General features: G+C 50.3%; 11 protein-coding genes and 1 long non-coding RNA gene across 27 annotated transcripts; 7 read left to right on the forward strand and 5 right to left on the reverse strand.

The window, feature by feature from the left end:
• The first annotated feature begins 617 nt into the window (after window positions 1-617).
• Window positions 618-21499, forward strand: ASIC4 (acid sensing ion channel subunit family member 4). 2 transcript variants are annotated; one of them, XM_068687633.1, is made up of 10 exons: window positions 618-1886; window positions 17491-17635; window positions 17726-17853; window positions 18040-18199; window positions 18337-18393; window positions 18471-18624; window positions 19000-19091; window positions 19295-19374; window positions 19497-19601; window positions 19768-21499. In XM_068687633.1, the coding sequence occupies exons 1-10, from the start codon at window positions 1311-1313 to the stop codon at window positions 19885-19887; spliced, it is 1617 nt and encodes a 538-aa protein (XP_068543734.1). In that variant the 5' UTR covers window positions 618-1310; the 3' UTR covers window positions 19888-21499. The 2 variants fall into 2 exon arrangements, with proteins under 2 accessions (XP_068543734.1, XP_068543733.1); XM_068687632.1 differs by lacking the exon at window positions 618-1886 and adding an exon at window positions 16674-17345.
• A 125-nt stretch (window positions 21500-21624) lies between these two features.
• On the forward strand, window positions 21625-24539 carry LOC137859020 (uncharacterized). The gene is made up of 3 exons (XM_068687634.1): window positions 21625-22028; window positions 22281-23021; window positions 23236-24539. The coding sequence occupies exons 2-3, from the start codon at window positions 22282-22284 to the stop codon at window positions 24005-24007; spliced, it is 1512 nt and encodes a 503-aa protein (XP_068543735.1). The 5' UTR covers window positions 21625-22028; window position 22281; the 3' UTR covers window positions 24008-24539.
• An 866-nt stretch (window positions 24540-25405) lies between these two features.
• Window positions 25406-30650, reverse strand: CHPF (chondroitin polymerizing factor). The gene is made up of 4 exons (XM_068687635.1): window positions 30153-30650; window positions 28424-28988; window positions 27977-28159; window positions 25406-27635 (listed from the first exon to the last, which is right to left on the reverse strand). Exons 1-4 carry the CDS (start codon window positions 30638-30640, stop codon window positions 26373-26375), a joined length of 2499 nt encoding a protein of 832 aa, XP_068543736.1. The 5' UTR covers window positions 30641-30650; the 3' UTR covers window positions 25406-26372.
• A 2599-nt stretch (window positions 30651-33249) lies between these two features.
• TMEM198 (transmembrane protein 198) lies at window positions 33250-38548 on the forward strand. Of its 3 annotated transcripts, none has more exons than XM_068687643.1 (5): window positions 33250-33341; window positions 35728-35981; window positions 36110-36685; window positions 36781-36989; window positions 37175-38548. In XM_068687643.1, the coding sequence occupies exons 2-5, from the start codon at window positions 35816-35818 to the stop codon at window positions 37319-37321; spliced, it is 1098 nt and encodes a 365-aa protein (XP_068543744.1). In that variant the 5' UTR covers window positions 33250-33341; window positions 35728-35815; the 3' UTR covers window positions 37322-38548. The 3 variants fall into 3 exon arrangements, with proteins under 3 accessions (XP_068543744.1, XP_068543746.1, XP_068543745.1); XM_068687645.1 differs by having other exon boundaries at window positions 36781-36971; XM_068687644.1 differs by lacking the exon at window positions 33250-33341 and adding an exon at window positions 33679-34959.
• Window positions 38549-38680: 132 nt separating this feature from the next.
• Window positions 38681-53467, reverse strand: OBSL1 (obscurin like cytoskeletal adaptor 1). Of its 7 annotated transcripts, none has more exons than XM_068687637.1 (27): window positions 53318-53467; window positions 51333-52400; window positions 50491-50760; window positions 50129-50389; window positions 49669-49974; window positions 49268-49540; window positions 48900-49175; window positions 48462-48734; window positions 45962-46234; window positions 45455-45730; window positions 45103-45375; window positions 44615-44890; window positions 44254-44529; window positions 43765-44040; window positions 43394-43675; window positions 42395-42670; window positions 42034-42309; window positions 41691-41957; window positions 41332-41601; window positions 40978-41244; window positions 40497-40763; window positions 40157-40269; window positions 39884-40037; window positions 39643-39804; window positions 39425-39529; window positions 39034-39300; window positions 38681-38844 (listed from the first exon to the last, which is right to left on the reverse strand). In XM_068687637.1, the coding sequence occupies exons 2-27, from the start codon at window positions 52360-52362 to the stop codon at window positions 38837-38839; spliced, it is 7053 nt and encodes a 2350-aa protein (XP_068543738.1). In that variant the 5' UTR covers window positions 52363-52400; window positions 53318-53467; the 3' UTR covers window positions 38681-38836. The 7 variants fall into 7 exon arrangements, with proteins under 7 accessions (XP_068543738.1, XP_068543737.1, XP_068543739.1 ...); XM_068687636.1 differs by having other exon boundaries at window positions 43765-44064; XM_068687638.1 differs by lacking the exon at window positions 48462-48734 and having other exon boundaries at window positions 43765-44064.
• A 144-nt stretch (window positions 53468-53611) lies between these two features.
• On the forward strand, window positions 53612-56225 carry INHA (inhibin subunit alpha). Its single transcript, XM_068687646.1, has 2 exons — window positions 53612-54468; window positions 55040-56225. Exons 1-2 carry the CDS (start codon window positions 54120-54122, stop codon window positions 55771-55773), a joined length of 1083 nt encoding a protein of 360 aa, XP_068543747.1. The 5' UTR covers window positions 53612-54119; the 3' UTR covers window positions 55774-56225.
• Window positions 56226-56902: 677 nt separating this feature from the next.
• Window positions 56903-60348, reverse strand: LOC137859028 (gap junction gamma-1 protein-like). 3 transcript variants are annotated; one of them, XM_068687649.1, is made up of 3 exons: window positions 60329-60348; window positions 57978-59182; window positions 56903-57884 (listed from the first exon to the last, which is right to left on the reverse strand). In XM_068687649.1, exons 2-3 carry the CDS (start codon window positions 59155-59157, stop codon window positions 57877-57879), a joined length of 1188 nt encoding a protein of 395 aa, XP_068543750.1. In that variant the 5' UTR covers window positions 59158-59182; window positions 60329-60348; the 3' UTR covers window positions 56903-57876. The 3 variants fall into 3 exon arrangements, with proteins under 3 accessions (XP_068543750.1, XP_068543748.1, XP_068543749.1); XM_068687647.1 differs by lacking the exon at window positions 60329-60348 and adding an exon at window positions 60023-60132; XM_068687648.1 differs by lacking the exon at window positions 60329-60348 and adding an exon at window positions 59395-59974.
• Window positions 60349-63801: 3453 nt separating this feature from the next.
• On the reverse strand, window positions 63802-81140 carry STK11IP (serine/threonine kinase 11 interacting protein). Its single transcript, XM_068687652.1, has 24 exons — window positions 81036-81140; window positions 80726-80928; window positions 79207-79281; window positions 78801-78896; window positions 77749-77856; window positions 77473-77544; window positions 76442-76571; window positions 76158-76261; window positions 75434-75523; window positions 74337-74378; window positions 73663-73830; window positions 73288-73369; window positions 72823-73179; window positions 72453-72643; window positions 71471-71581; window positions 70900-71095; window positions 68900-69394; window positions 67999-68114; window positions 67712-67809; window positions 67347-67525; window positions 67021-67105; window positions 66496-66578; window positions 65090-65316; window positions 63802-64768 (listed from the first exon to the last, which is right to left on the reverse strand). Exons 1-24 carry the CDS (start codon window positions 81082-81084, stop codon window positions 64628-64630), a joined length of 3498 nt encoding a protein of 1165 aa, XP_068543753.1. The 5' UTR covers window positions 81085-81140; the 3' UTR covers window positions 63802-64627.
• A 190-nt stretch (window positions 81141-81330) lies between these two features.
• On the forward strand, window positions 81331-114962 carry SLC4A3 (solute carrier family 4 member 3). Of its 2 annotated transcripts, XM_068687650.1 has the most exons (23): window positions 81331-81506; window positions 86428-86568; window positions 87969-88125; window positions 91154-91485; window positions 91950-92092; window positions 92489-92700; window positions 98420-98571; window positions 99232-99412; window positions 100373-100508; window positions 100700-100874; window positions 101236-101332; window positions 103116-103300; window positions 105363-105576; window positions 105900-106121; window positions 106543-106691; window positions 107717-107911; window positions 108055-108261; window positions 108747-108836; window positions 110428-110594; window positions 110999-111252; window positions 111557-111726; window positions 112180-112353; window positions 113094-114962. In XM_068687650.1, the coding sequence occupies exons 2-23, from the start codon at window positions 86515-86517 to the stop codon at window positions 113169-113171; spliced, it is 3744 nt and encodes a 1247-aa protein (XP_068543751.1). In that variant the 5' UTR covers window positions 81331-81506; window positions 86428-86514; the 3' UTR covers window positions 113172-114962. The 2 variants fall into 2 exon arrangements, with proteins under 2 accessions (XP_068543751.1, XP_068543752.1); XM_068687651.1 differs by lacking the exons at window positions 81331-81506; window positions 86428-86568; window positions 87969-88125; ... (1 more) ...; window positions 91950-92092; window positions 92489-92700 and adding an exon at window positions 92726-93834.
• A 5324-nt stretch (window positions 114963-120286) lies between these two features.
• On the forward strand, window positions 120287-205015 carry LOC137859031 (unconventional myosin-X-like). 4 transcript variants are annotated; one of them, XM_068687654.1, is made up of 42 exons: window positions 120343-120358; window positions 120394-120447; window positions 132572-132670; window positions 136723-136881; window positions 140949-141136; window positions 141377-141511; window positions 143993-144117; window positions 145111-145124; window positions 145764-145848; window positions 147503-147606; window positions 148369-148498; window positions 149326-149444; window positions 153075-153221; window positions 153766-153866; window positions 155831-155897; window positions 156355-156447; window positions 159016-159084; window positions 159918-160000; window positions 161526-161634; window positions 162644-162724; window positions 163737-163861; window positions 164626-164740; window positions 169977-170083; window positions 174393-174698; window positions 178747-178786; window positions 180336-181127; window positions 183197-183320; window positions 183800-184043; window positions 184829-184924; window positions 186543-186636; window positions 187255-187310; window positions 188792-188934; window positions 190709-190903; window positions 192115-192272; window positions 193471-193594; window positions 195092-195389; window positions 196430-196637; window positions 197049-197185; window positions 198633-198756; window positions 200263-200712; window positions 201442-201633; window positions 202692-205015. In XM_068687654.1, exons 2-42 carry the CDS (start codon window positions 120427-120429, stop codon window positions 202803-202805), a joined length of 6171 nt encoding a protein of 2056 aa, XP_068543755.1. In that variant the 5' UTR covers window positions 120343-120358; window positions 120394-120426; the 3' UTR covers window positions 202806-205015. The 4 variants fall into 4 exon arrangements, with proteins under 4 accessions (XP_068543754.1, XP_068543755.1, XP_068543756.1 ...); XM_068687653.1 differs by having other exon boundaries at window positions 120287-120447; XM_068687655.1 differs by lacking the exons at window positions 120343-120358; window positions 120394-120447; window positions 140949-141136.
• A 4353-nt stretch (window positions 205016-209368) lies between these two features.
• On the reverse strand, window positions 209369-256496 carry LY75 (lymphocyte antigen 75). The gene is made up of 35 exons (XM_068687657.1): window positions 256306-256496; window positions 253712-254086; window positions 252570-252743; window positions 252139-252303; window positions 251399-251509; window positions 249367-249507; window positions 247143-247331; window positions 246323-246480; window positions 245319-245429; window positions 243985-244073; window positions 243464-243636; window positions 243088-243284; window positions 241527-241669; window positions 235545-235626; window positions 234889-234960; window positions 233397-233520; window positions 232462-232497; window positions 232024-232199; window positions 230930-230994; window positions 229699-229775; window positions 228572-228708; window positions 227518-227623; window positions 226138-226298; window positions 225283-225412; window positions 222524-222756; window positions 220538-220706; window positions 219264-219425; window positions 218226-218348; window positions 217616-217810; window positions 217004-217224; window positions 215843-216017; window positions 214954-215121; window positions 213598-213720; window positions 212968-213135; window positions 209369-212146 (listed from the first exon to the last, which is right to left on the reverse strand). Exons 1-35 carry the CDS (start codon window positions 256388-256390, stop codon window positions 211962-211964), a joined length of 5199 nt encoding a protein of 1732 aa, XP_068543758.1. The 5' UTR covers window positions 256391-256496; the 3' UTR covers window positions 209369-211961.
• A 5727-nt stretch (window positions 256497-262223) lies between these two features.
• LOC137859035 (uncharacterized) lies at window positions 262224-265799 on the forward strand. Its single transcript, XR_011098123.1, has 2 exons — window positions 262224-264209; window positions 264905-265799. It is a non-coding gene; the product is annotated as an uncharacterized lncRNA (long non-coding RNA).
• The last annotated feature ends 9283 nt before the right edge of the window (window positions 265800-275082 follow it).

Here is a 275082-nt window from a genome sequence, read left to right on the forward strand (position 1 = left end):
GGCACGGAACCCCCAGGGATAGCCGCATCTCCTGGGGGCTGCCTGCTGGAGGCAGGGAAGCGGTGGGGAAACTGAGGCAGGGACACCACGGTGCTGTGCAGGGGAGCGGCCGGCCCCAGGTGCCGGTGCCCCCCACCCTCACCCCGGCCCCCAGCCCAGCGAGCAGAGCAGGCAGAGCCCCCCCAGCTGCGGGCAGGACGGGGCAGCAGGAGGGGGTGCCGGGGGTGCTTGCAGGGAAGCCCCGCGGCTCTCCCCGTCCCGGGGCTCGGCGCCCGCCGGGTTGGGGCGCAGCGGGCCGCGGCAGGGAGGCGGTTAACGGCCAGGGAGCCGCCGAGGCAGGAGGAGTCCGCGGGCGGGCGAGCAGGAGGGGGCCGCCGGGCGAGCTGCCCGCAGGCTGCCCGCCCCCGCCGAGCCGCCCCGAGCCGTGCCGAGCCGCCCCGAGCCGCGCCGTGCCGTGCCGAGCCGCGCTGCCCCGGGGCGCACGGGCCGGGGCGAGGCGCACAGCGCGGCGGCGGCGGCGGCGGCGGCGGCGGGGGGCAGGCACCGTGCCCCGCCCGCCTCGGCACGGCTCGGCACGGCACGGCACGGCACGGCTCGGCACGGCTCGGCACGGCCACGGCATTTCACGGCGCGGCACGGTTCGGCACGGCTCGGCATCGCACGGCTTGGCTCGGCGCGGCGCGGCACGGCTCGGCACCGCTCGGCGCGCATCGGTTCCGCTCGGCTCGGCGCGGCTCGGCACGGCACGGCTCGGCTCCGGCAGGTCCCGAGCCATTCAAACAAGTGGCTCCCGCAGCACTTGGGAGCCGGGGCTGGAGAGAGGGCGCGGAGCGGCTCCCCCTGCCCCGGAGGCGCGGGGCCCTTCACACTGCCTCCTTCTCTGGCGCTCGCTCTTTATTTGACGATGAAATAATGTTGACATGTCTTGAATTATTAAGTATTCCCTGGATTTTATTAGCACATGATGCCTAAATGCTGCCTGTATCTGCCGGGGTCTTAACCAGAGAGGAGCGAAGGAGAGAGGCAGAGACACAGAGCGAGGGAGAGGAGAGAGAGGGGTTTTTGACAGCTGTATTTGTGCTGATAAGCGAAGGCACAAGGAGACGATCGACTAGTGAGACAAGAGGGAAGCGGCGGCTCGGAGCTGCTGAGAGGGGCTGCGCTTCCCTCCCGAGACGGCTCGGCCCTCCCGGCGCCGTGCTGGGGCTTGGGGGGGACCCGAGCCCCCTCCCAGCGCCTGGCCGGGCTCTCGGCCGCTGCCCGTGCCGGGGGGCAGCCCGCTGGCTGGGCACGCCGGCCGCGCGGGGCAGATGCCGATTGAGATCGTGTGTAAAATCAAATTTGCCGAGGAGGATGAGAAGCAGAAGGAGAAAGAAGAAGGGGACAAGGAGAGCCTGATCGAGGAGCCCGCGCGGCCCCGCTCCCGGGACCTGGCCGCCTTCGCCAGCGCCAGCACGCTGCACGGCCTGGGGCACATCTGCCGCTCGGGGCGGCTGGGCGTGCGCCAGACCCTCTGGGCGCTCGCCTTCCTGGCCTCGCTCGCCTTCTTCCTCTACCAGGCGGCCAAGTCGGCGCTGCTCTACCTGGAGCACCCCCACGTCATGGCCCTGGACGAGGAGGCCATCCGCGAGATGGTCTTCCCCGCCATCACCATCTGCAACATCAACCGCTACCGCCACTCGGCGCTCACCGACGCCGACATCTTCCACCTGGCCAACATGACCGGGCTGCCCCCCAAGGACCGCGACGGCCACAAGGCCACGGACCTGCTCTACCCCGACCCCGACATGGCCGACATCGTCAACCGCACCGGCCACCAGCTCGACGACATGCTCAAGAGCTGCAACTTCAGCGGCGAGAACTGCTCCTCCCGGGATTTCACTGTGGTGAGTGCGCAGCCCCGGGGACGCCGCCGGCGCTGGGGGGGCTCTGACCCCGCCGTGTCCTCGCCGCAGCGGGGCTCCCCGGCTCGCTCCGGCTGCTGAAGTTTTGCATCTCTCCGTGTTCGAGTTTCCCTCCAAGTTTCACATGGAGAGAGAGAGAGGATCCTCCGTGGGAGCTCTCTGCTGCAGGACCGCGCTGCCGGCAGCTCCGGGGCTGCAGGAGGGGGTCGTGGGCAGGAGCGGGGGCAGATGGGGGAGCGGGGCGCAGCCCTCCCCGGGGTGGGCGAGCAGCGGGAAGGGGAAAGCGGTGGCACAGAGCCTTGCTCCAGCCTCTCCTCACCACGGGTTGAGCTGCTCCATCGCAGGGCATTTTGCACAGCAAGAGTGGAATGGGGGGGCCGGGACCCCTTTGCACGTAGGAGAGCCCCCCTGCCTTCGGGGGTGGGCACTGGGATGTGTGTGAATGCGGGAGGCTGTCAGCATTGCACACTCGTGTGTGTGTGTGTGTGTGTGTGTGTGTGTGTGTGTGTGTGTGTGTGTGTGTGTGTGTGTGTGTGTGTGCAAATACACGTGCCCAGCACCCCCAGAGGGTCTGCTTCGGGGCATGGCCACATCCGGGGGCCCTGGGGGCCACCCCCACAGCTGGGGGTCCCCGGACCCCAGCAGCACCATGCCCACCCAGGCAGCGAGCTCCCAGCCGGGCACCGCGACTGTGCGGCTCTCGCTAATGTTGAGCCTGGAATCACAAATCCCCGCTGTGGTTTGGGGAAATAAATGTGCTGAACGGGCGGAATACTTGATGGGACCCCTTTCAGCCCGTAATGACTCTGGAAATGAGCCGCCTCTCTGCTCCGGCTGCCAGGGGCTGCTGCTCTGCCTGCTCGCTGCGCTCCCCGGAGCAGCGCTGCCAGCCGGAGCCCGCTCCGTGCCGGGGAGGGGGGTGCGATACGGGGGGCTGCGCAGCCTGCTGAGGGGAGAGGAGGCTCCGTGGGGTTGGAAATGGCTGATGCAGCACGTCCTGCTTCACTTCGTGCCCATCGCTGCGAAGCCTTTCTAGTGCAGGGTGCTGCCGTCCTAGGGAAAGCGCCATTTGGGGGGTGCTACAGGGGGGCTGCCGTGGGGAGCGTTTGCCTGCAGTGGGGTGGGGAGGAGCGGGGGGCAGCAGGGGGGACCCTCCTCCTCCTGGGGTTTTGCTGGGCTCTGTACCTGCTGTAGCCGAGCTTCCTGAGTATAGGTGCCGGGGAGAAGTGAGATCCAGCGGGGAGAGCGCAGGGAGCCCCGGTGCTGGGCAATCCTGCACGTGGTGTGTGGGGCTCAGCCACGCTGGCCGGTGGGAAGGTGGGGAGCCCAGCATCGTGCCGGGTAGCAGCACGGCATGGCAGTGGGATTTGGGCTGGGTACCAGCTTCCTAGAGCACGGACATACATGGGGACAGCCACCGGGACTGTCCGGTGTGCCGTCTCCGTGTGCTGGAGCAGGCTCCAGGCAGCGGGGTCAGGACGGGGAGCCCAGAGCTGGAGGCACCCGGAGCGCTCAGCAGGCAGGGCTGTCCCTGCCACCTCTTGCTGGCCACTTTCCCGATGCACCTGGAGCCAAGGGGCAATCTCGGGGCAGAAGAAGGTGCAAGGCACGGGCTTGGGAAGGGGAGGGGAAGGCAGGAGCAGAGGGGAGGGATTCGGCAGCCTCTCTGTGCCACGCAGCACGTCCCAGAGCCGTGCCAGGCAGCGGCGGGACCTGCCGAGGCAGCGCACCATTTGCAGCTGGAGCCTGCTGCTCCCGTTCCCTGAGCCGAATCTGTCCCCTGTGCCTCCTCCTGGGGATGATTCAAGCACGGTGCGAGCAGCTTGGCAGGCACGGGTGAGTCCCAGCCGCCACGTGTGGGCTTGGGAGCCGCCGTGCCTGCCAGCTGTGGCCCTGGTGCAGGAGCACCCCGTGCTGCGCCGCACCCCGCTGTCACACCGAGCTCCTGGCCCTGGGTGCCCCAGTGCCTTTCTGCTCACAGGGCTCCTGTGAGCCCACCGCAGCGGGTGCTCTGCGGGTGGCCCTGCAGGGAAGGAGGGCTCGCAGGGCTCGCAGCGCCCGGAGCAGAGGTTGTGTCCCCAGGGAGGCAGGGAAGGGAAGTTTTCCCTTGCAGCTCCCCGGGGCTGTGCTTGCAGGGGTGCTGGCGTCGATCCTCTGCTCTGTGCGCACGGGGGGCTTCACCCAGAGGCCAGAAGCGTGACGGCCCCTGGGTGGCCGTGGGCAGCCTGCCCGCCGGGCCAGCAGCGCTGCCGAGCCGGAGCGCGGAGCTCGCAGCCGGTGAGCACACGATAAACAGCTCGCGCGGGTCCTTTAAGTAGGCGCCGCGAGTGGTAAATGATCTTCCCCTATTTAACGTCACAAATCCTCATTCTTTATGGGATAGCAAATTAAGAAACTATGGGGAGAAAAATCCCCAGCGTAAGCATCTTCCGTGTAATAAAGCCCGGCTGGGCTGTAAATCTCCCCAGGCGGCAGGGACAGCACGGAGCCGCAGCGAGGCTCCCCTGCAGCCTGCTGACAAATGTGCCCCGTGCGCAGGCTGCCGGGAACCCCGGGCAGAGCCTTTTCCTACCCCTCTGCACCCCTTACTGGGGGGCAGCCCCATTCCCTGGGGCGCACAGCCCGGTGCCACGGGCACGCTGCCCGCTGCCTGGGGCAGGGCGCCGGGTGCCAAGCCCGGCCGGGCGGGCGCAGCTGCGGCACCGAGGGTGCGAGGCGAGGCGTGCGGCGGTGCTGCAGGGAATCAATAGCTCGCTTTCCGCGCCATTAAGCGGGAGGCGTCCCCGCGGGGCCGGGGCTCAGCTGCGGCTGGTGGCCCGTGGCCGCACGGTAGCCCGCTGGCACCCAGCCCCGGGGCCATGCTGGCCACCCCTGGGTGCACCGCGGCGCTGGGGACGGCGGAGGTGGCTTTGGGCAGGGCAGGGCAGGTGGTGGCCAGGCCAGCAGCTCGCCCTGGCTCCTCGCAGGCTGTGCTGGTGGTTGTGCTGGAGCCTCTCTCAAAACCACGTTCCCCCATCAAAAGCCTTTTGTTTGTGAGCCGCTGCTGCTGCCGAGGCCGCTCCTGCGAGGGCTGGGGCTGGGGGAGCGCAGAGCTGGCAGCGGCCTCGGAGCTGGCAGCGGCCCCGGCTCTCCTGGCAGGGCCCCCCCCGGGCCGTGGGCTGTGCGGGGCTCTCTGCGCCCCGTGCTGACCCCCAGGAGACAACCCCACACGTGTGGGCAGCGTTGGCTGCGTGCTGCCGGCTGGTGGGGGGCTGCAAAGCGCCGCGTGGGGCCGAGCTCTGCAGCCCCCCGGCGGGGAGGGCACGTCCCCAGCTGCCTCCTTCCCCCCTGCAATCAGCGCCACTCCCGACGCGGGGACTCTCTCTGACCTTTCCGCCAGAACCATATTTAATACATGTCGCATTTTCAGCCTGTTTGTACACCTGGAAAAAGCTGGGCTCATTCCTCTCCCCCTGCCCCTGCCCCACCTGGTGCTGCTGCTCACCCACCGAGGCGTTCGGCCACCCCATTTTGCCTCTTTGTGGTCTGTTCACCACAGGGAGCAGGGGGCTGGGGGCACACATTTCCCTTCCACGCTGGCCCTGCAAGGCCCTGCGAGCCTCCTGCTTGCTGCAGCCCCCGGGCAGAGCTGAGGACCGGGCAGGATGTGTCACCGTGCCGTGCCGTGCTGGCACGTCCCCAGATCTGTGTCTCTGGTGGCGCAGATGGGCTCTGGTTCCTCGTGCTCCTGTCCAGAGCGGTGGCAGCTCTGGCACGGTTACACATGAGCCGCCCGGGCACGGCTCGAGGCGCTGCTTGTGCCAGAAACCGGGGGACTTTAATGCAATTCGTTGCCATTTAATTTTACACAATTCCTGCTGCTTAATCCGCTGAGAAATGCTAATTTATACAATTCACGTCTAAAAATAAATGTCAGTCCAGCAGCTCCCAGCAGTGGGTAGCTGCTCCCCCGAGCCCCCGCTGGAGCCTCGTGCGGGGGACCCCAGCCCGGGGCGCACCCCCGAGGTGCCCAGGCCTTGGGGTGCAGCTCTGGGGCCGGCAGCTGTGGGGTGATGGGGTTATGGGGTGCCACGGCAGGGCAGCGAGGGGCTGGCTGGTCCCACGGGTGTCACCACAGAGCCCCTCATCGCAGCGGGTCTCGGGGCTCCGTGGCAAGGAGATGCGGGGTGTCACGGTGCTTTGGCTGCCTTTTGGGATGGACTGGGAGGTGGGAGGCATGCAGGGCCCCCGAGCTGTCTTTGAGGCCCAGTTCCCAGGGCTTTCCCCAGGGAGGGCAGCCTGGCCCGGCGTGCAGCTGCAGCCGACAGCGCTCAAGGCCAGCGCCCTGGTGCCAAAGAGGCGCCCGGTGCCAGGGGCTGGCACGGGGACACCCGAGCCGTGTGTGCTGGGTCCAGCCACGGGTCAGGACAGCCCCTGCATGGCTGGTAGACATGGATATGTTGTAAGGCACCTTTCATTTCTGTGGGAGCGTGGGGAAGCCCAAACCCCATCTGCCTGGGCTGCCTGGATGCAGCCCTACCTCCCTGAGCACGCAGGGGACGGGGAGAGGGAGGGATCCTGCTGGGAAGCAGCGGAGAGGACAAGCCCGTTCTGATGCCCATCCACACGGGGTGGCACCAGCCCTGGTGGCAGCGTGGGGATGGGTCCCCAGGGCAGCGGGTGGGCTGCGAGGGCTGCGGGAGCCCGGGGGGGGGAGCAGGGGCGCGGGGGCGGCGCGGCGGGGGAGCGGAGATGCTGGAGGAGCCGGCGGCTTTCCCACCGCATCCCTGATTGAGATCGGATCACCGCGAGCATAAAAAAGCTCTCTTCATAATTATATTTAATGAATTGACTTTAAAAGCTCTTACACTCTTATCTGGGTAATTTAATATCACACACTTAATAAGCCTGTCTCCGATACGGGGGGGAGCCAGCGGCCGTGACGCCCGCGCCTGGTGTGGCTCCCCGGGGACGCGGGACGTGCCATGCAGCCGGCCCCACGTGGAGGGCTGGGTGGATCGGGGGACACCGCTGTCCCCTGGGGACAGGGCACCCCTGGGGGCTTGGCGCAGGGGCTGGGGGACCATGGGGCTGGGGGGCACGGTGCCACGGGGCTGGATAGGGGCAAGGTGACTGCCTGTGGGTCCGAGGGGGCTCACAGCACCCCACAACCACAGCAGGGGTGACAAAGCCACCAGCCGGGCTCCCAGCACCCCCCCGGCCCTGCCCCACACGGCTCCCCACAGCCGGGACGGGGACCGGCAGGGTGCGGAGGGCGAGGGCGCAGCGCTGGCGCGCAGCTGGCCGTCCCCGTGCTGCCTGGCGGTGCCGGCTGCCGTGCCAGAGCACGGTGCCAAGGCCGGGCGGGCTGCGGGGAGCCGCGTGCCAAGGCGGTGACGTGGGGGGGACGCAGCTGCCACCTGGCCCTGCCTGGGGCGGCAGTCCCCAGGAGAGGGGTTCCCGGGCACCCTGCGGGCAGCCCCCGGGGCGCGGGGCCGGGTCTCCCCGCGCTGGAACGGGGAGGTTTACGGGGCTGCACTAAGTGACGCAAATGGTTTGAAGCCCATAAAGAGAGACGGTTTTATGTAAGACGACTATATAAAGCTCTGCTGTTCTGCCATTGATGAGATATAGGCCTTTATTTATAGAAGGCAATGTTTGCGGTGCGAGGGCTGAACGCCAGCCAGGGACCCGCGGATAGGGCGTCGAGTCATTTCACATGCAGCTGCCGTCGACACTGTTCACACATTAAAGAAAAAAATTAACAAGTTTGCAGCCAGTCAGGTGGAAAAAACAATAATTGTCGAAAACCGTATTTCCCCCTTTTTCCAATAACAAATAGCTGAAACGCTGCTGGGGAGGCTTGGGCTCGCTCAGCACCTGCACACAGCCGGCTGAGGCTGCGGCACGGCCGGGAGGGGGGCACTGGAGAAAGGGGGGAGCACGCTGGGGCCGTGGGGCTCCGGCAGAGCCGGACATCTCCCCAGGGCACCGTGTCCCCTCCCTGCCCCGTGCTCGCTGTCCGCAGGGCGCAGGCAGGCACGGCGTGGGGCTGAGGATGCTCTGTGCGCGGTGGCTGCAGACAAAGCCCTGCTGGCTGGGTTTCCCTGCCAGCACCTCCCCGCCCGCGTGCAGGGGGATGTGCTGAGGTTATTTCTTGGCCAGATGTGGCCGGGTTCTTGCTGGCGAGCGAGCAGCACGTCCCTGTGGTCAGAGCGCCCTGCCAAATTTCGTTTCATGCACGAAAGGAGGAAAAACTTCTCATGATTAATTGCGCAACAGGGGAGAACACGCAGCTCTCTAACCTGCTCCTTGCTGATCGCTGCCCTTTTCTTCCTCGCTGCAAGTGCAGCTGGGGAGAAGGGGGCGAGCTCTTCCCCAGGGCACGCTGTGCTGCACGACCCTGGGGCTGCACGGGCAGCGAGCGGCGAGCTCGGTGGTGCGCGGCGAGGGCAGGAGGTGCTGGAACAGCCCTCGCTGCCCTCCTGACCCTGCAAGGGGAGGGAAGGCAGGCAGGGCTTCACAGCAGGAGAGCAGTCAGGCTGGTGCTTGAGCTGCCTTCTCGCAGCTCCCTGCACATTGCTGCGGGCTGATGTCCGAGGCTGTCCCTTGCTTACGCTGCAAAACCTTCCCTCTGTGCACTGAGCCGTGCCCTCGGTGTGCTGCGCCAGCGCGGCTGCGGGCACGGCACTGCCTGCCCCCTCTGCGTGCTGCCTGCTCGCAGCAGGGAGAGGAGGAGCGGGGTCACGGGGCCAAGCTGGGGCACACCTGGGCTCTGTGCCTGCACGGCCGGTCCCCCCCAGGCAGCACACACAGGTGGGGAGGGTCCCGGGCACCCCGAGCTCTCCGCTCCCTCCCTGGGAGCAGCTGCTGGCTGGGTGCTGAACGGCCATTAAGCGCCGGCTGAGCTTTGATGGAGTCAACAGGTTTTCCTCCAGCGGAACAAAAGGTTACCTGCTTGATTGCAGAGCCGGGAGCACAGGCAGAGGTGAAAAGCGAGGGCAGGAAAGCCAGAGGCCGGGAGAGCAGCGGGTGCCCTGTCTGTGTCAGGGAGCTCGGAGACACCGCCGGCCGCGAGCCCATGGGGTGTGCGGGGCCGGGGCCCAGGGTGGGAGGGGAGAGCTGGCACCAGCCTCATCAGCCAGAGCCCTGATTAATCACTAGCTGCCAGCCCTCCAGCCTGCAGCTCATTAGCGGTTTAATTCCTGGTGCCCATCGCGCTGGAGGGCTGCACAGCCCTGATTGAGCCGCTGGGACGGGCTGGGGCTGCCCAGCAGGGCCAGCAGAGCGGGCAGGGGCAGGCAGGAGCCGGGTGCCCCAGCAGGGCAGCCCTGGGCACACAGGGGTGGGCACAGCCTCGCGTCCCAGCTGCCAGGAGGGGTTTTGATGGGAGCAGCCCAAACCCTGCCCTGGCTCCGGAGCTGCAATCTGTGCTGTTCCTCCCCAGCCGGAGGAGGGAGGGGGCCGCACAGAGCCGGGGCCCCGGTGGGAGCAGGGAAGCATCTCCATCTGTCCGCAGCGCTCAGCGGCTGGAGAGGCCAAGGTGGTCCCCGAGCGGGGCTGTCCCCAGGCCACCTCTGCGCAGGAGGCAGGGCTGGCACGGCATCTGCGGCTGCCCTGGGCAGGGCAGGGAGCAGCCACCTCCCTGGGGACCGAGGACACTGCAAATCCGAGGTGGATGCAAGCATTAATTATGTCCCGGCTGCTCGGCCACCACCGTGGCTGCTCGTGCAGAGAGAAGGGGTTACACTGGTGGCATGTGCTGGCTGTCACCCCGCTGCGCCCCACGCTGTGCCATGCCAGCCAGCCCTGCTCTGCCCGGCCCCAGGAGGTGAATGGCAGGAGGAGCAGGAGGCAGGAGCGGTGTGAGCACTGTTGAGCAGCCTGGCTCTGAGATCCCACTCATCAGAGAGCGCCTGCACATCTCTGTGCTAATTAGGGGCAGAGGTTTGCAGGCTGTCCCTGCCCTGCCTCTCCATGGCCCCCTGCCCGTCCCCATCCCATCCCATCCCATCCCATCCCATCCCATCCCATCCCATCCCATCCCATCCCATCCCATCCCATCCCATCCCATCCCATCCCAGCAGTGTGCACGGTGCCATCCCTGGAGCCCCGGAGCACGCAGCAGTGACAGCCGCTCTGTCCCCAGGTGCCTGCCTGATCTTATCGTGGTGGAGCTGCCTTGCAGAGGGAGTTTTTCAGGCTCTGCCCCCCCGACGCTGCTGCTGCTCCGACATCCTGTTTCCTTATCACCTGACATGACCTTAATTTACTCCCCAGGCTGACAGCGCTCCGGGCTTCTCCTCCAGGAGCTGGATCTCAGCACCGTGCCCTGCCTCACCCGCTGCAGGACCTCGGCACAGGCAGTAGGAGCAGGGCGCAGAGGGCTGCGCAGGGCAGGCAGCACTGGCGGATTGAAATGCTGGCACCGACGACTTCTGTAGCCACGTTATCTCCCAAGCTGGGCAAATATTGGCGGAGGGGAGATTATTCAATAGCAAAGTTTGCAGATGGGAATCACGGCGTGTGATCCCACGGGCTCCATGCCACAGCTCGCCTGCTCCAGTGCAGCCTCGGCTGCGTGGGGCTGAGCCCCTCAGGGGCACGGCGTGGGGACAGGACAGGGCCCTGGGCAGCATCCCGGGGGCTTTCCCCTGTGCTGGTACCCAGCAAGGCACTGGTCCCAGCTTCCCTGCAGCTCCCATCCCACCCCACAGCACCGGCATACATGTGTGCACCGTGCCGGGACCCTGCTCAGCCCCACGCAGCCCCCAGCATGGTGGGGCTGAGCTTCCCCAGGTGTGGGCACCACCTGCAGCATCTCTTCTCGTCCTGGAGCCTGCACCCAGCTCCCCTCCCTGGGCAGCTTCTCCATGGGGGCCCTGGTGGCCACTGGGGCTCCTTGGGGGCACCAAGAGGGGTGTCCCCCCCCCCAGCACCCAGCCAGGAGCCTCCATCCATCGGCCCCCGCACCCAGGAGCGCGCGGGCTGGGGAAAGCCAGCCCCTATCATGTTTGTTCCATTGATTTAGTGCCGTGGAGAGGGTTTAATCAGCCTTTAGCCTGCACGCTCCAGCATTAAGAACAAATCCATTAGCCACGAGATAACCACAAAGGGTTGCGCTGAGGCTGGATGAGGTTCCAGCGCCTTCAAGATGCAAATTGGCAATCAAAGATCAAAGCTGTGCAGCTCCCTAATCTCTACTAAAAGGGCTCAGCTATTAACGAGCCCTTTCCCGCTGGGCTGTGATCACCCCACTTCACTCCTGTCCCGATGCGGGGCGCGTTGTGCCGTGCCCCTGGCCCCCGCGCTGACCCTGGGGATGAAGGCACAGAGGGGACCCGGGCTGTTTGTTTGTGCCTTGCTGCCTGCAGCTCTGACGTGCTGCTGTCAGATTTGTGCTGGTGCAGAGAGCAAAGCCCTGGGGAGCCGCTGGTCAGCGGGCAGAGGGGGCAAGAAGGGAAGGGGGCAGGGGCTGGGGTGGTGAGGGCCATACAGGGCTTGCGCGGAGACTTTGGGCGCAGGGGGAGGTGCTGCCGGGTGGTTTGCTTCCCTCTGCTCACGGATTTAGCCCTGGTGTGGCTGCACCAGGTGGCTCAGGTCAATCCCTGTGGGCCCCAGGGAAATCAGCGCTGGGGATGTGGAGTGGGGGCAGGCGCAGGGCTTGGGCAGGGCCCCCTGGGGCCACGTTCCCCTTTCTGGGGTATTCCTGCCCGGCTCCTGCGCAGTGCTGAGGCCAGCTGCAGGATGGGGGCTCCCAGCACAGCCCCAGCATGCTGGAAGCCGTGAAGCCGTCGAGCTGTGACAGGAGCTGAGCCACCAGCACCGTCAGCAGATCTCGGGCAGCACAGATGGGCTGCCAGCGCCGGGGCACTGCGCACCCGGGACCCTGGCGGAGAGGCACGCACCGCTGCCCGGGTGCCAGCACAGCACTTCCAGCCCCCATGTGCCTGCTCCAGCTCGGGGGGGCAGCATCCACCCCGCAGCACCCCTCTGCACGGCGGGATGCTCAGGAGGACCAGCGCAGGGAGAGGTTTGGGCTGGGGCTCGGTGCCTCCGGTGGCTCTGACAGCGTCCCCGGGCGGTGGCACAGCCTTGCCCTCGCTCAGCCGGGGTGATGATAAATCTTATCAGCGTAAACCCATCCGCAGGCAGTGGGATAACCCCTGTGACAACCCAGCCTCAGCCACGCTGCGGATTTACAGATAAATAACAACAAAGCTGGAGGGACCGGGCCTGTGCCGGCACCTGCCCGGGGGCACCCCGCGGCCACCCCTGCCACCAGAGAGTGTGCGTGGGGACAAAGCCACGCGTGATGCCGGCAGCGCATCCCCCGTGCCCTCGCCCCGCTTGGGCCAGGCGTGGGGCCGGTGCCAGCGGCGGGTGCCAGCAGCGTGGCGGTGCCAGGCGGTGCGGATGCTGCCGGGGGGGCGGCGAGGTGTGCTGGCAGGAGCTGCTGCCCCGGGCTGGCCGCCCCGCCTGGGCTCCCGCGTTGGCTGGCGGTGCGGCCGCGCAGCCGTGGGAGCCGTAATGAGATGGAGCAGCAGAAGGACGGCGAGATAAGGCTGCCTGCGCTGCCCCAGCAGATTAAACGCTGGGATTAAGCAGGCGGTGCCAGCTCTGCTGCCTTTTTATCTCACTGCTTCTCCCCTCTTATTCTCCCGCAGTCGATAGTGAACGGTCTCGGAGCTGTCAGCAAAGGAAATTGCTTGTTAACCCGTTGGGGACGGGCGCGGGGCTGCCTGCACGGCTGCTTTCAAAGAGGAGCCTTCCCCGGGGATGCTGCTGGCTGCAGAGCGGGGTGGGCAGAGCAGTGGGGCCGTGGGACCTCCCTGCTCCATCCCCATACCAGTGTCCTGCTGCCCGGTGCTGGCCCCGTGGTCCCCATGGGGCTGCACACAGAGGGGCTGGTGGCGCTCAGCTCTGGTGCTGCCTCTCAGCCAAAAGCCCCCAGCACCGGGTGGCCGGGGGAGCAATGTGATGGGGCACGCGGGGTGACAGCAGCCAGAGAGCGGGGCTGGTCTGTGCCAGGCCCCACAGACCCCGGTGCCCCCCTGGGCATCCTCAATGCTCCCTCCGGGCCCCAGGTGGGATGCTGTGGGGCGGAGAGGGCACGTCCCCGGGTCTGTATGGCCGGGGAGCTGGCAGGGGCAGCGTGCGAGCCCTGGGCAGCCGGGGCTGAGCGCGGCACGGCGCTGGAGCAGCTGCTGCATGGGGCAGGAGGGCTGAGCCCAAATCGGGAGAGGAAATGGGAGCAATTGGCACGTGCGGGCTGGCAGGAGGAACGCTGCGAGGGGCTGGGATTGCTGTTTATAAATACATCAAGGGAGTAAACACAACGGAGGGAAGAGAGCTATTTCAGCTCGGGGACAATGCTGGCGCGAGAACAAATGGTACAAAGCGGCCCTGCAGAAATTGGGCTTGGAAAGCAGGAGACCAGTGAGGTCCCGGGCCGGCCGCCCCCCGGGAGGGGAAGGCACAGCGCTGAGCTCACCGTGCTGCCAGGGGGGGCCGTGTGCTGGCCCCGGGGGTCCGCACGAGTGCGGGTGCCCCAGCTCTGCCCCGCTGGCAGCACAGCCCGCAGCACAGCTGAGCACTTGGTATTCCAGCCGCGAGCCCGCTTGGCACCGCCGGGGCTCCCACGTCTCCCTGCTGGCTCCGGGGACACGTCCGCGGGGCTCAGCTGGCACGGGCTGGCCCAGCACATCTGCGCGGGGAGGTGGCAGGAGGGGCGCAGCCCCCCGGGGCGTGCCCGAGGCTTGGGATTTGGGAGGTGGGCTGGGATGCTGGGGAGGGGATGAGGAACATCCCATAACCGAGCCCAGCGCGGTGCTGGAGGGCCCTGCCTGGGGACAAAGGCATCCTGGGGACCTCATGGGGGTGGCAGCCCCGGTGCAGGAGCTGTGCCCAGTGCCAGGAGCAGCCCTGTGTGGGGCAAGGACAGGGTACAGGGGGGGCTGTGGGTTTGGGGGGGCGATGGCACCGGTGCTGGAGCTGGGGTGAAGCCAAACTGGCTCCGGTGCTCGCCCCTCCGGGGAGCGGGGAAGGGAAATGGTGCGACCGTGCGTGAGAGGGACGTTTGCAGAGGCGAAAACATCCCACTGGCTCAGAAAATTGCTGCAGAATCGGGCTTGAAATGAGTTGAAATTGCTGAATCCAAGCGGATCTCATATCCCGGGCAGTTGCAGTGCTGGCGTCAGCGCTGCGGCTTCCCTCCGTGGGCACCCAGGCGGGGGCTGTCAGCACCACGGGGGGGGAGCGGGACACCGGGGACACGGCCGGGGATTTGGGGGGGCTCCAGCAGAGCCTGGGCTGGGCTGGCTGCAGCGGGGGGCAGCGTCTGTGGGCATGGCATTATCTGGCTGTGCCCGTGTCAGCCCGGGACAAGCAGCACCCCGTGCCCCCAGCTCCGTGTGCCCGCTCGGGGAGCACCCTTTGCAATCTGGGGGCTGCAGCCCGTGGCCCAGCTGCTGCCGGGTTGCTGTGCCCAGGGACATTTGTCACCGGGGGGTGCCCGCTCCTGCGTGTTGTGCCCGTGCCCTGCTGGCTGCGTGTCCCAGGGGGGGACACGGGGCAGGAGCACACGTCCCCGGCGTGCAGGGCCCCCACGCGTGCCGCAGCTCCGTCTCCTTTGCATGCAGGCATGCGGCTGGCAGCTTAGCGCGGCCTCTTGTCTCTGCAGAGCAATCAGGATTTGTCGCTGCTTGCGCTGTTTAACGTCGTCTTCCAGAGGCTAAATACCGTGGGGAGCCGTGTAAGCCGCGGAAATACCTGCGTGAGCCGGGATCAGCCGCAGGCAGGCACAATGGGCTTGTAGCGACGAGCATGGGGGGGCTCGGGCATGTGTGGGGCCAGCCCCGGGGCCCCCTGCCATGGGAAACCTCAGTGCTGGTGGATGGGATGTGGTCAGGATGCCGGGAACCAGCACCCGTGGGGTGCCCACACATAGGGGGCAAGAGGGGGAGCCCCATGGGGTGGCGGTAGCAGGGTGCCAGGGCTGTATGGGGCGGGGAGGGGGATCCTTCAGCCCCCCGTTGGCAGCGATCCCCGGCTGGGATCTGCCTGGCGAGGCGCCGGCAGCTATTTCTGTCAAGGTCAAAGTGTCTCCACGGCACAGAGCAGGGAAATGAGGAATCGTGTCGAGAAATTACCTCCCTAATGGGGTCTCCCCTGCGCGGGGATGCCGGTGTGTGGCAGCTGAGCGGGGAGGCCCGCAGGCGGTGCGGGAGCCCTGCCGCCCGGCCCCGAGGCCCACAGCACCCTTGGGTGCCCCGCGAGGGGAGCAGGGTGCCAGGGGGCCGTGCCCGGCAGGACACGTGCGCTCCGTTCCCCCCTGCGAGGCACATTTCTGGGTCAGCTGCGGGGAAGGAACCATCTCCCAGAGCAGGCAGCCCCTGCTCTGCCCTTCCTCCTCCTCCTCCTCCTCCTCGCTCTGCTCCCGCGCTCCCTGTTATCTAATTGGGTTTGGCATCCTGGAAAGCCGAAGCCCTTCAGGCCTGTGCTGTGCTCTCTCCGGCGAGCTCTCACAGCTGTCCTCGGCACCCTGGCAGTAACTCAGCAGGGCGCCGCGGGCACCCCTGCCCTCCCCATGCCCCCTGTGCCCTGCTGCCTGCCCAGGGCTGCAGGGGACGGCGATGGGGACAGGGACGAGGCCACCGCTGCCACCACCACCGCCGCGGGACCTCTCCGTCCCCGCCAGCCCCTGCCCGTGTCCCCAGGTGCCCTCTCCTGTGTGCCCTGTCCCCATCCCTCTCCCGCTGCCGCCCGGCGCTGTGCGAGCCGCCAGGAGCTGGCAGCGAGCAGCGCGCTGACATTTCCTGCGGCCGGGGGAGCTCATCCTCCCTTTGCAGAAAAACTAATATCAAAGCCGCCCCGGCGCGCCAGGCGCTGATGCTATCAGGCCGGCGGGCTCGGGCTCTCCGAGCCGCAATAAATCCCCGGCCGGCGGCTCCAGCAGCCCCCCCGCAACCTCCCGCAGCCCGGGGAGCTGGGGCTGCGCTCCCCGGGGGGCACCGGGCACCGGGAGCCCGGCGGGGGGCTCGGGGGGTTCGGGGCCGGCCGGAGCGCGGCGGGGCCGGCTGCCCAAAAGCGGGGCCCTGCTGCCCCCTGCCGGATCCCGGCCCTGCGGGGCCCCCCCCGCTCCCTTTCCCTGCGCTTTGAAGCGCCCCTGACGGGCAGCCGGGCCCCCGCCGCCAGCCCCGAGCCTTTGAGGAGCCGCTGGGGGTGCGCAGATGCCGTCCTCGGCGCCGTCGTCGCTGTCCCCCCCCCTCGCCGTCCCCGCTGTGATCAGAGCCGCAGCCGTCACTTCAAAGCGCCCGCCGGGCTCCCACGCAGCAGCAGCCCCCGGGGACGGGGTGGGGGCCCCCAGGCTGCGGGGATTTGGGGTACAGCACTGGGGAGTGGGGGACGTGGGAGGTGACCGCCCCCCCTCCAGGCCTGGCACCGTGTGGGGCAGGGCCCCCAGCCCCACAGATGCTTTGCCCCACGTTGGGTGAGATTTTGGGGGGCACGCAGGGCTTTGGGGGGGCTGTGGGGCCAGAGCAATGGGCAGGGATGCTCTGGGGTGTGGCACTCCTGGGCAAGGGGCTCACAGGGCACTGCTGGGTCAGGGCATCCCTGTGCCGGGGCTGTGGGGACCCCCTGCCTGGGGTAGCACAACACCCCCCCACACACCCCCAGCCCAGCTCGGGGAGGAATTTTCCATTCCCGAATCGAGGTTGGGGGAAGGCGTGCGCTCGCACCAGCCCCCTCCTCTCCCTCCCCTCGCCCGTCACAGCTCGGGAAGGCGCCTGCCACATCCAGCTCCGGGAAGGTGCGGAGCCAAAAAAGCCTCCCGGGAAGGAGACGGGGAGCAGGGAGCAGGCAGGAGCCCCCCCCCCCAGCGCAGCGATGCCGCTGCCCCTCTCCTGCTGCCCCGACGGAGAGGCCCTGGCCGCGGCACAGGGCGGCTTCCTGCGCGCCACCCGCATCCCCGGGCTGCACTACATGGGCACCCGGCCCCAGTCCCGCCTGCGCCGCCTGCTCTGGAGCCTGGCCTTCCTGGCCTCTGCCGGGCTGCTGGCCACCGGGGCCACCGACCGCCTGCGCCACCTGCTCTCGCGCCCCGTGCACACGCGGGCACGCCTGGCCCGGGCGCCCCAGCTGCGCTTCCCGGCCGTCACCCTCTGCAACCCCAACCGGGCGCGCTTCCTGCAGCTCACCAAGCCCGACCTCTACTCGGTGGGGCAGTGGCTGGGGCTGGCGCGGGAGGACCGCTCGCTGGTGCCCGAGCTGCTGGCCGTGCTGGGGGACGAGCGGCGCCGCTGGCTCGAGCGCCTGGCCAACTACTCGCGCTTCCTGCCGCCCCGCCGCTCCGAGCGCACCATGCAGAGCTTCTTCCACCGCCTGGGCCACCAGATCGAGGACATGCTGGTGGAGTGCCGCTTCCAGGGCGAGCGCTGCGGCCCCCAGCACTTCGTCCCCGTGAGTCCCCGCCTCGGGTGCCCGGCACCAGCCTGCGCCCCAGGGGCCCCGCAGGACTGTAAAGGGGGGCCCGGACCTTATCCTGCTTGCAGAGCGCCCTGCCTGAGCCCTTCCCCATCCTCCCCCTCCCTCTCTCCATCCCCAGGTCTATACGCGCTATGGCAAATGCTACACCTTCAACGGGGACCGGAGGAACCCACGGGTCACCCGCCAGGGCGGCATGGGCAACGGGCTGGAGATCATGCTGGACATCCAGCAGGAGGAATACCTGCCCATCTGGAGGGAGACCAGTGAGTGGGGCTGCGGGCAGGGCACGGGGTACAGGGGCTGAGGGCTGTCCCATGGGACCAGCTGCCCACGACCCCTTCTATCCCCTGCAGATGAGACATCGTTTGAAGCTGGCATCCGAGTCCAGATCCACAGCCAGGACGAGCCGCCCTACATCCATCAGCTGGGCTTCGGCGTCTCGCCTGGCTTCCAGACCTTCGTGTCCTGCCAGGAGCAGCGGGTAAGGCCAGCTCAGGGCGCTGGCCATATGGGGCCAAGCCGTGGGGACAGCGGGGTGGTGCCGTTCCCGGGGACGCCACTTCGCCCCACGCAGCCCCAACACCTGCTGGGCGGCGGTGATACCCCACAGCCCCGGGGATGTCCCAGCCCCGTGCGTCCCTGCAGCAATGCCCTCCCTCCCCGGCAGCTCACCTACCTGCCGCAGCCCTGGGGCAACTGCCGGGCCAGCGTGCAGGGGGAGCAGACCCTGCCCGGCTACGACACCTACAGCATCGCCGCCTGCCGCCTGCAGTGCGAGAAGGAGGCCGTGGTGCGCAGCTGCCACTGCCGCATGGTCCACATGCCAGGTGAGGGTCCCACCCTCCCCCCTGCACCCAGAGGTGGCCCCCACCCCATCGCTCAGCCCCTGCCACCCCCTAGAGGGGAGCGAGCGCGGGGTGGGGTGTGTGAGGCTCCCACCCCCTGACCTGCAGCTTCCCCGCAGGCAACGAGTCCATCTGCTCTCCCAACGTCTACATCGAGTGTGCTGACCACACGCTGGGTAGGTGCGGGGCCGGGAGGGAGGGATTTTGGGGGGGGGGGGGGTGTGCAGCCGTGCCCAGCGGTGCGTGCCCCCAGACGCGGCGGTGGAGGACAGCCAGGAGCGCTGCAGCTGCCCCACGCCGTGCAACCTGACCCGCTACGGCAAGGAGATCTCCATGGTGCGCATCCCCAACAAGGGCTCGGCGCGCTACCTGGCCCGCAAGTACAACAAGAACGAGACCTACATTCGGTGAGCCCCCGGGGCTGGGGCTGGCAGGGGGCTGGGGGGGGGACACTGGGAATCTGGGGGTCCCCCCGTGCTCCTGGCAGCGTGTGGAGACCAGGTCCTGGCATGCACGGTCCCTGCAGCATCCTCTCCCTGGGGGGACTGTGGTTAGAGGGGGGGCACCGTCTCCTTGGCGTCCTCCCAGCCTGCACGTCCCCACCCCGCAGTCCCACCGGGGCCATGACATGTCCCTTCTGTGTCCCCTCCACACGCAGGGCCCCGCAAACCCAGCCTGTGTAACTCACAAGGGCGCCGGGAGCACCCTGGGGCGGGGTGGATGGGAGCTGGGGGAGGCTGGGGGCAATGTGGGTGGTGACCGGCCCCACGGTGTCCCCGCAGGGAGAACTTCCTGGTGCTGGACATCTTCTTCGAGGCGCTCAACTACGAGGCCATTGAGCAGAAGAAAGCCTACGACCTTGCCGGGCTGCTCGGTGACTCCCCAGCCTTCCCCCAGGACCCCCAGCTCCCCCTGTCCTGCAGCCCCAAACCCCATTACCACCTTGTTCCCCTCCATCCTTTGTCCCTGTCACCTCGCTGTCCCCTCCATCCTTTAGCCCTGGCACTGCCGTCCCTCCCCAGCCCAAAGGGGCTGTGCAGCAGCTCCCGGTGACCCTCTCTCCCCTGTCCTCCCCAGGGGACATCGGGGGACAGATGGGCCTGTTCATCGGCGCCAGCATCCTCACCATCCTGGAGATCCTGGACTACATCTACGAGGTGCGCTGGGAGCCGAGCAGGGGCCGGGCTCCCCAGGGAGGGGGTGGCCGTGCGGAGCGGGGTGCTCCCATGGGGTGCTGTGTGCGTGCGTGGGGCTCTGGGGCTGACCCCTCTGCCCCCAGGTGATCCGTGACAGGGTGAGCCGCGTCCTGCGCCGCTCCAAGCCGCCCCTGAAGAAGCCCTCGGGCAGCATCGCCACGCTGGGGCTGGAGGAGCTCAAGGACCAGGTACCCCACTGGGGCGGGATGGGGGAGCAGGGACCTGGGCAGGGTCTCCCCAGCCCCGTGGGGACGGGACGTGGCTCCCCAGGGCCAGGCTGCCGAGCTGTGGGATGGATATAGGGGAAGGGCCGGGGGGCAGGAGGGCGCCCCCCTGACGCTGCCGTCCCCGCAGAGCCCCTGCGAGACGCTGGGCCGGCACGTGGAGGGCTCCTACAACGCGGGCATCCTGCCCAACCACCACCACCGCCACCACTACCCGCACCAGGGCGTCTTCGAGGACTTCGCCTGCTAGGCCAGCTGGGGACAGGGGGCGGCCAGCCCCCACCCCCCGCTGTCCCCTCCCCGCCGTCCTCACGGAGAGGCACCGCGGCACGGGGATCAGGCGCGCCGCTCGCCCCCGGCCGTGCCACCGGCACCGCCGCGGCCCCCAGCCCCTCCGCCCAGCCCCTCCGCTTGCCCCCGGCGTGCGGGGTCAGCCCTGTCTCAAGCACACGGGATGGGGGGGCCGCCCCCTGTCCGGCAGCAAGAGCAGCCCTGGGCCCAAAACTGCATGCCAGGGGGGCTTCGGGGGAGCGGAGGGGCCCCCGCGATGCAGAGCATGCGAGGGGGGGGCTGGGTTTCCCGCGAGCCCCCCCAGGCCCTTCCCTGCTGGCTCCTCCTAGGGGGTCTCTGCCCTGCCCCGTCCCCCAGGGGAGGGCCGTGCCCGGCCCCCCGGCCCCCTCCCAGGGCATGTGGCAGGGTGGGGGGCTCCCACCTGCAGTCACACCTGCATGGCACCTCCCTGCCACCCCTCCGGCCCCCAGCACCACCACCACTGTGACACCCCCCCGACACCTCCCCTCCTTCCCCAGCCCCACGCAGCCCTCCGGGGCTGCAGCCCCCTGCCCCGTAGCCGCCCCCAGCCAGACCCCTGCACTGTGACCCCCCCACACTCCAGTGTTAGCCCCCAGCCCCGTGGACTTCTCCCCGCTCTCCTGCCCCAAACCCTCTCCTCCCAGTGCCCCACAGCCCCCTCCAGCCTCCCCGCTCCCGTGCGTCGCCCCGAGCAGGCTGTCCTCAGGCACAGCCACCCGGCACGGCACGGGGGCACCCGTCCTCGCTCCCCTGGCTGTCACAGCTCTTCCGCACCGTGCACGTCCCCACCCCTGCCACGTCCCCCCTCCCCCGGGTGCTGAGCGCCCGCTGTGCCTCCCCCAGCCTGGATGGGGTCAGGAGGGTGCCCCGTGCCCAGCACAGCCCCGGGGGGGGTGGCAGGACCCCATCAGGACCCCCCCTGGTGACCCCTTCCCGTAGGACATCTCCTCCTCCCCCTCCACTGTAGCAGACACCAGCGCAGGGCAAACAGCCCCAAAATATCTCAGGAGGGGGGGGCCGGCTGGCAAAGCCCCCCTCGACACGCACACACGGCAGAGAGGGGGACCCGCGGCAGGAATTGGTGACATCGGGGGGGGAGATGGGATGGGACCTAGCCTGGCTACACCCCCAGTGCCCCAAGACCCGAGAGGGCACAGCCGTGCCGTGGCCAAAGCCATAGCTGCAGGAGGAGCCCCTCCACCACCGCGTGTGCCCGGGAGGGTGTCCAGGTCCCCGTGGGGCGGTGGCACGCGTGGCGTGGGACCCCAGCCCCAGGGAACGGCCACCCTGTGCCCACCCCGTGCTCCTGCACCAGCAGCTGGGTGCAAGCAGAAGCATCCCCGCAGCAATGCCAGGCCCCCCACCAGCACCACAGGGGGAAGGAGGGTGCCTGGGCGTGGGGTGCAGGATGTGGCCCCCTCCCTGGCAGCGGGAGCGAGCCCCGGGCAGGGTGGGCATGGGCAGGGCGGCGGGAGGTGGCCGTCGGAGGCGTGCGCCACTGTTTTATAGATGTACAAAAGCTCCCTAATAAAGAGGCACAAGTAGGTCCAGAGCTGCCTGCGTGGCTGGGGGGGCACGGAGGGGTGGGGATCCTCACGCCTTCCCCAAAAAAGCTGTGCTCTGGCTGCACACCAGCACCAGGAGCTCTCACGTCGTCTCCACGGGCTGGAGCGCAAGGGGTGTGCCGTGGCAGGGCGGGCGCCCCGGCAGCACCCTGCTGGGCTCTATCAGCCCCGTGCAGGCGGTGCCTGGGGGGGGGGAATCAGGCTCTGCCCACCCCGGGGGCTGCCAAAAGCTCCCTGGGGAGCTGGGGAGGGCAGAGGGGCTGCAGTGGGTGCTCCCCACAGTGGGGCTGCAGCCCGCAGCCCTGCCCGTGGCCAGGGCTCTGCTGGAAGGTGCTGGGCATTGGGGTGCCCCCAGCAGCGGTGCTGGCTGCCCCTCGGCTCCGGGGGGTGTTATCAGCTCCAGGCACGGCCCCTATCAATGAGAGGCCGCTGCTTTCCCCGGCACTGCACTCTCACGGGGCTGACGGCTGCCTGATCCTCCGTCACCCGTCCCCTGGCTGGGGGCACGGCGCAGGTGAGGTTGGGGGCACCATGGTGGGGCCCTGGGGGTGCTGGTGGAGCCCAGAGGTGGGAGGAGGAGGATGGGGTCTGGGCTGGAAAAGGGGGCAAAGCAGGAACAGCCCTGGTGCTGCAGGGAGCGGGGCTCTCCTGCCTCCTCCAGGCCCTGCTCTGTCCCCCCGTGGCGGAGGCTGCCAGCACCGGTAGAGGTCCCCTCTGGGGCTTTGGGTCCCTCCGCCACCGTGCCCTGAGCCAGCTGCCCCTGCAGGATGTCCCCCCGGATGGCCACCCTCATCCACACCAAGGCGGTGACGGGCAGCTCGTGCTGCGCCCTGCCCTGCAGCGAGGACGTGTCGGAGGAGCTGAGCGAGGAGGAGAGCGGCATCGCGCGGAGAGCCCAGCGCGCGGCGCTGGAGGTGCTGGAGGACGCGCTGAGGAAGGAGCGGGTGCTGATGAGGAACCTGAAGGACGTGGTGGTGCTGGCCGGGGAGGGCCAGGGGGGCGAGGGCTGGGTGGAGCGCTACGCCATGCTCACCAAGAAGCTGCTGCGCAGCCTCGTCTCGCAGCTGCAGCAGGCGGCTTTCCGCAAAAACCCCCGCCGCGCCGGCTCCTACGCCTACGTCAAGAAGAACGCCTGCGACCGCACCATCTACCTCTGCCCCCTCTTCTGGCAGGCCCCCAGCGAGCTGGAGAAGGACTCGCAGCCCGGGACGCTCATCCACGAGGCATCGCACTTCCTGGGCTTGCACGACATCACCTACGCCACGGCCAGCTTTCGGGCCGGGGGCGGCGGCGCGGCCATCTGGACCGAGCGGCGCGTGCCCCTCTTCGAGGCCCTGCGGAAAGCGCTGCTCAACGCCAACAGCATCGAGTACGAGTTCGAGATCGTGCTGAGGCACCGGCAGCCCTACCGGGCCGGGCGCTACGCCTGCTGCGGGGAGACGGCCAGGAACTCCGTCTGCGAGAACGCCCTGCCCCACGGGGGGCTCTCCTGCAGGGCCCCCGAGAGGTGAGCGCGGCCCTAGGGGTGGGTGCTGCCAGCGGCGGGGGGGGACAACGGGGTGGTGGGGTGGGAAATGCTTCCTGGGCACCCCCAGCCCCACATCCCACCCCAACCAGGGGCTGGGTCCCTATATCCCATGGGTTTTGCTCCGCTGGGACCTCACACCCTGGGCAGGTCCTGCTGATGCCACCCCATGCTCACCCCCCCGCCGTCACCCCAGCCCCGCAGCCAGCCGGAGCACCATCGGGGACACGGTGCGGCTGTCCCTGCTGCCCGCCCGGGACGCCATGCGGAGCTGCCTGCAGGACATGCGGCGCGCGGCGGAGGCCACGGAGCGGTGCCACCGGGCGGCGGCGGTGGCCAACGTCACCGGCGGGGTGCTGGGGGTGACGGGGGGGGCCACAGCCATCGCGGGGCTGCTGCTGGCCCCCACGGCGCTGGGCACGGCGCTGCTGCTGTCGGCCGTGGGCTTCGGCGTCTCGCTGCTCGGGAGCCTCGTCGGTGCCACCGCCACCGTCAGCGACAGCCTGGGGTGCCTGGCGAGGAAGGACGGGGCGGAGGCGCTGCTGGAGGAGTTCGGGGCACAGGAGGAGGTGTTCACGGGCAGCCGGGAGCACGTGGAGAGGGCGCGGAGGCTGCTGGAGGTGCTGGGGAAGGACGAGAGCCTGGACGTCATCCTGGGGGTGTTCAGGGTGGTGACGGGGCTGGGGCGCAGCGTCCTCAACGGCAGCAGCGTGGCCAGGGCCAGCGCGGCGCTGGCTGGGGCCAGCCGTGCCGTGAGCCTCGCCGGGACAGCCGCACAGCTTCTCCTCGGCCTCTCCTTGGCCCTGGACATCTTTTTTGTCACCAAGGACTCGGCTCACCTGTCCCGCGGTGCACGGGCAGAGCTGGCGGGGAGCATCCGCGCGGCGGCAGGCGTGCTGGAGAGGGACTTCAGCGTCATCGACGAGTTCTGCCAGAAAATAAACCTCATTCTGGAGGAGCAGGAGTGAGGCCGGGCGCAAGGAAAGGCCGAGCCTCACGCCTGGCTGCTCTGGGAAGGCTGCCAGCGAGGCGATGGGATGCGCCCCAGGAGCCCTCTGAGAGCGTGGTGTGTGACCCAGCACGGAGCCCAGCGCGAGCTGTTCTCACCTGCCCCTATCCTGCTCCCACGGCCAGCCCCAAACCCGGTGCCATGGCCCCAGCGGCCCCATCCACGGGCCAGGCTGCCAAAAAACCCTTCCAGAAGTGCCACAAGAGGTATAATTTGCTCTTAGCTCACCCGAGCAGGGGGTGGTTCGGGGCTTGGGTAGTGCATGGCTCTAAGTACGCCAACAGCTCTACCTCGGTGTGGGTAAACAGCGAGGAGACAGCAGCTCCATGCAGACCGCCTTGCCACGACTAAATGACAGCCCAGGGTTTCTTTTCGCAGCCAACTTCCTCTGACGCTAGTTTGCTTTACATTAGCATCGGGTACTCCTCCAGCGTGTGATCAAACGAGGCTCCTGGGTCTGCTCTCGGGAGAATAAATGTATCTGTAACGCACCTGCATCCGCCTCGTCCCTTCTGTCCCAGATTCGCATTTAAAGGGAATTAAGGATGTGCTCGGGGAAGATCAGAAATAGAAATATTTGGGGCGAGCTAACGGTTAGCATCCGAGCCGTAACAACCGTGCATTAAACACATGCGTTCCTACGCCTGGTTACGGGGAAGGGAGCGGGGACACCTGCAGAGCTGAGAGATCTTTCTTTGGGCAAGGACTGCCACACAGCCCTGGGGATTTCCAGAGGGGTTGCTGAGCACTTGCTAGCTAGAAGTAAGCAGGTTTAGTTAATTTTCTGGGGGATTTCTCTTTGATATGGGAATTTCGTGACCAAGTGCTGAAAGCAGCTGCCCCATAAAGTGCATTTGCTGCAGTGAGTGTGCTGGGTACAATGAGCAGCCCCACTCCCCACCCCGTGAGATGTCGGGGAGCAAATTGGGGAGCAAAAAGGGGTGGAGAGTGCAGACCCAGCAGTGCTGATTCACGACAGCTCTCAGACGGGGATTTTGGCCCAGGAGCTCTGTCACAGCTGGTCCCAGGAGGGCAGAGCAGGGCTGCACCACGCTGTGCACCCCCTGCACATCTCTGCATGCCTGGCTGCTGCCACAAGGTGGGCTGCAGGTCCTGCGCTACACAGCCAGCCCTCCCGCGGGAACAGAGCACACGGGAGCAATTAAACTCCTTTATAATGCTGTTTCAAGCCAGTCCTGCAGGAATTCAGGGCACCAGGGACGGCACAGCACAGCCCGAGCTCTGCACCCCTGGGTACAGCCCCAGAAACATAACCCCTCACCTCGCAGGGTGTGCCCGAGCCCCTCACACACTCAGCAGCAGCGCCCCAGAGAAGAACCAGGCGGAGGCATGTGTTCATCTCTCCATTTTATTAGTGTAAACACCCCCCACCCCCTCTCCCCACTATTAAATACAAACCAGGAGCACAGAGCAGCTCCTCAGTCGCTTTCTCCTTAGGAGATGCGCAGCCAAACCGCCCCTGGAGCCCCTCAGCCCGGGGAGCACAGCGGGGGCCCGAGGGGCGGCAGGGGGGCAGCACGGCCTGGGGGCACGTCCCACGGGCAGGGACGGCTCCTGTCGGAGGGCTGCGACCTCCCTTGTCCTACGGATACTGCGAAGGCCGAGGCGGCCCGGGTCAGGGTTCCCATGGGGAGCAGCTCACGGTACACGAACACGGCAGGAGCACTCCCTGCGCCCCCGGGGGCCACAGCTCCTCCCAGCCCCAGCAGCCAGGGGTGCTCAGGCAGCTGTCTCCCTGCCAAGTGGCGTACGCTAAAACCAACCTTGTTATTGCTTTTTTTGGGGGCCGGTCCCACTGTTCAGGGCTGCACAGGCACAGGGAGGCAGCCCTCCCCGCAGCACAGGGCCGACGCTCCAGTCCCTTCTTCCAGAGGGTGCCAGGAGAGCCGAATGAGCACCAGGAACAGCCCTGCACTGGGGGGGGGAAAGGGGAGACATGTGTGGGATCTGCCCCAGCCCCGGCTGGTCCCCGGTGGCAGCCACAGCCCCGCTGTGGGGTCTCAGTGTCCTGCAGCAGCCGGAGGTGGAGCAGTTCGCAGGGCAAAGCAAGGGGCAGCGCGGCTCCGCTCCTCCCCGCTGGGCCAGCAGCGAGCGAGGCAGCAGCCAGCACTGCTTGGGGTGAGGACGCGGGGGTCCCAGAGCTCAGCTCGGCTCACCCCATGCTGGCAAACCCCAGCCCTGCCCGGGCAGCATTGAAACCGCTCTCCACAGCTGCAGCGGAAGGAGGAAGACAGATTTTGGGCAGCAGGTCAGGCGGGGCGGGCAGGCAGGCTGGGCAGGGCCAGCCCCTCCGCGCCCCGGGCTCAGGTGCTGTTCCCCTGCTCCTGCTCGAAGAGCACCATGGCGAGCTGGGAGCGGGACCCGACGCCCTCCAGGCTGCTCTGCACGCAGCGGTGGTAGATCTCCTCGCTGAGCCGCGGGTTGCAGGCCTGGTGCCGGTAGCGCTGCAGCAGGGCAGGCTCCACGGCGCGGAAGACGTGCAGGTTGGAGTACTTGATGAACATGTCATAGATGTCCAGGGTCTCCAGGATGTCCTCGTTCTCCTGCACGTCGCCGGCCATGCGGGTGCGCGCCGCCATGTAGTCGGCGTTGTAGAAGCAGGCCTCGTGGAAGACGTCGCGGTCGAAGCGCCCCGCGTCCCGCAGCAGGTCCAGCGTGGGGGGAGGCGCCTGGTTGTGGTAGGCGACGGCGGGGTTATAGCCCTGGAAGTGGATGGGGAAGAAGACCTGCCAGTTGTTGATGGTGTTCATCCGGCAGCGGTTCAGGAAGTCGACGGTGACTTCCGTGCCCACGCCCGCCACGAAGAACAGCGTGTCCACGGGGTGCTTCTTGGAGATGATGTCCATGACCTTGATCTGGGAGGGGGCGTCCGTCTTCACGCTGATCCAGGGGATTTTCACCCCGGCGTACTTGCGCTCGTACTCGGTGATCTGTGCCTTCACGGGGGCAAAGATGTCATTCTGGGTCACCTGCTGGGCCTCGAAGGGGTCATAGATGAAGAGGAAGGTGAGCACGGCGTTCTCGTTGCTCTCGAAGGCGGCTGCGGCGTAGGTCTCCAGGAAGCGCGCAGCGTGGTCGCGGTCATGGGCCGTGAGCGGCAGGATGACGTTGATGCGGCTGGCCTCCGTCACGTAGGGCATGGGGATGATCTCCACCTCGCTGAGGGGCCGCACCAGGTGCACGCGCTTGGTGACGGAGCGGCTGTGCCCCTTCTGCGTGACCACCTCCACCTGCAGGTCCAGCGTGTACTCCATGCCGCGCGTGGGGTCGAAGCGCCGGTACCCGTTCACCAGCTGCTGCTTGCGGACGTGCAGCACCGGCTGGTACTTGCGGTTCAGCTCCTCCATGGCCGTGGCCACCACGTCGGCCACGTCCGCCAGGTCCACGCCCTGCAGCTCACACTTGGGGGAGCCGTCCACGCAGGCGTAGACCTGATCCTCCGTGAAGTAGTCCCAGCGCAGGACCTCGAAGCGGGTTTTGGGCTGGAAAGGGGGAGGGATGCCCACGGGCCATGTGGCGCTGTGGTCCCCGTCGGCAGACAGGCTGCTGGCGTTCTGGATTTCTAGCTGCAAGGAGAGACATGGAGGAGTTAGAGTGAATTGTGCAGAGAGTTAGCACACAGCACGCCACCTTCAGCACCAGGATCTGCACCTTGTCCCAGCCCGTGCCACCTCTGCCGGCAGACCTCAGCACCCTGCCAGCTCCAGCACCCTCAATTACCCCAGCCCCAGGACCCATCCGGACCCAAAGCTGCTCTCCTGACACCACTGCAGCCACAGAAGCTGAGCTGATTGCACTCCAGAGCAGCTGCAGGTCAGAAAGCCCTCACACTAGAGCAGAAAGCTGGGTGATGCCAGAAAGTGATAGCAGGAAGAGCCCAGATCCTCGCAGCCAAGCCCCATCTCACCTGGAGCTGCTCAATCTCCAGGTACGTCCTCTCCAGCTCCACCTGGGCAAAGTACTTGTGCAGCCGGTACATCTGGACAGGATCCAGCACAGGGTGGACGGTGAAGGCGCTCTGGAAACGGAGGTCGGTCTCGTGCTCGGGGTTCACGTTCTTCCCCAGCTCAAAGTATTGGTAAAGCAGGCCCTGCATCAGCACGGGGAGAGAGGTTACGGCCGACCCAGACCCACAACCCCACCCTGCCACAAGCAAGCACGGCAAGCCCCAAGGAAAGCAGCACACGAGGGCTGGTCCCACAGCCCTGGGAGCCCACGGGGCGCAGGCAGCACCAGGGAGACGCTGCCAAGGGGCTCTGCTCAGTGACAGCAAGGAAAGGGAGAGCGGCAGCCTATTCCAGACTGAGCAGCCAGGGATCAGGCTCTTGAAGCCCAGCTCCATCACAGGACCCACCTCGTGCTCCTCGGTGCAGCTGACGGCCGTGTGGTCGATGATGCAGCGCCCCAGCCACTCGTCGGGCCGGGAGCTGAGGATGTCGTTGCGGCAGGACTCCAGGTAGGGCTGCAGGCGCAGGAGGAGGCTGCGGGACAGCAGGAACCCGAAGCCCCCGTAGCAGTAGCGCCCGTCGGTGTCCCCGCCGATGAACTCCTCGGGGCGGCCCAGGTAGAGGAGGGTGTCGATGCTGAGGTGTGCGACCAGGCGGTTGATGCGGTGCGCCTCGGTGTAGGTGTCATCCTGCACCAGGAAGAACCAGTCGAAGTCGTTGACGTAGTGCTCCAGCAGGTACCTGACGGTCTGGTACATGTTCCAGATGGGCCGCTCGTCGCCGTGGGTCACCACCGTCATGCCGTGGGGCACCTTGCGGCCCCGCGTGCCCGTGAAGTACACCAGGCGCTCCAGGCGGTGGGCCAGCGTGCGGTTCACGGCCACCGCCAGCGTGCCCAGCGTGCTCTTGGAGGTCAGCACGCCCACCAACAGCCGCTGCCGCATCCCCAGCTCCGTGCTGATGTACCGGGTCCTGCGGGAGGGACAGCACTCCTGAGCCCCCGCGGCGCCGGGCGCAAGGCTCCGACGGGGGAGCGTGGCCGCAGCCCAGCTGCTGGCACCGGGAGGGCGCAGCCGCCCCCAGCTGCCGCGCTCACAATGACTTCCAGGTTTAATTCTTCCAGCCGGCCCCAAGGCAGGAAGCGACCCCCCCCCCCGGCTCCCACGCTGCCTCGGCTCACACACTGGCCCCATTCAGCCCCACGGCTCCCCCCCCCCGTCTGCCCACCCCCCGGCGGGGACAAGGAGGCCCTTTCACCGCCTGTGCCGTGCCATCGGCGGGGTGAGGGCTGGGGACACGCCACCGCAGGGATGCGGCCCTACAAGGGCTGGGTGTCGTGCAGAGCGTGCTGTGCCCGGCCCCACAACCTTTGCACTGTGGGGATGAAGTTCTCCAGCGGTGGTGGGCAGGGGGAGGCAGCGGGAGGTGGTCATGGGGAAAGGGTCACAGGGAAAGGGTCACGGGGAAAGGGTCACGGGGAAAGGGTCACGGGGAAAGGGTCATGGGAGGGGGAGAAGGGGAGAGGTTGTGAGGAGAAGTTATGGGGAAGGGGGCATGGGGAAAGGAGCATGGAGAAGGGTCACGGGGAAGGGTTATGGGCAAGGGGGCATGAGGAGGAGGGTATGGGGAGAAGTTATGGGGAAGGGTCATGGGGAAAGGGACACAGGGAGAGGTGATGAGGAAAGGTCATAGGAAAGGGGCCATGGGGAAGGGTTATGGAGAAGGGTCACGGGGAAAGATGCCATGGGGAAGGGGCCACAAAGAAAGGTTATGGGGAAGGAGCTACGAGGAAGGGTCACAAGGAAGGGTCATAGGGAGGGGGACACAGGGAAGGGTCACGCGGAAAGGCTGGGGGGAAGTGGCCATGGGGAAGGGTTATGGAAAAGGTTCATGGGGAAAGGTCAGAGGGAAAAGGGCCACGGGGAAAGGGTCACAAGGAAGGGTCATGGGGAGGGGGCCACAGGGAAGGGGCCACAGGGAGGGGTCCCGGGGCACAGCTGTAGCTCAGGTTCCCCGAGGAGCCCCCCAGCAGCCCACAGGGGGATGACCCGAGGGCAGCAGCCCCCCGGCAGCTGCAGCTCCCCCCCAGCACCCCCTATTCCCATTCCCATTCCCATTTCCCCTCGCTCCCCGCACCTGACGGCCTTCTTGGCGGCCCTGCCGGGGCTGGGCGGCCTGTAGGGCACGACGCGCGGCTCCCAGCTCTCTGCGCCCAGCCCCGCGGGCACGGCGTTGGGCCTGCGGGCCGCGTTGCCGTTGTGCCTCCCGCCGTCCTGCGGGCCGCCCACGGGGCCCAGCGGCGAGCCGGCGGCGGCTGAGGCGGAGGAGGAGGAGGCTGAGGCGGCGGCGGCGGAGCGCGGGCGGGCGTCGGTGCGCGGCGGGGCCCCGCAGGGCTCCTCCACCCAGGTGCCGCTGAGCAGGCTGAGCGTGAAGCCCAGCGACACGCCGATGGCCACCGGGCCCGCGGGGCGCAGCAGCGACAGCAGCAGGGACAGGCGCATGGCGGGGACGGGACCGGGACGGGGACAGGGACGGGGACGGGGGGACCGGGACCGGGGGCGGCTCCCGCGGGCGCTGCCGGCGCCGCCGTCCGACGTGTCACCCCCGCGCCCCGCCCCCCGCATCACCGCCGCCCGCCGCCAATGGCGCCCGCCCGCCCGCGGCGCGTCACGGAGCGGGGGGGGAACGGGGGGGGGGAATGGCGGTTGCTAGGAGACGGCGCGGCCGCGGGCACGGCCTGCGCGGGGGGCGCCTCACGGAGACACAGGGACAGGGACACAGGGACACAGGGACAGGGGCACAGGGACACAGGGACAGGGGCACAGGGACACAGGGACAGGAGCACAGATAGGCTGCAGGGCGCCTCAGGAGCCCCCAGTGCAGCCTCTGGCCCAACACGGACCGGTCTGACACTGAATCCTGTCACTGAGCCCTACAGCTGCACGTCTTTTAAAGACCTCCAGGTGTAAAGGCCACCACTGCACTGCACAGCATCCCAATGCCCAACGAGCCTTTCCATAAAAAAGTTCTTCCTGATGTCCAACCTGAACGCCTAACATCCAACCTGACCTCTAATGTCCAAACTCACCACCTAATGTCCAACCTGACCACCTAATGCCCACCCTCACCACCTAACATCCACCTTCACCATCCAACATCCACCCTCACCACCTAACATCCACCTTCACCATCCAACATCCACCCTCACCACCTAACATCCACCTTCACCATCCAACATCCACCCTCACCACCTAACATCCACCTTCACCATCCAACATCCACCCTCACCACCTAATAGTCCAACCTCACCATTTAATGTCCAACCCGACCACCTAATGCCCACCCTCACCACCTAACATCCACCCTGACCACCTAACGTCCAACTTCACCACCTAATGTCCAAACTCACCACCTACTGTCCACCCTCACCACCTAATGCCCAACCTGACCACCTAATGCCCAACCTCACCACCTAACGTCCAACCTGACCACCTAATGCCCACCCTCACCAGCCCCACAGGACAGCAGACCAACCCCACCTGGCTGCAGCCTCCTTTAAGGTACCCGTGGAGCGCAATAAGGTCGCCCCTGAACCTCCTCCTCTCCAGGCTGAACAAGCCCATTGCCCAAGTGCAGCTCGTTTTCACGGGCCTGGTTCCCCTGAATAGCAGGAGGCAGAGGCAGCCACACGGAGAGCAGCTTAACAAAGAGCACATCAAAAATACAAACAGCGGGAGCACGGCAGGGCTGGGAGATGCCAAGAGGGAAGAGATGCAGAAATGAGCAGAGATTTTCCATGGGAAACGGCCAGAAAGCGAGTGTGGTTGTAAACAGCCAGAGTTGCCTTTGTTTTCTGTACACAAGGAAGCGCAATAGAAATAGATACTTTTGATTTCCTTCCCAGATTAAAATAGCTGATATTGATTGCCTTACACGAACCCTGATCATTTTACACTTGTGATGGGAAAAGGGGAGCAGGGAGGGGTCATTCTGGAAGTGCTGCTGCCGATCTGGGCTTGCAGTCAGGCGCAGGGAGGGAGCAGGAGCACGAAGCCTTCACAAACAGGACTCTGAGTTGGGAAAGCTGAATGGAGACAAAGCCACGGGCACGGCGAGGCTCGTGCCAGCTGACAAGCCTTGGGGCAGCCTCCCCTGCCCTCCCTGCAGCTCCAGGCTCCGTCTCTCCCCGCACACCAGGCAGTGGCTGAGGTAAGGGACCCAAGCACGGCCCTGAGGAGCTCCCGGGGGGGAGGCAGCCCCCAGGCAGCTTTGCCGTTCCTCTGGCAGCCCCTGCAGCCCCCGCCAGCTGCAGCTCCGCGCTTTGTCTCGGGCTGGCACGGGGCTGCGGGGGGCTGCCAGGGAACGGCTGTCGCTGCCAAGAGCCTGCTCCCTGCCAGGAGGGGCCGTGCCCGGGGGTCTCAGAGCCACAGCCGGGAGATGCAAGCCCAGGGGGGTTCTGTCCCCGCAGAGCCCCGTGCTCTCACATTTACCCTCTGTGCCAGGCTCTTGCAGGGGTGGGCAGCCTCCGGATGTGCACCTAACCTGCTTTGTTAAACTCCCTGTGTGCCAAATTCCCCATGGCCCTGGGCCAGGCCACCTCGTACTGTTGTGCCCTGCACCTATATGGACGTCGATAGTGTGTCTTTCCCTGCACACCCCAGTACCGTACCCCTGCAGTTTTCACACCCCCAGCCCTGCACTGTGCCCCCTGTGCTCAGCACTGCCCTGTCCCCTTAGCACGGAGCCTAGAGCCCACAGCCCGTGCAGCCACCTCCCGCCATCACAGCATCACAGAGCGGGTTGGGGTGGAAGGGGCCTTAAAGACCACCCAGTTCCAGCCCCCTGCCATTGCTTAGGGATGCCACCCACTACATCAGCTTGCTCGAGGCCTCATCCAACCTGGCCTTGAACACCTCCAGCGATGGGACACCCGCGGCTTCTCTTGGGGCAGCCTGCCCCAGTGCCCCATCACCCCGAGTGCAGAATTCCCTCCTGGCCTCTAACCGGGACCTCCTGCCTTTTAGTGTAAGACCACCAGGCGCACCCTGCTCAGCACCACACCCTGCACACAGCATGGCGACACTGCCCAGCACGTGTCCCTGTGCATACCCCACTGCCCACCCCACCAACCAACCCCACCACCCACCCCATCACCCACCCCATTCACCCCCCATGGGCCAAGCCCCGCCCCCTTCCCCCAAGCCCCGCCCCCTCCCATTAAGCCCCGCCCCCACCAAGCCCCGCCCCGTGACGTCACGCGGAGCTGTCCGCTCAGCACCATGCGCGGGGCCGGGGCCCGGGGCCGCCGCGGGGCCGGGAGCGGAGGTGCGGGGCTGGGGGGGGGGGGGGGGCGGGGAGCGGGGACCGGGGAGCGGGCACGGGCGGCGGCCCCCGGGCTGGGAGCGGCCCCCGGGGGGGCGGCGGCGGCGGCGGGAGGGCGGCCCCCGGGGGGGGCAGTGCTGGGTGCCGGGGCGGTGCCGGTGCCCCCGGGGGTGCCGCCGGGGGGGGGGCGGCGCTGCCGGGCCGGGGGCTGGCGGCGGCCCCGGGGCCGAACAAAGAGCGGGGCGGAGCGGGGCGGCCCGGCAGCACTTGCGGCCCTGGCGGAGCCACGCCGCGCCCAGCACAACGGGGGGCCGGCAGCGGGGAGGGGGCGGCGGGGGGCGAGCGTGGGGACCCCCGTGGGGACCCCCGTGGGGACCCCCTGGAGCGGGGCCGGGGGGCGGCCCCCCCGCCCGTGGTGCCCGCAGCAGCCGGAGCCCGGTGCCGGGCTGCATTGGGATGGGGACGCTTGTGGGGTGCCCCCCCGTGGGGTGCCCACGCGTGGGGATTGGGGCTGGATGGGGCTGCGTGGCCCCCGGTGGGGCGGGGGGCACTGGGCTGCATGGCACGGCCGGGGGGAGCCGAACAGGGCCGGGCGTGGGGCAGCGAGCCCCTAGCAGGGGGCTGCGGGGGGCTGGGGGCTGCTCTGTGGGGGCACGGCGCTGTAGGGGCAGTGGGGGCAGCGTGGGGCCCGTGGGGTGGCAGCAGGTGGGCGAGCGCTGCCGGCGCCAATGAGCAGGCGCTGGGCTCCCCTAGCAACACTGCCCGCGCCAATGGGCGCCGCAGCCGCTGCAGTGCTGCCTGCATCGCTGCTGCGCCCCGACCCCCGGGGGCACGGCCACGCGTGGGGCAGGGGGCTCCGGGCTGCCCGCCCTCCTCCTGCCCCGCACCGCGCCATCGGGCGTCGCGCCCGGGCTCAGCGGGTAAAGTCCAATCCTGCTTAGCGTCCTCCCCCGGCATGGAGAGAGGGGCTTAGGCAGCCCCCCTGATCCCCCCGGGATTAGGCACAGTGCTCAGCCCTCCCTCGCAGCCTGCTCCGGGAGGGTTTGCCCTGCCCTGCCCGGCCCAACCGTGGTTTATCCCCAAATAAAGGGGCTGGTGGCAAGGGGGATGCAGTGGTGCGAGGATGGGGTGAGAGGGCAGCAAGGAAATGTGCCCAGTTGCTGCCCTGGGGAGGAGGTGACATGCACAGAGAGGAGCAAAGTGAAGCCCTGGGGGGATTAAAGCCTGGCACCGCGCAGGGCGCGAGGCTGGCAGCAGCACTGGCAGCTGGGGCTGCTGCTGGAGAGCCCGAGCCCGTGCCGGCCCCACAAAGAGATGACAGAGAGGCACTGAAGTCACCGCAGGTCCTGCGTGGGAGGGCGTCCTCGCCTTGTTGTGAGCTGCCCGTGTTCAGGGCAGGGGGGAGACGTGGCGTAATTGCAGCCTGTGCCCTCTTCGCGGGCCCTTCCCAGTGACTTGGGGGGGTGGTTGCTGTTGTGGCCGGCCCCGAGCCGGCTGCTGTAACGTGGCACTCGGAAGGACGGAGCTGGCGCGGGGACAAGTGGTGACATTAGGCTGATCCCAAACAAACTGAGCCTGGAAGCGCGCCAGGGGAACAAAGAGATGCTGGAGCGGCCTCCAGGTGGGAGCGGGCAGACAGCAGGCTTAATTGGGCTTAGGCTGGAGCTGGATCAGTCTTTGCGAGGGATTATGACCCCTCCGTCTGTGGAGGCACCGCGGGGGCCCCCGGGTCCTCCTGCTCAGCGTCCTGGCACGGCCGTGGGCAGCGTGGCCGTGGCGTGCCCACGCTGGGGGAAGCCCTGGGGCTATGTGGGAGTGGTGCGTGGGGTCGTGGGGAAGGGGCAGCAGCTCCCCGTGGGCCCCCGCAGGTCAGCGTGGGAGGGCTGGGTCTGGTGCGGGGACCTGCTGTTCTCTGAGGACGCTCGGAGCTGGAGCAGGGATGAAAAATAGCCAGAAATATGATTAGGGGATTGGTGAAAATGCCTTAGAGTACAAGCGTTAAGAGCTCAATCTGTTTGGCCTATAAAAATAGAAGATTGAGGGGTGACTTAATTACTGAGCATAATTACTTCGCAGGCAGAAAATACCAGGTAGTAAAAGTCTCTCTCATCTAGCAGGGAGAGGACACGCGGGAGCCGGGGGCAGGAAATGGGAGCTGTGGGCAGGTTGCGAGGCGCAGCACGCGAGCCACAAAGCTCCCCGGGGACGGGCACGGCCTCCCGGGGACGCAGCATCCTTGCAGCCACCTTCTGGGCCATGGCCAGCTCCTGCTCGGCGCCAGGGCGGCAGCATGGCCCTGCTGCCGTTCCCCAGCTCCCTTTCTCCCCAGCCCGGTGAGCTCTTGCCAGCGGTGCCCACATCCAATTTCTCCCCCTCCCTCTCTCTCCAGCTGGAGCCGGTGCCAGGGCGCAGCGTTGCCCGCAAGCCATGGGGCAGGAGCGGAGGTTTTGACGCCATCCCCAAGAGTTCCCAGAGCCATGACTGCAACCGTGCAGACGCTGCGCTTCAAGCTGCTGCCGCCGCACGACACGGGCCAGGAGTGGGCGCACAGCTGCCAGCAGGAGATCGAGCGGCGCTACCAGGTGGTGCCCTCGGTGGTGTGCGCCATGTGCTGCCTCTTCGGCATCATCTACTGCTTCTTCGGTGAGCCGTGGGGCGAGCAGAGAGCGGGGCGAGGGGCGGAAAGGCGATATTTGCCCTCGTGGTCCCCGCGGGGGCGGTGGGGCGCAGGGCTGGCCGTGCCCCCGCTGACGGTGGGGGTCTCTCCGCAGGGTACCGCTGCTTCAAGGCTGTCATGTTCCTGACGGGGCTGATGTTCGGCTCCATCATCATCTTCATGCTGTGCTACAAGGAGCGGGTGCTGGACACGCAGCTGAGCGTGGAGGCGTCGGTGGGCATCGGGCTGGGCATCGGGGTGCTGTGCGGGCTGGTCACCATGCTGGTGCGCAGCGTCGGCCTCTTCATGGTGGGGCTGCTGCTGGGGCTGCTGCTGGCGGTGGCCACGCTGGTGGTGATGGAGCAGTTCTACCACCCGCCCACCGTCTGGATCCCCATCGCGCTGCTGCTGGGCGTGGGGATGCTCTTCGCCGTGCTCACCCTGCAGTGGCAGCGCTTCTTCACCACCCTCTCCACCGCCGTCTTCGGCAGCGCCATCATGACCGTCACCGTCGACTACTTCATCGAGCTCTTCCTCCTGGTGCAGTACATCTACGAGCGCATCAAGGTGGCCCCCGCGCGCCCCGTGTGCTGGTACAGCTGGGTCATCCTGGGCGTCTGGCCGCTGCTCACCACGCTGGGCGTCCTGGTCCAGTGGAAGGTCACGGCCGAGGGCTACTCTCACACTGAAGGTGCGCAGGGGATGGGGGGGAGTAAAAACAGGGACGGGGAGGGGTTGGATGCGGTGTTTTGGGGTACAACACTGACCACCCCCCTTGCCCCGCAGTGATCATCAGCCGGCAGCAGCGCCGCGTGCAGCTGATGCGCATCAAGCAGCGGGAGGACCGAAAGGAGAAGAAGAAGAAGCGGCGGCCCCACCACCCGCCGCCCCACCAGCACAAGGCCCACCCGCCCGAGCCCGCCTACCGCCGCAAGCCCAACCCCGTGCGCCGCTTCGATGGGGACGTGCTCTCCCCAGTGAGTCCCGCACCCAGGGTAGAGATCTCCCCGGGCCTCGGCCGCCCCTTCCTTCTCCACGCGGGCGGGCTGGGGCGCAGGGGGAGAGGTGCCGGGTGCCAGGTGGGGGCTGGCAGAGCTCAGGGTGGGCTGGGGCGGTGCGGGATGGAGCGGGCCGGGAGCAGAGCCCCCTGACCTTCTCTTCTGCCCCCTCTCCCACGCAGAGCTACATCCAGAGTTTCCGGGAGCGGCAGACGGGCCCGTCCCTCACCAGCCTGATGGCCAGCTCCCACGCCGTGGTGGACCTGGACTATGACTGCAGCTCCACCGTGCCCCTCACCACGGGCTCCGGCCCCGCTGTGCGGGTATAAGCCAACCCGGTGACCTCGAGCGACACCAGCACCCCAGCCCGCTCCCGCAGCCCCCAGGGACACGCGGGGCTGCTCCTTCGGCCTCGGGCGGCCGTGTGCGGCCCCGGGGTTGTGGAGGCTGCGGACAGAGACCCTTGTCGGGGCAGCGTGGGACTTGGCTAGGCGAGCCCAGGATGCCCGCGGGTCCGGCGGTGCTGGGGACACCCTTGGGCAGGGACTGAGCCCAAGGACTGGGGACACGAGCACCCGCGGACTCATGGAGCACGGTGTGAGCGGCTCTGCTGCGCCTTTCTCCATGGCCCAGGCTCGTCCTGCACCCCCACACCTCCCTCCCCATACTCGAGCCCCCCGTCCCCCAGAGCAGCTCCCCGTGCCTGTTCCCTCCCCATCGTGCCCCCACAGCAACTCCCCAAGTGCCTGTGCCCCGCGTCTCTGTCTCAGAGAGCGCCTCTCCAAGCCCTCGCCCCGAGTGACCCCCGAGCATGTGCGCCCCATCCCACCCCAGCCCCAAGAGCAGCCCCCGGGCAGCGCTCCCCAAAACCTGCCTCCTTAGGGCCCCCCCTAGCCACCCTCCTTGCCCCCAGAGCAGCTTTGCCTGCCCCCTCCTCGCTTTTCCTGGGCTGGACCAGGGCAGTCCTGGGGCAGCAGCTGCCCGGGCCCAGCGGTCCCCGTGGGGATGGTGCCGTGGGGTTGGAGGCACCGGGGAGCAGGCGGCACCCACCCGGCACGAGCTGTGCTGGTGGGGCACCACGTACATCTCCCTCAAAGGTTTTGGTGGGAGACAGGACGAGGGATGCAGCTTTTGGGTGAGGCCGGGCTGCCTCAGGGACCCCCACAGCACCAGAGGCCATCGCGGTGCTGCTGGCGACTGGATTTTGTAGCGGCTGGGGGGGCCTGGGGGCAGCACCTCTGCGGGGCAGGGCAGGAGCCCCTGCCCAGAGCGCTGCTGCGGACAGAGGCTCCCGCCTTGTACATACTTCTCTTGCTGTGATTTGTATTAATTTATTACGGAGTGAGCCAGGACTTCCCCGCAGGCAGGACGGCAGTGGGACCAGAGCAGGGTCCCCCCCCCGGGGTGCCATCTCGTCCCCGGCTGCTGCCCCAGGAGCTGCATGTTTCTGCCACGCCGTGTCCGCAGCGCCGCGCCGCCGTCCCCCTTCCCAGCCTCTTTTGTAAATGTGCCAAACGCTGCTGAGGCCACGGCCGCACAGTAAAGAGCCTTTCGGAGCCGGCGTGCCACGGTGGGAGCTGCGCCGGGGGGCAGGGGAGAGAGGGACCCCGAGGTCTGTGCCCCGTGGGGACCTGCTGCCTGGCTGTGCTGGGCTGGGACCCAGCGCTGGGGAGGAAGAAGCCACGTCAGGAAAAAAAAGGCTGTTTAATGCAGAGCCATGGGGCCGGAGCAGGATGGAGATGGTCTCCCTGTGTCTGTGCGTCCCGGGGGAAATGCGACCCCGTCTCCCAGCACTGCCATCTGTCCGTCCATCTGCACGCAGCCCCCGCGCTGCATCCCGGCTCCTAGCTCCCTGCGGGGACAGAGCCAGTCAGCATCCGTGGGGGCAGTGGGCACACACGGGGTGTCCCATCAGCCCCTCCAAACAATGGTGGGTGAGGGCAGGGTGCCAGGCGTGGGCGCAGGAGCCAGGGAGGCTTTGGGGTCACTGCTGGGGGCTCCCAGTGTGACCCCGTCCCCATGGGGCTCCCTCCCCGCTCACCCTCCACGAGGAGCCGCGCGGTGGAGCGGTCATCGAAGGCGTCGCAGGTGTACGAGTCCTCGTCCTCGGGGCCCACGCGGTGGATGATGAGCGTGCGGTAGCAGTCCAGGTTGCAGATCTCGTACTTGTCCCCGGCGAAGATCTCGGTGTCCCCGCGCAGCCAGCGCACGCGGCCCCGGGCGTGCGACACGGTGCACTCCAGCGTCGCCTTGTGCCGCGCCAGCACCGTCTTGTCCCGCAGCGGCTTCACGATCCTGATGGGCAGCGCTGGCGTGCGGGGCAGGGACATCAGCACGGGGACCCCACGGGGCAGGGACATCAGCATGGGGACCCCATGGGCTGACCATGTCACCACCACGGCGCTGGAGCCCGGCCACCCCGCACACGCTACCTTCCACCTGCAGGCTGGCCTCCGAGGCAGCCGTCCTGGCCACAAAACGGATGCGTCCCGCGTCCTCAGGGCGCACGGCGCAGAGCAGCAAGAAGTGCCGGGGCCCTGCGGGGGGTGGAGATGGGCACCGCAGTAAGCAGGGTGCTGGGACCCTGCCCGGCCCTACAATCCACACCAAGCGGAGCTCTCCCAGCCCCAAAACAGGGCGCATGCAGCACCTTCTTGCCGTATCTTCACCGTGCTGGACACCTTGATCTTCTCCCCATCACGGAACCACTCGCCTGCCACGTCCCCGTGGGACACCTCACACGTGAAGACGGCGTTGTCACCCTCCCGCAGCCGGGCGTCCTGCAGCTCCTGCACCACGCGCACCTGGTGCTCTGCGGGACAGGGGCAGGGTGCTGGGACCGGGCGGGCGGCCAGCACCTCAGCAGAAGGGGGGGTGCCCAGGGGCCGTACCGTGGACGTGCAGCGTGGCGGAGGCCTGGCAGTCGCCCGCATCGCAGGTGTAGACCCCGGCATCGGGCAGCTCGCAGCAGCTGAGCTGCAGGAGGCGGCGCCGACCCACCGAGTAGATGCGGCAGTGGGGCCCCGGCCGCAGCTCCCTGCCGTCCTGTCAAGGGGTCAGGGGGTGTCAGGAGGGCTGCGTGTCCCCCCCTGCCCTGCCCACAGCCCTGGCTGGGGGATGAGGGTGCTGCTGTCAGCCTGGGTGAGGTGGTTGTGGGCACTCACCTTGAGCCACTTCACCTCGGCGGTGGGGCGAGACAGCTCGCACTCGAAGGTGGCGACCCCTGACTCCGGGACCCCCTGATCCCGTGGGAGCTTCAGCATGGTGATGGGAGGCTCTGAGGGGAGAGGACACGGGGTGGAGAGCTCCAGGAGAGAAAGGTTTCAGCTTTGGGGTGCAGGGATGTGGAGCGGTGCCTATGGATCTCATCACAGGGCTTCCAGGCACCGCTATGGGCAAGCTCCCCACGTGCCAGCATGTGCCTGGAGTGCCCCTGCTGAGCGCTGCCACCTCCCCAGCTGGAGGACAGGCAGCGCTGTGTCCCCGTGTCCCCCAGTGCCGTACCCCTCACGATCAGGCGGGCGCTGCAGCGCAGGGTGTCGGTGGTGAAGGTGATGGTGCCCGAGTCCTGCAGCGTGAGCCCCTCCAGCGTCAGGCTGTGCGTGCAGCCCGTGGCACTGATCCGGCACGTGCCGCTGGGCTTCACCCGCACGCCGCCCCGTGCCCACACCCCGGGCACGCCGGCGTGGGACAGCTCCAGGAGGAAGGTGGCCGTCTCCTTCTCAAAGGTCTCCACGTCTGCCAGCGGCCTCCGGATCGACACCTTCCGGGCTGTGAGGGACCACACGGATGAGCGGTGCTCACCCATGCCCCTGATCCTCCATCTCCCAGTCCTGGCTGGAGCAAGCCCCACGTCCAGCTGCCTTCCCTCTGCCCATCCCTCTGCCCACCTCCCTGTCCGAGCACAGCCCTTCCCTGCAGCACCCCTGCAGCAGGAGGTGCCCCCATCCCTGTCCCCGTCCCCGCGGGGCCCGGCGGCACTCACGCTCCACGCTGAGCTTGGCCTGCGTGCGGTCGTGCAGGCTCTCGCAGCGGTAGGTGCCGCGGTCGGAGGGGCTGACGCTGCGGATGGTGAGGGTGCGCCGGCGCCCCGACTCCTGCAGCTGGTGCTTGCCGCTGGGCTGGAGGAGGACGCCCTGCTTCAGCCACTGCACCTCGGCCGCCTCGTGGCTCACCTCCACCTCCAGGCACACGTCCTGCTCCTCCTCCGCCACCACGTCCCGCAGCTTCCGCACGAACAGCACCTGCGCCTCTGCAGGGACAAGGTGCGGGCACAGGGTCAGTGTGCGGCCCTGGGGCTGCCCGTGCGGGTCTGTCCCTTCGTCTCTTCCATGCTCACCTTGCACGCTCAGCCGGGCTGTGCTCAGCAGCCCCTCGGCGTTGGCCGTCACGGTGGCCGCGTCGGCGGGCTGGCAGCGCCGGATGGTGAGGCTGTGGCACAGCCCGCTCCTGGCCACCAGCAGCCGCTCGCTGGGGACCACGGGCTGCCCGTTCAGCTGCCACGCCACGGCCACGTCCTCGGGGGACACCATGCACTTGAAGGTGGCGTCGTCCCCCTCCAGCACCGTCAGGCTGTGCAGCTCCGCGATGATCTCCACCACCCTGGGCACTGCAGTGGGGGTGTCAGGGCGGGTGCCCCCTGGCACGGGGCGGGTGCTGGAGTTTTGGGTGCCCCCAGCACAGGGGGCTGGTGCTCACCCTGCACCGTCAGCGTGGCCAGCGTCCGGTCGTCGTTGGACTCGCAGCAGTACTCGCCGGCGTCCTCGGGCCCCACGCGGCTCAGCACCAGCGAGCGCTCTCGCCCCTGCACCCTGACCTCCCGGCGGGTGTCGGGTGCCAGTGGCCGCCCGTCCTTCAGCCACACCACATCACCCCTGGCCTTACACAGCTCGCACCACAGCACCACCGTCTCGCCCTGCCGTGCGCGCACGTCCGAGAGGCCGCGCAGGAACTTCACCTGCAGCTCTGCACAGCCGAGCCCATGCATCAGCAGGAGGGGCCCCGCCGTGCGCCGCGGCGCGTCCCCCCCAGCGATGCTCACCCCGGACACTGACGTCAAACTGCATCTGGTCGTTAGGGGACAGGCAGGTGTAGACTCCAGCGTCCTCCTTGGCCACGTTGCAGAGGACCAGGCTGTGCACGCGGCCATCCTGCCGCAGCTGGCAGCGCTCGCCGGCCACCACGTGCTGCTGGGGACCCAGCCAGGTGACATCGGCTCGCTCCTTGGACACCACGGCGGAGAGCACGGCGCTGCCGCCCTCCAGCACCAGCAGCTTCTCCCGCTCCTCCTGCTTGTTCACGAACAGCACAGGCGCCTCTGTGACAGGGAGCAGGGGCTCAGCTTGGTGTTGGGACGAGGAACACCGGTCCTGCCCCCTCAGGGGACATCTCGGCAGGCTTACCCTTGACGTGCAGCGTGAAGTTCACCTCGTCGTCGCCAGCATCGCAGAGGAAGACGCCGGCATCGCCCAGCTCCGCTTGCTTGATGGTGAGGCTGCGCGCAGGGCCCTCGCTGCACACCAGCAGCCGCCCGCCCGAGCGCAGCGTCTGCCCGTCCTTCTGCCACCGCGCCGCCGCCGTCTCCGGGGACAGCCGGGCCACCAGCGTGACGCTGTCCCCCTCCAGCACCTCCAGCGGGCTCCGTGCCTCCTCCTTGTTCAGGATGTGCACAGACTGTGCTGTGGAGAGCAGGGGACATGGCACGGGTCAGGGGTGACCAGCTCAGGGACAGGGCGGTGCTGCCGATGGTAGGGGCTGCTGCGGTGCCACAGCACGTCACCACGGAGCAGGGGCAGTGGGGTGACAGTGCCAGCAGCTGTGGGGTGCCTGAGACACCGGGGGTTGCCGTGGGTCACAGCGGGGCTGACTGGGGGTGTCTGTGGCAGGCTGGCCACGTCTGGCTGCTAAGCTCCCCCCAGCAACGGGGCCCCAGGCAGGAATGCTGACAGAGCCCGCTCCTGCATCCCCCCCTGCACAGGCAGCCCAGCTGCTGGGTCAGGGCCATTAATTTCCACCCCCCTCCCCAGCCCAAGCGCCTTGCTGGGATTGGGGATACCTGCCTGCGCCACCCCCCTCCCACCCGCTATCCCCAGCTGATAAAGTCTGGGGCTGAGCTCAGCCCTTGGCAGCCAGAGCAGGAGGAGAGGCGCCTGGGAGCCGGCCAAGGATAAATTTAACCAGCCCCTGCCTGGGGAGCCAGGAGGTATGCGTCTGACGGCCCTGACATGCCCCTTCCTCGCCGACAGCTCCAGCAGGACGTGGGGACAGGGCTCCCTCCATCCCCTGGTGCTGCTCCCCTGTCCCCTGCCACCAGCAGCAGGTCACAGAGCTGTCCCCTCCCCTCTCCAGCACTGGGTTAACCTCGGGAGCACCCGGGGAGCGAGGGACACCCGCCCTCTCACCTGCCACCTCCACGTTTGTCACCATGCGGTCGCTGGCAGCGTCGCAGACGTAGCACCCCGAGTCCCCGGGCTGTGCCGCCCGCACCGTGAGCTCCCGCAGCACCCCGCGGGACACCGCCTGCACCCGCTCCCCCAGCTGCACCTCCTGGCCATCCCGCAGCCAGCGCACAGAGGCATCGGGCCGGGACAGCTCGCAGGCCAGCACCAGGTCCTCCCCGGCCACCAGGCAGCGGTGCTCCGTGGCGCCCGTGTTCCCCACGATGGTCACTGGTGGCTCTGGGGCTGGGGAGAGACGCGGTGTGACACCGGGAGCTCCGGCTGTACGGTGACATTGCGGGGTGGTGCCGTCCCGTGAGGGAGCTCCCCCTCACCTTCCACGGAGACGCAGAAGATGATGCTGTCATCACGGGTGTCGCAGAGGTACTCCCCCGCATCCCCACTCGTGGCACCCAGGATGACGAGCGAGCGGCGCGCCCCGTCCTCCTCCAGCCGCACGTGCCCCGTGTCCTGCAGCTTCTCCCCGTCCTTGTACCACTTCACCTCCCCGTGGGCGTGCGAGAGGAGCACCTCCAGCACCAGGTCCTCCATGGCCCGGCAGCGCCGGCGGGTCAGCAGCGCGTCCCTCTCCAGAATCCTGACGGGGGGGTCTGCGGCACCGCTCAGCACCACAGCTACCATTAACCACGGCCGGGAGCCCCTTGTGCAAGGCCTGGCCCGTGGGGAGCCGTGCCAGGGGGCTGCCCATGGGCGGGGTGCTGAGGGGAGGACCCCACCACCCACCACCACAGCCCCCCAAATCCATGGGTGCACAGCACCCCATGTCCACGCGCCCAGCACCCACGCCCCAGCCCCTCGCTCACCAGACACTTGGACGGTGAAGGTGACCGTGTCATCGCCAGCATCACACACATATCTGCCGGAGTGCTCGGCTCGAGCAGCGGGGATGAGCAGGCGCCGCTGGGCGCCCTCCTCCTCCAGCACCAGGCTGCCCCCAGCCTCCAGCCTGACGCCCTCCTTGGCCCAGTGCACGGCCGCGTCCGCGCGGGACAGCTCGCAGGCCAGCCTCACCGTGTCCCCCGGGGAGGCCTTCACAACGGGGGGAGGTCTCCGTGGCTGCAGGATCATCACCGGGGGCTCTGCAAGCACGGCGGCACCCACAGCTCCAGGCAGGAGCCGGTCAGCCCCAGCTGGGCTGGGAAGGGCTCCCTGCTCCCCGCTGACCTGACACCTTGACGTCGAAGGAGACGGCCTCGTCCTTGCTCTCGCAGATGTACTCGCCCGTGTCCTCCGCGCTGCTCCTGGGGATGAGGAGGCAGCGCTGGGCACCCTCCGCCAGCAGCCGCAGGTTGTGGGACTCGTCCACCTCCAGCCCGTCCTTGAACCAGCGCACGGGGGCGTCGGGCACGGACAGCTCGCACCGCAGCTCCACGCGCCCCGGCGCCTGCACCGCCAGCTCCAGCGAGCGCTGCGCGGGGTGCAGGATCCTGACTCGTGGCTCTGGAGGGGCACAAAGGAAGGGTGAGAGCTGCTCGCCATGCTGCTACTCCCACTGCTTCCCCTCACCTGTGTCCCCATCCAGGGGCTGTGCAGGTGCTGCTCACAGCCTCTCTGCCCAGCACACGGGGACAGACCCGCTGCAGGCCAGGAGCAAAGGGCACACGTCACAGCCCAGTTCCCCTCCCCTGTGGCTTCCCAGCTGTGCCACCAACCTGCCACCACAACGTGGTAGGACACAGAGGTGTCCCCGGCATCACAGATGAACTCTCCTGTGTCCTGCAGCCGGGCGCAGGGCAGCACCAGCCGGCACCATGTCCCCTCGCGCTCCAGCACCAGGCTCTCGCCCTCCTCCACCTCCTGCCCGTCCTTGTACCAGTACACCGGGACCTCGGCACGGGACAGCTGGCACCACAGCTCCACGCGCTGCCCGGCCGTGTAGGCGTGGGGGAAACCCTCGTTGGAGCTGACGATCCTCACCGGCGCCTCTGCCCAGGGACAGGGGGCTCAGTGCAGGGACAAGGCAGTGCGTGAGCCCCATGCCCCGTGTCACCCCCGGCAGCTCACCGATCACAGTCACCCTGAAGCTGGTGGCATTGTCCCCAGCATCGCAGGTGTACGTCCCCGAGTCCGACAGCGCGGCGGTGGGGATGTGCAACCTCCTCAGGCATCCCTCTGACTGGATGGCCAGGGTCTCGGAGGGCTCCACGGCCTCACCATCCTTCAGCCAGCGCACGGGGGCTCCCTCCGGGGACACCTCGCACTCCAGCAGCACCGGCAGCCCCACCAGCACCTCCTGGAGCCGCTGGGCTTCGGGCACCGGGGCGATGCGGGCTGGTGGGGCTGGGGGAACCAAGAAGATCGGGGCTGGGGCTGTGTCCCCATGCCTGGCCCACAAACAGGGTGGGCTGTGGGGACTCTGGGTTGCTCCAGCAGGAGATGGAGCAGCCGGCCCTGCCAAGGAGCTGCAGCTGCTGCATCCTGCAGTGGGACAGCAGGGAGCCAGAACGGGCACAAAGGGGGAAGCAAGGGCAGGAGGAGAAGGGGCAGGGTGCCGCTGTGCCACGCACCCACCTGCCACGGTGATGGTGTAGAAGACGGAGTCGCCGCCCGCGTCGCAGACGAACTCTCCTGCATCCTGCAGCCGGGCGCAGGGCAGCACCAGCCGGCACCGTGGCCCCTCGCGCTCCAGCACCAGGCTCTCGCCCTCCTCCACCTCCTCCCCGTCCTTGTACCAGCACACGGGGACCTCAGCACGGGACAGCTGGCACCACAGCTCCACGCGCTGCCCGGCCGTGTAGGCGTGGGGGAAACCCTCGTTGGAGCTGACGATCCTCACCGGAGCCTCTGCCCGGGGACAGGGGGCTCAGTATGGGGCAACCAACCCAAGCTGACAGTGGGGCAATGCAACCCCTGCGTGGGGCAATGGCTTCGCCTGCTCACTGCTTTTAAAGCTGGAAGCCACCACCTGATCCACGTCCTGCATGGCACAAGCGTTGTGCTGCCCTGCCCCGGGGCTCCCTCTGCTCTCACCCCTCTGGCACCCCAGCTCCCAGCCTGGCTGTAAATCCCTGCGTGGTGCCAATCCCCATCCCTCCTGCTCACCCAGGACACCCTGCTGAGAAGCCTTCAGGAGGTCAGGATGCGGCCCCTGTGTGGCCACAGGTGCTCCCACCACCACGTCCCCAATTGCAGCGGGCTGTATTTGGCCAGAGCCGTGCCGTGGGCGCTCAGGTGCCGCAGGCAGCACGGGGCACGGCTGGCACTAAAGCACCAAACACAGCGACCTGCCCTTGTCCCGGCCCCGTGCTGGATGTCCTATCTGCCACCATCTGAGGGGTTTTTGGCCCCGTCAGGGCTCGGTGCCGGCACTCGGCAGCGCACCGCAGGGCAGCAGTGGCAGGCGGCCAGCTAATGGGGGCCAACCTGCACCATGCCGAGCCCGCATCCGCCCCGCGCCCCGATCAAACGCCCCGCGGCTCCCTGCCCAGAGGGGCTGCTAAAAGCCATCACGTCGCTGGGGACATTGAACCTGAAACCCCCCGACCTCCTGCTTGGGCCCGCTATTTCCCCATGCCCCCAGAGCCCTCTCAGAGCAGCGGGCGGTGTTAATCCCTTGGGAAGCGGGCAGCAAGCCCACGGCGGGGCCAGGCGGAGTGAGACGGGCTGAGAGCTCCAGCACGGGGACCAGAGGTGGAAATGGGGCCCACAGACAAAAGCCTCTGAAGCTGAGGAAGCACAGCCACGGTGCAAATCCACCCGCAGCCACCTCCTGGAGGGCTCCACGTGCAGGAAGCCCTATGTGAAGGAGAAGGGGGCGATGCCCGAGCCACACCGATGGCCTTAGGGGCCCCCAGCGCCTGGCAGCCACCAGAAAACCCGGAGCTGGTGGGGCTGTGGGCAGCTGGGCTCGTGCACTGCAGCAGCCCGAGGGATAGCTGGGATGCCTGGGGCAGTCCAAGCGTGCCACAGCAGCAGCACCACTGCCCCCAGCCAAACCTGCCCCCGTGCCAGAGCGGGCACAGCCCCAGGCTGCGGCACCCCTCGCGCCCCGCTGACACCGGTACCCGTTACCCGGTGACCCAGCCCCGAGCTAACCGAGCCGGGCTCCCTAAGACCCTTTGAGCCTGAGGCATGCCAAGCTGCCGGGCTGAAAGGCCGAGCTGCAGCAGCTGGTGCTTCCCCTCCCTGGCGTTACGGGAGCTGAACTCCCCGTGCACCAAAATGCTGCGGGACGGACGGTGCCTCCTGCATCCCAAGCACTCCAGCCACTGCCTGCCCTTTCCATGGATGGTTTTGTCTCCATCACGCTAAAATCCCTTCCTTCCTCCCCCTCCCAGCAGCTACCATTTCGCCGTTTCTCCCAGCCTCTCCTATCACCCGGCACACCGTGCACCTCCATCCCCTGCCATGAACTTCCCCCTGCAGCCACCTCCTGCCGCTGCGGAGCGCTTTTATCGCTGCCCTCAGCCTGCCCTGCCACCAGGCTTTCCCTCTGCCCCCGTGCCCTTCCTGCGTCTGCGGGACTGTGTGTTTTGGGGCCAGCAACAGGAAGCCTTTCACTCCTTTTCGGGTTTCATTATCTTTTGCCATCTGAGCCGCCACCCACCCGTGCCAACACCCCCCCTGCGGCCGGGGGAGCCGCTGCGTGGTGCCGGCCCCGCGTGCAGGCAGCAGACCCGGCTGGATCGCCAGTCTCCAAGCAACCGCTAATTTTTAGGTCAGCAATTAACGCTGTCCGTCAGCTCGGCCTCCAGCTGCGAGTCACCCCACGCCAGGTGACGGTGCTCCTACCCACTATTTTTAGGCCCTTGAGGGAGGTTTTGTTTACCGGGCAGCAAACACCCCAGTGCGGGGATGCCAGGTGCCAGCCTGCAGGGCTGCAGGGTGACCGAGCAAGCTGCCTGCTTTGCTGCCAGTCCCAGTGGTTTTACGCACCAAAGCTGCCACAGAGCCCCCTGCCCAACGGGTGTGCTGCTGAGCACACACCGGGAGCATCTCTGATGTACCACCAACATCTTTTCCCTTTGGTTCTGGCCATGCACCACCCCAGGACGTGTCCCCACGCACCCACCTGCCACGGTGATGGTGTAGAAGACGGAGTCGCCGCCCGCATCGCAGACGAACTCTCCCGCATCCTGCGGCCGGGCGCAGGGCAGCACCAGCCGGCACTGTGGCCCCTTGCGCTCCAGCACCAGGCTCTCGCCCTCCTCCACCTCCTCCCCATCCTTGTACCAGCACACCGGGGCCTCGGCACGGGACAGCTGGCACCACAGCTCCACGCGCTGCCCGGCCGTGTAGGCGTGGGGCAAACCCTCGTTGGAGCTGACGATCCTCACCGGCGCCTCTGCCCAGGGACAGGGGGCTCAGCGTGGGCACCCAAGTGTGCCACATGTCCCAAATGCTTCTGTGGTGGCAGCTCCCAGCCCTGCCACCAGGACCCCGGGGGATAAGGAAAGGGACAGGACACATAAAGTCACACCTAAGCTCGTGCCCGCGGTGCCCAGCTCACCCGTCACGGTCACCACGAAGCTGACGGCGTCGTCCCCGGTGTCGCAGGTGTAGGTGCCGGCATCTGCAGGGGTGGCCGAGCGGATGAGCAGCCTCCGCACGCAGCCCTCCTGCTGCATGGCGATAACACCATCCAGGGGCACGGCCTCGCCGTCCTTCAGCCAGCGCACGGGGGCTCCCTCCGGGGACACCTCGCACTCCAGCAGCACCGGCAGCCCTGCCGGCAGCTCCCGGAGCCGCTGAGCTTCAGGCACTGGAGCGATGCGGGCTGGTGGGGCTGGGAGCCGGTGCAGAGGATAAAAACATTAGGGGCAGCTCCCCACCTGCTGCTCCTTCACTCACAGGACCCCAGGGTGAGTGCCCGCTCACCTTGCACGTGCAGCGTGGCCGAGTCCCGCACACCGCCGGCCACGAAGGTGACCGAGGCACCGCTCTCGGCCAGCTGTGCTCCCCGGATCAGCAGCGAGTGCTCCATCCTGCAGTGCTGCATGCCGTACCGGCCACCCTCCTCCTCCCCCAGCCTCACACCGTTCAGGAACCAGGCGCCCTGCACCGAGGCCGACAGCTCCAGGGAGAAGCGCGCGTCCTCGCCGTCCCGCACCCACGCGTCCTGCAAGCCCCTCTCCAGGCGAGCCGCGGGGGCTGCAGCACAGCGGGAGCTCAGCTCCGGCAGCCTGCCAGCAGCCATCACCCACACACAGCTCCCACGCTGTGGGACGCGGGGCACCCCACAGCCCCAAAAGGGTCCCCAAGGGGCTCTGCGCCCTCACCGAGATGCACGGATCCGGGGAACTCCACGGGGCCGCTGCGGCCGTGCTTGTTGACGGCGCAGACGCGGAAGCAGTAGTCGGCCTCGCGGGGCACGCTGTCGCCCAGCACCTGCACCCGGCCGGCCAGCTCGGTGGTGAGGCACTGCACCCACTCACCACCCGCCGCCTCCCGGCGCTCCAGGACGTAGGTGCTGGGCGGGCGGTGGTGCACGTCGGGCGCGGGGCACCACGTCAGCAGGGCCGCGTTGCTCTGCTCCGTGCTCATCTGAGCCGCCACCGGCGCACTGGGGGGGTCGCGCTTCACACCTGCAACACACGGCCTGCGTTGGCTGCAGGGGGGCCCCCAGGCAGACTTTTTCACAGGCAGCCCAAAGTGCCACCTCAGCCATCCCACCTCTCCCCCGTGTCAGCCCCCGGTGCATGGAGGGTGCGGGGCTGCTCCAGGCAGCCTGGCCCTTACACTTGACGCGGAGCTGGGAGGACGTCTGCGAATCCCCGATGGCGAAGGAGATGACGCCGGCGTCCTCGCGGGTGACGTGCACCAGCACCAGGAGGTGCGTCCTGCCGAAGCTCTTCAGCACGATGCGGGGCGTCTCGTGCAGCTGCAGCCCGTTGTGGCTCCAGCAGATCCCCTCCACCGCCTCCCGCGTCTCCACGCAGAAAGCCGCGTTCTCCCCCTCCATCACGTCCAGCTTCCGCGGCAGCCTCTTCACAATCACCCCTGGGAGAAGAGACGTGTGAGGACGCTGGGGAGCGGGCTGGGCTGGCCGGAGAGCAAGGAGCAGGGCTGGGACGGAGGAGGAGGTGGTGGGAAACGGTCACCTCGGACGGAGACCTCTGCGATGCTGCGCCCCTTGTCCTTCATCTGGCAGAGGTAGATGCCGTCGTCGTCGGTGCGGGCGTCGCGGATGGTCAGGCGCCGCACCACGCCGTGGTCCTCCATCACGTACTTGTGGCTGGGCTGCAGCTCCCGGTCCTCCAGGAACCAGGCGGTGGGGATGGTCTCCAGCGGCACGTGGCACTCCAGCACCGCGTCCTCCCGCTCCGACACCTCCACGTCCTCCAGCTGCACCTGGAACCGCACCCGGTGCTCTGCCGCCGGGAGAGACGGGCGCTGAGCACCCTCCTGACCAGCTCCCTGGGCACCAGGCACCACCGCCACCAGCCTGCCCACCCCCGGGAGGCTGCGCCCACGTCCTGCTCGCCGAGTGTGAGCACCCACGTGTGCAGGGCCCCCGCATTCCTCCCGTGTCAGGAGCATGGCCGCGGGGGTGGCAGATGGCAGACCCCTGCTCCAGACAGCTATTTTGGGTTGCAGCAGCTGGGGAGGAGGAATTTGGTATGGGGAGCACCCGGCGCCTCAGGAAGCAAAGCCTCCCCGTGCTGAAGCACAGCACGGACTGGGGGAACAATAGGATGCCACCACCGGCACCTCAGCAGCGAGTTGCTGGGGCTGCAGGAGCGGGCACTCAGCACGGTGCGGGGAGCTGGGCAGTGCTGGGCACAAGGGAGGTGCGGGGTGGGGATGGTCCCACAGCCGTGGTCCCACAGCCCCATCTGGGAGGGACTCCACGGTGCTGCGTGCTCCCCAGGTGCCCCGGCACGCACAGATGCCTGCCAGGCAAACCCTGACCCCACAAACCCCTCCCGGGGCGCGCACCTACCCTTCACCCGCAGCTGCACGGCACTGAGGGTCTGCCCGGCCGTGTTGGAGGCGGTGCAGACGTACAGCCCCTGGTCCTGGGGCTTGCAGTACAGCACCTTCAGGATGAAGTAGCCCTCCCGGTCCTCGTAGATGAGGTGCCGGCGGCTCGGGGCCAGGGCCTTGCCGTCCTTCTGCCAGATGATCTCCGGCTTGGGCTTGCCGGTGACGTAGCAGCGAAACTTGGCGTGCTTCCCCGCACTCACGGCGAACGCCTTGGCCCCCGGCACCCCGTTGGGCACCGGCGCCCAGGTGTCGGACCCTGCGTGCCGGTGCCGCCGTGGCTGTGGCTCGGCCAGCAGCTGGGGGCCGTTGGAGGGGGAGCCCCCGGGGGTCCCATCCGTCGCCCGCGGCTCCACCAGGAGCACGGCCGCGGCCAGGGCCTCCCGGGAGCCGCTGCGCGCCCGGCACACGTAGACCCCTGCGTCTGGGGGCCGGGCACCAAACAGCTTGAGGAAGTGCCAGTCCTCCGGCGCCTGCCCCACGGCGAAGTGGCTGCTCTCAAAGAGGTCACCGAGCTTGTGCCCGTCCTTCTCCCACTCCAGCCGCGGGCAGGGCTGCCCGGACACCCGGCAGGAGAAGGTCACGTCCTCCCCCCGGCACACCCGCAGCGACGAGGGCCCGACCAGGAAGATGGGTGCCTGGCTGCCCGGGCAGCCTTCCTCCTCCTCATCCTCCTCCTGCTGCGACTCCCCCGCCTCCACTTTGAGCGTGGCCGCGGCGTAGGTCTCGCCAACGCTGTTCTTGGCCTTGCAGACGTAGAGGCCGCTGTCCTGGGGGGTGACCCGGGACACCAGCAGGCTGTACACGTTCCCCTCGGCCTCCACGTGGAAGCGTCCCGAGGGCTCGATCGGGGCCTTGTCCTTCTCCCAGAGGATGCTCGGGCGGGGCTCACCCACGATCTGGCACCTCAGGACGGCGTCGGCGCCGCTTTGCACCGTGAAGGCGCGCGGGTAGGCCAGGAACCGGGGGGCTCCCCCAAGCCCCTCCATCGCTGGCTCAAGGCAGGAGGCCAGTGGGCAGCATCAGCCTGGGGGCGCAGAGAGCAGGGAGGGGGCTCAGGCTGCGGCAGAGGGACTGGCGTGGAGCATCGTGCCCGGAGCAGAGCCACCGAGCCCAGGGGCGGAGAGGGGGCCCTGCCCAGAGGGGTGCAGGCAGCCGCTCGCTGCGCCCCGGCGTGCTGGGGATGGGGACTGCCGAGGAAGGACTGGCCCAGCACGGGCCCGTCCCCACCCGCTGGGGCATTCCTGCAGTATCGGGTGGTGGCAGGGCCGCATTCCTGCAGCATCTGGGCTGGCTCAGCGCACAGGTGCTGATAAGGGGCTGTCATGGGGCTGGAGGCATCCGGCCGCATCCGGGCGCTTCCCGCCAGGCTCAGCGGGGCAGGGGAGCTGGGGCTCCCCGGGAAGAGGTGGTCCCACGGGCAGGATCCCCACCAGGGGTGACCAAGGCCAGGACTGGCCAAAATCCATTGCTCGAGCCCCGGGGGCACAGGGGATGGCCGGAGGGACGGGTCCTGCTTTCAGAGGGCACTGCCTGTGCCCCCAGCGCTGCAGGTAGCCGTGTCCACTGGCACAGGGCAGCGTGCTCGGTGCCTCCCCGGGGCGAGCATGCACTTTGGCCTCTGTCTGCACCGTGGCCAAGCTGGGCAGAAGCCTCCGTGCCTCCCTCGGGGAGAGCAGGAGCAAAGAGAAACCCAAATATTCCCTGGCTGGGCCAAAGGTGAAGGTAGGACAGAGCCCGTCCCCGAGGGCCAGCTTCTGCCCCAAGCCCTACCCCAGTGGGTGCACCCACACAGCCACATCCCTGCCACCTCCCCCAGACCCACAGGCCACCCCCTGGCAGCCCCCCCAGGCAGACACGGGCAGCCCCCATGGCTCGGTGGCTCCTCTCCCCCCTCAGCCACCCCTTCCCCAGTCACCCCGCCACCCCCTGCCCCGCACACACCTCGCTCCAACGCCTCTTCCCCCGCCGGCACCCTGCTCCTGCCGCTTCCCCAGCTCCGCTGCCCGGCGTCAACACGCAGGGAGCGAGCGTTACGAACGCCTGCAGCTGCTGTCCCCAAAAATACCCTCTGATGACACGCCGGGGTGATAAGGCTGAGCCTGCTCCATTCAGCGCCTCGGCGGGGCAGGGCCGGCCTATGTATAGCAGCGGGCAGCGGGGCGCCGCAGCACGGGGGCTCTGGGGTGCAGCACCCCCGTCTGGGGCAGCCGGCATCACGTTGGATGGGGCGCACGGCGTGGGGATGGGACGTGCCATATGGGGTGTGGGACGCACGGCTGGCAGGCTGCAGCCAGGCTGTGTGGGTGCAGACCCGAGGCCGTCCCTGCTGTCCCCGTGCCCTGGTGCTGCCGCAGCCCCCCGCCCTGCCACCTCGGGGTGTCCGAGCCACCCGCAGCAGCAGGGTGCCCAGCCTGCCTCCCCCGTGTGCCTCCCCATGCTGGGGCCTCACAGGGCTGTGCGCACCAGCACCCTGCCCAAAATGCACTCTCAGCCTCCTGCTGTGTCCCCCCAAAAACAGCAATCTGCATCTCCCCCAGCGCGGGGGCACCCAGCAGCAGGCACCCCATCCCTCCCAGCCTGCCCCCCCAGCAGCATCCCCCCTGCACCCCCCTGGCCGGGCGCCGTGCCCCCCCCGACCACACTGTCCTTGCAGTCCTCACATTCCAGACGTCTCAGCGCTCTCGCTGCCCAGAGATAATATTCAGGGCGAGCAGACGTTTGCGTCAGTGTCAGATACGTCTCAATGCCACCCTGCCCCGGGCGGAGCGCGGCGGGCAGATGGGCTGTGCTGGCAGGCAGCGCCCCACGGCAGAGCCCCCCGAGCCCCCCGGCCATGCTGCTCCTCCTGCACCTGCTGCCCGCCGTGCTGCCCCCCGCCGCCCTGGCCAGCTGCAGCGGGGCCGGTGCCGAGCGGCAGCTCGTCCTGGCCAAGGTGCGGGCACGGGTGCTGGAGCACCTGAGCCCCCCCGTGCTGCAGGAGGAGCCCCAGAAGGAGGCGAGGAGGCTGCACCGCAGGGACGTGCTGGAGAACGCCGAGGTGCAGCCCGAGGAGCCGGAGGACACGTCGCAGGTGATCCTCTTCCCTTCCACAGGTGAGCCCTGCTGGGATGGAGAGGGTGGAGGCGTGCTGGGCTGGGGCATGGGGTGGGACGCTTGGGAATGAGGCAGGATGTAGGGAGATGGGGTGGGACGCTAAGGGATGGGGCAAGATGCTGCAGGATGGAGCAAGGTGCCCAGGGACAGGGACGGACACTGGCAGAGGGGGCAGGATGCTCGGGGCTGGGGTGTAGGACAGGGTGCTGTGGGACGGGGGCATGTTAACAGCATCCGATGGCACAGGGGGGCTCAGAGACCTCCCTCTGCAGCTCAGCCAACCCCATTCCTGTGGAGCACAGCCCCAGCTGCTCCAGGGGGCTGAATCCCCCTGCCCCTAGGCTACGGGGTGCGGGGTGCCACAGCCATGAGGCCAGCAGCACGACAGGGCTGAGCAGTGCCAGGCAGAGCCGTGCCGCAGGGCTGGGGCTGCAGCGGGGCTGCTGGGTGGCACTAGGTGCCAGCTGCACGGTGCCAGCAGCAGGGCACCCCCCGCAACACCCCCGGATCCCTCCACGCCCCATCCCCTGCTCGAGGCACGGCGCCCTGAGCCATTTTCTCTCCCCGCAGACGTGCCGTGCGAGCCCATGCAGCCGGACAAGCTGCTGGAGGAAGAAGGGATCTTCACCTACCTCTTCCAGCCCTCGGCGCACGCCCTGAGCCGCACGGTGACCTCCGCCCAGCTCTGGTTTTACACCGGCCCCTCGGCTGCCCCCAACCACTCTGCCCCCGCTGTGCTGACCCTCTCCCCGCGGGGCCGGGTGCCGGTGGCAGCCACGGTGTCCCAGACACCTGAGCACTGGACGGTGTTTGACTTCGCCCCCGCCGCGCTGCCCCACCTGGTGCAGCCGCTCTTCGTGCTCCTGGTGCGCTGCCCCGGCTGCCCCTGCCTGGCCGACGGGGACAAGATGCCCTTCCTGGTGGCCACCACGCGTGCCAAGGGTGGCCAAAGAGCTCGCCGCTCCGCCGTGCCCTGGTCCCCGGCTGCCCTCAGCCTGCTGCAGCGCCCGTCCGAGGACGTGGCCGCCCACACCAACTGCCGCCGGGCGTCCCTCAACATCTCCTTCGAGGAGCTGGGCTGGGACAAGTGGATCGTGCACCCCAGCAGCTTCGTTTTCCACTACTGCCACGGGAGCTGCGCCGAGGGCCACGGGCTGAGCCACCGGCTGGGTGTGCAGCTCTGCTGCGCCGCGCTGCCCGGCACCATGCGCTCGCTGCGCGTCCGCACCACCTCCGATGGCGGCTACTCCTTCAAGTACGAGACCGTGCCCAACATCCTGGCCCAGGACTGCACCTGCGTCTAGTGCCTGGCACCCCACAAAGGGCTCCCCCTGCCTCCAGGGCCCCCACAGCCCTGCCCCAGCCCCAGATGATGATCCCATCCCAGGGGATGGAGGAGTCGCTTGCTTGGGAGCTGCACGGCCCGGGGGAGGGATGAGAAGGAGCCAGAGGGGAGGTTTCGGCGGTGCCACCCTCCCCTGCACCAGCCAGGGTTTCGTGGCTCCAGGCTGCCCTGGGTGTGTTGGTGCTGCCAGCCCTGCCCCGGGGCTGTGCCCAGCCCGCAGCAAGCCGGGGCACGGGGCTCAGGGCTGACAGCGCCTTCTGCAGAGCTGCCGGCACCATGTGTGCCCCACAGAGGCAGCCTTGTTTCTCTCCCCACCCCAAAATAAAGGACTGAGGCTGCAGAAGCGTGTCCCTGCTGCTGCAGCAGAGCACAGCCACAGGGACGGGACAGGACAGGACGGGACGGGATGGGTGTGCCAGGGGCTCGCACAGGTGGCAAGGCCAGCGGCATGCGGTGCTGCGAGCGAGCCCGCTGCCAGCGGCACAGCCTGTCTGTGAGATTAGTGGGATGAGTGAATAAACCTGTTTTTACAAAAACGGCCTCAAAATGCCAGCTTCCACAAGAAACGGCAGCGTGTGGTTACACAGCGGGATGCAAACTGCCCAGAGGCTTTAGGCTGGAGGGGACAGGCGAGCTGCGGGCATCCAGCACGCAGCAGCAGGGAACGGTCTGCTGAGAGGGGTCTGGCTCCAACCCGCTGTCCCGGGGAGGGAATGGGGTGAGCTGGCCAAAAACAGGGTGCAGGGTGGCTGGTGGGAACATGGGGTTTACCCAGCCGTGGGGCAGGATCCCACCCCCTCCGGCTGCGGCAGACCGGGGTGCGCAAGGAAGCCCCTGCCCCAGCCGTGCAGCACGGGCTGCCGGAGCAATCCCGCATGCCACGCCAGCACAGGCTGCCCCAGCCGAAGCCTCCCCCGCACAGCTGGAGCAACTGAGTCAGCCCAGGCCAAGCAGGGCCGGCCGGGACCCACCACGGCCCCCAGCGCCCCTTCCCTCCCCTCGGCGGCGTCAGCCGGCCCACCCTAGCCCAGCTGCGTAGGATCCCCTTCCCACCCCTTCCTCCCAGAGGACCGGATGCAGAAGTTCAGTACAAAACGTCTCCAGCCTTTACTGAATATAGATATTAAAAAAAAAAAAAAAAAAAAAAAGTCACAATCATCCAAGTACAAAACAACGCTACAAAATCACCGTGCTGAGATGATCAGAAATGCCCAACTGGCTCCCTGCCGACCCCGGCTCGGGCACTGCGCAGCCCCGCCGTGGGATGGGGACCCAGCCCCACAGAGGGCCCCCAGCCCCACAGCAGGAGGGGATCGGCTTTGGTCCAAAGAGCTGCTGGCAGGGAAGCGGAGGAGACGAGGAGACGGGAAGGCCGGCCCCTGCCCTCTGCACACACATTCCCGGCAGGACAGCCCCAGCCACTCGTACGTACCGATGTGTGAGGGTGCCCCACGGCTCTGCCCCCGCGGGGACAGCGTGGGCTCCCCCGGAGGGAACCCCCTGCACCTAAAAACTTCCTCGCCCCCTGGAAAGAGCAGCCGGGAAGGGGAAAGGCAAGGAGGAGGCAAAGAGGGACCGGAATGTCTCCGCTGCCACCGCTGCTTCCAGCCCCGTGCCCTGCCCCGTGGGGTGGCCCGGCCAGCCAGACCCCGGGTGCAGCCCCCACGCCGCAGGGATCAGTGCTGCTGCCGTGGCCTGCACGTGCTCAGCAGCAGATGCCGGCGAGCACAGGGGGCACAGGGGAGGCACACGTGGGTGATGGGGTGCGGGAGAGGGAAAAGGGGGAGAAATGAGAGACAGGGAGGGGAGGTGCAGGCCTAGAGTGGGTTTACTAAGGGAGTATAAAAATGCCAGGGTGCACGCTGCTGAGTTTATAAAAACGTACAAAAATAAGATATTCCCTTTGTTAAAAAAATTAAGAACAGTGAAGGAAGGTTCCCCGAGCCCCAGTCCCCATAGCTGCCCGCTGGGACAGGGATGCCCCAGCCCCATGGGACAGACGCACGTCGCTGTCCCGAGTCAGCAGCATCATCCGACCGTCCGATCCTGCTGTCCTCCGCGCTCACAGCCCTGCAGGAACAAGAGGAGGGTTAGCAGCCGTGCCTGGGGGTGCCCCGCCACCCCACAGCTCCATCCCGTCCCGTCCCGTCCCCTCCGGCTCACCTGTGGTCCTCTCGCAGACGCTGCCGCCCTTCTCGTGGGCCAGGTTGAGGCGGTTCTGCTCGGCGGCGATGCCGTTGGCCTCGGGGCTGCTGCTGCGAGAGGGGCTGGGGGGCTGCGGGGGTGGCTGGAGGCGGAAAGCCATCTCCAGGTGCTCCTGTGCCATGCGCAGGTGCTTGCGCAGCCGCTCCAGCTCGTGCTCGGGGGGAGCGCCGGCCAGGGCGAAGCGCTCCGCCGCCGAGTTGGCCAGGTTCTCCCTGTAGTCCAGCTTGCCGTCGGGCAGGGGGGACTTCAGCGTCTCCTTCTTCAGCGAGTGGTAGGTGGGGGGCGCGCTGGGGGCTTTCTTGGCGTACTGCGGCGTGGGGCTGCCGCCGGGCGGGTGCGGGGGGCCGGCGGTCTGGCCGAGGGCATCGCGGATGCGCCCCACGCCGAGGTGCAGGAGCTCGCAGAGGTTGAGGAAGAGGCAGAGCCCGCTGACCGCGTACATGATGAGCAGGAAGATGGTCTTCTCGGTGGGGCGGGAGACGAAGCAGTCGACGGTGTGCGGGCAGGGGCTGCGGCTGCAGACGTAGGACGGGCTGACCTCGAAGCGGTACAGCAGGTACTGCCCGAAGAGGAACGCCATCTCCAGCAGCGAGCGGCACAGCAGGTGCAGCACGTAGGCGCGCATCAGCCCGTCCTGCTTGATGCGACGCCGGCCGTCGTGCTTCTCCCCGCCCTCCGTGCTCTTCTCCTTCTCCACCTCGATCTCCTCGAAGATCATGGGGTCCTCTTCGTTATCGTCCTCCGCCTCCTCGTAGTCCCGCCCGGCCCCCCGCCGCACCACCGGCATGCGTCCCCGCGGGGCCACCGGCGCCCGGCGCCGCGAGGACTCGGGCATGCGGGCGATGCGGTGCATGGCGAAGCCCAGGTAGAGCACCGAGGGGGTGGCCACCATGATGATCTGGAAGATCCAGAAGCGAACGTGGGAGAGCGGGGCGAAGGCGTCGTAGCACACGTTCTCGCAGCCGGGCTGCTGCGTGTTGCAGACAAACTTGCTCTGCTCGTCGTAGTAGATGGACTCGCCCCCCACGGCCGTCAGCACGATCCGGAAGACGATGAGGACGCTGAGCCAGATCTTGCCCACGAAGGTCGAGTGGTTGTTGATCTCCTCCAGGAGCCGCGTCAGGAAGCTCCAGCTCATCCTGACCAGGCAGTTGGCTCAAACCCTGCAGGAAAGGGCAGGCAGTAAGGCACGGAACAAACCGCAGCGCACCTCATCCAGCCCTCCCAAACCGGCGTCCCTCACCCCATTGCTGACACCCTTTCCCCTTCCCCTGCCATCCGGGTGGTGCTGAGTGGGGAGCACCCGGCAGCGCCCAGCGCCTCCTCCCCGCGCTGCCGCCAGCCAGGGGAGTAGGGGAAAAGCCAGGACGCTCACCGGCCCTTACAGGACACATCTGGGGGAAGAGTCAGCAGGGCCAGGGTAAATGAGGGAGCCTGGCAGGGCCAGGAGGCGGGCGAGGGGCAGCTGCCCCCACCCCAGCCTGCTTGCCACCTGCTCCGGGGCAGGTCCCCGGGCGTGCCGCACCCTGTGGCACGGGCACGGCGAGGGAAGCAGAGCGCGGGGAAGGAGGGCGATGGCACAGGGCAGCACGGGGTGGATGGGCAATTGCAAAAAGTCCCAGAGAAGCCACTGGCAGCGGGGCTCGGGGAGGAAACCTGGAGGAAGGCAAGCCAGCGTGCGGCCAAAGGCGTGAGAGGAGGCACCCGCCGCCCCAGAGCAGCGCGCTGGGCTGAGGCAAGGGAGGCAGGTGGCGGGGCGGCTGGGGGCAGCAGGGGGGCAGCAGCAGGGGGGCAGCAGAGGGGGCAGCAGGGGGGCCGTGTCCCCAGCCCCTCTCCCCCCAGCAGCCCTCTGCCTCCATTGTTCTGCTCCCCGCCCTCCGCCACAGCCGGGGGGCTGCGTGGCCGCTCGCAGCGCCCTCCCCACGGCGACCCCAGCCCGAGCCCTCGCCCCTCGCCCCCTCTCGCTCCCCGCTGCCCCCCCAGCCCCCCGCCGCCCCACTCACGGCGCTGCGGGCCGAGGCGCACAAAGCGGCGGCGCTGCCGCCTCCCGCCGAACAAAGGGGCCCGGGGCCGCCCCGCCCCGCGCCCGCCCGCCCGCCGCCGCTCCGGGCCCCCCCTTCACCGCCCGCTTCGCTACCGGCTCCCCCCCGCCCGCCCTGCCCGTGGGGAGCAGCAGGGCTGAGGGCAGGCAGCACGGGGGCTCTGCCACAGGGCACGGCGTGCCCGGGGACCCCCGGCTCTCCAGAGGTTGCGGGGTGCTTCCCCCTCCCCCCCCCAGCCACCTCCCCGCTTTGGGGCACCCCACGCACCCCGCCCCTCGTGCTTCGTCTCCCCTGCCAAAATTGTCCCCTCGAGGTTTTTGTCAGGCTGGGGATCCCCGCGTCCCGGGCAGAGCAGCCCCGCTCCTTGTGCAAGGCTGCGTGAGGTTGTGAAAGGGCACTTCTCCCTGCCAGAGACCGCTTTTGGGGTTATTTTGGGCCTGCTGAGTAACAGTGGCCTTGTCACTTCCGTGCCCTAAGTCAGCAAGAGCCACGGCAGCACAGCCCTGGGAATGGGGAGAAGGGGGAGAACGCAATCCAGGGATGTGGGGAAACACCGCAGGTTGGGAGGGACCCGCAGGCAGCGCCTGCCCCCGTGGTTGTGGCCTCGTTGGTGCCACAGGCACCTGCTGACGGGGTCCCCGAGCCGCGGTCACCACAACAGGGAGCTGCTGGCTGCCAGGGCGGGCTGGGGACACCCCAAGGCCAGCACCAGCCCTGCCTCATGCCAGGCATCACCATGCCTGCCTCCACAGCCATTGGCTTCACAGCCCTCCCGTTTCCCCCTGTGGCGGTGTCACCAGGCCTTAGCCTCGTTGTGTGCTTGTGGCATCGGAGCCAGAGGTATCGCCCATTCCCTCCAGGGCAGAGGGCAAAACCACAAGAGCCAGGAAGGCAGCGGGTGAAGGGCGCTGCCCACCGCATCCCTCCCATCAGCTGAGGCTGACAGGGCCGGGCCCCCCTCTGGCAGGAAGGATGTGCGAGAGCGGGGTCCGGCTCACGAGGAAGCAGGAGCTCAGTCACCGACCACAAAACCAGGATCAGCCCCAAGCCACCACATCTGCAGGGCAAAGCCTGCCCTTGGAGCAAGAGCATGGCCTGCAGAGCCGTTGGGGTGATAGTGGCTGGGGGGGGTGCAGAAGCCCCAGGGCTCATGGAAACGGCACCATGCTGGGTGCTCAGCCAGGCAGAGGCACCCTCTGGGACTCGGCCACCACCAGGCCGTGCCTCGGGGTGCCCAGCATCGCCAGCAGCCCCGTTTCCCCGTCTGGGCCCTGCTGTGACAGCCTCTGCTCCTGCTGGCGGGGCAGCTGCCCCCGTGTTTGCTGCAGGTGGGAGAGGAGCCCGCCTGTCTGGCGGTGGCGCGGGGCGAGCCAGCTCCGCCTGCTTGGCACCGGGCTGCTCGCATCCTGTCCCCGCGGCAAATACGCTCTTCCCAGATTAGACAGCACTGGCACTGGGACAGGGAGCAGACGGCTCCATTAGGGATTGTTTGTCCTGATACGGGACAGCCCCACAACCCCTTTAGTAGCCTTTTGATAAGGGGCGGAGGCACGCTCCATCAGAGGCACAAAGGGCAATGAACAGCCTCCATGCCACAAGCTGGTGCTGAGGGAAGGCTGAGACCATTCGAAATACATCTCCTTCCCCTTCTTCTGGCTTCATTATGAGGCACAACAGCGGGTATATGGCACCATGCTCACCTGCCAGGCTCTCCTCCCTGGTTCTGGGCACTGCCCGCACCCCGCGGCACTCACACCAAGCTCGCAATCCCAGAACATCCCGAGCTGGAGGGGACCCACAGGGATGATCAAGTCCAGCTCCTGGACTTATGCTTGCTGCTGCCCCCCTGCCCTACAAGCTGTAGGGCTGCCCCACGGGGCCTGCCAGCAGTGGGGCACGCGTGCCTTTTGCTGTCACATCTCCCTGTCCCGCAGGGGCTGGAGCTGAGGCCGGCAGGGAGGGCCTGCTGGAAGCAAACAGCCAGGCCCTCCTGTCACGCAGCTTGATAAGAAACAAGGCTACTTGAGATAGATACAGCATGAGGAGCTGACAGGCAAGCCACAGGATACGTATGCTCACGGCACAGCTGCTTTAGAGGGCAGAGAGCAGGAAGTGATTCTGTGAGTCTCTAAGTGCCTAAAGACTCAAACCCACGGCTGAGGCATCATCCTTATCAAGGTAAGGCAGGACCAGTTTTAACCCCAGGGAAGCAGGGTGGTAGCTCCAGGCTAGCAGCAATATCCAGCCTATAGCCTGAGCCTCATGGCTCCCTGGAGCCTGTTTCCACAGAGCCCTGGAGTCCAGCAGCAAGGAACAGAGGCCACCCCTGGTCCTTGGCACCCCTCCGGAGCAGCCTGCTCAGGTGGGGAAAAGCAGAGATTCAGGCAGTGCTGGCAGCTGAGTATTGGAGCCAAGTACACACAGAAAAGGAGATAGGGAGGGTGGGAAGAAAACTGGTGTCTAAGATGAGGGACTGCGTGCTCAGAGCTGTGACAAGCAGCAGACGTCTGCAGCTGGTTCACCAGATGTCACACCTTTGTAAACCTTGGCTCACCGGCACAGCCCCTCTTCTCACACAAAGCCAGAGCGCAGGAGGACGTGGGGCGAGCCCCTGCACACACCCCGTGGGTGCAGTGAGAGCAGTTATCCCACCACTAGTTACAGCCTTGCAGAGACAAGGCAAAAAGCAGGAGCAAAGAGGAGCAAATAGGAGCAGTTACCTCTATGGTAAAACAAAGAAACAGCTTGAGAAGAGCTACGGGCAGGCAAACAGCTGAAAGCTTTGGTTCTGGCAATGCACACTTTGTCAGGCCCCTCAATGCATACCCAGGTGCAGCTCCGAGGATGGAAAAAGCAAGCTGGGGGTGAGCTGTGTCAGATCAGCTGGTACAGAGATGTCAACAAGCTGGACCAGTAACTCCAATTTTCACTCTTGCCCTTTTTGAAAAATGCAACTATGGAAGGGGAAGAGTGTGCTTACACCAGCTCCTTAAATGGCAAGATGAAGGCAGAAGAATCTTACTGGTCTTTACTGGCTCAGCTCTGAGACTCCTTGCCCCAGACAAAGCGCTAGGTGCTGGCAGTGCTTTCACTGAGCTCACTGCTTCCCAGCCTGAGATCACTCCAAAGGAACGGAGAGCAGCAGCCATATGCCCATTTAGGAAGCGGGGACACAACGGAATGTGTTGTGACATCTGCCTCAAGACAGTATAGATCTTGTCAACCCCGTCTATAGAAGGCTAGATAAAAACATTGGCCAGTGTAGGCCTTCAGCAATTTAACTGCTTCTCGAAGTGACAGGAGAAAGCCTAGTAATAAGGAGATTCCAAGAAGGCGCCCAACAGTGCGCTGTGAGGTAGCCCTTAGACCACTATGAAGTACAGAAACTGAACTTCCCCCTCCCCTAAGGCTCTAAGGATGGTATAGCTGGGTGGGTTGCAGCCTTGTCCCTTGGCCAGCCCCAGAACTGTCTCCTGAAGCAGATGATGATGCATGACCAGAGGACTTAGAGCACTGCAGGGGCAGGTATTCACACCTCCACAGCCATGGCTGCAACAGCTCCTGCAAGATTCAGTACAGCCAGTAAGCAGCTTGCTGGGGTGTGAGCACAAAGATAATAACTACCCTAAGGAGGATGGGGGGAATGGCTGTGGGATCTTAGGGACTGCTTGAGGCTGCTGTACAGCTAGTATGTAAGAAATTACAAGGACAGTATAGCGAGACAAGAAAAAACATGGTGATTCAATAAATATAACCTTTTATTACAATAGAAAAAAGTAAAACTCATGTTTAAAATAGACTCTTGCTTTTGGACTGCTCAGAAAAGCCTAAGCCTCACTTTTACCTGCCAGTGCCCACGAGGGTCCTGACCCCTCAGCAATGAGCAACACAACTGTGCTGTGAGCTGCACAGCTCCTCCCTCCCCCGTGACAGTGAAGGACTACAGCAGCAGACTGAGCCATGCCCTGCCACGCAGGTGTGGGCTCTCTGTGGGGTTATCAGTACAATGTGCCTTATCCCTCTGTGCAATAGGCTCCTGATTGAAGCAGGCAGCTTTAGGGAAGCTGTGGATAAGAGGGCAGGGGGAGAAAGAAAAAGAAAGAAAGTATTAGCAGCAGATAATGGCAGCTGTTCTGAGACAGCTAGGAAGGCAGCAAATACACCTGCTGCAGAGACCACAGTGTGCAACTGCCTCTGGCCTGCTGATTGCCTGAGTACCACCAAACACGCTCTGGCTCGGCTCCCTTCTTCCTCCAGTCACCTTTCAGACTATCCTGAAGGAAACTAGCAGACACCACCAAGTTAAAACCCTGTAGCTTGCAGCGTTACAGGGAACACCCTCCACCACCTCCTTCCACGGCCAGCCCAGTGGCAGTGAGTGACTGTACAAAGCCTGGACCATCGTGTGCTCACCTCCTCCTCACCAGAAAGGGCCAGGGGTAAGAGTAGGGTAGAAGGCAGAGGCCACAGGACAGCAAGGTCAGATGGGAGGGGAGACATTTGTGCGGCACTGCCAGCACAGCAGCGCTTCTGGCTCCAGGTCCTGCCTGCCTACAGCGGGCAGGCTCACTCCAGGCCCTCATACACAGCCCTCCGCAGCTCGATAGAGAACATCTCCTCCCAGGGCCCGCGGATCCACTCCACCAGCTCTACCAGGAGCTCAGGGCACTCGGTGCGGATGTGCCACGTGCTCTCCACCTTCAGCACCTGGAAAGGAGGAAAGAGAGAGGTACATGAGCAGGGCCCAGCCTCAAAGGCACCGATCAGCCCCGAGCTGCCACTCCCCAGTGCCACAGCCAGCTCTTCCCAGTTTTTAAGTGATATCCTCCTCTCCCTCTGCTGCCAGATGTGAGAGCAACCCTGCATGACTTCTGCACATCAGCATTTCTCTGTGCTCCCGGCCTCCGTGGTGCAAGGCCCTGGGTTAGGATGGGAGATGACAGCCCCAACATGCTCTTGGCAGGAACATGATCTGAGCACAACCCAGCCCTCAACGTCTCGTGTGCCCCATGACCTCCTTTTGGTTACCTCATCATACAGCATCAGCTTGATGTCGCAAGGACACAGGCGATAGGTTATGACATTGCTGATACTGCTGATCGGCTGCTTCTCCTTCAAGTGGATATTGCTCCTGGAAGGCATTTCTGCCTCACGATCTGCATCCAAAGGAGGCTGCACCTGCCACTGGTGATTCTCCTCCAGCAGAAACAACATGCTTCGGGTGCTCAGCAGGGTCACAGGGAAAGCAGATGCCCCTAAAAGGATACAAGGGAATATGAGAAGCTTTGCTCAGAGCCTGAGTCACCATAAAACAAGCTTTGCTTTCCATTCCTTCCCTGGGGAAACCCTTTCCAGCAACAGTAACTGGGTGACCAGCTTAATGCAATTTCTAGACTAAAGGCAGAGAGCAGGGTAGTAAATAGATGTACCTGGGCTTGACCAAGCTCATTCCTCGAGCACACATATGAAAGACCATCACCCAGCCAGCTTTTTCTAGGCAATATCCACATATGAGGCAGGAAAAGGAACTCAAGTCCTTTGATCTCATAAACAACACCACTATTCCTTATTTAAGTCAGCAGCTCCAGCTAAAAGGCCACCCTTTTTGGCCTTGATTTGCCTGGCTGCAGATCTGATGGACAGAACACAGCATAAATAAAGTTTAAGATGTGTTCTGTCTTGGTAGTAAGTACAGCAGAAAGCAGGAGAGTTTTGATAAACTAGAGGGAGCATAAATATCATCCAGCTGACTTCAGTGGATGCAAATAAGAAGCACTAGAATAAGTCAGCAGCACAGAAGTAGGGAACCACTAGCTGAGGTCACAGGGATCACAAGCTGCTACAGCAACATGTTGTTTTTCTTGACAGATCTCACTCTTGGGAATTAGCAGGAATATCAGAGATGGCATGTTTAATTAGTCCTGTCTACTTGGCAGCGAGGCCTCAGCTGGAACTGTGTCCGGTTCTGGGTGCTGTACTCTAAAAAAGGAGAAAAACGTACTTTAAGCTCTCCCTCCCACCCTCAGATACCACATTTGGACCTCAGCAAAACCTGGCACAGAACTTGGTGGACTCCAGCAGGCTCTTCTTGTCCTGCTGGCGAGGGGTTCAGACACCTGCTTCTGTTCTCCCAAAACAGGGACCCTTTCAGCTCCCACACACTAACCAGCTATGTGTGTGACCCCTCAAGCTCGTGGCAATAACACAGCCCTTGGATCACTTCCAGCTTCTCAGAAGCTGTTCTGAGTTTTCACCAAACCTGGTGTTCAAAACCAAATGTCTGTGAGACTCTGTCCTATGTCTCAACGCTTAAAAAAAACCCATGCCTCTGCCCCATCTCGCTGATGGAGCCATGTTCACACTCTATACTAAAAGCTCAAGCATGTAAGCAGAGAGCACAGTGTGGGAAGTCTGGCCACAGAGATCTCCTGTACCTTGGATCAGGTATGCCAGCAGGTAGAAGAAGCAAGTGCCATCTGCAGCTGCAGAACCTGTGGTCTTGGAATCCAGCAGAGGCCTGGAGGAGATACAACAGTGGGGCACTGAAGGAAGAGCACTGTTCCCAGTCTAGGTTTGCTGTGAGCTACTTTTTGCTGTCTACTCGAGGAAAGGAGGAACCCATCTCTCACAGTTTTTCCAAAATACCTCTCTCCCCTCCTATTTTCTCTGCCCACCACCTTGCTAACTAGGAACCCAATGCTCCCCACAAAGAAGGAGAGAGCCCTGTGGCTCCCCCTTTTCCACCTTCTGTTGTGTTCTGCTCAGGTTCCTCCATGCGAGCTGGAGCTGCAGCCCCTGTGCAGCAGGCACCTGAGCTGGCTGCCATGAACCTAGCTCCCCAGCCTGGCTGCCACCCAAGCGGTGCCTCCTGCTGCCCTGTTCTGAGCACTGCATTTCCCTGCTAGGGCTGGACACACGCCCTTTTCCATCCAAACCCCCACCTCAGAGGCTGCTCTTACCATAGCCAATGTTGTGGATTCATTTCCACAGTGGGGATTTCCTTCACCTTATTGCTGTGCTTGGCAGGCAGCTCTTGTATGAGACCTAAAGAGGGGTAGAAGGCAGATGACTTATTGCAAGCCCACAGGCAGTACATAACAGCTCAGGAAAGTTCTTCAAGTTTATAAGAGAGATATTGGAAGGTATGATGCCAGCAGGGTTCTCCCCCAATTTCTTTCTGAGCTGGCAAGAAATGAATTTTCCATGTACATGCAGCTACAGATCTCCTAGTAGCTCTTCTAGAGAAAAATCCTCACCCTCCCCTCTGCTACAGCTCTACTCTTACATGTCAGGGTCTGCAGAAACTGGTCACAGCAGCTTTGGTTCCGGATCAGCAGGTTGTAGGAGGCTTTGGGGTTCTCAAACTCTATTCGCAAGCTCTGGTGGCAGAGTCCCACTTCCAGATGGGAAACATCGGACAGGTAGTGAGAGTCGTTCTTCTTCAGCCACTCCGCAGGTTGTCCCCTAAGCACAGAGCACAGCCCTCAGCTGCAGCAGGCTGCCCCATCTCCCACCTCGGATTGCAGCAGGGGGGTTTAACCAGCAGAGCCTTCGCATGTCACCACACCTGCAGGGTAAGGCTAGCAAAGGCTGGCACCACCCAGCGCTCACAGCCTTGCTGCAGGGTCTCACTGCCACTGCTCTCCTCACCTGATAACCCCAGTGACTTCCAGCACATAGATTCTGAGGTCAGAGGCAACCAGGATGGAGAGGAACTCTCCTTGTCGGCCGAATTTCACCATGGCCACCTAGAGCACAGAGAAGGCAGTGACAGCGCTGGCCTGCTCCTTGCCTGCCCACCCACGGACAAGACTGACCCAGGCATGCTGCAGCTCCCTTCAGACTCTAGTCTCCAGATGCCACCCCCGAGCAGAACGTGCAGGGTGGCAAGGACAGCCAAGGAGCAGGGCCATAGGATTGGTGCTGCAGGAGCTCACCTTGAGGAAGCACTGGAACTCCTCATCGTTCTCCTCAAAAACCTCCATGTCCAGGTAGAGCTTCAGGCGGTGATCCACAGAACGGAAATCCCTCGTGTTCAGGGCGCCGTTAGCAGCTGAGGAGAGCAAAGGGTGGGATCAGCACACTTCCCACCAACCAGAAGCTGCCCAAAATATACAGGCTGGCACTAGGGCAGCAGCATCACCCCCACTGCACACCTGCCTCCATCAAGCCTCTCCTCTATACAAGGGGCTAGAACTAGTGCTTCCCAGGCCACAGGTCTCAATACTGAAACGAGGGGATTCCAACACTGACACCTGCCCTTTCAGGTGCATGAGGCTTTTCATACTAATACCCAAGCAAAAGCAGTCTCTGCCTGCATGTACAGACCTCCCATTAACTGCTGTCTTGCAGGACAGGTCTCACAGCCAGCACACAGTCTCTTCTTTTGGACAAGCTTTGTCATCTGAGCTCACAAAACCAACTGGGAAGAACACAAGTGTCTGTAAAACCACTAACCACAGCCTCCTATAAACATGCTAGCCTCACACCAGGCTTAGGCCAGAACCTACAATCAGAAACTGACTACTGTTCTCCAGCGGTGATGCTCCAGCTGGCAGCCTACTAGTGCCACAGGGACCCAAGTGACTGGTGTCACAGAGCTCCCGCAGCACGATCCAATTACTCAGTGTGAGCGATACTCGGGATTAGGAGCTGACTCAGTTTTCCCTACCTTCAGGCATGAGAGCTGAACAGAGGGGCATGAAGCACCCAGCTCACAAGAATCCATCACTGCTGCTCGTGTTTGATGATCTCCTCCCACACGAAGCAGGAGGCAGTGCAGCCAGCAAGCACCAGCACTCAACACCCCTAAACCCCACACAGCTCTGACATACTCACGGGGACTGAGGTTCCACGTTTCCTCTGACTCGGAGTTCAGAGAGAGCTGGGAAGGAGTGGGCCCGCGAGAAACGCTGTAATGATAGCTCCCCATCATGCTGCCCCCGTTGGTGTCCGTGCGGCTGAGGGAGAAGTGCTGGCTCTTCATGCTCAGCTCCTTATTCCCACAGACCCCATCCAAACTGCGGGAAGCGGAATGGAGAGTGCCGTCGTGCTCGCCACTCAGCTCCGGGGTCCTGGTGCTGGTGCTGGTATCCACCTCCGAGCTGTCCTCCCCACCGATGTAGAACTTCCCACTCTCACTGGCCAGAGCAGGTGCTTCCTCTGGGCCCTCCTGCTGGCTGCCCCCTTCCAGGAGGGAGTTTGACAGGTCCTCACTTGTGCCATCACGGCTGGGAGGCAGGGGCGTGCTGGAGCATACCTCCGAAGGCAGGATGACCACATGGTCACTGGAACAGCTGGGACAGGCGATGGGCTCACCACCTGCTGCAGCATCTGTGGAAGGTTTCAGAAGGGATACAGAAAAACACAGCATAGCTCTCATGCAACAAGATTCTCCTTTCCTCTTAACCTCTGCAAACCACAAGCAACCCCTTTCAAAGCAGGTTTTTAAAGCTAGTTAGGTATAGCATGACCTAAGAAGCTTGTTGAGCAGCTCTATTCAGAACCTATATCTGACTCACCTCCCCTTGGCAAATCTATGAGAAATTCTAGATCAGTGTCAGCATCCACCCAAAACAGCCATGTTCGGAACTAGGGTGACCAGGGTGACTGCAGCTGAAACTGAAACTACCATCGGTTCTTTGACTCACCTCTTTCTTCCACTTCACCTCCACAAATGCTCACATTGCCTTTGAAGCCTCAACTCACACTCAGTTAATCCAACCATTCTTAGTCACCTCCATCCCAAATTGGTTTATCCTCAGCCAGCCAACCTACAAGCCCACTGTGTCCGTTCTCCAGCTGTCCTCATCCCTCCTGACCCCAATTCCTGAAGCTCACTTCACCCACACCACAGTCTGAGCTGGATCCTGGAACTCCCACTATCTTGGGGGGAAGAAAAACATGTCCCAGGATAAAGGAAAGTGCAGCCACCAGGACAGCCACCTCTGCCCTCACTGCAAAGTTCTCCAATCTCAGGGTACTTCCACATACTAGAAGCATCTTCCAAGCTAACACTCCTCTGACACTTCAGATAAAACCTGAGCTTTGAAAAACTCAGCAATCAGAAGATGCTTATTCAGCACTAGCAATGCCTCAGCCAAAATACCACATCTAATTTCAAACAGCCAAAGAAAAATGCGGACAAGTGGGGAAGAGTACAGAGGAGACCAGCAAGAATAACTGGATTGTACGAGATATGAGTGACAAGCAAATTATCTAGGGAGTTGAGCTTATTTAGTCTAGTGGACAGAACACAGGACTAGCTGTGGGGGGAGAACAGCCCTCCAGTACAAAAAAAGAAATAAATCACTCCCCATAAGGGAAGCAAGAGCAAGCTCAAGATTACAGCTAGGAAGACTTAGGTTGGGGTTGTTCTGATATCTAACAGCCAAAGTTGTATCTGAAGTATTGGAGCAGATTCACCAAAAACCTCCATTAGCAAAGGTGTTTTAGAACAAACTAGTCTCTGTGCCAGAACTGGCCATGGATTCAACAGGATGAGACACAACATCACCTTTAAGGCCTCTTCCAGACTTCTGCAGACCACTTGGCAGTTTCCAGCACCCCTAATTTTCTCCTAGACCCAAAGCGTCCTACAGTAGTTGGGTGGCACTTGATTAACAGTAAGAGAGTGACTTATTCCTGCTGGTGAAGGAGGCAGGCTCTTCCCTAGCCCAGTCCCAGTGGGCTGACAGTACATTCCACACCAGGCTGTAATTCCAGTACAACCAAGGCATCACCTTCTCCTGTACGTTCTATGCTCTGCACCACAGCTGCCATCCTGGTAGTCTGCTCGGGCACTAGGGAGTATCCTTTCTCCATGGACTACAACCTACCTTGATTTGAGGCAACTAGGGTCTCCAGGCTTTTGGTGTCTCCAGCCTGTGCAGGATAAGGACCTTGCTGCCAGGGAGACAGGGACTGCAAAAACTCATGCTTGCATTTCAGGCACTGGAGCCTCATGGATCCTTTCTCCTGGTCCTGATTTTGCCGATTCTCTTCCACAGCTGGGGACAACACTTCAAGCACACACTAGAAGTAGCAAGACAGGGAAAGAGCGTTAGCAGGCAATACAACTGTCCTTCTTTGGGGACATGCAACACAGTTTGACTACTAGAACTCAGCAGGCCTTTTCCCAATGAGAGAAAACTGCAAGGTTTTCCCCTTGAGAGCACCCTTTATGCTCCAGGAAATGTACTGCTCATGGCCACGCGCACAGGGCCCCCCACAGGTCATTTGTGCAGAAAGAGATCCTGAGCTTACAAGCAAGGCATAGGCTACCTAGATAGTTACAGGAGAGTAGATGTACGTGTGCTCTAAGAACAGAGGCTCTGTGCTGGCAGATAGAATGCAGTATCTTCCAGGAAAATTGTCCACCTCCCCATGCTTCTTCCCAGCCCCTCCAACCTGCAGACACTGCTCTGGGCAGTCATCCAGCACCACGTATTTGCGCTTCTGCCGGTCCTTCCGAATGTAGCTGAAGTGCAATGTGAGGACAGGGAAAACTCGCTCCAGGTCCTGCAGGAGACAGAAAACACCAGTTCCAGAAAGATGGCGCAGCATCCAGACTGTATTTGTTTGCACGTGTTGGAAATGTGGACATACAAGTACTTAATTCAGTGAGCCTGGAACAGTCCTCCCAGAAAAACCCTGATAGCATTTGGTAAAACAGGAAAAAAAAGTTCACATGTGCTAGGTACAACTGTAAATTACAAGGCCCAGAATGAAGCACCTCAAATCAAGCCACAAACATTCAAGAGGTAGAAGGGTAGGAAGAAAAAAAAAGTTTGAGCTTTTGGGGAACAACATTAGAGAAGCCTGTGATCAAGTTCATGCACATATTTCATATTCTTAAAACCCTACTGTGAAAAAGAAAGGTTTCTATGCTCCCTTTCTAAAAGGCCACAAAAGCAAAACAGGGCTGCTAGCAATAAAACACACATCTAGCATGGATAGAGAGCTGCCCACTGAGCTGCCAGTAGCTTTCCAAATGTCACATTAGACTCAGTGCTGCGCTGTCCAAGAAAAAGTACAATCCACAAATAGCTCTGCAAGGCCAGGATGATATCCCGGTAAGGAATGGATAGGAAAGTTCTCCTTCGTTTGATTTAGGCTCCCCTCATGAAATCTCTTATTCCTGTCACTGGGACAAGTCTTTTTAACCCCAGCTTTGGAACAGAACTGGTGCTGACTTCTGCTGCATTATCACAGATACTGTAAACAATACTGATGCTGTTAGGTACATACGTATAGGGTGGAACAAATGATCAATCAGGCTTTGCAGGCATTAGGAAAACACATGCGGGGTACTCTAGCAAAAGTCAAAATCCAAAATGTTGACCCATACAGGGAGTAAGAAGCCAAAGGCTCACACAGAGACATGACTCACCATCCTCTTCCAGTTCATCTCAGAGGTCTCTATCTTCTGCAGGCATTTCAGTTCCAGCTTGTGGAGGACTCTGGCAGCCTTCAGTTCTACCTCGATCACATGCCTAGCTGTGACCCGCAGGAAGATCCAGTCTAACTCCGGGTCCCCTTCACCTTCTATTTGGCTCACCAGCACTGGCTGGCAAAGGTCCACTGCCAAACAAGACACAGCACAAGTCAATACACACAGCAGGCCTTCAGACCTGCTTGAACAAAACCTTTAGAAGTCCCACATTGCTGGGCAGCATGATAAAGCTTCAGGGATGCCACAATCAACCCACCTATTCTACCACCACCCAACCCCTTGCACAAGGCAGTGAAGACCCATTTACCTTCCGGCTTCTCATCTTCTTCTTCCCCCAGCATTAGCTCATCTGCCTCCTCTTTTCCTCTCAGTTCTCCTCCCCCATGCTCATCCACTTCAAGGTCTTCCTCCTTCTGAGTATCATCTACAGCAGGAGAGGATTCTTTTGGGGATGCTTGGGGTTTTACTTGCTCTGCTTCAACGTTCTCACTCTGCAAGTCTGCTGCTGCAGGTCTGCCTGAGATCTCATCCGCAGAACGGCTCCGGCAGATGACAGGTAGTTGGTCACGCTCCTCCAGTCTCTTGTACTGCAGCCAGTCAACACCGAAGCGATCTCTGAAGCTGTCCATGCGTTCCATCTCCTTCTGATGCTGTAAAACCAGGCCTGCAGAGAGAAAGCTTGGGAAGTATGAAAATAGTCTCCACGCCAGAGCACCCCTCTGACTGCAGGCAGTTCAGCTGCTGTGTTACTGAGAAAGAAGACAAGCCTCACCAGCAGAGAGAGGCACAGTCTGGGACTCATGTTCCGTGTCACTGGGCTCTGAAATGCTCGCTCTGCGCACTTTGACTTTCCCCTGGAACAAACAGGGTAAGAATAGTTGGGAGGCAACAGAACAACCAAAACAGCATCTGATCACAGCCTCCGCCGACAAGCCAAAGGACTCATGGCTGTTACAGCGCAGAAGCACACCATGAAACATTTGTTACAGCACATCAAGACTGACTTTAAACCGAGCCCCTTCCTAACACAGAGCAGTGTAGAGACTCAGTACAAAACCACATCCCACAGCATGGGGCGTCCATGATGCTGCAGCCCCCTCACCCAACATGCCAGCTACATGGCTGAGCAGCTGTCTCAGACCCAGACCTTGCACTTCTTCCGAGGGAGCCTGACAGCCACATTCTCTGCTGGGGACTGGCTGTCACTGAAGTCTGCAGCACAGGAACTGTCCAGAGCACTGCGGTCCAGCACGGTCCTCTCTGAGGTAGATGTGTGGATGGACTGGGATACACTTTGCACAAATTTTGGAAGGTGCTGCATCCAAAATAAGAGAAAACTGTCTACTGAGTGTGAAGAGGAGACACAGTAACCAGGACACAATTCAGGCTAACAATTTCCCTGCCCCTCACCCCAAACTTCCACCATCTCAGCAGAAGCAGTGACAACAGATCCTACCCGGTTGATTGGACCATTTATTGTGGCTGCTCCAATTTAACTCAACCTCTGTGTCCCTTAAAAACAGCAGATGGGATGTTGAAAAACATTTGTTTTGCTAAAATGTAATTCAAGTGTCAAGTGCCAGATAGTACGTGAAAGGGAAAGCGGCAAGGCTCCAAATTCAGCAAGGGTACTTAGGACAGAGTAAGTTACACCAACAGTCCCAGCAATTACTAGGAGTCAGCACGGACTGAGCCAAAACAAACTGCTTCATAGGGAAAAGGCAGCCAATACAGATTTTATGGGACACATGAGGATGCAAGAACCTGTCAGACTTCCCACTCTCAAAGGCAGTAAGATCAGTTTAGAGTGATTGTACTTACCATTAGGTCCGAGGAAGAGAGTGGTTCTCCATCCAAGAGGAACTGTAATTAGAGACCCATTTGCAGTCAGATTCCACTTGGCTGGCACATATTCAGGACAACATCTACTGACTCTGTTTCCCTTCAGGTCATCATAGGGTTGGGATCGTTGACACAAAATTGCAAAGATTTCCAGAAACAGCCCTGTTCCTGCCTATCCATTGGGCCTTTACCTGTAGCTACTTAAGAGCATATAAGACCAGAAGGGACTCTTGTGGTTTTCCTGTTTACAGACCTTTTAACTCCCAGAAACATATCCAAGAAGGTTTGCAGAAGAGATCTGATAGATTCTTCTGCAAGAACTCAAATTGTTGTGGTAGCTACTCACTTCTTCCTCAAGGTTGGTACCCTACTTCTGATTTGAGTCTACCTAGCTTCCAGTAACTGGAGCTCACTGAAAGCTTGTTCCAATTTGCAGTTTGATGACAATGAATCTAGCAATTTGCTGCTAACATAAATGACAGACCAGCTCTGGAACACCTCTGACCCCTTAGCAAGCCGATTTACTTTGCTAAATTGCCAGAACACTGTCTTTGCTGGCTTCATTATTTAAAATCAGATTACCAAGAACTGACTTAAGCAGCAGAGCGCAAAGGAAAGAGTGATGACACCTAACTGAGAGCAGAGGAATGTGTGGAAAGAAAGAGGTGGTCATGGCTGTCAATAGAGTACGTAATTAGGCAAGGTAGGCTGAGACCCTGAGTTTCTTTTTGCAGAGTCCAGCTAAGTAGTTACTATCTGGCAGAACAGAGGAAAGTTTTGGAAACTTCGGTGAGCAAAATTGATGAAGTAGACAGGGAAGAAATCTTAAGATCTGAGGTCTTGCAAATCTGAGATCAATATTCATCTGTGCCTGCCTTGGCCAGCACACCTTACAAAAAGGTAAGGTTATTAAAATTACCCTACCTAAAACAAACAAAAAACCAACCACACACACCACAGAACCACTGAAACTGGTTTTCAGGTTTACAAAATTCTTTCCTCTCATTTGCCCATGAACACTGGAATACCCCACACCTTCAGCAAGCACTGGCAGAAGGTCTGTGGCTGATACTCACATTGGAGGAAGCTGCTCTGGGAGACAAATGTACAAGGGTTGCAGACCGGTGGTTTTGATGGAACCATAATGGGTTTCCCTCTAGGTGCAGCTGGGTGGAGGAAATAGAGAAATAGTTATTAGAAAGAAACACACTATACCTTGATTTAATCTCCCTGGAGGTTCCGGGATTTCTCTCTGCCTCAGGAAATATCTTTGTAGTGGAGTGCTGATCAACCCAGGAGAGGACTACATTTTCACAATACTTCCTGAAATTTGTTCAGCAAATGCAGAATGAAATTAAAGTATTTTCTACTCAAGCCCCTAAATCATCACAAGCCTCTTCAATACTGACTCTGAGAAGTCTTGGGAGAACAATCCTTTGTAGGCTATTTTCCTTCACAGACACTATGGTGACTGTAGTTATCCTCCTTCAGACTTCTCCAAATGCTACAAATCCACAAAAGCATTAGGAGAGGATCCTCATTGAACTTGGTGTTAAAATTGGAAAGCGTGAAAAAAGGATGTGGGAATAAGTATACAGACAAATGAACAGGGGTCAGAGAAAACAAAGACTAAAATGCATGTGTCTCTCCAAGGTTCCCCATCAGCTTTCCTTGTTAAAATTAAATGCTCAAGAGTTGAATATTTCTTCCAAAACTCTCTTCTTATCACACAGTCTCTCCTCTGCACCCTTCCAGCCCACAACATCTCCGATCCACCAACTCACCAGGTTTTGTGCTTACTTTTTTTAGATAGTGCAGAGTGGACAATGGTGCCAACTGGGCATGCTCCAGCAGCAGGTTATAGGCCACATCCAGGTGCTGCAGATTCACCAGCTGTTCAACCCCTGCAAACAAAGCAAGAAGCCATCAGCATAATAGAAGACATGACTTAGAAAACTTTCCCCTGTCCCTCTCCCCCAGAATGGAACCCTTGTAAAAATAGCTGTGCCCAAGATTTCAAGTTCCACTCCTCCTTGAGGAAGAGAAAGATGTCAGACTCAAGTGTTCCCCCACTGCTCGCTCACCATTAATGCTGTCAAGTTCATTGTTGCGCAAGATCAGAGTCACCAGCTTGGATCGGCTGAAGATGCCAAGGTTTGGCACTTTGGACAGGAAGTTATAAGCCAGATTGAGGTACTCAAGTTCTGTAAGGGTCTGTTTAGAGAGAAAAGCAGCACTGGATCAACCGAGACCTGAACTCCAGACAGAGCACTCGTCCCTGCCATTCTCTCCATCCCACCAAGGCCACTTAAAAATTGATTTTCTTCAGACTACTTCTGCATCAAGACTTCAGTGTTCACATTTGGAGTGGTATGTCTAGAGGTGCTCTAAGTGCTTTAAAAAAAAAATTGTTAAGAGCAGCTTTTCCCTTCCCCAGTAATTTTAATGCACCATAGATAGGGACTGGACACCCTGCCTCAGGCAAAGAGCTGAACTTGCTACCAAAAGCCCTTCCCTACTTTTGGGAAAACAATGGTGAAGGACATATTTTGAGCCTTACCAACTCTGTGAAAAGCTGTTTCATAGCTTCTCTTAAAAGAGGCATATCCAGCCCAGCAGAGTCTAGATTTCAGTGCCCTTCCCCAGAGACCCAGACATCACTGTGATGGATTACCAGCTCTCCAAATTAACTGACAGGAGATTTCCAAGAGCAAGAAAAAATTGCTAGTGGCTGCCTGGATAAACCAAACAACAAATCTCGACAGTGCCTGGCTACCTCATTCTCACCTGCTGCACAGATTACAGAAAAGCATCACCAACACTGAATAGCAGCCAAGTGATACGCACGGCGCTGCGCACAGCAGAGGTGCCTGTCTCAGAGCGATGAGGCACGCTGCCTTCCCTGCCTCACCAGGACAGGGGCTGCACGTACAGGGAAACAGTTTCAAGGTTGCAAGCACCTGCTCTACATCACACGCCTGTTGGACCGTGTCTCCAATCTCCTGTGTTATACTTCGCTTAGCAGGCTCACACTGACCTAGCAGGTCAATGATCGCAGCACTTCAGCAGTGTCCTCTCCCTGCAAGGAAACTGGTGCTCAGCCCCAGATACTCACCGTTAAATAGAGCTCGCAATCCTGGACCTTGTTATGACTCAAATCCAAGACTCTCAGAGCATTTAGTAATTGCTGGGGGATGAAAAGACACAAGTTCAGATCCTACAAATGCCTTCACTGCAGCATGGAAACCCTGTCCTGCTGGGAGAGGCCAGCAAAATTAACATTGCTCACTCCCTCCCACCCAGAGCCAGCAGCATCAGTCAAGCAGTGGCCAATTTCTGGCCGTGATCATCTCTCTTCCACCCAGTCACGCAGGAAGGATGCCCCACTCACCAGTGAGTCATCCAAGGCAGTGATGGAGTTGTAGCTGAAGTTGACGGTATGCAGTTCCAGCCAGGGGAGAGCACAGCTCAGATCTCCACCACATGCTGAAATGATTTCCTAGGAAGAAGCGAGGAGCCGTTCCTTGGTTCGTACTGACTGTTACCGTAACAGCAGATGAACAAAGGGGAACAGCTAGTCTAGAACAGGGATGGCATATTGTGCCTCACAGACCCTGGAATGGATCAGCGACTTAGAAGTCATTGCCAAGTATTTGGAGGTGGTGGAAATTCCATGACTAGATATGCTGAAAGGAGATGCTCTTGCTTCCTACACACAAGTGGCAATAGTTAACCTAATGGTTACAAGTTGGAGACTGAAAACTAAGCACAGAGACTCATCTGCACAGAGACTCATCCTAACAAAAACTTTTTCAGACCTTCATCAAAGCACCCAGCAATAAGACACACATGTTCTGGTCAAACAACTCATGCTTTGGCAGGCAGAAGAATCTCTCAAGGCACTCCCTGTCAGCAGCCACTGTTCCCCAGCAGGCAGCTGCTTCCATGCCAGACAGAAGCCCAGAGCCCCACTGCTAACACAACCCACACCATTAGCTCTTTGTGGTTGGAGCTTCGCGTCCCAGAGACCTGCTGGGCACAAATGCTAGTTAAGATGCTGGGACACAGCAATTCTCCCTTACAATCAGCTCTAACTTACAATTGCTAAGGTGCAACCAAATAAACCTTTATCAGCTGCAGGACTTTGAATGGAAAAATGGGTAAACACAGAGCAGTGAGACTTTGCAGATACAAATATTGGTGGAGCCAGAAATCCTCAAGCAGCTAAAGAGGAGACTACCGAGCACATAATTAACAGGGAACATTTCTACAGTATTTGAGTCAGGGGTAGGACCCCAGAACGGGGAAGGTAGAAAAAAACATACAGAATATGGATTGAGAAGGTGGTTAACATGGCACGTCTGGGTCCTACAACCCATCAGGTAGGGAAGATAACGGATGCATTCTCCTGTGTAGCTCCCCACGGGCTGCAGAGACACTCACCTCCAGTGTGCTGATACATTTGCAACAGGTTAAAGACTCCAGCTGAGAATAGACAAATCGCAGACCCCGCAGGCAGTGTGGAGGGACAGACCTCAACTGCAGCAGTGATGAGAAAGTAAGGACAACGTACATCAACACATTACAGTGCAAGAGCAGCTGCCATCCCAGACCCATCTTTATAAGAGATCTCCCATTTCCCTCCTGGAGCCTCCCTCCCCAGCACTCTAGCCATCGTTCACACCCAGCTTTACCCCAAGCAGGTGTTGCAGGAGTTTAGGCTTCCCCTTGTAGGAAGGCCACAAAAGCCTACCCAGTTTTTAGGAGTAGAGGCATTCTGCAACCACAAAACTAAGTAAAGAACAGCCAAACAGCAAGGCTCAGAGCCCATTCAGCCTCTTGTACTTACTTCCAAATGCCGGAGGGACTTGAAAGGGAAGATCTTCACAGTAGATTGCAAAACACAGTTCGGAACATGAATGAGCTAGAAAAATCAGAAAAGAAGGCTCTTATTAATCTCAGTTTGTGAAGCAATAGTGCTGCCCTGATGCGCCAACTGCAGCACCATGAACAGACTGCTTCTCCAGCTCAGGTGTTAACTAACAGAGCCTGTTATTTAACATCCCCTAATGCTCTCCGTGCTGCCATCTGCACTCTCGCAGTCCCACGGTTCAATAAAGGTCAAACAGAAAAGCATGCTAGCTAGCACAAGACTGCCAGACCATTCATCTCCATTTCTTCTCCTTTGCTCATGTGGCATCACCACTGTCAGAGCCACAGGGAGATCTGACAGCCGGGTTCCTCATCAGCCACCACTAACTAAATAAAGACAAATCTAGCCGCTGGAGCTATGTTTATCAAGCAGCTGAGCTGAACCAGCACAGTGGTGGGAGGTATGCACGTGCGTTTCACTAAAACAAGCCAAATAAGGCAAGTCACAAGCAGATACAATGGAAAATAGAGCTGGTCTCCAAGACACAGTTAACATTAGGCTGAGGTAGCTGCAAACGTCCTCTTTGCATTTTGCAGGGCAGCCGCAGGCTCTTTCACCATGGGGTAAGTAAGACTGTGCTCATACGCCACAGAGCTTACGAAACCCAGCTCCTTATGCCTTCTGTGGACGCTGCATAAGCAGGGGTTCAGACAAAGCGGTGATGAAGCAGGCAACGCTCCCACTGCAGAGCACAACCGGAGAGCCCATCTCTGCCAGCCACACGCGCAGAAGTGACTCATCAGGCGCAGAACAGACGTCCCAAGGCCTCCTCACCGCTTCCACAGCCACAGCCACGGCAGTGATGAATCACTGCCCCGCTTCTGCCAGCACTAATGCAGCACGTTGAGCAGGGCCATTCGCAGGGGAAGCCTGTTCTGGGAAGCTCTGATGGTCAGTTTTAACAACGCGTGTGTCAGACGCCAGCCTCGCTCTGTGTCTTGACAACTTCATTGTCTCCTTCTCTCCTCTCTCTTTCCACTGTCCCAAGAACCTGAGCAGGCTGCTACAAATTATTAGTTTCCCCACGCAAATCGGTTCCTGCGCCGCAAGGAGCAGCTTCCCCTCTGTTTTGGGCCTGTTACAGAAGGAGCCCATTACTCGGTTAACACGAGCACTCACCACAGCAGCCTCCTGACTGCAACATCTTCCCCTTCCTCAAACTGTCAGGGGACCTGCACAGACCCTGGGCCCCCACTCACAGCCTCAGCGCACTGTTTTACGATCTCCCACAACACTCAGATAGTGCTCTGGTAAAAACACTTTTAAGGACACCGCAGGCTGCAGTGCTAAAAGTTTGCAGGCCCAGCCACAGCACCTCCTCAGCACCACTGCGGGCTCGAGCTACCAGCGGGGGGCCAGCGGGCTGAGCTGCTGTGCCCAAACCCCCCTGACTGAAGCATTTTGGGGAAGGGCCCCTTCGCCTCCCGGGCCGCACCTTGAGGGACCGCGTCTTCTGCAGGACGTCGAAGAGGAACTGCGCCTGCAGCACGGCGGCCGTCTCGGCGGGGTGCGAGGGCAGCGCCACGAAGCCGCGGGCCTGCTCGCGGGGGCCCAGCAGCTGCTCCAGCAGCCGCGTCAGGTGCTGCAGGGTGCCGGCCGGCAGCGTCAGCGTGCTCGAGCCCTCCAGCACCACGTCCCCTGCGGGCGACAACGGGACGGGGACGGGGACAGCGGGGCCGTCAGCGCCGCCGGAGGGGAGGGCTCGGGGGTTAAGGGGAAGGGGGGGGGGGGGGGCGCTCACCCACCGGCGTCGCGCAGCAGCAGCGCCAGGCCGCGCACCGCCGCCTCCGCCATGGGCAGGGGCAGGGGCAGGGGGCAGGGCCCGGGGCCGTCCACGCTGCCGGTGCCTCCGCCGCGCTTCCGCCCCGGCCGCGCCCTTCCGCCGCGCCTGCAGCGCCGCCGCTTACATCCGGTTGCCATGGAGCCCGCCCCGGCGTCCCCCGCCCCGCAGAGGGACGGGAGGGGACGGCGGGGAGGGGAGGGAGGGGACGGGAGGGGAAGGGACGAGACGGGAGGGGAGGGGAGGGGGGCGCCGCCGCCGCCGCCGCTACCGGCCCCGGGGGGGGGGAGCCCCGCGCCGCCGCAGCCCGAGCCGCGAGCGGGGGCGGCACAAAGCGGGCGGCGGGCGGCGGGCAGCAGCAGCGCCGCCTGCCCGGGACCCGCACCGAGCTCTCCTCCTCCTCCTCCTCCTCCTCCTCCTCCTCCGGCGGTGCGAGGTAGGGGCCCCGCGGGGCCGTCTGTCCGGGTGTGTGTCCGTGTGTCCGTGTGTCCGGGACCCTGTGCCGCGCTGCCCCCCGGGCTCGGCCCCTCGCTGTTCCGCCCTCGCCCCCTCCCCGTGCCGCTGTGACAGACAGACAGGCAGACAGACAGACGGAACCCGGACGGGTTCAATCTCGTCCCAAAAGTTTCCGTCCCTTTCTGCCCGTGCTGCCAGCCCCCTGCACCCCACCGCTGGCTCTCCTCCTCTCCCAGCACCAGCTCCCTGCCCGGACACCCCGTGGCTAAAGGGTCCCCAGCCTGGCTGCTGGAGCTAAGGGAATAAATGAGAGGTTTCCCTGCTCACCCCCGTGTGTGGGACAGCCGGCTGCAGCTCTCTGCCCAAACTCAACCTGCCGAGGGGCAGCGGGGGCTGCTCGCCTCGCCCCTGCTCAGCGGGATGGCACAGCTCCAGCAGCACGCTGCTGCGAACCCTGGGGACCAGGGAGCCCTGCTGCATGCATGGCAGCAACATGTGGCCCTCGGGAGATCCCTTCGCTGCTGGCATCGCGGGACGTGCCTGCCCGGTTTCCTCCTGCCTGCCTTTAGCCTAGGACGTGGATGCGAGCCGGGTGAGCGCCGCGCTGTTTGCTGCTGCCCAAGGCTGCGTCGGGAGGGAGAGACCCCGCAGGAATTGGCGTGAGCGAGGGCAACGCACTCATGGAGAGAGAAGGAAGGTGCGGGCACGCACCAGCCAGCGGTCTGTGGATTTTTTTCCTGGCCTCCCTTCAAATCTGGCCTGCTGGTGTTATGCTTCTGTTGCTGAAAATTACTTCTAGCGGGAATGCTGAATCACGTACTCCTGACACGCGTGAGATAGAGTAGGATGGAGGTATCATTCATTCAGCTTTCTTTCGGTGTATTGGTTTTTAGCCCCCTTTTGTCTTGTGTTCTTCTCGTGACAGCCCAGGCAGCGATCCCAGCGGGCTGGGTGGTTCAGCATGATGCTTATTAGCAGAATTCTCCCTGATGTTCTTTTTAAATTTCTCTTTTAAATTTTAACCCATTTCTGAGTCTCTCTGTGTGGGTCCGCCTGAAAAAAAATAATCTTCATTTGTGTTTTACACCCCTGAGATCCTTCCAGACTGCTGGCACGTCCCCTCCCCATCTTAGTCATCCCATCTTGCGCTAGACAAATTTAGCTGCTAACCTTTCCTCATAAATCAATCCCCCTGGCCTACTGGCAATTCCTGTTGCTCTTCCCTGAACTCCTTCTGTTGCAGGTAATAGAAAATGCCAGGCTGGATCCGAGGCGATGTCTCGCCAGCCTTCCTATGACAGGTTGCACCAGGCGCTGCAGAGTAAGGGGCAAGTGGCCTCTAGTGGCCAGCCACCAAGGAGTGCACCGAATCAGCGCTCCGAACAGCAGCGCTCGGCTCTTGGCATCCTCAGAATCCCCTCAGTGCTGGAAGTGATTTGTAGTGTTACCAGTCCTTAAACAGATTTCCAGACAGCAAGGCTGTGCTGCAGCTCCCGGGGGCTGCCCGGCACCTTTGGGATGCCGGGTGCCCCGTGGGCAGCACGTCCTCCCTGGGAAGGGATTGTTGCCTTCGGAGGAGCATCTGTGCAGCATTCGCACACAGGCTTGGTTTTTCCTGGGGGGGATAAATAGGGAGCCAAAAAAGCTCGTGTAGTCTCAGTGTGCCCGTTAAATGTGTTATTACAGTGTTAGGATGGGAAGAGGACATAGGAGACCTGTTATGGTTCAGATCCCAACACGTGCTGGGGGCTGCCATGCCTCACCTCCCGCTTCCACAGGATGAGCAGGGATGGGGGGAAACCCCCGCACACCACATAGTCCCCCTGAAATCTCAAAGCGGGTCCCAAGGGCTTCCTTGTTTTACTGCTAGTACAGCTGTCTCGCTTTTAGCTGCTCAGCAGAGTCATTAGAGTGACATATTTTCAGCATGTTTGAGAATACGCCGCTTGGTTGGGTAAAGAGAGACTAAGCGTTGAATTTTCCAACCCTTTTACCTTCATTTAGGCAGTCAGGCTGGAGCTGTAAACTCAGCGTCATGTTTTGCAAAGACCACGCCAGAAGCGCTCGTCACATCCAGCAGGTCTCCTGCCTGTGGGTTTCCTCCCACCCTGATCCTGAATACCCCTGTCAGCCTTTGCGTAGCTTCAGAGCAACCTGCGGCCGACCTGAAACAACGCACATTGTTTTCCAACCTTGCTGGTAGTTTGCAGTTTCCATTCAAGGTCCCATAAGATGCATTAGTGGCACAGAGGTGGAGCTGAGCGTTGGTATTTTTTATTGTTAAATTACCATTATCATTTTGCTAGTTTTTAGGGATTCTAACACTAGCAGAACTGCCTTTCAAAGCTGTGAAGTAGTAGTACTTGTAGCACGTTTTTGCCGGCAGTCCTCTCTGCTGTAGCTGTGGCTGTGGATGTTATGTTCCTCCCAAACACCCAGCCCCTTTTTTTTAATGCGCATGATGCCTTGGCCCTGAGGGACTGCAGAGCCAGGGTCCACCTGCCAGCTCTTCTCACTGTAATAAAGTGTTCCCTTCCTTCAGTTTCAAATTTGCTGCTGTTTGATTTCATGGAATGATACCCTTTTTCTGAGTTAAAAGCGAAAGGAAATAAAAGACATGTATTACCCTTCTCCCTATCTTGTCTCCTACCAAAAAAGCAGCTCAGTCTCCTCTTACAGCTCATTTCCAGACCTTTCTCCTTTTTCTGTTTTGTCTCTCTGAACCCTTTTGCTCCATCTGTCTTGGAAAACAGAGTGGAAACCTGAAGATTACACCTTAAAGTAGGAGCCTTAACAGATCTGCAGAGTGAATTGGGTATTTTCATTGTTTCACCCTGTTCCTTATGGTTTGGACTCTCCATTTCCTTGTCTTGGCAGCATATTTCTCTTGAGCTGCTCAGGTCTCATAGAAGGGTTCAATTACTGTAGATTTCAGTCCAGTATGTTTGAGGAATTTCATCCACTAAGTTTTGCCTTTTTCACGATAATTAGGATGGTGACGTTCAAAGGGAGGAAAAGAACAGCAATAATCCCAGGTTATTCACCATAAGTTTTAATTGTCCTATCCCCATCCACGTAGCTGTGTTAGTGCCTCCAGTATTCCTCATGTTTAATAAAATTTGGTCTTTTCACACTTGTTCTCCCTGTCTGGTACTGAGCAAACATTGCATGTGGAGTCCTCCTGATACCACAGGAGGAAGGAACTGTTGTCATTCATGCCTGCAAGGCCTGGGTGTGCAGCCCCAAAATCGCGCTCTAGCTGTTTGCAGCCCTATCCTGTGGGGATGTCACTTGTAGCTATGGGCATGTCACTTGTAGCTGTACCGCTTCTGGCACTGCTCGATAGTTTGTTCATTTGCATGACTGCATCCTGAGATAGCTGCTAAATCTATAAAAATGGTTTGAGAGAAAGTGGCTTGGACCAAGAGAACGTGCTTCATCAGTGATGACATTGGCTCCTCAAGAAGTTGCCTTAGAGATCGCCCCAGAATTTTTTGGCTTCATAAATGTGTGCCTTTGGGTAGGCAGGATAAGCAGAGCCTGCAGTAGCACCTTCTGAAGATCTTCCAAGATAGGAGGAGGGGTGATGAAGTGGCTTTACTGGTGTCACCTTTAGACCATCTGTTTTAGTGTCGTGTCTTGAACAGGGCCCTTGTGAGGTACTTCAGATGAGATGGTAAGAAATGCCTTAGCAGATCTCCAGGCTGTGGCCTGCACTCCTCTACTACTTCTTCCAAAGCTTCATAGCTACAGAATAGCTTGTTCTGAAAGATGTGCTTTGTAATAAATATGACTTGGTACCCAGAGAGATGCCCAAGCTGTCCTCTAATTTTGCAGTATTTTTTCCCCTAATGACATCAGTGAAAAAAATATTCTCTTTTGCCAATTTTCTATTAATTTGTATTCTTCCCTTGCAGTTTTAACGAATGTCCCTTTTCTTGCTCCGTGAAATGAGAACACTTTGCTTAGCCATCCCTCTGCCCAAACTACTGTGGATGTGCGTGCACCTTCTGTCTGCCTCCGTATGAGTTCAGATGAGTTTTCAGAGGCCCAGATCTTCCCCGTGCCAGTCTCTGACCCATCTCCAGCTCTCCCTGATGTGACAGCAGACGGGGCAGCCCATGCTGAGCTCAGCCTGCCCTGTTGCTGTAGATATGACATGACTGTAGCTGTTTCTGTGTTACTCTCAATCCCATTCCTTATGACCTGTGGAACCTCGTTGCCTCCTTCCCTTGCAATTGAACGCTGAGCAGAGCGCTCCCTCGGGCTGCCCACGGGGTTATCGGTCCCTTAACCACACTGGTGCAGGCAGTGTACATCTCTGCGGTCTGGGTGGGCCTCTTCCCCCGTAACATGTATTGCTTTGTGTCTGTTGTATGAATGCAGAACTGTTTGTCCTCGTGCCGTCTCTCTGCCCTGCATGGATCTTTCTGAGGCTCCTCGTGGCTGTTTTGGGGCCTGCCCGTTTTTAAGGCTATGTGGCACAGGACTGCTCCGCGCTGCCTGCTGCTGGCATGCCCCCTCAGCACCTTGCCTCTCCCATTTTACCCTTGCCCGCTGCTCAGCCATGCTCCAGCTTTGCCCAGATGTGCTGGCAGGGAGGTGACTGAGCAGGAAACCTTCCCTTCCCTGGCACAGCACGGCTCGGAGCAGCGCCTCGCTCGGAGGAGGACAGGGAGGTGTCAGGGCCTCCCCTGGCCTTGACCTGGCAGAGCTGGCACCAAAGCAGCGTGGTCTGTGCCATTCCCACCCCCTCACCGCACCGTGCTGAGGGACAGCCCTGTCCTGGTGGTGCTGGGGAGGTTCCCCAAGGTGGCCTCTCTGGGTTAGGAGCCATGGGGGCTGAGGGCAGTGGGTGGCAGTCTCCCACGACATTCCCTTGTCCTGCCCTCTCTCCACAGGTTATGCCACTCTCCAGGTTTGCTGGGTGCCTGCCGGTGAAAGAGAAGGGTTGATATTTTGCCCAGGCCCTTAGGTCCTGAACCAAAATGGCAGCTGGAGAGTCCCCTCCCATAGGAGAAGTCTTCATCGACCTGCAGCAGGTGAGGTGGGAATCCAGCGGCAGCGGTACCGTGTGTGCCCCGGGAACCGCGCTGCTGCCAGGCCGTGCGCGGGACCCACGTCCTGGCAGCCTGCAGCAGCACAGAGCCTCTGCTCACTGCGGCTGTGTTGGCACCAAGGCTGCTCCGAGGCTGCCCACAAGGCCAGATCTGCTCTGCTGTGGTCAGGGAGGCCAGAGGGTGCCTTTGGATGCTGATGGGTGCAGTAGGCGAGTGGTAGGAGCCTCTGGGAGCACATGGTGCCTGCAGCTCCATGATGCTCCATGCAGCTCCATGGCGCTCCAGCCAGACGGTCTCCGTGAGGAGCTGGGCAGCTCTCAGTTAGACTCTCCCTGTTTTCACCACGTTTGGGACACCCGTGCTGAGGTGGGCAGCGAAGCAGCCTCATCCCCACGTGCACAGATATGTCTGAGGTACAGACCTGAGGGCTCTGTATCTGGCACCGCTCACCCATGGGCCCTGCCTCCATCCCCAGCCCACTCCCCAGCTCGTTTTTATTCTTGCCTCTCCCTCTCACACCTCCTTTGTTACCCAGGCCCCACCACAGCCACTGCTGAGTGCCCGGTGCTCCCTTCCCACAGCCGGCCTGCAGAGAGGCTCGGTGCCCCCGCAGCACCCAGCCTGGCCGTGGAGGGCGGTGGGGGGAGGCAGAACACGGCCCAGGCCGCCTTGCTCCCTCTTTCCGCCCAGCACAGGCAGATTTGTCACAGTTGGGCCTCCTCCTGTTTCCATGGAAACGCGGGAGTCCACAACAGCTCAGCACTGGCATTTCGGCTCTATTGACGGAAAATTTTACCAGCTGCAGCTGCTCAGGAGGCAGAAAGGACAGGAGTCACCTGGCGATGCTCTTCTCAGAGCATCTCCACCAGCAAAAGGCAGAGGAGCTCCCGCAGCCTGAAATGTGAGGCTTCTCAAGCAGAAAAGCCTGAAGAAGGCATGCTAAAAGAAACACGGGAGCCCCGGGACTGCAGGAGAGGTGGGGGATATACAGGGTGGTCAGTGCCCCAAGGGCAGCTCACCAGAGCAGTAAGAGCAGCTTTGAAATCTGCCTCCCCGGAGCAGGGATGCTGTTTCCCAGGGAGAAATCTCAAGAGGGAGGGCTGTCAGACTGAGCAAAGGGAAGGCCAGAGGGTAGCAGTAAGGTGTGAGGAAAGAGAAATCCCAGCTAAAAGAAAGCTGCACGTCTCAGCTGGTAGCTCAGAGGCTTGCTGATCTGTTCTGACTCTCGACTCTCAGTGGAGCTGTGCCCATAAATGAGTAACTGTTCCCCAGCCCTGTGGTGTGATGCCCACTGCTCTTCAGCAAGCTCAACCCCATTTGCAGGACCCAGAGGACTGTAGGAGTCTGCAGTGTTTGATTGTTATCTGGTGATTTCTGTGCAGGGCAGAGATCATGCAGAGAAAGCCTCTCCTGGTGCCGAGGACGATGAGGACTTGGATAAGACCTTGTCAGTCGAGAGATTTGGGGACCTGATAAGCAAGTCAGCATCAAGCAATCTGGAGAAGCAGAGACGCAGCTACAGTGAGAGAGATTTTGAATGTACGTAGGTCTGAACCGCTGTACCCACTTCCACCCTCACTGCTAACCCTTGCTCAGCCCCATGTGCTCTGCAGCCTTGTGCTGGGGTCCCTGCAGACCCTTCCTCCTTTCAGAGCAATCCCTGAATGCTATGTACACCCAGTGCCCACTGCCTCATCCCAGTCTGCTCCCGACCAGTGTCCCTTGTCCCTGGAGGCATAGCTACTGCCCAGCCCAGGTGACAGCATTGCTCAGGCCTGGGTGCTCGCTCACCTCCCCACCCAGTGTCAAGCACCTCTGCAGCCACTTCCACCAAACTCAAGTTTCCAGTTTGAAACTATTTTTCTTCCATATGGCTGCAAAGAAACATCCAAACATGGCTAGGAGCCAGGCTGTCCTCCCCAATCTGAAAGCAGATGGCTCCAGTCAGACATGCCTGTGTATTTCTAAATAGCAACCACGAAACCATCAGGTTTATCGGCTCAAAGAAAGGACAGAAAAATAAAAACGGAGTGTGAGTTTAAAATGCTGTAGCCGTCTCCCCTGAAATCCTCTGATCAGCACATTTATTCCACCAACCACCCTTCCATTAAGATGGCAACAGTGAAAGTCACTTTGGCTGTAAAATGAGAGTGTGCCCGCAAGAGCAGCCATAAGCTACTGCTTGGTGTAGACTGGTTGCATTAGCTTGTAGTAACAGTAACGGGCAGGACGAGGAGTACCCCAGCCAGCAGGCTGTTTGTATGGAAGACGAGTAGCAATGGCTGGGTCAGTTTCCCAGTCTCCAGCTCTCCACAATCAGATGCTGCTTATTTTACGACTTAACTGTGATAGGATGCAACCTCAGGAACATTTTGTCCTTAGGACATCACCAGGCTGCTTGCTGCTTGGCCACTCCTTTCCAGTTGGTGCTGCAGAAGTTTGCTAGTAGAAGTCTACTACTATAATGCACCCCAGCTGCTACTTTCTGCTTGTGCCATTTCTCCACAGAGGCTTCACTAAAACAGCACCTTGCACCGAAGCACACAGTCACTCGCACACATGGCTGCAAGGTGCTGATAGCTTTGCTGCGGGTTGAATACCTGGACTGTGCTGCTGGGACTTACCTGCTCTGGAGCTCTGCCTGCGGGCACAGCTGTGCCAATTGGCTCAGAGTACACAGATGATCTGCTTGAGCATGCATGGCAGAAGCTTCTTGGAAAATTTGCCTACAGGCTTGTACTGTTTTGCTTTTTTTTTTTTTTTTTCCTAAATAGAAGTATCTTCTCTTTGTCAGAATCAAGCTTGTTTTCCTTTGAGCTCCTGATGTGTCCCTGTTATCTAGGACTGTGTCAAACCTGGCTATTGGAAATTGTATGCACTTTGTATTCATGAAGTGGGAAGATCTGGTTAGGCCATTAGACTTTGGAAGATATTCTACGAGCCCATAGAAGTGAATGCTCCTTGGGTTTAGAAATGTTTCCTGCCACACTCAAAGCCAGGAATCACTAGCATGATCCAAAATGCAGACGTTTCTGTCTTGGGCTTATGCAGTCAATGCAGGAGTGAATGGGCTGTGTCTTCAGCAGCAGCTTTGCTTTAGGAACAACATACGCACAGCTGGGGCCTTCCTTGCTTCTTGCTACATTAGAAATTAATGCCTGAGCTACCCATGGCAGGCAGAGCAGCGCTAGAGGAGCGCAGTAGCAGGACAGGAGTGCCTTTCTGCCAAAACCTACCAGTGAAAAGGGTACATCTAAAGGGTACATTTAAGTCAAAGTACTCAAGAATGCTTTGGAAGAAAAAGAGTTTATAAAGAGACCAAACTCTTCCCATTTTGCATGTATGGCCATTCCCAATCTCTTCTAATCTTGCCACAAGGCTCTCCTGCTGAACCAAGGGGGTGTGTGAAATATTCCGTCTGTTCCCAAGGGGGGAAACAAGGGAGAAAAGACTTGAGAAACCAAAGGAAAGGAAACATGACACCAGAACAATGAACCTGCCTGGCTCTCCCAGGGAGAAGGTTACAGCTTCCATTGAAAACGCCCTTTGAAGGTAGTTTTCACTATAAACAGATTTTGCTGCCATGTCACAGGAAAGCTGGGAAGGAACCAAATCAAAACAGACTGGAAACAATTCCTCAGGAAGAGCTGCTGAGCAAAGCCCCCTTGCAAAGCGGCTGGTGCCCCCGTGATTTCAGCTGCTCCGGGTGCAGCCCCAGGGTCTGTGCATCCTGCAGGCTGTCTATGGGAGGCTTTGTGCCTGCAGATAGACCAGGCAGAAATGGCTTTCTATCTCTTGCAGGGAGGTGCTGAGCTTACCCTGCTCCCTGCATGGTTCATTATCATTGTTTTTGAGTGATGGCTCAGAAATGCCATTAATTTCTTCTCGCTGTGTAATTCCCACGACACCCAGGTCAACCCTGTATGAATTTCTCTTTGTAGATTAGTTTGACGAAAAGTCCTTCTGCCCTGTTTTTTACCCAGGTTTATAAAGAGAACCTCCTAACTGAACCTGCATTTCAGGGGCTGATAGGCACAAGCCCCCCCCCAGAACCTGGGACATGGATTTATGTTGCATCTGCACTAAAAGACTTGGTCTGTAATTCCTGTCAAAGCCTGCCAGTGAAATAAGGCACATCTATTTAAGCTGAACTAAAGAACACTATGCAGGAAAGAAATGTTTGTAAATGGCCCAAACTCTGCTTATTTGATAAAGTGAGAAGTGTTTCCCTGTGTTTAGGAAGGGGGTAGTGTCTCTGGCAGGTCGCTGCAGCTCTGCCTAGCCGTGCGAATGGCTTTCAGCAGCCCTGGAAGAGTCCTGCCTTGCCCAGGGCGGTGGAGCTGGGTTGGGGAGGTTTGGCACTGCATGAGGGCTGCCTCCATGGCCACGCCAGGCTGGATGCATCAGCCTGCCACATCGCTGAAAGAGCTTTGCTGTGTCCCTGCGGGCTGGTGGCTCTCCTTGCCCTTCCTGGCCCTTGATCTCCAGACCATGCTGTTTCCTGGAGGGGCGTCTGGCAGGTTCCTCCCAGCCTTTTCCTGCCCCTGACTCTCTTTTTCTCTCTCAGTCCACCGCCAAACCTCGCACCACATCCATCATCTCCTTTCCACTCACCTCCCTTCTGCCCTCAAGTACCAAAAGAGGCCGCCCCGTGCCAGCAGGAGGAAAAAAAGGAGAAAGAAAAAGAAGAAAACCTCAGTACCCCCCTCAGAGGTCACCCCCACCATCCAGGAAGTGGACGAGGAAGGGGGAGAAGAGGAGGAAGAAGAGGAAGAAGAAGAGGAAGAAGGAGAGTCTGAGGCGGAGGAGGCCCAGGAGAAAGAGATCTCTGCAGAGTCTGAGGGCGAAGCTCGTGGGAAGGACACGTCCCCTAAGCTGGAGCCCCCAAGCAAACCAAAGGCAAGGCTAGGGCATCCCTGCCTGGGTGGGTGTGGGAGCCTGGGGGCTGTGGAGGGAAGGTCAGTAAAGGGTTTGTGGTCAAGGGAGTGAGCTGCTTGAGTGGAAGAGTTTGTAGAGGAGAGCCCCAAAGCTGTGGGATATTGTGGGAAGAGTGGTTCTGTCCCTGCCGAGCAGAGATGGGCATCAGGGGACAGTGACAGGTAAGCCTTTGCCCAGGGTGGATGCTGGGGAGGGTGCGCATGGCCATTTTGGGGTGTCAGACATGGGGGAAGATCAGTGTGTCCGTTCCTGGGGTGTACCAGATGGGGGGCTTAATATGGCCAGTCCCAGGGTGTGTGAGGCACATGGGGGACGTTGGAGTGGCCTTTACTAGTCTGTGGGGACATGGGGAGGATCTGTGTGCCAAGGGCTGTGCCAAGGGCTGCCTGGGCTGGCTCGTGCTCTCAGGGCTGTTGTCTCCGCAGTTCACCATCGGCAGCGATGAGGACGAGTCTGGCAGCGCTCTGGCCCCGGCGCAGTTCCACGTGGAGGAGGAGTGTGGCATCCTGTCCCCCGCGCCGTGCTTCACCGACCTGCAGCCGGACAAGAGCTCTGCCTCCCTCCCCAGGTAGCAGAGCGCAGCTGAGCTGCTGCCACCCTGCACGGGCTGGGGGGTCACTGCCCTGTCCTGCCCCTGGGGTGGAACAGGGAGGTGTGTGGCTGTGCCCAGCCTCTTCTTTCCTGCTGAACCACAGGGGCCCCATGGCTCAGTGGCTGCAGCAACACTGCTGCTCCCCAGCAGGATGGTCGCTTCCTGGGATCTCTTTAGCCCTATGGGATCCCCAGGATGTGGGTTTAGGGGCACTGGGCTGTGCATGTGGTGTGTTCTTTCTCCCAGTTAGTTTATGCTGACCTGCAAGCTGGGAAACTGGGTAAGGACCATGAGGTCCTTGTCCCCTGCCAAGGGGCAGAGCCTGTCGCCACTCCCCCTGTTTGCTACCGTCAGTCTCTTTGGTCCCTGCAGCCTCCCGGGGCCTCGGGAACGCCTGTCCCGAGGGTGGGAGAAGCGCAAGCCCTGGGGCCAGGTGGCGAGTGGGCAGCGAGTTACCTACGACTTGAAGGAGAGAATGTGCATCGGCAGCATGACCACGCTGGAGAGCGCAGCGTACCAGCGTGTCCCCACGGATGAGGCTGAGGCCCAGATGCTGGCATCCGCTGACTTGGACGGCATGAAAAGTGAGGCTCTGTGGCACCACAGTGCGCGTGTTCCTTGCACCTCTCTGCTTTGCCCTCTTCCCTGACAGCTCCAGGCATGGTCATCAGCCTTCCCCGAGGACCTGGTCCTCCTCTCCCTGTTCCTCAGCCCCTGCTTTTCTAGCTCTGATTCCCCTCTGTCAGTTTTGCCGGCATGCAGAGCACCAGTGCCCGTGTTTCCACGTGTGCCCAGCACCTCTCCTCCCACCCAAGCCACAGGTGCCGGCCCTCCTCCACCCACCCCGCTGCCCTCTCCATTTCAGGGCTCCCTGCGCTTCCCTGAGACCCAGCTCTCTCCTTCCCTGACACACTTTCCCAGTTACCAGCCCTCCGTGTGCCACGCCAGCTCTTACACGGCAGACACCCGATGTGAGGAGCCTCCCCTCTCCTCCGCGCTGCTCGCCGAGAGGCGGCTGCCCCTTCCCAAGCGCCTCCGAGGGGCCTGCCCCCGTGCGCGCGTGAGGGCAGACAGCAGAGACGTCATGGAAATGCACGCTCCGGGCCCGAGGACATGGAGAATTCAATAGGTTGCTCTGCAGGCTGGAGAGGGAGGGAGACACCAGAGGGGAGTGAGGGAGAGAAGCGGTGCTGCGCGCGGAGCCAGGCTGTCCCTGGGCAGCCAGCGACAGACCCCGCGGCACAGCGAGGATCCCGCTCCCGAGGAGCCACTGGGGCAGCCCCCGCAGGAACATCCCTGGGTGGAAATATCCTTTCCAGCACCTGGTCAGTCTGCAGGGGCTGCTGCAGCCAGCACCTTCATGCCCCGTGCCCAGGGGAGCGAGGCACCGGGGCTGGCCCCAGGGCTCCGGTGAAGCCCTCGCGGGGCAGCTCGCCTTCTGCGCTTCAGCCTGGCTACCCCAGCCCCTGCCCTGAAGGTGAGTGGCTCATGGCGCCTGACCCCTGACCTTCGCAAGGACAAAATGACAACCCCGCAGGAGGGAGAGGAGGCAGCGAGGGAATCGGAAGGGGGCAGCAGCCCTGAGGTAGCAATGAGCACCTGCATTCGCAACTCGCTCGGCTATGAAGACTTGGATGAATTTGCCTTCAATTTTGAAGACTATGATTTATGGGAGGCCATCAGAAACCATCTGGGCTACCCAGGCGGGGAGCCCACCTGTAAGTACCAGAGCAGTGACCCCCGGTTGCAGCTGTAGAGCCCCGATCTAAGTATCCCCACCCTGTGTTTGCTGCCTGCTGCCCCCTCTGTGTCAGGTTTGTCTCCTGGTTTAGAGAAGGGATTGTCTGCCCCGCTGCATGCAGCCCTGTGCCTGGGGATGCTGGAGGAGCTTTCTGTGTGTGTGTCTGAGGTCTGTACAGATCCATTTCGTAGTGTTGAGGTGCTTCCCTCTGTGTGTCTTGCTCGAGTAGCTCTGGAGGCAGCTGCATCTTTAGTTTGTGCTTCTTGGGATGTAGCCCATGCTGTGGCCAGAGGAGAAGCTGCTATGTATAAGAACAGAGAAATTTTCCTTCCATCTGTGGCACAGAGTGACAATGAGCTGTTGCTCTTTGCTGGAATTTGAGCTGGGCCACAGATCCGAGAGAAGCAGAAGGTATCAGGTTCTCAGCTCGGCACTGGGGAGGACATAAACTAGTCCCTGTGTCTGCAGGCTTGAGTGTTGTTTGTGAAATCAGCTAGTGGCAGGCTGGCTGGGGTGCCTGGAAAGGGGAAAGGAGGAAGGAAGTGAGAGTGAGAAAAGCAGGGAAGGAGAGAATAGGAATCCCAAGAGCAAAGAGCACCTTTCTGTTCTCTGCATCTGTTTCCTTACCCGTGCAGCCCTTGTGAAAAAACGGCTCTCTGAGCCATCCCAGGGACTGCACAGGAACCAGAGCCTCACTCCCACCTTTCTTTTCCTTTCTTTTCTCAGCGGGCAGTGGTCACTCGCAGTTAAAAGATGGCTTTGCGTGTCACCTTGGGAGTGACACCATTCACAGTCGTAGCTCTGTGGCAGCTGCCCAAATGTCCTCATCTAGATCGTGCTCTGATTTTTCAAGGCATTGTACAAGTGCGCAAGGGAAGGTGACATGGCCCCAGAACTAGCTCGCTTGCAGGCGTTGCAAGCAGGAGTGGGGAGGCAGAGTACAACACGGACTCAGGAGGCTTGGTTCAGTTTCTGGCTATGCCACAGCGTGACATTATGGTCTTAGGCAAAATATTTAACTTTCCATTCCTCCTGGTCCCAGCATCATTTTCTCCGTCTCAGCTAGTCCATCTTTATAAGCCTTGCAGCCTCTGGGGAAGGAACGTCTGGCTGTGTGCTTGTACAGGGACCGGCAAGTGGGGGTTTGCCTCTGGCTACGTCTGGTACTTGTTACTGTAAAGTCACAGACAATTTAATAGGAGCAAAGTTCAAAACACAAACATGGAGCAAATTGTCACTGTCAGCTGTCCCAGGCTGAGCAAGCTATGCATTAAAAGTGGGAGAAATTGCCCCAATTTCACCCAAGAAACAATGGCAGCTCTTGGGAAGGTGGAAGGGGCAGATTGCTTCTAGGAGGTGTGATATGCATCACTTATGAAGGGGGGATATTGGGCTTGCTAACTGTTAGCACATTCATTGATTGCTACAGCTAATGCTGCAGGTGCTTGAAATAGGATGTGCTGCCCAGTCAACTCTTAATTATTTCTGCACAATAAATCCACACTGTGAATTAATCCCGCAGAGATACGGCAGAGACAGAGAGAGCAGACACAACAATGTCAGGTCTGTACAGAGGCAGCTCGTGTCCAGCTAGTGCCGCTTGCTCAGCTACTTGCTACGTGGCAGTTGCTCTTCCAGGATCATCTTTGACTGAGGAGGAATAATTTCTGCAGGGCAGAGTCCTTGTTGGACCTGAGCCGGTCTCTTTATACTCCTTTTAGTGCCTGGAGCACGGGGGCACTGTGCAGGGACGCCTGGGTGGTAACAAAGATTAGCTGGGGTCCAGCTGGCTCTGTTACCTTGAACTCAGCACCAGCCAGGACAGATCTGGGTTCTGTGCCAAGCCATCCAGGGAGTCTGTATTGTATTTCCCTAGTATCTGCTCTATTCGTGTTTTTCCACGGTGCAGTGCATGCTGACATCTGAATGATGGAGAAGTGACAGGTCTTCAGTCTGCTATTTCTGCCTTGGGTGGTCTGTGTTAGGGGAAAAAATACATCCTGTCTTGGCTGAGTATGCGTACAAACAGCACCCAGGAAAGTTGTCTTGCTCCTGCTCTCTATGTTGTAGTTGCTTCTCCCCCTGTCCTGGGGTCCACAGAGCTGATTCCTGGTCCCAGGCCCCCATACAGGACTGACAGCATGCCTCTTGTCACAGCCTCCAGGGATGCGTCGCAGGTTGCAGGTTTGTGCTTTCTCTGATGCTAGCTGGCACCTGAAGCACAGAGAGCTTGCATCTTCACAGCTCCTCTCGTGTCTTAGCTTCCTTTTCACAGTGACACAGGTATTCTGTAGACACAGCAGGCGTGGCCCAACCTCATCCTCACACACCTGTGTGTGTCTGCACAGGTCTGTCCTGCCTCTGCCTTCACTTTCCCACTTAGACATGCTCTGCTACATGTCTGCACGCACCTGGCCATAGAGCTGTAATACACATCCCACATGCACGTACATATTTTGGGGTTGGTGGTGTTAGTGTGTCTCTGTATATCCATATTTACTCACAATCGTACTGTCCCACTCCAGCTAAAACTGGGAAAGCTGTGGCAAGGACAATAGCTCTTTTTCCAGAAGCCAGCATGAGGCTTTTTATATGTTGATATATGTGACTTTTTATGTGTTGAGTAACATTTTGTTTAGTCTAACTTTAACTGTTCCAAGAGATAGGGTTTCGGTCTCTTCTTCCTTGAGGTGATGCTCTAGCTTACCATTGAGGCAAATAGGAAATGTTCACCCTTGCTGTGATGCTGGGCCAGCAAGTTGCTCTCTCGTACTGATACACCTACCCTGATGCCTCGTTCTGGTCTTTCGGCTTGTGGACAGAGGGTAAAGGAAGGAGGAAAGTGGGAGCTAACACATGGGTTGAAGGCATTCTGCTGAGTTGGATGGGCTAGGACTGATTCTGGAGGAAGACTTTAACCAGTGGACAGTAACATTTGTCATCTTCAGATTTATCTGGAGGAGAAGATACTTGGTCAGCCTGAGAAATCTGACTGGTGGAAGCCAACGTGGCAAGATCATCTTCTGGAAGAGACTGTGGGAGATGCTGTGTGGGAGGGTGACACACCAGGCTGTTGTAGTGGAGCCACCGTGAGAATCATGCTCCATAAACTGTCCTCAGGCACTGTCACTGTCTCGTGCTCTGCTCATGGGGAGCTACTGGAGCTAGCTATGGCAAGAGCCATACTTGGTGAGAGGGAGCTGCACTGGGGAGTTTGGCTTCAAGCAAGGAGGGAAGAGCTATTCTCTGGGAACATCACCCTTGGATGTCAGTCCAAGATTGTACCCTGAGTAAGGACCCCAGGCTTCAGGCTCTCACTTGAACATGACATTCGTTTGGGGGAAGTGGCTGTGGAGCATGCAGGAACTGCGAAATCGATGCAGAAGTCTGAGGAAGCCCCCCCAGATGCACAGCTCCCAGAAACGTTTGTGTCAGCGGGCGGTTATTGGCTCCTATTGACATTGCAGTGCAGTAAGTGGAGCAGGGAGGAGTCCAGCTGACAGCAGGACTTGCATCAGCAGGGCAGCCAGTGGGTGAAAATCCCCTGAGGCTCACTATTGATTCATTTTATATTTAATTTAGCAACCCAGATTTCCAAGAAGCAAAGCCCTGTTACGCCTGGCCTGGTGCTGGGCTGTTTCTTTCCATGCCATAGATGCACAGATACCTTCCTGCAACGTCAAGGAGAGCGTGTGGCCTTCGAGCCCAATGCTTTGCACTACTTCTCATGCCCAGGGAGCTCATGGTCTGTATGTGCTGTAGGTACTTGCTCTCTCTTGTCCAAGCACTGTTTCTCTGGCATTGCAGATGGGGCTGGCCAGATCTTGGCAAGCTCTGGCTAGCTAATAGCCCTGGTGTAGTTTGGTGGTGGGTCTGTAAGTGCAGCCTCTCAGGAGGCTTCAGGAGGCTGTGATTCAGCCAGCCAAGCCCTGTAACACAGACCTTTCACCGGGGCACTGCAGCACCACCGTGGATCATCTGCAAATGGTGATAGCCAGAGTTAGTTGCACAGCCTACATGCCAGTCCCGGGGCTGCTCTGTTACACTGCAGTCTCACCACACAATTAAATAAAACGGCCATCGATATTTCCACGCATCTCCCAGACCAGCAGCTAAATATCCTTCCCTTTCACTGTCCTTTATGCTTGCTGAGCACCAAGCCTTTCTCTGGGGGGAGAAATGAGCCCCAGCCAGCTGCCTGTCCCTGCTGTCGGGGTGCAGAGCTGTGCGGGCAAGGCCTCGGACTGCTTTTTGTTGGGGCAGCGTGGGGAGGGTTCGCCCACCACTCATGCAGGTACCGTGGATAAGCTTTTGCAGCGTTGCCCACAGCCTGGGAGGAAACCTCCTTCTGAAGGCATCAGGAACAGCTGGACGTAGGCAGGTGAGACAGGAAAGATCTTCAAAGGCCTGGAGGGTGATGGTGAGTGCTCCAGCTGCCAGGGGTCTGCTGGTGTAATCTGATGGGAGAAGGGTGGGCTGGGATGTGGGAATGTGGTTCTGTGCCAGGCAGTGTGTTTCCACTAGACACACCGGTGGGCTTTTCTCCTTTCCCTTGTGCTCAGGCCACCGTTTTGAAGATAACCCTGGTGTGAGGAGGCATCTGATGAAGAAACCGTCTCGGAGCCAGATCACCAGGACAAGCAAAAAATTAGCATCAACCCCATCTGTCAAGAAAAAGAAGAAGAAGAAGAAGTTGGATAGAAAGCCTCATGAGGTATCCATGTGGTGTCCTCCCACACTTGTTCAGAAGCCATAAATCAGGATGAGAAACAGGCATTTTATAAAGTGTCAAATGTGGTTTCATTATAATTATTTTTTTACATGGCCTTGGGAGTGACATTTCAAGCTCTTATCCATTGTCATGAGGGCTGAAAAAGTACTTTTTCAATAAAAGTCGAGATTTCTCTGAAATCACAGAGCCTCAACTTTAGGAAAGACATTTAAAAAGAAAACAGTCAGAGAAATGGTAGTGCTGTTTTGGAAGTCGGCAGCACAGTGATTTCACCATCTCTGGTAAGAAAGTTAGTGGAGGAAACCTGGGGGAAAACTTATTCTAGCCAAGAAGCAGGCAAAGGAAAAAGATGTGAGTTTTGGTAGAGAGGGGTCCAGGTTTGCATCATTCTCTCTCTTCTGCCTGTGTCATCTTGAAGCTTTCTGCTTCTCCATGTGCTGATGGAAGCTCTTGCTCTGCTGCCAGTGATATTTGTCCCGTCTGTTTCCGTTCTCCAGCCCTCTGCTTAACTAAGGCAGGTTTACCCAGGCATTGCTATAGACCAAGCAGCACACTGAGGACAAAGCTGAGGCTTTCCACATACTGCTCATAGAACTCCGTGCATCAGGGGAAGTCTCACGTCCTCGCTGTAATCCCTGCCAGGTTTTTGTGGAGCTGAACGAGCTGGTGGTGGATAAGAACCAGGAGATGCACTGGAGGGAGACAGCCCGCTGGATCAAGTTTGAGGAGGATGTGGAGGAGGACACAGCAAGGTGGGGGAAACCCCACGTGGCTTCACTGTCCTTCCGCAGCCTGCTGGAGCTCAGGAAGACAATTGCCCATGGTGAGTCAGGAACTGCTTTGTGCCGCCAGCCAGGGTTTGCGCATTGCTCTGGGACAGGCTGTGCTGGGCAGCTTCTGTTGCCACTCACTGAAGACATGCCAGCAGTGTCTCTGTCCATGCTCCTTGTAGGGTGTGGGGAGACAGACAGTCCTGCACCCCATTTTCCAGGGTAGCCCGAGGATGTCCATGCTGGTTCCTTGCTCTGCTTTGCTGCTCTCAGGCACGTGGCAGCTGCAACACCCAGCTGTGTGTGGGCTGGAGATCTTTTGTGTGAGAAGGCAAGGCCTGTCAGGGTGATTGAGGGGGAGCTACCAGAGCTACCAGTGCTTCTGGGCATGGGTAATTCACTGGAGGGAGACATTTTCTCCCTGGAGAGCAGAGAGAGATCCCCTTGGGATGAGAATCTGGAGTCAGAGCCCACGCAATCTGCTGCACGCGTACATCCCACCAAGTGGGATGTCTTGCTGTTTGTATATCGGCATGGTGTTTGTGCTATTTCAGTGAAAAGTGCTCACATCCCACAGGTGATGGGGTGGCAAGTTTTTCTGAAAGCTCTCAGCATGCCAAGACAGAAGCTTGTGGTTTCTCTTGGTCCAAAGGTTTACGTGGAGGACATGGGGCACTTGGGCTTGGGGCATTTCTCAGCTGAGAGCATTAAAATCTGTACCCCAGACAAAGTGTGGCTCCTAGTGTCCCCACAAACACACGTTTCTCAAGAGCACAGACCAAAATGCCCTGGGGAAAGGCTTCCCAGACCAGGTGGATGGTCTGAGGCCCCTGCCCTGTGTGCAGGCACTGAGACTGGCTGCAGAAGGGAAGCAAGAAGGGCTGAGAGGTGCCTCCAGTGCAAGGAGGGCCTGGTGCTGGTGGGGCTGTTGCGGGGTGGCTGTGTCCCCAGAGCACGTGTGCAGCAGGGAGTGCTGCACACTAGGAGCAGGGCTCTTCCCCTCCTGCTGGCAGGTGCCGTCCTTCTCGACCTGGAGCAGACCACGCTGCCTGGCATCGCTCACCTCATGGTGGAGACCATGATCATCTCCGACCAGATCAGGGCGGAGGACCGAGCCAATGTGCTGCGTGCCCTGCTGCTCAAGCACAGGTGGGTGAGACACAGACAAGGGCTGCGGGAGGCTCAAGGCTTATCTGCAAGCCCCAGGCAGCGAGGGAGGCTGGCAAGGATCTGGCTGTACCTCAGATAGCTGGATCACTGCCATGGTGGGGCGGGTGGTGGGATAGGGCAGGGAGACTGTCTGGGGCAGGATAATGAGGCTGTGCCACTCCATCCCCCAGCCACCCGAATGATGAGAAAGAGGGCTTCTTTCCAAGGAACCACTCCAGCTCCAGCATGAACTCCATTGTGGGGAACCACCACCACAACCACACCACGGACACCTGCGTGCCCCTCATGGGGGAGGAGCGCATTGAGATGGCTGACCCCAAGGCCCATGAGACTGAGTGCAAGGAGGTAAGAGAGATGTGAGCGGTTACCACTCTTATTTCCAAGCACACCTTAATGTCACCGTTTGGCCTGTGATGGCACACAGCAACTCCTGATGCCCACTTCTAGGCCCTGTCACAGGAGGTCTTATCATTGCCAGGGCTGAGCTCCCCTGGATCACCTGGAGTGCTGGAAATCAGGTCACTGCGTTATGATTTTGGGACCTAATTATAGCCTCACACTGTATGTGAATGTCTGCTGGAGCTTGCGGTGGCAGCAACAGCCCTGGCGTTTGCAGGATGACCTTTCACTGCAAGGAAGCCCTACTAATATAGGGAAACCAAGGCACAGGGGCACTGTCCTTACTTGTTTGTGTTCTCCCCGTCAGAAAAACCTGCATCTCCATAACTCCGAGGGGCACCGTAAATACCTGAAGCTGATGGAGAAGATTCCTGAAGATGCAGAGGCCACAGTGGTTCTCGTGGGTAAGAGGCAATACATGGACTCCTCTGACACCAAGAGACCAGTTCAGGTCCCAGCTGTGGGTGCTCTCTCTCCTGATCTGTATGTGAACATCTAGTACATGTTCCCAAAGTTTAAGTGAGAAGGGAGCCTTGTATGCTCTCTTCTGTAGAGATAATGCACATTTTGTTTGTAGTAAATGTAAAAGGTGACTGAATAGTTTTTTCTGAAATTAAGAAGTACTGAACATGAAAAGGTTGGTAGACACTGCTGTTGGGGACTGGTTTCCAGCTTAGAGGAGAAAGTTTAGCCACCTCACCAAAACATCCCATTTTGCAGCTCAGAAGTGGATAAACAGTGCCCAAGGGACTGACTGCCAGCACTGCTGTAGGGCCTTGTGTTGTCTTCTGACCATTGCTGCCCCCAGCCTGGCTAACTCATTACACCTTGCCAGCACCTAGGTCCTGCCCCTGGCTAGTTTTAGTTGTTGGCTGTGTGTTGGCTGTATGTGCCTTGGAGTTTTTGGGAGCAGGGCCCAGTCGCTGGCAAGGCCTCTGGTATCTGCCATATCACTGCCTAAATATATTTTTCTATACAAATGAGGGCTGTGGGCAGGCAGCCTCGAGCATCAGTGAGTTTAGTGCCTTCTGACCACAAGAGTAGTCCTTTTCAGCACTTTGCTGGCATTAACGTCTGAGCAAACAGAACTATGCTACAGGCACAGTAAATGTCAGTGCCTGTCTAGGAGATAGAAAACTTGGGCAAAGAGACTTGGCCGCTTAACCAAGCTGATGCTAAACCATGATGAGGCCAGATCAGTTTGATAAATGCACTTTGAATACTCAGATAACTACACACTGGTCATTTCTGTATCTTGGGATTCTCGTGGCTGTTCAGATGGCCCAGATTTGCAAGTCTAACATAGAACACAGCTCTTTGCTGGACACAGATGGCAGAAAGATCAGTAATAATGCCAGAGAAATAGAAGTACTCAATAAACATTTGTGTTCAGTATCAGAAGGAAGCGGCTGGTATGCTGGAGGATGCGGGACTGCTTCCCAATCTGTTAGGTACCGAGAAGGCTGCCAAACACACTCATGAGACACGGACATCATCAAACAAACTGTAATTTGTACCTATGAGTCTTTAGAGAACTGGCTCATTTTTCATCCGAAAAAGGTCTAGGAATGCAGGGAACACACGAGAAAAACAGAATAAAGCTAACGGTGTCAGTGCTCAAGAAACAAAGTACAGTGATTCAGTACCTATAGGTTGTTTAACCTGATGTCCCTCTCGGCCAAAATAATGGCAGAGCTAATATGGGATTCAATTAATAAGGAGCTAAAGGATAAGAATGTAATTATTGCCAAGCAGTGAGGTTTATGGGAAATAGGTCATGTCAAGCAAACCTGATTTAATTCTTTGATGAAATTAGAAGTTTGTGTGATAAAACTAACTGCCTACACGTAAGAGGCTTCCTTCCATAAGGCAGTGGCTTAGTGGAAAACAACCTTCTGATTTAAAATCAGCCCCTTATAATGTAAGTAGAGCCCGTGTGTAGGAGATAGAGAATGTGCTAACTGGGAGAGCTAAAGAGAGTAAGTGGTATTGCTGGGGAACAATCAGTGAACAAGGGACTTTGAGCAGTCCTCAGCATGAAGCTTGGTGTCCTTTCAGTGGTCTGGAAACAAGTACAGGACTGCAGGGCTCATGGGAACCTCCTACATTGCTGTTTCCACTGTTCAAGGCAGCCCAGTACAGCTCACCCCAATGATTAACTGTGCTCAAAACATTGCCTCCCGATAGGTTGTGTGCAGTTCCTGGAGCAGCCAACTATGGCCTTTGTCCGACTAAATGAGGCCGTCTTCCTGGAATCTGTCTTGGAGGTCCCAATCCCTGTCAGATTCATCTTTGTGCTGCTGGGACCGAGCCAGGCCAACATGGACTACCATGAAATTGGCCGGTCGATCTCCACCCTCATGTCCGACAAGGTGAGGAGCTGACCAGCGACAATGCTGACACAATGCAAGGGAGCTTCAGTGGTTCCTCAGAAGTCAGTCCTGGGACAGGAGGGCTGCTGAGATGCTGTGAAAAGGCCCAGGTGGGAAAGACAGGCCTGAGCAGCTAGGATTTTTAAGAGCAGCCTGGCTAAACCAAGGTAGGGTGCTCCAGTACAGAGGGAAGAGGAGGGTAGATGTTTGGCTGGGACAGAGCATGCTAGGCTGGGAGGTGAAGAAAGGGGGTACGCATAAAAGCAGGAACAAAGGGCTGCCCAAGGTTAGGAAAGAAGACTTGTGTTCAGTTCACATTTCACAAACAGAGGAGGGGAGGCTGAGTGGTGTCTGTGACCATGACATCTGGCCCAGGCAACGCTGACAAGAAGGCCTAACAATGCCTGGGAACTGTTTATCAAGAGTTTTGCCAAAGCTTTCTAAGTCCCATGGCTGCGGCGTCCATGCAGAGGAGCACATCAATGCAGGAGAGATGAGGAGGCGGAAAGGTTTTTCTGCCAGGCACAGACACTGCTAGAAGTTCCCCATCTGGCTAGATGGCAGGAAAGTGAAATTTATTATCCTGGTAAGGAATTAAAGACAAAGAAAAGATAATCTGAGCATCTGCTGCATACATCCAAGATGGAGGAGTCGGAGGTTCACAGGGACTTTCTGGCTGGTGCCATGCAACTTTAACCAAATAACAAACTGCCACTCCTGGCATCAATGCAGACCTCTCCCTGAAACGGGGACTGAAAGGTCCACACGGAGCAGGTGGGTTGTGGGCTACAAGGGCCCCCAGCTGAAAGATCGCTCCCCAGGAGTTAGTTGAGACTGTGCTTAGAGCCAGAAGAGGTGAGCTGCCATATTCCAGCTTCAGTGCTATGTTTGTGGGCTGATCTCCTCATCTGAGCCCTGCTGCTCTGTAGCTGGAGCAGGGGAGTCAGCTGCTGCAGCTGAGGCTGGCTGTAGCAAGGTTACTCAGTGGCTGGCGCCGTGGAGGGAGCCCGGTATCATTTACAGCTGGAAGCCGTGGCTCCAGGGAGTCTGTGCACTGCAGAGACCTTAGCTGTCGCCTACCTGCTTTACAGACAGGCTGCTCACTTGTTCATCTTCTTCTAGCCCTTTCACTGCAGCGATACGCAGGAGGCGATGCAGCACTTCTGCACAGTTGTCAGCTACCTCCCCTACTACCTGTAGTAGCGCTGTCTCCTCAGAGACCCTCCTTGTCATCTTGTCCTTGCTGCCAGGAGCATCTCCATTTTTTTCTGCCTGGTTTCACCTGCACAGCTTCCCTCATGCTGTACACTCCCATTTTGCCTTCCTCTCCCATATTTTGTATCCTTATGTCCAAGTCTCCAAAGAGCCTCCTATGCTTGCTCCTCACTTACATGTCTCTCACTCTGCTTGTTGTACTTTATCTGCAGTGTGTTAGGCCTCCACCAGCTTGTTCCTCAAAACCAATCCAAGTTCAGACTAAGATGACATCTGTCTGTTGCATAGCCCCAGTTTTGAGCTGCAGGGACAGGGGACACCTGAAGTCTTTCATCTCTGTGATGCCTGGCTTCTGAAATATTACTGAGCTGGGCTTTGCACATACAGAGCTTGTAAGGAGGAGGATTTGGCCCAGTACAGCAAGTGGCCTGGAGTAAACACTGTCACAGGCTGGCAAAGTATAGCAGCTAACTAGGGAAAGAGGCACTAGGATAGCTGGGAAGCGCAGATCTGGTTTGATGGAGAGGTCACAGGAGGGGAGCCCTGTGGTCTGGTGGAACACGTAGCTACCAGGGATGGGCTAGAGCAGTGGGGCCTGGGGGAGAGAAGCAAGGAGGTCACTGGGAAGGATTTATAGGGAAGGGAGGATATATAGGGAAATGTCAATAGGTGGAGCAGTGGGAGGGAATGTGGGTCACCGCGTGGCAGCAGTGAAACAAGCAGTGGGTGGAGGGAGTGGGATGTTAACTGCAGGGTCACAGCAAGCATTGTGATTCCAGTCTGCAGGTAGCTGAGTGCAGTCTTGCTCTAAGCCTTCTCCCTTTCTTCCTTGCTCTGCCCCTCTCAGCACTTCCACGAGGCTGCGTACATGGCAGATGACCGTCAGGACCTCCTCAACGCAATCAATGAGTTCTTGGACTGCAGCATTGTCATCCCCCCGTCAGAGGTGGAGGGCAAAGACTTGCTCAAATCCATTGCCACCTTCCAGAAGTTGCTGCTAAGGAAGAGGAAGGAAAGGGAGCAGAAGTCCATGAAAGAGGGGGATGTCCAGGAAGCCAAAGGTCTCTCCACTCAAATTTGGGCAAAAGAATTTGTGCCTAGTGCCCTCCGTGCCCCAGTGGGCCCTCCCCTCACAGAGCCTGGCAGAGGGGTGAGCGGGGCCTGGCTCCAGCAGTGGGCAGCATTGGTGGGGGGCAGCAGAGAGGGGGGCCAAGGGGAGGCAGGACAGTGTCTGGGGGCAGCTAGAGGCAATGGGATGTGCAGTCATAGGGGGCCCAGCAGGTTAGCGCTGCAGGAGAAAGGTCTCCATGGGGTATGGAGAAAGGGCAGCCCAAGGGTGGCCCCGAATTCCCTCGCTCAAGCCCTGCCCTCCATGCACCTCCAGAGCTGTGTGAAGTGAAAGCTGAGGAAGAGGAGGAGGAAGCTGAGGACGACCCTTTGAAGCGGACTGGAATATTTTTTGGAGGTCTGGTTCGGGACATAAAGCGCAGGTACCCCAAATACCTCAGTGACATCAGAGACGCCTTGCACAGCCAGTGTCTCGCGGCCGTTCTCTTCATCTACTTTGCTGCTCTCTCTCCTGCCATCACCTTCGGGGGACTCCTAGGTAATGGGCCTGCTTTCTGGTCTGCTCTTTGCACGCTGGAACACTGGCTGTGTCTGTGTGATGCTGTGCTGGGGTGGGCTTCGGTGCCGCTTGCTGAGGGAGCGCAGCGGTGCTGCGCTGTGGCCGCTGCCTTGTCCCCTCGCTGCTGCTCGGCCTCTCCAGCCTCGGCTCACTGCCCCTCTCTGAGCGCTCTCCAGGCAGGCTGTGCTGTTCCAGCCAGAGGAGCCCAGGGCTGGAGGCAGGCACCGGGAGCCATCACCCAAGGCTCCCTGGTCTCCGTCTGCACTCCCTGCCCGGCGCAGGGGACCTCTGACCGGTGGGACAGGGACCTGCCTCCTCTGCGTGGAGTCTACAGACTACCTGTCTATGGAGACAGCGCCTGTGTCTGTCTGTAACACTCACATACTGTTCTCTTTCCCAGGAGAGAAAACTGAGGGTCTCATGGGGGTCTCCGAGCTGATAATCTCCACCTCGGTTTTAGGGATCCTCTTCTCCCTGCTTGGAGCCCAGCCGCTCCTGGTCATTGGCTTCTCAGGGCCTCTGCTGGTGTTTGAAGAAGCTTTTTACAAGGTACTTGTGAAGCAGTGTCTGTGCTTGGCACCCATTCGCTCTGCCCATGTGCTGCAGAGGGCAGCCAGCATTTCCTAGCTCTCCCAAGGGACTGTGTTACTGTGGACACCCTGTGTCCTACCAGGCTGTCCTCAGTTCAGCTGGGGCTGGCCTTATCTATGCTGACCCCTTCCAGGTCACACTGCTGGGATGTCTGTCTCCCGTTGCTGTATCCTACAGGCTGACCCTGTTTGGGTGTGACAATGGTGACAGCACTCCTTTACCTGCTGACTGCCAGAGAAGCTTTGTCCCCCAGCCCTGTGCTGCAGCCCAGTGGGCACTTGGAGCTGCTTCCTAAAATACTGCTCCGCCATCCTTCCTTGTTCTTGAGGCTTCATCTGAAGACAGTTTCAGAACTGTTATCCGTACCCAGATTTCCTTGTATGGGAACCCGAAAACATTCAGTGTGTCACCCATTTTGGAAATCCCATGCACATTCTGCCTCTCAGGATGAGCCCAAGGGTGCGTGCAGATACCTTGCCCAGGCAGGATGGACATGTTTTGTTTTTTTTTTCTCAAGAAGCATGATCTCTTCACTGTTAAAGTATCCTTGTGTCTCCTTACCTCTAAACAGTGGGTTTAATCCTTCTTTTTTCTGGCTGCTGACATGTCTGGGTGTATAAAGCATGTTTTTTCCTACAGCTAGGTTTTCATCTTGGGGTGTCAAGAGTTTGGAGCTGGTGATGCCATTGTGCAGGGGGGATTTCTCTTCTGTTCTGTAACCTCACTTTTTCATTGTTGGTTTTGCTTTGTCCAGTCATGGTGTACAAAGGTGTACCTCTGTACGCCTGCTTGGGGTGAGCTGGCTGGTGTTAATGAAAGGTCTGCAGCTTTACCTGTGATTCCAGCCTTGAATTCGCGGTCTCTGTGTTGGTTGCCTGTGGAGATGAGGATGCCTTTTTCCAGGAGACCGTGATCTTAATGGGGAGGAGATGAGGGAGGCAGCCTGAGGAGGTGTGAGTAACTCATTGCCCTTTCCATTTCAGTTCTGCCAGACACAAGGCATTGAGTATCTGACAGGCAGAGTGTGGATTGGTTTGTGGCTCATCGTCTTCATCTTCATTATCGTGGCAGCTGAGGGAAGCTTCTTGGTGCGCTACATCTCGCCCTTCACCCAGGAAATCTTTGCTTTCCTCATCTCCCTCATCTTCATCTACGAGACCTTCTACAAACTGTACAAGGTGAACCTTCCCCGGGGGGATGGGCTGCCATGTCTCTTGGGCCCCCATTCGGGTACCTTCTACACACCCCTGTCCCCAACAGCAACAGTGTCCCCTGCCCCTTCTTGTGGTGACAGTGCCTGCTGCTTCTCTCACCTGCCCAGGTGTTTGCAGAACATCCTCTGCTGAAGTTTTACCCACCGAACGTGCAGAGCAGCCTGAATGCCAGCATGCTTTCTGCAGATGCGATGTCACTGGGAATCAGGATGCAGCCCAACACTGCCCTCCTCTCCCTCATCCTCATGCTGGGCACCTTCTTCATTGCCTTCTTCATGCGCAAGTTCAAGAACAGCCGTTTCTTAGGAGGAAAGGTGAGAGGTTTGTGGGACCCAGATGTTAGGGATAAGGGATATGCCAAATAAATAATGCTTCTTACTGCAGCCTTTTGTTCTTCAGAGTGTTTGCTTGGTGAAAATTTGAATGAATTTGACCACAGAACTCTGTCCCATTTGTGTCTTATCCAGCCCTGTATGACCACAACTGCACCCTGGAGTGTTACTTTACTCCATGTGATGCTGGTGCTATTAGGGACCATCTGACAAAGAAACACCAACAGTCTTTTAAATACTATGCAGAAGGGATGGTAGTCTGACTTAGGCTGTGGATGAGAGCTGGCTGTTGATGATGGTATCTGCACTGTCCTGCTCCAGTGAGCTTTTCTGAAAAATCCCCTGGGCCCAGGGAAAGCTCATTTGGCTGGATACAAGTCTGTTAAACTAGAATACAGGAGAAAGCTTACAACTGGGTGTAAGGAGCCAACCTTTGCCCTTTGCCACCAAGAGTGTTTGTTCTGCAGGCTCGGCGGATCATTGGAGACTTTGGGATCCCCATCTCAATCCTGGTCATGGTGCTGGTGGATTACACCATCACAGACACGTACACGCAGGTAGGTGCCAGCGCTGCGCTCGGAGCCCCTCCTCCAGCACAGCCAGTGATCCGTGCCACACCGAAGCATGCTCTTGTGCAACTGGGGATTTATATTTCCTGCCTTGTTAGTCATAACAGTGCAAAGCAAACAGAGACGCTCCCCTTGTCCTTACTCCCACGCTGAAAGGAAGCTCCAAGGGTCTTGCTGAGACAGAGACCAGAGCTACAGGGACCGGAGTGCCCCTGACACCCCTCTGATATCCCTGCGGTTGGTAGGGGAGGTTTTAGAGGATCAAAGTTAAACAATGCAGTTAATTCCATGTTTGTAACTCTAGAAACTTGTTTTCATTCAACAAGACGTAATCAATTTATTCACACTAAAAGGGGTGGCATATAGAGTATTTTCAGTGGTGTACAGTCAAGTTTTCAGTACTCCAACTCCATGTGTATGCTCCTCTTAACGATAGGCTACTAAGCATTTTGATCATTTTATCTCAAGCACAGTGATCTCTTTCCTAGTTTGTGCACAAACTTAGTTATCAAACATACCCATCTCATAGGTTTCCTTTTTTTCCCCTTTTTAATAGATGCATAGTTTTATCCTTTTGTTTTGCTCTTTCTGTCAACTAACGCTAGGGAGAGGGTGAAAGGTAACTCCTGTTCAGCATGCAAGCTCTCTATCAAGACAGCCCAAGGCTTAATGGATTCCAAATGCATTCTTTTTCATTTAAATCTCAATGTAAAATCTGGTTTTATCAGACGTTGGTGAAATCATACACTTTGTTACATCCTTTTCATACCGTTCTACACTTCAACAATTAATATCAGAAGCATTATCATTTCACTATCAACTCAGCATATGTACATGGCTTTCTGAGAAAACAGTACTTAGTTGCACAGCTTAGCTCAAGTACAAGCATTCCAGAAATATTATTCATACTTATGCTGATTAACATAAATGCAAATCATAAACTCTCACTGCAGTGTTCGTGCTGACAGATAGCAAGAACTGCTGTAAAGCAGGGCAGAGCCAAGACTTTAAATGCTAGTGAACGCAGGGTTGGGGCCATGTACAAATAGGAGTCTGTGTGGTCTCTCATGAGAGCACAAACATGATATTCCCACTGAACATGATAAGAGTGAGGACATTTCCAGAGAATGTGTCTAGTTCTGGGGTCCCCGGTGCAAAAACAATATTGAAAAATGTCACCGAAAAGGCTTAGTGTCTGGAAAACCACCTCAGAGAAGAGTGACCAGTTCAGGGCACTTGGATGCTCCAAGCAGAGGTCAAGGAGCATTTTAAACATGGTCTGCAAGCCCTGACATGGGGGTGAGGTTCTTGAGGGAAGATGTTGATCTTTTGGACAAAACCCAAGTGAATTCCTGTAGCTGAAAGAGGAAATGAGGCCCTTGTTAGAAAGAGAGGACATGGGATTTTTTTACGCTGAAGGGGATTATCCATGAGAAAGTCCAGCTTGGGTCAGGGTTGCTGTTCCATCATCTGAAGCTTCAGACCAGGGAGGCCAGGAGGATCAAGGCCAGACCCGTGTGAGGCTGTGGGCATGTGAGTGTTGATGAATAACTGCTCGGTTTTGCGGCTACACCACCAGAAGCTGAATGTCCCGTCTGGCCTGTCGGTCACATCTCCTCACAAGCGTGGTTGGTTCATTCACCCCATGGGCAGCAGTGGGACCTTTCCGTTGTGGATGATGTTTGCCTCTGCCATCCCTGCCCTCCTGGTCTTCATCCTTATCTTCATGGAGACGCAGATCACTACGTGAGTACCTCCCCTGCCAACACCAACCATCGCTCACCTCCAGGCAGGCAGGGCTGGGGTGGGTGCTGGTGCCATGGGTGTGGAGGTGTGCCTCACATCCCGGTGGGACAGCAAGGGCAGGACCCTGCCCGTTTCAGACCACATCTTCTTGGGTTCTTCCACTGTCTTGTGGCTCTCCTCCTGGGAATACAGTGTGGTGGAGACCTGCCTCAGACAAGCACAGGACAAAACCTCTGATCTGAGGTTGGCATCTGCCATCTCCTGGCCATCTCCTTGTTGTCCCCACGTGTGCCCTGTTCAGGGAATAATCATTGTCCCAGTTGCGAGGCTGTCCATGGGCACTGGACGCTTCCTGTGATGTATGTAGGTTGTGCCTGGCTGATACAAACTCTCTTTCCTCCCAGGCTGATTGTGAGCAAAAAGGAGAGGAAGCTACTGAAAGGCTCTGGCTTCCACCTGGACCTGCTGCTCATTGGCACGATGGGGGGGCTCTGTGCCCTCTTTGGGCTGCCCTGGCTGACCGCAGCAACCGTGCGCTCTGTCACCCACGTCAACGCCCTGACGGTCATGAGCAAGGCCATTGCACCAGGGGAGAAGCCCAAGATTGAGGAGGTGAAGGAGCAGCGTGTGACAGGAGTGCTTATTGCCGCCCTCGTCGGTGAGCCTCTGCTTGGGGGAAGGAGTGAGGGGGTGGGGTAGGGCCAGACACTCAAATCTCACCCTGGCTGTGTCCCTGCCCCACAGACCAGCTTGCACTTTGCCTGCTTGCTGCAGGACTGCCTCTGCTTACCCTCCTGCCAGCTCCTCTCTGGAAGCCTTGGGTAACTGACCCCACAGTCAGTCCTTCTCCACACCCCCTCCAGCCAGACTCCTCTGAACCCATGTACCCCAAGACAGATAGAGAGGAGGTGGGGGAGGGCTGGGTGCATGAGAAGAGCATGCCCTGAGCTCTGTCTCTGCAGGCCTGTCCATTGTGATGGGGAACATGCTGCGGCAGATCCCGCTGGCTGTGCTCTTTGGCATCTTCCTCTACATGGGGGTTACGTCCCTCACCGGCATCCAGCTCTACGAGCGACTGCTCCTGATCTTCATGCCATCCAAGCACCACCCTGACCACATCTACGTTGTTAAGGTGAGCAAAGGCAGGCTGCAGGAGAGCAGAGAAGGAAGAGGCAGGTGAGAGAGGATGCTGGTGATGCTTAGTTTGGTGACCCCCGAGGGGTGGTGTGCTGCAAGGTTGTGTCCAGAAGTAGTGCAGGATGCACATGGAGGTGATAAAATGCTAGGAGAGCGTGCTGACAGGCTGCACACAGAAGTGTGTTGCCAGGATGTCGGATGGACAGAGTGTTCACAGGGGTAATGCATTGCTTAAATGGCTGTAGGGGCGCTACACTGATGGATAGGCTGCACAAATGCTGATGTGCTACAGGGTTCTGCCTTGCTGTAGTGTACAAACAGGTAGAATGCACAGGACAGTGTTGCATTACTGTCCTGTGCCATGTAAAAGGGTTGTGTTCGGCCAGTTGGGCCTTTGTTAACCTGTGCGGGAGGAAAATGTGTTGTCAGACTGGATTTACCTCCCTAGGTAAAGACCTGGAGAATGAACCTCTTCACCTGCATCCAACTGGCCTGCATTGTGCTGCTTTGGGTGGTGAAATCGACAGTGGCATCCCTGGCCTTCCCCTTCGTCCTGATCATGACAGTGCCGTTGCGACGCTTCGTGCTGCCCCGCTTCTTCCACGACAGGGAGCTCAAAGCCGTAAGCAGATAACTGTCCTCGCACTCTTGCTTGCAACACTGTTGTGAGGAGATCCTTGGCCAGCAAAGCTTTGTCTTCCCCTGCTGTTGTCTGGTGGTCTTTGTTCAACGGCAGTTAGGTGGGCCGGTGGCTTCCTCAGAGCTTGTAGCCCTGGGAATGGAACATGGGGTGGATGGGCAGCCTAGGGTAAGGAAACAGAGGATCCTGCCACACAGTAAGAGTTTTCTTTTCCATTCTCCTCCTTATTTGTGGCTACTTCATCAGGGAGACCCCCTATTTCCCCGCTGAGGCAGCAGCAGGGACAGCCGAGCAGCGCTCCAGTGCCTGCAGCTGCTTGGCAGAGGAGCACTTAAACACAGAGCCAGCACCTTTGGTGTTGGCAGCTCCCTGGGTGCTGCCAAACTCCTGAGTTCCTGTTGATGAGCAGCCCGGAGCAGCACCCCAAAATGCTGTGTGCCTGGGTGTTGCTGGCAGGGCAGGAGGCAGGAGCTTCTGTGCTGGACCAGTGAGCAAGCACTGTCAGAATAAAATGCTTACAGCATTGGGCATTGGGCTGGGGAAGCATGTGTGGGCATGAGGGGTAGAAAAGACAGGCCTTTGGGGAGGGAAAGAAGCAAGAGCTTTGCTCTTCCCAGAGAAGAGAGCTGCCTGGCTCGCTGCACGCTGTTCCCTTGGCACCAGGTGTGCCCCGTGCTGGGGGCTGCTGTGGCCCTCAAAGCCCTGTCTCTGTCTCTCCCCAGTTGGACTCTGAGGATGCGGAACCAAACTTCGACGAGGACGGCCGGGATGAGTACAACGAGCTGCACATGCCTGTGTGAGCTGGGGCCTGCCGTCCCCACGCGCGGGACAGCTGCTCACGCCTGCTCGTCGCTCCTGAGGACTAACTGGAGACTTGCCGTGAGCCATGCAGCCTTGCCTGGACCAACAAATGGCTGTTCCATAGCCCCCCAGGAGGCAGCCCTGGCTCCTGCTGCCCCATCACTCGCTCGGCAGAAGCTGTGAGTCTCTCTCTTTTCGGACCTGGTGGGCCGAGAGATGCCTCTCACACCCCGAAGCGGTGTGGTTGCAGAGTGCCCGTGGGTCAGGGGGCTGCCCACTCCCTGCTGGAGGCAGCCTGTGCTCAGTCTGCAGGCGGTGAAGGGGAGCTCTGCCAGCTGGTCCCACTGTGTCCCACTCCACTCCCACGAAGCTTGGGTGTCACAGCACCACGCACCATCGAGCAGGCACGGGGACAGGCCAGTGGATGGCCAGCGGGCTCCTCGCAGGCTGGGCAGTGAGAGCAGCCTCCATGCTCAGCTGGCAGATGCCTTCCTCCTGCTCCCTCTGCCTTCACAGCCAAACTGCCATCCCATGCACCCTCCTGAGCCTGGGGCTCCCTGGGAGGCGCTGCCACCTCAGTGTGTGCCCCAGTACACAGGCAAGGAGGGACCAGTGCTCTTCTTCGGCCAGCACAGCTCCCCCTGCACCAGTGGGACAGGCACTTTCTGGGCTCTGACGTCTTGCAGATGAGGGGTGCTCTACAGGCCCCGTCCTCTAGGCCTTCATCTGCCCAGTCACCCTCCCACAGGACTCGTTTCCACTCTTGTTTGGCATGCAGGAGGCTGATCATTTCCTCCTAACTTTCACAACACTCTTCTCAAAAGGAAAACAGCACGGGGAGGGGATGAGCAGGTACCCTTCAGGCTGCCTTGGCTGTGTGCCCTGTTGCAGGGACCAAGGAGTCCTGTGCCATTCTGCACATTTAAAAAGGTTACAGGGGTCCGAGTAAAAATTCCTCACAGGGTTACATCCCAGTTCCTGATCCCCAGCTCCCCGTCCTTGAGCACAAACCACATTTAAGAAGCTATACAAGAGATTTAGTGCTGGAGCACAAAACAGTCCTGTGGTTCCCCTCTTTTTCCATGCGCAGTGATCCACCAGGGCCGGCTCCCTGCAGCCCTGCAGTGAAGTCACTGAACCCCATGGCCCCATTTCTGCTGACATGCTGGAGTGACTTGTCATCTCCAGGGGTCCCCGCTGACCGGGAAGGAGCAGCATTCAGTGTGCCCAGCACTCAGCCCCCTGGTCACCTCCAGGCAGCTCTGAGGGATGTCTCCTGGGGTCTCCTGGACCAGCAGCCTCCATTCAGAGCTGCCCTGGACACCACTGGCAGTGCTGCCTGGGGCCAAGGCAGAGGGAGAAGCCACCCTGGCTGCAGCTAGCAGCTCTGGCACGTGAGCAGCTCTGAGGGTAGTGCCCAAGGAGATGGCAGCCCAGCTTCTCCCTTCAGCACTGACTGGCCATCGGATTTGGGAGAAGCCACTGCCCTGGTTCCTGTTTATCAGCATGGCTCCTGCAGGAGAAGGTGGGTGCATCGCTGCCGGGAGGGTCCCACATCTCCCCAGGAGGCTACAGAAATACCTGCCGGGTATTTCTGCCCCCAGCAGCTGGCTCCTGCCCCGCAGCCTGGCCCACCGCAGGGCCCGGGGCGGAGAGACGAGCGTCTCCGTGTGTCTGTGGCCGTGTGTGTCCTGTCCTCCCTGTGTAGTGTAGGAGGCCTGTTGTCGCTGCGTGTTGTGACTCCTCTGACTGTAGTGGAAACAGCTACACCAATAAACTCTTCACAGGAACCATGTCTGGCTCTGTTCCCCAACGAACTGGGCAGCTCTGCAGCGTGTAACAGCAGGGGTGGGTTGGGACCGAGCGAAGCGGGGCAAGGGGCTGGAGAGCAGGAAGCAGGGGGGTCTTTTCCCTAACCATTTGTTTATTTGTTGTTTTTCTTTAGCACCAGAATCAGTAACTAGAAGTTTGGTAACTGGGAATAAATCAAATTGAAATTCCCTGACAAAATTTGTTTCTGGGCTGCACCAGCAGGCAGTGAGGGAACAAGCCTGGCTGGAGCAGGGGGTATCACAGCACCACCCACACAGAGGTAGGCTCTGCACCATCACCCAGTGGCTGGTTACTGCACAAAACCAGGCTGGCGGAGTTGGAGACCTCATGCTGGCCACTGGAAACAGTGGTCAAGAGCCCCCTGTTTAACCAGGAATGTGCACCCATGCCTGCGTGTATCCGTACGTGCGTGTGCCTGCACGCTCAGCACGTGCCCGTTTCTTTACCCAGCCTGCAGGCACGTGCTGAATACAGAGGAAACATCTCAATAAATACATGTTCCCTCCACGTTTTCTTCCCAGGCAGGAGCCAAACCAGGCGGACAGCACACCGGCCTGACCCAGCACCCTTCTGCATCTCCCCGAGCTGCTGGCTGCTCCTGCCGTGGGGTCCGTGTGGCACTGGGTCAGACGTCCTCCAGCCACACTCAGCCTGGGGCAGGTGCTGCAGTGGGGCACAGGAGGTGTCCCCCACTTCCCTCACTCAGGGTCACTGGTTGTTTCTGAGGCTTGTGGCAGAGGGCTGAGCTTGCCCAGGTGCAGGGGTGGTGGCTGCCCTACTCCTGGGCTGGTCCCGCAGCGGGACAGCCAGCGCCTGGCCCCGCAGCACCCTCTCCAGGTCCCAGCAGCGCTGCTGACCGTGCAGAAGAGGAGGGAGGCAGTATGAGTGCCCAGCTACAGCACGTGCAGTGTGGTCAGATGCAGCCTGGAGCATTCATGAGCTCTGCCTGCAGGCTGCTCCACCTGCATGCTCCCCGCCGCCTTCCTCAGCTGTGCTCGGGGAAGCACAGAAGAAGGGTGGGCTCAGGGGGTACCCCCACCTTGCAGGACCAGCGCAGGAGGCTGCTGGGTGCTGCCATAAGCAGGAGGTTATTTTGCCAGACCACCGAATGCCCGTGTAGGAGAGGAGAGGAGCCGAGGGGCTGCCCCAGCCCAGCCCTGGGGGATGCCCTGCAATGTGCAAACTCCCTGGCAGGGGCTCGGTGCTGGCCCAGGGCCGCACTCTGACCGTGGGCTTCTCCCACCTCTGCTGTCTGAGAGGTTTATCTTTACAGAAGTCAGCGCTCACCCTTGTCTGGAGAAATCCTAAAAATAGGAAGTCCACTCCCAAAATTATCACGTGAATTATTTTAAACCATTGTGTATTTGGGCAAACTATTTGGGTTTCTGTTTCTGCCAGCTGGGTTCAATATGCTTGAGCTCTCTTCTCCGGCTATTTTTACTCTCTGCAGCCAGGAGGGGCTGACACATCTCTGTTAGGAGATAGCATTGGCACCATCACACGGCCCTGCTGTTGGGAAATTGCTGGTCAAGACCAGCCCCTTGGCAAAGCTTGGAGCCAATGTCACTGGAAAAGTTTCTCCTTCCCCCTGGATCTCTGTAGGTCCTTGCCTTGGCCCCTCAAACTTCATAAATGTAAATTGAAAAATCACAAAAAGCCTGTCACACTTGAACCCCATACAACCCTGTCACAGTGCCAGCCCCCTGCTCTGCCCCCTTTCTGCCCTCCTTCCACCAAAAAAATGGACTCACCAGCCCCAGGACATGCTCCGGGGAGAGAAGGAAGGGCTGAGCCGGGAGGCACCTGCCCTTGCAGGCACAGCCACAAACCTGCCTCCCCATGGGAACGGCAGGCTGGGACCTGTCCCCGGCCTTCCCCAAAGCTGGCTGCCGTCCCCACGGGCATTGCCCCGTGGCTGCAGGGAGGGATGCTGCTGCCTCCTTCGTATGGTCATGGCCAAAGGGGACCCGTGGCAGGCTCTTGTCCCAGCCTGGGAGGAGGAGGATGGAGCCGCCGTGCCAGGGCAGCGCAGGGAGGGGAACCAGGAATGATTTTGCAGGCTGAGGCCACACAGGAGAGATCAGGAAGAGGAAATGTCCTGAGTGCAGGCTACCAGCAGGCCTCGGCGGCGATGCCACGACACCACGTAACCTCCCTGCTTGCCTGCCTGGGTTCATCGCGCAGCCGGAGACAAAGACAGAGCTGCCCGTGCCTGGTGGAACGGCCTCGCCTGCGAAACCGCTGCACGGCAGCTGGCTGACACACTTTCTGTAGCACGAACCCTGCAGTAATGGTATCTGCGAGCACAGCCCCGCTCACACACGCAGCGAGGCAGCGTCGGCGAGGCTGCTACAGAGCCAGCTGTGACCTCCGCAGCAACGCGCCATTAGCAGCAAGGCTGGGCCGGGGTCACACAAAAGCAGGGCAGGCTTAATAGGAGAGGAAATTAGGTGGATGTGCTTGGCTGGCCTCATCCCCGCGTGTTCCGACTGTAATTAAAGCCTTGTGCTGTGCAGCTCCCTCATGCCGTGATCTCGCCGCCGGGGCTGCATTTCTCATGACCCAGCTGGAAAAGCCACAAGCGAATATGCTTTGGCCCCGGGCAGCCCCGCACTGGCACGGCGAGAGGTGTGGTAGGGACCCTCAGCCAGGGCAGGCACGGGAAGGGCAGGGCCCCATCTGCAGGGGAAGCTGGAGCCCCCTGCTTATGGATTTGGTCTGTCACAGCTAATGCTGGCCCCGGGAAGCTGCTCCCGTGCACACTCCTGCTCTCAGGGGGAGCAGGTGCCGCAGTGCTGGCTGTCGCCCTGTGAGAGCCTCTCCAGGTGGCCTTAATCACATTCCTCTGGAGCAGGGACACATCTGGCACGAACATGATCCTGTCCCCAGGGAGCCCGGGCTAATTCCTGCTGCACAGCCCCAGCGCTGCCCCGGGCAGCGAGAGCTTCGCTGCAGCCTTGATTGCCACCAGCCTCACCTTGCTGGGGACAGGGCTGGCTTGTGAGCGGGGGGAGAGGGAGGGAGGAGGGGGAAGTGCCATTTGCAGGAGTCATCTTTTAAGTCATTTTTCAAATGACTGTGAAAGCAGAGCTGGGAGGAGGCCAGGGCTGCAGGGACAGCGTGTGCCCTGCTCTCTGTCCCCTTCTCGCAAGGGGACGAGGTTGATTTTTGGCTGCTGCTTCTCCGTAGTCCCCCCCACTTTGGAGAAGCCTCTCCTGGGTTTTTGGCAAGGGGGGATCCCCTGACGAAGCAGCAGGGCTACAACAGTGATGATGCACATCTGTGCCAGCACAACTCTGAGGAACCATCAGGGAGGTGTCACCCATGGCCATGGTGTCACAGCTGTCCCCTCGCAGGCTGCAGGACAGCGAGCCTGGCAGATGCTCACTGCCCACGGCGGGGCCACTTCGGCCTACCTGCCCCCAGCCATGTGCCAGACCCGTGGCAGAGGAAACCGGGACATTGTCTGGTGTCCAGGAGGAATTCCTGCCTCTGCTTGTTCCTGCCAGCCTCCCGCCAGCTCCCCTCGGTGCGGAGCCCAGCAGGAAGCTGACTCACGGGCTGCTGCCTCCGCGGCTGGGTGCGGGGCTCTGCCGCTGCAGCTCCACAGCCCCGGTGGCTACAGGGGACTTGCCATCGCCCCACGCTGTCCCTGATGTGGCCAGGGGTCGGTGATGAGCTGGCGTGTGGCTGCCCATCGAAGCGCTGCAGGTGGTCACATCCACCCCTCCCTGGCGAGCAGCACCGAGGGAGAGTTAGGAGGCTGTGCAGATGTCCCAGGTGGGCCACAGGGATGTAGGGCTAACAATTTAATCCCATAACTGAAAGGAGCAGATATCAGGCATGAGCTTCTCATCAAGATTCTTGAAACCTTTCCCACCAGGCAGATGAAACACTGTGCTCGCAGCACCAGTTATCTCTGCTGCCTTTGGAGAACCTGACATTTATGGTCTGGGCAGTTTGGAAAGCGACTTTGTTCTGAGGGCCAGGCTGAGCCACCGGCTTTATTCTTCTTCACATGTCACTCAGACAGTGGTTAATACTGAAAATCTTCCCTTTTTATAGGTGGGTTCCTTACCCACCTCACTGTCTGATCTCTCTTGGCATGGGCTGTGAGTGTCACACTTTGATGGCCTTGGGGACAGGAACCGTGGCCAAAGCTTCCCCACTGGAGACGTCTGAGAGGGGACTTCTGGAGATGCAGGAGGAGACCCTTGGCAGCTAGGCAGAAGAGGTAAAGGCCATGTGTGTGCTCCCTGCTTCTGCCACAGCTGTGAGGGGTCTGCCAGCACCCGCTGAGCACCCCGAGGAGAAGCAGGGCAGCCAGCATCGCCTGCGGAAGCAGCGGCAGCGGAGGAGGAGCTGCCTCCCGCTGGGGAAGGCTGGCGGAGGCACAAACAGCCCGATGACAAGTGCCTGGCCGCAGAGGGGACTGTCAAGGACAAGTCAGCGTGCAGTCGATCCAATCCCCTCTGCTAACAGGGTAATTGGCCTTGAGGACAGGAGTATTAGATGTGAGATAAGGAGCGGGGTTGGGCTTCTGGCACTGCCTTGCATAAGACGGGGAAAGTGGTGTAGATTCAGCTAATCCCGCACGAGCACGAAGGATGGTCATGCCCAGCAAGGTGTCAAAGTGGAAGGACACAGAGGCAGTGACTCACGGCACAGGAAACCTCACCGAGAGTCCTGATAGCGAAGGCACAGCTGGGAGGCGAGGGCAGGCAGCGCAGGCTGTAGTGGCCTGGTGTGGCAGAGGCTGGGCAAGGTACCGCCACCTCCCTCAGAGCCTCCGCTGTCTTTTAAGTAGGTTTAAAAGCACATTACTCACCAGGAAAAAGATAATAAAGGAAAAAAATAAAGGAAAAAAAAAAAAGCCCTGTTCCCCTCCTCAGTTAGATCTCCTTCCTTCTTCCAGAAAAACAAACTAACTTCTTCCCACTGCAAGGCACACGTCCGCACACCCCACCCCCCCTTCCCCAGACCAGGTTCCCCGCCGCACTTTTGGGACCCACCACCCAGCCCCTGCCGTTGCAGCACCCCAACCCCAAAGCGCCCTCGGGACAGCCGCTGAGGACCCCTCCCAACCCTATTCCCACCTGCCCGCCGCCCCCGGCCCCTCTGCGGGGCGAGCTGCCCCCGGAGCAGTCCCCCGCTTGCTCCGCTGCCCCCGGCCCGGTGTCCCCGGCCCCCCTCCGGTGCCGGCTGCCCGGGGCGGGGCGGAGGGGGCGGCCCCGGCCTCCCCCCGCTCCCCGCAAGGCGGAGCCAGCGCGGCGCGGGGCCGGCGAGCGGCGGCGGGACGCGGCCAGCCCAGCCCAGCCCAGCCCGGCACGGCACGGCACGGCTCAGCACAGCACGGCTCGGCTCGGCTCGGCACAGCACGGCACAGCTCGGCTCGGCTCGGCACGGCGATGCAGCGCTGAGATGGACGCCTCTCTCCGCCAGGTGGGCGCGGGGGGCACAGCGCTGGGATGCTGCCGCCGCAGGGAGCGGCTCGGCGGGGGCGCGGGGAGGATGCTGCCCGCGGCAGCGGAGCCCAAGTTTCACTTTTATTATTATTATTATTTTTTTAATTTTAATCAGCGCTCCGAGGTGGCGTGCGGGGCTCCCCAGCACCGCCCGGGCCCTGCGTGGGGTCCGGGAGCCCACGCGTGGGCTGGGGGTGCCGGAGCCCGAGGGATGCGCGGCTCCAGCCGCTCGTGCTGCGGGCTCGGTGCGTGCCGCACCATAGTCATGGCTGCCCGGAGACGCTCGCATGCTGCTTTAATCCCCCGGGGCGACTTAAAGGTCCGGAGCCTGCTCCTGCCTGTGTCTGCATGTCACGGCTCGGCTCGCCGCGCGTGGCACCGGGCCAGAGCCGAGGCCGGCGAGGAGCCGGGGAGCGTGCGGCGTGAGGGTGCGCCTGCCTCCAGCCTCTGCCTCACCGGGGCTGCTGCCCAGTCACCTTCACACCAGCGGGCTCCTCCGGAGCCAGGCTGGTCCCCATAAGACGTGGGCTGTGGTCCTGTGAGTGCCCGCAGCGCTCCTTCCTCCGGTGCTCTGCAGCAGCACACGGGGCATCCATCCATCGCGCCTTCGGGAGATGGAGGTGCACGGCCCTAATGCACGTGGCTGGTGCCATGTGCGCCCCAGCCCTCCCGAAATGCTCTCTGCCTCTTTGCTCCACACGCTGCCAGCCTGGCCTGGTGCTGCCTTTGGTTGTGAGGGTGTCTCCTGCGAGGCTGGGGGCAGCCTGTGCTGGCCCTGTTGGCGACAGCGTCCGTGGTGGCTCTGTGGGGTCATGGGACCATCCTGAGGTCTGCGGCTTAGCTCTGAACATTTCATGTTTGGGGCCTTGGGGCTGGGGCCATCAGGCATCCCCTCTCTGGTCCCCATTGGTTTCCAGCCCATTAAACCCAGTGTCTGGCCCCTGCCTTGCCCTGGGTGTGCCGGGGGAACTCCAGCCCCTGCGGAGCAGCTAATGGGCCGGGGCCTGACCCTCCCCCAGGAAGCGCTGGCCTTATCACAGCAGATGTTTTCCCAGATCTGGGAAGGAAGGAGCCGCTGCCCCTGGGCTGCACGGCAGGGGCTGCCCCGAGGCCAGCGCAGCGGATAGCCCAGGATCGTTTCAGCCATTAACTGATTAACCTGCTGCTCCTGGCAGCCTGGATCTAATCAGATGCAGGCCAGGGTCTCCCAAAGGGCTGTTTCACCAGAGCCTTTGTGGCCACCCCTCTGTCACAGGGAACCGGGAATAGCCACCGAGGAGCTTGAATTGGCTGGCGGAAAAGGGCAGTGGCAGAGAGGATGCCCGGAGGTGTGTGTCTGCACCAGCAGGGTGCTCTGCACTTTGTCCCGCTCCGCACATCGAGGCGTGATTCTGCCCTTACCTGGTGAAACAGGGATTTCCTGGATAGGTCTGGGAGTAGTCCTGAAGCCCGGACTCTCTAGGACTTTTATTACATCTCCTGTAACTCACGGGCTCAAACCCTGGTGCAGCAAGGTGGCCAGGGCTGGAGAACCAGAGTGAGCACATGTGGGAAAGCGTTGAGCCTTGCAGGAAAGGCGGTGGGGGCAAGAGCAGGGATCGTGGCTCCCCTGGAGCAGGAATGTTTGGCATCCGCTGCACCCTGGCCACTCTTCCTCCTTCTCCATGGGGGTTCTTGGTGGGAGGGCAGCGCCTGAGCAGAAGGGAGTTGCTCCACCGCTTTCTGCTGCAGCAGAAGCCAAGATTGTCCCGGGGGATGCATGTCATCCCTCACAATGGATAGCTCAACCCCCAGCACGCTGCTGATCTGGCTTCAGCAGGCTCCCACCCTGTGCTGCCAGCGTTCAGACAGCATGCGGGGCCACGCGGCTGGTGTCTGGGGTTAGGTGTGGGTGCTGCGTGTCTTCCCAGCTTCCCTGGTTCCCCTCTCGCCTTGGTAGAGACCAGGGCAGTTCTTATGCTTTGAAGTCCACCTATGATAACCAGCTTGATGATGGGTTCAGCCTATGTGTCCTGGCTGTGGGGGTGCTTTGGGCAGGGTGTGCCAGCATGGCACCGCCACAGGACTTCCCATGGGCCGTGCCCTCCTCTGGCTGCAACCCACAGACAGCGAGCTGGAGGGATGCGTGCTGCCATGGCTTGTCCCTGCCATGCCCTGGCGTGGAAACCCTTCATCCCCACACGTGGCAGAGCACAGCTCTGGACACACGCCTGCCATCAGATGCCTGGCGCTCAGGGAGGAGGGGCCCTGGAGGGAAGGGCTGCAGCCAGGGCCAGCCATGCCGGGTGGTGCTTTCCCTGCGTGTCTGGAGCATGGGCAGGATGTGGGGTGACACAGAGGATGTGACTCGCTCTCCAGTCTCCCCAAGGAGCAGGAGTGCCATGACCAGGGTTAAAGGAGACGCTGCTCCCATCCCGTCCCTCTCTGAGGCCCTTTCTGCTCTCCAGTGACCAGCAGCGTGGCCCCACGTCAGGCTGAACCGGGCAGCAGCGTCTGGTGGAGTCACAGACGCCATTGTCCTGTCACGGGCCTAGACGTGCTGGTATTTGTAAGGGTTAAACATGTTTTCTCATGGCTCTACTGGTGAAACGCAGCACATTTAATCCATGTTGTAGAATAAATCCGCCAAAGTCCTTAAGCTTTCTAATGTGGGGGCAGAAAGGCAGGGGGATCCTGTGCTCACGTCCCACAGGGCTGTGGTGGTCTCTGCTCTCCTCCCAACAGAGGGCATGGTCCTTGCTCACTGACCCCATGCTCCCCTGGGATATAGTATGGGGACCAGCCCCAGGGACAAGCCCGTGGAGGAGCAGCCTGTCTGGAGCACAGGGGCTGCCCAACTCACAACCATGTGTGCATCTGAGCCACCTCCACGGCCCCAAACTGTGTGAGGCGTCTGGCCGGGCGGCCTGGAGAATCCTCCCGCAGATCCTTGTCTGCAGCACAGGGAAATAAATGCTCCAGCTGACTTTGATGACGCTGACCATGAGTGATGTGCTGTCTTCCCAGATAATGGTGAGATGAGGGCCTGTGTGTTAACAAGTGTTGGCTTAGGGAAATGCCAGCTTGGGAAGGAGCGATAGGCAGAACGTCTGCAGCAGCAGGGCTGCTGTACGGGGGAGAAATCCCACCGAGCCTCTCCTCCCCTGAGGACCACACGCCTCACCACGCTCCCTGATAGCTTAGCAAGAGTACTGTGACCTCCCAGAAAAGAGGATCTCAAGAGACTGGGAAGAGGAGAAATGCTGACCACTACAAATGTAATGCTCGAGGGTCACCAAGTAAATATGACACAGAGCAACCCCTCTCTGCTCAGTTTGTGTGGTTCAGCAAAAGAGAAGTATGGCTGTCCTTGAAGATACCCATGGGACCGCTTCAGCACAGATGTCCTACATGCAGAATCCCCCATCCCAGCTGTGTCTGCCCCAGACCTCCCAGAGCTGTTAGGAGGTAGAGGTGGGACAGAAGGACCCCCTGCCCTGTTCAGGAGCAGCAATTGCAGTTTGGGTGCAGGGGGGCCCACACGAAGCAGGCTGCCTGCCGACCCTCCTTGTGCCACGCCACTTTCGCTTCTCGCCTCCCGTGGCTGTACCACCATAACTGTGAACCTTTCGCAACGTCTTATTTCCCATTTTACTTTAAGGAAAATGGGCAAGCTATTTAAATGGGATCATTAAGATTGAAACTTCTGCCACACGAGTCTGGGTGAAGTGAAGCAGCGGCGAGGCCTCTCGCAGATGCAGGGATCGGTGTCTTTGAGGAGGAGGTGGAAATTCGGGCCCTGGCGTTAGGACTTAGTCCTGCTCATTCCCCTTACTTGCATATTGAACCAATGATTAAGATTTGGCTGAATCACGCTTTCTGGAAAGTCTTCTTATTTCTGGAGGATCCCCCGCTTTTTGCAGTTTCTTCAAGCGGTTACACAACCTGGGTTTAAAATAAATCCTGGTTCATTTCTGAAGTGTCTGGCAGCCACATCCATTTTTGGGTCCTGCTTCTGCTTTGTGAGAGCTGTTCCATCCCAAATATCTCTTCAGCCTGCAAGAAATCATCCTCGGGCCCCCGGCTGCCTGTGTGCTGGTGCTGCAGGGGCAGTGGGAGCGCAGCAGTGCCGCAGGGGTCTGCAAGCAGGAGGGGGCTGAGCGTGCAGGGACGAGGCGAGGGCTGCAGCCCGTGCTGGGCCACATGCTGCTCTCATCCCTGTGCTATCAGCGTCTGGGCTAGATAGGGCAGCCCTGGCTCTGGCTAATCTACATAATGACGTTAACATTTTCACAAGTGCTTTTGCATTACAAGGGATCTGTCTGAAGAGCAGAAATGACTGAATTTTTTAGATGCTCTCTGAAAGGGTTCTTTCTCACACCTCAAAGCCTAAGTAAGCAGTAAACTTCCTTGCTCCTGTTTATCCACCCAAGACACGCATCGGCTCTTGTTGCAACCAAATGTCCTGGGAGTTTCTGTGCAGCAATTCACAATCCTCTTTGGGTCTGTGACTTTCCAGTAGACATTCCTCTCTTTGAAGTGTTCTTGCATTCCTTCTCCCCTGAATCTGACCTTTCCGTTTGGCTGTATTTTAATCCCATTTTGTCCAAACAAGCGTGGAATCCACGCTGCTCTGATGGTCTCATCCTTGTGGACACTTACTGATCTACCAGATGTTGGCATCTGCCAGCTTTAGCAGCACTGCTTTGGGTTTTACATCCTTGATGAGAACACAGAATAGTATTGGCCCTGTCCCTGCAGAGTTTTATTAGGAACTCCCTCGCTCAGTAATGATTTTCCCCATTCATAACTACTGCTTTGATGTCCCTTTGCTGCTTTTTCACCTGTTTGCTCTTCAGGGCCTGTCTCCTGTCAGAACACTGCTTTATAAGAGTCTATTGCTGTCCAGTTTATTTCTTATGCTTGTATGCTAATAAAAGAATGAAGAAATCTGTTTGACTAGCCATCTTTTCACGTGCTGACTGGTGCTGGAAAATGATTGACACCACACTACCATTACATTGAAAATGCTGGGGGCAAAAAACTCTATCTTCCCTGGGGTTGTCAGGTTAAGCAACCCATGGCTACTTGGGATAATCCTGCCAGAGCCCTCATTTAGGCTGTGACCCTTCCGGTCTCATGGAATTTCCTCTTCATTTCCAGGCTTATCAAAAATGAATATCAGCTGCTGAGAAACTTTATTACTCAGATCTCTGGGAATGCTTGGACCTGTTGATTTTTAAAATGTTTTGTGTCCTTTCCGTTTACTAGAATATGGGAAAGTTCATCAGCATCTCAATGTGATGCAAGAGGGGTGCTTTCCAGGGCTGCCTATTAAAAACTTGTGCATGTCTCCATTGTTACTCACAACGCTCTCATCCCCATCTAGTAACTGGATACTGCCACCAGCGCATGCTGTTGTCCCCAGTGATTTTAGAAGAGAAAGTAGTGAAGCTCAGACTCTGCCGTCTTTTCTGTTTCCCAACATCTTACTTATATGGGCTGTTTCTCTTTTTTTTTATTTTATTTTTTTCCACTTCCACCCTTATTTCAGATTGGCTGAAAGTGCATCCCAGTTCAGAGGCACTCCACTTGCTTTTTTCATGGTGTTTGAGGCAAGGACACCAAGGACGATCAAACACCAGGAAAATGTCTCACGTGAAGAGCTTGAAACACCCGAGAATACTTTATTAGTGAGATGACAAATAGGGAGAGACATGGCAAAAGAGCAGAAAATAATGGATGAGACAGAGAAGGTGGATTGGGATCCTCTGTTCTTCCACTTCTAACCAGGAGAAAAGGGGATTTTCTGCTTCATGGGAATGAGACTGATTTAAAAACTGTGCTTTTCCATATAATCTAGCTGGTACAATTCTGCATGGCAGGGAATCACTGGAGTCAAGGATGTGGCAAGATGCAGAAAGGTATTGGCCATCATCCCGATTTATGCTTAACAGAAACTGCTGAAGAAATAGTTTCAGGGCCCTCATCTGAGAGTTTTACAAAATGCATTGCACAGACACTGGGGCTGGCTTCTCTTTGACAGGCTGCTGTGTCCTCGTGAGGCCCTGAGCTCTCCTCTGTGGATCTTGAATGCCACGAGAGTGCTGCAAGAGTGCTTCAGTGTTGAGTGGGTTTTGGAGAGAAGGTGACGCTGTCACCGTCTCCAGCTTCACACGGCAGCTGTGCTGTCATCCGCAGCAGGATGGGCTGAAACCACCCCTTCTGACCTTCCTCTGGTTTAGATAAAAACTGCCTTCCTGCTTAAGTGTCACATCTGGGCGTAGGCACTGCCACCGAGACAAATGGTCACTCCACGGCCCCTTTGCCTTCGGCACCCACAGACTCACCGCTCTGCAGCAGGTGCCTTGATGCTGGTGTGATTAAGGGGAAAGCTGTGAGACCCTGGTGGGCCTTGGGCACAGCTGTGCTGGGGACAAGTGGGAAACCTCAGTCCAGCTGCAGCTGTGAAGCCGTTGATCAAATTGTCTCGTGACGAGGAGCCGGTGTGCTTGCTGCAGCGGGTGGCTGCTCTTGCCTTGAAGGAGCAGGCACATCCTGGGGGATATCTGAGGCAGGGAGACGTGCAGGAGGAGAGAGGCAGTGCAGCAGCCAAACTGGGGGAGGAGAGAGGCGCAGAGCAGATGGGAGGGGGTGGCGAGAGGGGTGGCAATCGGTGCATGTACAAAAGTGACCAGAAGTGACAAACTGCTCTGAGAGGATTTAAGACGTGCAACCTTTTCCTGACAACGCAGAGCTGTTATTCTGCAGATCGGCTGGCATGTTGAGGGCTTTTTCCCTTAATTAGTAAGGAGTAGGGCTGATAACTGAACTTACCTGAGCCAGGGGCTGAGCTGGGTCTTGGCCCCACGAGCTGTGCTTGGCCCCACGAGCTGTGCTGGCCGTGGAGCTCCCTGAGCCCCGCGGGTACAGCCTGTGGGGCTGCAACCACGGCATGTTCCCAGGTGAGATCCAGTCCCTCCTAGCTTCACAGCAGGTCATCCTTGTGCCTTACAAGAAGTAAATGATTTTTTGTTGTTATTTTTGCTCTTCCCAGCCACTCCATGTTGGTTGCTGCTGGCTCGGCCATTCCTGCTTCTGTCCTCTCCACCTGTGGGCTCCTGGGCTGCCCCGGGCCCCCAGAGGCACCGCTCTTGCTGGTCACACCTAACCTAGGGACTGTCTAGGTGACTTCATGTCAGACTGACACAAGAAACGCTGCAGGGTTTCTGCATCCCTTCCCATATGGATCTAGGGTGTCGCAGACTCCCCTTCCCCACCAGTCTTTTGTCCATTAGCTAAGTCTCTTCATTTCTGTCCTATCACTTATTCATGATCATCTAGATCAATCTGTTGAAAAGTGCATTTATTGAAACCCGAGCCTGGCTTTGTCTGCATGGCACGGGCCTTTCCAGCCCAAGTGCTGCTGCCTGGCTTTCAACCACAAAGCCCACTGAGGCCAGGAAGAGAGCTGACTTTGCACGATGCTGCTTCCAAGCCTAGGAGCATATGGATCTGTCGGCAGGGAAAACACAAGGCTTGGATATCTAATACCTACTGAACAGCCTCAGGACAAAGGTATGCGTATACACAATGACAGATAGAGCTGAAAAACTTACAGCACCCACAGTGGTGTTTAACTTGGATTCACAGTGCAGGAGAGTCCTTTTCTGAGACATCCCTGCCCCTTGCAGAATGGCTGATGGAGGAATTGACCCAAACCAAGGCCCTGCAAGGGCTGGCCTCTAATAATATATCTCTGCAGATAGGTCTGAAGGCTGAGAGCCTTGTTCTTTCACAAAGACAACATCACAAAAACATGCCATAATGGAAACAAGCTGGGCAGTTGTCTGCATGATTCGTTCTCTGGAAAATATCTTTCAGCCAAAAGCATTTTTCCTCTTTGAGTAACTCCCGGGCCATTGATAAACCCACCTGATGCACCCCTGCCAAGCACATTGCTCCTGGGAGCTGCACAGATTTGTGCACAAGGAGGGAGGATCGTGCGCAAGGATTTCCAAGTCAAGGACCCCAAAGTGCCAGGTGCTCTAAGAACAAAAAAATGTTGTCCTAGAGTTCATTGTCCTCAGTAAAAGACAACACTGTGAGCGTGAGACAGGGCTGATGAAACAGTGCTCTTGGTATGCAAGCAACTTTATTTTCTAAATTATAACTCCCTGTTATGGTGTCAGTTTTCAGGATTGTGCTTTGCTATGCACTTTGTGGTAAGGCCAGATCGTGGACAGATTGTCACTGAGACCGTAGGAATGAGGATGCTGGTCTCTGAGTTTGTTTAATATCCAAGTGACCTTTTGGTACAGGAACTCTGGTACGTTACTACTTTATTCTTTCTTTCAGTAGCTGCTGTTCTTGCTCTGCTTGAGGGTGTTGGGGTGATTTGACAAAGTCCTACTTAGAAGAGGAATCAGGAGGGGAAGAACTATTCTCATTATAAAAGGAACTGAAGTTAAATATCTTTAGTATTTTACCAGTTTTATTCATTTGAAAACAGTTACACAAAATCATCACTCTATTCCTTAGCTGTCCATTAATGTATTCTTTTCAAATCAGTGACTGCTTGTCGCTTCGTTTTTTGTGATACTGTCTTGTTTCTGGATGCAGGTAAGAATTTCTCTATCCCAGTCAAAAAACTGAGCTTTTTCCATCTTGTGCTTGGAGAGCAGGGTTTTTCCCATCAGCTGTATCGCCTGCGGAAGCTGGGACTCGCCTGACCCCAGCAGATTGCTGTTCTGCTTTGCTTCTCTTGCTTCTCCCATGGAAGCTTAGTCTTGCTGCCTGGCAGTTCTTAAGTTTTCTGCTCAATTTAATCCTTTCAACTGATCAATGAAATGCATGGTACTGGGGGAGAGGGGAACGATGTGAGGGCAGTTTCTTTGGTGTCGCCATCTGTTTCTGTATTTAGTCAGGGCTCCTTGGGGAATTTCATGTTTAGAAAAAAAGGTCTGAGGGAAGGAGATGCACTAAAACAAACTCAGTCTTTCAGGAAATGGGTGTTATGCTGGGCAGAAGTTAGAATAATTTGCTCTGTGGTTCCTAGTCAGGCTGTCTCAGCATGATGCTCCTTCTGGAAACAAAATAAATGGGTGCAGTGCACTTCTACTGGGCAGAGGCAATTGCTGTTGTGAAAACTGCTGAAACATCAAAGTGGACTGAAGTAAGTCCTGGGCAGCTGAAATACCCTAGTGCCTGGGAGTTTCATCGCTTTGCCTTCTGCTCTTGGGCAGCATGAAGGAGAAGAATCTCCCGTAAGTTTGTAGAACATGAGAAGTAGGTCTTCTGCTTTTGGGATTATTTCTTACTATATTTGTACGTGGACTTCTGCTGGGAAAGGGAACTGAGTCAGTCTGGACCTTCTGATAATTTCTAGGAGTCAAAGATAGAGGGATCACACTGTCTCCCTCCTTCTCACCTCTAAATGATACCTGATAAAAAATCAGAGTTGGTGCCTGTGGAGCACCTCTTGTGTGGCTGATCATCAGCTGCGTATTCCTCTAAACTAGTTTCTGAGTTTAGGAATTGGGAAGTGTGTATAAACCGGTTTCCCTTTGTCTGCAGGTGTGCACGAGGTCTTGCAAGGAAGGCATGCTGCTAATGCTGTGCGTGTGTGCAGGGGAGGGTGTGGGTCCAGCTCCTGACTAATGGAGCCCCCAGCTGTGATTGTGTGGGTTAGTGGTGTCTGCAGGCTGTTGAGAGTGCACTGTTGAGAATGTGCTACGTGTATTAGAAAAGGTTCTCTTTCATCTTGCTCTTTATTGGGAACTCCAGGAATGTATTTTCAGGTTTTTGATGATGATTCTTTGCTCTTGATACTGTCGTGGTAGCTAGGAGCCTTTAGTGAAAATGATGTGAACAGCAACATGTGTTAGTGGAGGATGCTTGTGAAGAGTCTGAATATGATTTGGGACATGGATGATTTCTAACCACCAGTGTCTTGCCTGGATACTTCAGGACACTGTCTCAAGCATCACAAGTTTCAGAAAATGTAAGAGGATGTTGTGAAGATCTCTAACAGTCCCTCAAATTCCTTATTCAATGAATTGCTTGCTATCTCTCTGCGATCTTGAAACTCGAATCTGTAACATTAAGAAAACACTTCTCTATTTCAATTGCTCACCGGTTATGAGGGCTGAGCTTCACACACAATTCTCACATTGGCATACATCCTTGAAACGGTGTTTTTCATTCATCTAGTGATGTGAAATCAGTCTGCCTGCTGTGGGAAATCTAGAAGAGAACATTGCAGTGAAGCTAGAATTATGCCAGCTTCCTTAGCGTCATTAAAACCAGTTCCTTACCTGGGAGGGCTGGAGGTTGGTCAGTAGGTATATCTTCTACAGAAAGGAAAATCCAGGCTCTTAAAGTATTAAAAGTGACCAAAGTAGTTAAAAATAGTAAAATAAACTAGTAAGAATAAACTATTGTTCCACATTCTGTCTAATGTAATATGGAAATCATATCATATCTCTTCAAATATAATAAGCCTATAAACAAGGAGGTAATGGTGCTGACATGTTTAAGAGGGCTTTCATAATCAATATCGTAGGGTTATAAAACAAATTAGGAAGAAAGTAGGTTTATGAATCGATTGAAAAAAGCGGGATGTCCTTAATATTCCTGAACAGTTCAGCACTTTGGCTTTTTCTGAATACCTAGCTAAGCAGAGTTTGATTTCTATGGGAAGACAGAACATATTGGTTTGCGATAACTGAAGAGCAGTTTGATGCTGTGCCTAATTCTGCATAATGCAGACTGTATCTGGTGGGGCAGCTTGTTCTTCTTGCATTTTATCTCTTTTTTCTAGGTGCTGACTGGCTGCTTACTTGCACAATACCATTTTGGGCATGATTCTGGTGAAAGCTCCATCAAAAAAGCTAAAGTAATTTTGGTCTTTGTGACCTTTTTATTACCTAGCCCAAATAAACATGTAAAGTTTAAGATCATCTGCATGGTGACGGAGGTGTCTTGGTGTGGCCACAGGGCAGTGATGACTACTAGGAGGCCAGGTGGCTGTGTTTCTATGTAACTAGAAAGTTTTCAAATGAAACTCACACACTTTTTCCTGTATGTCAGTTGGCATCCATTAAAGTTGTATTTTGAGCCCCTTTTTTCTATTACTTTATCCAAGGACTTCTTATCCACAAGCCTAGTTTCTAATACTTTTTTTTTAGCAGTAATTCTTAAATCTATTTCTTGACTTAAGATCCATGCAATTCATACAGCTTTGCCTTTGAAGCAGCTGCTGCAGATGGAATTTACATTTGGTATGGTGAGCCCCAGACTTTGATCTCTGCTCACATCCTGACACCTTCCCCTGGACCTTCCCCTCCGCCCAGGTTTTCGCAGCAAAGCCATTCACTCATCCTTTCCTGTGACACAGCCTGGCTTTGTGTATTGAGGTCTTGAAACACAAGGCTGAGAATCAACTTCGACTGGACATAAATACGTGTTACCAGAAGTCTGCCTTTGTGCTCAGGGTTGTCTGGGGAGACACTGAGCAATTTAAGATATTGTGGTGTGTGTGTGAGACTATACACGTCAGGGCCATCACATGTACATCAGTGTATATATACATCAGAAAAACACTCAAATTATGTCACTTACCCAAGGAAACTCTTGCAAGAGAGGAAAGCAGAAAGCTCTGTGAAATCTGCTTAGCTTTGGCTGATGGCTTCTGAGAGCATTTTGACCTACAATGACGTGTGGGTGTATGAAATTGTAAACAGGCTTTATTTACATTTTCTATTATTATTATAGCATGACTTTTGATGACCTGCTATTCTAAGTTGAAAAATGTTTAGACAGTCTAACCCACTACTCTGTGTTTGTATCTTTCCATTACTTTCTATAAAAACTGCTGTTTCCTTATGTTGGTTTCTTCACAAAGCTCATTAAAGCTGCTTTTTGTTCCTCTCATGTTATATTGAAGAAGTTCAAACTAGCTTCCCTGAAAACTTCAATAGGACTCACTTAAAAATTGTAAGCAGCTGCAGTTTGGAAGTAGCCTTAGAACACTGCAGCTTCCTCCAGCTCTGCTTGGGTGTTCACACCCCACGTGCAGACCTTGCAGTTCTTTCTAATGGGAGGTTTTCTGATTTTTGCAGGGTGCCAGGGTATGGCTGCGGGAGCAGGACCAGCTGCAGCCATGCACTGTTGGCTCATGCGCCGATGGAAACGTGCTCTTCACCTCAGATTATGGCACGGTAAGTGGAGGTTTGCATGAGGCTGTAGCCTACACCAAGTTGCAAGATGGAGTTCATGATCTTGCATATTTTTGTTAAAAGGAAATGTATCAGTTCAAGTGCTGCCACTGCCTGAAAAGTATCCCAACTCTATTATAAACCATGCCAAAGGTCTAGCTAAGCTTAGAAAGAAGATTGGTCTCCCTTTCTTCTCTTCATTTGTCCACTCACCTCCCTTTGCATGGCTGTTCTTGCGCCGTCTCTGATGAAGCTGCATTAATGGTGCCATCAGATTGGCAAAAGGCTCCTAGGAAGGATGCAGCCCCACCAGGTAATCAACCCTTTCTGCTACGATTAAATTCTTCCAAGCCATGTGGCTGTAAGGACTGTTCTCTTCAGCTCCGCCTGCTCTCCGCCAGCAATGGGGAACAAACCTCTTCCCTGCCCTATTTCCAGCCCTGTGCTCCTCGCAATTCCCCGGTGTGCCTGCTGCAGTGCTCGTGGAGTTCTGTTGGTAGGAAGTGACCCCTAGGGACTGTCCTAATCCTCGGTGACTCAGCTCGGCTTGCTAACCCTGGGAAAACTATTAACTGCCATCACCAAGGGTTTTTTTCTTAGCCAAATTCGGCTGTGTGCTTTATGGCTTTTGCAGGAAAAAGCACACGGTGGTGGCTCTAGGGCTTTCTCTAGTCAGTGCCCTCCACAGACCTGTCCTGTGTGCTTCCCTTGCCTTCCTTCTTCATTGTTTATTGCTTGGTAACTCTAGGAGGGATCGTCTGTCTTATCCCTGCTGAAAACTCAGATGAAAACATCTTCATTTGGGTTTGGACTGGATGAGCCAGTTGATCTCTAAATCTAGTGTCCCCGTGCTTGCTCTGGCCCAGCTTCCCTGCGGCTCTGGGGTAAGGTGTCCAGTCTTACACTTCAGGGCCTTTGCCATTTGTTTTTATTTCTTTAAAAACTTCTCAAGCAACAAATCCATCAGAAATGTGACTTCCTGGAAGGAAAGGAGGAGCCGACGCTTATGAAACACAAGAGATTGGAAACTGCATTGGAGACAGACCAGCCCGAAGCTTTATGAATAAACATAACAGATGCTGGGTGGGAGCTTTGCTTGTGTGCTCAGGGTCACACTAGTGGGTGAATTTGGGGTTGAGGAGGAAAACTTCATCACTGGGGAGAAAACAGAAATCTTTGGTTGCGTTGTGAAATACCCATGAGGTATTTGAGGGCTTGTTTGTAGTTAGAAGACTAAAAGGTATTTTTCTTCCCAAATTAATAAGGAACTGCTTGTTAATGCCTATAATTTTCCATTTAAACATTAGCTGGTTTTGGAAAAGGGGGATTCCAGAGGCAGCTCTGCTGAGAGATCAGTTTGTCTGTGCCTTCTCACTTGCTTCAGGGAAAATCAGCCAGGGGAATCAGCTCAGTAGTGCAAACCACTGAAGCCAGCCCTGGCTTACCATACCTGAGGCAGGATGGCGGGGAGGGTGCTCCTCTGAACTGTGCTCCAGGCTGATGGAGGAGTCCAGAACTGAGTCAGGAGTAGTGAAGGCTTCTTTCCTGGCCTGGGAAAGGGCCTGGCTGGCCAGTCAGTGCGGCACCCTGCAAGCTCTAAGGGTGGAGAGTCATCGCGTCTGGGTCACGTTTGTGCCTCTGAAACGTCAGAGCTCCTCTTGGGGAAAACCCCTTTGGCCCAACAATGGGCGGAACAAAAAAACACATCTCCTGTCCCCAGGACCCTGAATGATCCCTGGTGATACGGAGACAGGAAACGTGTCCACCCTGGAAGCCAGAGGACAGGCTAAAAGCCAGCCCTCTCCCAGTGCTAGGGAAGACCTGAAAGCTCTTCCCCATGCCACATGCCTCTGACAGGCATGGAGAAAACCCCTCCAATATCCCAATGGGGCTGGAGGACCCAGCTTCCACCTGAGGAAGCGTGAGCAGTGTTTCTGTCCAGAGGGTACCAGAGCTAATGAGCACTCCTCTTGCTGTGGCTTTGCTACAGTCCTACCAGAGCACCTGTGCAACTGGGGATTTTGGACCAGATTCTTCTTTAGGGAGGGATGGTGTATAATCACTATCAAGAGCCTCAAGACAGGGTTAATAGATGATGATCTAGTCCTGACTAATCATTTAGCCTTGTGTTCAGGGCTGTGTTACTCTTCAGGGTCCCATTTTCTTCTTTTTTTCTACAGGAGGAAGTAAACAAGCTCTGACCCATCGCACAATTATTGTTCAGACATAGCAGCCTCTTGGCACAGGTGCTGCCAAACGTCTGCTATCTTTTGAGACACTTGTGCACTCAGCTTTTTCCCTAGACATTTTTTTATTGTTTCTTGTCTGGCCCAAATAGCCACAAGTGCTGACGGTGTGGTGGTAAATGAGTAATTGCCAGGCAGATCGCATCATACCGTTTTGGACTTGTCCCCTTCCAAAATCAGTCCAAGTCAGCAGAGGGAAGAGGGGCAGGGAGGTTTGCTGGCTCATGCTCTGAAAGTGCTGTAGTGGTTTTGCTCCTGACGTACCTTTGTAGCTTGTACTCTTCCCCAAATTTCTCTGTCCCACTCTGCCAACCTGCTCCCTTATTTCTCCCATGGAAGCATATGCAGTGTCTGCTCCAAAGACAAAGGTCCTGCAGCAGGTTATCTATCCCTCTCCTGCTCCGTCAGCGGTGCGGGTAGGGTGCTGTAAGGGGCACTGTCTGGGCGCCCGCATGGTGCTGCTGCCGTGAGCTCCCTGCCGCAGCTCCAGCTCTGGCGAGGTGGCTGGGAGGGGGCAGGGTGACCTGATTCTGTCTGCAGCTTCCAGCTGCCGGGCTGGCCTCTCCTTAGCAGCTACAGCAGCCCGAGGACTGCAAGGGAGCAGGCAGGAGAAAGCACTGAGATCCATGCTATACACCGTGGGCTCGCTCTCTGTGGGGTCCGTCAGGTCCTTTGGTGGCACCTGCTGAGCTGAGAAGCAGGGATGAAGATGAAATAGAGCCGGGTGCCTCAGAAGGGAAAGAAAAGCCCAAGTTACTTCGGAAAGGTTACTGCGGGCCAGTTTGCTTCTCCTCCAGGCTGCCTGTGTGAAGTGTCCCATCTGCACAGCTTGGGTCTGGCTATCTAGCGCAGCCTGGGAGGATGGGTGGGAGATGGCACACGGTTGAATCCAAGAGTGGGAAGCAACTGAAATAGCATTGTGAAATGCCAGCATCGTGCTTGAGGAGGAGGAAATGAGGGCTGGGATGTGGCTATGGTGGAGGGGAACAGCAATTTAGTCTCAGCTGTGTGAACGGGGGTGAAGAAGATGACCTGATAGCTGAAGAGTGGGTTATTGAGGAGGAGGAAGCTCCAGCAGGAAGAAGGTTGCAGCAATTGAGGCAGGAAGATTGCAAGTGTGTTGACAGAGGAGAAGACACTTCCCAGAGCAGTGACAGAAGTTAATAGATGTCATTGTACACTTTGAAAACAACGTCACGTATGCCCATGCCAGCATGCACACAGGATGTCACTCCTTTGGCTTCTCAGCTGCTTTGCCTGCTTTCCTTTGCCCTCAACACAATATCCTCTCCCTCTCCCAGACACAGTCTGCTCCAGGGCCAAACCTGGAACACGAATAATCTTTGCCTAGACCATGCTACAGACAGAGATGTGATCCCCCTGTGCTTCTTTGAAAGACCATTCTTGGTCTCCTGGTAGCAGCTGCCACCACTGCCCACAAGCATGAGCACGGTGTGTGCTACGTGCCTAGCCTGGTGCACCTCACGGGGCCCTGCTCCTGCTAAGGGGACTTCAGCAGAAATCAGGTAGCCCTGTATTGGTCTGTTCCTGGCAGCACTGAAGGTGAGAGAACAACCCAGTAGCAAAGGAAGGGTGTGTGCTCCATGGGTTCTGGCCAAGGAACTCAAATAGGTAGGAACAGGAATAGAGGAACTACTAATATAAAAATAGGGAACGGATCCGTGCCTTATTCATTTCCTTTTCCAGTGCTGAAGGATAAAGCTGTGGAAAAGCACTTGTTTCTGGTAGGAAATCAGACTGTATGGCCAGGTGGCATGCTCTTATTTGTCCTTCTCCCCATTCCTCCAGGTGTTCCAGTGCCCCAAGGCCTCCCTTTCCAGAGAGAAGGTCTTGCCAATGCACCAGACCAGCATCGATGGGGTAGAAGACATGTCCATGCTGGGAGATCTGCATGAAGCTGCCATCCTGCTTAACCTGCACCAGCGCTACCAGCAGGGTAACATCTATGTAAGTGCTCGACTGGGCCACATCCCTTCAGGATGACGATTTTTGTTTACCTTTGGGGCTGCCACCTTTCATGGGAAATACTGATTTTAGCATTGTTTCCTGAGCATTGTTTCGTGTGGATAAAAGGGGAGGTATTTTCTGCTTTGTGCCTTGCCAGCTCCATCAGCCCTGTGAGATCCTACCCCTACCAGAGGCCTCTTTGCGTATGTAGAAGAACTTCCCAAACATGAACAAAAATCCTAGAAGCTCTAGGATCTGTGGTAATTGTGCAGTTCTGTATCCTCCATGAACATCCGTGTTTTACCAGCTGGTGTTCATGTTCCCCAGGTTCCCTGTTGGTGCAGTTCAGAGGTTACAGATGGCCAAGTAGACTGGGAAGTGCAGTGGACGTACATGTATGCTGTTGTTGAGATACCCTCCTGACTTGGACAAAGAGCCCAACTAAACTAGGAAAGCAAACCTGTTGCCTACTTCTTCTGCTTGTAGAAGCAGTTATGTCTTTTTTGAGTTGCACAGTGAATACCCAGAGCATGTCCTGATTCCCTCCTGGGCCCTCAGGAAGGAGATACGTGGCAGGGGAGGGACGTGTGAGGGAAAGCACACCGGGGGTGAGGCTGCTGGGGTGGCAGTGTGCTCTGGTGAGGCTTGGAGAGGACAAGGAGGAAATATTGTGAAGACTGCCTTGGCCTTCTTTACCCTTATCTTGCCTGTCCATCCTGTATGTGTACCCAGAGTTTTTCAGATTATGACAGGAAAAATGTAAATCTGTGTTGCGTGGCAACTGTTACCAAGGCAACCGAACCCTATGCACCTGTATTCCAGGAAATGATCAATAAAGTGACCCGGTTTCTGAAACATCTCCCGCAGTGGGATGTGGAAGATGCTGCGCATCCTTTCTGGTTTCTGCAGACCCGTGCCTGCTGTCTCTCAGCACAGCCCCCATGTGCACACACTGTTGGGGCAGAGCCTTGCTGCTCTGCCTGGCCAGTGCTTGGCACCCGCAGTGTGTCTGTGCAGCTCTTTGCCAGTGAACCTGGCCACCCTTTTGGGTGTCCATCTCCCGTTTGCTGTCCCTCACGCTTTGCAACGTGAGGCAGGGCTGTCTCCCTTCTCAGTCAGTGCCCTGCGCCAGAAATGCCACACGTGCTCTGTGGCCGTGTCACAGGACCCTCCCTCTGTAAGCCTCTAGCACTGCTCTGTCACTCCTGCTCCTCTTCCAGCTCCGTGCCTCCGCCAGCCGTGTGTGAAGGTGTTAATGTTCAGGTGTCACGGCATGTTTCACCTGTGCCTAGTGTATGCACCTCGGCTGCACGCCTCAGATCTGAGTGTCGGGAGGTTGACAAAGGGCCTGACTTCTGGAACACCTCAGTGAAGGACTGCGAGCCCCTCCTTGAGTGGGACTGTGTCTGGTGTGTGGTTGTGCACTGCCTGACCTGGCGGGCACCAAACCTGACACGTGTGATGCATTTCTGTGGTGCAGGCATTAATGCTGCAGTCACCCCATCACTGCCTGTTAGTTTTGCCATAGCGCTGCTGTGTGCAGTTTTCAGCTAAGCAAAAGTTGAGAATGTCAGCTGTAGTGCCACCTAATGATTTGCAGTGATCTGTCAATACCAGAAATGAATGTCTTGAGTTTATTTAATACCTTCCTCAACACTCTCAACAGATTGAATGTAGTAGGCTAAGGCTGCAGGTTAAGCTGTACTGAGTGGAGTTATGCCTATCAGTCAGGGCCGAAAATACCTCAAAGGAAATCACAGAGATCAGAAAAAAGTGAGAAATATCATCATTTTCTGGAAAACAAAAGCACTGAAGGAATGGGTAACCTGGAAACACCAGTATTAACATAATAATTATAAATTATTATTAATAATAGTAATTTGGGCAATGATAATATTAATTAATTAGGGTAATAATAATAATAATTAGAGGATGTCAAATTGATATCTTTTGTTCTCCAAAGACATTTTTTTCAGGTTCTACCAAGCTGGTTCAGAAAATTATGTGAGCACAGCAACAGCCTGCAGCATTTAGCAATCCCCTTTCATTACTGCATTTCCTGAATCCTTTAAAAAAGTATATCCAACATAATGTTAGTGATGTATAAATGAGCCAGGAGCTGGACCATCACATTTTGTGCTGTTTCTAGCTCTGCCGTGTCTAACCACCCTTGTAGGACTTGAGATGTAGACAAGCCAAGCATGGCATGTCCTGCTCTGCAGAGTTCCCTGGGGAAGATCACTCCTTGCTAATACAGTGGCCAGTATGTACCTGGTTGATGCACAAATGCTACTGCTGTTATAAATTGTGAACAGAAGTAATCTATAAGGGGCTTCAGGTAATAAAGAGTGCAACTGGGAAATGGAAAAGTTTCCTAGAAACACCTTTGAGAGATGGCTGCAGTGGAAGTTCTGGGAAGGGCTGCGGCAGGAACTCTGTTCCATGGGAGAGGTGAAAATAGAGTGGGAAGTGCAGAGTAAAACATATGAGAGGAAAAAGCTCTGTGAAGGTTTGGGAGAAGAGTTAGGATGGATTTCTGGACATCTCTGTTATGCAGTCTCCACACAGTATCTGTTGCTCAGCTGGTTGTACAGTGCTCTTTCCTAATCCATTTTCTCTTTCTCAGTGCTTTCCCATTTCCTCCCACTTTTCTTGCAAAGATCATCTGCTTGCTTACTGCTTCTATTGCCAATTAATTTTATTTCTGCCTACAAAGTTCCGTATGAGTTGATCTTCAAGACTTGTTCCATGCTAGTCTGCGCATACGGATACTGCTGATAATGCAGTTAGGTCTAGGTGATGTTTTTTCCCTGATGATCTGTGATTGCTGCTTTAATAAATGACTCATATAGTTTGGTGATTACAGCATCTTATCAGTCTGGCTTCTGGCTTCGGAGCGTAGCATTGCAGTATGTCCCCAGATTTCATCTGGAAGGGAGAATGTGTGTGTCTTTCTCAACACCACGTGTTCCATTTACAGCTTATCCAGTAGATGCATGCAAATCCCTATATCCATATGTGGTGACTGATAGTTCACATTTTGGACATAAGACTAGATCTTGTCCCTGGCCACAAGGCTTTTTACCTAATGCAGCTCTCTAAGGATTTCCTCTGACACCTCTGCTGAGGTGGGTGTTCCTGGAGCAGAGCAGCCCAAGGTGTGGGAGCCCTGTGAAGGAGGCCACCACACCAGCATTGGGATTTAAGCTGGACTTTAACCATATTACAAATTCATTGTTAAGGAGAGAGGTGGCACCATTGCTCTGAACTGCAGCTCTGAGAATAACTGGATTTGAGCTGGTTGGCTGCACTGAAAAAGTCATGCCCTAAAAAGCAGAATGAATTTCCTTCTGAGTTCACAAAATAAAATGTTTGAAATTAGATATTAGGCTTTGGGTATTTTATTTTACATCTTGTAAACCCTTCTTAAACTGGGAGATTTTCAAAATAAATATTTTTCAAAATAGAGGGTTTAGAAAATGTAACAGTGTTTTTGTCCTCAAATCCTTGGGCTTCAGCTGTCAATTTTGATTTGGCTTTACCACTTGATTTAAGCTGCTCCAAACAGTACGTTTCAGCAGATGAATGATACGCTTTAGTGGCTCTTTGCATGTGTGTGTCTCCATGTCCCCTCTTTGTCCAGGAACTGCTTGAACCCAGCCAAGCCCCCTCCACTTGGGAAAGGGTCCTTGAAGGTGTCTTCTGACCCTCCTTCAATCCCAGCTGTACTTTTCAGCTTCAAGCATATTGCAAGGTAGCTGGGTATGAAGATGGCTTCATGTTTTTGAATTGTTTAAGCATAATTTAGCAAAGACAAAAGACTAAGAACATTTTATTGTCAAACGATGAAACTCAAACTGCCCCATCCATACCCAGTGATGCAGCCCCTGCACTGGGGTTTGACATTTTTTGCCAAACTGGGGAAGCCCAGTTTCCTCACTCGGGCTTTATCCCTTCACCATGAGTTGTTTCAGGACCAGGTTTGTTGTCTTTTTTTTTTCTTTTCTTTTTTTTTTTTTTTTTCCTGGAGCTTTATTTCTTTGCTGTGTTTTGTTTTCTCCCCTTAGACAAACATTGGCTCCATCCTGGCATCAGTAAATCCTTACAAGCCCATCCCCGGTCTGTACAGTGTGGATGCCATAGACCTGTACAGACAGCACCGCCTGGGTGAGCTGCCTCCCCATATCTTCGCCACCGCTAACGAGTGCTACTGCTGCTTGTGGAAGCGCCATGACAGCCAGTGTGTTCTGATAAGGTCAGAAATGGGAGAACCGGCTACTCCCTGACTGCATGACGTGCCTTGCTCCCGCTGCTCCATGTGCTATGACTTTTGCCTAAATACCCGCACCACCCTACCCTTTGCCTCTCCCCTGCCTGCTGCAGAGGCCGTGCTGTGTGTTTCTTCCTGGAGATCACCTCTCTGCCGTGGGTGGGATGGCTGTTAGCTCAGTCTGTCCTGGAGCTGTGAGTGGAACATATGTCTTTTCCTCAACAGCGGAGAAAGTGGAGCCGGAAAGACTGAGAGCACCAAGCTGCTGCTGAAGTTCCTGTCAGCCATGAGCCAGACCTCCCTCGGGGCCCCAGCCTCTGAGAAGAGCACGCACGTGGAAGAAGCCATCCTGGAGAGCAGGTGTGCTTCACCTCCATACCGCGGGTCTCCACAGCTGCTGGTGTGCAGGGCTGGGCCGAATGTGGGCTGGGATGATCGTGCAGCTAAATGGAGGTGCATCAGGGAGGTGTGGAGGTTGTGGCCTCGCTGGGATGTCACCAGTAGCAGTGTGGTGTGTGTGGCAGCTGGAGAATTAATACTCCAGCCGAAGCTAGGATTTCTCCATCCTTCGGTCACTTCCCTGCCATGCCCACCCTCAAGCTTGGCATCAAGGCACGGTGCTGCCCGTGACGCAGGTCTCAGGCCCACATCTCTCATGGCACATCACCCTGCTGCATGGGTAACCTCCCTCCCTGCAGCATGGTGAATAAAGCTGGAAACCTTTGAACCGTGTGTGTAAAAAAAGGAAAGGTAGAAAAAAAGCTCTTAAGGGCTATACAGTCACGAGTCAAGACCTGCAAAATCTGCTTTGGGGAGAGTGGCTTAAAAGGCTGAAGCCTGCTTAGTGGTTAAGTGGTAACTTGACTGTGATCCAGAAAGCTTACCTCGGGAGGTGGTTCCCCAGCCTGCGAGACCCCACCACTGCGAGGTGAATTGCACAGGAACTCGCGGCCTGTTTTGTATATCCCTCGTGAGCCATTCCAACATGAGTGTGGAGGACTGATTTGTCACCTCCTCCCTGCGGACAAGAAGGCAGAGGGCTGTCCCAGGGCTGCTGCCACTCCTCACAACCCCACCTAGTCCTGTGGTGGTTCAGCTCCTCCGTGCAGCTGCCACCAGCCTCCAACATCCACGTGCCTTCTTCCTCCACATGCCCCAAAAGGCTTCTTCATCTATGTGCCTGAGCTCACAGCCAAACTAAACTATAGAGATACTTCCTTGTGTTTTGCTTGTCTAATTTAGCATGATTTAGAGCTGTAAAGATTGGCTGGCTGGTTAATGCACTCTCCCTGCAACTGCGGTGTTCGTATAACCCTGTCCTCCTCTCTTCTGGTTGTTCCCATTAGTTTCTGTTGATTTGTGGCGTTAGTGAGCACAGCGGGATGTTCCTGTGCAATACCATTATTTACATACTAGTTCCAGAGGCACGGGTCTTGGGTTTCAAACACTCCAGGGCAAGGAACTTGCCTCCTCCTGATCCATGCCCGCAGATTTCTGTGACTGGATTTTCTATGGTTGCAATATATCATAACAGAGAAAATTAGTTTCTATGTTTTTGTTTGTTTAAAGTGTTTGGGAGAAATTATGAAAACGCTGCCTGAAGTTTCTTAAAGGTTGTTGGTCCTTTCCCATAACCACATTTCTCATGCAGCTAACACTTGCAAAGCCTGAAACTTTCAGCATTTTTTGTGGTACCCATAGTTGTAATTACTTGTGTTATAATCTGTTGTAATTATTACATTTTGAATAATCCTGTGTCTAGCCCTCTCTTCAAGTGGAACCACACAGTAGATAGATGGAGACATTAAAAAGCCAGTCTTTCTCAGGGTAACAACTGCAGTCATTTTTGTTACAAATTGTGTATGTTTTAGAATTTAGCATGACCACATACAGTCCACGCTTGTAGGATCTCCCAGACTCCTTGATTGTCAGGCCTTCAGGTTATTTTAGAATTGGCTAAATTTCAAACATGAATATTTTAATCCTGCATTTAATGTGTCAGTTTGAATGGGATTAGGCTTTTTCCCTGGTGCTGCTCTGCGGAATAAGAACCAAACTGCATTTTAACTCACCATTTTCCATTTGTATGTTACCTCCTGAAGACTGGAAGGTGACCAAGAGACAAAGTTATTCAGCTGATCGCCATTTTTTTTCCCCTGCAACTTCTTTATTTCCTCTCTTAGAATGAAGTTTTCAAATATATGATGTGTATATATTCCCTCTGCTTGGAAATCACGTGGCTTGTAAAAACTTAACCAAGTTTTTAAGTAACAAGAAAAGTTTGTGTTCCAGTACCAGACAAATCAGTTTAGTACTATGTTTGTTTGGTAGTTTGAAAATGTTTATTTGTAATTTTAAGAGATGGCTTATATTGTCTTCTCTTACAAAGAAGGAAGCAGAAACAAAAAAAAACATGTGCTTTAAAGCTACAGAATACTTGCCTTAAACGACGTTTCTGAAAATCCTGAAAAAAATACAAGCCCATTTCATGGGATGCCGCTGTGTTAAGCACACAACCCAGCCGGGTTTTGCCACCTTTCGTTTTCGGATCTGCTTTTGTGGGGAATGCCCTGGACAGCATGAACACCAGCTGCCCACACTGATCAGGGACTGATTTAATTAGCTCCAATCCCAAAGGTTTAAAATTTGTCTAGCAGTGTGTTAAATTGCTTTTGCCATCCTTCCTTGCCCTTGAGCTCTTCCTGCTTGTCCAGTCTGATGCTGCAACAAATTAATCTCACATGGCAGTGCATGCTGTGCAAATGGCAAAAGGCCGGGCACGGGCTTTGTTGTAACGGTATCACGTCACCAGTCATGTCTTCATTGCCTTGTTCCTTGCAGCCCTATTCTGGAGGCCTTTGGAAATGCCAAGACAGTTTATAACAACAACTCCAGTCGCTTTGGCAAGTTCATCCAGCTGCACTTCTCTCAACACGGACACATCCAGGGAGGACGAGTAACTGACTGTATCCTTTTCTTCAGTGGCCCACACGGCTGGAGTGAGTGAACATGAGGAGGAACTCAGGGTGGATCAGGAAATCCCTCAGCAGCATTACTCAAAGTCAGTTTATGAATGTGGGTAAATCTGCAACCTAAAGGAGAAAGAAGTGTTTGTTTTGTGGCTGTGTGGCTCCTAACTCTGGAAATTCCTTGTTTATGCAATAGGTGGGAACAGTTTACCTTTTAACGATTTGCTGCCTAGGAAGATCCCTCATGTTTACTGCACCCTGGTTTTCCCAGAAGATCATTCCCTCATGTTCTGCCAATGAATTCATGGTTTAGGAAAGTGAAACTAAGCCAAGAGTCAGTGTATCCAGTGGAATACTTGGATGCAAAGAACAACAGGAATTCAGAGGGCCAATTGTAGCTCCTTGTTTTGGGCTGCCCATCTCCAGTGGACCTTGAAATCCTGATCAAGGACAAGAAAGAGTCAAATTATGTTGTGCTATGACCACTTTCTTCCTTGTTTGCCCATGTACCCCTCTCCCAAGGGTTATGACACATCTTTTGTCTACATGAGGCAGCTAAATTTACCCTGGCTACATTTATTGATGTTGATGTTCAAAGCTGCCGATCACTGCAAACCACACCAATTTCCACTGGAGTAGCAGCCAGATGAATTTACTACTGCTGTAAACAACAGGCTGGGATTGTTTGGTCTCTGCTCTTTGTGTTGTCGGCAGATGAAAGATAGCTGTCTCTTGCAGAAGCAGTGAGAACTGATGCAAGACTTCTGTATGAAATACGGTCTTTCAGATTAGAGTGCTCTCTCTAATCTCTCTAGGCGGCCCTGATGTGCCTCATCCTTTGTCAGGTTACCCCACCATTGTGCAGGTCCTATGCTCTATCTGACCCTGCCCTTTTAAATGTCTCTTTGCCACATAATACCTTTGTGAACAAGGAATAGGGAGGAGTATTTATATACCATTTGAATGTTTTCTCCTTAACATGTTGTTCAGATTTACTGGAAAAGGTGGGTGTCACCTCTACTGGCTGCTGGGTGAGCCCTCTCCTAATATCCCTGGTGGAGCAGCGCCAGCTCTTCTGCTGGATGCTGCTGCCTCCATCCCAGGGATGGAGAACAGACCGTAGCTCTTCAAGTGTTAGTACCACAGCTGACCCAAGTGAGGAAGAGGGTGATGGAGGAACAGGAGGTTCTGTATCTATTGGAGCATGTTCTCCTGCCTGTGGTAAACACTGGACACAGAGAAAATACAAGAAAAAGGTGTTTGCTGAGGGGAAAGAGAGAGAGCAAGTACCTGGAAACTCAATTCTGTAGAGAGGCTTATGGGATTACAACTCCAAATGCCATCAACTCTGCTCTGATTTAGTTTTCTTTGGACTCAGGAGCTCACTGAGGAGCAGGGCCAGAGCTGGCAAGCTGCAGTTTCACCATGAGCACACTCTCTCAGTGAGTTACATGCTTAGATGCACAGCTGTGCCAGACAAGATTTTGATGTACAACTTATTTAGACAGCACCATCGCTAAGCTGGAAGAAGCTCCTCTTGTGCATTGACCATAGAGATTTACCTGTATCTCAGTCCTCTCTTTTCCTTTGAGACCACAAGTGCAATCTCTTTCTACTGGCTATGCCTGTGTTCTTTGTTTCAGAACAGAGTGGTACACCAGAACCCTGGAGAGAGGAATTACCACATCTTTTATGCTCTGCTGGCTGGCGTGAGCGGGGAGATGAAAGGTAACTTAATTTTCTGGGATAGTGCTCTTTCCTCTCTCCAGTCCAGCGTGTGAAGCCTTGGCAGGTATAAGTCAATTAGAGCACGGATATTTTGGGTACTTGATACATAACTTTTTCCTGAAGTCTGTGTGGTGATTTCATGGAAAATACAGAAAGGAGAGTTGAGAGGAAGAGGCTGAGGATGACAGAAATACTGCATGAGTAAAGATGCCTCTTCAGGCACTCTGAAATGGAGGGCAAAGTCTGTGCAAAGTGAAGAGGGGGTATAGAGATCAAATAATAAAACGGGCTACAGGCAAAGGAAAGGTGAAGAGTCTTGATTCAGATGCTAAAGAGAGCCATTTGATGAGTTAAAGGGTTGGTCTGACAGGCATGTTTTTGCAACAAACCATCAGCACAGGGAGTAAGAGAGAGAAGAGACCAGGGGTGCAGTGGCATCACTAGAGTCAAAACACATCTAGTATCTGAACAAAGGGTCTATAGTTCTGTACATGGAGAAGGGAGAGGAGGGTCTGGAGGAGGGCATGTGGGGAAAGCAGCAGGTGCAAGATGTGGAAGAATCCTTTTTCTAGTGCAGCACGCCTTTACAAACACTTTCATGAACCTGCCCCTGGCACCGCTGAGCACTGATGGTCTGCTGAGGAGGTCAAATAGACAGGCAGGAATGTGTTACATCTGCACTCGGGCTTGGGGGGGGACAGGGGAATTTCTCAATGCCTTTATTCTGTGTGTGCCAGAATAATCAGATGGAAGAACTGGGCCTGACATGGAGTAGAAGGGAATATGGCTTCAGTCCTAGGAAGTTCATGCAGGAATGGCTGTGTGGCTCAATTCATACATCCATCCACTGCAAAGGGAAATAGTGGGGCTGTGGTTAGTACCAGATACTCAGGAAAAGCATACAAAAAAAAGTTCTGTTCTTCAGCAGATCTCTGCAGGCCTCTGCTATTCTTCCCCATCTCCCTTTCTAAGCTGGTGTCCCAGACTGCTTCTCTTCCCCCATCTGTAATGCATTCCTACTTCTTGATCACCCTTTTCTCCTTTCTCCATAGATCTTCTAGTTCTCCTCTGTTCTTTCTGAATTGAGAGATCAAACCTGCCGATAGTGTTCAAGACATGATTGTGCCAAAGATACACGCAGAGACCTAAACCAGTTTTTATGTTTTGCTCTGTATTCCTTCTGTGTAGTTTTTAGTAATCAGTTTTTGATTGCTGAGATGTTTTCAGAAATCTTACTGTGACTCTCTGAACTGTTTCAAGTGGTGGTACCTAATTTAGAGGTCCTTGTATTTGTATATAGTTAAAGACTACTTTTCTGTACACTTAACAATATTGAATTTCATCTTCCTTTTTTTTTGCGGAGTCACTTCAGGATTGAAAGATTTTTCTGCAGCTCTGCAGTCAGCTTGGGATTTGATTGTTCTGAATCATTTTGTATAAACAACTGCAAGCTTTGTTACTGCACACCTTCCTCTTCCCCTTCCCAAGTGCATTCACTGTCTAGGTGTGCCTTTTTAGGCATATGAGGTCTGTTCAGATGAACTCCCCCTGTGGTGAATATACCTATTGTTTTTGAGGACTAAGATCATAGAAAGAAAGCACTGAATGCTAAATAAATTGTTGTCTTTCCCTGCCTCCTTCTCCTCTGTTGCAGAGAGCCTCTCCCTCTCCGAGCCAGAGACTTACCGTTACTTGAACCAGTCTGGCTGTGTGAGCGATGAGAACCTGAATGACATAGAGATGTTCAGCAAGGTCATGGTGAGTCCTGTTCTAACACGTCTTCAGCTCCTTAGGCACAATCTCATGGACTAAGTGTGCTTCAGGGTCTAGATTTCACAGGCAGAATTTATTTGCCCTAAGCCAAAATTTGGTGTTCAATGAGCTTCAAACTCAGCTGTACCCATTCATGGTAAAAACAAGACTAGACAAATGTTTCTAGTGCACAGAAATGGGAGAGTTTGGGAAACAGTCAAAGATGAATAATAATTTAGAATGAAAGAGCCTTTGGAGAGCATGAACCTCACCCCCACCCCATAATGATTTTTGAGAGCCCTATAGGTGGCCTGAACCAGAAAAACTCACAATGACCATTAAAAGAGGAACACTTTGCCCTAAAGGTAGTGTTCTCCAGAAATGTTCTAGTTATATCAGCTGTATAAATGGAATATTCTGCCATTTCACACAGATATCAAAACATCCATAATTCTACAAGAGGTTATGGACTTAGCAGGATGGATATGCAATTCATGTTTTGTTTGATAAGTGGTGTGTTATCAGCCTGAGGGTTCTAATAAGGTAGGAAAAATGAGATACACAAGGTGAGAAGAAGCAGCTTAAGATTTCAATAACTCCTGCTTAGATGTGATTTAAAGGAAAGGAATGTATCCTATACAGCAGCTGTTTCAATTTTAGCATGGCCTTTATACTTCAGATGAGGAGAGGGCTCAGGGCATGCATGTGGTTCTTGCATTGTACTGTGGCTGTACCTACAGCCAACACGGTGTGTATGGTTTTGCATAGACTGCTATGAAGGTGGTGGACTTCAGCACAGAAGAGATCCGAGACATCTTCAAACTGCTTTCTGGCACACTTCATCTGGGAAATGTTGAGTTCATGACAGCTGGTGGAGCCCAGATTACAACAAAAGCAGGTAAATGAGACCCTTGCAACTTGGTCGACCCCACAAAGCCCTGTAAGGCCTACAGCAAAGTTCACTCCACAGTCCTCTCCCCCTAGCCTGGTCAGCAGTGCCTTTGCTAGCAGATTCCCTGTAATTTAACCCCACAAAAATATTGCCACAGGACACATGGCTTTAGAGCACCAAAATGTTTTAGTTGGGCTATGATCCATTTGTTCTGGATACTCTCAGGCTGAGTCCACAGTCTCATGGCTTCTCTTTTGCATTTAAAGAGCAGGAAGAAGCAGGAACAGGGAGGAGTTTTAGATAAGGCTGTTACAAACCCTCCTCTGAAGCATCGCTAGTGTGCACTCTGTTACAGAGGACCAATCTGAGCTGGTCTGGTAAAGTCTGTCTAGACAGACAGAAGTAACAGAAGTAATAACTATATATCACAAATGCTTTAAGTCTCAAGTTAATTTCCTCTCTTCAGGACATCCAAGTTTAGCAATCCCAATCTCAGGCTGCACGATTGTGCCTTTAGGAAAACATACCTTCCTATTTAATAAATACTTTGATGGTGCTGAGCTTTATGCAGTGTTTTGTTCTTCCTGTTGACAGCAGAAAGGCTGACCTATACAAGTATCTGCCTGTGGTCCCTAATGAATGCTGACCCTACCTTAGACTGGGTATGTAGGCTTACAGCATCAGGAATGCCAAGGGGAATTAAGTAAACGGGATCTTCCTGCTGGAATTTAGTTGCTTGACTTAGAGGAGTCCCTGGGATTTCAACAGTGAGCTGCAGAACATGCATCCCTCACAAGTGAAGGATAAAAAAGTGTGTCCATCTTTCTTATTAGTGCTGAACATTGCCAGTGACCTCCTGGGCTTAGATGCCTTCCAGCTTTCTGAAGTACTGACTCAGAGGTCCATGATTCTGCGTGGGGAAGAGATCAGCTCCCCTCTAACTGTGGAACAGGTAAGCATCCTACTATATGCTTCTGTCACTTCTACATTTCCAGGCCTTTACCATCCACTCAAGTTTAGGGTTTCCTGTTACGTTCCTGCTAAGTGCTGAGCTGTGTCCTCCAGGCTTTTGCCCTTAACAGCAGTTAGGATCCCAGCATTGCCTCTTCTGCTTTTTAGGCTTCACAGGACAGGAGGAGTTCATTTGTAAAAGGCAGTGCACAATATTGGTTTTAGGTCACCTTCAGTCACCAGGAATTGGCCATGCTCATATTGTTCAGAGCGTGCATCAGATGCTTTGTGGTAATTGCATGCATGCATCCTTTTACCTTGCAGAACTCCCAGTTTATGCTGCATTGACTGCAAGGTAAAAGCTTACACAGAGTTACCACAAAACATCTGGCAGATGTTAGGTTGTTACCCCACAGCAGCTTGTTTGTGTATCCACAGGAGCAGAAGAGGACTAAACAGGCTTGTATGTATGCTGATCTCCGAACCTGTACAGCTTGTGGGGGCCAGTCCTACTCATCTGTTGCATTTTTCTGTGGCTCATTGCATTGTTGTCCCTACTAACTGTAACTTGTGGTGTTGCTGATCACTTGAGGGCACTCTTGGTGCTTTAGGTTCATGCACAGATAACTGTGGAAAATCATCCTATGTCATTAATAAGATGCAAGACACTGGAAAGCAAGGGATAATATAGCTAGGATGGAATAAACATCATGTTACAGGAAAATAAACATCTGTAATGGAAAGCTTGGGCTGGCATGGACAGCAGAGAGTTATCATTCCAACCCTTACACTAACAGAGGAACCAGTGTTTTCAGGCTCCCTCTGACAGATGTCAGTCTAACCATTCTTAAGGTCTCCTATTGAAGGAGTTTCATGGCCTCTTGGCTTCAGCAAGTATCCTTGCTGAAGCTACAGTGGAGACTAGCTGAAAAGTTATCCTCAGATTTAGATTACCTTTGGCATCCCAGCAATCCACTTTATAAGCTTCAATTTATGTGAAGTTTTTCAGTTGGTATTCGCTTTACTAAGCTAAACAATCCAATTCCCTCAGTTTCCTGGTACAGAATTTTCTAAACCTCTTTTTCCACTGTCCCTGTTTCCACACATCTTTCAAGAAGTGGCATGTGCTTCTTGGACATCGTATTCAAGCCAAAGTCTCAGCAGTGCCCATTTCAGCAGAGTAGTCACTTCTTTTCTTGTTTTGGACACAACTGCTAATATATCACAAGCTGAGCTTTGTCTTTAAGAAATGCCATGTTTTTGTCATAGTCCATGCAATGCTGTTGCGTGACAATTATGTTTTTGCCTAGAGTCTGGAGTCGACACCCTCAGTACCTAGTACCATGGTTCCTCTTCTCCACTGTCTGTCCCAGATAAACCACACCTTTCCATAGCAGCACGCAGGGATGGATAACAAATAATGCCAGAGATGTTTCATGCAGCCCAGAGCAAGAGTGTGCAGTTGTAGGTTTTACTGGAGTCTCCTTGAGCAGAGCTTTCCCTGAAAGCAGGGCCATTCCCGACATTCTTGCTTGTTGGACCCCTGCAGCCCAGTGAAGCCCGGTACTAAGACTGGAAGAAAGCTATTACAGCAAGTGGATGCTACTGCCTAGGTATCATCTCTAGGCGGGCCTGTTGCACCAAACAGCAGCCGTGTAGGGTTGTACAGGCCTGTAGCCCTCGAGTACTGTGCCCACCTCTTCCCACTTGCTGTTGCTGGAATGCAGCGATAGAGCTGCCAAGGATTTCTCCTTCTGTAACGGGCTGGTTGCCCATCCGAGCTTTGACATTTCAGTGGGTTGAATGGATGAACTGGCCTGAGGGCGGGCAGGGCTGGGAGGATGAAAGGAGCCTTTGAAAATCTCATCTGAGCCATGCTGTGGGGGAAGAGGCTTTGCTTACAGCTGGATGAGGAGGTCCCATTCCTGGGACATGAGCCCAACTTACTGTGCAGCCAGAGGCATGGCCCTGAGGGCTTTCTCCCTCCTGACTAGTAAGGCAGACCAACTGATGGAGAGAAGAAATACCCAGAAAAGTCATGCATGACTGTGCTTTGAAATGTGCTGTGGAGAAGGGAGGTTGCTAGGTCTTGGGTTGCTGGAGGGAAGTACCAGTGAGACTTGGTAAAAAGGAGGATCTTGATGGCTGAGCCTCAGAAGCAAGCTGAGCAGGGTTGGGAGGATTTGGAGGTGGCTGGCCTGTGCCTTTAGTGAAGCAGAACAGGAGAGGTGGCATTATTCAGGCCTGCAAAGCTGGAGAGGAAGAAGGTATGTTTAGAAGTCCTCTGACATTGCTGCCCAGGACTACTGACGGAATTACCTTGGTGTCACGGCTGAGAGTAAACAGGCAATAACTGATCTAGATACCAACATTTATTTAAGAATTTATGGGATTAGAGCTTTTACCCCACTCGATTACTTGATTATTTCACTCACCACCACCCCCAGCATTCTGTTCATCAAATGTCTTTTCCCAGTAGGGAGAGTACTGCTTGTCCAGGAGGGTGAGGCAGGCAGCTGTGCTGGCACAGGCTGTGCAGCTCCTCATGTTACCCATCCCAGAAACTACCAGTCCAGATCCCTGGGCATACCCTGGCTTTTGTCTTCAGGCATCTCTGATCTCCATGGTATTTCACCCCATCCAGAATCTTCCAGTCAAGATGTTTGTCTTTCCTGGCCCCCTTCTTCTTTTTAGTAACACTTATTTTTGACCTCCTCTTCTTTTCTGAACCACAAATCCTGGTTTCCCAACCTCAGTAGTCTGTGGGCAGAAGCAGAGCATATGATCAGCCTCTTAATTTGCGGTTCTGTCTCATGTCTCTCTGTTAATCAGAGGATATGGGGCATGACACTTTTGTTTAGTCCAAGTGTTATCAGAATGTACAACCAGCCCATTCCAGTTACTTCTGCTTGAGAGTTCAAAAGTTCAATTCTGGACATTCACTGCAACACTTACATAGGACCAATTATCCGCTGCCAGTTAGTGTTCACAATTTAAGCTTTTTTTTTCAACCTATGACTCTTGGTAATGATCACTGCATGAGATGTAGGGCCAGCTCCAGAAAGGTGTCTCAGCCCACCCTGTTCTGGGGCAAGTGTCCTGCTGGTGGCCACCTTCCAGGAAGATGATGCTCTTTGCAGGGAAGTTCTGGAGAGGCACCAGCTAACTTCATGACGGAACTCTCTATTAGGATCCTGTCCTGCCAGATTTTGAAAAATTGAGCTGACACCCATCACACTGCTGTATAAGGAGTACTGAACTATTTTGCCTGTCACTGCAAATGCTGGCTCAGGTGGTGCAAAGGACTGCTATGGGCTCTTCGTTGTAAGGTATTTTGCCACCTACCTTCCCCCAGTACCTGTACCAAAATATATCAGTGATTTTGCTACTTCCTTCAGCCTCTCAAGTTCAGTTGCCTAAAAGTCAGTGACAATGGTATATCTGCACATGGCTGGGCTATTTGCAAATTTGAATGTTGACTGTACATATAACTATTGCACTGCGCATAACAAATAAGAGATGCTGAGGCATCTAAAAAGAGTGGAGGGACCTGAAGTCCCATAGAGATTCTGGGTGCACCTTATGCTTTCTGTTCTCCCTGTGACTCATTTTTTCCTCTCTGCATTTACAGGCAGCAGACTCCAGGGACTCCCTCTCTATGGCACTGTATTCTCAGTGTTTCTCATGGCTCATTAACAAGATTAATACGAAGATCAAAGGCAAGGAAAACTTTAAGTCTGTGGGCATCCTGGATATCTTTGGCTTCGAGAACTTTCAGGTCAGGATTTTATCTTTTGCAGGGCATGTTGGATTTGGAGAGGGCAGTGGATGTAGGGAGGAAGTTTTTAGGTTTGTATCTTGTGTAGGATAGCATAGGGCATTCTGGGACTTCTCCACTGCTCTCTCCCCCTGAGAGTGGCAAAATCTACTTAGCTGCCCATTTCTGGTAGCTTTAATTGTGTAGAGTGATGTTCAAGGTCTGGTTTGTGACGCAGACCTGAAGCAGACATGCTGTGGTAGGTAATATTGATATTTATGGAACTATGTTTCTTTCTTCCTAAGAAGAAGAGAAATGTGATTGTTCTTATCATCATTTACCACCATATAGACCTCCTGCATTAGGCTAGCATGAGCTACAAAAACTATTCTCCTGATGGGCCTTCCATAGTGTTCTTCTCATGTCCATCTAATAACCCTTGTCTCTGTGCTTTGTGGCTTTATTGCAGGCCTGGCACCTTCCCTGTAGCTGTGGCAGGAGATCATTTATAGCCCAGGGACTATAGCCCCGTGTTAAGTTTTATAATCTTTGTTTCTTCTCACAGGTGAATCGTTTTGAGCAGTTTAACATTAACTATGCAAATGAGAAGCTGCAGGAATATTTCAACAAACACATCTTCTCCTTGGAGCAGCTGGAGTACAACAGGTGAGGGGGCCTCCCAAACTCCTCTACCTATTGCATGAGGAACAACCTTATTTTGTTTATTTGTTTTGATCATGGCTGTTAGCTTCATGTAATGACTCCTACTTCTTGAGTTAAAAGAGAGCAAACCATTAGCCTCTATCCATTCTGTTTGTATCACAACTTATGTTATTGACCGCCATTATGCCATGCCTCCACAATGTGCAGTTTTGCAAAATAACAACAAAACAGACCTTCACAATTTTGAAATTTCAAACATCTTAGTCTAGATTTCCTTCTCTTTCTAAGCTGAACAGGAAGATCTTGGGCTCTAATACATTAGAACACATGGTCACTTGCCTGATTACTAACTTGTGATGATTTACCTAAGGTGAAGGTATTGTTATGCAGATGCATTCTTGGTGTGTAGAAAGTAAAGTCCCTAATAGTAGATAGGTATCTGGCAGCTCTTTCTGTTCTAGAGTCCTATGCTATGAAAATGCCTCTTTTACTGAGCAAGGAGATTTAAATCACTGTTGTCTGAGCTTAAAGAGCATGGGACTTCCTGCACAGCTGATTCTCTTTGCGGACTTTGTATTAGATTGTATTTTTTAAAGTACCTGGGATGCTCTAGATTATCTCAGCTTCTAGAGGAGCCTGCTAGAGAAATACTTCAGTTCTTGTTCTGAAACAAAAGCCTTTATGTTTGTGAATGAAGCAATTGAGTCAGGTCAGTGAGGGCAAATGAGAGCAGCTTTGTAAAGAGAGAAACTGAATAGGCAATTCATGAAATTCTAAAGATTACAAAACTGCAAGACTATTTATGTACTCACTTCTCAGGCCAATTCCACCATTGCAGGAAGCTTGTATTAAGAATGGTATCATTGCAACAAAAGATTTTTTCCTGATGATTACATAGGAGTTTAAATTCTGTGTCTGAACTTTGGAAAGGATGAGAGAATTTTATTATTAACTACTCTTCAATTATTGTAGGGTAATGTGATTAAAGCTCACATTTCACAGTAGTAGCTTCATGTCCTCAGGTTTAATAAATAGCTCCATGTATTTTGTCACTCAATTAAATAAGGGGTTTGTGGCACTAGAGGCAACTTGACTCGTGATTTCATTTGTTTCAGATAACGCTGCTTCCTTCAGTTCTGGAAGGACTTCTTACTCTCAGAAGTGATCTGGGAGGCCTTTTTGTAAAAATATACGGCCTCTCTGACACCCATCATTGCAAAGATTTAAAACATTGTGTACTGGTATTTTTTTGTCATTAAGGGCATAAGATATTCTGTTCCCTTTGGAGGATAGATGCTTCTTTCCATTCTTTAGAAATGATTCTAGTTTGCTGCTCCCAGCTGTTGGCCACAAGTTTCTGAATGCTTTGAACCTGAACATACGATGTCTAGGCTAAAGGGTTTGTAGGGAACAACTCCACTGTCTTCAGAGCATTAGCCTTTACCTGAAAGGAATCTGTATCAGTGTCAGTAAGCAGCTTCACACATAGCTGTAGTTTTCCTTGGATTCCTGAGCACAAGTTACTCAAAGGCTTTCTGGATTCATGGGTCAGCAGTTGACTCTTGGACCTGTGTAGCAAATGGTCCAACATCACCACCACTTGGGCTGATGTTCATCTCTCCTGAACTAGCAGGAAGAGCTTTCCATCACCTGGAAAAAAGGGAAGCAACAGAAACTGAGAGCAACTACAATTTCTCACTGTTTGGTGTGGAATTTGCTCAATGACTGTAAGATGAGCATCAGTCTAAATCACCAGGATGGATAAGGAAGGCTGTCTCCTACTTATATCTCCTTGGGTTAGCAGTGCCTTGTATATCCTATTTTCTTTCCTCAGGCATGGCAGAGCCCAATTCCTGCAAACCCTCTTCAGTCCTGGGAAAGCCATTCTCAGCCTATTCTGTTCTCAGTGCTCATGGGGGCATTGGATCTTGCTTTTCATGTTTGATCTGTTTGTTCCTGACTTTCAGGGAAGGGATAAACTGGGAAGCCATTGACTGGATGGATAATGCAGAGTGCCTGGACCTTATTGAGAAGGTGAGCAATTATCTGGGACAGTTTCCAGGGACCACAACGGTGACTGCTGATTGTCTTGGGGCCTTCCCTGTGGTCTCCTGGTTTTAAAAACAGGTGGTTGCTTAGATCCTCTTTCCCTCATGACCTGGCAAAAGTATGAGCTGTTCTACCCCTAGTCTCAGCTCAAGAAAGCGTATCTGTGCTTGCGAGTGAAAGCAAGCTTAGGGAGGGTGTCGTAATTTAAGATAGGGAGCATGGTTTAAGTAAAACCTTAATGTGATTTTCTAATAAATTCTTTGCTTCTGTTCTGCTTGCTGAACATGTTTACTAGTCAGAGTTCTGCTTTCAACTCAAGCTTTGCTGGTTTATAACCACGGGTTATTGCTCAATGTGCCGTCCAAATCTCTAGTTCTTGGCTTGTTGCTGCGTAGTTAGAGCTTTTGCTGTCTGTAAAATCTTGTCTCTTGTTTGGCTGTAGAAACTGGGTCTATTGGCTTTAGTGAATGAAGAGAGTCGATTCCCCAAAGGCACAGACAACACCCTTCTGGAAAAACTTCACAGCCAGCATATGGTAAGTAAGAAAATAACCCGGCAGGCAAATGATCAGTATGTTAGCCCCATCAGCATTTCAAAGCTGAAAGTGAAGTTTTTGTTGATGTAAAATATGTTCTTTGTGCAGGAAATTTGAAATGCCCTAGGCTCGAGTCTGCAAGTATTTAATAAGGCTACATTGAACAAAAGTAGTATGTGAAGAAACTTGCAGATAGTCTCTTGCACAGAGAGAGAGGGAACGTGCATACTGCAGGCTGCAGGTAGAGGAGATTTGAATTTGTGGCTTGGGATGAAGGTCAGGTTCTGCTGGTCTGTGATGGGACATGAGGCAGCACCCCAGGCACAGGATGTGGGTGCACAGTGTGGTTGGTTTCTTCTGCCAGCTGACTCACAGGAGCCAGCTCCAGAGCACATCAAATCTGCCTCCTGGGGCTGGGGACAGATTTGGCTTCATGTTTTTTAATGGAAACTCTTATTGTTCCTAATTAATTATATTCTTTCCTACTCTTTCTCGTATTCTGGACATGGGAGTAGAAGGGCTTTTTCATATTGGTCTGAAAGTTACCCTGGGGACACAAAAAACACAGTGAGATCACTACAGCAGTCCCTTACCCTGTCTCCAGTACAGGCACTGATCCTCACAGTAAATAGACTGAAAACAAAGCAAGTTAAACCCCGTAACAGGCACTTAAGGAATAAGTTACTACTTTAGCAAGGACAGAGTCAGCTAATACATTACCTAATCTGCTAATTAAGGTTTCATTGAAGCCTGAAAACATATAAATTTGTAGCCTTTATCAGACATATTTTTAAAAATTGGAATAGATGCAGATATTCTCATTTTTCAAATGTACATCTAACCCTGCTAGTAATACTCATGGCTGCAAATTGAATATAATGGCAACTTCTATTTATTCAAAGTTATGCAGAAATATTTCCTTTCTTTAGGCTTAAGTGGATGCCTTCAATTTAGTCCATTGTGGTTTTCCCTTGTATTAAAGGTCAAGGTATATAAGAAAGCCTGATTTACCTTTTTTATTGTTGTCGGTATTTTATATATTTTAATGCCACTTATTGGTATTTTTAATACATCCTTTACTTTATATTTTCTTTGTGAAATTTCCCAACCTCTTCAGTTTATCTCCAGATGGAGAAATTTCAAAGCTCCTCTTTCTTTCTGCTGTTTGTCTCTGAACTCCTCTAGGTGTTTTCTCTATTCTTTTCTGAGATAAATATTCAAACCAGAAAGCAGTTCCCTTGGCAAGAAGGTACCTGTGGTTTATTGTACAGCAGCATGAGACTGTCAGTATTATTTTGCATTCCTTTATGCCCCACAACATTTCGACTGCTATTTTTGGTGATTTTTTGTTCATTGAGTAGCCTTCTCATTAAGCTGTTCATAGTGTCACTTCTGTCTGCTTTGAGGAGATAGCAGTTAATGTGGAACCCCAGGGAGCATAGGAGAGATAGAAGATGCTAAGGAGTTGGAGTGCAGGGAGGAAAGGTGAAGTAGACAGTAGTCTAGTGTTTGTGGTTTTTGAAGGCAAAGTGTTCTTCACACCACTCAAGTCTCTAGTGCAGTCTGGAGGAGCACTGGAAGGCATCCACTCACTGTTGCTGGAAAGCCTGGTGGACCTTAAAGGAAAACAAACTGTCTTCTCTGTGTTTTTTTTGTTTGTTTGTTTGTTTTGTTTTTTTTTTTGGATCACAAAAGGCTTAAGGAAGAAAAGCATGACAGCTGGCATTTAAGAGAATATGACCTCTGGGTCATATTGATGAAGAGCAACAGGGGATCCGGGAGAAGGAACAAGGAGTGGGTGAACCATATGGGCTTGGTAGGTGGGGACTGGGCAAGTATTTGGAAGTGAAGTCCACTTTGGGTTACTAATTAGACAGACCTCATGAAAATAATCAGAGTTGTAGATAGCAAGAGAACAAACATATCATGCACTTGGCTTTTTCTTACTCTACCTTACATAGTCACTGCTGGAGGCAGGGTTCTCAGCTGGATCATTCATTGATCTCAAGTAGCATGGCTGTTCTTGCATATTTAAGGGTTCTTATATAAAATAAAGAAAGAAAATAAAGGGAGAGATTAGAACAGTTAGTAAGAGAAAGTAAAAAATTGTATGGAAAAAGAGGAAGAGAGGTGCAAAGAAAGATGGAAAACAGGAGATTGGTATGGTACTTGCTTTGACAAAGAAAAGGTGTGTAGGTGTTCTGCAAAGCTGCCATCTTCCCTGCATCCTGATCCCGTGTACTGCCCCACGTGGTTTGTGTGGAGCCCAGTCTTCATGGGTGTCAGACATGCAAGAATTAACATTTCATCCATGGCATGCCTGCCCAACCTTGATTCTGCAAACCCTTGCTCACATGAGGAATGCCTTGAAGGACTGGATTTTTCCATCTTGTTGGAATAACATATTCGCAATATAGCTGCAGATAACTGCTGCACATGTGGTCAGGCTCTGCAACAACTAAGGTCCTTGCCATCCCAGCATTGCCATAGTCATGGCCGAGTTTCTGGCTGAGCCGATGTATTCTTACGGTGCCATTATAAGAAGCCTTTTTTTCCCTTTGATTTCAGAGCAACCATTACTATGTGAAGCCTCGGGTGACAGACCATCAGTTTGGCATAAGGCATTATGCAGGGGAGGTAGGTGTTCGTGGTGTATCTGTGAGATGCTTGCACTTGGGCTTGAGGTCATGGAGCATTTAGATTCCTAAAGTCAAGAATCTCTCTGAGCTGTGTGTGTGCTCTGATCTTAGTGCCCAATACCAGAGCACAGGAGGAGCAATGGGCTCAAAATAGCATATCATTCTTCAGCAGTATATTCTCCAACTTGGACATTTGTTTTTCTGAGGTAACTTTTTCTTTGGGGGATGAGAAACTTCTCCTTACTTCTGTTATTCATGTTTTCTTTTCTTGGACGTTCACAAACAAACAAAACTCAAAATCACAAGGACACTTTCATTGTTGGGGAGGAGGAGAAATGGTTACATGCCTACCGCAAAAAGGAAAAGGTCTACAAGGTTAAATGCTGCTCTTTGTTATGGAGGGGATGGAACAGATGGAGTTGTGTCAAGGGAAGACACCTGCACCCTAAAGAAGGGCGAATCTTCTCCTAGACTCTCATCTGCTGAGCAGCAGTGGTTGGGAACTCAGGGCACTACATGGCACAGTTCGTATTTCCTGCTCACACCTCACAGAGGATTTCCCCACACTGTGACTGCAGGCATATTTCTGCAGCTCTTCCACTTAGCTCCTGGCTTTGAGTACTTTGGTTTTTTAATTGATGGCTAAAAGCCACTTTTTCTTGTTAATAACTGCTGAGCGCTGGAACTCTTTGACCCCCAAAATTAGGATCCTGGCACATGCCCGCAGTGTTACTGTGAAGCACTGCTGGAGGTTTTGTATATTGGCATGTTAATGTAGAAGTGCTTAATGATTTGTACTGCTCTGTTCCAGCGGCTCTGTCTGTGTTGCAGGTGCTCTATGATGTGAGAGGTTTTCTGGAGAAAAACAGAGACACATTTCGAGATGACATTTTAAACATGCTGAAAGACAGCAGGTGTGTATGTCTCCCTTATGCTTGTGAAGAGGCCACGACTGCTGGGCTGGACTAAGGCACATTCATGTAATAACCAGGCCAAGGGAAACAGTTGTTTTGTCTGAACATCAGGCATCGTTCTTCACTATTCTTCTCCTTGTGCTTAAGTGTCCTGACAAAAGAAAGGAGAGCTGGAGAAGACAGATGAGGCACAGATGAATGATTTATCACTACTTTTGTCCCAGTTTTTAAAAGAGCAATGAAAATATGACAAATTCTCACAGGCAATGCTGGTTGTCTCCCTCTTTTCTTCTCCCTTTCCTCTTTTTCCTTCTGTCTCCCTGTCCCAGCAATGGCACATTTGCACCTGAACGAGTCAGGGCTCTTTGCTATATTGCCAAACGCTTGCCTTTGCACAGACTGCTTGGTTTCCGTCCTGCTTGTTAGTGGAGAGCTTCCATGGTGTGCTTCATCCTTATCCTGATCCCAACTGAGCCATCACTGTGGTACCAGCTGCGGTCCTAGTATTATACCCCAGTGCCCCTGCAATGTGACCTAGAGAAATGAGCTGACTTACACCTTGATCAAGGTCTACAAGGCAGAGGTGGCACGTATTAAAAAGGGAGAGTTGTTAAATGACATGGTGGGTTCCAGAAGTTTTTGTGTTGCAGCTCCACCACATGCTTTATACCACAGTTCATATATTTACTGCCTTTGGGCTCCAGCCTGATGGGGCTGTTACAGAATTGCATTTGCCCAGAAGGCAGCTGAAGAGTTTGCGCTTGACACAACCTGAGCACTGAGAGGACGAGCTGCTCTTAGCTGCCTTACTCAGACAGTGGCATCTGGGTAATATTTTACACAGGGCTTGAAGCCAGAATTGTGGTTGTCATTGTCCAGCATTACCAGAAGGGCTCAGGCTATTTCAACAAGCCAGAAAAGGAAATTCTGCTACAAATAGTCATAACAATAAATCGTTATGTAGATTTCGTAAGAACCAGCACCACTGTCTAAGGAGAGACAAAATGGCGTAGAAGATCCCTCAGAGATGGCCTACACTGTGGGTAGCTCCAGAAGTCCTCTGGCCACAGAAGGACTGTGCTTGCAAGTGCAGGGGCAGGGTTTGGGCACCACGGCTGATAAGCTACAAGAGCTAGCTCTGGACGAGGGTTACAGCATGCAGTCTAGCTGGAATGCCTTCAAGGCAGTTTTGCTTGGGGGCATATATCTAGAGGGAGGTGTGCTGGCCAGTGCAGAATGGAAATCTTTCTTTGTGTAATATCCTATTCTACAGCCTGAGATGGGTCTCTGGCTTTGCAGCCAAGCGTGGCACACAAGGCAGCTCATGTGGTCTGAGGAGACAGATGGAAAGTATTAATTTCCTCACTGAATCACCCAGCTGAACGGCTTCCTGCAGACACTCTGGCAGCAGGAGTAAAAATTAGGTGTTTCACACTGCAATGGGGGCAATATCTAAGAATGAAAGCCATCTTCTCATGGGTGGTCGGTGTCTTGCATCTTCTTTAATTCTTTTATTTACCCTTAGGCTGGACTTCATCTATGACCTTTTTGAAAGAGTCTGCAGCCGTAGCAGTGAAGAGACACTGAAGATGGGCACCCAGAGGCGCAGACCGACTGTCAGTTCCCAGTTCAGGGTAGGATGTTTTCCAAGAGAGCAGCAGGCTGCTGGGGAAGAGCAGATGGGTAAAGCAAAGCCTGTGGCCAAGAGGAGTCATTCATCCTCATTTTGTGTCCAGCACTGGAAATGTGCAGGAATGTGGTACAGCTAAAAAAAGACAGTGCCACTGCCTGAAGGATTTCTCTGTATGGTGTAAGATGTGAGATGTTAAGATTGGGCATAGTAGCAAGAGGAAAAGAATATAAATAATATTTTGATAAGTATCTGAAGCTTTTGATGTTCTTTGATCATTTATGTTGGTCTGGTGTTTCAGTTAGGCATATGTGTCCTATTTAGGCCACATCTTTTACAAGCATAGTGGCAATTACAATAAAACCTTGTGGGGGATTTCATAACCCCAGGATCATACCTGCATGTATGAATTTCCTCCATTAAGATTGTCTGCAAACTTATGTTAATGTCACAGTTTTAGAGTCCTATATTAAAAGTTTGAAAGACATGTAAAAATCATTCAAATTGGCTATAAAGCTTAGAGAGCAGGGATGGCTATGTATATAGTGTTGCAGTAAACTAACTGTGGGTATGTTTCAGACAGGAAGAAATCTCCTGGGTTGCTGAAAGCAGGCTCACTGTGTTGCAGCATTAAGACCTATAGTATAATAATAGGTTATAATGCAATATGTGAGTTATAAAACCCATAAGAAAAAGAAATCTCATGAATGAATCTATCTGCATTTTTAAAACAAGTTAAATAGTTGGAAAGAATCATGATCAAATACTCCTTGTTCCAGCTCTGAAAAACATTTTTCAGACAGAGATAGGATTTATTGTTTTATTACTTTTATTTTAGAACAGCTTTACTCTTTTACTTGATGAAAATAGTGTAAAAAAACAGGTTTTTGTAGGCAGAGTCAATGGAACACATCAGGAGCGTGAGGGCTGCATGAAGACTGTATTGCATCAAAAGTAGCACCTTTCTCTCCTATAGTGACTCAGCCCTTGGGTTTTGTCTTACTGCCTTTTAGGATTCTCTTCATTCACTGATGGCAACGCTGAGCACTTCCAACCCATTCTTCATCCGCTGCATCAAACCAAATACAGAAAAGGCAAGTCTTTCTTCCAGCAAAATGTGTACATGCAGTACAGGTGCCCATGAGTGCTTGCACAAATGCCTGCCTGACAGGTGCCTCTGTGCAGATCCAAAACCAGGAATACAAGCAGTTTGCCCTCCTCATCTGTTTTTCGTTCTAGTTGTTTTATTGTTTAGGAAAAATATGCTCTTCTGTTAGTAACCAGATTTAAAAAAAAGGCAAAAAAGCTGAATATGATATAGCCTTTCCCACCTCCTTCTGTGCTTACAAAACCTAGAAGATGAACCAGGCTTGTGTTGAAACCAAAGCTGTGGTAGAAGAAGCAATCACTCCTGCTTGTGTTGCCTGCACACGATTTGCTCTGGAATGCAGGGTTTGTGCAGTAGGAAGTGTCTCCTGCAGCTCCCTGGCTCTGAGGCAGAGGAGATGGATGCTTCATGAGCAAGTCAGAGTGCGTAGAGACAGGCTGGCTCCTGCTTGTGCTGTGAACCGTGGCAGGAGGATATGCTGCTGACTAGACTGGGTGGAGAGACCTAAGCGGATCATTTTTGTGTGTTTTGAAACTGTATGCTATGGCAGAGAAAAGCCTGCTGGGGCTTTGTGCCAGAAAAAAACATATCTGTAGTTTGTCTTCATTTTTGGCAGTAGAAGGCTGATAGGGTCTTCTACATGACTGCAAAGATAACTGAGTCAGGGTTCTGCATTTTGTATGTGTTAATATCATTGCTCTACTGCCATGATCTGACAATAACAGCACTCTGCAGACTGCTTTTTTCTGGGATCTGCCTGACTCCCTTTTGTCATCCCTTTTATTGTACCATGGAGAGTCATGAGGTTGCTTTCCCCTTGAGCCAAACTTTTCCCTCTTCACTTGTCACACCCAAGGGTTGGCTTCCTACAGAGAAATGGACATACAACCTGTGTTTGCCTGTGCTCAGAGAAACCATTCAAGTCAGCAAAGAACTAATACCAAGATGAACACTTTGGCTCTCTTCTGATGTGTTTTTGAATCTGGCTCATAATGCAGGCACCCAACCTCTTCAATCCAGATGTGGTTCTGAACCAGCTGCGGTACTCAGGGATGCTGGAGACAGTCAAGGTCCGGAGAGCAGGTTTCCCTATACGGCGCCTTTTCCAGGACTTCCTCAGCAGGTAATTGCTAGTATTGTACCAAAAGCTGTAATGGTGCCAAGGTATACGATTTTATATGTTTGTTCCCTCTATAACTGCCGTTACTGATATGGATCATTTATGTGATGTTTTTCTAACCATGTCCTTATTGACCATATCACAGACTGACTTGGATGTTCTTTTGGAGACTGCTTGCCTTTAGGGTAAAAGTAAGAATGGAAAAAATAGCCAGACAGCCCACACTGTTTGTAGTTTTGCCATAGATTTGCTTGTGTGATGCTGTGAAATCCAGATGGTCATAGCATGTAAAAGGACAGTATCATGCCCTTTAATCTGGAAGGCTGAAGCAAATGTTAATGGGCAATATAATTGATGATTAATATTGGAAAGAGTAATTATTTCTGTTAATTATCTGCACCAAAAGGATTTCTTGAAGTTTAAGGTTAGAAGAAAGTATCTTGGAGCATTACATTCCACCCCTATTCTGAACAAAGTAAATTGTGAATGATGAAAGCATATGTTTCAGAAAGACAGTTTTCTTTATTGAAAAATGAAGTTGAGTTTATCTTTTATTACTGGGATTGCAACGATAATAGCCAATGTGATAACAGATAAAAGTTGGGGAATGGAGGTTCCCAAATTGTGAAGAAGGGAGGTCACAGCTGGGATTTCTCTCCCAGAGAGAGAAGAACCAATGAGAAAAAGATTACTGAGCCTGTGTGATGTGGTGGAGGTGTGTGGGCTACTGTCACGCATAATCTCATGATATTCTGTTTGATTCTTAGGTACAAGATGCTTGTGAAGGTACCAAGTTCCTCAGACGACAGCAAGGCTGTATGTGCAGGCTTTCTTCAGATCTATGACAGCAGCAAGAAAGAATGGCAGTTGGGTAAAACCAAGGTACTTCATCAGTGTGACTTTGTATGAGAAATACCAGGGTATGGCTTTGTACCAGCTGCAAGGGGATGCAGTTGTATCTGGTGAGACTTGGATCAGTAGAAGGGACGGAGTAGTGATGACCCCGTTAGACACATAGGCATTGGTCTGTGCCACTGACCTGTAACATCTCAAATGTTTCCCATGTTATGTGTCTAGAGATGTAGAAGGCTTTCTGGTTTTGTCTAAACTCTCTCTCACTGATCCAACCAGATCGATTTGGTTGTGTTTGATCCAATTTAAGGATCCCAGGCAAGATGTCATTGTATGCAACTGCAAAGTGTGCTTTTAATTAACTCTTGCCTCTTTTGCCTGATATTTTGCTCTGCTTGGCTACGTGAAGTTCTTGCAGGAGGCAGTGAGCTGCTGCCTGGTTTATATCTAAGCTAGGAAGAGGTAGCCAGACCACCAAATGTGTGGTCTAGCTTAGCTGATGGTTGTGCAGTTAGCACAGATACTAGCATACGTTCTCTGGGAAAAGGTATCCAAATGCTTCTTCCTACTTGCATAACTCAGATTTTCCTTCTGTTTTCATGAATGCCTAACACTTCTCTCTTGCCTGGTGCAGCCTGCAAGTTGTTATTTTTTTTCTCCAGACATCTAGCTGGAAATATACCGTTATCTTTCATGTGATAGGGAGAGAGCTGATTCAGTCTGTGTTTTTTTTTCAAGCTTTGAGACAGCTTCATAAAGAAAGGGGTGTGAGCTTTGTGAGGTACATTGCTCTAGAAATCTAGGAGTAGGGAATTGTATCTATCACAACTTTACACATACTCCAATAAATTCTTTGAAGAATATGCCAAGATAGATGGTGTCCAGTGCAGACAGCATTTCTAAGCAATGGGTATGCTGTCCATATCCAAAGCAAGTGGTGGTCTGGTTTCTAAGGCCTTCTTTTGTATGACTGCACTGATGTTCAAGAGAGAAGGTTTTATCAAGTAGCAGTATTTCCAGCCTGTGATTCAAGTGTTCTCCATCTTTGATCTGTGAATCTGTTCTCTCCACACTGATCCCTGCAAACCAGGAACCATTTCTGTCATTCCTGTCCCTAGATAACCCACATTGCTTGGGTGCCTGCCAGTCTCACAGAATTTTAGGGTTAAGGCCTGTGTGGCATGTGTGTGTGTTGCAGAGCTCTAGAAGAGGGGTGGTCAGAGCTAGTAAACTGGGAAATGGAAGTTTTTTTGTCAAGAGATGGAATGTATATTGCTGGGCTACGGCAAGGGCAGCAGGGAAATGCATGTGAGGACCGATGTTTAGAGCATAAAGGGTTGTAAGTGTAGCTGGAGTCCATGGATGGTGACAACCAGGAAATCCAGGCTGCTTTGAGCCCCTGGCAGCAACAGGGTCTCTTTTCTCCTCAGTTCCCATTGTGCATTTTGAACATCTGAGTCCATCTGACTCTTTCCATTCATGCATTGAGCTGCACAGATAAATTCTTTTGGAAAAGCAATAGAGGTGGTAAATTATGGCAAAAAATGTGATTGTGTTTTGCCAAAACAGTGAACATACTATAACGTAATTTTTTGAATGATTCTCTCCTATAAACTAAAAATTGTCTGTATGGGGCATGTTAGTGAACAGCAGTCTCTCTGCTGGTGCTCTGGTTGCTGTTGTGTCTGAATGCTGTGGGAAGAAAGGAATGATTAAGAATGGCAGTCTTTGCATCTCTTTGTTTCTTTATGGCTGAGAAGGAAAACTGAAAGGAGTCTGGAAGCAGTTGAGCTATCTCATTTGGTTGTTGAAGTTCCTTTATATGTGGCATGATTTGGATTAGAGCTGCGTATCCTGGTAGAGGGCAGCAGTTTTATTTATTCTAATGTATACATCACTCCAAGGCTGTCCTGGCCTATTCCACCCTTGCTGCCACCTCTCAGCATCCTGACAGTCTGGGCAGCCCACGGTTGCTCAAGGTGCTGTTGCCATTGCCCTGCCATTTCATTCTTCAGGTGAGTTGCTTGATGTGCTTTGTGAAGCACTTGATGAAGAAAAGAGACCTGATTTTTCCAGAGGCTTTCAGGTAAGGGTGAAGTGAAGCTACCAGCTAAGGGGCACATAGTGTAGGTTATTACCCTGGAGAGGAAGTTCCTGCATGTCCTTGCTACCACTTTTGCTGCTACAGGTGCAGCTCTGGTACCAGCTGGCCATTCCCAGCACCAGGTAAGAACCAGCCTGGGAGTACAGAGTCAGGAACAGCTACTGCAGAAAGATGTGATGGGCCAATGGGGATGTAACCTAGGAAGAAGTACAAGGGGTGGGTGAAGAGCAAGGCTTATAGAAGGGGGAATACTTCCTGCAAAATGAATGGAAGGATAATTATATCCCTAGCAATTGTTTGTAGGAGGAAGGAAAAGACTCTGTGAATTAGTACTGGGGATTGTGAAGCTTGGGAAAGGAAATGGGGGAGGAAGGGCAGGATGATCTTTGTGTTTTTCATTAAGAATAGAGCAGCTGCTGTGCTGGCAATTGTCAAATTAGTGTTTATGAAAAGTATTAATGTATAGAAGGCAGGTTTTATCCGGTGGCATGGCAGAGGTGAGGGCTTGCATGCAGACAGGCAGTGTGACGACGGCTTGTACCAAGATACCCTCATCTTCACCGGGGATGTGCTGGGATGGAGGACATCAACTCCTTCCACATCAGCAGCTTCTGTGTCCCTTTCCTCTGTGCACTTGGACCTTCTGCCGTATTTGCCTATACCCTCAACACAAATTTCCTAAGGCTGTTTGATGCAGTAATCCTTGCTGTTTGAATGCATTCATTTTCACATTTCAACCTGCTGTTTTGCAGGGCCTGCTTGAAGGAGGAGGATTTTGTAGACTAATTGGCACCCAGGTCACAGTGACCCACTTCCTGCTTTCCCAGTGTTTTCCCCTAAGAATCATATGATCCCATTTATGTACACATGGGTGCACGCGTGGCTACATTTGTGCCTGCTGATCTACACCCAACCTCAACGTATGTTTGCTGTTGCACTGACAGTGCATGCAGGCGTTGAGGTTGTGTGAGGAGCACTGGTGCTGCACTGTTAAACTTAGCCAGTGTATAATATGAGCAGATATGATAGAAATAGCCTGTAGGTTTTGTCTAATCATTCCCTCCTCAGATGAAAGTGATCTCATGTTTTCAGAAAGTAACCATGAATTGTGACATAGAAATAGCGACATTCACAGTTATTTCCACAAAGCATAAAAATATTTTTGGATTCAAATTAATTTCATTTTTCCTTGCTATCTACAAGGAGGCTAAAAAAACACCCTCAGGATGCCATTAGCTTATAGACAGCTATTGTATTTATGTTGTATGCTATTTGAGATTAACATCTCAATCTATAAGCATATACAGAAAACCCATGGTTAGGGTAAGGTCTTGAACTCTGCATACTTCAAAGTTGTTTTTCCCCCCTCCTTACTGGCACAATAAAGTCTATGTTTGCTAGCAAAATACTGCTAGACTGAGTATTTTTGCAATTTGATGAAGATAATGGACTGAGACAATGTTTTGCTAGCTGCCTTCTTGAAATGGGTGACTGCTGCTTGGTTCTGGAATGTAATGGAAAGAGCAATCCCTGCCTCAAAGAAGCCTTTAAAAGATTGTTGAGTTGACAGAGGGAGTGGATGTACAACTTGCAGGGAAGGATGCCAACTTCATGGTTGGCAGTACCTTGATAATGAACTTTCTTTTAAGGCTACCCACAGTTACGTAGTCATTACAAAACAGCTTGTTTCTGTGGGCCATCTTAACAGAAATGGCTCCCCAGGAAAAATTGGAGTGCAGGGAAGTCAGTGGCAAGGGGTGCTAATGCAGGGAGAGATTTCGGTACGTGGTGGTCATGGTTGGGGCTAAAAAGTGATGAGGCCAAAAGCAGTGATGGAGAGGAAAGTGCTCAGAGATATAAGAGGAGGTAAGTGGGGAAAGGGAGATTTAATGCAGAACACTGGACTAAATATTCAAACCTCTGGACATCTCTGGCCCCTCAGCATAGCCATGCAGAACCAATAAATCCGTAAGGAGTTTCCACCCAGTAATGCAGTCTTGCAGAGTGACAAGTGTCAGCCTGCAGCCCGTGTTTGTGACAGAGCTTTGGTAAGTGGGGCAGCACTCCTCAGTGGAGCCTGTTCTGCTGCTGGCCTTGGCAGTGGCTTAGCCAGCAGCAGGCAGCCGGGCACACAGGCAGGGACACACGGCAGGAGCTGCTGTGCCTGCAGCCTGCATGGACACACCGTGGCCAACTTTAATCTAGGCTAACGCTGCTAACAGCACACCCACCGTGCAGGCTGCAGACCTTCTCAAAAGGCAAAGCATGTATTTCAGCAGCTCGTGCTGAGTTCCGTGCTAACATAACGCGAGCCGGCTGATTTAAATTAGCTCGGATATGTCAGCACAATTCCTGTAAACATGCCCTTATCTTGCTTGTATCTCGGTCCTTTTGTCTCCGAGATAGCACTGCCATCCCTCACGCAAGCATTTAGCGCTGAGCAGAGGTTTGAAATACAGGCAGTGGGAGATGCTGGAGAATTAAAACACTGGACACTGAAGTGCAACCTTCAGTACTTGGAGACCTCTCCCGTGGGGGCTCCGTTCCCTCTAATGCATGCTGTACGCTGAAATTCAGCAAGGACAATCTCCACTTTCTGGAGACTTTCTGGAGGTCGGTGGAGGGCTTCAGCTTGCACCCAGAGCCGGGGGGAGTGGGGTACCTTCAACATTGCCCCTCGACAGGGCTTTTAGCTTTCCTGCTGTCCTGCACTGCTGGGACTGCTGCTAAGATTGCTCCCTGGTGCCTGGGAAGCTCAGCGTTTTTCCTCTCCTCGACACGTGGAGGAGTTTCTTTGCAAAGAACTTGAGCGGGGCAGCAGGTACCCGTGCCTGCTGCGGGGCGGTACCAGGGCGCGCAGGGAAGGAGTTAACACCAGGCACAGGCTCTCCTCCTCCTCCTCCTCTCTCCCTCCTTCCTCTGCTCCCTCCCTCGCTCTCTTTTAAGTCTTGACCACGGAGGGAGGGCGGGAGGGAGGCGGGGGCCAGGGCTGGGTGCTGGGTGCGGGGCTCGCACCGCTCAACTTTCCCCGCAGCAGCCGGGGCGCAGCAGCGGCTGCGGGCAGCGGAGAGGAGCGCAGCCGGGGATGCAACCTCCCGGCTCTCCCGGGACTGACTTCTTTCCTCTCTTTGTGTTTATCGAAACTCCTCCCCGCGGCGTCAGGTTTTCCTGAAGGAAGCTCTCGAGCAGAAGCTGGAGAAGGATCGGGAAGAGGAGTTGAGGAAAGCTGCTGTAGTCATCCGGGCCCACGTCTTGGGCTACATGGCAAGGTCAGTGCTGGGGGCTGCCCCACCGTCCCTCTGCTTGCCCGCCTGGGTCGCCCCGAGCCCCCCTCCAGCCCCCTCTCATCGCTCCCTTCTCTCTGCCTTCAGCTGCCCTCCCTGCCCGCACCGCTTCTGCAGAGACCCCTGTGCCTTCGCCAGCTCTTCTTGAAGCCTTGCACCCTCCCTCCCTGCTGCTGCTGATGCTTTGGGGACTTCTGCATTCACTGCTCGGCTCCAGTGCCACCTTTCCCTTGCCTTCAGGGCTCTCCTGGCTGGGCCCCACCTACGCTTTGGGTCCCCTCTTTTTCCTTATGCCTGTCAGCTCTGGTTTCTGCTCCTGCAAGTCGCTTGCTCTCTCTCACAGCTCTGCCTTTGCTCGAAGTCTTTCCTAGCCCTGCCTGCCCGCCTCGTGATCTCCCTCTCCTTTTAATTAACTCTTCAGAATTGGTTTTTGGCCAGCTTTGCACCAGTAATCTCGTCTCGCCGCTCCCTTTTGCACCTGACTGGGGAGGGCTGGGAGAACCAACTGCAGACAAAGCACCCCTCCTCTGCCCCTCCAGTCGGGGCAACAGCTGACTCCTTAATGGCTGTGGCATGCACACTTAATCCCAGTAAGATGCTCTTTCCTGGCTGGTCTCTGCTCCAGACACCTGTCAGTCAGGGGTGCGAGGAGGTGAAATCCTGGCCAGTTCAGCTCTCCCACCAAGCACTCTTATTAGAGTCCCGGTTACACCAGGTAGCTCACTTTTTTTTTTTTTCTTCTTTTTTTTTTTTTGTTCACTGGGAAATGCTTGCAGGGGTTGTGCCCTGCCTTGCCAATGTGGAATATCAGCAAAACACATGCTTGGTCTCAGGGGCTTCTACTCATTTATTTATTTCCCCTTAGGAAGACAAATGAGCTAGCTCTGTTGTTTGTACATGAGATTGCAAGTTCTTTGTGTCAGGGCCTCTGCTCTATATTACTTTGCGTCTAGCATTTGGAGAGAGGGGTAGGGATTAGCACAGAAAAATTGATTTTTCTGGGAAACATCACTGCAAGCAAACTGGATTATTGCTTTGCTGAGTTCCTGGGAAGGTAGCTGCTGCCCAGCCGGGCTGTGACGGAGGCAGAGGTGCAGCAGTGCTCCTCTTGGCTAGAGATCTTATGGTCCTCCAGCCTGTACAGATCTGGATTCCTTGTCCCACACATTGCTCTTCCACGTCTCCTCTCTAGAACAAGCTGTGCTTGTGCAGCCTGAGTGGAAATCCTCACAAGCAGCTGGATGCGACTGGGCTTTGCAGGGGAGGATAGCAGGGAGTGAAGAAAGAGCTAGGGAGGGAGACTGGAAAACATCCCTGTAAAGAATTTCCAGTTGCATTGCACCTGTATTGGAGAAGGTCCAGCAAGAGGGAGCTCATCTGGGCCAGTGATGGATGGTCTGTGCAGAGCTGGACACAGGGCAAAAGTTACCAGCATCCCCTGCCTTGGGCTTGGTACCATTTCTTTTACTTTTGCAAGGACAAGTGTGTTTAAATTTGCTAAATCTCATGTCAAGTGGTTGGCAAAGAAGGGTATATATGCCACAGGAAGTATTTTACTAGTTTCCCCCCCTTTGTAAACTTTTTCTGTGATCCTGGAGGACCAGTCCTGAGGGGCATAAGGCTTGCTTTGCTCTCATTCCCCGTAGCCATCTCTGAATGGTCACTAAAAAAGTAAGAAGAGAGAAACAAGCCCATGCGAATGACCTCATTTTTGTTGTAGCTCTGAGCTGCAGGTAACAGCCTCACCAGCTAAGCACACACAACCGTTCCCAAGCTTGCAGGATCCGTGAGGAATAGCAGGTATAAATTTGGCTGTGCCCCTGGATCCTTCGGGACCTTATTGCTCGGGGGAAGAAGACGGTAGGAAATGACTCCATATTCGTTGTGGTCTCTAGCCCTTGGAGGCATAACTGCTAACTGCAGCTCAACAGAATAATTAACTAAATTCCAAATGCAGCACTGCAGCCACCGTGCTTGCCCTTGTGATGCATGGTCAGGATGTCTCCAGCTCCCCAGCACGGGCTGGAGATTGAACTTCTGTGGGCAGTGCAAGAGAGTAAGTGGAGGGCTGAACAAGGGGAATAAAATCCATGGCTTGCGTGCAGCAGCTCCAGCTGAAGGGCGTCTGCGAGCTTTGCTGTGGTCATGAGGAATGAGGGGGCACTTCAGCCTGGCAGATAAGCAGGCCGAGCTGGCCTGTAGCTGGGCAGGGCTTGGCACACGTTGCACTGGACAGAGTTTCTGGCAGATGCATTTTGTAGAAGTCAGTGTGCCCTTTTTGATGCACTTGTATCTGCCTTGGCAGAGAGGGCCTGTGCAGCTGTTCACACCCCATGTGCAGGGCACAGGGAGGACAGAGGGAGCAGGGGTGAGAGGACTGCAGCCAAGGAGCAGTTCTTGTTAAAACCTCCCAATTCTTATCATCTCTCCCCTTTCCTCTTCTTTTCTCCATGTTTCCTCCCTTTGACTTAATACTTATGGAAAAAAATGTATGACTTCTGTTTACTATTGCTATTAGCATCTGTCTCCTGATTTTCTTGACTAGGCTGATATATCTGATGTGCAGGGAGGTGGCAAGCTGTCGGCATGGGTCCCTGTTGCCATCTGAAGAGGGTGGGATTGCTAGGAAGGGGATTTTGGGGTGCACCTTTCCCTCAGGGGGCTGCAGAAGGTCTGTGGGAAGGATATGTGAGAATACTCTGTAATCTCCAGCATGCTTTCTACGACTACTAAGACCATAAAGGACTACTGCAGCCTGCTGTCCCGAGCCCCTGTGTAGCACAGGCCCATCTTTGCAAAATTCCACTTTGAAGTAAAGAAGATTTTGATTCAAATAGTACCAATGCCCATTTCCTTGCAGCAAGATATTAAGGTATCTGAATATCCTCAATTGTTTAAAAAAATGGAGGCTTATTTCCAGCCTGAATAGACTTCAGTTTCACGTCAATTAAATCATGTTATGTCCCCTGCCAGATAAATAGAAACACCACCCAAAAATGGCTCTCATGTGAGTACTTTGCTGGGATTAAGCCATTCCTTAGCCTTCTGTTTCCTAAAGTAATGAAACGAGTGCCTTAAATCTCACTTTCAGCGAGCTGGGATTTCTGGTTTCAGTCCTGCTTTGTCAGAAATCACTGGAGAGTCCAACATAGTTCTTGAAATGGAAGTGCTAGCACTGAACACAGGATAGAAGTAACAGCACAGTCTCCTTCAGCACAATATTTCTGCTTGCACGTGTAACAGTCCCAGGCTCATTTTTCTATAGCATTTTGTTGGGAATTTGCATTCAGCTGATGATCCCTGTGAACCATAAATCTCTCTTTGACTTAGTCCTAACATAGTCTCACATCAGGTGTGCTTGGCCTTTGGTTCCTTGATTCGAGACCTTACGTTTGGCTCTTTTGGATTGTTTAATGTTTGCTTGAATCTAGCTTACAAATTGATTCAGATTGCTGTGTAATAGTAACCCCTTTGTTATTTGCCTGGTTTGCTATCATGTACAAACTTCTACCAGTGGCTTTTTTTTCCTTTTTTTTTTTTTTCAGGTCCTTGATAAAAGCATTTAGCAATGCAGAGGCAAGAAGTGACTTTTCTAGAGTACAAAAATACTGATTGATGATTCTTTTATTTTGGGTCCTACCATTTTTTTGTTGTTGTTTTGTTTTAAAAATGCTGCCGAGTTGATTTTTATATCATTACTGTTCAAGGAAAACGCTGTGCAATTTAAGTACATACTCTATGGGAGTGCATTACTATGTTAAATTCAGTAATACTGTGTTTTCCCCTAGACAATACCAGATTAATGTGACCAGATCTTTCTGCCTCATTTTCACATTTTTTCCTGGAGTTTTTCTGTTTTTGACTACTTAAAAGATGAAGCAAACTGTGACTTTGTTCTCATATAGTAAGGCTTTTTGTATGTTTTTATATCATAAATCCACATTGAATGATTATACTAATAGCACAGTAAATGTGTGTATGTGCAGTGTGAGTAGACTTTTGGCCGGTGGGCCTTCTCTTGTTGTGAAATATCTGTTCTTCATTCTCAAAGTCTTCACAAAAGTAGGTGCCCAGGGAAACAAAACAGTGGTAGGTGTGGGACTGAGATCAAGGAGAATGCAATTCATAGGTAGTAGCAGTGGAGGAAGAGAAGTTGTCATTCCTGAGCAATATTGCTCCAGGTTCCTTTTTCTGTGGATGCGATAGCACCGGTCAGCACGCTAGGGCACAAGAAATGCAAAGCATGTGGCATGTGTTGCTTCATGTTACATTAAGTGTCTGGTTCTCTTTCTAGGAAGAAGTACCAAAAGGTGCTAGCCAGTGTTGTTATAATCCAAAAGAACTACCGAGCGTACTTCTGGAAGCAGAGCCTGCTGCGGCTGAAGGCGTCTGCAGTGGTCCTGCAGAAGCACTGGCGTGGCCAGCAGGCTCGCAGCCTCTACCGGCACCTGCGGCAGCAGGAACTCAGGCGGCAGCAGGAAGCGGAGGAGAGAAGGCGGCGAGAGGAGGAAGAACAGATCAGAAGAGAGGAAGAGGAAAGACAATGGCAAGAAGAGGAGGAGCGTAGGAGGAAGCAGGAGGAGGAAGAGGTGAAGGAAAGGTACAAGATGGTCTCTCACACTCATTGTTCCCTAACGCTAAAGCTGCTGAGGTGTAGGAGCAGGTCTGTGGCCTTGGCAGGACAGTAATGTGGGACAATAATTGCCTGTGACAGAGTCAAAGTGCCAGGGGAATTGTCAAGGTGGGCTGCACATAGCTCAGAATAGGAAAGCAGGGTGGAAAAGGAGCATCCCACTTCCTTTAGGAAAGCGTATTCCGGTGTATTTTTATCTCAGTTTAGTGATTTTCTGCTTTGAAACGTACTTTAGAAAGGCAGTTCTTCCAAAATGTGGAGGGACTAGCCCTGTGAGAAGGTACCAGAATTCCTGGGTCTTGGTGTGTCCAGCAGGCTGGGTCAGAGTGGAAGATGAGCAGTGCACCTGTGCTGCCACTGCAGCTCTTACACTCATGAGAACACACCTGTGCCCCCGTCCTGCTGCTCTGCTCCTCTCTTTAGGGACACAGATGTGTCAGGAGGAGAAAGGAAAAGCTGACTTGACAAAAAGAGGCGATCTGTGAGCAGTGCCAGCACACGCACTGAGAATCTTGCACCTCATACATTATTTACTGCTCACTCCTTGGTTACCTGCATCCTATCCAAACTGGGTGTCTCCTGATAATCTTTTGTTTTAGGCATAAAACTTCAACTATGGGATAAATATATGCATTTTAACAAATAAATCCTGTGTTATTTCAAGCATAATATAAATAATTACTTATGTTTCTTATGATGGACTTTAGTCACATACTTCTTCTGAGGTTGGATCTTGGCAAACTGAGATTTGTGACAACAATCAGAAAACTCTGTTAGGAGCATGTCAGAAGGGAAAAAGATTGCCTACAGTTTCACAGGAGACAGTAGGGTAACATATGTGCTGGGAAAAGACATGGAGTCAGTGACCCCAGTGATGAATGGTTTGGTCAAAGAATTTATTGAACATCAGTAAAGGCTCCATTTTATCAATGTGTCAATTTTCAACAGCAGCCTCATCACCAACGCAAAACTACAAGTTCAGAATGGCAGTACCTACCTTACAGGGATCAAATGCCACAGGTGCTCTCTTGGGTCTGAAGTCCTCTTATTACTACGTAGAGCTATTCCATACCTATCTTTAGATAAAAGGATTTATTTAGCTCATTATTATTATTTCTTCCCCAGCCTTCTATTTCCTTGTCACAAAGAAGTGTTTGAGCCAGCATCATTATAAAGAAATGTCAGTGTTTCTAGGAATCAGGAGAGCTCATTATTTTGCTTTCACTTTCTATTTGGTCTCAAATGACTCGATGCAGAGTGAGTACCTGAAAAAGGTACTAGGGGACCAGCTTGTCTAAATCCTGAACTTCCACTGGACCTTGAAAACAAAAATTGCAAATTGGCTCATCTACTGAGAACAAGCAAAAATAAAATAAAAAGCACACGTGCAGAGGCAAAATCATAAGGACCAGGATGCAAGCTAAAAGTTGACGTGCAGTTATTGTGCATACGTTGTTAGTAAAAGGGAGACAAGGAGCAATTTGGTCTACTCTTCAACAGGAAGAACAAATTATGATGTTGAGAAAACTGAACTATTTGATGCCATTTTTATCTTCCCAAAAGGCTTAGCTGCTGGACAGTAAACACAATTAGCACAGATCTGCAAGAATTCAGAACCTAGCAGGGAAAGAAGCAGTTGGTGAATGCTCACATAAATCAGATTACAAAGAAGTCATCCAGACTTGTTGAAATTAATATTTGGGTACTTTGAGAAGTACTGGGTGAAGCAGTTTGAATCAGTAGCTACTCTGTTTCTCCTGTTTTGTGGACAGCAATGGAGTTTCCATAAAACTGGAAAAGTCTAAACATAATGACCTCTTTTTAAAATAGGGAAGTGAAAGAAACGGAACTTTGGACCAGTCAGCTTAACCTCAATTTCAGGGAGATATTGAAACAAATAATGAAACAAACCGTTTTAAGTGCTTGATAAAGGAGGTAAGAGCCAACGTAGGTTTGTGAAGAGCAAACAGCATTAAAGTTATCTATTTCCTTCTGTGGTAGCTTATGACATATCTTGTAGATAGAGAAAAGCCACAGAGGGTAGGTATCTTGACTTCAGTAAAGGCTTTGACGTTGTGACAATACTCTTAAGACACTATAAGGAAGGTGGTTTAGATAAAAGTAGGTGAAACAAGACTAGAACTTGTTTTTTAACTGCATTGTATTATAGCATTTTAATTAGTAAACAGTAGTGGTTACTTGTTAAATAGGAGAGCACTGTTAAATGGGATTCTTCCAGGGTCTGTGCTGGCTATGGTTCTAGTGCAATGCTTTCATAATGAGTCGGATGAGGAAATACGAGTATCTTTATTAAATTTGCAGATAAAACCATCTGGTGAGGGTCTGCAAATGTATAGCTAAACAGGATTACCATTCAAATAATTTTGGCAAATTAAAGAAGTGGTCTGGAAAACATAGAATAGCATTCAGTACTGGCATATGCAGATTTACAGCTAGGAATAATCAAATGCACAGAGAGAGGAGTAGGAATGACTAGTTCAACAGCAGGAAGAAGGTCTGAAGGTTAATTTGAGTTTTAGTCACTGGTGTCATGCTGTAGTGAGAGGAGAAAGCAAATGCCATAGATAAACAAGATTGGTTCTGTAAGATATGGGGTGATTCTTCTGTTCCTCTTGGCACTGCTAAGGCTTCAGCTGGAATACTGTTCCTCGTTTTGGGTATCACATTTCAGGATGACTGTGGATCACTTGCAGATGGATGGAAAGCTGCAAGAAATATCAGAGGTTTAAAATATGTGAGGAACAGTTGAAGGAATTAGTGTGTAGATTGTAGTTGGTATTTCTGATTTCTTTTAAAACGTCTCTGCCTCTTGCACCCACAAACAATTTAAGGCAGTTTTTCAGCTCATGACTACCCTTAGAGATCTTTCAGTAAAGTTGGAGCCATCTGGATCCCACTTATGTCAGCTTTCATTTATAAATATTTTGTAGATTTATTTGTGTGATTTATTTGTGAGAGAGAGTGCAAGAGCAAGAGCTTTAAGGAATTTGTGACTTGCAGCTGCAATTTAGAATTTGGCTGGAAAAAGCCATAGGGCCTGGGAAATAAATACTCTTGCCTCCTGTCCTGCATGAGACTGAATTGTAGATTTGCAAGTTACCACTGCCAGTCTGAATTTAGCTACGCAGTGGTTGCTACGGGCAGAGTCTTCCATCCAGCCACATCTCGTCCCCACCCCATTTGCATGACCTTGGCATTTGTCTGTCTGCTACATTTGTCTGTTCAGTTGCTTGTAGTGTACTTGCTATGGAGAGCCTCGTCCTGGTGAAAGCTTCCCCTTGGAGTACAACTTTTTTGATCTGGGCGGAGATGCAGCACCGTGGGATAGTTTTTTCCTCTACTCATGTTTACTAACAAACTCTGACTCTGACGGCCTTTACTAGTAAGTTAGGTTTTTGCATACCACTGAGAAGTTAGGCAAGCTGGAGCACCCAGCTCTTCAGAATAGAAAGTCTTCAGCTTAGCCATTTAACAAATTACTAAAATCTGTTTTTGTTTTTTTTTCCTAGGTTTAATATAGTAAATGCAAAACAAAACACAAATTCAGTTCTGGCATTGCAATAATTCTGCTTTGTTTAAAAAAAAAATCCTGAAATCTGTCAATTATACATGTAAAACCTCATTTAATATCTGTAGACGTACAGTGCTTCCCACTGTGTTAAGAGGATTAAGTTTACATTTAACATGAATCTAAACGATCTGACTTTCTGTCACTATTTCCAATGCCCTTCTTCCTGTGTTACAACTAATCCAATTTCCTGATTGATCCAAAAGTTAAGTGCGTAGGGAAAATCTGTTGTATCCACAAAGGTCATGCAAACCACAGAGAAATTGATTTTTACTAAACTGTAAAAGCTTTGAAATCAGTAAATTAGACCAGGTACTTTTTTAATCTTATCCATGCAGGGGTGGTGTGTCTGTGTAATTCTAAAAGGCTTACCTAGGAAAACCAGGTCTGTCTCTGACTATCATGTCTTGTTTGTTTGTTTTTCAGAGAAAAGGAGCAGTTGAATGCTCTACTCCAGGTGACTCAGGTGAGTTTAGGAGTTATTCCTTCCATATGGTTTCTCTGAGTATCTATAAAGGGTCCTTCATTGCCCACTCTTCACATGAAGCTAATATCTATATTATGGCAACATTACTTATAAAATGGCTTTGTTCACTCAAAACCTGCAGGTGTCTGGCTTTGACAGAGGTGCCTAGAGCTAACAAGGTTGTTTGGTAGGGTTTTTGTTTGTTTGTTTTTCTTTTTTTTCCCAAGGTTCATGTACCAGCTTGCATGGTTCCTATTTGAAAGTTTCAGTGTTGAACATGCAGCATCATTTTTTATCTCTACTGCTTGGGCTTATTGCATGACCTTGTGATGTGCTACACTGTGACACAATCTGTTTTGTTGGATTGTTGCCTGTAACAGCCCAAATAAGAGTGCAGACGATAGCTACCATGGCTAAAATAACCCCCTGGTAACTGATCTAATTGTTAGTACTTGATATATCAAAGAGCAGACCACCGACCCTGAGGTGTGTGAAAACAGCTGGGTGTCATCTTACTCCTTTGGCCAGAGCATTTGTTCCCCACTTTCAGTCCAGCTCTGCTCAGGAAAGATGACAGATTAGTATATGAAAATTTATTTCTCCACAAGTCAGAGTTGAGTGGAGAACAAGCAATAGAGCAATCCTAAAGAAAATATGAGTTGTGACGTGATGGGGCCAATTCACTGCCTACATTGTCATATTCCGATTGGGCAGTATATTATATCCTTTTAGAATATATTTATTTATCTATTTATTTATTTATTCTATGTGTATCTGTTTTAAACATCCTCAGTGGAAGGGAGGATGCCTTATCTTACAGCTAAACTGCAGTGCAAGCTACCAGTATCTCCCATCTTCCAATTATTGTGTACTTGTGAGAGGTTTCCTCAGCTATTTCAGTGTGAATAGAAGAAGAAAGAGACTTCAGCACACAGCTAGCTATTATCCATCCAGTGATGCTTAAGAATGCCAAGAAATTCAGAATAGAGTTTGGGTCGTGTTGGAGAGGGCACAGCCCTGCTTCATTGCAAAAAATCCTTTCCAGAGCCAAATTGTGGTGGTCAGACCCCCAGCTCAGGAAGCAATGAAATCCCCTAATCTTTTCATGATGTATCTGGGAAATGTACAGTTCTTTAGCAGATTATGCACATACATATTCATACATAGTTGCTTTCTCCTATATACGTGTGAGATAGTTCAAAAGGAAAGGATGATTCTATCAAAATTCTGGTGTACAGAGAGCTGTAACATGAGCAGCCGACAGAGGGGCTCTTCTAAAAATTCAGTGATCCCAGTGAGCTACTTTGCACGATTTAGAAACAAGGTAGGTTGCTGGAAGAATTGAGGTACCTGAAGATCAGTTGTTCTACCTTTAGCATTTACTCTGTGGATGATTGCAGATGCCAGACAGAAAAGGAAAGGATGCTTAGGGTCATATTTTGTAGATGGGAAGTACAGAGCAAGGACAAGAGACAGGAAAAATGAAAGGTCCAAGGGAGGAACACATAGGTTAATGAAACTGCTTTAATACTATTACAAATTCTTTAAGGTTGAAGCAGTAAAGACTGAGGAAGTCGATATTCCCCTGCAAGAAGAAGAAAGACGTCAGATGGAGGAGATCTTAAGGCTGGAGAAGGAGATTGAGAAGTTGCAGCAACAGAAGGAGGATCACATGTCTATCATCTGTGAAAACACCAGGAATGAAATCAATCGGCAGCGGGAAGAAGAGATCCAGAGGCTAGAAAAGGAGGCATCTAGGGTTGCCCAGGAGTTTCTGGAGCTGCTGGATTTTGGCAATCTGGATGAAAGTGTGCAGAACTTAGAGCGCTCGCTTTCTAGTGAGGGAACGCTCAATGTTGACTGCAGCCTGGTAGCACCACTGGCTGAGGAAGAGGTGGATGAGGGGTTTCATGCTGATGATGAAGGACGGCCAACTTCCAGTTTGGTGGCTGTGACTCAACGTGACATGAGAAACAGTGATAACTACTTGGAGAAAGATGTGGACACAAGAGTTTCGCTTCTCCAAAGGGATGTGGGAGAGGTTGTCTCTGCTCCAGGACAACCTGTGGAAAGAACCACTAGCCCCAAGGAGCAGAGTGCCCTACGTGACCCAGCAGAAAGTAGTTATGGCACTGTCTCAGATACACTGAGGAGTAACAGCGGAGAGGTGGGAGAGCCGATTTACAATTCCCCCCAAGATGTGGAGTCTGACTATGACCATGAGGAGTTTGATGGCTGTGGGGACACAGGCAGTGCCTCAGCCGAGCCTCTGAATGGCGAGGAAAGTCTGAGAAACTCCCATGGCACCAGCCTGGACTCCAACCGTGGCAGCCTGGACTCGGTAAGAATCTGCCTCCATTCATTTTTCTGGACGTTAGTGTGACTTTGTTGATAATTATAACATCTTTGCCTTCTTACTGCATGCCTGCTTGCTCTATGTATAGTTACTGATACAACTCTCTCTTACATCAGTAAACAGCATGAAGAAAGGTAAGAGTGATAGGCTGAAGGCCAGCAGGCTTGTGACCGTCCAGTGTCACTGGTACACAACCTAGTACATAGGTACCTAGGCTATCCTAGATTGTTTCCATCACCAGATATTAGAGTAGCATCATCTAGGAAGACTGAAAGCAGGCAACTAACATCTTGTAGGTTTGTGTCCTACCTGAGAGAGATTTCACTGAAAGCTTGGGCTACTTCTGTGGACAATCACAAGAGAAAATGGGAAAGGCTGGGGTTTAATTTGTTCCCATTACTAAAATTCTCTTGTCCTAGTCCTAGTGTTCAAAGTCAAGGGTTTATTTTCAGCTGGTGTATACAAGATAAGCTATTCTAAGGCTAGAAGGAATAACTGTGCTGATCCTGGTGTGTCCTGGTGGGCACAAAGACCACTTTGCTTTCTGTTCCTGCAGCAGGGGCGATGGCAGGTAGTAAAGCTGGGCTATTAGCCTTGCACTTGAAGCATCTTGGCTCAGATTCCGCACAGGGCCCTGAGCTTTGTGCATGCCCTCAGGCTAGCTGTTTAATAATGCCACAGTAAATCCCCCAGTAGACCAGCATGTCAGATGAGCCCACAAATGATTGAAAGGAGTTCAGGTGTGAAGCCAATGATAGCCATAAAAATACCTCAGATAAATGATGTCTCTGCGAGTAGGAGCTCAAACTACAAAATACCTTTTAGAAAATTATTGATTTTTTTTAAGGAATTCAATTTATTTCCTTTGCTTTTCTTCTCCAGTGGCAGATTTTGACTCTTGAGAAGTTGCATGTTTTTTTCCTGTTTGCATTTCCCTAATGTCAGCTGCCAGCCATCAGAATTTTTTATGATGTGATCTGCTTGAATAAAAGTATCTTCTCTGTGGGCAGATACTCACAGATCACTGTCAAGTAATCCTTCAAGTCATGAATCACCCTGTCACAGTGTTTATTACAGTCTTGGCCAATTTCTGCCATTTTTCTTAAAATTTAAATGGACATAGAGGATTTTATTGGGCTCCTCAGTGAGTAAGACTCAAAAAAATGGAGGTGCTTCTATGTCATGGCACGAGCCACAGGAAGAGATACCTGCAGCTGGCTCAGGATTGCATCAGGAGCTGCTGATCCAAGACTACCTGCTTTCCAAACTTAATGTCAAGAGAGGGAAAACAAATAAGTGAAAGAGGAATAAGACAAAAGAGGAGGGCAAATGGATCACAGAGAGGCAGGTCAGAAAGGGAAAAATGAAAAGAAACAACATGCATTTGGGGAAGGAAAAGGACTAAGGAACTGCCTCCATATTAAGTTAATGAAGCTGATCATAGGAAGATGTATTTAAGGCAAAGGAAAAGATAGCATAATTTGGGATTTCATGTGTGACGTATGGCTAAGTGCAATTATCTAGTTGGAGAACAAGGATGAGTAAACATTGTATTGTTATTTCAGCAATTGAGATCTTTGTTTTTAGGGTTCAGTTATTCTGGAATGTGCTTTTTTTGTAGTAAACCCAAAGCAAGGCATTTCCTTGCAAGGGTTAGGTCAGTGTTCCATCTTGTCCAGCATGCTGGCCTGTCTGCCAGAAAAATCCTCTAGAAAGAAAAATTGTCTCTTAACCCCATTAAATTAGATTTTGGACTGTACGCTCTGCCCTGAAATAGGAAGGTTTGCTTCTGCAGGTAACTGGAGCTTTCTAGCCACGTCCACTGCTGAATGTCACTCTCCTTTCTGGTATGAAAATTCCATGCTCTCTGGAGACTCTTGCTTTAGGCATTAATGAGTAATCTGCCAAGCCTTTAATTTTACTCTATTGCTTTTTTTGTAAAGGGAGTATGTGTAGTTTTGCACCTTCTGCTCATGTGACTTCTGCAGTCTTGTTACTTTGCTCCAGTTGTCCTGTGGGACCCAAGTAGCCAGGATTTCTTCTTTTGCTTTTAGTTTCTGGACAGCGAAGAGGAAGTGGATGTTTACATAGATACAGATGAAGAGTTTTGTAATGGACGAGTCACCATCTTCAATGGCTCGGGACCACCCTATTTTCACAGCTATCTCTACATGAAGGGTAAGCAGCTTTAGCCAAAACTGTGGAAGGACAGGATCCAGAAAACCTGCTTTCCTCTTCTGTTTCTTCAGAGTCACTATCTTCCTCTGCTCTTACTTCTCTGTTCACTCTTTTTTTCCCCCCTCTTATTTCCAGCAAATAAAACAAAGAGCTAGGAGGTGGATGTCAGGGAATTAGACTGAACATCTTTTGCTCTGAGATATGCCCACTTGGTGTGGGCTTATATGACCCATTTTGAACTACAAGACTGAAGACAATACAAAAATATTTAAGTAAAGCATATATTTCCATACTTTGTGTATGTTTCACTGGTTCTGTTTTTCCTCTTTCCAAACTTTAGTACAGTGTTCGTTCTCTCCCTCAGCTCCCTCGTTGCACATAGGAACTGCAGGGGCAACTGAGTGCCCAAGAAGCAGGATCACAATGGAGAAATGGCCACTGCTGCGTGTCTGATGAGATCTTGCTCCCTTGCTTTGCAGGAGGCCTCATGAACCCGTGGAGGCGGCGCTGGTGTGTCCTGAAGAACGAAGCCTTCATGTGGTTCCGCACCAAGCAGGAGGCTCTGAAGTCAGGCTGGCTCTACAAAAAAGGCGGAGGCATGTCGACACTTTCACGCCGCAACTGGAAACGCCGTTGGTTTGTGCTTCGAGAATCCAAGCTGATGTACTTTGAGAATGACAGCGAGGAAAAGCTGAAGGGGACAATTGATATCAGAAGGGCAAAGTGAGTGAGGAGTTAATCCTTTTGATCCCTAGTATTTGCTCTAAATTGAAAATGAAGTGACCAGTGCAGCCAGTTCATCCCTCTACAGGTCTCCAGTAGGGCTAGAAGAATCAGAAACATAAGGGAAGGAAAAGACAATTAGAGCTTCCAGTTCTACTCCAGAGGGAGTCTGGAATTATTTGGTAGTCCTTCTTCCAGTCTTGCATTTCGTAGTCTGGCAGAAGCTCTTTCAAAGCCATGGATGGAGCCAGACCAGGAGGAGCTAATTAAGTACATACCCCATGCATCCTTCCCTACCCTGGTTCCATCTGTTTCTTGGACTCCCCAGGCATTTCACTGTGATGGTATGAAGCACGCAGCGGGATTTGAATTTGGCAGCATGTGCTATGCCTTTTCCTGAGCCTTGAATGTTCTTTTTGCCACCGTAGCCAATTCCTTAGCTCCTGCTGAAGGAAAGGAGAGACTAGTCACCTCTTGGCATTCTGTGGCCCTGTGAAGTGCCAAAAAAAAGTGGCACACCCCACTTTGTAAACAGCCCTCTATATGAACCTCCCAGTTCTCTCTTCTATCCAGTCTGCTGGTGGCTTGAAGAAAATCCATTTAATTCCTTAAGTTTTGGTTTTATAGTAGGTTAACTGTACAGATCTATATAAGGGGATCCTAAAAGTTATAATGGAATGGAATGCAAAGGAATTTTGTATTTCTATCAAAGTTACAATCTATCTGAAACAAGTTATTCCTGTAAAAGGTTTTCAGCATCTGTCTTGTAATTTGCTGTATTCCAGGGAAATTGTGGACATTCATGAGAAGGAGAATGCCCTGGACATTGTGACAGAAGACAGAGTTTATCACATTGTGGCAGAGTCACCAGAAGATGCCAGGTATAAGAGCGAGTTTTGTTAAGTTTGTTCATTCAGTCTAGATCTGACCCAGCCGCTCATGGGGGAGCCTGGGGAACACAACCACTTCCCTTTTGCTGGAGAGAAGTGGGGATTCATTCCTGAGTGTCACCTACTAGAAGGTACACCCCTGCTTTGGGGACTCCTTGTTGCAGCTACTGAGATGGTGGTTCAGCCTAACAGTCACAGGACTGCCACCTTCTGCACGTGGCTGTGAGCATGCTGAATTCAAGGGTTACTTCAGGAGACACACAAAACCTTAACATAAACTGGAACTTCTAATAGCTGATTTATTTATTAAATGGAATCTTGAATCAAACAAAAAGTCTATTCATGTTGCCTGTAAATGATTGCAAGAGCAGCTGGGTTTTATCCAGGAGACAGAGAAAAGGCTGCGGCTTATCAGAGTCTGTAATGTCATCCGATAAAATCTTCCCAGTGCAAAGCAAACAAATGACTCATGTCCTTCCTTCTTGGCGTCCTGGCCAGGCAGTAGGAATCAGTTGTTTAAGGGCAGGTTGGACAACCTGTTTGGGCTATAGAAAGCCAAGTTAAGAGGTTACTAACCCTGTCTGCTTATGTCTTCCACACCATTCTCCCACTCTTACCAAAGCTCTTGCTAGTGTAACTGTTTCCCTTATCTAGTTTAATCTGATTCTGTGAAGTTATGTAGGGTATGTTATTCATTTGGTGTAGGGAGAGGAAGGGATAAAGTGTTTAGACACAAATAAATTCACAGAAGTAGACTACAGAACAACCACATAAATGAGAAACAAGCAAATTCAAGGGGCAGTAGCCAAAGAAAGAGCATCTTCTTAACTCAGAACCTCCACAGTTGGAATAGTTATGCCCTAAGATACCATTACAAAATTGCTAGGACAAGCATAACCCAAATGTGGCCTCTGTCTGTGCCACAGCAGTCTCTGTTCTGGGGGAGAAGAAAGCACCAACACTTGCAAAGGACAGATGTTGTACAGTCTCCAGTTTGAGAATCCTCCACAAAGTCTAGATGTTTGCTGATCTCACTGGAAGCTGCAGATAAGAATCTGCTTGTTCTGCAACAGAGATTCAGCCTCCAGATATGCCTGTAATGAGAAGCCCTTTCACAGACAAATAGCTTCACTCCAAATGAACTTATAAAAACCCCATGATTAATAGAGAGCCATATGACTCTCGAGTTTATGAGTGGATCAGACAGAGACTAGTCAGGAAGGCACCCAGGAGTCTCTAGGACTGAGTCCCCAAAGATTCCAACTGACCCTGTCTTTACAACTGCTATATGCTCTTATTCTGCTGACACATGCTCCCCAGTGAGTCCACCGCCTGCCTACGGTTTCTTGAATAGCAAGTAGAAAACTGGATTTTGTGGGAGCAGCTGTCAGTGGGTTGGAGAACGTGCACAGAATTTTCATGGATAAATAGGGAGGAAGGAAGATATTAGGGTATGGCGTGATCAGCCCAAGAGATGTTTTGCAGCGTAGTCTGCAGGAAATTGTGAATGAAGAAATTTTCCTACTGGCAGCTTTCCAGGCTCCTTGATGATATTCCAGAGCTAGTTTCAGTACCCAAATCTTAACTTTGAGTCTGTTTTGATTGCCAGCGGTTGGTTTAATGTCCTGAGCCGAGTACACAGCGCTACGGCACAGCAGCTGAGGGAAATGCAAGATGAACAAGCCAATCCAAAGAATGCTGTGGTGAGTTACTGTGCAACCAGTCCGTGGGCATGTTCAGAGCCATCTGTGTTTAACTATTTTGTGCATGTTTTTCTAGGACATGCAGTGCTGAGTTCATGAGCAGTATAAGAAAGTTACACATTTTTTTTAAAAAGAAACAGCAAAGCTGATAGAAAAGAGGGTAAGAAGTGAAGATCATAGTGCCTGTGGTGGGTGTCAACATGATCAACATTGGCTCTCTTCTTTGGTTTGCCTCTTGCAGATATATATATATTTTTTTGATGGGATTATAGGACTAGTCTGTGTCAGTTTGGCAGACAGAAGATAAACAGCTGAGAAGAACAATTTATTTATGGATTTACTAGTATTGAGATGTAGAGGCAGAGGGTATTTCAGACCTTAATAATGCTCTCTGAAAATGCATAGCTCTCTTTATTGCAGTTCTCTAGAGTCCTTGCACACCTTTTCATGTTGTCTAGGGAGCAGAGCTGACTCACTCATGCCTTTCTCATATGCTCATTGCTACTCAAGTTATTGGAATTCAGAAGAATGTTTTCAGGTTCAATACTATTCACTAAAGAGAATGTCTGTAATTTAAGGTGCAAACAATTCCTGTTACCTGTCTCTTTCACTATACAGGGAACCCTGGATGTTGGGCTTATTGACTCTGTCTGTGCCTCAGACAACCCTGACAGGTATGTATAGCAATGTGGCCATCTCTCTGATTGGAAATTCCCTGACTCATTTTTGTAGGTAGGTTTTGTAGGTCCCGGTTAGTTTACATTTGTTTAATCTCCTAAGGATTTGACTCACAAAGAAACTCAGCTAGAAGTACTTAGTTTCTTCCAAGTTATGCTACTTCCCAGGCACAAAGGTCACAAGTGTATTGTCTTTGAGTGAAAGTTTCGGTACACATTTCCATCTGAAGAGTGTGAACAATGTAATCTAAATGTCAAGAAATTATAGTTTTATCTACTATTAACACTAAATAAAAATGTCCAGCAAGAGTAGTACTTCCAGTTTTTCAACAGAGCAATTTCAAGCTAATCTTGTAAATTTAAGGAAAAAAAAAAAACAACACATTAAAAAAAAAAAAACACAAAACAACACATTAAAAAAAACAAACACAAAACAACATGGAATGAATTTAAAAATCTTTTTTAAGAATTTAAGAAATCTTTGTGATGCAGCAAAGCACAGGCCTTTAGTTCACAGATAAGTTAGCTTCAGATAAGAGATTATGGAGCATTTCACATCACTTTACATTAACATTTAATTATTTCCTTCACTGTTGACAGGTTCAGCCAGGGCCAAGCTTCTCACTGCAGTACTGAAGTAAAATGTTAGCTACTAAGCTATTTACTTCTGTGCTCTGTTTGTTGTTGTTTTCTCTCACAGATTGCGGGGACTTTGTGGTTACTAGTTTAGAAAATGCATATCTTGGTAGCAAACTAAGATTTCTTTGAAGCAAGTGTTTTGCCCAGCCTGGACTCCTCAGAGTTAATCTGTGTCCCACTAAAAAAAAATAAAAATAAAAGGAAACAAATAGTAAGCTGAACAGGCAGAATTTCTTCATGAATCTGCTGAGGTACACTCTTCTGGAGTGTCAGTGTTTGAATTATGTTAAACAAATTCTGAGGAGAATGCTTATTTTTCAACCATATTTTTATCCATCTTAGTTTTGTTTTCCGTAGCTTTTTTTGTCAGGATCAGCTCATCCTTCCTAAAACCAATCTCAGACCCATTTTCATTGTCACTTCTGGGAACTACATTTGCTACTGCATTACTGGTTTTAATAAGTATGAGCAGAACAGCTGTACTAGCCTAGCCCAGTGGTACTAGCACTAGCTCAACCCAATCAGAGGGTAGAGCAAAGTCCTGTGCTTATGAACCCAGGACATTTTACAGCTGGGCATTAGCTAATGAATGTGTTGTAGTCTTTGGAAATAGCTTTTGGAAAGTGTTTAATTCTATTTGTCTGGACTCTGCATTCATCAGTTTGCAGACCAACTGCACAGGGGATGCTTTTAGGAGTTTCTTCACTTCTCTGTAGTTTGTATTCCAAGAATCTTTCTGCATTGCCTATGGAAAGGCAAAGGACATGGCTTTGGGTGTGCTGTGATTTTAGATATTTGTATGACTTCGACTGATTTCTGATGCTTTTATTTTCTGGCAGACCAAACTCTTTTGTGATCATCACAGCAAATCGAGTGATACACTGCAACAGCGACACCCCTGAGGAGATGCACCACTGGATCTCCCTGCTGCAGAAACCAAAAGGCGAATCTAAGGTTGATGGCCAGGAATTCCTTGTGAGAGGTAAAAGGAAATGCATGCAGTTATGACATGTGAAACTCATCTTCTGTTTGTGATTTGAGTGGGAGGTTTCATTGTAGCTAATCCAAGCCAGTGTTCAGCTGCTTCCAAAACACAGCCATTGCCTGCCCCCTCCACCTTCCTGCCTGCTGCTGGCTGCCTCCTGTGCTTTGCTGGCACTGACTCTTGTCCGACTCCACATCAGGTGGGTTCAGAAAGATAAAACTGGAAAAATAAGTATTTCTTTATACGTTTATTTTTCTGGTGTTAGTTCTGTAGCTTGTTTCAACATGTTGTCGAGCAAATGCCAGCAGGGAATAGGAGGGAGCATGGCTGTTGCTTGGGAGCAGCTGGCTTAGACCGACTATGACATGACACTGCAGCTTTTGTTTTCAGAAAGCTCTGTTTCTTCTGACACCTGTCATGTTGAGCGGGAGGGAGAGAGATCTTTGTAGGATTGCTGCTCTCCTCAGCTGAACAAACTAACCTGATTCTGATAGACATAGTGAAGTGAGAATAATTCTCTAAGGCTGAGCAAAAGATTTATATTCTGTCTCTAGTTAGACCTCAGCTGGACATAGAGGCACTGATGCATGAGTAATGTTCGTGCATATAATATGAAATGTTCTCCCTTTTTTCTCAAATATTTTTAAATTTCCTCAGTACTTTTAGCTCATTACATGTTCTCTAATATACAAAGACACTCGGGTCTCAATCTGTGGAAAGCAAACATTTGAGCAAATTGCCCTACATCTTCCAGAAAATATCTATGATGGAATACATGTAAAGGTCTGAGAGTGGTCATGTCAAGGCAGGAGTAGAGGAAGAAGAGAGTCACCAAGAAGTGGCATAAGCCTTCTATAATCCTGGTCTTAAACATTTCAAGGAGATTGTCTGATAACCTATGTTAACGTTGGCAGGCGAATTCCCTTAAATTCAAAATACTTAATTGCAAGGCAACAGCTCCTTTTATTTCATGTTGTTCATTAAAGAAAAAAGTCTAAATATTCCTTTGCAAAGTCAGTGTATGTGTTGCACTTCATGGTAAAACATATGGCTATTTGAGAGGCTATTTGAGAACCACAAAGTCTGTCTCTTTATTTTTCCTTTACATGCAACCTCTAGGCTCAGTCCCACGTTCTTCAAACTTTTTGTCTTGTGGGTGGACATTGCTTTTTTCAGCTCTGAATAGAAAACTATCTATTCAACATGTTTAGTAACGCTGAGTGTAATTTTGTCTTTTATAGCACTGAATTGTTTTTTCTTCTTTTTCTTCTCCACCCCCACCCCACCTGTGAGGAATCTAAAATGAGAGAGAAAGTATTTTTCCTGATCACGGGAAGAAGAGACACATGTAATGCTTAAAGATCATTCTACTACGAAATGTACCACCAAACCTTTTCCATGCAGGTTTGGATAGGCATTTGGCATCTCTTTGGTAGAAATGAATTGTAAATGATTTATTCAGATGGCTGGGACTTTTGAGAGAAGCATCCTGGAAATCACCCTGATGGTGATGTCAAACTAAACCACAGCTCAATGAGAAAAACATACATAGGGGTGAAAAATAGAACAGTTCCATGAAAAAACTGTCTAATTTCTCAGAGTGACTGTGCAGGATACTGCTATAGCCAATAAAGCAGAACTGGCAGGTCCCAGTATGAAGTTCTTGCAGAGAGTTTGAGTTCTGCTCCCAGAGTTAGAGAGTCACCAGGAAGAGACAAGGTTGCTGTTGTGGTGAACGACAACCACTGAGATGTCTGTGTTCCTCCCTTAGGTTGGCTCCATAAAGAGGTTCAGAGCAGCAACAAGATGTCCTCTCTGAAGATGAAGAAACGCTGGTTTGTGCTGACAAACACTGCACTTGATTACTACAAGTCATCCGAGCGCACAGCTGCCAAGCTTGGCACACTTGTGCTCAACAGCCTCTGCTCCGTGGTGCAGCCCGATGAGAGGGTCTTTAAAGACACAGGTAAGAAGAGGAGCAAACAGTCATCAGCAGGCATTGCATGGGTGGAGTTGCCTGAAGAGGGGAGGGTGCAGGAAGGTAATGGTGTGTCTTGCTGAGATACGGTCTTGAGGACTGTGGTCGCAAACTTCTTCCCCACACAAACCACAGGAGACTTGCAAAGGACTAGAGAACAGTGTGCAAGTGATGGCAGTTCCCTCACACCTGACAGAGATGCACAGTTCTTATATTTTTTCACTGAGTAGTGTCACTCTATCTAAATGTTTTCCAAATGCATCCAAGTTCGTCATGCTCACATGTAACAGCACTAAGTAACTACCATGATATAGCATGACCTATGTTTCTCTCTCGGATCAATGTTATTCCCTTAAATAACAATAATGTCATACACCTTAGTCTTTTTTGTAGCACTCAGCCTGCTAGAACCAAAAGATGACAAGGGCCTACGTTTGCTTTCTGTGCAGTGTGACACTGTTCTGGGAAGGCAGGGTCTGCCACAATTCTCCATTGCTTGCACCTTGAGTTTGGGATGGAAATGAGCTTACGAGGCAAGGGGTAAACCCCCCTGACAAAGAAGGTGAAGCTTAGAACAAAACTTGAAATACTGGATTTTTGAGTACTGGAGTTGCTTGGGATATTTTTTAAAAGCTCTGGAAGCAAACTGCTAGCAGTGGGATACTGTGGTGTGTTCAGTCAAGTGAAATGAGAAAGTTTCTTCTGCTCACTTGCAATAAATCCTCCACATTTGTGATCTCAACAGACACCTAGGGCTACCTGTAGTGGAATGAATTGTCATCATCCTGACCTTTTCTCTCAGTTTGTCAACTACATGGTTTTTAAAATTTATGAGAATTGGTTTGGCAGTGTTTGGGTGCTGTGTGTAGGCTGGTCACTTTCTGAGCGATTAATAGCACAGTGTAGCTGAAACCCTGACTGTGAAAGTGAGCTGCCTGCTTGGCAGGGAAGTATTTATGTTACAGTGTGAGCTACTTGTGTCTTGGAAAGCTGTGTTTGTGCCAAAACCTGGATTGGGACTTTCCTGCTGGTAAGTCCATTTTGGGAACGGGGAATGTTACTGTTTACCCAGTCCATTTTAACCATACATAGCATATGTAACAGAGTAGCAAGGGTTTTCCTCAGACAGGTGTTACAGACAAAAAGAGAAGGTAAAATGGAAGCAACTTTCACCTTCTAGCTTCTTTGTGTCTCTACAGGCTACTGGAACATAATTGTCCATGGGCGAAAGCACTCCTACAGGCTGTACACAAAGCTGCTGAACGAAGCCATGCGCTGGGCCTCTGCCATCCAAGGTGTCATTGACAGCAAAGTGCCCATAGAAACACCTACGCAGCAACTCATTCGTGACATCAGGGTAGGTACCGTCATGCTGATTCCCTTGTGGCAACAAACAAGGTTGCTGTCATGAGGTATCAAAAAAGTAAAAGAAACCTAAATGACTGCATAACTAAATAATCAAATTTTATTTTGAATCAGCTTGCTAACTGATCTGCTTGAGTCAAGGTTATAACTGCTGTGCAATTACAAATTGCATGCAGGATTTATACCAACAAGTATGTGCAAATCTCCACTGCATCCTTTCTTTTCCCTAAGCATCCTCTGAACACACATATATAGAAACTCTAGCAGATTAAATGTATAATCAGAAGACAGACCAAGGCATATATCATAAGCAACTTGCTGAGGGATTGAACAGTACTAATAAAAAGGCATCTAAGACAAAGGGCTTGCCAGTAAATTGGTAGGACCAGTCGACGGAGGTGAAAAAGAAGTGTGTAATAATGGTAACACATCTGAAAAACTGAATTAATTCTCTGCATAACTGATGACTACAGAGGAGTGGAGGGAAACTCCAGTATTGCAGCCTGCCTCTAAAAGGGATGAGTTTGAGAAACTTGCCAGCTGAGGTGTCAGTTAGAGGGATTGTGGAACATATCAATAAAACAGAGGGTGAAATATAGCCAAGATCTATTGGCAATAACTCTACAGCTCTAAAAGAACTGAAACGTGAAGTTACTGAATTACTACTGGCTGTAGAATGTAACCCTAGGCTACATGGTCCTAACGTTGAAGAAATGGGAGGCAGCTAATGTGACTAAGCTATAAGAAAGGATTCAGGGGGGATCTGGGGAAATACAAACCAGCCATACTTGGCATATCTCCTAAAGGTCTTTGAGGGGATCAGTAAGCATGTGGATAATGGTGATCCTGGTCATAAAGTTTGCTTTAATTTCCAAAAAGCTTTGATAACTCTTTTAGCAAAGGAAGGAGGAGGAATCATGCTGTGTGTGCCTGTTAAATGCCTGCAGTAGGCACGAGCCACAAGCTGCATTTGGAATCAAGGCCCTGTGCTTGGTAACCCAGTATGGCTATTCTTACATTTTATTTTCAGAAATAATATACAGAGTAATTTTTATGTGTAAATTATTCTTTAGTCACCTCGTCCCTCGATGGACCTTCCAGAATGTCAATAAAGGTGGTTGATTTGACTCTAAATGTATAAGGACATCTTAGGAATGACTATCCTCATTTGAGGATTTTGTTTTTTCCAGGAAAACAGCACAAACTTTGAAGTAGTGGAACAGACATACAGGAGGAACCCAATCTTGCGGTACACCCAGCACCCTTTGCATTCTCCCTTGCTCCCATTACCATATGGAGATGTTAGTGTCAACTGTAAGTATTTTACCCATATGACAAAATACTCTCTCATTTTAAGGATCAGTGAGGAGCCTGAGCACCACAGAAGTGGTATATAAGCTCTCTGTGTAGGTGAAGTTCATCTGGGGCAGTGTTTCCCACAGGGTTCAGAGAGAGGGATTAGTCCCTTTCTTTTCACAGAAAAAGGGAGAATATAGTTAATCATCCATCTGGGGGATGTGCAGCCTGTCTTTGTGAGTTGCAACTGGGTTAAATAGTTCTAGTGTAAATCCTACAATGGGATTAAAACATGCAACTGGCAGTGGGATCGTATTTGTAGAGAAGCTACAAATGAATCATTTCTTCAAATACTTCAGGAACAGGAAAGAACTAGACTGTCTAATAGGCCCCCAGAAAACCAGTGTGAGAAAAAATTGAAGTCATAGCAGAAGTATGACGACTCCGTGTGTGTGTGTATCAACACAGAGACACCTTATGTGGGGAAATGTTATTTCTGGTAGGAAACTCGTCCTCTGTGAGATGCATCAAAGGATGCCAATTGAAGTGTCAGTAGCAGAGGTTATGTAGCAAGTCAGTAGATCAGTAGAACAAGCTGCCAGGACCAACTGGTCACCTACGCAGAGGAGCTTAGGAGAGCAGTAGCTGAATTATTAATAACAACAAACAATATCTCTCTTTTTAAAAATAACAAATTCTTTTGTACAATGCGTTCAGTATTGTAAGGTTCCCACAGTGTTTTAGGAGCACAAACATACCAGACAAGAGAGACTAAACAATATACAATGTGCACATTTGTGGTAGAGGCAGACAGCAGGGAAGCAGGAAGGTCAATGCCTGACTCTTTAAGAGGTCTATAATAGCTTCCATGACCTCCCAGAGATGCCAGATGGTTTGTTTTTGACCATATGGGATGAAGCAATACTGGAGTTGCTCTGCTTTGGACTAGCAGGTAGAGGAAACTGCCTATAATTTGCCATGTTCTGAGCATGGTTTGAGGAAGTCATCAAACTTACCTTAGGGGTGGAGACAGAAGGACTCAACATAAAAGAATGGTGCCCAAAAGACCAGGCAAGAGTCTTTCCTGTTCTGTGGATGCTAAATTTTGCCTGTTGTTCAAAAACTTTTTTTTGGGGGGAAGTAAAATAGATAAGAATAGGTAGGCACTTTGGATCAGTTTGTCACTATTGTTTTTTTCCTTTAACTGAACTAGATTTCAACACTAATTTCCTTTAAAAACATTGTTCTCCTTTTCTGTACAGGATATCCAAAAATGGCTTTGCAATGGTGACAAGTTAGATGTTGGCAAATACTAATTAAAACTGCATTTGCACATACAAAGGGGAAGCTTTAATGAATTTTGAGTAGAAATTTAGTTTGAAGAGATGAGCTAATGTAGATTCTCAGGTTCTGTTCTTCCACCACAGACTATACTATAGTTGTTTGTCCTACTGCTGGGCCTGTAGGAAATGGGGGAGATTCTTACCTGATGTCACCTTTATGATCATTCCTCAGTGCAACAAGAGAAGGGTTACAGCAGCTTACAGGATGAAGCAGTGAAGATCTTTAACTCCCTTCAGGAGATCGAGACAGTGTCTGACCCCATACCAATTATCCAAGGCATTCTGCAGACCTGCCATGATCTAAAGCCCCTTCGTGATGAAGTGTATTGTCAGCTCATCAAACAAACTAATCACATGCCACATCCCAACAGTACTGGGAACCTGCACCACTGGCAGCTGATGTCATGTATGAGCTGCACTTTTCTGCCGAGTAGAGGAATCCTTCGTTACCTCAAGTTCCACCTGAGAAGGTAAAAGCCCTTTTCATTTGCATTGTTTCCTTTGTCCCTACTTATCTTCCACTGCATGGTGTACCTGTGTGTCTCACCCCCTCCACCTGTGCACATATCTTTCTGTGGTGTTGCAGCCTCCCACCTTTGTGCACAAATCTTGCTACCAGCTGTTCTGTTGTATTCAAACCCTGTCCCCCTTGCTACCCATCTGTTGTGTCAAAAGGATGTGGAAAGTAAGGCTACCTACACAGAATACCATGAAACTGTGTTAAAGTGGATTTACAGCTGATCACCTACTGCTTACTAATGTCCTTATAAACATTCTCAGCCTGCAGGAAAGGTGAGAAACACACTTAATATTCACTGAAGTAGGTACTACCTTGCAGCAACCACAGACAAAATGTGTGTACTGTGGAGTAGCAGATATACCCTAAATCCAATTTACTGTTTTTCAGTGTTTGTTTGCTCAACGAAGCATGTAAGGCTTACCATTTGTATTTTTAATCTGCTTTAACCTCCAATTTTCATGAACTAAATTGTTTACATTTTTCCCAATTTATGTTCAGCATCTAGAGCAACTTTCTAAAGAGGTCTGCATTGGAACTAAGCTGCAGTCATGTAGCCTCACTCCATTCATTAATGATAAAAAAAGGCTTATAAAGTCTATTTGATTCCTTCCAAATGAGGAGAGAGTTGAAATCCAGCAAGTAAAAAGAGATAATTGAGAATAAATTTTAAAAGCTTATATTTGACTCCATACTTTTTAATCTCAATTTTGTGAATTCAGATAGTTAATCCTCCTATCTTCAGCCAGTACTAAATTCTTGGAAGTTTGAACTGCTAATTTCATATAGTGCTGAGAAATGCCACTGAAGTGACTTTGGAGTGACTAGTGAAAGCAGGTTCTATAGTTTGGGAAATAACTGGGCTTATTCTTGTGGTGTTTGTGTTTGACATCTCTGCTGAATTCCCTGCCTACAATATTCCAAGTTGCATGGCAATAAGCTTGTTTTCTGTTTCACTGTGTAATGGCTTTTTTTGCTTCTCTTTACAATTAGGGTAAAAGATCTCTTTCCAGGCTCAGAAATAGACAGATATGCACAATTCATCAGTGATTCTCTGAAGAGAACAAAGACAAGGGAGTTTGTACCCTCCCAGGAGGAAATACAGGCTCTTCTCACCCGTGAAGAAATGACCACAACAGTATACTGCCATGGCGGTGGCTCCTGTAAAATCACCATCAATTCCCACACGAGTGCTGGGGAGGTAATGAATGCATTTACTAAATAACCAGATCTAAGCACACCTCTGTGTCTAGGTACTGAGCCTGCTGAAGGGACTCCTTTTCCCCATTCATCTCCAATTTTTCAGGGTTTAGGGAATGTATTGCTCTATATTGTTTCCTTGGAACATGATTTGACCACTGTCAGACCATGGTCTGATGTAGATTGGTAGTTCCTATGACCTAAGCCACACTGGCTTCCATCACCCCATCCAGCTCTCAGCAGTGTATCTCCATTCTGTTCTTTTCTGCTGCTGGTCCATCTGCATGGCCAGTGATTCCGCTAGCACAGAAACACAAAATATTTGTTTATTTTCCTTTTTTTTTTTCCCCCAATAAGCTAACTTCAGAAAGTGTGTAATGCCTACCCTGTGATCTGTCTCTGATTTTCTCAGGTGGTTGAAAAGTTGATCCGAGGCTTAGCAATGGAGGACAGCCGCAACATGTTTGCTCTCTTCGAACATAATCAGCAGGTGGACCGTGCTGTTGAGAGTCGAGTGATTGTGGCTGATATCTTGGCCAAGTTCGAAAGGTAGAAGAATGTTTTGTAGAACCTTTACTTTAACTCCTAGTTGGTTAAGTGAGAGTACCATCAGGTAGTTTTATCCAAAGCAGCTGCAGAGTTTCAAGCATTCACTTTGGTGTGAACTTCTCTTTGGTAAGGTTCAAGTGCTCTTTTTTACTATGTGGAAAACTATGTTCACATCTGTTTTGATAACAAAGAAGCATTACTTATCACGCTTGTCAGGACAGAATTAGTAGTGCCTTTATCAAATAGTAATGGTTTCCTACCAGAGCTCAGAGAAGGGTTAAGACATTTAATTGTCTTGATCATTCTCTTTCTCTGAAAGGGGATACTGTCTCCTGGCTTGTTTGTGGTAGGACAAGTGAATTATTACATAATGTCAATGTATTTAGAAGTACTAAGGGCTATCTGCAGATTGGAACAGCTTATAAAATGAAGCACTATCAAACCAAGGTATTTTCTTGCATAGTTACTTGTGTCATTGTGATGAATGGGGTGTGTTAATTTGGGCTACACGAGCAAATACCATCTGTAAGATCCTTGACCAACCAAGGAAGTGGTATATAATGAAAGCGTTAAGAAATGACACTGGTGCTGCTTTTCACATTTTTGGAGCTGTAAGTTTGTAGCTGGCAGTGTTTGCTTTGATGCTTGTCTAGACATTTCTGAGCTGCAAACAGTGACTGTTCATTGCAGAGTTTATGAATGTGAACCCTACTTAGGGTCCATCTCAGCAATAGAAGTTTCAATGCCTCTTCCTTTGAAGTAATTGGCTTCATCACCACTAGTCACACATGAAAATTAATCTATTTGGATAAATGATTCAGGGTACTCAGCTCAGTGCCCTCTACGAAAATGTCTTTATATCAACTAGCTTTGATAACATCTTGTCAATTTACCTCATAATAGCTTCATCAGAAGAGAGAGGAAAGATTTAAGTGGGCATAGAAAAGCAGCTCTAATTTCTTACTGTGGACTGTGATTTTGTGGCTAGGCATATAAAGAAAGCAGTAATTTGCAGAGAAAGCTACCATTGTCTATTTTATATTGGTTCTGAAGACGAAAATAAAATTGTTATAAATGGTGGCAAGATTGATGCTTTTCACAGTAACAAGACTACACAGAAACAATATGTTAAAAATGGGAAGCGCTTTGTGTCCTCCCCATAACTCTTGCATTTATATAGAACTATTGATCCATTTTTTTTTATCAGTTGTATCTGATAAGAACTTTGGGTTCTGCTGAAAGCAGGTGACTCAGAGAAGAAAATTGAATCCACCGGAAAAGTCTGCTGCACAAAGATTGCCCTGGTAAATGGGGTAGTTCTGTATGCTTTTTGTTTTAGAAATCCAGAGGAACTTTTATTTCATGTGCACTGTGGACATCCCAGTACCATGGTTCTTCTGGTTACTATTTTTTTTTCCCCTCTCTCATTCTCTTTCCTATCGTACAGACTTGCTGGCTCTGAGGAAGAAGAGGAAGAAGGACAATGGCAGCTATATTTTAAACTTTACTGCTTCTTGGATATCGAGAATGTTCCCAAAGATGGAGTGGAGTTTGCTTTCATGTTTGAGCAGGTAAGCTGGCAGTGGGAGAATGATTTAGTTTCCAGGGTAGCAGAAGTACACCAGAGTATACAGAAAACTGGCTTAGCTTTACATTAGAAGTGTGAATGCTGGTCTGAACAGAAGAATTTATTGTCTCAGACTTTTGCTTGGAATCTAACAAGCAGATACGCAGAGAAATTCTCAAAGGAATAGGAGTGTTAGAACAAAAGCAAGAAAAATTAACAGGCTTTCAAAAACTGAAGCACCAATTGTAATAAAATGCTTTTAGAATTCATCTTTAATTTTGAAAGATACGGAAATGTAGATAATAATTTAAGATGATTCTGTAAAATAGATGTTTACAGAGTGCAAGTGTAAAGAAAATTGAAAAATCTAGCTGTTTGCTAGATCCAACTTACAAAAAACAGTCAAACCTTGGGGTGTTATGGGAATTTACAAAGAAAATTATCTTTCAGGCAATTTCTTCTGATTAACGGGCACCAGAATATAGTACTATTGCAAAAAGACAAGAGAATGGTGTTGACAATAGTTTGATGACTAATTTTTTATTTAAGTCACTATAGTTTGTAGCAACATAATGCTTGTTAGGCCAGAGATCACACTGGTATGAAATAACCCCACAATTAGGGATGCAAAAGTAAACTGAGTAGAGTAGCCAGCTGTTTGATTCAGCCCATCTTTGTTACTTCTAATGAACACTTTGATCTTGCCTCAGAATATGATATCTGTTGAAATTTAATTAATATGTGTTAAAGGGGTCAGTGTTATGAAGATTGAAACTGGCTGTTGATCAAGTTGTTGGCATGTACATCACACAGACAATTGTTCCCCAAGAGGACTTTCTTGAAATGAAGGTTAAGTATTGTTAACTAAATGTCTAGGAAACAGTCAGGAACAGGACACAGTGCTCTGTGGAAACTCAGTTGTACCAAACTCCCAATTGACAAGGCTTTCAGTCTAGACAGCTTTCACTAGCAAAGCTTAGTAGAAAAAAGTAACAGGAGGAGAGCAGGAGTTATTGAGGTGTGTGATGGATGAAGTTAAAAATAAATAAATAAATAAATACATATAATAATACATTTTGGAGGAGGTGAAAGGTGCTGGTGTGCAATGAGGCCAAGGTTGAATGTCTCGAGTTTATTATATCCAACTTTATCTGTATTTGAATGTTATCTCCACACAGGAGCTGCAGCAGGTAGAGTACTAAACAGATTGTCTCAATTTCTGGCTCTCCTATCTGTTACAGACCTAAAGAGTCTGTTAAAGACCTAAAGGTCCTTCTGAGATCTCCTTTCTGTCCAAGCTTGCAGAAAAACGCATTTACCCCCAAGTCTGCTCATCCACCAGTTACAGACTTTGAATTCTTTATTATAATGTGTGCTTTGACCTCCTGAATTAGGTCTTTTCTGCATGGATTGGCTTAGAATATCTACATGGACCCAGATGTCAATAGTGTGTTTCTGCCTTATAATGATTTTTTGTTTGTTTGTTTGTTTTTTGTTTGTTTGTTTGTAGGCTCATGAAAGCCTCATAGATGGTCATTTTCCTGCACCAGAGGACACCCTGCAGCGCCTAGCAGCACTACGGCTGCAGTACCTTCATGGGGATTATTCTAAAATAAGTTGGACCCTTGATGGGATCTACCCAGTTAACAGACTAAAATCCAAAATACTGCACTCAACAAAGAGCAGTGGCACCACCAGTCACACTCTGGAGAGGAGGCGGACCAGCTTTCTTGAAGGGACATTGAAACGTAGCTTCAAGACAGGCTCTGTAAAGAAGCAGAAGGTAGAAGAGGAGCAAATGATGGAGATGTGGGTGAAGGAAGAGCTGTCAGCTGCTCGTGCAAGCATAGCACAGAAATGGACCAAGTTGCAAGGTCTCTCTCAGCATCAGGCCATGGTGAAATACATGTCCATCGTAAAGGAGTGGCCAGGTTATGGGTCAACCCTCTTTGACGTTGAGGTGAGAGATGTATAACCTCATTTAATGACTGCCAAGGAGAGGCATCAGCCTGTAGAACAGATACAGCTATGTATATTATATTGCTCAGCAGCAGAAGGGAATTTCAGGAATTGGCTGCATTTTGTCATAATAAGCTGAGAGTAAGCCTATAGTAATACATATACAGAAAGGTGTGATGCAGGAAGCAGTAGATTTGGGGAAACTTTTCTGGGCTTAAGAAGGTGGTAGCTAGTAGAAGTGGAAGTAAAATGAAGCCATATTGTCCTTCACAGCAAAAAGCACAACTCTGTTCTGTAGCAATGTGACCACTCAAACTGGGTCAGTTAGACCGCTGGGATTAGCCTGCTACTGCAGGAATCCACACCTTCATTTTTTTTCATTTCTGTTGCTGCCCAGATGGATTACCATGGGACGTTGCTTGCCCTTACTCTATCATCTGTAAAATAATGAGGAGAATCTTAACATGCTAAATCTCTTAAAAATCTGATGAGAACTGTTAAGTACTATAATTATTTATTACTCAAATGATATTTACGCACAGCCATGTCATTTCTAAATCTTTGCAGAGGAGTGCCCACAAGATTCCTTCTGTAGACATACTGTTTTTTATATTGGGCCGGAGAAATTAAATATCCTACAGGAGCCAGAAAAGGAGGGCTTTTCCTTGAATCAAAGATGATTTGATACTCCACTGCATTTAAGCAAAATTTCGTGTTTCTGTTTCTGCAGTGCAAGGAAGGTGGATTTCCAAATGATCTTTGGCTTGGAGTCAGCACAGAGAATGTGTCTGTCTACAAGCGCGGGGACCCTAAACCACTAGAAACTTTCCAGTATGAGCACATTGTTTTCTTTGGAGCTCCACAACCTAACACCTTCAAAATTACAGTGGATGAGAGAGAAATGTTCTTTGAAACGTCCCAGGTATGTGAAAGCACAAGACATGTTATATTTGCAGTTTTACTAGCACTCCAGTAAAGCCCTAATTTCTAAGGACAAGACAAGGTTATAGGCAAGAACTTCTGCTGAAGGGACAGGACAGGCAAAGAAAAAGATGAAGGGACCTTAAACCTAGAGAGTCAAGGTGTCTATCTTGAATACAGAGATATACATAAAAAAGAATGATGTTGGTTAAAAAGTGAAGGAGGTTAAGTGTCTCCCATGACACTCAGAATTTCAAATTTTGGGTGCTCATGAGTGTGCATCCTGTCAGTTAATTCATTCCCTTCCAGTTTATAAATGTAGAGTTCAAAAAATCAGAAAATAAAGATGTTTAGTAGCATTAAAGGTGCTTTTCTTTGAGCTACAAGACAGAACACAAACTTGTCAAGTACTAAAAGGTGCTGCTGCAAGATCACAGCTCTCTCCCACCAGAATCACAGTCCCAACTGGTGTATTAGCTCTATCCTGAACGTACCTCAGAGGAAACTTAGGTCTTTTTATGCACAGTGTGCACAATTAAGAACATGCTAGAGTAATCTAGAGAAGCACATAAATGTTTCAAAAGTGCTTGCAAGTATGACAATGAATTCTGCTGTTTATGAGTAAAAAAATACTTTCCTCAGTCAGTCTGCCACTGTATTTCACTTGATGTCTTCCCATTCTTGTGTTGGGAAAGACTGGGACCAGTCATTCTCAATTTGTCTTTCCCAGGCAGCCCAGGATTTTGTAGAGTTCTGCCATATCCTTCTGTCAGGTTTTTTCCATATTGAAACATCACATTCTTTTTAATGTTTATTTGTAAAGATGCCATTGCATACCTGTTACTGACCTTGTTTTCATTTCCTGTATCTTTTCTGCATATAGAGGTAATGACTCAACTCTTTCATGCTTATCCTTAATGTCATATTCACATTAACATTACACGCAAAATTTACAGTGCCGTGAGTTTGGACAAGGGGAAACTTTTTCTGCAAAACGTCTGGTATACATCAGTGGTAGGTTTTTGATGTGCTTATCCTGTTACTGTGTTCTTTTTCTAGGTGGGTGAGATAATAAAGATCATGAAAGCATACATCAACATGATAGTGAAGAAACGCTGCAGCGTCAAGTCAGCCACCAGTGTGGACAGTCATGCTAGCGTCTGGACTAGGTGATATGAACGAACTGCCATGAGAGAGAGGCAGTTGTTTAATGATTGGTATTTGCAACTTGCCAGCACAAGTGTAGCAAAGATGTTTTTAAGAACTCCACTTGACTGACTACTGTATTTAAGAGCTGAAGTGGCATCTGCAGTACCATAGGATTTGCACTTCTGCCTAAAGACATTGAACAGTAACAACTGTTGTTGTTGAATATTAACAGCCCAAAACTTGTTTTCCCTTGCTTGTCTGATGAACAATGTACCTTAAAGAAGCAAAGTTGGAAGCATCCTCCTTCTGCCTGTCCCCTCTGCTGCTTTCACAATTACCTGTCATACTGGCAGAAAAAAATCACAAGAATCTGCACTACAGGAGGCAGAGTTAAGCTTCCTTATGAATTTCCAACATGCAAACATCTGGGATCAGGGGATCACAGCACGGTCTGCTAAGAGAATATTTGTTTTTTTATTTATTTTGTAGGTAGCTCCGAAATAAGTCACTCTGGAGTTTTCTCTTCAGGATATACTAATGATCTCATCTGGTCTTAAAAGAAAATATCTTTTTTGTAATTGAAGCCAAACAGTCCAATAAAGAGGTCAAACCCTACACGAGAGACCATTAAACAAACAAACAAAAACACTTGAGGAGAGTTGTTACCTTCTAACAGAAGTTCACAGGTACATGACTGTAAAAAATGGCACTTTAAGTAAAAATTCTAAATACTCAAACATAGAAGAAAGTCCTGGGGAATAGTACCACTGAAATATATCATCAGGTACCATTTTGGTAATTCTAAGTAGCACCTGTTACCTAAGAATTAATGATTGCCTTTTCACAGCCCAGAAGGCAAGATTGATTTAGATGCATTACGGGAAAAGCTGTTCCTAACAAATTCCAGGTTTCAGATGGAGGTCAGAGGTTTTTATGGCCAGCAGCCTACCTGCATTAAGTTCCTTATTTCGCTAGATGGGATTTTAGGATGACGGAAACCCCTGAACGTTAGCTTTAAATGAACAGTTTCATACTGAGTGAAGAGATGCCTAGATAAATTCTTATAGGCAATAATTCAATTCCTTTGTACTACTGTAAGCAGATGCCAAGTCCTTCATTCTCTGCTGAGTTCTAATTGGAACTACTCCCATCACCAAATCTCCATATCCTCTTCCAGTCTCTCTTAGGTCCCTAGACATCAGCATATCTATATATCTATATAGATATATATTTAAAAAAATGCTTCTTGGAGGTTTTTATAGCCATTTGCAAGTTGAAGAAGCAATTTTTTTTTCCTTCTCAGTGAAAGATGACAGTCATCTTCAATCTCCTGATTTCATTATTTAAAACAATATTTGGTATTGTTAGTCGCATCACAAATTGGTTGCATTGGCAATCAAGAAACCTTGAGGCTAGGCCGTCATTTTCTACAACCCCTGTCATGTCAAGTCCTGAAATGCAAAGGCCCATTCAGTTTCATATAGTAATGAAACTATAGAGCTGTGTGTGTGATGTGGACCTTGTTGCAGGTTTGTTTAAAATCAGATGTTTGTATTTCTGAAGAAGTGTCAGCTTAAGGCCTGTTAGCTATAAAATAAAAATTTTATAGACAAGAAAACTAGGAGTCAGTATGCAACAGGTTCAGTTTAAATTAATCTTCAGGTTGTGCCATTTCACTAATACTGTCATGTAACACTACAGTTTTGAGGCTGACAATGCAAGAAAAAACACAGTGCATAATCTGTGCTTTTCTCACTTACAATACACTGCAGCATGTGCAAACACCCTGTCCACCTGCCACACATCCAGCCTAAGAGGATAGCCACTACTGTATATTGTACTTTCAACTGGAGTTTTGCCTTAAATAGCTTTACTGAAGGATCGTACAAACATCCACTTTTTATCACAAAGAATAGACAGATGGCCAGGTCACAAGTGAGAGAGAACAGGAATGCAGAGGCAACCTGAAAAGTAACACTTTGTATTGGTCCGTACACTGACTAGATCTCTTTATGTATCAGAATAGCCTTGATTATCCCTGTCCTAACTCTGCACTATTTCTGTTCTGGCTCTTGGGTTGCTGCAGGCAGCTTGAACCCACTTGGGAATGTAACTCCCGTTAGTATTTGTTGTAATTTTGCTCATTTCTATTACAGAATTCCTTCTGCTGTCTTTTTTAATTTGTAACTGGCTTTACAAGATGAAAGTTTAATAAATTATTGGATTGCACAGGCTGTATTCACTCTCAGACATCGCGTGCTCATGTTAACGTGTTTACTCAGTGATCTAATACTCAGAACTTGTAAGTAAAAAGGAGGTATCAATGTTACGAGTGGATAACAGCCCTTCTCTCGGGAGGAAAATTTGCCTCTGTGGCAAATAACAGAATGCAATTTACCACTACAAGGTGTGAGGTTTGTTTCCAGGTTCTGCTGCTCAGTCAGGGGCTGGTTTTCACCCAAGGGCACATCACTGAAGCAGTAAATCTGCATAGGAACAGCTGAGCCGTCAGCGATACAGACTGCTCTAGCAAACAGCTCCTTCAATACGTCCACAGGTATGGCAACAATGCAGTGATGCGTAGTCCCCATCAACGTGCCCTTATACATCCGTTGGCCAGGTGCTCTGAGAGCCCTCTGGGACCCTGGAAATCACTCTATGCAAGGGGAGGTTTAGGTTGGAAATAAGGTGACATTTTTCCTCAGAAAGAGTAGTCAGACATGGGAATGGGTTGCCCAGGGAGGTGGTGGAATCACTGTCCCTGGGGATGTTCTAGGAAAGGCTGGACCTGGTGCTTAGGGACATGGTTTGGTGGAGGACATTGGTAGTAGGGTGATGGTTGGACCAGATGATCTTGGAGGTCTTTTCCAACCTTCATGATTCTAGGATTCTGTGAATTTCACTACCAATGGTTCACAGATTTTCAGTTTCTTCATGTTTAACACCTTGTGTAGTCTTTACAGCTCCTTACTTTAGATGGAAACTGCCTCTGTTTACTTCAGCAATTGCTTTTCTTTCCTCAGCTGTCACGCATCCCTGCCTGTAGTCGCCCAACCACTTGGTCCTTTCTGCTTAGTAAGCCCCAAGCACAGGCAGCTCCCCCTTGTTTGGGCGGGTGTTGGGGACAGTGCCAGAACCGAACACGCACCTCTTATCCCACAACCCTCCCTGGAACACCCCATACCCGCTAAAACCCCTTTAGGCAGCCCCATGCCCGCCATGTCGCCCCTCAGCCAGGCAGCCACTGTGCACCCCCTGCGCCTGCGCGGCGCCTGCCGCCATTTTGGGCGCTGCCTCAGCGGCCCGCCCAGGGGCCGGCCCTCGGCCGAGGCGGCCCCCGGGGGAGTCCCGCAGCCCCAGGGCGTTCCTCGGGCTCCTCGTCCCGGCTCCCCGCGTTGGGGTTGCGGGGCTGCTGGGCTGCTCGTCCTGCGCCTCTCAGGCTGGTGGCTGCGGGTGGTGCTTCCCGGTCTCGTTCCCCGGCAGCTGGTTTGCAGGCTCCCGTGCCCGGTGGTGAGTTTATCTGGCGGTGCGCTCGCCAGTGGTGCCCTGGTGGTGTTTGTCGGGTAACTCGGGGGTTTTCTGTCTGCCAGTGCTGGTGCTTACACGTTAACCCTACGCCACAGCCTAAGTAGAACTAAGTAGTACTTTCTCTTTAAGTACTTGTATTCAGGGTGTCTGCAGGTGGCAAGCCACAGCTCTGGAGGCTGCAGGCACAGCCAGGTGTTCAGCGTGAGGCAGAGGCTCTAGGGGGCTGTGCGAGGTGATGGGCAAAACCTGTGAGGGACAGGGCGACAGGCACAGCACAGAAGAGGTGTGAAGCACAACAGCAGCCGCAGGAGATAAGACAGCAGAAAGTTCAGCAGCTCAGCCCCTTTCCTCAAAGTAGCTCCTGATCCAAGTCGTGGGTAAATGTGCCCACGTATTACCCGTGTACAGATAATTTACACTCTCCCTTGCAACCAAGTGCCCCAATGCCCATACCATACTTAGGAAAATAAAGGCCAATGAAGCAGCAGGCAGTGCAGGTGCTAACAGGGATGTCATTCAGCCGTGCACAGTCATGCAGGCGTATTTGTGAGTTCATCTGAATCAATGGCTTTGTAAGGTTAATCTGAGTAGGCTTACAATGCTTGCTGCATTTTACAGAGTATGAGAAGTGTTGCAGTTTTGCTTAAATGGTCATTTCATATCATCTGTTAAAGGGGAGCAATGACACAGGGCATATGGAAAGAGAAGCTAAGAGAAAGCAGGAGTAGAAAGAGCTCTCTTAGAATTAATGCAAGTGTCCTGAGATACAGCGTGTGGGAAAAGATCTTTGTTCTCACAAAAAAATGTGCATGTTAAGGGGCCAATATGATGAAGAAAGCATATTTTGGAATAATTTATTTTCTATCACTGAAATGCTACTTTCTTAAAAGTTACCATAGAGAAAATTATTGTATTTATGCTGAAAAGGAGCAAAGCTACCAACCAGCCATCGTTCTGATTGCATTTCTTTCTGCACTGCAAATAGAAATCCAGGACTTGCAGTCTGTGTTGCATTACCGTGTAATCACAACAAATATATGTACCTCATCTGGTATTTCCCTAACCCTGCCCCCCCAAGTTCTGTCAAAAAGCTTAGTTACTGGCAGATATTACAATAGTAGGCATAGGCATTTTCAATGTGAAAATATGATAAAGGGATTAAAAACAAGATAGTGGCATTAATGCTATGCAACATTTGCAAGTTAATTTCATATCAATAGTGAAATTATGTTTTGTACTGCTTCGTCAATTGCCAGTTTTAAAACTCTTCAGATCTAAATGGGAGAAGTCCATTACAGTGACAACTGAATTTGTCTTTTGTGTACCTGATTGCCTGCTTTTCCTAAGTTTAGTTCTTTAATTTTGCTCATAGTTCTCTATCAAAGTCCGTTACATAAGTAAGTTGGTCAATAAGAACTTGCATTTTCTTGACAACAGAATGAATTGCAGCTTTTCGGTACTTAATGGGGACTTATAAAAAAGATGGAGAGCAACTCTTGGCTCAGTCAGATATTGACAGGACAAGGGGGAACTAAGAGGGGAGATTAAGATTAGAGATCAGGAGGAATTTCTTCACTCAGATGGTGGTGAGGCACTGGAGCAGGTTGCCCAGAGGTTGTGGATGCCTCATCCCTTGAAGTGTTCAAGACTGGGTTGGATGAGGGCCTGAGCAACCTGATTGAGTGGGTGGCGTCCCTGCCCACGACAGGGGGTTGGAATTGGATGATCCTTAAGGTCCCTTCCAACCCAAACCAGTCTGATTGTATGAATCAGACAAACTTTTATGAATATGGGGGTTACACTGTGCTCCATACACAGAGCAACAACACATGCATAAAGCGTCCAAACTGTAATTCGGACTTTCAGCAATACATATTGTAAATGTGGTCTTTATTTGCAACCATCAAATATATATATGTGTGTGTGTGTATATATATGTGTGTATATATATGTATGTATGTATAATCACTGACAGGCCATGCAATTTATTTCCGCCATTCAAAAATGTTTGGATGTGTAACGTATGTCCAGAGCAATGAGCAGATGGTACATTTGGTTTATAAAATAAAAAGGAAAAAAAAATGATAGAAAGTGCAATAAATGCATCAGAGCCAGTGTTTGTGCATAAGCATTTGTGGTTGATACCTGCATGAGTTAAGTTACTGATACAGAAACTGTGTTAAAGTGAAAATGATGGTTGGTCCAGTGTCAGGTGCAGTTTAACCTTTCTGTGACAGAGGATTTGGTGAGAGATGCTTCAGAGACTGTGCAAGAATCAGGAATAGTAACCAAAGGTGCTGCTCCATTTGCTATGGGTCTTTCCATAGGAGTAAGGTCTTCAGTTGTAACAGGACTGTGATGCTCACGTCAGGTCATAAGTGTGCAAAAACCTTTGTGCATTTAGCAGAAGCTGTATCGTTTTTGTGTTGAACTACTGCAGTCCAGCAGTTTGTGCTTTAAGATAAAGGAGTTTTAAGACGTCTTCCCACTTCCACCGCTGTGTGACCTGGGGAATGTACTTTGTTTTTGTGTTTCTGTTTCCCTGCTCGTCCTTTGTCTTCAGTTCTTACATTAATTCTTTTGAGGCAATTGACCATGTTCATAGTCGTGCATAACAGGGTGTTTCTCCCAGCAAGGCACTGCCTGTAGCTAGTAACATTGCCCTCTGGCCAGGTGTTAGGGATTTTAGGGGTCTGGAATTCAGAGTTTCAGGTGATACTTAAAATGAACACAGCTCATGCTTAAATTGCAACTGTCACAAGGCTGGAGGTATTTTAACTTTGCCTCCATTTTATGGGGAATTATGTTAGCTCTAATGCAGTTTATAAGGGCTCCTAAGCTGTTGTAAGAAAGCTAAGCTGTCTCATCTAGTGACTCTACTGAGCTGTACCTTGATTTAAAAACAAAGGTACAGAGGAATGTTGCCTTATCCGTGTAAAAACTATCTGTTTTAATTGTGATCACAGCTCCTGTGCTATGTGCTTTTTTTATGCAGTGATTAATAAGCTGTACCTTAGCTCTGATAACTGCTTCCATGGAAATAAAACCAGTGTAAGCAGTTTAGTGTTTTATTTAACTTTATTCTTTCAGTAACAATACTGCTAAATAATTTTCCTATATATTTCAAATAAAGTGGGTTATTCAGCTGCACTAAGGCAGTTGTGCTTGTTCAAATAAGAATCACCAGTGATTAGACAACTTGGGTATGATAAAACAAACATGAAAAGAGGGGCCTTGCAAAATTATTTACATCATCCATAAGAATAAAATATACAAATATTTGGTTTTATTATAAAAAGGATATAGTCATTTGTTGGGTAATTAGGATTTTATCACTAATTTCAATTTCAGACTCACACCTAAAAATTTTCAAAGTATAAACACCTATAAAACTAGTAAATCTGAAAACATGAATTTGTAAATATTTTTCCCCAATTATTATTGTTGTTAGAAAAGGACAATAAAACACCACTTTTAAAGTTTGTTAACTTAGAAATTGTTTGGCAAAACATTTATGCTTATAAGCTAAAACAAGATGACAGGCACCAGGGTTTGTTATGTTTCATACTTCTGGAACCAAGGAGGCTTAAGAAGGGAGGTGGGGATTATTTTCATTACATAGTAACTAGCATCAAGAAAGAAGAAAGAAAACGTCCACAATTGTGCCTAAGTACCAAAACAATGAAAGTGCTTATTTCTTCATCAGCAAACTAAAACAATGTTTCCTTTACTATGCCCCTTCACTCTATTTTAACAGGTTCTAAAGTGATATCTACAGAAAGTTCTCTATTTCTCAGTACAGATGATAAACACCTGCTTATCAAAATAGTGCAAAAAGGAACAAAGAAAAGTGCTGTCAACGTAAGTAAACTGCAGGGAAAAAAACGCAGCTGAATATTATGACCTTGCAATGTTGCTTTAGAGAAATCAGTAGTACGCTTTTTCAGCATGTCAGACCAAATGTATTCCTATTTCCCATATCACACCATCATTAGATGGGGAATGGATTTGGTCTTTTGCATATACTCCTTCATAAAAGTAACCGTGTCTGTTCTGACTTTCGTACTGCACGTTTAAGAAGTCTAATGACTTCAGAAACAGTCAAATCACTAGAATAACATTTACAATGCTGTCTTCCCTTTTTCCCTTTATAACTTTCTTCGGAGTGCATAGAAAAGGCCACAGTGACACATTCCATACAAAAATCAAGTTTAAGTTTTATGTAAAATACTCAAGTATTTTTAGCATTTACATACGCAACTTAATTTACCATACATTCTTTCTCACTCCTTCCTTATATCTTTATCTTATTTCTTGGACAGACAACAGATATTTCACCTTATATAGTAAAGCATTTAACCCTAGTATAAACAAGAGCATTACTGGAGGTACAATGTCAGGAGCATCTCATTACAGAACATAGAACACCATCACTGCAAACTCCTGTCCTCAGGTGTCACAGTGCAACAGATCATAAAATGGAGGTCTTTTCCCTGTTTTATCCACAAGAAGATCACTCGGGTCTAATTCCAGAGTAGTTTGAAGACAAGCTAGAGTGTGATAGATCTTCCTCTAAATACTACTCTAGGTGCAGTTTTCTTAATGTTTGTCTTAATCAATGCTTAGCTCTAGATACTGATTTTCACTGTAAACATTTCTGCTATTTGTGCTTTTAAAACTTTGTGAAAGGACTTGTAAAAAGAAACTGAATAATTTACTTGACAGTTATATCACAGGATAAAACACAACATTGATGCCTTTGCTTTTATAAGGCTAAGGTTTTTAATTATGTCTTGAGTTTTGCTTGTGCTTGCAGTTAGCCCTTAGTGGGTAGTTTTACTACTTCTGCTACCTTTGGGGGATAAGATTAGTTATTTGCCAGCTTGCCAGTCTCAGACTTAAAATATTCTACATTTATTTAATTTACTCGTAGATAGCATGGCTTTAGTACAGGGTATTCCCTATAATTCTTTGCTCAAAATGTGCATTTTGCATTCTAAGATTCTTATCTCACCATTATAACATGGTTTTTTTCATGACTTCTAGGGGAAAAAGTAGAAGTATGATCTTCCTCCACTACAACAAGAAAATCTAAAGTCTAGTTGGATAGGAAGGAATGCTTAGTTGTCTTATAACTCCTTTCTCCCCTACTGTATCAAAATTTGTAATAGCTTTCTAGAAAAGTTGCTACACAAAAATGGCTTGTCTCCTATTTATAGTCTTTGTGCTAGCTGCTACAGGGTAAATCCAGTGCTAGCTATCAAAACGTTACATCATTTGGCCTGAAGTTATTGAGTGAAAATTGTACAAAAGTGACAGAATTCATGTAGCAATTTTACATGCATTCAATATGGTGATGTTGCATAAGTACTATTGGCACAAATTATTTCATTAAAAAACGTTTTCCAGTAAAGAGAAGGAAAATAATACTCTAAATTAAAATATATTACAGAACTCCAGAAACCTTGTACCTTAAACTGAGGCCAAATGTAAATGGGCTTGAAGAAAAATTGCACACTTGTATAAAAGAATTTAGCCCCCATGAATAGCCTTATTACTTTTTCAAAAAGAAGTAACAAAACATCAAGTAGTTCATTCCTTATGGCTTCACACAGTGAAGTTCATGCTAAATTGCCTAGAAGGAACAGGTTCTCAATAGCTATCTTTTGTGAACACATCATCAGTTTCATCATCATTCATCCCTCTTTGGTAACGTACTGAAGAGAAGGCACTCCAGTGAAGACGCTTCTTTTTGTAGAGAAACCACACTAATCCGACAGCGAAGACTAGGATAATTAACAGGGCAAATGCTACAGCCACCCCAGTATGATTAGAACCTGTAACAGAACAAAAAAATTGTTGTTACTTAAAGAGTTTTGGTAAGAATATTGCTTTCATGGGGTTGGTGCTTAGGTAGCTATACACTAATACCGTATGCATTTATGTAGGAGTCATTTAGCTGGAGTAAAGGCAAACCGTTTCAACGTATTAATAGACTTCACCTTATCAACTGGAAGTTCGGTTCTCATGTGAATCAGTATTTAATTGTCTATTTTGATTAATCTGCTTAATGCTCAAGTGATTGCTTCCTTTTCTGGACAGAGCAGAATGTGAGGAATTAACAGGAGGCCTGAGTTCTTTGTTTGTTTGTTTTTGTGTTTTTTTCTGGAGCTGTATGACCATTTTCAGAAGCTTCCTCCAGACTGAAAACAATCTGCAGTACCTCTTTACCCAGCTTCTCTTACGAGCAGAAGTCTTTCTGTACCTACCTGTATGGACTCGCCCATGAAAGACACCCTCTGGTAAGAACTAAAAACACAGGAACTACTCTATGCTGTCTCTTAAGTGTGAATTTCAATTCTCTCCCTTACCCTATTATAAGTGGACAGTGGGAGCTGGGAGAAGTAAATTTCTAAAGAATTTGTCCTTTTTTTCTCATCAGTATACTGTCTTAGCTGAATGTAATTTTATGACAGAACAGTCACAGAAGGCTCTTGTTTAAGGCAGAGCTACTTGATAGGTTCTTGTGAGGTTTGCACTTTTTTTTTTTTTTTTTTTTTTTTTTTTTACTTTAAGAGACTTCCTCCACCGCAAAAAGAATATCTTGAATGTAGTCACTACAGTATTAAGTCTCTGCTAAAAATCATTTTTTCCATACCTAAAGGAGCTTTACAAACCACTCTGCTTTGGCTACGACTGCAGTCAACTTTGGACCATGTGCCAGTTGTGGACAGGATAACACTGCATTTTTCATTGAGTTCTGTGCTTCTGTTTTCCCAGTTGGCGTAATTAACTGATGAGCCATCAAGCCAGTACAGGGACTGATCTGTTGAGAAGAATTTGCTTAGTTAGGTCACCAAAATATCCCTTAATGTTACAATGAATGTAGCTCACAAGCTATTGAACTATTACTTTACACTGCTAAAAGAATCAGAGCTGAGAATATCTATTCTGTATATTTAAAGCAATAAATATGAACACATCACTTTTAGCCACACCTCTTCTCCAGACCTGATTTGGACAGAAGCGACAGCACCACGAAGCATCAATGAGAGCGTTGGAGAAAATGAACTTCACCGATTCCTGACTATCTCAGGTGAGCAACAGGAAGAGACTTAACACATGACAAAGTCCAAAGGGCTGTGCCCTGCTAAGTGAGGGATGCCACCCTCAGACAGGAGTTATTGTAGGCAACCACTACTACAAAACTGTATTCTTATTTGAGGATTTATACATTTTTATTTACCATATGAAACATTCATGTTCATACATGGTTGCTGCTTCTTACCCTTAGAGTTCTGAGTCAGTCCAAGCCATACTTTCTTGGTGATGAGATCATTCTCCTTTATGTGTGTGCTCACGAATGCATTTTCTTCAGCATCTCCTATGGTCAGAAGTGTTGCTGAAGGATCTAAGGGGAAGAGGAAAATGGTCAGAATTGTAACTTTAGAAATTTCCATTGTGCTCGTACATTAAGCTTCCTGGGGGAACAATTACATCAAGAAAAAAAATAATGATCTGGGCTTCTATGATTAATTGAAGTAACCTGCAAAAGAAAGACAAACCCTCCACGCCCTAAAATACAGTGTAGTGCTACACTAGATAGCTTCAGATGACTCGTTATTCAAGCAGGTCTTATGAAATAAAATGCAGTTAACTTACTGCAGATATGGACTACCTACATGGAAGATAATCAAAAGGTATATTACTGATTCAGAATTTCTAGTCTTGTTCAAGTGATAATCCCTTTTGTAAAAGGCTCAGCATTTTGTTGAATCGAGTTATTTTCTAAATCACTTGTACCTCATTTTTTTTTTTTTATATACAGTGTTAAATTAAGGTGTAAGAGGAGGAAAGAGGTACACTGGAGTCAAGACCCAGTGTACCCATTCTTTACCACTATATGCAAATATAAGCCAGAAGCTTAATTTAGGGAAAGATTACTTTCTCTTTGAGCCACCAGGGCAGGCTGAATAGAAAGGTGAATTCAGAACTGGGTCTATTTGCACCTTTTCTTTTTTGCCTCCTATATAGTGAGTTTAACATTATATCATATGATTACAAAAGTTGCGACAGTCACTACCTTCTAAACTAAGGTGATCAAAGATTCTGTACATGCAGTTGCTTAACATTGTCTTTTGTGATACAATCCCCACATAGCTTATCAAACAGGAGAGAGATTCCTTTAATTTGACAGAAAAAGTGTTTTTTAGTAACATCTATAATGTATATTATCTATAATCTTTGGACTATTTGATAGGGATATCTCTGCAGGCAACTAATGAAAGCATATGTGTAAGAAAGCACTGCTAAAAGCACTAACTTTATTTCTAAAAAAGTTATTTGTATAAAATAAAAATTTTCTTTCAAACTGTAAACCTTAAGTTTCTGAATCCTCCATGAATGAATATCTGCATTTTCTTGCAGATATCCATGTGCCAACCAAATTGTCAGCACACTGCAGTTTTATCAAGGGCCTTAATCAGATGTTCAAAGGTAAAGCTACCTATTAGTTTTCCTAAATAAAAGAAGGAGAGCTGAAAAGCTGAAGCATAGCCAGTGTATGGCTTTCATTCTTGTTTTTAATTCTTTTGGTATAATAGACTAATTACAGATTGTAATGTGATAAAGAGTCTACACATACTCAGTTTCTGGCAGACTTTCTTAGCATCTTCCGCATTATATACTGAAAAATTGTAGAACGCCATGTCAAATGCGTAACAGTGATCCTTATACTGTATCCACTGTAGCGTTCCACTAATTTGCGGGCATCCTGGGGCTTGGCTCGCTTGCTTTTGCTGTAATTGTCTCTCTGGAAAGATAAAGATATCAATGTTATTTCTGCTGCAGGAGTTTGTGCAGTTTCTTTGTTGTAGTAACATGAAAGTATTAACAAGGACTACTGCTCCTACCAACATCCATTATTCAATCAGTATATTAATATTAGTATATTAATATATAATTATAATACCTCATATTATAATTATATAATGTATTATTACATATAATAGTAATATATTTATATATAATGTAATATATTAATATATGGTATATAATATATTACATTATATATAATAATCTGTAATCTATAGTATGATATATATAATTAATTAATATAATATTATAATGCATTGATATACTAATATAATAATATTATTAGTATGTAATTCTTCAAGTCTAGTAGAATTGTTTAAAAATGGACATAAGACAAGTCCCAAAGACTTGGGAACCTTTTTTCCCTTGTCTTTTATGGTGTTTTGAAGTTTGGTTTATGTTTGATATAGATTTGATTAAGAAAAAGATCAACACTTAAGTGTATGTCAGAGGTGACCAGGAGAAGACAAGGATTGTTTTAGGTTTTTACCTCTAGAGAATGAGTCTCCAATATTCTATCATCCCTGTTAGAATGAGTCTCCAATATTCTATCATCCCTGCTAGAATCTTAAAAAATACACGTTTGTCTTTCAGCCTTTGTTTAGGCTAAAGTAGAATACAGAAGATAACTACATAAAATGTTGGAAAGTAACACTTACTGTTTGGAGGGCTATAGCAAATGGCACCTTCAGCAACATTTGTACATTTTGTACGGTTCCAAGATCCTTTAGTATCCAACAGAACACAGTTCTCAGTAGCATTTGAGTTTTCTAATTCCCATGGATAGTAGTCAAAATCAGTTCCATCTGACCATTCAAAATTAGCTTTACTTCCCTAATTAAAGAAAGAAAACTACAATTTTTAAGCTGCAGTACATGGTTGTGGTTTAAATCTTGTCAGTCATTAATAAGTCACATAGCAATAGTTATCACTTGATGAGTGATAAATTAAAATTCAGATACCTCATTCTCCTCATTCTCTCAATCCAAGCAATTCTTAACATAGGAATCCTACCAGTTTGTGCAAACTGGAAACCATAGCACCTTTCCAAGTTTAAACCTACAGTGTGCCTTGTAATATTCTGCAGGGAATGTTTTACTTAATGTAATTCTGCTGTTCCATTTAAGCAGTCTGTCTTCCTTTCTGTGGAGATTACTAGACGTGTTGCAAACTGCTGAACCGCTGGCATGGCTGCAGTGCATAAAGCAGGCCAGGCTCAGCAATGGTTTGCAGTGTCAGCTCAAACTGTAGATACAGCGATGGAAACTCTTGACAATGAAGAGACAGTTATGAGAAGTGGGAGACCCGTTCACAATCAAAGGAGGAGCAGAAGTAACAAAGGTAAGCATAGAAAACACACTTCGCTCTCTCTGCAGAGGACTATCCTGCCAACCAACTACCACTACAAGTTCTGGAGGCAGATTTGGGGAGTACTGTGGGAAATGGGTTTGGGACCATGTGCTTTTGCTCTCAGGACAAGCAGACAGAAAAGGAATATGATCTGTAGCTTGGCCTTCTGGAAGAAGGGATGCATAACTTGCTAGAGAGCCAATTCCTGAATGGCCTTGAAGAACCAGTCCTGACATGCACTAAACATGCTCCATTCAGCCTTGCTTGATTGTATTATTTTAAAGTTTCAAAGATTCAGAAAAAATAGCAGCAGTGTCTCTACATACACTGAAATTTAATATGGTTTAATATATGTTACATGGAAATGGAGCTTCTAAGGATCTGGAAGAGAAATATGGGAAAATATTTGATGTCACATACAGGATAGTATTTACAAAGTCTTACTGAGGTTACCAACAGTACATACTTACATCGTGAATTGACAACCCAAGCCACAGAGGATAGCCATCCTGCTTGACAATATCTTCCAGAAATAACTGTTCTGATTCACTGTGTACACTTGCTAGATCACTTCTGTTTTGTTTGCATTCTCTCAGTGCCTCATACCACGTTAATTTTTTCTGAAGGATCCTGTATGTTCTGTTTCCATGTGGAATAGACTCAGGCAGTCGAGGTTTGTGCTGCTGGGGTCCTATTTCAAAGAAAAACAAGACAAACTGTACACTTCATTAATATTACTAAGAACATATGGAAAGTATTAAAATTAATCTGTAACAATGCAAGACGAGGTTGTTTTTTTTTCAGTGCAAGCCACTTAATATTATGTAAAATATCTTTCGCTATTTTGAACATTACAAACAGCCAATGACGGAGTACAGCAAACACATTCAGTCTGCTCAGAATATTGCAGTAGCTATGCACAGACTGACCCTATACCAACAGGAGCCCGTAAGAGCAGTGCCACATGGTTAAATGGGAGCAAAACCAAAGCCTTGTACAGAAGGTGCTGCAGGACCAGAACTTAAATTACAAGCCTCATCCAACACTCCATAAATTGTACATGAATCTTCTCTACAACTTACCCCTTTCAATTTTACAGGCAAGAATACTGTACACATTATAGTGATGAGCATGCCAACTTTGAGAATAATTATAAATATCCCAGAAACCATCAAGATTTACACCAGCAAAAAAATTGTTCTTCTTTATGGTAGGTCTTCCCAGCCTCCAGTTATTGTAAGCCAGATGTGTTTCATCATACCACTTCAGAACTTTGTCTGTGAAAAATATTGCATATTTATCAAACCATTGTCATTATGCGTACAAATACCATTTAGCTTTTAATGACATTAACAGATAGATATTCACTTTGGAAAAAAATCAGTGATGCTTTAAGTTACTCTAAATTAGTTCTGTATACAATGCTAAATACATTAGTATTACTCATCCAGGCCCTTTTACATCCTGCTTTCCAGGAAATCAAATCTAGATGAAACAGAACATACTGGATTTAATTATCACTCAAACAGAAACCATGTCCATAACTATTTTCTTCTAGAAGATAAATACAAATATAAATCATTATTATATGTTTGTATTTGGTTTGAGTTTAGCTATATGCTGAAACATGCACTTAATGCTGCAAACCATCTCCAATCTAGTTATTACAAAAAAAAAAAAAAGACAACTTACCACTGTCATCATAAATTACACCCAGCCAGACCCACATAGCCAGACCGCTGAATGAATGAAGCTGCTCAGTAACAAAGTTATTCTCCTCTTCATCTCGAACACTCAGAACAAATGCTTCTGGATCTGTTGAATTTATTTTTTTTTTAATTACTTTCTTACAGATTCACCTTTCAGTTACAACAAAGTATTTTTCACTGCTATTATTAACTACTAAAGATAGGTTAAAAATACATAAAAGCAAGACAAAAGAACCAAATGAATAGTGGGAAAACAATTCTCAAAGACGTTATCAACAGTGCTTCCCCTGGTTTTGTGGCTAAGACTCATCTCCAGAAATTTTTATGGGTTCTACCATCTGTAAAGTTTTATTTTCCCTTCACTATTCCTCCCTTTATTATTTTAGTAAAAAACGGGTGTATAGAACACAAAGCTATCAGCAATTGTTCACAATGTTCTTAATACTTTTTATCTAGTAGGCAGATTAAGAAAAAGACTGAATTGAAATCAATTAATGAAAAATCAGTTTATGTAAATACGCATGTCTTTGAAATGCTAAAAGAATTACTTAATATAAGAGGGAAGCTGCTCCTAAGCGTACGCTTTGTTCAGGATGAACAGGAAAAGCCCACGTGCTTTTCTGAATTGGACTATTCTCTGCCTGTTTACTTTGTTCACTTTACTGTTCCACAGGAAAAAAAAAAAGTACTTGTGACTGTAAAGACAGAATGGTGCCAAGGGGATAACAATTACCCAAACCATTTAAAATTTGCATATTTTAAATAAAAAATGCGTTTTAAATTTTTCAGAGATCTCAGAATTCAGCAGTTCCTAGTTATCTCCCTCTCGAACACATGGCCTTGCACTTTTAATCAGAGTAGCATGAGCACAAACAGCATCAGGCAGTGCAACACTAATACACATATCCAACTGCACAGCCTTCCTAAACCCTCACTTTTTTAAGACAGTGACTCAGATCTAAAACTAATCTCCCTCAATCTGGTATGCCCTTAGATACCTGTAATATAAAGAAGTACTTACTCATTTTCTTGCATAAATGATGGGCTTCTTGAGACTTCAGTTCTTGCCATCTATTTTTTGTTATCATAAAAGTGTAGCAGTTGTTTCTAAATGATATCCAGGGTGTATTTTTAATCTTATGTGGGCACTTAACTTGTGTAACTTGTTCTTTTTCATTCTTCTCTAAATAAGGAAAAACATTATTAAAACAATTTTACACACCACAGTACATTTTCAGGTAGCATTTTAAAACAAGCAAGACAAAAGTGTTGCCCTCTGGATGTGTAATGTGTTACTGTTTTCAATTTCTTTGCGACAGTGAGGTTTGTTTTTGTTGTTGTTTTGTTTTTAAGTAACTAAGCAGTGAGCATTACAAAAGAATACAAACCCTTACAGCTTGCGCAACTGTTAGGTTATATAGGTTTAAGAATAAAATCACTACATAAAAATGCTAAGCATGAACGAGTAACTAAAAGCTCTTACTGCCTTTTGTATGAAGGTAGATCACCATAACAGATAAGCTATTCCATAGCTGGCAATACAGCCTAGTTCTATGACTTTGTTTAATACTTGATAAGCGAGAAGAACTCTTCTTGTAGTTGATTAGAGTGGAAGCACCACTTAATTAAAGATGTCATAATCTCAAGTATTTACTTTACTGTGACTCAGTATGTACAACAATAGTTTTAACTGTCTTCTCACCAAATTATTATTAATGTTCTCCTAGAAGAAATCTGTGATAATCTGAGATGTTTTTCTCTTTGAGAAAGGAGTCATGCTACATATGCATCCCCCCCAAAAGCTGTCCTGCTATAATAGATGTATATTTAGAACAGTTTATGTGAACTGAAGATGACTTTAATTTGCACCTTTCAATTCAGTGTCTACCTGCTGTCTTTCTCCTCCATATAGTCAGGTATCTCTTACTCTTTTTAGACTTGAATGACTGAAAAGGTCTCAATATTAAGAAGTTTATAGTACAGAGGTAGCTCAGTCATCTTCCACATGCAAGTTGGAGAGATTAGTATGCAATGGTATTAAAGTAATGATACAAAGGTAGAATCAATTAACAATATAAAGGGTATAGTCTACCCCAAAACACTTATGCTGAGTTCCTTTTTATGTAGCCTGTGGATTAAGATCAACAGGTGCATATTACCCTATTTTAAACAAGCTAGTCTGAAGGAATGTAATTTTAAAAAGTTTTAATTTTGAAGTTACAATCTGAAATTTTCAAATATGCTTCACCATAAAACAAAGTGCACCTTTTGGAAGTATTTTACTTGCATACATACTTTCTGATGAGTAGCATATAACACCTCTGTTTGCAGAGGAACAGTCAGAAGTTTTCCAGAAGCCATCAATATCCAAAAACACACATTCTTCACTTGTTTCTTCATCCTCTTCAGACCAGCGACTAAAACTAACGTGCTTCCCATCCAACCAGCCGTAATGTTTTCCACCCTAGCATTGTACAAATAAAATTGATCAGCTTACATAGTATATAAAAATAAAATATATATAATATGCATATATAAGGTACAGAAAACAAGATAACACATTTGCATTGGCCAGAGAGTGCTAAACAGATGGCATTCACAGTGTCTCTCTCTGGTGTGAACTGTTAAATGTTCGGCTACTCTCATTTTGATCTGTTCACAATATAACAAGCTTTGTTGTTTTAAGTTTTGCAGTTGCAAGAATATGAAACAGCTGAAGTAGATGACAAATTATCAAGTGTTAATGTTTAACTTCTATGCTTATGGAGGAAGGCCAGGCAATGAGATGTCCAAATTACATCATTTGCATTTGTAAATCAATGGCAGGTCTAATTATCTGGTCTTGGAAAACTGATAATATCTGAAAACAAAGTTTCTCCACAGAGAGTTGAAAGTAATCTATCAAGTATTTAACTAATTAAATAAATAAGATGTGTTTCTGCCCTGGAGGATGCAGGAGGAATAAGAAAAATCCACATGCAACAACCTTGGTACCCTTTAAGAACCTTACATTTTAAAGTTTTCCTCAGGAAATCTCCTTGACTATTTGTAATTTAATGTATTTTGTATCTTTCATGTGTAGGATTCCAGCACTGGAATAACAAGTTTTGTTGATCAATTTCATTAGAATTGCCTTTCATGTGACTTTTTAGTTGTGCCTGAACAGCCAAGCATTCCAATATTCAAAAGCTAGTGCATGTCTGAGCTGTATGCACCAAAATAAATCATTTGATTGTCACATCAAATTATTAGGTTTTAATATTAGGTTAATATTCAAAGGAGGAGGGAAAAAAGGTTGTTCTGGTCTCTTCATCTTCATTAAGACTAAATGCCTATTTCCTTTTAAAAAATATTCTCCATGAAGTGTACACTGAAATTTCTATTTTGTTTCCTGCTTTGCCTTGAATACTCAGTAGCCAATTACTGACATAGGAAGATCATAATACCACAGATGCTAAGTGAGCACCAACCTTTGCAGGTAAGGCTTTTTTCAAACCAGTTTTAACTTTTTTCTTGCAATTATCAAGACTCGTGTTCAGCAAAAAGATAACCCTGCAAGCAAGCCCAGACCTGTTCATTAACAGCTAAGAGTGCTTTCAATCCACACTGAAGATCACCAGGAGGTCCTCTGGCTAATAAAGGCAGAACAGTAAAGCAGTACCTCCTGCACTGACTTTTCCAGAGATTTTAAAAACAAACACACACAGACACAGAAGAAGAAGAAAAAAATGCATCTCTTTGTCTTCCTCAAACTGTCTCCCTCAAACTCAAAGCAGAAGTACAAATAACATGAAATAACAACAGAGTTTAACATAAACTTTATAAATATATCTCCAGAAGTATTCAATTATTCATTCTGGATTTCATTTGCCACTTCTAGTTTCTCCTTTTTAAAGCAGAATTTGAGTTGACTTTTTACAGTGGTAGTGTAAACAGTGCTGATGATACTAAAAGACTATATTATTCGTTCATTAACAAAAGAGACAAAAGGTAATACAGTGACCTGTATTGATGCTACCCCTACAATATGTCCCTTCTTCCTATAATCTTTTAAAACAATTGTCTCTTCTTCATCAATCTATTCAGCAGAGTCCAACAACTGACTGTAACTCAGAGAACAGAAGATTTAGAACGTTAATCTTGAGACCCTCTGGATGATTATCACTAAATGAAAAGTTACCCCATAATTAATGTGTTACTGCATTTTTTAATCCCAGTTTCTATTTCATACAACTCTAAAGATGACTTTAAGCTACAGTCTGAATAGAAAATAAAACTTACATCTCTGCTGAAGAGCCCAATCCACAGCGGTTGATTATGAAGGGCAGCCTGAACAGCCAGAAAAGCCTGCTGGAACTGATCTGTGATGCTAACCAGCTGCATCTTGCGATTTATGCATGCAGCCATTGCATCATCCCAGGACAAATTCTTCAGAATTACTTCGTATTGAACGTTTTGATAGCTGAATGTTTCATTAAGGACTTGCTCTGTCTGATTATCAGCAGCTCCTATGCCTAAATAAGAAATACAGTTATTAGATGGTTAAACAATGGAATATATTCTAAATTCCCAATTTCTCTGTAATAAACAGGAAAAAAAACAACACTGTTTATATTCCCCTGGAAAAAATATCAAAGATACTTTCTTACGAAGTAGATTATGCTAATGATTTTAGTTAGGAACAAATATCTTTTACACTTTAGACAGAGAATATATAACAGCAAAAAAAGCAGGAAGGACTATTTTCAGCCACTCTATTTTTATCTCTCTCTTAACTTGGCTTCACACATTTTTTGTGCCAGCTATTTTTATTTAACTGCTAAATAGTGGTAAAAATTTCATTTATTGAAGAAAAAACATACTCCACAGCTTCAATCAGATACAGCAGTGGGAGAAAATGACTGCTCTCTGCTGCAAGATAGCAACTGCTATACTTGATTCATTTATCTCTGTGGAGCCTGTGAATTTATGCTTATGCAAATCCAATGGGCCATAAAACTTGTCTATACAGATCTCACAGTGTACAGCACAGTCCCAGAGTTTCTTACTGCCATCCACACGCATACTGGGAATTGATTTTGTTTCCATATGCACTTAATTAATTATAGAAAATCCACTTTGAATAGGGAAGGGTGTAATTTACTGTTTGTGTTCTTAGCACTGAGCCTCGCCAGTTATCAGCATCATTCTGAAGGCAGACAGCTCAGTGATGCGTTGCAATTGTAGTTAATAAAATATGCAAACATTCCCTTGGGTGGTAAATTAAAGCATGCAAAGCTAGTAACTCCCCCAAATTTATACATAAATAAATACATTTTTCCCCAAAAAAGGCAGAAGAAACTTGACATGGAAGCATAAAAAGGCTTGCTGAGAGAGGAAAAAACACTTAAAATAATAATGTAAAAATGGCTAATTGGTAGGCTGACAGAGCCATTTTTCAAAACACAAGAACAGAGAAAAATAAATATACATGTGGTATTTATGCACTATTTCCAGCTTTCAGTAGACCATAAAAGCGAGAAAGCTGAAATGGACTATTAGAATGAAGTTGCTTGTGTCTGCTGCTAAATGCTTTCACTTGATATACAGCTAGCAAAAAAAGAACTATCGGACCAGAAGAGTAACCACATATCAAAGGGTACCAAACCGAAAACAAGTTAGTAAGGGGCAGAACAGTAAAAGTTCGTTTCTGAGAGAGAAAAGACGTAATTGCTGATGATGAATGTCTCAAGAAGTTGTGCAAATAACAAATCATACCAAGACTTCTTAGAAATCTGAGTTGTCTTTTTCTCTAGGATAAAGCTCAAGGCAACTTGGACAGGTCTCAGCTATCCCTGCAACCTTCTGAGGTCCCTTTCCACACAAGTCACCTTAAGACCCATATCCCCAGTGACCGGGATACATACTCTGACAGTCCCAAACCCTTTCTCATTACATCTTCTACAGTTCTGGCTAGGAGGAAATGCTTACTATTTTAGTTAACCCAGACTGATAATACACCGATCTCTGCAGATCAACTTTCTATTAATAAAAATCTAATTTTCAGTTTGTTTGTTTTTTTTATGACTACATCTCTCCCAGCTAGACTTCAAATTTGGACACTTGGAATTTCCAAAATGTTTGGCACTGGAATAAAGAATATTTTTTATGTTAAATAAGGGGGATAAGCTTGCTTTGCCTATTTGAGAAAGAAGAAAAAGAAGAAGGTGAATATTTTCTTGGGTGTTTTTTACACAGCTTTTTTTTTTTTCCCCTAAGAAGATATCAAGTTAGTTACTTAAGAGGGTTAATTACATAGAAGTACATACTCAAAAGTGGGTATGCTGAATATTAGCCCATAGCAGTAATTAAATGCAAGAGTAGATATATTTGTTTGATCTAGTTCCAGTAATTTGTGCTGAGCAACCTACATGGCTGTATCGGAATATTATTTTTAATTCAGATTAAGAAACCCTACTCATGCCAATAAATCTATGAAGCTACAGAAAGCCACATCACTGCAGATTATCACTCTTCATGTAAGCCCTCAAGGTTTGCTCTGGGTAGTCCGATTTCAACTTCAAGAGCACATGATACCTCCTATTCTGATAGTGCTAAAAGCACAGGAGACGTTTAAGTATGGTGAAAATATTGTGAGATTCCTCCCCAGGACTTCCATCTTCCACAGTTCCAAGGGGAAAGGAGTCACTTGTTCTAGCCATTGATGTACATGACATCTATACCCCCAGAATGTTAAAGCTCCTATATGCTGAAGCATGGTTTCAGTGAAACCACACAGTCAGTACCTCTCAGGAAAACAGATACCTTCTGACATGTTCTTTGAAAAACAAACGGGGAAATTCTGAATAGCTGATAAAATTTGTCCCATATCATCGCCCTTTCACACTATGCTTTTCCAAAACAAACCTGCTCAGTGTCTACAAGAATCTTGCTCTTCAAGTGCAATGATTTACATGTATTAAGAGGTCTTCTGGCATACGCATCTTAACAGCAGACTCTGGCTCTAATTTATTTAAATTATTTTGACTCTGCAGACTTACCTGTAGGCCGCTGGCATATACCCAAGAAATGCCTGTCAGCGCAAGCAGTGAAATTCCATGTTCCAACATACTGAGACTTGGGATCGTTGAGGATTACACCACATTGATTGTTAAATTCTTCATCAAAAAGCTGAAAGTCATAGACACACTTATCAGACAAAAATAAAGTATAAACATACTCGTGTAGAGAAAGTGAAACAACATGAGGCTAGGAGAACTTGATCTGTCTGAACTTGTTTAAGAAGTTTCAAAGGAGTGGTGCAATACAGCTTGCCTATTTTACAAACACTACCAGGTGTTTAGACTCAAAAAGAATTCATAAGCTAAATATGGGGGAAGAACATTAAATGAAAAAAATTAACACTTAAAATAAATCTTGTTCGTGGGTGTGATTCCACTATACTTATTATGCTTCGCCTTGGTAGAGCAGCATGCTAAATACCGATGCATGATGGTTTACAGATGCTAAGTATAACTGAACTAATAATTATCGATGGCATCTTTTTGATGACTGTTTTTATGTAGTCTTTAAATTGCAGATAGCAATTACAGAAGTCATTAAATAGTTGTTTGTTCTTGTTTTTTTTTTGTGTGTGTGTGTGTATTTTTTTTTCTTCTTCACCTTTCAGTGTTTCATATATCAGTTCAGAAGACATCATACAAATAAAGGTCCAAATAAACAGAATTCCATTACTTTCAGTCACCTTGTCTGCTAATTAAAATCACCACTTGAGGGATCTGGTCTTTTTTTTTTTTTTTTTTAAATCTTTTTTTCCCCCTTTTACTTTTGAAAGTATTCCAACTTTCATTTTTCAATAGTCAAGAGAAGTTTAGTAGTCAAAAGTCAGAACTTACATCCAGAGGAATTTTCCTTAGTCTTCCTGTCAGGAGTGGGTGAAAATTACTATACAACAGTTTACTCCCATCTATCCATTTGTTTTCTCTTGTGCTGAACAAAAACTGCAAGCCAATCCAAATATCTTTTGGCATTTCAGGAAGTAAGGATGTTATAAAATCTGTTGGACAAAACAGTAAACATGTACACACTGTGGTTCAGACAACAGCAAACACCTGAAAAAACACTTTGCATAAATAAGATAACCCCTACTTTTATCAGCTTCATTTTCCTAGTCCTTTAAGATTCCCAAATGCTCATCATTGCCTTCTTTCATAATAAACCCCAAAGGCATTGTCTTTTATCTGAAGGGAGTAGTCTATTGGTATTTGTGCTACAAATTTTCAGCTGAGGAGCAAGGAGTATATTTAACTTGTTTTTGCCTTCAGTGCTTTGTACCCTTGCAATTACACAAATTTCAGAAGCTGCTTTTCCACAAGTCTGCATGATCTTCTATTGTCTCCCTGCAGAGAGAACTTGAGTTCTCTCCTTCCCTCTCCAAACTGATGAAGGAAGTCATAGCTCCACCTTTCCCTCCTACTGACATACCCCATAAGGCAGAATCATTTCTTAGGTTCTAGCAGAGTTTGCCTACCCCATCATCAGAGGAAGTAAGACTGGACAAAGGAAGCAAGGATTAGATGGAAAAAAAAATCAGACAAGGAAATCTTAAACCAGAGCCCTCTTACCAAGCATTCTGGAATGAAACAATGGCCTTCAGTGAACCCCCCAGGCACCAAAAGGCATTCACTCAGCTTATCTAGATCAGGAAGACAAACTGAAGCTATGTAATTAGCTGCTGCTGACATGTCTTAACTACTGGCCACATGCGAGCCTCAGCCTATTTTCTAAGCCATACAAATCCGTGGAAGATTTACATGTCAGAACTAGCCACCCTCCTAACACCGATGGGACCAGCCCACAGAAAGAGGTAAGCTCATTTATAATTGCACCTTTTTTCCATGTACATGGACTTCAGTACTGGGGGGAGGAATGGCAAGGGACAAATAAAAACTGCAGTCTTCACAGTACAAAGTCTACAATCTCAGTTGTTTTTAACAAGCAAAGCAAAACATGGAAAATTTTCATTCAGCAGTGACCCTTCTCTCCTTGTTCTTTAATGCAAGGTTTTACTTTTTTTTTTCCCCCCCAAATGAGTTTCCATGTTTCTAGCAGCACAGACAACAACAGACAACACATTTTTAAGCAGTCTTGGATTTTTAGAATGCTCCTAGTATGCCTGTAGGTAAACAAGTGATTTTATGTTCTAGTTCTTAAGCAGAACTATATTGAGTTTGGAAGAGAAGCTGCACAGTGAAAGTGCCCCCAGTTTACCATACCTTGCTCAGCTTGATTTGAGATAGATGGAAGTGAACCTCCAAAAGTTATACACTTTTCATTAGCTGCATTAAATGTTAAATATTCAGATTTCATCTTTCGAAAACACTGCAAAACAAACATAAGAAAGGGTTTTTTCATATCTAAGAAAAAACTCATAAGAAAATGTTTCTAAATCAGCCTGAAAATCTCACTTCATTTCCTGTAATAAAATGTAACTATTTTTCTCAAAAGTATGGGAACCATTACTAGCTAGTAGAATAGCTAAATACAAAAATTATTAATAATTGCACTGAGTAGCTCGTCATTCACAGCAGAGGATTAGAATTCAATAACTTTTAATCAGCTATATCAGGATCATGTACAGTTTTAAGAATGAGAATTCAGACGTGTTAACTGAAGTCAGACTGGGATGGCCAATAACCTTTTACTGTAACGCATTATCTTTTGCGAGAAACTAGATAGGAACTCAAAAGCTATATTCTGCAACGACTTGAAGTAAATTTGCAAGTCTTGGCACAATGCAATGTGCAGATTTGATGTACACTCCTTCTTATGTACAGGGAACAGCAACAGGTCACATAATAGGAATCAGCCTACGACTTCAAATGACTACCTTGAAACCTAGTACTAAAGTTTACTATAGTATGGCTGTTGATTTCCGTTGGTTCATTCTTAAAAATTTTCTCTAATTCCTAAGCAAGTTAAATCCTTAAGGTGACTTAGGAAGCAGAAATCTCATCCTTTCCTTTCTAATAATTTTTTTCTTCAAAGCAGAGCATGAGATCAGATAATAAAAACAAAGTTCTTGGATCTAAGTGTATGGTGAGGGGAAAATGAAAATCTTGAAGGTTACTGCTTTAAAATTTAAAAGCCATCAAAAAAGGACAGAGAAGTAGACGAGATGATTTTAATCACTGCATGTAGTTTTCAAAAGCCACCTTCCAGTTCATTCCTGAACACACTGGATACTTCCTTGCCTCTTTCAGCAGGGCACTCCAGCTTACTAGACTATTAAAAATAAGTAATGATAATTGATCAGTGTTTTTTCTGTACCTTATTCCGAAACCGAAGCCAATTCTTAGGGCAACCTCCTGTGACTGGGCGGTAACTGGGATCGTGTTTCTCCAGTAAGGAGGCATTATTTTTCTCACAAATGAAGGGCAGTTTCATGTTACAGTTAACTGGGTAGTCTGCAAAAATGTAAGTTTTAAAAAACAGTTATGATAATTTCTGTCATGCTCTAATTGCCACACATATTTTGACATGATAAAACGCAAAGCAAAGTCTTTTTCAGTGCAACTACAGGGAAGTATGATCCAACATAAAGCTTTAAACGCAACAGGAGAGCAAGGGACAAATGTAAATGATTATATCAGACAATAACATATCATTCCTAAAGGTACAGATTCTGATCTTTCTTCCAGCAGCTACACTTAACGTAAGTAGAGGTAACTTCAACAAACAAAAGATGAAATTAAAATAGTTTGAATATGAGGACATTTCTAGCATAGAGGATGTGTAATCTAAAGTCCACTAAAGCCAAAAGAAATTCTGAGTCTGTCCTGTAGTGTTTTACATGATTCCAGAATTAACTGGACTGTCTTCCTAGTAAAGTTGAATTTTTGGCAGAATAATGGGGGAAATGTGCTTTAAAGTGGAAATGATAATAGACATATTTAGTCTCTACAGGGTACAAAATTTTCCCAATGTAAAGCAATGTTGAAGAAAGAAAAGAAGGCTCAAGTACCACCAGATAGCATTTAAATTACTTCATGTACCTTTTCCAATATGACTCCACTACTTAATAAAATTTGCATCTCCAGCTGCATATTCAGTTGCAGGTATTCAGTCAAACTACTCTAACACCACTCAATTTCCAGAGCTCATAATATGTTGCATACACACAAAGAAGACCAGTGAAATAGATTTCACGTAAATTAATTTATGTCACAGAAGGAGTGACAATCAAACCATAAAAAAAATTGTCATATGAATTCAGGTTTGCCTCTGGACATCAAGAAATATTATAATAGCTTCTACTATAAAGAAATAAATTATTCAAAATTGAATCAGATAATCATCAAGAAGCCATTCACTTCTAACTAAGCATCAGTGTGCATTTTTTTTTTTTTTTAACATAACAATGACAGAGAGGGGAGAAAAATTGAAAACAGCCATACCTCTGTACCAGTTCTTTCTAGAAACATACCAGCAATCCCTCAGGAATCGATCATGGAAGCGTGGAAATAACTGTAAACTGGATACAAACATTTCAGAGTCAATCTCCAATCCAGTGTGATCTTCAGGTGGAAACTCTGATAGCAACAGAGCCAGTACATACAAAAATTTGGGCTGGTAATTGTTTCTAGGAGATGCCCTACAACACTGGAAAGGACAGAGGGGGAGAAACTAGACTAGGAACAAACATGTGGTAGGTTCAATAGTTATATACCATGCCCAAATTAACTATGTTAAGGAGATGTGCACTACAAGGGTAGATTACTCATCGCATGCTGCAATTGCTAGCACACTGTGAAGACAAGTGAGGATAATGGTCAACAGCCCACATTTTTCCTTTCTAAAATGTTTTTGAAGTAGTATATCACTACAGTATTTTGGCAAATTAAGATTTTTGCTTATAGGGAGTTCATGATCCTTTGCTGAAGCCACAGACAGCACAATGCAAGGTTTGCTGTGAGGCAAAGAAAAAACAGGGCCTAAAATCCAATAAAATTATTTTAAAGATCAATTGCATTCATTAGCTATTAGGGCCCTGTACTGATTAATGATTCACATGACAAGACTAAGATGTCAAAGCCCAACAACCTGAAATCTATAGGACTGGAGAGACTTAGAAGAATTGGATTATGAGTTAAGTTGTTCCTTTTCATCCAAGTCTATTAATTTATGCACATACTCATCCAAGTCTATTAATTTATGCACATACACATACAGTTATGTATAAATTGATGTTGATGCTTTGTAATGGGAACAGAACTCAAGCATTAGCAACTCATTAGAATATTTCAACAATATCTTGAAATATACTTACTTTGTAAGTATATATACATAACTGTGCTAACTATGACTTGCTTTGATTGCTTTTATGACTTTTTTATGACTTGCCACATAGTTCCCCTGCTCTCTCTGCTCTAGGTACTCTGTTGTCTATGCTTAGCATTGTAAGAGTAGGTGCAGGTCCATGTAAACAGATGTGGAGAACAGTGTTCACCGAACAGTGCTGTACTGTTTCCTAGCTTAGTTCAAATTTATCTTACTTCTTCAGGATGATACAGAAGTGATCTTTTACAAGTTTGGGGATAAAACATTTTCCTTTAGAAACTGTTCTACCTAACTATATGCCTAAAAATGGCATGAAAAAAGTTTACAATAATAGATTATTCTACGTACGGTGAATGATAGCTGTAGCCATAATCAATAAACTTCAGCCACCACTTTTGTTCGCTGTTTGATAACTGTGGGGAAAAAAAGAACAAAATGATATTTTACAATCCATAGAGACTGATCTCCAGACTCCATCATCAATAAATCAGTAACAAAATTAATTTGATTTAAAATGACTTTTTTTAAATAGTGCAGATTTACAATTATTCAAGAATAGGAAAAGATACAGTTCAAGATGCATATGCCAGATAAACAGACGCCTGCATCTAATATAAGAAAAGACACTTTCCACACTGTTGCATAAAGCTGTAAGAAATCTTGCATTGGTTTCATAAGTGCATACTACACGCATCATTCCTGCAAAATTCATAGCAGCAACACTACCAGGCAACCAGAACATCACTGCAAGCTGACCAAAGCTGATGTGGTTCCACAGAATATCTGAGGACGCCCCTCAGAATAATCTCATTCCTCCAGCAGACAGCTCAAAAATTAATAGTTTGTAAAAGGCTAGAGGTTTTACAGGTTAGATTCTCAATTTCTCCTGCCTTCTCCTTCCAGATAATTTCTCATTCTCAGGATATCAGGATAAATTTCATTAAGAGACTTTGCAAACTGCTAATTTCATGTTTTTGTAAGACTCCTTAGAAGAACGCACTCATGCTATGAACACCACAAACCCCTTTCACAACAAAGTCTGAGGCCAGCATGCATTTTAATTCTCTCCTTAGCTAAAAAAAAATAAAATAAATAAAAAAATACATGCTACCCCATACATAAAATTAACAGCTGGGACAATTGTTAGTCAAGTATTTGCAGAAAATGTGGAGCTTACATGATGGTCCTGTTATGGCATTTTCTATCCATTTGGAGATTTATTTTTTTTTCAGTTGCTGAGGCTATTTTTACATTTAAACATCCTTTTACAAGACTGACATTGTATTCTCTTTCAATTCATATTTTGGTTTTAAAAACAATTAAAAACTATTAAGGCCAATAGGATAAAGAAAGAAATTAAGGACTAACATTTTCTTGTATTGGAAAAACCGGCAACAGTATTTCCCTGTAGTGAAAAGTATCTGTTAGACAAACTTCCTTACCTTTTCTATTTGAGATAGTATTGTCCTGAGTTTTGGGTAAGACTCCACAGAGGCTAGATCGCTATCATTTTTTTGACAGTAGGAAATAGCTTCTTGGAAGCTCAGGTTTTTATCTGGTACAAACCATAGCTCTGCACCATCAACAACAAGTGGGGCTCCATGAATTCCAATTTCATCTATACAGAAGAAGTATCACACGCATAAGAAATCAATTCTGAAAAACTCTTTTTCTGAATGTAATGAGAAATTTCAATTTGACACTGGAAAAAAACACACTTATTCTTGCATTTGAATCTCTCTCAGAATCAAATCCTATCAGTCATGACCTTTGCTGTCACCAAAAAGATAATACAGTAGTAATATAACAAACTAATAAAAGATATACAGTAGTAACAACTATATATATAAAGTGTTAGAATTCACAAAAAGTCCATTTACCTGGTACATACCACTCGGGTGTCTTTGGAGTGCTACCTGTTCAGAGGAAAAAAAGAACAGTCACTTCACGTTTACCTTATAACGAGACAAATAATGGTCACAAATAATGGAAGCGATAGGTTATGCTTCTGGGTATGCATGATGGGGGGCAGAGGAGGAAGGAGAAAATTCATGCACAGATAAAATAGTCTAAAACAAGCTGATTCAAAACTAATGGGTGTATTCCATACCTCAGTCTTAAATGTGTGTGCTTTTTATTTATTTTTTTGTTTCCCTCTATAAGAATTTGCATTTTCACCTCTGTCTCACTACAATGAGAAGCTTATACACTAACTTTATAGTACACTAACTGTACCAGAACAAGCAAGAGGCTCATTCACCTAAAGCAGAAGCAGACTGTATAGCCAATATACCTATAGTTACAAATATCACTTGGCTTATATCACCTCACCTACTGAGAAACCACTTTATGGCAAAAGAAAGAAAATGGGAGCAGTGATACTGCATCCGCCTCCTCATGGTCATTTTTTGATAAATCTATGAATACTTTAGGTGCATGTCAGTTTGTGTATCACATAGGCAAGGCATCTCAAGTACTGACTTCTAATGGTTCACAGAGAAAACAATAGAACATGGGTTGCAAAGCTTCTGCTATTGGGTAATAATGACCGCTCAGTGACAGATACCTTCTTTTCACTATTGAAACATAAAGAATACCAAGAAAAGTGATGAATTTCTGATACTTATAACCCTAGTTCTTGGTCATATTTCTTTGCTGCCTAGTTCATATCTTCTAATTTGATAATGAGCAATATTTCAAATATGCTTACCTCCTCTCAACTAGTTAGATGTATTTCACAAAAGCTGTTAACACAAAGGAACTAAAAACCTATCACTAAACTCTTTTTTATGAAATGTGAGTGAATGCAGTTTACCTTTCGTAATCTGGCAGACCCATTCGAGTTTAGCTTCACAATCAAAAGGCTTGACATAAAATTCCAGGTCTCTGCCCTCATGGAAATAAAATCTCCAAAATGATCGCCGTGAAAATTGAAAAGTCTGTATAAAAACAGGAACAGAAAAATCAGTTAATAGAGTATGGGCCTCTCTAATGTGAAATGAAACTATGAAATATCTTCAACAAAGTCAGTAGGTGTTATTGTGGCATCAGCCCCATACAACTTGAAAAAATGAACAGATACAACTGTAACTCTTTAAACTGTAATTCTACATGCTAGCCAAGATTGTGAAGCAGTTGTGTAAGTGGCTTAAGGTCATTCTAGGTATACAAGTCTATTCTTGCAATGTTGTTTCTTCGCTATTTTGTAGTACACACAATCTCATCTATGCTTATTATTGAATTATCTGCTGGAACTTCTTTCCCTGAAATAAATTTTCATTTCTCCTAAAAAGAAACACTTATCTGAATCCAGCATAGGAATAATCTTTCTTATCTAAGATTATTACAATCAACTTTGAGATCTGACTTCACTCTTGTTGATCTCTCCGATAAGGAGAATTTTGTATCATTTAGTGAAGGAACACATGCCTAGACCTAGCAGGTAGGGGAGGGAGGATGCTATATTCACAATGTTCTTCAGAGTGCTTTCCTCTCATCTGATGCTTCTATCAGCCTAATGTTAAAGATGACAGCTTCTCAGCCTGGGGTCACAAACACAAGAGAAAATATTGAAGACTAATGGCTGTGAAGAGAAGTAAGGGGATACAACTATTCTTTTAGCAGAATTGGTTCCATTTAGGTTAATAGAAAGGAGAGTATTAGAATTATCTTACAAAAACACTCAGGTAACACTTCAGAAAAGTTAAAGGCCATTTTACAACTCGTGCCATCAAGACTGAAATAAGCAACGAAGAACATAATTCACTAGAGGCATGACATTTTGAATTAAAACCTGACACAGCAGTTACAGTCTATTTCACTAAGCAAACACAAGCATAAATACTCTATCCTAGCTACTGCATCCCTCTACTTTATGTTTCAATGATTTTCTTAACTTGCAGTTCAGAAAAACAAATCTAGATCTTAAAACTTGTAGAGTTGCGGGTTTTTTTGTTTGTTTGCTTTTAGACTCCATTTTACGTTCTTAAGTGTCACTTATAACGTTCAACAGATATATAGCATGCCAATATGTAATCGAGAACTGAATATCACTAAAAAAAAATTGTAGATCAGAAGTCTTATGACAGGTCATCATTAGCATAGCAGTCAGTTTGTTAAAACCGCTTAAATAAGGGAAATGCAATACAAGCTGTAGATTAATAAAGGGAACACTAGCAACTTTTTACCATACAAAGAAAACATCTCAGCAGTCAACCTAAATCCAATATATAGCTGGCAGGAATATTTTTTCCAAGTACTTTCATGTATAAATAAGCATGCTGTTATTAAAAACCTTTCAAACTAACCTTTAAAGCAGCACAATCTCTAGTGTTATATTCGTCTTCCAGAAAATCACGTGGCATAATAATACTAGTTACCTACAGGACAGACAGGAGGAAAGAACAATTACTTCACAACTATTTTTGCTAAAATAGTCCCCAAAGGTAACCATTTAAACTTGTGATCTCATTAAGTTTATCACTATTAAAACACACATTAAAAGGCAGTAACAAGATCAAAGAGTTTTGAGTCTGTGTACCTGCTATTATAGAGGGAAAAAAATAAATAAAATATCTCACAATTTCAGACAAATATATCATTTGCAGTTAAGAAGTTATTTTTGGAGAAGCCTGCTCTATCGAGAAGATGAGCTCATACCCCCACCACCCCTCCCTTTGCCATGGCATGAAGACATCTTGTTCTCTCCACTAGCTCTTAGATTTTTATTACTTTATTTTCATTAAAGTATTTTAATGTGATAGAGACAGAGATCAGGTTAACCTTATTAAAGTTATGCTTTTAATTGGAAATCTGCCTGGATGGTAGCTCTTAAGTGCACAATCTTCTGAATTACTCATCTGTTGAAGGATCTGCCATATCTTAATTAGAGGATTTATCAATTTATTTTCAATTCAGCCCAAGCTAAAACAAATGAGGACGTGACATTTCTTGGTTAACTTACGGGTTTATCATCACTCCATTGCCAGGTTCCCAAAGAATCTGGACTCCTCTTATTCATTCCAATCCATACCCATCTGTCATTGCTGTAAATAAACAAAGTAAAATCTTAAGCCAAATATATGGTTCAGCACATTTAATAGAAAAACTGACCTAAGTCATTGCGTTACTTAGGTTTGAGCAGCAAAGCCAAGAGTTTACTCCTGCAAATTGTAGCAGGTCAAAGAGGAAAACGGGCCTAGAGTCAAGGTCCTCTTCCGCACTTGTAATAGGATTTGTAGGTTAATTTTCTGCGTGGGCAGGGACAGAAGACTAAATTATGTAATTCCTTCATTCACTGCATCAGTTGTCTCTTGATATGCTCTTCTTCCAGAATCACACACTATTTATTTGGCTTGCTTCTCCCTGTCCGTCTCCAGGTCACCTCTCATCAGCACAAATATACTCTTCCTCAAACTACATGAAAACTTCTGCTTACACAAAGTAACTGACTTTGCATTTCCCTTACGCTTATCAGTGATATAAACAAAGCACAGGTACGTATTTCAGCTGTGCACCTTCATAAAAGAGGCCCGTAACACCACTGACCTCAACACTTCCTTAAAAGAAAGGTGATAGATATTTGCTCCACTGTACCGGATTACAGTCAGAACTGCATTTTTACTTTTACTTTTTACTTTTTTACTAGATTTTACTTTTGGTTTTCATAAGAAAGGGATTTATAAACTGAAACTTTCAGTTACGCTGCAAGACACAATTTGCTAAGAAAAAAAATGGGGTTTACAACAGAAATACTTAAATCTGCAGTAACAACTTTTACCATACTCTTCACCACTGCTTATCCAGGACACCATAACAGAACGAAGTATGTGTCAAACTGCAAGTTTAGTTTTGTACTGCAGCCTTTACTTTTGGAAGTATCAGTTTGGTTCTAGCTACTGACATTTATGACAATTCACTCCAACCCACTCCCTTGCCCAAGAAAAGTAATAGATGATATCACCTAGCAGCAGCAGAGGAAAGATGCTAAGGTTTTTTTGTTTTGTTTTTAGAAGTGATATCACAGCTGATGTGAAATCCTACTGCAGTGCAGCAGTGAAGAAGGCACACTCATCGACATGTTCTGACAGAGATAATGAAGCATCAATGCCACAGTACAGGGCTCCTGTAAAACTTTATCTAGAGCACACTCCATCAATTCATGTTGCACCAAATACATAGAAGGATATTTGAGGCCATGCAGAATATTTGAGGCAATGAGAGTTAAGTTTATTTAAAAGAATTAAAGGTTTTCTTTTTTAGCCTTGAAAAACAAAGGGAAGAGATATAATTGTTCTTTACATTATATGAGGACACTAGGCTCCTAGGAGGAAGAACTGTCTGAGGAAGAAGGACAATGTGTCTGAAGGAACCACAGATCAGAAGTAAATTTAGACTCAGCTGGAAACAGGTTTCTGACCAGAGGTCAGGGCTTGGAGAAGTCACCCAAAAACGTAGTGATGACAAACTATCAGAGTGATTTTAAGATAGAACTTGGCAACTTTATGTACATAACTTTATTACATGGAGGGAAGGACTTAAACCCAGGCTTACCAGCATAAGAAATTTTAAGAAATCCCGGGGCAACGTGAAAGATTTCTTTGCTAAGAGCGTGCCCCTGCCCTCCCACACACATCACCATAAAGATGCTAAACTGAGCATGAAATGGCTGACACAGCAGCACCAAGAAAATAACTGGAACAGCCTGGGAGATCTCAAGGATGTGTTTCCAAGACCTTTAGTATCAGAGTGGGAAAAAATAAAAACAACAACAAAACAACAAAATCACATTCCAACAGTGGGTTCATGAAAACAGATCTGGAAACTTGTCATAGGCCGGAGTCCCAAGGGCAAACAACAGCACAGCCCAGACAGAGTACACAGGCAAAGCACGTGAGAACCAGGAAGGGCAATGGCATTTTACTTGGTAGGGCTCCCATTAGGGAAAAAAAAAAAAAAGAAAAACAAAAACAAAAACAGCAGCCACCAGTAAATCTCACCCTTCCACACACCAGCATTGATTTCTGACATCAGTGTGATATTGTGATCACACTAGTGTGATCTTACCATACTGAACAGTCCTTTAATAAAACTAAAGAGTCTTTAAAGAGCCTAAATGTTCTACATCACTCCAAAGGGAAAACTGTAAGCCATTCCCCAGCTGTCAAGCAGCTAAGTGGCTTTTGGCAATCTGCCTTTAGGATTTTGTTGTTCTGTGATTATTCTTTCCAATTATGAATCAGACACCACTTAACTCTCCCCTCCTGGTCGTCACCTTCAGGCCTAATGCAGTTTAAGTAATTGATCATCACAGAGTAATATCCACTAAAAAGGAAGTTTGAGACACTCATTTCAAAAGGATTTGCAGCAATAAACTGAGGAACTAGTGCAATTTTTTCCCCGAAGTCTTTCAACTTGTATAGGCTTTTATGTAATAAATAAAATAAAATAAATAAATATAAAAGGTGTGCTAGGTCAAGTCCAGCCTATCTCCCAATTTCCAATGATTAATCTGCCAACAGAACAATGTTGCCCAGCTGATCAGGCATTTGCACATTAACATACATTTTTTCCTCCTTTGGAATTGTGCAGACATGAGAATTAATAGTTCAGTAACTGCTGTGCTATTCTTGATGACACTTAACCTTAAGTAATTACTTTTGATAGCCCTCCAAAATAATACTATCACTGCATTGCAAAAAAGAGTTCTACTAACCATGTAAGACAAGTATAAATTAAGACTTGCAACTGAGCTTGCAGTAAGGTATTTGCTTGTGTTTCAGTTTTCTGTGTCCTCACTGGAAAACATTTAAAATCCATCTCGTGGACTGCTATCAAAATAGATATATCACTGCCAGAGTATTCTTTGAGTTACCTTCCTGGAACTGCATCTAAAACCTAGGTTATCCTGAGTTGTAACCTAAAACGTAAGTGTGATTAGTGCTTTATAACAGACTTCACATTGACTAACAATGAAAGGCCGTAACCCTGCAGTGTTTTTTCTCTCACACAGAAAAAACAAACAAACAAAAAAAAAAAACACACATAAAAGGTGCACAAGTCAATAAATTCTGTTTATATCAATGTGAATGTAATCTAAAACAGAATTTTTCTACTGTCATATTCCAACTGCTGAAATAGAAGAATTTTTTTTTGTCCCTTACGTCAGCTCCTACACAAGATTAAGAGCCTAAGTGAGGTTACAGCATAACTCTAGATAAGAGGTAAAATATAACAAACATGCGTAAGTCTGGGCCAATGCCAGAATGGTGCAATTTAAAAGGAGTGCTGCTTCTGATGGCGGTGTGCATGAAGCCCATTTGATTGCTGCTCCTCCCTCTGTAACAGGCTACTGCCACTGACCAAATCTCCATCCTACTAATCAGCCACTCCCTAGCAGAAGAGCAGAGAAGCCGCATTAACCCAATTACTACAGCTTGCATCTCATTTTTAGATGAGGTGTTGAGAGTATGATCAGTGTTTTCTTGCAAACTCAAGTGTTCATGAGGATTTCTAGATTCAGTGCAATTACACAAGCAGTGCTGTGCATATAAAAGACAATTGGTTTCTCTCAAGTAAGGTGTCCTCATTGAAATGTTATTTCTAACCAATCCAAGCTGTTACTCTCTTTGCATCCAAGGTCGCTGCCACGTATAAGCTGCAAAATGCTCAGAAAAACAATCCTAGAAGAATGAAAGTAAGTTACCAGGATCTGTTCTGCTTGTACCATGTCCCTTGAAGTTAAAATATGTTATCTCATATTTCTTTCAGACAGGAAGGCTGGCAGGCAAATTTTATTTTCCTTTCCAATGGCAATTGCCTGATTTGGCTGGAACAGTTCTAGTTCTTATTTGCCTCTAAGGTGGAATCTGAGTAAAGAACAAAATGGACTAGGCAAGCTGCCCTTTTCCTGGTGAACCAAACTGACTTTTGCTAACGTTTAAAAACAAACAGTTCTCAATGAGTCACTGGAGAACTGTGCAAGGGAAAAAAAAACAAAACCAAAAAAGCCAAGGTGTGGTCCTTCACTGAGCCAAAATAATTGCACTGAATGAATACTTCAGGTCAGACTTTGCACTGAGTAAACGCAGGACAAACTGCACACCAGTGAACTCTGGCAGCTAATCTCTCCTAACATTATCCTAGGATGATTTATCCCAGTTACCTGAACTGTCTGTTGTTCTTGGTGAAATAATTCACTTGTTTTTCCTCTCTTCTTTATCAAATGAGCTTATTTTCAGACAAGCTACCCATCACTCTTGATCTCTAAAATGCTTCATATAATCACCACTTCTGAGTAATTAATTTGAAAGTGTAACCAAATTTAACATTTCATTACATTGCCTAAACAAGCATTATTTAAAATGCTTTATCAAGGCAATATCAAAACTGTAGTATTTCTATTCAGGAAGTTCTGCAATGTTTCAAAAGAGGTTCATCCGGACAAAATACTGCGTTCTGGTTTGTATTGGATACATGCAGTTACTGCAACTCTGACAAAGCCAATTTATTCTGTTATTTGATATATTGAGCCCACTATATAAATATGGGGCAATATATTGCCCCTCGTTTAAGCCCTGCTAAAATAATACTGAAGTACTTGACCTTCTTTCTTTCAGGCTGTTGAGTTTCTGAAATATGGGAACTGCATAAGCATCATGTGTCAGATGGCTTTCCGGAATGACACAAATTTCCAGCTTTAAACTCCTAACCAGAAAAAGGCCATTAACTATAATTAATACTGGAGATAATCTTCAGGCTGATATATATTTCCAAATATTTGTAGGAATAGTATGAAAATAAAACTAGTTAATTCCCTATTCATATTTGATAGTAAATTAGTAAAACAAAATCTGTAATTGCAAAACAGCATATCAAGATCTATAGCTAAAAATAATCGCTGCACTGATTTTTATTTCAGGCACTTTAGTCACTTTAGCAAAGGAGTCACAAGTGGCTTTTAACAAGCTAAGCCATCTATTTATAGAGCATATGAGTTTGGTTTTGTCTTTTAGTAACATAAACATTAAGTAATTTTCATGACTTGTGCACTTCTAAAAAAAGGTTCACTGATTCTTCAAGAAGGCATCTCTTCAGTCACCAAATTTTAAAATTTAATCACAGCATTGTACATTGGCAGCTTCTAAAATAATTCTAATTTTGTTTGTTGATGAAATAAATTAGGATCACATAACTGGCAGCATTTGAGTTTAAGCTGGCAAAAGTTCTGAAAAACCAGGCTGTCAATCAAAAAAGCATATTACACAAGGATCTGACATCACACCAGTGCCTAATAAAGCTTTGCAGTGACAGTTCCTTTGAATAAATAAAAAGCCTTAGATTCATAAATTATGTAGCATTTCATTTGTTGATACCAGAAAACTCAACACACCCATCTAATGCCCATATAGTGTTAGTGCCGTTATGCCAAATGGGATCTCTGCCAGCCAGATTGCTGGACACTACATTATTCACATTTTCAAAAAAAAAAAAAAAAAAAATAGCACCCAATTTAGTCAAGAAACATTTCATGAATAAAAATGAGACCTATTTGAAAAACTGAAATAATAACTGAAATAACAACTCATCTTTAAAAAAATGTATCAGTAAAGAATAGGAGCAGCTACAGTGCAGTCGTACCAAAATTCAGCATAAAGAAGGAAACAACACAGATTTAAATTTGAGCAATAGAAGATGCTCAAAGTAAATATCTCTTTTCTTGCATTCCCTCTAGCAATGTGAAACATTTGCCCAAGCTGTACTCCCGTGACATTTTCCAGGAAGGCAGTGACATGCCAGCAGTTCAAATGCCACATCTAGCTGTTTACTGTGGGAAACAGTCAGGGTACACTGTCTCATACTTGCCATTTGGGGTCAGCAGCAGCATTTACGATCTACACCCATGTGTGACTGAAATCAAAATTGTAGTCCATGGCTGTTTTGTTACCTGATTATTCTTCTCAGGATAGAATGAAGTGCCTTGATTTCTTCTGTATTAGTAAAGCTAGGAAGGTGGCCTCCTAGAGCTTCACAGAACCTTTCCGCCTCTTCCCAAGTCCTGGTTCGCAGCACTCTTTCACTGTGGAAGAACTTCACAACAACCAGCCATCAGAGTAGAAAATGACACGAGTGACAACATTTTTAAAACTCTGCTCTACTACTCAGATATGGACACCTCTTGTTGGAATGAATAACGCGTATCTCCATAGGGAGAGATCTTGATTTTAAACTTGACTTCTTAATTATTTTATTTCTTCCAGTTTGTTCAACAACAGCCAGACTTTGAAGTTTAGCTGACAAAATTTGTTTCAAATGCAACATATTCCATATGGCAGAATTTCTCTGTTTTTCTTTACCAGAAAGATTTTTAGAAAACAACACCCAACTCATTCCAAAACTGCAAGCCAAATTATGTTTTCAGTGATGGTGTTCTTTAAAACGTAGGGTGAACTGCAAAACCCAGTTTCCACTGACACCAAGCCCATTTGGGTGCTAAAGGTGAAAAAAGTTCTTCAGCACCTTCTTTGCTACCTGCATGTGTCAGTTTCAGACTTGGCTCATACACCTCAGCTAACATATTCACTTGATCCCCTTGACATCAGTCCAAGCCAATTCCCGTCAGCAGGATCTCTCTGCACAGACATGCTGCACTTGGTCAACAAGAGTTTTGGAGAAACTGCCAGAGCCAGCTGTCACACCCCATCGGCTGAGCAGGGACAACTATGCTGCACATCAGCAAGACCCACACATTTGGGATCTTTGCCCACAGCCTTGTTATGCGAGTTGTGTTTCCCCACTTTGCCAAATGAGCTGCGTATAGGACACAGTTCGTTGCAGGCACTGGATCTTGAAATAATGAACACACAATCCAATAAACAGCCTCAGTTTTACTTTGATTAGATTCTTAATAGTAAGAAAAAATGTGCACTTCTAAATGTGAATTTATGTAAGCCATTCCAGCTAACAGCATGACTATTTACTTCCACTGTTTATTTCAACAACAGTAAAATGCAACTGAGGCAGCATTTATTTTATTTTTATTTTTTTTTTATTTTTTAAGAAGTTTGATATCCACATTCAAACCAGAGAAAATCTCATCTTCCCCATCTACACCCTTAAGAGTACAAGGGAAGGAGATTCAAAGCACCTTCCTTTCCTATTCCGGTGTCTCTCTGTGCTGGATGATGGCAATCAAGCACCCTCCATCAGTACTGGGCTCCCGAGATGGAAGCAGGAGGTGAATGCTCTCACCCCACTCAGCTCTAACATGCAGAGCTGGCCACAGATCAAGAGGGAGAGGCACACGGCATCTTTTGAAAACCAGCACAGGATGAATGCCTCCAGATTTTCTTGTGTATCAATGTAAATCAGCAAGATTTTTTCCTCCCCGTGTAATACATCCTCTTTGAAATATCCTTCAGAGCAGTTGTATGACATAAAACGGCTAATCACATACTTGCTGCAAGACAGTAACAAACAACTAACATCCAGTAGGAATAACTTCTTACCTTGTAGCAGGCAAGGCCTGATCCATTGTGCCACCCAGGGGGACAGGGATCAGATGGCTTCGGAAGCACTTCTGGTTCCTTGGGCAGCCCAATGTATTTTTTACAGACAGAAAACGCTTTTGTGGTTTTACAGTCCTTGGTTTCCCACTTTCCAACAGACCTCCCACTGGGCATGGCCACACATCCTCCTGAGAACTCTAAAATGTAAGCCACCAAAGAAATATTTAAAGCTATTGGTTGGTTTTCCAAAAATACAAAGATTTCTGAATGACTATTTTATTTCATCCTTGGAGCCCCCTAACATGGTGCTCCAATGCTTGCTGAATGTAAAATGATAGCATTTTTACATTTTTATTTTTTAAATTGTTATGTTTACCTGGTTGCAAGGAATTCCAGTTAGTATATGTCACAGCTTCATTTTTTTCCCCATCCACTGCACCCCAGGAATATGTTCCTGTATGGCTAATATCTTGCAAACCAGTCCAGAAGTATTTTTCTTCAACTTTGGTGTACTTTCTAATCAGACTGTTTATAAATTCTTGCTCAAATCTGAAAATTCACAGATTAATCTCAGTCAGTATTTGAAAGATATCTGAAACTACTGAGTCAATCTGAAAACCAGGCATATTATTACATGAATTAGTTCAAATGCTTGTCCAGGCAGTCCTGTATTCAATAAGGGGTCAGCAGGCTGGGAATTCAAATACATCTGAGAAGTCTTTATGCTGTAGGTTTGCCATGGTCACACCATGGAAAACAGTTTGTCAGTTCTCTGCAGTAGCAATTCTATGTCTATTTTTTCTGTCTTAAACCATTGCTTAGAATATGGAGGTTTGACGACTGCATCTCCAGGATCCTACTATAAAGCGCACAAATAAATTACAGAAATTACTTTACCTGTTTGTTACTGTAAGATTGCACTGTGATCCAAATGAAACTTCTGTTTTATAAATCGTGTAACAGTAGTTTCCATGCATCTCCCATCCCTGGTTAAAGAACAAAAAAACATGTTTAAAAACTTAACAACCTAACTTAGGCATTATCTGCAGGAGAACAGAAATCACTGCTAACATTGGTTGGTGTCCACAAGCTGACAAGCATATACAAGAAAGAAATGCAGCACATCACACACAGGGTGCAGTATTATCAACCCTCAGATTCACAGTTCTAAGAAATAATGCAACCACAGAAATAAAATACATCACTGTTTTAGCTCAACTGTGCAAAGTCTTCTGACTGCTATGTGCATTTAGAGAGAGAAACACAAGGGTGACAGCCTAGTCCTATTCAAAACAATAGGAGTTCTGATGCTGTTCCACCAACGCCAGGATTCAAACAGAGGAATAATAAAAGGGCATTATTAGCATTTCTTTACTTCCCCAAAAAAAAAATCCTTTATACTGAAAATGTCTGAACTTAAAAAAAATTCTCTTATTCAAATCTTTTCCCCATAGTTACATGGAAATTTCAAGGAATATTAATGTGTTCTTTGCTAGCCTACCAATGCACTGGTGTCTGAACAGCACAGAAAGTTGTAACCACTGGCAGTCTCTGAAAAGACAGAGTAAGAATACCTCCAGGTTGTAAAGAAAGGAAGATACGGGGTAAATACACTTGCCTGTTGCAGGCAAGACACCACATAAAACTTAACAAAAGAGTTCTGAAGTAGCTAGTGACTCCATCCCAAGATTGTTCAAAACAGAAAAGACTTCCAGACTTATTTACACTATAATATATTACACATAAAACAAACAAACAAAAAAAAACATAAAACTTTATTCAAGTCAGCAAACAAAGATGAGAGCCAAATGAAACATAGCAGAAACCTAAACTTTTTTATTTATCTTTCTCTGCACATCCTTACGTTGCAAGTGCTTATCCTAAATTAAAAAGGATGTTTAAAACAGAAACTAGAGAACAAATGGCATTAGCAACAACATACCTAATAAAATCAATTTGTTTTTCCAAACATATGAACTAAACACACCTCCTGAGTCTAACCTCATAACACTTTCACCCATAAATAGAGTGGCAATACATCCAGATCCTTCTTAGGAGAATCTGAAGACACACCAAATTTGGCTCATACTATAGAAATGTTCTTTTTCAGCCAAGATGTTCCACATGCTTTATTTTACAGGCATTAAGGAAATAGGAAGTAGAGAGAATAAGTAATTTAATACAGGCTTCTGAACTAAGTGAGGGTAAAAGATACGCAGACTTTCTATTACCTCATCATATGAGCAGCTTTTATCTGATTTTGTTTCATTCAAAATCTCTCCTCTTTTCTTACACACATATTTCAATTTTTCTTCACAGGATTTGACTCTCCACTGTCCCAACTGTCAAAAGAAAAGGAAAAAGAGTATTTAAAATACTAAAATATTTCCATAGAGCAGGAGCAGAGTTTTTGGAAGGGGGAAAGCCGCAACGCCTCAGTTACTTGTACTTGCAAGAACACTGAGTGGGATACCCTGGATTACATGCATAGGAGCATGTTTTGAAGTAAGAGAGAAAACTGACAATGTGGAGATGGGATAATTCTGGATCACATCTGAAAAGGAAAGAGATAGACAAGGGGAGTGCCAGCTCTCTTGTGGATCAGAGAAGAAACAGGCACAGCTCACTGCAGAAAGCCTAAGGACACATGAGCTTCGCTGGACAGCACAGCAAGCTCTTCCCACTTTTCTGCTGGAACTGGGAGGATGGGATACAGCCTGTTTCTCCCAACATTCATCTTTGAGACCTTCTTTCCCCCACTCACTTCTGTTTTCTCCCTCCCAGCAACTTTCCTCATCCACTTCCTCTTCTCTCACCAGCATATCTCACTACCCACCCTTAAATGGGGAGGCCCAAATTGACCCTGGAAGTGACTGAAGCCAGCTTCTCCTCTCAAAAGTTGGGCCCACCTCCTTCCCAGCTCTCTGCCACAGACAAACAAAAATAGCATAATCCAAAACTCCAAGCAACAGGGACAACTAGTTGGTCAACAGCAGTGGCAGTCTCAGAGCTGTAAGCAATTTCTTCTACTCTTTGTGGCACATAAAACTATTTAGCCAGCACTTCTTAGTTAAGAAGTTCTCTTTTAATCAAATAGTTATTTGCACTTTAAAGATTATACCAGAAATAAAATCATTCTTTTGGTTTACCCCCCTTGACTTTCACACACAATGTTACCTCTACTATGATGGAAAAAATAAAAATAAAAATAAAAAACCCAACACCATATTCCTACCTTGCCTGAATATGACACACAGTTAGGAGTGATGTTAAAAGGAACTTTTGGTTCATTCTGATCCCAATATGTAAAATCCACAGCTGAATGATCTGACCATTTGAACAAGGTTGGTACGTCTTTGTTCCTGAGACCCAACCACACTTCTTCTTTAGCATCTGTAATTTAAAATTAGGGCAACACAGAGGTTTCAGAATAATCCTTAAACTAATTGGAAAGGAGTGATAAAAAAATAACTTTGCTGTTCTCATTCTACTTAAAAGCATAAATGCTGCATTTTTTTATTACAATGAGAAAGAAAATTTGAGACAAGCATAATTTATTTTTAAAATCATACATGATATTCATGAATGTGAGCACATTTCACAGAGAAGGTAACAAACAGGAAAAAATACAGAAGATAATGAATACACAAGAAAAGAAACTCAAACAAAATCTTATTTTTAGAGTGCAGACAAAAACATAAGACTACAAAGTACAGATCATGTTTGTTAGTTCAATGACCCAGCAGTCAAATATCCAACCCAACTATCTAAGATTCTGTTCAAACGAGAAAACTGAACAGGTATTAGGCATTGGGAATTAGGCAAGCTGGCCCATTCAATATATAACTACATGAATAAAATATATTAAATTAAAACAAGAGCTAATTCAGAGGGACAGGACCTGACACTCAACAACAGCCTGCATACAAGCTCAGCATTAACACCTTCATTTAGAGCTACAAGTTCTCACTATCATATGCTGGAACATGAAAAGCAGTTTGTAATTTAAGATGCACAGCACTTGGTGCATGACTTTTACAAGTATCCCAACTCACCATTATGAAGCTTTGTAACAACCAGTTCAACATCTGCCAAGGAGTGTACGCTGATGAGGTTACTCTTATTTGCTTTGCACAGTTGATCTGCTGAACTCCAAGGAACCTGGTTGTGTATCAGCATGTAGCAAAAACCATTGTGGGGAAGCCAGCCCGTATCGCATTGAGTATCCAAGTGTCTCCAGAACTCTAATAGTGAAGAGAAACTGAATTAGAGGCTTTTATTTTACATTGACTGGTTGGTATTGGGTTGGTATTTTCTTAAATCTGCCAGCACCCTGAAAGCAGACAAAGTAGCAATCAGAATTTATTCACAGATAAACAGCATGACTCTCTAGGGCTGATGTTTTAAGAAAGGGTCACAATTTAGTCAAGCAAATAAACATGACTGAGCAATATTATGGGGATTAGTAGCATTCTGGGGCCACAAGGTGGGCAGAAGGAGAAGGTAGTTAGTGGAAGTGAGTAAAAAGCTGGAATTCTTACTAAGCTGGTCTTAGTATAAGTGAAAGTTTCAGAAGTAATTACATGTAACATTACAAGAGCAATTAAAGGCAAAGCGAGTTACTTCATTGCAGGACAGCAGCTTCAACAAAAAGTTGCTTGTTTTGCTTCAGCAGGGGTTTGTGCTTTTATAGGGCATTATTATCCATATTTAGAGCAGTACTATGAAAAAGAGCAATACTGAATAACTCAGAATGAAATAAATGTTTAGTTTTAAATAATTCTTATTCTGAAACCTAAGATATTCAAGAATTCAGACTGTTTTTATGCATGCTGAAAAAGGTATATGTTAAAAACTTTTCGGTTTCAAAACATAATATTCTCCAATCACAAGAATTTTGGTTTCTAATTATTAAAACAGTATATATAAATAGTGCTGCCATCATCACATACCCCAGTGAGGAGCCAGAGAACAGATGTGGATCAGTGTTAAGATAAAAAAAAAAATCAGATTAGGTACACAATAACTAGTTTTTAAAGGATAATTTATAAATTTGAACCAGTTTTAGTTAGTTTATATGGTTTATTTTTTTATTAATTTTTTTTTCTCCTTAATGGCACATATCTTCCCTGGAGTAGCTGGAAGGAATGTGTCATAGACAGAGACACTATATGCCACTTTTCACCTCCAGGCCACTGTTTCATTCCCTTTATCCTCTAGCTCTACCCCTCACTCGAGTAGAATCATAGAATCATAGAATATCCTGAGTTGGAAGGGACCCTTAAGGATCATCAAGTCCAACTCTTGACACCGCACAGGTCTACCCAAGTTCAGACCATGTGACTAAGTGCACAGTCCAATCTCTTCTTAAATTCAGACAGGCTCGGTGCAGTGACCACTTCCCTGGGGAGCCTGTTCCAGTGTGCAACCACTCTCTCTGTGAAGAACCCCCTCCTGATTACAATCATACCCTCCTGAGTACAATCATCTTCCTGTGAAAGTTTCCTCATGATGAGAGCACCGCACTTTTGAGCCCTGGGAACTGGGTATGGCCACAGCACCAATGGACATGGACAGGCTGTGGACATGTGAAGAAGAGTTGGACATCCAGATGTAGGTAAATTGCCAAAAGTGTGGCAGAAGTTATATGTCAGAGCGGAACACTGTAACAACTGAAGCTGAGGCTTTAAACTGTTCTAGTTTTCCCCATTGTGTTACCAACTGCATTTGCAAGATAAAAGTAACAGATCCAATAAAGATTACACACTGGGCGAATTACCAACTCTTGCACTCTTGATTTCCAGTGCTGGGCTTGTTTTCAGAAGATGGTATGGTCATTTAATTACTTTTATTTTAATTCAACAGAGTTTGATCCAGGTCCCAGGTAGGTCTCATTTTATGTTAAAAAACTCCAACAGTGAGAGAAATGGTCTTAATGCAGTGATGAAAAGCTTTGATGTGCAACTGCCAGTTCCAGACTTCCAGCTGCACATGAAAAAAAGCACAAGCTATGGAGAAAAACATGATGAAAAGGGCAGGACTGTGCTGGGAAATGCTTTATGTGTGAATGAGAAAGCTGTGAAAAATGAAAGCTGTTTGTGATAGATCATCTTGAGACTGAAGATAGAGAGTTTGATTCTGCTCTGCTAAAATACTCAAAGCTGCCGTGAAGTGTTTTGGCAGAGATGCCTATGAAGGCTTGGGAAGGAAGAAAAAGACTGCATAAGTGAACATTACTCACATACTGACACACAGAAACAAACATGCAAGCTGTCCTACCTGGGAGGCTTGAAGCTTCATCGAATGGCTTCTTGCAAACATACGGAAGTTGAGTCCCACAGTGATAACTCTGCCACTGACCTGAGGCAGCATTCATCGCCACACAGCTAGTTCCATCCAGAGGGGACAAACTCTGCATATCTACAGACAGAAAAAAATAAAAGAGCACAAGTTATCAGTGAGCTTTTCAATGCAGTAATATATGCTGCATATTACAGCACCTTGTATTTGAAGAACATAACTTGCCTTGAATGAAGGCACCTGTTCTGCCACAGGTCCCAGAGAAACTTTTTTGTGAGAAAGTTACAGAACCAAGGTATCAAGACTTCCATTCCAACATTTAATCATCTAACTGGGAGGAATGTTCTATTTACAATACAACAAAGCTTTGGCTGAGCACTTTCCCAGACTAGAAATATCTCAAGGGAGAACCTTTTTTGCAGCTCTCAGTTTCCTTTGGCAGCCTCTTTCCAGATCAACTCCAAACACAGTCCTGCACTTTCACAAATATAACCATAATTCTTACCTTAACAGACAAGGCCCCAAATCAAAAACTTTGCATAGGAGAACTAATTTTGTAGTCCCCAGCTTCCCCTGAAGCCCCTTCCAATGGCTTCTCTCTTTTGGCTCTCTTTCTTTGAAGCCTAATGCAGATCCCACCTGTGCCCCATACAAGGCACCTGTTTCCCTTTACTGAGTTTGTTCAGCCTCACACAGAGAAGTCTCAGGGTAGACCTTAGTTCTTTATGCAAGAGGAGACAGGACCAGGCTTTTTTCAGAGGTATACAGTGAAGTGACAAGAAGCAAAGGAGACAGCTTGCACATAAAAAATTCCAGGTAGATATTCCTAAGTATTTTTCATAACAAGAGTACTCAATAAATGGAATAGGTGGTCTAGAGAGGCTGCAATATCTACATCTAAGGAGACACCTAAAGTGTACCTAAAGTGTAGCTGGACAGGCCCAAGCAACCTGATGCACAGGGCTCAGGAGCTGGACTGGGAACCATCTGAGATCCCTTCTGCCCTGTAGTTTTAACTTTTTGATGACAAGATTAGTCCATCAGCTGAAATAATACCGTGGACTTCAGAACATATTTATTACAATTTCATACCTGTACATTTAAGCTAGAACGTCTCAGCAACATTAGTCAGTCTGCTAGGACCGCAGACTAAACTATCCTACTGTATCTCAGCATTGTCTAGTCTCTAGCACTGCATTACAGTCCCAGTGTCACCACAGCTGACAAAAAAAAAAAAGAGACTACATTTGGAAAATCTAACAGACATTTCTCTGCAAGTCTTTAAAAAAGTAACAGAAACCACTTCTCTTTTCACAGAATTAATGTCACAGCCTAATGGAATAAAACTATTCTAGAAACTGAAGGAAAAGAGAATTCCATTTTAAAAAAGGTCACATTCAGCTTGAATGACAGAACAATGTTAGCTACAGTATTCCTGACTATTACTCCCCCAGGATTCTCATATATCAATATCCACACCATATTTCCGAGAATATTACAAATACATGCTGAAAATTCTGATCAAACAAGACTCTCACTGATTCTACAGGAACTTGGAAGTAATTAGAAAAGGGTTTTCAAAGGTTTTACACTTCTTTCATCTTCACCTCAGAACAACTGTAAGCAACTTTGAAGACTTCTAGGTAATGTAATTTCTTGCAGAAACATCAATCATTGTAATATATGAGAGAAGTCAATGCCATCCTGTCAGTGTGAGGAGAAATTTAGCACTTAGGGCAGCAGTAGCCTTGTTTGCTAAAACGGACCTCAAAGATATCATTCAAGTTATAGATTTCCCCTAATATTCCATAAATAGAGAATTAGTGGAGAAAGATTCCCTCTCTAGAACGAAAGGATGCCTTCTGAACTTTTAACAGAAATAGAGCAATGATTGTTTTGATGAAGTCCAATGAAAAAGAGAAGAGGAGAAAAATAAAAAAAAAAAAAAAGAAGAAAAAAGGGTAATGCTAGTTTTTGTTCTAAATATTGTTAACACCACCAGAACCATTACCTGGATGCCAGTTGACAAAATTCAAAGGCTTGTGATCTGACCACTGCCAACCTCCAGAAACGTCCAGTTGATTTAAGCCAATCCAAAAGATCTCAGCGATGTCATCTTTACCTGGATGTTTATTATTATTCAAGAAAACAATTAGTATAAAATACTCAAACCTTATTGATCTCCTCTAAAATAGAGATTTTATCTAAAAGGCATTGCATTAGAGGACAAAAAACATTGCTGCTATAATTGGATGTGCAACTTTTCTTGAACTGATGAGGAACTCAACCACTTGCCTCTCCTCTCAGTGCCTCCAGGTGTTTGACATCTGATTTTATATTCTCAAAAGCACACTGATAGTTCCTCCAGGCCAAGTCTGAATATCAGCAAGAACAATTTCACAAGATGCTAACATGCTGCTAAAACGCAAGTGTAATAAATGCGCATACAACCCAATGAACTTCCACTCTGGCCCATATTTGAGATTTTGGGGACATTACTTATATATAAGAACAAGAGCTAGTAACTGCAACAAAGTCACGCAGATAAACTTAAAAGCAAACAAACAAAAGAAACCCATTCTTCTAAAGTGAGATCAGCAACATAGTTTTTGTTAAACTAAGAAGAGCACCAAGGCATTTAATCATGATCAAGTTTTAATCCAGGATTTAAAGACAGAAACTAAAATGTTGTCTTCACTGATGTTACTTAACAACACTTCTTAATGTTCATACGTGAATAAATACACCTACCTTGTACATAACTTAATTCAGACGCATCTTGGATGCTAAGTAAATCTCCCCCTTGCTTTTGACATGAAATATAAGCTTCCTTCCAAGAAAGAGCAGACTGTGTATTAAACTGGTAGCAACTTTTAGCCCCCGGATCATGTTCCCAGATATCCTGACAGCCATCCTCTGTTTAAAGGAAGCAGAAGGTACTTTTAACTATGGCTATAACGAAACATCAGGAACGTTTCAGAACAAAAACTGCAATACTGAAACTTTATGTATTTTTACATTGAAATCACATACTGCAGAGTAAGTGTGTGCTGTCAACGCTGCAACAGAAACGTGACCTGTTTTTACCCAGCTTACCAGCAAGGTGTTATGCCAAGGTGGAGCTGTACGTACATACGTGAAGTGACAGAATGCTTGGAGGACTATTTAAAAACCCAACACACCTGGTTGTAAGCAGATTCCCCATTTTCCATCATGAGTATAATCTTCAGATGTGGCGCACCATTTCCCACCCGTGTGTGTTTCATCCTGAATGCAGTCATGATGCCAGGTGTCATTATACAGAAAGGGGAATTCACAGGGTTTCCCATAGGAGTTCCCATCTTTGGTATAAATCTCTGTATGGGGGAAAAATTAATAAAGGATTAGATACAAGTTGCCTGGGCAAGCAAAAGGACACCAAATATATTGTTATTGCTTGTACAGACATAGTTAATTTCAAAGCACCCAAATCACACTTGTGGACTTAAAACACAGTATCTTGTTGTTATAGATAATACGCAGCAATGCCAGAACCGAAAGAAATGAGAAGAAAATATTTTTCTGTACTTTTTCTTCTGCGTGATGCATAACACATTGGAAATGTGCTCCCCCCTTCCTGGTGAGTCAGGGACAAATACATTGTCCTGTTGAAATCCAGACAGTTCATGCAGAACACTACAGGACAAGGTTATATTAATCAGACACAGAAGAGGGAAAACTTATTGCAAACTGGAGCCTACTGGGCTCTTCAGACTGGCCACTTTGAAAAAAAAAATATCAAATATAATCAAAATTCTCCTCTCAAATAGAGTAAAGCAAGTTTCTACCACTTCTTTCTGCACGCATTAAATTTTAGATGAGTCTGGCTTCCATGGCAAGTGAATAGACTACCAGAGTAAAACAAACAGGGTTCCAAAGAGTCCAACAGGCTGAGAACCGACAGCACATGCCGAATTTGATTGTACAGCCTACCAGCTGTACCAATCCTACTTTTAAGGTAACAGAAAATTTCACCTCTCTGTGAAGAGGACAGTTTCAGTTCTGATACAATGTGGTTGATATTTCATAATAGGTTGTCACAAAAATACGGGGGTGGGTTTAAACATGCTGGGAAAGCTACTTGGTAACACAACTTATCCAGCTGTGTAGATATATGTATTTTTTCTTAAAATAGTTAAGATTCAATCTTGAATATCAGGATCTCTCTACAGCAAAACATTCTATGTGATCAGTCTTTTCATATAATTAATTTTCTGAATTTATTGTCATAAATGTAGAAGTGAAAAAACAACTATTCTCCGTCCAAACCCCAGTACAAACTTACCATGGTAAGGATACCGACATATATCATCAGAGGAATTGTTGCTTCTCCACTGGTCTGATGCATTTATGCTTGCAGTTACAAAGTTATTCACCAAAGTCACCTTGTACTGCGATGCACCAATGATAGAAGCATCAGCACATCGCCACCACAGCATTAGTTCTGAGTTACAATCAACCATTTTCAGGCGAGATGGTAATTTGGTGACTATATCAAGTCCCAAGCACTGCCTGGATCCCAGATGAAAAAGGCGATTCTGGGATACCCATTTCCATAAAGCTTCACTTGTCTCTTTGCAGTCATCCATCAGTATCCATGACTTTTTAACTTGTAAGCACTTGTTCAGTCCGTCATGGCGAATGGTAAAGGCATTGTTGCCTGGGTAGGAACAAATCAATATCCATGTAAGAGTATGAATCAGTATCACTTTCAGAGGAAGTTCTTTTAAAAAGTTTAATCACATTCTGAGGCACACTACCAGAAAACTAGAGTGACAGCTCTTTTTACATTATACTCGGTCTCTTACTGCAGCTTACCAGTAAGTACATATTCCTGCACTTTAGCAAGTATTCTTTACTTCAGTAACAACAAAAAAGTCTCTTCCAAAGTTATTATAAAATGAGGGGATAAAATGAGGCTGTTTTCCAAGTCCAACTCTATCAAACAAAAATCATCTTTTAATTATAACACATGCTGATTGGATCAATCTCTAATTAATTTGCAAGCTTAGTGAGTTAAGAATTTTGTCTTTGATGCAAATGCAGTAACACACCACAGGCAACATAAAATATAATTAATAATAATCCTCAGTTAGTAAGCACTTTCTTTTCTAATCTGTGTACCGTGTATGACTGATAGCAGGATGGGCTCACGCTTGAACCAGCTCATGGGTGCAGCTGCATCATTACTAAAAAAACTGGCATTGCTTTTTGAGGGAGAGACTTTTCGAATGAATATTCAACTCACTGCAAAACTACACAAGAACAAAATGCAGGGCCCCTAAGATTCCAGACAAAGCATTAGGAGTATCATTTTCAAAATGATACAGAAATGCTAGTTCCACTTTCAGCTGTGACTTAGCTTGTCCCTTAAAAAAAAAAAAAAAAAAAAAAAGAGCCGGCAAAGCATAACATTTAATTTTAAAGAGATATGGATCACCAGAGATATGGATCACCTCACTGATACAAGCTGATGCCTCTGACAGTATAACACCACTATGACAAGTGGCAGTAGGTTTAAGCTAGCCAGGAAAAAAAAAATGTCTAAAACTATTTCTATGCCACAGTGAAGATGGCCCCCCAGTATAAAATGTTCACTAACCAGGCTGAAAAGGACCTCTGCTGTCCCGGACCCACAAGGCTATTACTCTGCTGCTTAAATAAGGAATCTGCTGAGTAGCGTTTTGTATTTAATAGTAATGCACTGTCAATCACATTCCTACTGCGTTTTTTTAATATGACTTAATAATAGGTTTGGCTGAACAGCAAGGAAAATATTCAGTGATGTTATTCAGTGAATTTTACCACTATTTCCCAGTATACTAGTGTATTTTCCACTGCATAAGTGCCAAATAGTCTAAATGGTACTGAGCTGGTCAAACTGTAAAGAATCTCTAAGTCAGCCACCACCGAGGTGGCTTTTTCTAAGTGCACGTTTTAACCAACCCTCTCTTTCATCCTCTTTATTAACTAAGTAAGATATTTTAACCAGCCAATCCTGCTTTTGTGGTACCTTTTTACCCTGTGATTTTGCAACACTTTATCTTCCTTTTGCTTCTTATTCTCCCCTCCAGACTTTCATCTCCTTTTCAGTTTCTTGCAACTTGCTCTACGCCTTTCCCCAGATCAACCTTTCCTCATTCTTCTTTCACTTCTTCCTGCATAACCTTCGCTCTTAAATCAAGAGCAAAACCACTGCTTTTTAGAATTTCCCCCCAAAAAATCCAGTTGTCATATCGGACCTCTCTTGTGAGGCGCTTTTTGAAGAGCAGTGCTCGGTGCCTCCCACTCAGCGCCCTCACCACGAAGCTTCGCAGGACACCTTCAGCTACAAACTCTTCCCAGGTAGCTTCACGGGGCACTTTCAGCTACAAACTCTTACCACGAAGCTTCACAGGGCACCTTTAGCTGCAAACTCGTGGCGGGTCGCCTCACGGGACGCGTCCAGCTGCACCCCCCGCCTGTCACCGCAGGGGTCGCAGGAAGGAGTGAGGTGGCCGGGCAAGGCTCAGGGCTGGCTCTGCTCGCCACCAGCCCCGAGACTTTCCCTGAGGTGCAACCCCCCGAGCCGCTTCGTGAAACACGAGCCTTGCCCCTCCGCACCCCACACCGGGCGAGCCCCAAAGCCGGTCAGCCCCCTCACACACCTCAGCGGGAGGCCGGGCAGCCTCCTCACGCCCCGCGCGGACGGAGGAAGGCCCGGTGCGGAGCGGGGCAGCCCGGCTTCTCCCCTCAGCCCGGCTTCTCCCCTCAGCCCCCTCCCGCCCCGCAGCCGGCCCGCCGCGCACCGCAGGGCCTCCCGCAGCGCCCCGCGGCCGCGCAGCGCCGGCTCCCTGCCCCTTCAGCCCCTTCAGCCCCTCAGGTGGGCTCCCGGCTTACCTGCGGGGTCCCGCCGGGCGGCGCAGCAGACGAGGAGCCAGGCGAGGCCGCAGGCGGCCAGCCCGGGTCCCGCCGGCCGCCTCATGCTCCCGCGGAGCGGCCGCGCTGAGGGGCTCGCCGTGCCCGAGCGTCGCGCCTGCCGCCGGCTGGCCCGAGCGCCGAGCGGCCGGCCTGATTGGTCCGCCCCCGCGCCGCGTCACTTGTTGCCAGGAGAAGAGAGGCTCCGGGTTTGAGGCGAGGGGAGAGGCGGGGCCGGGCGGCGGCCGCGGGGTCGGGGCCGCGGGGCCGGGCCGGGCAGGGCCAGGGGCGGCTGTGCCGGGCGGAGCGGAGTTAGCGAGGGGCATGGAGACAAAGGGAAGGGGGCTGCGGAGAGGGGGAGCGGGGGAGAGAGCGAGGGCAGGAGGCGGAAAGTGAAGGAGAACGAGGAGGGGAAAAAGAGGAAAAGTGAAAGGAAAAAGAAGCGAGGGAAAAAACGGGCAAAATCGAGGAAAAAGCAAGAAAAAAAAAATCGAAAAGAGGACCTAGTTACCTCATAGTGCTCTAAACAAGCTAACGATAAAGTAATTAAAGTAGAAAGGAAACTAAGTGGGAATTCTAAACGGACAAAAGAGTGAAGAAAAAGTGAAGAACCAGACCTAATTAACACATAGCAATTAAAGCTAAACCCAAAGCTTTACAAAGGTTAAAGGTGAAAGAGTATGTGGTAAACGTGAAGAAAAGGCAACAGAAAACAGAAGTAACAAGTAATAGCAGATGCTAAAGTGAAATAACCGAAGGTGGATACAAACACACTTTTATAGGCCACCCTGCGGCCCTCGCTCCCTCCCAGCGCCAGGGCCTGGTGTGAGGCCCCTATGTCCCACAGCCTGTCCCCTCAGCCTGTCCCCACAGGCTGCAGCCAGGGGTCCCTGCCCTCCTGTCCAGCAGCCGAGGGCCCCAATGTCCCCCGTGGGTTGCTCTGTGGTGTGGCCATGCCCAGGGGACACGTCTCCCTCCTGTAGGGACACCCCCAGCAAGGCCACTGAGTCCTCCCCTCCTGGCCATCCCAGTCCTGTGCTGGCTGTGACACTGAGGAGGGAGCAGAACAGTGGCAGGCAGCCGCGATACTTTCTAAGAGTTGGCGTTGTCAAGTAGCTAGAAGCTAAAATTGCAGTGAGCTGGTCTGCTCCTGCCAGGGAAGGGAAAGAGGGAGGAGAGAAAAGGAGCAGTTGAAATAGTTATTGCTGAGAAAATTATGATGCTGAATACAGGAAGTTACAGAAACCAAAAATAAAAGCACAAAGAGACGAACAACCAGTTGGCCTGAAGGAGGAAAAGAGAAAGAAGGAGAGCTGACAAAGTATGTGAAATAAAATCGTGTCTGTTTATAGCTCTGTGTTCTGTGATTCAGCGCTGACCTGGAAAGGCTGTAACCCCAGCTGTGCAAGAAAGCACTTGCAAAGTTGCAAGGAAAAAACATTTTGGCTAGAAAAATCTATTTTGATTTGGCTTAGAGGAGAAGACATTCAGGGAGAGAAACAGATCTTCACGAAACTGGGAAGGGCAACATGCAGTCTGTTTTATGTGTTTCAGATGTGCCCATCGCATAGGAATCTGGCCACCCGGGGAAGGCAGGAGTGGAGGGTGTGCCGGACTGGGAATTGAACGGAAAGAAAGTGAACAAAACCAGGCATCTGTAAGTAAGCAACTGTTCTGTGCTGCTGGAAACCGCAGAGCCAGACCTGGCTGCGAAGGCAGGAGCTATTCTTAAGATCAGAAATTGGTTTCAGGCAGTGAGGGGTCCATAGCCGCAGCAAAACTGAAGCTCCTCTACCAGAAAGTGTTTGTTTTCTGGAAGAGCAAAGCACTCACGTCTCAATGCAGAGAGTGGGAGGCAGAAATTCCCAACTGGAGGGTCTGATACAAAAGCGAGCTATTCAAACTAAAATTAAATATGCGGTGGGGTACCGCATATATTTTTTAAATAAAACATCATAATGAGAAGCACCAGGTGTGAACCCTGCATCCCCATGAATCTTTCCAAATGAGTGCTATTTCTAATGTAATAACTGACTGTCCTGGTTTTGGTGTAAAGAGTTCAACTTTGAAACTAACAGCATGCAGTACATATTTACTGAACATACACCAGCAATTTTGAAATTAACAGTATGTTATTTACTGAACATGTATCAGCAGATACTTATGTTAATACAAGGGAGGTTCTCTTAAGACATGTAAATTTATATAGCATCTATTCTTCATTGTGTGCTTCCAATTTGATGTCCTTTTTCATTTATCTGCATATATTATACCATGCTAGATAACACAGGATCAGGCCCTGATTCTGACTCAGAAATTAAAGAATGCCAAAGGATAGTAAAGATTGCTGTTGAGCTTATTGCTGTTTCAGTTGCATGTGCATGTGTGTGCCCTACACTTACACTCTCATACATTAATATAAAAGGAGATACACAATATACATCTTTTGTAAGCCTACCAAAACACATCCTTTCCCTCTGCTCCCTGCCAAGCAGAAGACAGATAAGAATGTATAGATTCAGATCTCTACTACTGCTTTACTTATCCAGCACAATCCAGAAAGACTGTTTTGATGACAGAGGTTTCAAAAATAGGAAGCTATTGAAAACCACAGTGTCCATTGAGATGTATGCAGTAGTGTTGCTATTTTTTATGTCAAGAATATTAAAAAAAATAATAATGAAAAAACACTTTTTTTTTTCTTTTTTGAGTGTCTTCTAATAAGATAAAAAACCTTATCACAGCACAATGTTCTGAAGTCTGTGGAAATGATCATCTAAAAGCTAATCAGCAAATTTGTGGCTGTTAACCCTTCAGTGGGCTTGGGCAGCATCTCTGGCTAACCAACTTTTGTGCGCTCTGATGCCATGCTGTCCCCCACTACAGCAAAGGACTGGCAGTCTACCCGGCAGCCTGCACAAGGCAAAGTCCACAGTGACAGCACTGATCTCTGTAGGACACACTGATCAGGGCTAGAGGAATTAGAAGGATTTGCATGCTGGAAAGTACTTTTTGGGTGGAGCTGCATATGTGGCAGTCAAATAGCAAGGCCAAATATTCCTTGCAGCCAGATGCTCCCAAAGACTAGGGGTTGAATCCCAGGAGCTCAACCAGAAACCTAAACAACCTACCCAGAAAAACCAGCCCTCGCATCCATTACCAGACTACCAGTTGCCACCAGTAGCTTCCAGCCTGCCTGCTTCTGACCTGAGTAGAGTCAACAGCTTCTGTTTGCATAAAGAGTTGGTGCACATCAACATTTATACAACTGCTTATCCATTTATGGTATTAGTTCTGGGTAACGCTGCTACGGGCAACTGGAGAACAGGACTTGGAAAGTCCTCTCATTCCTCTCCTTCCGTGGTACAGCATCTTTCCCTGTCCCCAAAAAGGTAAAAAGCTCCTACACATTTCTTCCTAATGAAGCCAGCTTTCAAAGGCAGTATCTCAAACAACTTTTCCTCTACTGAACTTCCTGGGCCTCTGACCTAATAAATGTGCCTCTTGCCTGTGGAATACTATTGCCCCTCTCTTCTCACTTGTGTTTTAATTACATCAGATTTTAAAAAGGAGGATGAGAAAGTATTTCTTTAAGTTAGATGGTTGTACATGTAATGTTCACTCTGCAAACAAACAAACAAAAACAAACAAAGCAAAACAACAACAACAACAACAAAATACAACTAACCAAAGCCAAAACCAAAAAAAAAAAAAAAAGCAAAAAAAAAAAAGCTGTATTTAAGAGAGAACAGAAAGAGATTTAGGAGAGAATTATTTTTAATAATATTAAAATCTGTGCATTTGTGTCATATGATAACCTATGAAAATCTTGTACAGTTTTCTGCTAACTGAAAAACTATTTTTGTGCCATAACTTATCAAAATTATGACAATGTCAAAACCTAATTTTTAAAGGATTTATCCTGGCTTTGTCAGTGAGGCTTCTGCATTTAATGTGAGCTGCACAGCAGCATACTCACAGCATAGTAGGTGAACATTGAAAATCACAAATGTTATCATGTCCCCATGAGCTACAGCTCATTGCAAAGCAGCACTAACAGCAGAGCAAACTTCAAGCATGCCTGAAGAGAAAACATGCCAAATAGAGAACTTCGGGTACAGAAGGGACTCTACCACAGAGCTGACATTAATGCACAGCAGCCTTTCCTATTACTCTCAAGATGATGACTTTACCTTCCCAATCAAAAACCCTTTGGAGATACCAACATTGTGACTTATACTTGAGCCTTGTACTTCTAGCAGGGGGTTTCTTGCTCATCAACGGATATTTTCTTTGCTTTTATGTCCATATGTTTATAACAATAGCATTACCTGCAGAAAGTGTCAACAGCTATCTACCCATAAATCTCCACCCCATCTCTTCTGCTCACCACATTAAATAGATACTTTGCCTGAGCAGCCATCCTCCCTCTTTTACAGCCAACACTTTGGCAATCTGGTTTTTCTGGCTAGGTTGAGCACATCCCATGGCAGTGAGCACAAAGGGAATGCTGGAAAAGGATTTGCTACCTCCAGCATCTCCCCAGACTGGGAAGTCTTTGGAGATATGTTCTTCCCCTCTCTGCTCCCCCCAGCAATGACTTTGAAACTGGAACATCTGAACAGGGAACAAAAGTTGTTTATTACATTTTGCACCTTGCAACATCAGTGCTTGCAATACCCAGGCCTTCACAGAAAACAAAACAAAACAGATCAGGGCTTAAGAGATTTGCAGGAGCAGAAAAAGTCTTCATTCCTACCTAGGTTCTGCTGCTAAGTTTAATATTAAAACATGTCTCTAATCTTTGTAGAGTGCCTGCTAAGTCTTCAAAATACCAGCCCTGGAAACATTTAAATAATGGAATAGAAAAGCAGACAATTGCAACTTTTACCATAAGTGTAGCCAAAAGCCAAGTGATTCTTTTTTGACACATACATAAGTCTGGTTTAGCTGAGTTAATCCTATGTGGCCATGGAAAAATAATGAGTAAAATTGAAGGGTAAGGTGACAAGCATCCAGCAACCGATTTGGATTAAGAGAGATCATGACAAGGTTTTTAAGCAATACCTTTTGGTTTTGGTGGTGGTGGTGTTTTGTTGTTGTTGTTTGTTGTTGTTGATGTTTTTGTTTGCATTAACTCCACCTGATGGTCTTTATCTTCATGGATGCTTACTCTATTTGCCGGCTTGCTTTTTTATCTGGCTGTTGAGAAGAGTTACTTTTAAACATTAAAGAATAATTAACTTTTAGCAAAAAGGGAACACAAAGAGAAACGGCATTTCTTTGTTGTAGTTTTGGATTTCCTGTTTCAGTGGAAGTGGCTTACCTTTTTAGCATGTTATGAAATCATCCTTTCGCACAGTAAGCTTAAGATGAAACCGCACACTCTGAATTTGTATGTGTCTTGTGTTTCTTTAACAATCTGAATGAATCTTTAGCACAAGTTCCAAGGTTTTGAGTTTTTAGTTGTGTTTAAATGGTCTATTTTTGCTAGGAGTCCTTACATTTGGTTCTCTTAAAGTTTCATAATAAATAAATAAATAAATAAATAGGCCTGGTGTTACTGTTTTAGAGACTGTTGTTTTTCAGTCTACACAGAAACATGGTAGGTTACTTCCAGAATTAATAAAAAGGAATTACAACACTTCATCCTAATACCAGCCTCCTTTTTTACCCAAATTTGACTGTGCCAACTTCTACAGGGCTGCCTGCAGCTCTGTCCTGCTGCATATTCAAACTCAGATTAGACAAGGTCTCCTGAAATACTAGAAACAGATTTGAGATATAAGACAAAAAAAAAAGTCATGTGGATGCATCCACTCCTCTGCATCTTGTCTGTTTACAGTGGGGAATGTCTTTCTGTGTGTGTTGGTTTGGCTCTGACTCTTGCTGGGATCTCTACATGCTCCTGGAACAACAACAAAATAATAAAAGCAGTGCTTTAACATTCAGAGAAGTGCTTAAAACCCCAAAGTAAGTGGTGAATGATACTCTTTCGTAGCACTTTAAGAAAGGGTTTCTGACACCTGCATTGTGGCTTTTTAATGGAAACTGTGTTTCGGTGCAGTAGTTCTACTGACAGCGTTAATGTGTTCAATCTTCTCAAAAGCCACTTTCTGTTGGTACTGTGCCAATGTAAGATTATTTTTCAAATAATGTTTGAGGGATCTGGCTACTCAGATAATACTTTTGCAACACTTCTGCAATGTATTGCAGAAAAGCTTAGTTTGGAGGAACGGTTTAAAAGATAACCAGTTATAATTTGGGAAATGTTTTTAAGCAAATAAAAACTAATCCAGGTGGAAGGGATTCTAAAATTAAAGAGTGGTGTTTTGTTTTGGTTTTAATCTTTAAACATGCAAAGCAGGTGAGTTTCCTAAAAGTGCCGGAGTTTTGTTGCTTGCCTAAAAAGCCTGTGGTTTTGGTGCTCACATGACATTCTGGAGGCAGCTTGTCAGAGGGAAGTTGAAGATGAGACCTTCTCCGGCAGTGCTATCTCTACTATCCTGTGCATGACCAGAAAGAAACAAGTTTTCAAAGTACAGCTAAGAGGATGGTATAAAGAGCAAAATTTCACATTAATCCGGATTTGGGAGCATATCTGGAATTAAAAGAGCTTGCGTGGAAAGGATGGGCTCACAGGGGGCTAAGCTGCTGGCATTTAAAGGCATGAAGGTTGTGATTAAGCTATAAATCGAAGAGCAGCCTGTGTGGGGAACAAACAGTCCAGTATGCCATGAACAAAGCCATAGAAATTCTGCCTTTTTGACTGTAGAAGAGACCGGGGAGCAGAAACAGGGAACAGAGAACAAAGACAGTGCCTTTCAAATGGGAGGTGAGGAAGGAAATGAAACCTCAAGTAAACATACTCTTACACAAATGCTAAAAATCTAATGAATAAACTGAGGGAAATAAATGTCTAGTCTTGCAGGAAGACAGTGACATACTAAATGTGTTGGACATCACAGTACCAGGACATAATATACATACAGAATATGTAAGAATCACCTCTGCTGGTCATAGGGCAGGGAAATTTGCTAGCGAGCTGTTATAATCAAATCAAATGAACAAAGCAGGAACCCAGCAAGTGACACAGGCTCTGCGTGGATTGAAATGCCAGCTTAAAGCAGCTTAATAGCAATGAATCTGCGGAAACTGTGCTTTGGGTAACCGCCGTTGACTCCACCAGTACCATTTCACAGAGCAGCTGGATGAGGAAACCACAGAAGAGATGCAGACCTTCATTTGGTCGTCATTAATGTGCAAGATCTTATTCTAGATCTTCAGCTTATGGTAGCTGTTCCTGGGTTTATATTCCAAATTCCTATGGGTTTGACAAAGGTCAAGCATTCAGAGCAGCTACGCTCAGTTTTAAAAGGAATTGAGACATAGAAATGAGAAAGTTTGTGAAAAGGAAACAAAAAGGAGCAGCTAGAACCAGTAAGAACACAAAACACAGCATCGGTGCGTGGTGAAGTCTTCAGAAGTTCTGAGAGGAAGCAGACACAAAATAATGTCACCACGAGGGAGGTTATCAGAAGCAAGAAGTTGAACACATCTTCATATTACAACAACAACAACAAAACCAGAAAGGATCATAGAATCACAGAAGCATCTAGGTTGGAAGAGACCTTCTAGATCACCTAGTCCAACCTCTGACCTAGCACTAACAAGTCCTCCAAAACATAACACAAAACATAAGAAAACACACTGAAAGAGCAATAAAAACTGTGAACAATTAGGAATTCGAGCTAAGAAGAGCTCTGACCAAGCAGACGACCAGATTATTGGACCAAAAGACAACTGCAGAGAAAAAGAAAAGAGAGGCCAAAAACTTTGCAGAGAAGCTAAATGAAGCATTTAGGTGTATTTACTGGAATAAGCAGGTGAGTCCCATAACTGAACCCTCCTTTCTGGGGGAGTCAGCAGAGCCTGCCTGAAACAGGACTGACTGGGAAGAGCTGTCATCCAAAACACGCAGAGCAACAAATCCCCAGGACTGTGTGCGGGGCTCCTGAGCTTCCTAAGGGAGGGCAGTTAAGAAGGAGCAGATCTGCTAAAGACAGCAAAACCAAACCAAACCAAACCAAACAGATTTCTCCGAGCCTGGGGACTGCAGGGTAGCAGTGTGACACCAATCTCTACAATTATTCCAGAGAGAAAAAGTGGAGGCAGGATGGGTAATACTAAAGGCCAGCAAACCTGACATCTGTTCCAGGCAAAGCAGTAGAAAGTGCAATAAAGGCTAGAATTAGCATGCACCTGGATAAATATGATCTGCTTGGGTGGTGCCAACACATCATCTCTAAACTTAGTATTTACCTTCTAGGCTTCCTGAGGGTTTTTTGATGAGGTCAGCAAGCATGTGGGCAAAAGTGATCCGGCTGATACGGTCCACCAGTGATTTCTTGATCTGGATGAAAGCTCCTATTTGTGAACAAATTAGCAGATGCTCCTAAATGGAATTTGCTCTTCCCTGCTTTCTGTTGATCTGAGGGGGGTTGCTGTAACAAAATTATTTGTACCTTACTTTTATCATTACTGCGAGTGAGACTGAAATATCTTTTGTTATTACCCACAGCTTACATGAATCTGAGGCTTGAACAAGAACTACCTGTCTGTGACTCAACACTCACACAACGAGATAAAGTTTGTGGGTGGACAGTGCATACAAATGAGTTTATAGAACTTCTGTCTGTGCTTGACACCACGGATAAATCAGGGAGAGACTATGGGAGTATTGCTATCAGCTTTTCATCACTGCACAAGTGCTGCTGGTGAGCTGGTTTTGTGTACTTGATGCAGAATATGAGAGGGAGAATTTGGAAGAAGATAATACAGAACAGCACAGATCCCTTATGACTCAGATCTGCAGTGCTCTGCACATGCACTAACTGTGAATAAGAATTTAGACAAAACTTAAAAGTAGGCTTTAAGCTATAAAGCCTAATTATTCTGTATTTGGTCACTCCAGAGGCCACCTTTGATTTCTATTGTAGAAACCTTCAGTCATGTCCAAGCTCAGCCTGTTTCTGGCTTTGATTTCAAAGCCCTTTTTTTTTTTTATGTAAAAAAAAAAAAAAACAACAACAAAACTTTCCAAACACATTTCAGTACTGACTTACCTTCCTTTGCTAAGGCTTTCAAGTAGTAAGTCTGCTCTTTATGGTGTCTTAGAGAAGACTGACCTTGGAACGCTTGAGTAATTTTAGTTCTATTTTTCAGTGTCAAAAAAAAAAAAAAAAAGAAAAAGAAAAGTAATACCATATAATCACTAACATAACTAAACAGTACTATTATCACTTTCTGATTTGTATATGTCTTCATTATTAATATACCTAAATAAATTACAAAATTCTTTAAAAAAAGAAAAAATAGTGAGAATGAATAAAGAGTTATAGTAACAAAGAAAGTACAGTTGTATATAGTGAACTATTTAATTCATGCTCAATTAAATAGCCTTATTTCTTTATGGAGATTTTTTTTTTTTTTGCAAGTAATATGCCTATAGTACTAAAACATCAGTTGTTACCTATGTCCTACATTTCACTCTGAAGTCCATATGTTTCTTAAAGTTTGTGCATATTTCACAGGGCTTGGCCACACAGAATAACCTGGGGCTGGATAGGCAGCATTTAAATAGACAGTATTTAAATGCCTTGGGGTGTACCTGTGCCCCATAGTTAGGTCCCATTGCCATGCATGACTTCGCAAACATCAGAAATCTCTTTACAGCCAGTGGACCTGGAAGAATTAGATGCTGTTGTAATGAATGCAGGTAACTAAGTCAAAGAGGTCATCTAGCGCAACCCCTTGCTTAAAATAAATAAATAAATAAATAAATAAATAAATAAATTTCTTCTGTTTAAAAAGGACTTCCTGTATGTTGGTTTGTGCCTGTTTGCCTGTTGTATCTTGTACCTTCACTGGAGGCCACTCAGAAGAGTCTGGCTGCATCTAAGTTACTCACCCCGACTCTAGTTATTTGGGTAAATTGATAAGATCTCCCTGAGCCTTCTTTCCTCCGGGCTGAACAGTCTCTCTCAGCCACTCCTCATATGACAAATGTTCCAGTCCCTTAATCATCTTTGTGGTTTTTGCTGGGCTTGCTCCACCAAATCCCTATCTTTCTTGTATTGTGGAGTCCAGAGCTGGATCCAGCACTCCAGATGCATCTCACTAATGCTAGGCAGGGGGGAACAACCAACTCCCTCGACCTGCTGGCAACTCTTCTCCTAATGCAGCCCACGATGCTGTTGACCTTCTTTGCCACAAGGCACATTGCTAGTTCATGTTCAGACTGGTGTTCACTAGGACTGCCAGGTCATTTTCTGTAAAGTTACTTCCCAGCCATTTGGTCGCCAGCTTAGGCAGTTACCTGCATTCATTGTTTCGGTGGGGCCTTACTCCCTGTTGTAAGATTTAGCATTTCCCTTTGTTAAGGTCTGTGAGATTCCTCTTGGCTGATTTCTCTGGCTTGTTGAGATCCCCCTGAATGGTAGCACAACCACCTGGTGTACCAGCCACTCCCAGTTATCAGCTGTCTGCAAACTTGCTGAGGGAGCACTCGGACCCATCATCAAGGACCATTAATGAACATGTTAAGAGGCATTGACCCCAATGTTGACCTTGTGCCATTGATTATAATCTTTCAGGGCTGGCATTTCAACCAGTTTTCAATCTACCTCCCTGTCCACTTGTCTAGTCATCAGTTTGTTAATGAAGATGTTATGGCAGCTGGTGTTGAAAGCCCTGCTAAATCAACATGATTAGCATCCACTGCTCTCTGCTTGTCCACCAAGCTGATCATTTCATCACAGAAGGCTATCAGGTCTGTCAGGCATGGTTTTCCTTTCATAAATCAACACTGTTGCCTCCCAATCATTTTCAGGTCCTTAATATATTTGGAACTTGTTTGTGGAATTATTTGCTCCATCACCTTCCCAGGTATCGAGGTGATGCTGACTGGCTTGTAGTTGCCCACATCCTCATTCTTCTCTCGTTGATGGGAGTCATGACATTTGCTTTCTTCTAATCCCCAGGAGACTTCTCTGATCACTGTGGCCTTTCAAGGATACTTGAGAGTGTCTCACCATGACATCTGTCCTTTGTACATATGGATGCAGCCTGTCACATCTCAGGGACTTGCTTATGTCCAATTTCTTTAAATGTTCTGATCTTTTCTACTGAGGATGAATCTTCATTGCTCCAGATGCTCCCAGTGTTCTCAAGGGTCTGGGATTTGTGAAATCAAATCTTATCAGTAAAAACATAAGTGAAGAATACACAGGTCTTTTCTGTGTCCTTTGTTACCACCACACCATTCAGCAGCAAATCCACATTTTCCCTAGCACTGCTTTTGCTCCTGATACCCCTGTACAAGTCCTGACAGTGCAGTTATTCAGATCCTCACTTCTCCCTAAACTTTGTCAACAGACTGGTCCACTAGGGAAGCTCCCAGGAGGAGAAAGAGAAGATGCTGCTGTCCCCTTTTTAGCAAAATATGGGCAGTTCGGATACCTTTGCTATGGGAGACTCAAATGTAATCCCTTTATCTAAGAGGAATCTGAACATTGCATCAATCCAAGTGAATTTAGTAACTACTAGACTAAAGCAAGTTCTCATTGGAGCAGATCCACTTTATTCAAAGCATAAAACTATTTATTAGAGCACAAAGACAAATATAGGTCTTCCTCTTCCCCACAGATGAGTACTGTTACTACTGGAGCACTGTCTCATATTCTTGTTGTGACCTGTTGAATATTTACTTGTTGGTATAAAGTCCAATGGCTAGACTATATTCCCCCTTATGAATCTAGCCCTTGATGTAATAATCTGAAGTCTTCAGAAAGACAAAGTGCTAAAAGTATATTATTTTTAACTCTATCTCAGGCATGAATGCTGAATGCAATTCTAATCCTACCTCAAAAATAGAATGATCCAGCCACTAACTTCAGAAATGACTCCCTACGGCAACAATAACCATATTTGTTAAACCTAGCATTTATCTTTAACCTTTATTCTCACACACTTTTATAACCACACGCACTGCCAGAGAGGACATGGCAGACATAGCAAAGTAGGAACGAGCAAAAGGCAAGCTGAGAGTCAGGAATTTAAAAGCAAAATTTAGTGGAGAGATCAAGTCAGAGTGTACTTTATTCATCCAGCAAAACATGTTTAAACAGAAACATTGGGCACAAAAAGAAAGCATGAACAAACATAGTGCTAGGCATCACTTTGAATTGAAGTTGACTTCATTCAGTTTAGTTTTATAAACAATACCATGGATTTTGAAAAATTGTTAATGCTGTAATATAACACCGTAACAACGCTGTAATGAAAAAAGTTGTGGACAGTAACCTTGCATTTTAACTCAGTATGTTACTGAAAATACAGTTAGTTTATCCACTTCATTACACTGTCATTTTAGCTCCTTCCTCTTACTGTTATTAGCCAGAACTGAGAATAAAAGTTACTTTGAGTTTAGTTCTAAAAAAAAGAACTTTGGAAATCAAAACTTACGAAACATTTTCTGGCAGAACATGTGTCTGTCTGTCCTTAGGAGCAGGCTGGACACGCTGATGGACTCAGGTGCTTCAAACTGTTACTGCAAGGGGGGGTTCCACTTGGTGATAATGTGGTGGTTTTGCAACTTGCATGGTACAATCATTTCCCCTTGAAGATCTCCACAAACAATTTTTTTTTTTTCCTTTCTGAATATGTGGAATACCCAAAGAAAAAAAGAGGTGAGTTGGCCAAGATGATGTGTTAGTAGCAAAGCCAGGAAACAGAGCCTGGACCTCCCCAGCTCCCAGCAGCATGCAAACTCTTCTGAGTACCCGCCACCAAACAGCACAACAGCAAAATGCGTGGCTTTCCCTTTCTCTTTGCCAAGTTTTTCTGTGAAATAGACAGGTAAAGACTGGTTGATGCTTGGAGTCAATGGCTGACCACTGCTCTCATGTCATTCGGCCACTTGCTTGTCACTGCTATCGCAACTACCTAAGCAAACAAAGAGCAGTGCATGACCACACATGTTCAGCAGTGAAATCCACCTGCTGGATTTGGTTGGTTGCTGGTTTGTTCTGTTTTCACAAGGGCAGGATTAAAGCAGCAGGACCCACAGTCTAAGATATCTGCGACAAATGGCACCTTACCAGCAGGAGTCAGGGCTGGGCCCCTTCTGCACAAATTCCTGTCAAAACGTGTTGATTTCCCCTATGATCTTCAAATTTATGGTAACACATTAAGAACCTCATTCTTGGTCACTCTGGGATGCTTGAGCCTAATGCTTCCTGTCACAAATACTGTAAGCGATCACTTTACATAAGCAGCTCTAATTTCAATCAGTCGTGGGACAGGCAGAGCGTCCTGGAAAGGGAACACTTTGTAATTACTTCAGTTCATCAGTCATAATAGCTGTCAGAGTACACACACAGACAAGTTATATCAAAGCGACTAGAGTTGCAAATAATCAGAGAATGAGCAAGCTTAGGAGGTACTTTGCTAATTACTCTATTGCCTGCTGGATCGTACTTTCGCTAAGCCTGTAATACCACCTACAGCATTACCAAGTCAAAAATATGCACAGCTCTGATATTAAATTAATTGGTAAGCAACTTGGCTTTAGACAGCTTGCCGAACAATAATGAGTTTTTTCTCTAACAATCAGATACCTAAAATGACTACACGCTGAATTACGGGGAACAAAACAAAAATCAGCTCAGTATCCCACATGATCTATTTGTTTTAAACAATAACACATTCTGTTGCATCTATTTTGGCACTTACTTGCTAACAGCAGATGTCTCTGTGCTGCAACCAATGTATCAAGCAAGGAAGGATCTCCAGCATGTTAAGCAAATGGTGAAAATTGTTTCTAAATTTCTTTCCTTACTCCATCCTTGTTTTTGTACCAGGGTATCAGGGTATTTGTTTCTTTAATTCTTTTTTTTTTTTTTTTTTTTTTCTTTCCTGCATCCATGTCATGCTGTAATTATAGCAAAGACCGGCCCCAAGTTAAACATAGAACTGCACAGGAATTTGGTGTCGTGCCCAAATTTAACTCTTCCTTTCTCCTGTCCCTAAAACACCTGCAATGGGATAGAATACCTGCACGTGCTATATGGCCACCTCTGGTGAGGTTGGAGAGGAAGCATTGGAGTGAGAAGCAGTTGGAGGGAAATAGAAATATATCACAGCAGAGCCTGCTGCCCAAAGACAATTGTGCTTTTTGGGTTTGTTTTACATTACTGCATTAGGTATCCAAATATTTATCACAATGTCTTCAAAATAACCTGTTCTAAAGCAGAGTACAGAGTTTGATATTCCTCTATTCTTTATACCTGTGAGGCCCCGACCCCCCTTCTTTATTACTGCAAGGTGACCAAGAGTCTCAGGCTTATTTCAACCTGTGGGCTGCTGAAACATAGTACAGGGAGAAAATGAAGGCTGAGTTGTTATCCATTGTGAGGCATTCAGTCATAGATCACGAATTGTCTCCTCCCTTTCTGCTAAAAATACAAGCCATCCCGTATTTCTTTTCCAGAGATACCTAAATTATTTGTATATTTTCCCAGCATGCTTCTTATGCACATTTCAAGTTTAGTCTTTTTCTTAGAGGGTTAATATTTAACAAAGTGACTTCCCCAGCTGGTTTTGTTCGAAGTGCCGTCATCCCCCTGAATTCAGTCAACATCTATCAGAAACAAAGACGTTAAACAAAACATATTATGCTCCAGTATTCTCTTGTGAAGTTTTGGCCTCCAGCCAGAAAATTTTGTTATTTTCTATGTGAGCTTTATTTTCCTTTCCCCGAGCAGCAGTTAATACGGATCAAAAGATCCATTGCTTTAAAACGCAGGCGTAAAAATAATAAACACGAGCCCTGACACAGCACCGCACCTTAGCTTGAGTCTTGTGCCTGTTGTGGGTGTCCTTGTGTTTGGGAACACTCTCCGAGGTGGGCTTGCTGGACCTCCGGTGTTTTTCGACTTCCCATGAATTTTCTTTGTCTTCAAAATGAGATAGAAAGCCACAGAGCTAGGGCTCTGGTGGGTTTCCCTTACCTCTTGGGTTTTGCAAGAAGGTGCATGGGTCTCTAGGGGCAAGACAGCTACAGCTCACTGATAAAGCCCTGAAAAAGGCACCCCAGCAGAAAGGAGCTTGGCAGAGCAACACTTGCCCCAGGAAGGTGGGGATCTCCTCAGGCCATTCCTGCACAGGATGCCCTGTACCACTTATACTGCTTCCAGAAAGTTTGAGGAATAGCCACGTCAGAATTTATTGTCTTCTCCCCTACTTTCTTTTTATTTATTATTTTTTTTTAGTATTTTTACATTGGTTGTCGGACATTCTGGCACCTGGGTCTGTGCCTTCTCTGGAAAAAAAAAAAAAAAAATTCAAACAAAGTAAAAGAAACAACAGCAAAAAAAAAAGGTTTCTTTTTCGCACGTATCCTTTTATTCGTGTGCTCTTTATTCTGGGCTGTCACTTGATTAAGCCCTTTGCTTCCAATGAGGGAAGTGCCGCTCACTTCCTCCATCCTGCACGTGGGTTTTCAGTGCACGGGGCAGGCTGAGCGCCCACGGCCTGCTGGCTGCTGCAGCAGATCAATTGGATGATTCAGCTGTGCTCATTTCAGACCTGGCTCTTTCTACCCTGAGGCTAGCCGCAAATGTAACCAGAGGTGTTCCCAACATCCCAGCTGCATGGGATTTGTGTCCGCAGAGATCCTAAATTCTGCCTGCTGAGCACTGGTGGGAGGCAGAAAGCTTGGGCTAGAAGGCAGTGGGATGAGGCATCAGCAATCACACACCAGTATTTTCTTATTTTTTTTTTAATTAATCTTGACCCAGACTGAGCTGGAAAGGGACATCCAGCTGTGTTTTGAATCCATTCCCCAGCAGTGGTGCTGGATTGATTTGTTTATTTCTAAATAAAGGTTATCAAATGTAGCACTGCACACTGCTAGCGCAAGTGACCCTACCACTTCTGGTGGCTGCTTGTTGTTCAGTCCAGCTCTTCTCATGGATATCACCTATTTCCTGCTGTGGTTTCAGCCAGTTGCTTCTTGTTCTAGTTATCTCTACTAGTCAGAGCAGTCTCTGTTCCCTTCGTGCTTCTGCTTTCACCAGGGATTAGTTCATGTGAAAGTGCCGTCTTTCCCCCGCGTTGGGCTTGGCTTTGTGCTAGACCTGAGCAAGTGGAAGAGCAGCTGAGACCCACTCTACAGCCTTCCTTCCAGGCAAGAATGAAGCAAAATTAGATGTAGATAGCAATACTTTAAATCATTGACCCGTACGCATTCTGGAGGGGCATGGGGGGATGGATGGTGTAGGAGAGGAGGGAGAGAGGAGCCCACGTTGCCTTTCCTCCCATCATCCGTGCCTGAAATGTGCCTGTGACAGGTGGGGTGTGTGCTCCAGAGGGGCTCTGCCCCTGGGTCAGGGCACCCCAGGAGCAAATGGTGATAAATCCAGTGCCTCTGCAGCCTTCCTGGGCACGGTGCGGGGCAGAGAGCTACTCCACTATTTATTCTACAAGTATTTTAGGAGAAAGGTAGCTAATGTTTCTGTAAGTATTATATTAATCGTTCTTTCCATCTGGAAAGCCTCCAGGATTCTCTGATGCATTCCCACATTTAACTGAAAAGTACCTCATGGTTTTTCCATCCACATGGTCCCATATGTACAGCTTCATCTTTGGTACTTGCTTTTAAAACAATTTTTAAAGTAAGCCTCTCAACATCCCACAGGACTAACAGGACATGATATGCAGCAGCAGGGACATTACCTTCTCTCAGATCTATTCAGAAAGAATCATTCTGCTATCTCTGAGTTTTAAACACTAGAAAATACATTTAGGTCACCTCAGCATTTAGGCAGGTATGAGGTTTCAGATACATAATAGAGAAACGTGCTAGCATCAGGAGAAACTTCCCAAAAGAAAGGAGTACAGCCAAAGCAGAATTATGTGCAGCCTGTGCAAGGACCATAACAAAGTAAGCTGCACATGACTCAGAATATTGTTTTACTTTATGCTGAACATTTGTGCACACCCAGCTCATTGGCAGCATCCAGCGTTAGGGATCCTGGTTACATACCTGAGTGAACCTGGAAGCATCAAGCTCTGGGATGCAATCTCCAACCAAGCATCAGTGAAGCCACGCAGCCCAGAGCTGCTGATTAGGTCGAGTCTGTTTTTCCTATAGCTTTTATCAGCTCTGCGCACGCCTGCTCTTGGCTTCCAGCAAGGACTTTTCAGGGGCTTCTCACCTACAATGCACACAAAGTTTATGGCAGGAGGAAGTGGCAGAGCAGATTTCATCAGGCTATTATCGGTTTCAAAGTCCTAAGATCATGCTTTAGAACAAATGGCCTGAATAAATAGCTTCACAAAAGGAACGTACATGTGTGTGTGTGTGCAGAGTAAGTGGCACCTTTTCATTTCTTAATATGAACATCCACGTGTGAAAACCTGAAAAGGTAGAGGGAGGGTTTTAATTTGCAGATGACTGTGTCACTGTGGTCTGAGATGCCTGCATTTGCCAGAGCAACTGCCTTCTGTTGGCTAACCCAGATGTGGATGGCCTGGCATAGCCAGGGGCTGGCCTCCCTGGGGAAGCAGGCAGGTAGGTGGCCCTGTGTGGACCTGATTCAGGGAACATCTTCCGTATTTCCCTCTGCTAGCATGCAGGGAAGCCTAACTTTTAGCCCAAGATTAATCTTGCATCTACAGGTTTAGCTGCTGTTCTACTAAAAGTAAGGTTTGAAGCATTTATTTCTGAGAACCAGAGTGGAGATTTATCCACGAGCAACAACCCAGCCTACAGAAGCAAGCATCAGAAATACAGGAAATAGCAGTAGAAGCGTTTTCGCTAGTATCTAAGACTATGCTTCTAGAAACGATTGCAGTTCAGAACCAGGTTATAAATTACCGCAGTGCTACTTGCAAGCACTCCAGCACGCTGAGTCTAGCCGGTTGCCTCAGCCACCCGTATTTGCTTTGTCACTGAAGGATCAAGGAGAGGAGAGCTGCAGCACAAGGAAACGAGATTATAAAAACAGGCATGGAAGTGGGACTTTATTAAAAATTTTCCTCAATGCTCTTCTTAATAATTCAGTTTCTAAAATCAGAATCCAAATCACTGGCATGCTGTATAAAGATAAGGGGTATGGAAAGGGATCAGCAACTCCTAAGGTGTGAGCAACTTGGAGAATTAGTTGAGAAATGGAAGAAAAAAATCTGCTTGCAACAGTGCAGTGGTTACTTATGCAATGGATTTAAAGTGTCTGTTTATACCTTCACTTTCCTTTTCCTACATAAGCTAGTAAGTAAAATCCTGCATCAAAACAGTCAAGCAGTAAAGCATTAAAACAAATCCGTTTACTGTAAAGAAACCCAGCTTTAGCATTTTCAGTGAATTACCTTTCCATCAAAAGGATCAAACCCAAAACATACCACAAAGACATATTTACTGATTTCTTTAATACTCAGGAGCCCAGGTGGCTTTTCTCCATCACTCCCCAAACAAAACCAGACCCACCCACCAGTGAAAAGTCTTGCATTGCCCCCATTCTGAGCATCTTGATGCGTTCCTTTCAAGTTTCTGAGAATGAGCTTTGGGATTTGAAAAGCTCCCATAGAACAGCTTTGCAGCAGCCAGGTTTATGTGCCACCGCTATTTGCAGAGTCCTGAAAGCTGGGAGTTTTGCTACCCATTTAATTAATCTTCAGAAGGATCCAGAGCAGATC

The sequence above is a fragment of the Anas acuta genome, chromosome 6 (genome assembly GCF_963932015.1).
Source record: "Anas acuta chromosome 6, bAnaAcu1.1, whole genome shotgun sequence".
In the NCBI taxonomy this organism is placed as follows: Eukaryota; Metazoa; Chordata; class Aves; order Anseriformes; family Anatidae; genus Anas; species Anas acuta.

Bases quoted from the DNA above. Each gene is read 5' to 3' on its own strand.
- LOC137859020 (XM_068687634.1), top strand. From the start codon at position 22,282: ATGTCCCCCCGGATGGCCACCCTCATCCACACCAAGGCGGTGACGGGC. The intron at 23,022-23,235 runs GTGAGCGCGGCC...CCGTCACCCCAG, and splicing joins TCCTGCAGGGCCCCCGAGAG to CCCCGCAGCCAGCCGGAGCA.
- OBSL1 (XM_068687636.1), bottom strand. From the start codon at position 52,362: ATGGAGGGGCTTGGGGGAGCCCCCCGGTTCCTGGCCTACCCGCGCGCC. The intron at 45,731-45,961 runs GTGGGTGCGTGG...TGGTTCCCCCAG, and splicing joins CTACACCATCACCGTGGCAG to CCCCACCAGCCCGCATCGCC. The intron at 41,245-41,331 runs GTGAGCATGGAA...TTGTCCCTGCAG, and splicing joins AGCCCGGCTGAGCGTGCAAG to AGGCGCAGGTGCTGTTCGTG.
- TMEM198 (XM_068687643.1), top strand. From the start codon at position 35,816: ATGACTGCAACCGTGCAGACGCTGCGCTTCAAGCTGCTGCCGCCGCAC. The intron at 36,686-36,780 runs GTGCGCAGGGGA...CTTGCCCCGCAG, and splicing joins GGGCTACTCTCACACTGAAG to TGATCATCAGCCGGCAGCAG. The intron at 36,990-37,174 runs GTAGAGATCTCC...TCTCCCACGCAG, and splicing joins CAGTGAGTCCCGCACCCAGG to AGCTACATCCAGAGTTTCCG.
- LOC137859028 (XM_068687649.1), bottom strand. From the start codon at position 59,157: ATGAGCTGGAGCTTCCTGACGCGGCTCCTGGAGGAGATCAACAACCAC.
- CHPF (XM_068687635.1), bottom strand. From the start codon at position 30,640: ATGCGGGGGGCGGGGCGCGGGGGTGACACGTCGGACGGCGGCGCCGGC. The intron at 28,160-28,423 runs GTGGGTCCTGTG...GTGCTGATGCAG, and splicing joins GCTGCACCGAGGAGCACGAG to GGCCTGCTTTACCAATACTT. The intron at 27,636-27,976 runs GTGAGATGGGGC...CTCTCCTTGCAG, and splicing joins TGGAGATTGAGCAGCTCCAG to CTAGAAATCCAGAACGCCAG.
- SLC4A3 (XM_068687650.1), top strand. From the start codon at position 86,515: ATGGCAGCTGGAGAGTCCCCTCCCATAGGAGAAGTCTTCATCGACCTG. The intron at 98,572-99,231 runs GTATCCATGTGG...AATCCCTGCCAG, and splicing joins TGGATAGAAAGCCTCATGAG to GTTTTTGTGGAGCTGAACGA. The intron at 106,692-107,716 runs GTACTTGTGAAG...TTTCCATTTCAG, and splicing joins TTGAAGAAGCTTTTTACAAG to TTCTGCCAGACACAAGGCAT.
- ASIC4 (XM_068687633.1), top strand. From the start codon at position 1,311: ATGCCGATTGAGATCGTGTGTAAAATCAAATTTGCCGAGGAGGATGAG. The intron at 1,887-17,490 runs GTGAGTGCGCAG...CTCCATCCCCAG, and splicing joins CCTCCCGGGATTTCACTGTG to GTCTATACGCGCTATGGCAA. The intron at 17,636-17,725 runs GTGAGTGGGGCT...TATCCCCTGCAG, and splicing joins GCCCATCTGGAGGGAGACCA to ATGAGACATCGTTTGAAGCT.
- STK11IP (XM_068687652.1), bottom strand. From the start codon at position 81,084: ATGGCGGAGGCGGCGGTGCGCGGCCTGGCGCTGCTGCTGCGCGACGCC. The intron at 77,857-78,800 runs GTGAGTGTCTCT...GCTTCTTCCTAG, and splicing joins AATGTATCAGCACACTGGAG to GAAATCATTTCAGCATGTGG. The intron at 67,526-67,711 runs GTGAGGAGAGCA...CTCTGTGCTTAG, and splicing joins GAAGTCACTGGGGTTATCAG to GGGACAACCTGCGGAGTGGC.
- LOC137859031 (XM_068687653.1), top strand. From the start codon at position 120,427: ATGGACGCCTCTCTCCGCCAG. The intron at 149,445-153,074 runs GTAAGCATCCTA...CTGCATTTACAG, and splicing joins CCCCTCTAACTGTGGAACAG to GCAGCAGACTCCAGGGACTC. The intron at 184,925-186,542 runs GTATAAGAGCGA...TTTGATTGCCAG, and splicing joins GAGTCACCAGAAGATGCCAG to CGGTTGGTTTAATGTCCTGA.
- INHA (XM_068687646.1), top strand. From the start codon at position 54,120: ATGCCACCCTGCCCCGGGCGGAGCGCGGCGGGCAGATGGGCTGTGCTG. The intron at 54,469-55,039 runs GTGAGCCCTGCT...CTCTCCCCGCAG, and splicing joins GATCCTCTTCCCTTCCACAG to ACGTGCCGTGCGAGCCCATG.
- LY75 (XM_068687657.1), bottom strand. From the start codon at position 256,390: ATGAGGCGGCCGGCGGGACCCGGGCTGGCCGCCTGCGGCCTCGCCTGG. The intron at 252,744-253,711 runs GTAAGTTTGTAC...TCCCCCATACAG, and splicing joins ATGTCGGTATCCTTACCATG to AGATTTATACCAAAGATGGG. The intron at 232,498-233,396 runs GTAAACTGCATT...TCCTCTGAACAG, and splicing joins GGTCTGCCAGATTACGAAAG to GTAGCACTCCAAAGACACCC.